This window comes from Coregonus lavaretus, assembly GCF_964263955.1.
Source record: "Coregonus lavaretus genome assembly, chromosome: 1".
Taxonomy (NCBI): domain Eukaryota; kingdom Metazoa; phylum Chordata; class Actinopteri; order Salmoniformes; family Salmonidae; genus Coregonus; species Coregonus lavaretus.
In genome coordinates this window covers 26,317,888-26,559,128 of record NC_139988.1, presented here as the reverse complement: position 1 = coordinate 26,559,128, position 241,241 = coordinate 26,317,888, and the positions used below count along the sequence as shown (strand labels likewise).

At 42.8% G+C, this 241,241-nt stretch overlaps 2 protein-coding genes across 3 annotated transcripts; both read left to right on the top strand.

The window, feature by feature from the left end:
* Positions 1-26,149: 26,149 nt before the first annotated feature.
* Positions 26,150-203,812, top strand: LOC311132554 (dystonin-like; the record flags this gene model as incomplete). 2 transcript variants are annotated; one of them, XM_084165817.1, is made up of 93 exons in its annotated part: positions 26,150-26,243; positions 60,498-60,559; positions 70,009-70,098; positions 73,647-73,724; positions 75,069-75,161; positions 89,655-89,821; positions 90,987-91,099; positions 91,693-91,799; positions 94,261-94,380; positions 96,260-96,355; positions 96,455-96,582; positions 100,717-100,810; positions 101,188-101,342; positions 101,482-101,947; positions 102,155-102,283; positions 102,444-102,521; positions 102,637-102,798; positions 103,404-103,508; positions 103,785-103,880; positions 103,958-104,083; positions 104,356-104,508; positions 105,044-105,325; positions 105,593-105,776; positions 108,465-108,622; positions 109,860-110,038; positions 110,531-110,669; positions 110,864-111,057; positions 111,232-111,478; positions 111,579-111,686; positions 111,772-111,870; positions 120,327-120,554; positions 122,907-123,035; positions 124,067-124,155; positions 124,322-124,430; positions 133,665-133,817; positions 134,096-134,329; positions 134,514-134,810; positions 136,553-137,101; positions 137,584-137,760; positions 138,638-138,761; positions 140,353-140,561; positions 140,789-141,106; positions 141,271-141,437; positions 141,630-141,786; positions 143,563-143,689; positions 143,985-144,035; positions 144,497-144,732; positions 144,974-145,103; positions 145,365-145,564; positions 145,820-146,321; positions 146,523-147,991; positions 156,359-156,520; positions 156,752-156,922; positions 157,243-157,412; positions 161,041-161,200; positions 161,444-161,770; positions 161,984-162,068; positions 162,168-162,409; positions 162,722-162,928; positions 163,619-163,738; positions 163,894-164,001; positions 164,213-164,431; positions 164,636-164,839; positions 165,514-165,745; positions 166,086-166,312; positions 166,518-166,640; positions 166,907-167,008; positions 167,999-168,100; positions 170,299-170,472; positions 171,141-171,296; positions 172,122-172,319; positions 173,462-173,590; positions 175,599-175,769; positions 177,067-177,222; positions 177,591-177,797; positions 178,412-178,531; positions 182,209-182,378; positions 184,180-184,339; positions 185,690-185,884; positions 186,219-186,347; positions 187,051-187,194; positions 187,620-187,808; positions 188,079-188,214; positions 188,429-188,592; positions 188,819-188,981; positions 189,736-189,890; positions 190,384-190,458; positions 190,568-190,585; positions 193,341-193,458; positions 198,624-198,817; positions 199,232-199,342; positions 202,472-202,604; positions 202,741-203,812. In XM_084165817.1, 93 exons carry the CDS (start codon positions 26,150-26,152, stop codon positions 202,992-202,994), a joined length of 16,737 nt encoding a protein of 5,578 aa, XP_084021943.1. In that variant the 3' UTR covers positions 202,995-203,812. The 2 variants fall into 2 exon arrangements, with proteins under 2 accessions (XP_084021943.1, XP_084021942.1); XM_084165816.1 differs by lacking the exons at positions 26,150-26,243; positions 60,498-60,559; positions 70,009-70,098; ... (1 more) ...; positions 75,069-75,161; positions 120,327-120,554 and adding an exon at positions 82,110-83,677.
* A 2,701-nt stretch (positions 203,813-206,513) lies between these two features.
* On the top strand, positions 206,514-235,392 carry LOC311113632 (uncharacterized protein; the record flags this gene model as incomplete). Its single annotated transcript, XM_084156898.1, has 26 exons — positions 206,514-206,592; positions 207,392-207,515; positions 209,831-210,224; positions 210,371-210,448; positions 210,693-210,788; positions 210,982-211,035; positions 215,273-215,326; positions 215,425-215,478; positions 215,570-215,623; positions 215,873-215,926; positions 216,013-216,066; positions 216,169-216,222; positions 219,766-219,819; positions 220,015-220,059; positions 220,153-220,206; positions 220,379-220,432; positions 220,522-220,575; positions 222,965-223,036; positions 223,123-223,158; positions 226,818-226,862; positions 226,997-227,029; positions 228,923-229,069; positions 229,857-230,033; positions 230,966-231,056; positions 234,318-234,395; positions 234,686-235,392. The coding sequence occupies 26 exons, from the start codon at positions 206,514-206,516 to the stop codon at positions 234,859-234,861; spliced, it is 2,265 nt and encodes a 754-aa protein (XP_084013024.1). The 3' UTR covers positions 234,862-235,392.
* Between the last annotated feature and the right edge of the window lie 5,849 nt (positions 235,393-241,241).

Sequence of the window (241,241 nt, the reverse complement as noted above, 5' to 3'; positions counted from 1 at the left end):
TCATACTGAAACATGAGGTGATGGCGCCGAATGAATGGCACGACAATGGGCCTCAGGATCTCGTCACAGTATCTCTGTGCATTCAAATTGCTATCAATAAAATGCAATTGTGTTAATTTTCCATAGCTTATGCCTGCCTGCCCATACCATAACCCCACCGCCACCATGGGGCACTCTGTTCACAATGTTGACATCAGCAAACCACTCATCCACACAACGCCGTATACGCTGTCTGCCATCTACCTGGTACAGTTGAAACCGGGATTAATCCATGAAGAGCAGATTGAAGGTGAGCATTTGCCCACTGAAGTCGGTTACGACGCCGAACTGCAGTCAGGTCAAGACCCTGGTGAGGATGACAAGCACGCAGATGAGTTTCCCTGAGACTGTTTCTGTGCAGAAATTCTTCAGTCGTGCAAACCCACAGTTTCATCAGCTTTCCGGGTGGCTGGTCTCAGACGGACGATCCCGCAGGTGAAGAAGCCAGATGTGGAGGTCCTGGGCTGGCTTGGTTACACTTGGTCTGCGGTTGTGAGGCCGGTTGGACGTACTGCCAAATTCTCTAAAACAATGTTTCTGGTAGAGAAATTAACATTACATTATCTGGCAACAGCTCTGCGGTCAGCATGCCAATTGCACGCGCCCTCAAAACTTGAAGCATCTGTGGCATTGTGTTGTGTGACAAAACGGCACATTTTAGAGTGCCCTTTTATTGTCCCCAGCGCAAGGTGCACCTGTGTAAGCCTATTCCCCCTCAGGAGACTTGGCATGGGTCCTCAGATTCTCAAAAAGTTATACAGCGGCACCATCGAGAGCATCCTGACTGGTTGTATCACTGCCTGGTATGGCAACTGCTCGGCCTCCGACCACAAGGCACTACAGAGGGTAGTGTGTACGGCCCAGTATATAACTGGGGCCAAGCTTCCTGCCATCCAGGACCTCTATACCAGGCGGTGTCAGAGGAAGGCCCTAAAAATTGTCAAAGACTCCAGCCACCCTAGTCATAGACTGTTCTCTCTGCTACCGCACGGCAAGCGGTACCGGAGCACCAAGTCTAGGTCCAAAAGGTTTCTTAACAGCTTCTACCCCCAAGCCATAAAGACTCAAGAACAACTAATCAAATGACTACCCAGACTATTTGCATTGATTTGATTTGTAATGATCATGCTGCTTAATCAGATTCTTGATATGCCACACCTGTCAAGTGGTTGGATTATCTTGGCAAAGACGAAATGCACACTAACAGGGATGTAAACAAATGTGTGCACAAAATTGAAGGGAAATAAGCTTTTTGTGCAAATGGAACATTTCTGGGATATTTTATTTCAGCTCATGAAACATGGAACCAACACTTTACATGTTGCATTTATATTTTTGTTCAGTGTACTTAATTACACGATTAACCTATTAGGCCCTATAGCAATACGAAACCCTAGTTTCATCCATGAATTGGAATATGTGTCAGTGTGATCCATAATAATACATTGTTCATCCAACTGGTTAAATGTCTCAAGCATATTAAACGATTTCAGCATATTCTTCTCTCTCCTTTTGGACATGATGTGCCATGTTTTTACAGGGCTTCAGGCACAGCCCGCGCCATGCCAGGAGGGCGCGCGCTCGAGTTGCAGAGGAAAAGCCTCTTGTCGAAATTCCCGAGAGTGATCATCAGAGTGACTCATCCACAACTGTGAGAAAACGAAAAGTGAAGAAGAGAGTCCTTCCAGACTTCTATCACTCAGTACAAGTTACCCCAACACGCAAACCCGTAGGTATATTATTGGGTAATATTGCCTAATGCCAGCAGCCATAGTCATTTATGCTATCCATTCTAAATTAAATCTGCCATGGTCAATAAACACTAGGCCGATTTATTTTATATTTTTCAATTTACAAATATAGGCTACATCGATTATATGGGTCCTTAAATGAATTACCAATCAAGTAACCAATTTAAAATGCGCTCATAATCCCCATTGACATCGATGCAATGGATGGTTTTTACGCGGCAGTTTGCCTTCAATAGTTTGGCCTTCTGTACCACATCATGGCCTTGGTACGCTGTTATTCAAAAAGCTATTGCAGCTTGAAATGTTATGAACACTGACAAATGTTAAAGTTAAAGCCTTGAAATGTATGCAACTTTTTGATATTGCCCATGTTGTCATTTTGCATGTTGACACACGCACCAAACAAACATTTGACATATACCATGCCATAATGTTGCTGCAACTGAATTATTCTCGATTATTTATATTAACAATCATCTCCATTGTAGGCTACAACCCTTAAACCTCACCATATGCCAAACTCATTAGGCTACTGGGGGGGAAACAGGATGTAGTCCTATAAAATGAATGTTGGTGCATGTGTGTTTTTTGATGTCTACATTTTCTTAGTTTACTCTGTATAAATCTAGCTCAGTATGGACTTTCAAGTTACAACTGACTATCATGAAGTTACTGAAACGATGTATAGACCTATTTGTGTTATGATTACGTTGTTTCAAATGGCCAATATTACAATTACCTCTAGAATAAAAAAAAATAGTGTATGCCTATTAGTAATAGATCCTCAGTGTCAATTTGAATGTTTATTTTCCCAAATGTATAATGTTTGGTTTCTGTAAACATTAACATTTACTGATAGATCCTTTTCTCTTGTATCCTCAAGTTCTCAAGAAATATCTTGATTCTTAATTTATTATTCAATGGATGGTAATAGCAATAGACTACCATTGAACAGTTAAAAAAAATATATTCTAAATTGCTATGGGACTTTTTCAATTCACAGGTAAGAAAGTATGAAGCAAATATTAACCCACCACATAATTGCAATTTTTAATGTCTTGTTTCTGACAATTCTGGGTGTTGTAGTCTTGTAGGAAGGTATATGGAGAAAGTTATTACCAATATTCAACGCTATTGACTTGTAACCGAGGAAAAAGTAAGTTGAGTAAGGCTTGCTGGTTGCTGGTGAATGGTGACTCACCAAGTATGTGGCGGGCGGGCCTGGCAATCTCTTAAAACAAGTGTTTAGTTATGCTTTGTTTGAGGTGGTGGGTTTCTCCTGATGCTATGGTCACAATAAAGAGAATATGGGCCGAAGCGTTGTAGGACCTTTAAGTAGCTGTCCAGTCTTTCCAGATTTCTATGAAATATGACCTATATTTAATTAAAATATGAGTTAAATAGTTTTCCATCCAATAAATGGCAATTAAGTATGTTAAAAAGCAGCTTTTCTGTGTTGGAATGGAGTGTCGTCGTACCCCAACAACAGTGGTGTGGCCATATAGCGGTCATAAAAAATATATGGAGTGGCTGCGGTCTGGAAAAGTCGGCTCTGCAGCCACAGCCTTAAAAATATTAATGCCAGTAGACCGCTGATTGGCCAGCTCATCCTCCTCAGGAGGATGACATCATCCTCCATGAGGAAATAGCAAGCATTTTTTAAACAATCTGTTTGAGATACCAGTTTGAGGTGAGGTTTTTGAAGTGTTTTTTTCTCCAATTTATGCTTTGGCCACAAATATGAATATAGGATGAGTCACCTCCATTGTTTGGGTATGAGTTAACAGAATATGATATTTCAAAAGTGAGATTTTCACTGGACAGTTACTTTAACCCAACACCTAGCGACCCCATCAAGAGGTTTGTACCTCTTGTCTTAACGGTTAAGGTGTTGGGTCCTGGTCAGGGCAACCCCCTGATTTCGCTACAATAGGATATGACCATGACTCAGTAGTCTAAAACCTTGAAGTGATTTTGGTCCTGAGATTATTTTACTATTGATATTTGGAGGGTATAACAAAGATTGATGATCACTCAAATGCAATAAATTCAAAGCCAAAGTTCATGGATCGTTATATTTAAGTCATATTTTACAAGTCATATCATGCATTGTTTGCACCATTTCAAGCACGATTGCTCTCACCATTGAGCAAGAGAATGCTTTGTTGATAGACCCTCAGGCCACAGTAAATGGTCACAATCCATGGTGGGAACAGGTTGGTGATTGTGAAATCACCCAAAGGTAATTGTCAATGTCCTACTCTTGTTCAGATTGCAAACAGCAATGATGTTCTATAATTTTGCAATCGAAGTCAACATGTGACTGGTATGCCCTTTTGCTATTTGACCAGACACACCATGTCTGGATGTGTCAACACATGCTGTGGCTAAGTATTTGTTATGTACCTGCTCCATTACCCTATCCCAGGGCCCAGGCAGACAGCCTACAGACAGAGCCAGGCAGACACACAGACACAGGGAGACAGAGCAAGGTTGTAATGAATAAGCCTACAGAACCCAGATCTTTTTTCATTTATATTGATGATAAGGATAGTGCTCTAAAATTGCACATTCATTGTCAACTAGCAACTAATCAATGGCACACAGGGCAGGCACATGCGCACCAGGCACTAAAACAACAACCCGGCTGTGCATGGCTGATGAGACCAGGCTGATGATAAAAGGATGTTCATGTACCAGTCTGGATTTCTGATTGGTTTTCGACCGTAAACGTGGAGGCTACGCAGTCACCACTAGACACGCACCCACCCACCCAGGATGGCGCTGTAACACCGCGACATTGGCCACAGTTTGCCGATTGAATAATCAGGACTAGAGCGCTGGGATCCTCTAGTCTCCATCCCTCCTCTTCTGTATCCTAGGATGGTGACGCGTTGACATGCTACAGTTCTCGCATCGTATTCTACCCTCCCTGGCCCAATCTATTCACACCTGCTCTGGGGACTTGACATCATTTCGGGGTCTCATCCCAAAGGGGAGACTTCACTAATTTAATGGGCAGAGTGCATCGCTAGAAGGGTGTGGTTGACATAGCCTGCCGCTGTCTGAGCTTGCAGCAAATGGATAAAGGATTTCGATATTATTCAACCGATACCATGTATACAGCGGTAAGTCTTATTTCTGGCCTGGCGGGGGAGCCAGATACAATAGATTTTCATTCTTGCTGCCTGCGTGTGCTTTTTCTTTTTTATTGTTGAATCAGAGATCATTGCTAGGCGAGCTGGTGGCTCACGCTACGGTGCCTCCCTGGAGCTATCAATGTGCATTTACATTAGGCTACGCGCATCAGTTTAGGCAATCGTAGGAGCAGCGATGGTGAGAAATGTTACATTGTGTCTGTCTGACTGTGCTCGTATGTGTGTTGTCATATTTGTGTTGCGAGGGAGCGAGCAACACATTCATCATTTATTTCTATTGTTTTAACAGAGCTCCGGTTCGGGCAACGCTTCCTTTCACTGTTCCATGTCTTCATCGGCCGATTTCTCGGACGAAGATGATTATAGTATTAAATCTGGGTCGGTCTCACCGGCACCAGGGGACACGTTACCCTGGAACCTACCCAGGCACGAGCGACATAAGCGAAAAATTCAGGGAGGATCCGTTTTGGATCCAGCAGAGAGAGCTGTGCTCAGGATTGCAGGTGAGTGTCAATATTTCATTGTTTGTGATGCCACTGAAAATATAACATAAAATAGACCTATTGATTCTGCAAATCTATCAGATATGGCACATTTAGTAACTGCGATGTGATACATTGTAGATTTTTATAAGTAAGCTACAGGCTTTTTATTTATTGTACATAATTACAGTAGACTGACGCGACTGCTGGACAGTGGACACTCCCATATGTCAGCCGCTGTCACTTCTGATGCATGTCCAATTCAGACAAAGACACGTTTGTACTATAGGCTTCAGTAGCCAATAATTAGGCCCAACTAAGCTTTTGTGTCATAAGTAAATAAACAAATTAGGCTACTGGAAAAATCTGTATAGCTGAGGTGTGTTATTTGCTGTGTGGGAAGGCTCACGTTACATCCTCCATTGTCCATCCAAATAAAATAAAATAAAATAAAAGTTTAATGGTCACCTACACAGATTTGCAGATGTTATGGCAGGTGCACTGAAATGCTTATGGTTCTAGCTCCAACAGTGCAGTAATATCTAGCAATACAATACGAATACACAGTTGTCAGAGTCCGGAATACACTGAGTGTACAAAACATTAGGAACTTTCCATGACAGACTGACCAGGTGAATCCAGGTGAAAGCTATGATCCCTTAGTGATGTCACTTGTCAAATCCACTTCAATCATGAAGGGGATAAAACAGGTTAAAGAAGGATTTTTAAGCCTTGAGACAATTCAGACATGGATTGTGTATGTGTGCCGCCATTCAAAGGGTGAATGGACAAGACAAAATATTTTAAGTGCCTTTGAATGGGGTATGGTAGTAGGTGCCAGGCTCACCGGTTTGAGTGTGTCTAGAACTTCAACGCTGCTGGGTTTTTCACGCTCAACAGTTTCCTGTGTGTTTCAAGAATGGTCCACCTCCCTAGGACATCCAGCCAACTTGACACAACTGTGGGAAGTATTGGAGTCAACATGGGCCAGCATCCCTGTGGAATGCTTTCGACACTTTGTAGAGTCCATGCCCTGATGAATTGAGGCTGTTCTGAGGGCAAAAAGGGGGTGCAACACAATATTAGTAAGGGGTTCCTAATATTTTGTACACTCAATGTATTGTTGTGGAAATTCACCACTAAAGACTCAAACTCAATGTAAATGAACAATCTTTATTATCACGGCCGGAGAGGTTCACAAACTCAATCCAAGCTTGATGAAAACTCACAAGAGGGCGTTCCATTTCAGTCCTTATATACGGCTACACAAACAAGTAATATAAGCATGGTTTACATTATTCATTATTAACATTGGCTCCTGCATGTGACTGACAAGGCTTCTTCTCTCAAAGCTGGGCTCTTGAAACAGAGATACTCCTTTTGGTTCCCAGAGCAATGTTCTGGGTGTACTGCCAATTGGTCTGAGGAGGAAGTCACAGTCACCTGCACGAACCAAGATAGAGTGAGAGGAGATGCTGTGTACAATTCAAGGCTTATCTCTTCAGACAATAAAATGTTCCCTCACAGTATATTTAAATATATAAAAACAAAACAAAAAAATTGTGTGTATAGACAGTATGGACACTATATGAATAGAAAAGGTGTGCAGTAGTTATATAGGTTGAGCCATGACTAGAATACAGTATCTACATATAAAGTGGGTAAAACAGGATGTAAACATTGTTAAAGTGACCAGTGTTCAATGACTCTATATACACTGCTCAAAAAAATAAAGAGAGCACTTAAACAACACATCCTAGATCTGAATGAATGAAATAATCTTATTAAATACTTTTTTCTTTACATAGTTGAATGTGCTAACAACAAAACCACACAAAAATGATCAATGGAAATCAAATGTATCAACCCATGGAGGTCTGGATTTGGAGTCACCCTCAAAATTAAAGTGGAAAACCACACTACAGGCTGATCCAACTTTGATGTAATGTCCTTAAAACAAGTCAAAATGAGGCTCAGTAGTGTGTGTGGCCTCCACGTGCCTGTATGACCTCCCTACAATGCCTGGGCATGCTCCTGATGAGGTGGCGGATGGTCTCCTGAGGGATCTCCTCCCAGACCTGGACTAAAGCATCCGCCAACTCCTGGACAGTCTGTGGTGTAACGTGGTGTTGGTGGATGGAGCAAGACATGATGTCCCAGATGTGCTCAATTGGATTCAGGTCTGGGGAACGGGCGGGCCAGTCCATAGCATCAATGCCTTCCTCTTGCAGGAACTGCTGACACACTCCAGCCACATGAGGTCTAGCATTGTCTTGCATTAGGAGGAACCCAGGGCCAACCGCACCAGCATATGGTCTCACAAGGGGTCTGAGGATCTCATCTCAGTACCTAATGGCAGTCAGGCTACCTCTGGCGAGCACATGGAGGGCTGTGCGGCCCCCCAAAGAAATGCCACCCCACACCATGACTGACCCACCGCCAAACCGGTCATGCTGGAGGATGTTGCAGGCAGCAGAACGTTCTCCACGGCGTCTCCAGACTCTGTCACATCTGTCACATGTGCTCAGTGTGAACCTGCTTTCATCTGTGAAGAGCACAGGGCGCCAGTGGCGAATTTGCCAATCTTGGTGTTCTCTGGCAAATGCCAAACGTCCTGCACGGTGTTGGGCTGTAAGCACAACCCCCACCTGTGGACGTCGGGCCCTCATACCACCCTCATGGAGTCTGTTTCTGACCGTTTGAGCAGACAAATGCACATTTGTGGCCTGCTGGAGGTCATTTTGCAGGGCTCTGGCAGTGCTCCTCCTGCTCCACCTTGCACAAAGGCGGAGGTAGTGTTCCTGCTGCTGGGTTGTTGCCCTCCTACGGCCTCCTCCACGTCTCCTGATGTACTGGCCTGTCTCCTGGTAGCGCCTCCATGCTCTGGACGCTACGCTGACAGACACAGCAAACCTTCTTGCCACAGCTCGCATTGATGTGCCATCCTGGATGAGCTGCACTACCTGAGCCACTTGTGTGGGTTTTAGACTCCGTCTCATGCTACCACTAGAGTAAAAGCACCGCCAGCATTCAAAAGTGACCAAAACATCAGCCAGGAAGCATAGGAACTGAGAAGTGGTCTGTGGTCACCACCTGCAGAACCACTTTTTTATTGGTGGTGTCTTGCTAATTGCCTATAATTTCCACCTGTTGTCTATTCCATTTGCACAACAGCATGTGCAATTTATTGTCAATCAGTGTTGCTTCCTAAGTGGACTGTTTGATTTCACAGAAGTGTGATTGACTTGGAGTTACATTGTGTTGTTTAAGTGTTCCCTTAATTTTTTTGAGCAGTGTACATAGGGCAGCAGTCTCTAAGGTGCAGGGCAGAGTACTGGGCGGTAGCCGGCTAGTGATGGGTGATGGCTGTTCAACAGTCTGATGGCCTGGAGATAGAAGCTGTTTTTCATTCTCTCGGTCCCGGCTTTGATACACCTGTACTGTCTCCATCTGCTAGATGGTAGCAGGGTGAACAGGCCATGGCTCGAGTGGCTGAGGTCCTTGATGATCTTCTTGGCCTTCCTATGACACCGGGTGCTGTAGATGTCCTGGAGTGCAGGCAGTGTGCTCCCAGTGATGCGTTGGGCTGACTGCACCACTCTCTGGAGAGCCATGTGGTGCAGTTGCAGTACCAGACGGTGATGCAGCACAACAGAATGCTGTCGATGGTGCATCTGTAGAAGTTTGTGAGGGTCTTAGGAGCCATGTCAAATTTATTCAGCCTCCTAAGGTGTCGGTGTGGTGGGACCATTTCAGGTCCTTGGTGATGTGGTACTTGAAGCTTTTGACCCTCTCCACTGCGGCCCCGTCTATGTAGACGGGGCCGCAAGATGGCGAAGTAGTGCAGTCCTGTTTCTGTCGTGTGTCTGTAAATAGCCTGTAAATACCCAGTTTTTTTTGTATTTTTCGTACATATTTCCCTATCAGACTTTTCATCCTTCTACAAAATATACTTTCCTGCAACCCGCCTCACTCAATGTGGAACGGATTCTATTTTTGACTTACCTTTATCTAGAATCTAGAATCTCCAGTTGAAACTAGCTAGCCAGCTAACTAGCTACTTGCTATTAGCCACAGCTAGCGGTGTTTCACCCAGAACATTGGATTTTTTTCCGCGGGATTAATTTTAATCACTGGACATTGATCACTGGATATTCGGCCAGTCTGCACAGCGCGTTATCGACCCAGAACATATCAGTTTTTCCGCCGGAATCACTGAATCACTGGACCTTTAACTCCGGATTCATCGCTACCAGCTGGCTACAACAAAACGGACGCTGTGGTCTGGCTAATCATCCTGAGCTAGGCCCATCTCCCGGCTATCTACCTCTCTGTCAACCGGACGGGACCACCTAGTGTTGACACGGAGCCCCGCCGATCCTACACGACTGGTCTGCCGACGAAATCGTCTGATGTGGTTACGACGTTAACCACGAAGATTCCATCCATCGGCTAGCCCTGGCCCGCTAGCACACGCTATCCGTGGCCTCTTACTCACTAAACTGAACTAGCTACTGAACTAGCTACTTGCTATTAGCCACAGCTAGCGGTGTTTCACCCAAAACATTGGATTTTTTCCCGCGGGATTAATTTTAATCATTGGACATTGATCACCGGATATTCGGCCAGTCTGCACAGCGCGTTATCGACCCAGATCATATCAGTTTTTCCGCCGGAATCACTGAATCACTGGACCTTTAACTCCGGATTCATCGCTACCAGCTGGCTACAACAAAACGGACGCTGTGGTCTGGCTAATCATCCTGAGCTAGGCCCATCTCCCGGCTATCTACCTCTCTGTCAACCGGACGGGACCACCTAGTGTTGACACGAAGCCCCGCCGATCCTACACGACTGGTCTGCCGACGAAATCGTCTGATGTGGTTACGACGTTAACCACGAAGATTCCATCCATCTGCTAGCCCTGGCCCGCTAGCACACGCTATCCGTGGCCTCTTACTCACAAGTGCTTCACCACCGGACCTTATGATAACTCAGCTATACAGCTGATATCTGCTGGACTGTTCCTTTTTACGGTACTACATCCTGTTTATGTTTAGCCTCAGCCCAAACATGGTTAGTTTATTGTTGTTTCGGTTATTTCTAATTGTACTATATCACTGTAGACCCCCCAGCCTAGCTAAACCTGCCTTAGATAGCTCCTTTGTCCCTCCCCCATACACTCAGAGACCGACTCAATTGATGCCTCTAGAGATACTATCTCTTTCATTGTTACCCAACGCTTAGGTTTACCTCCACTTTACTCATATCCTTCCATATCCTTGTCTGTACATAATGCCCTGAATCTTTTCTATAACACCCGGAAATCTGCCCCCTTTATTCTATGTACCCAACGCACTAGAAGACCAGTTCTTAAAGCCTTTAGCCGTATCCTTATTCTAGTCCTCCTCTGTTCCTCTGGTGATGTAGAGGCTAACCCAGGCCCTGCAGCCCTCAGTATCACTCCTACTCCCCAGGCGCTATCATTTGATGACTTCTGTAATCGCAAAAGTCTTGGTTTCTTGCACATAAATATCAGAAGTCTACTTCCTAAGTTTGAGTTATTCACTGCGTTAGCACACTCTGCCAACCCTGATGTTCTAGCAGTGTCTGAATCCTGGCTCAGGAAGGCCACCAAAAATTCTGAAATTTCCATCCCCAACTATAACATTTTCCGTCTAGATAGAACTGCCAAAGGGGGTGGAGTTGCAATCTACTGTAGAGATAGCCTGCAGAGCTCCATCATACTATCCAGGTCTGTGCCCAAACAGTTTGAGCTTCTACTTCTAAAAATCCACCTTTCCAGAAATAAGTCTCTCACTGTTGCTGCTTGCTACAGACCCCCCTCAGCCCCCAGCTGTGCCCTGGACACCATATGTGAATTGATTGCCCCCCATTTATCCTCAGAGTTTGTACTGCTTGGTGACCTAAATTGGGATATGCTTAATACCCCAGCCATCCTACAATCCAAGCTAGATGCCCTCAACCTCACGCAAATTATCAACGAACCTACCAGGTACAACCCTAAATCCGTAAACATGGGTACCCTCATAGATATCATCCTGACTAACATACCCTCTAAATACACCTCAGCTGTCTTCAACCAGGATCTCAGCGATCACTGCCTTATTGCCTGCGTCCGTAACGGGTCCGCGGTCAAACGACCACCCCTCATCACTGTCAAACGCTCCCTAAAACACTTTAGCGAGGAGGCCTTCCTAATTGACCTGGCCCAGGTATCCTGGATGGATATAGATCTCATTCCGTCAGTAGAGGATGCCTGGTTGTTCCTTAAAAGTAATTTCCTCTCAATCTTAAATAAACATGCCCCATTCAAAAAATACAGAACTAAGAACCGATATAGCCCCTGGTTCTCCTCAGACTTGACTGCCCTTGACCAGCACAAAAACATCCTGTGGCGTACAGCATTAGCATCAAATAGCCCCCGCGATATGCAACTTTTCAGGGAAGTTAGGAACCAATATACACAAGCAGTCAGGAAAGCAAAGGCTAACTTTTTCAAACAGAAATTTGCATCCTGTAGCACTAACTCCAAAAAGTTTTGGGACACTGTAAAGTCCATGGAGAATAAGAGCACTTCCTCCCAGCTGCCCACTGCACTGAGGCTAGGAAACACTATCACCACCGATAAATCTACAATAATCGAGAATTTCAACAAGCATTTTGCTACAGCTGGCCATGCTTTCCATCTGGCTACCACTAACCCGGCCACCAACTCTGCACCCTCTGCTGCAACTTGCCCATGCCCCCCCCGCTTCTCCTTCACACAAATTCAGACAGCTGATGTTTTGAAAGCGCTGCAAAATCTGGACCCCTACAAATCAGCTGGGCTAGACAATCTGGACCCTTTCTTTCTAAAACTAGCCGCCGAAATTGTCGCAACCCCTATTACTAGTCTGTTCAACCTCTCTTTCATAACGTCTGAGATCCCCAGAGATTGGAAAGCTGCCGCGGTCATCCCCCTCTTCAAAGGGGGTGACACTCTAGATCCAAACTGCTACAGACCTATATCCATCCTGCCCTGCCTTTCGAAAGTATTCGAAAGCCAAGTTAACAAACAGATCATCGACCATTTCGAATACCACCGTACCTTCTCCGCCATGCAATCCGGTTTCCGAGCTGGTCACGGGTGCACTTCAGCCACGCTCAAGGTCCTAAACGATATTATAACCGCGATTGATAATAGACAGTACTGTGCAGCCGTCTTCATCGACCTGGCCAAGGCTTTCGACTCTGTCAACCACCGCATTCTTATTGGCAGACTAAATAGCCTTGGTTTCTCAAATGACTGCCTCGCCTGGTTCACCAACTACTTCTCAGATAGAGTTCAGTGTGTCAAATCGGAGGGCCTGTTGTCTGGACCTATGGCAGTCTCTATGGGGGTGCCACAGGGTTCAATTCTTGGGCCGACACTTTTCTCCGTGTATATCAATGATGTCGCTCTTGCTGCTGGTGACTCTCAGATCCACCTCTACGCAGACGACACCATTTTGTATACATCTGGCCCTTCATTGGACACTGTGTTAACAAACCTCCAAACGAGCTTCAATGCCATACAACAATCCTTCAGTAGCCTTCAACTGCTCTTAAACACTAGTAAAACTAAATGCATGCTTTTCAATCGAACGCTGCTAGCACCCGCCCACCCGACTAGAATCACCACTCTCGACGGGTCTGACCTAGAGTATGTGGACAACTACAAATATCTAGGTGTCTGGTTAGACTGTAAACTCAACTTCCAGACTCACATAAAGAATCTCCAATCCAAAGTTAAATCTAGAATCGGCTTCCTATTTCGCAACAAAGCCTCCTTCACTCATGCTGCCAAACATGCCCTCGTAAAACTGACTATCCTACCGATCCTTGACTTCGGCGATGTCATTTACAAAATAGCCTCCAACACTCTACTCAGCAAATTGGATGTAGTCTATCACAGTGCCATCCGTTTTGTCTCCAAAGCCCCATACACTACCCACCACTGTGACCTGTACGCTCTTGTTGGCTGGTCCTCACTACATGTTCGTCGTCAAACCCACTGGCTCCAGGCCATCTATAAATCACTGCTAGGCAAATCCCCGCCTTATCTTAGCTCATTGGTCACCATAGCAGCACCCACCCGTAGTCTGCGCTCCAGCAGGTATATCTCTCTGGTCATTCCCAAAGCCAACACCTCCTTTGGCCGCCATTCCTTCCAGTTCTCTGCTGCCAATGACTGGAACGAATTGCAAAAATCTCTGAAGCTGGAGACTCTTATCTCCCTCAATAACTTTAAGCATCAGTTGTCAGAGCACCTTACCGATCACTGCACCTGTACACAGCCCATCTGAAATTAGCCCACCCAACTACCTCATCCCTATATTGTTATTTATTTTGCTCTTTTGCACCCCAGTATCTCTATTTGCACATAATCTCTTGCACATCTAGCATTCCAGTGTTAATACTATTGTAATTATTCTGCACTATAGCCTATTTATTGCCTTACCTCCATAACTTGCTACATTTGCACACACTGTATATATATTTTCTGTTGTATTTCTGACTTTATGTTTTTTTTTTTTTTTACCCCATATGTAACTCTGTGTTGTTTTTATTGCACTACTTTGCTTTATCTTGGCCAGGTCGCAGTTGTAAATGAGAACCTGTTCTCAACTGGCTTACCTGGTTAAATAAAGGTGAAAAAAAAAAAAAAAAAAAAAAAAAAAAAGTAGATGGGGGCGTGCTCTCTCTGCTGTCTCCTGTAGTCCACGATCAGCTCCATCATTTTGTTGACATTGAGGAAGAGGTTATTTCCCCTGCACCACTCTGCCAGGGCACTAACCTTCTCCCTGTAGGCTGTCTCATCATTGTTGGTGATCAGGCCAACAACTGTTGTGTCATCAGCAAACTTGTTGATAGAGTTGGAGTCGTGCGTAGCCACGCAGTCATGGGTTAACAGGGAGTACAGGACTGGGCTGAGCACACACCCCTGGGGGCCGTGTTGAGGATCAGTGTGGTGGAGGTGTTGTTGCCTACCCTCACCACCTGGGGGCGACCCAAGATTGGCTGTTGAGATGGCTGTTGAGATTGAGTTCTTTAGGTGAAAGTGCAAAGAGTGGTCATCATGGCCTATGCATATGCTGTGCATTAGGCTACTAGAATCTGAATTTGATTATTCATTGTAATCCTCTAATACATGGGTTTATTAATCATGTATTACATGGGCTGACACCAGCTGCAGGGCCTTTGTGATTGCAACTTTTAAGTTGGGTTGATGATGTTTATTAGATTACAAAATGTTTTAATATTTTAAATGTGATTGGAATTATTTGACAAACTTCTGTGCCATAAACTAAGAATTTCACAGGAGAGCAAGCTATTGTAGTACTTGAACCGTGTGATTTACTGTAAATGTAGTCTGTGAAACAAATGAGAGTAGTAATGATACATTCCAGGGGCGACCTTGCTAAATGCATTGTTATTTGCTTTCTTTTTTGCAAAAAGACTGTTCTTGGACCGTAGTTTCAATTCAGTAGCATAGACAGGGCTATGATAGGCCCATGCACTTGTCAATTCAGCAATTAATCCTTAGTCATATGCTCAGGACCATAAAAGGTGAGTATTTGGTTGGGAATGGTATGGACTCACTAGGCACATCTGCTTAGCCCTTCTTGGTGACCTCTCATAATCTTGCTGTTAACATTCATCAACAGAATATTTTGGCTTTGATAAAAAATGGAAACAGTAAACTATCATATCATAATCCAACCTGATATAATCATAGAACAAACATTGTGTTATTACATGTAATAGGCTACATATGCTATTACCTATCACATGTACAACCTTTAGCGTGTTGCTTGGTTTGAAATGATATTTGATGTTTCTAGCAGGGGTCCTGTGAGTAGGCCTAAAACCGATATTTTTTGTTAGCTGAATCTCAGGATCCATAGATTACTAGCTCTTCAATTCACGGGTCCTGAATCTGCCTGATGGCAGGATGTGGTCATTGTTCAAGTGGATGCATCTGTCCCTTTCCTAGTGATGCCTGATATTGTTGAATATTTGCCCTCTGATTTCGCCCATTTTGTTAATCTTATTCATATGTCTATGACAGTTGTCCCAGGGCTGGGCGATGTATCGAATTAATTTGATTAATTAAAATGTATGTTTTTGCGCGATATTCCAAATGCCTGTATCGCAAGAATCTAGTTGTATTTTTTTTAAATTTTGTATGTGCTTTATGTCCGCTTGTTCTCATGTTGTCTTTTTTGATTGCAGTCAGAGTGCAGTATAACTGCAGTATGCTGCAAATACTGTGTCCAAAGTAACACCGTTTTTTTACTGCAGTATCTTTGCAGTGTAACTGCAGTTACTGCACCTTTTACTGCAGTTTCAAAACTGCAATATTTTGTGACTGTGCGCCTTCCCATTTACACACACACACACACACACACCAAGCCCCTTCCCCCTGCCACTCACAACAACAAAGATGAGAGATCACTTCTTTCTCTCTGACAAGCGGTATCAACTCACTATTTGCATTTGAGGTTTGGTCCAATAGAATCGGTCATATGGACACCATAAACATTGAGACATTATTTTACTGTAATAGAGGACAAGTTAACCTTTCTAACAATACCCTTTTTATGTCTTAACTCCTCAAATTGCGTGCAGAGCAGACACTACTAAAATGGGAGTATAAATGAATATTGATTCTGGAAAATTAATGCTCAGGTTGTCACGCATAGCATTGCAGTACCACGTACCGCAAGCAGCATTTTAGCCAAAGACTGTTATACTAGCTGTCTAGTCTGTGTTTTATAAATGTGCAATAAGCATAAAGCACAATTATATAAGGAATTGGCAACTCATTCTCATTCTGAGAAATAAGGTAGGTTCAGGGCCGGTCCTGGCGAGACAAAAAAAATTGCGCCCCTACAAGAATAGTCCCAGTAAGCAAAATGACGTTGAAAAGATGTCTAAAATACGTATTTTTCCTAACGTTGAAGTTAGGTTCAATTTAGGTTCTGAATGAAAGGTGAAAATACTTATTTTACAGAGGTTGAAATAAGGTAAATTTTTGGTTCTGAATGAAAGTTGAAAATATGTAATTTATAGACGTCTATGCTGGTGGGCCAAATCAAGGCAGGTCCAGACCGGACAAAATCTGAACCAAACATAGACGTCTATGACTGGTTCAGATTTGGTCCGGTCTAGACCAAAAAGCAATGTCCGTGGATGTGGAAATCAAGGCCGGTCCGGACTGCACCAAAAAAAGAAAGATGTCCAAAAGGCGTCAGCGTCAGTCCGTGCTTACTGAGGTATAGCCTACAGCAGGGATGGGCAACTCCAGTCCTCAGGGCCGGAGTGGTGTCACACTTTTCCCCCATCCCTAGTCAACACAGCTGATGAAACAAATTGCATTCTAAACTGAAGATCATGATTAGTTGATTATTAGTGTCAGATGTGTTAGCTGGGGCTGAGGCAAAAGTGTGACACCAATCAGGCCCCATAGGACTGGAGTTGCCCATCCCTGGCCTACAGTGTCACCTGAAATTACATTTGAGGAAAGCCCATCTACGTGATAGGCCTACCGTTTGTAAAACACCCAATAAAGACGACAGGTCCGGACAGAACAAAAAACAGACGTCCAAAAGACGCCGGCGTCAGTCCGTGCTTACTAGGGTGTAGCCAACTGTCACGAACCGGCTCAAGTTCGTAACAAAAGGGAGACACGTGGAGACAAGGAATACCCAAAATATATATTTATTAGCTAAAGTAAACTAAATCAAATAACGATGGGGTGTGTAATCAGTAATCAGTAGTGTAAGTGAGTGTTTGCTTGCATAAATGTAATATGAAAAAGTGTTGAGAGGTGCCAAAGCAAACAACCAAAAAGGCCACAAAAATATCACAACCAAAGTCAAAGTATCTGCCTGGAGAGTCTCCCCAATGAATGTGGAAGAGGTCCATTTATGCTGGGACACACCCGGCCCAGGTGTTTCCCATGTAGCTGACGACCCTCCCAACTCCGCCCACCGGCATCCTAATAAGGAAACAAGAGCAAAGAGAGAATACGGCAGACAGAGTGGGAGGGTCGTCACCCCCCCCCCCCCCATAAGACCGGGGACCAACAAGGACCCCGGACCAACGTACCAGCCCCTGCGTCCCAAACCGACAATTTGTACATGTTCACCCCTCCACTTGCCCCACCCATCATCCTCCTCTCCAGACCTCAGCAACCTTTACACAGGAAGCAACCTTTAAGAGGAAAGAAAAACACAAGACTAGGAGGGGACAAACAGGAAAGATAGAACATGACAAAATCAAACACTGGTCGGTCACATCAATATTCATGAACAGGGCGCACGAGAGAGCGCATCAGCAATCACGTTATCAGTCCCCCGGATGTGCCGCACATCTAGATGGAAGGATTGTAAAAATAAACACCATCTCATTATCCTCTGATTAGGACACCTCATGGACCTCAAAAATGTGAGAGGGTTATGGTCGGTGTAGACCACAATAGGTACTACACCCGACCCAACATACACTTCAAAGTGTTGTAGCGCCCATATAAGTGCTAATGCTTCTTTTTCAATGACCGAATAGTTCAACTGATAATGGTTAAACTTTTTGGAAAAGAAACTAACAGGCCTCTCAACCCCAGCCACATCTGCTTGCAGCAACACTGCACCCGCCCCCACATGACTAGCATCCACCTGCAAGGTAAATGACAAATCCACACGAGGAGCAGCCAGTACCGGAGTTGAAGTAAGCAACCTCTTTGCATCTTCGAAAGCCTGTTGACAATGAGAAGACCATACGTACACAGCCTTAGCTTTCAGCAAATCTGTCAAGGGAGCGACCACAGTAGAGAAGTTCCTACAAAAACCACGATAATACCCAATCATTCCCAAGAAACGCATCAGTTCCTTTTTAGTAGTTGGTAGTGGAAAAGCATCAATAGCTACCACTTTAGCCCGAACAGGACGCACTTCACCCTGCCCAACCACCTTTCCAAGGTATGTAACAGTCGCCTGAGCAAACTCACATTTAGCCAAATTTATCGTGAGACGACCCGCAGCCAGACGTTCGAACAAGGCTTGAATACGGGACAGATGTTCCTCCCAAGTATCTGCATATATCACTACATCGTCCAGATAAACAGCGCACCCGGCCAGACCAGAGACAACCCTGTTCATAAGTCGCTGAAAAGTTGCAGGCGCATTACGCAGCCCGAAACTCATAACCGAATACGAGTACAGACCAAAAGGTGTAATAAAGGCAGAGATTTCACGTGCCCTACTCGTCAGTGGCACCTGCCAATAGCCCTTTAACAGGTCAAATTTGCTCACAAACTTAGCTGCGCCGACTTGATCAACACAGTCCTCCATCCGAGGAAGAGGAAATGAATCCGGCTTAGTGACATCGTTTACCTTACGGTAGTCCGTACAAAATCTGTTTGTTCCATCCGATTTACTGACCAAGATACAGGGAGAAGCCCAACTGGAGAAAGAAGGCTCTGCTATTTTACTCTCCAGCATGTACCTGACCTCAGCATCCAGACAACGCAGTTTCTCTGAAGAAACTCTATAGAACCGTTGACGAATGGGGTCAGCATCTCCAATGTCAATATCATGTTCTATTAAGTTTGTACGTGTTGGTGTATCAGAAAACAACCCTGGAAATCTCCGAATCAGACCAACCATCTCTTTCCGCCCATCAACAGGTAGATGAGTAAGAAGGCTATCTAAAATCTCCAGTGTCTCTGAATTCTTCAATCTACCCTGCAGTATGCAATCGTCGGGACCAGAAACATCTTCCTGCTCCTGCACAGACCTAGCATGACCAGAATCCAGGGAATAAACAGTATCAGCCAAAAGAACAGCCTTACCGTCCTCTGTAGACTCCCCCTGTTCAGTCTCAGAGGAACGGGCATAATAGGGTTTTAACAAATTTATATGGCACAGTTGGTGTGCTTTCCTCCGTTCTGGAGTGGCAACTAGATAATTTTGCTCAGTGTACTGGCGCACCACTGTATATGGACCTTGAAACTTGGCTTGAAAAGGAGAACCAACAATTGGCAGCAGAGCCAGAACCTGATCACCTGGACTAAAGTGACGAGGCTCAGCTCGCCGATCATATATGCTCTTCATCCTGTCCTGTGAAGATGATAGCTTCTCTTTAGCCATTTCATCAGCGGCATACAAGCGTCGCCGAAAATCACACACATATGATAACAGGGACTGAGGAGGCTCGGGAGACTTCCAGTCATCCTGGAGAACAGATAAAAGCCCACGCACCCTATGTCCAAACACTAGGTCATTTGGGCTAAAACCTGTGCTCTCCTGTGAAACCTCCCTAGCAGCTAACAGTAACCAAGGCAACCCCTCCTCCCAATCCTTATCCATCTCAGTACAATAAGCTCTCAACAAAGACTTAAGCGTTTGATGGAAACGTTCCAGTGCTCCTTGACTTTGGGCATGATAAGCGCTAGACAAGTTGTGTTTAATATGGAGTTGTTGGAGAACCTGTCCAAAGAGATTAGAGGTGAAATTAGATCCTTGATCACTTTGAATGACCTTAGGGATTCCAAACAGTGAGAAAAACTGAGTCAAAGCTTTTAACACAGACTTAGTCGTGATAGACCGGAGAGGATAGGCAGCAGGAAACCTAGTGGTCTGACACATCACAGTCAACAAATAATTACTACCCTTTCTGGAACGAGGCAGAGGACCAACACAGTCAATAATCAGATACTCAAAAGGTTTACTGAGTACAGGAATAGGGAACAGTGGTACCGGCTTAATAGCTTGATTAGGTTTACCAGTTAATTGACAGGTGTGACAAGTTTTGATGAAATCAGAAACATCCCTCTTTAATCTTGGCCAAAAAAAATGTCGTAATATGCGATTGTAGGTTTTTCTCACACCCATATGCCAAGCAACGTCGTTGTGAGAAGTTGTCAGCACCAACTCACGAAGCTTAACTGGTACCACAACCTGACTAATCGCCTCCCCCAGAAAACAACTACCATGAGACATCCACTTTCTCATCAGGACCTCCTCTTGGAGAAAATAGCCCTGTGCGACATCTCCCAACTGTTCCACAGGCACAATTTGGTCCCGCAACTCTTCTAATGTAGGGTCAGTCCGTTGCGCCTCGATTAAATCGGAACGGGATAACAGGGAAAACAGTAACAGACTTCTTTATGGTATTCTCGTTAGCCAGCTCCGTGACCAGGTCGTCATGGATCATAGAACGCGTCACTGCACACGCAGAAAACACCTCTGGGAAATTCTGCGCACTCTCATCAGGAATCCCTACAATTGACGGCTTAGTGGAAACCACTAAAGATGGAAACGCGATAGGCCACACACGCTCCCCAGCCAAGTTATTTCCAAGGATCACGTCAATACCCTCAATAGGCAATGAAGGACGCACCCCCACAACAACCTCACCTTTCACCAGTCCACAATCCAACATCAGTTTATGCAATGGAACTGACAGAGTGTTCAAACCTATTCCCCTAATTAGAACACTATTCCCCGAATCAGTCTCCGCAGAGAAGGGTAACACAGATTCCAACACAAATGATTCAGAGGCACCTGTGTCTCTTAGGATCTTTACTGGCACTAGGTTCTTACTTCCTACCATAGACACAAAACCCTCCGTAACGAAAGGTAAATAGTCGGGATCAATATAACCCTTCACCTGGCTCTGGGCATGAGACAATGTGTCAGGAGTGAACTGATGTGGAACAGGCGCGGCTAACGCTGCAGGCCTCGATTTACCATAAGCACCTGTACTGAATTTACCCCTAGACCTAAGAATCGGACATTCATTTTTCCAATGACCTAATTCTTGACAGTAGTGACACTCTTGACCAACGTCAGTTTTACCACGGGTATCAGGCTCAACCCTAGTTGAATGAAACTCTGCCCGGGAACCGAAGTATCTCGGCGAGCGAGGCCCAAATCTCTGCGAACGCCCCCACTCACTCCGAATACGGGGTTCTGCAAAAACATTTTTGTGAGTCAACACATATTCATCTGCCAAAACCGCAGCTTCAGCAACAGTCTTTATTTTTCGTTCGTTAATGTACGTCGCTATACGATCAGGGATTGTGTCCTTAAATTGTTCTAACATAATCAGATCACACAGCCCTTGGAAAGTCATAACTGCAGAGGCAGAACACCAGCGATTGAACTGTGAAGATAATATTCGCGCAAACTCAACATGAGTCTGCTGATCATCCCTTTTTAAAGTTCTAAATCGTTGGCGGTAAGCCTCAGGGACCAATTCATAACTCTGTAACACAGCCGTTTTAACCTTCTCATAACTAACACTGTCTGCTACACTAAGAGCTGAATATGCTTCTTGCGCTTTACCAGTCAGCACACACTGCAACATCAAAGTGCGATCAGAATCAGGCCAACTCCTAGCGTCAGCAACACGCTCAAACAACGAAAAGAATGTCTCCGGGTCCTTTTCATTAAACTGGGGCAACAACCGTAAATTCCCAACAATATCAAATGTGTCTGGATTACGACCAAAAGAGGAACGACCCCTAGGTAACTCTGGGTCACCTTCCCAGAGCAAACTCTCCCCTGAGAGCTTTCCTTCCCTAACCAACTCTAGTCGCTCTTGTTGCAGCTTGATTTTAGCACGCTCCATATCCTGTTTAAATTCCAATTCCCTTTCATATTTTACACGATCATGCTCCATTTTAGCTCTTTGTCCATTTCGTTCATGCTCCATTTTAGCTTGTTCATACTCCATTTTAGCTCTTTGTCCATGCTCTAGCTGTAACAGAAGCAGTTCTTTCTGCTGTTCAAAAAGAAGACTACTATGACTAACCGATGGAGCGGTCATTGTAACATATCGGGGAGACAACGTGTCCTCAGCAGAGGCTGCCCCAGTGGTAACATCCAGAATCCCACTCTCCATCAAATTGGCCTTCAATATTAACCTAATAGAATTTTTTTGGCGTTTATCACTAATTTCAACCTTGTAGTGTTCAGCAACCTTCAACAGCTGTTCTTTAGTACATAATTCTAACAGTTCTTCTGATGGAAAGCGAATGAACTCATCTACATTAGACGCCATAATCAGGAGAAAAAAAAAAAATATATAGATCATAATAATCTTGCTCAACCCCTCTGCTGAGCACACCAGACACAAGAGAAATGACAATCACACCGAGCACCACAGAAGAGAGCTGGGATATGGAGCTTCCCCAAAACCTACAATAACTCAACCCTAGTCTTCGTGCAGATTCGCGGTGGGTAATTACGCACTGTAGCCCGCTGGCAAGGAATTAAACCCCCCAGCACGCTGGTAGATTTCCCCAAGCCACGGATGTGCCCCCGAGACAACTGCTCAGTCCACTGACACCACACAAAAATAACAAACATTTAACCATGCCCAACGTATCCCAAAACAAAACACGTCACTAAGCCTATCAGGGGAAAAAGCTATAGCTCCGGGTAGCAAATGTCACTACCCTACCCAATCTCCCACTGAGGTACACAGCCGATTGTACTCACCTCCTCAGACCGATGTCCCAACAGCGAGTAGAGCAAGAGTTTCCAGGCTGGGCAGGGACTGGAAACTAACCAATGTACTCTCTCCAACGCAGTACAAAACCCAAAGGCAACCAATACTGGGCCTATCAAACTCAAACAAACTAACAAAATTTACAAAGAAAGACCCTACAGAATTGGACATTAACTCCACGTTCTCCCAAACACAACCAGTTCAAGATCCCGGACGAACCCCCACTTGTCACGAACCGGCTCAAGTTCGTAACAAAAGGGAGACACGTGGAGACAAGGAATACCCAAAATATATATTTATTAGCTAAAGTAAACTAAATCAAATAACGATGGGGTGTGTAATCAGTAATCAGTAGTGTAAGTGAGTGTTTGCTTGCATAAATGTAATATGAAAAAGTGTTGAGAGGTGCCAAAGCAAACAACCAAAAAGGCCACAAAAATATCACAACCAAAGTCAAAGTATCTGCCTGGAGAGAGTCTCCCCAATGAATGTGGAAGAGGTCCATTTATGCTGGGACACACCCGGCCCAGGTGTTTCCCATGTAGCTGACGACCCTCCCAACTCCGCCCACCGGCATCCTAATAAGGAAACAAGAGCAAAGAGAGAATACGGCAGACAGAGTGGGAGGGTCGTCACACCAACCATGTCGGCCTACAATGGAATTTTATGAATGCCCATCCATGTGGTAGGCCCACCGTTTGTAAAACAGGCCATTGCATTGGCTTTATTAGTCCTGATTCCTGTGACTAATCAATTTGGCTATTTAAGCTCTGAATATCAGCTACCCAACATTATCAGGAGGAGTTATCCTGAGCCTATTTGCAATGTGTTTACACAGTGGGAAATGCAGGATAATTTAATGTTTTGCTATGATCAGCTCATAAAAAATTGTATGGATACAAACTTGAAACCACTGATCATGACAATTTAGCCCACTGAATGAAACTCCTGGACAGCCTGATTGTCCATTCCATATTGTCCATTTTACTTTGAACTGTTCTGTTTTCAGGATATGTTGTTTTTTAACATGTCAGTGCATTTTATATTTGATTGGGCGACATTTAGGTTAGGCTATTTGATCGGAGAAACCTGCATGATGAAAAAACTGTCCATCTCATTACACTGTCATACATTTTATCTCCAGCCTGTAGGCTACAGAAAAGGCCAAATACTCTTTCTACCATATCCTATATCTGCTTCAGGATTTATGTTATATTCTTTTTGGACGGAATGTTGGTGGAGCGCCGCAGCGATGCGTCTCTCCAACAGCACCCTGGAGAGGGGAATGGACAAGAAATATATTGTGTCCCTGCCTTTGACAAAGTGGGCAGTGCAGGGCGGCATCACCTAAAAAACTCATATGCCACTGGTTGAGAGAAATTGTCATTGTTTTTGGGCAGAATTATTTAAGGTTTTATGTGTTATTGGAGGTGCGTCTTGGTCAGTTTAGCTCAGAAAATGCCGCCCTCGTCAATCTGCCGCCATATGCGGCGGCCGCCTAATCCTGCCTAATGAGCAGGCCGGCCCTGGGTAGGTTACTTGATTTCAACATCTGAACAAAGTGGACAGGCTAGCATGCTGTTCAAACAGTTGGAGACGGACAGAAGGGTGTGTTCATAACAATTCGACTGTTCTGCCTTGTTAGCTACCAAATGGATCCAAGTTGGATAAACTTTAAATTTAAATATCTTGAGAAATTGTTTATGAGACCTGTGTTAATAATTTTCTATAATGCCTGCTACAATAAGTTAGTCATTATTAGTGAATGTGCATTATGCATGGTTCTGGTTAAATTTGTAACAAAAATTGCATTTTCATAGACAGAATTGAAAGCCAGATCAGTGATTATTTCAAAAAATAATGACATTATTTGTGGGTCCTATGGTTGTGGAAGGCTTATATTTAGCCTATGTATAATTTCACAAGCCCTGAATTCATTCGATTATTGCTAACTGTTTGAAATGCAGTGTACTTGACCTTTAATTGTACAACAAAGCTTATATAGAGAAAACATTTAAAAGATGTAGATATATATCGTGAATCGCCCATAAATTAGAAAAAATCGAGATATGATCTTTAGGCCATATCGCCCAGCCCTAAGATGTCCATACCAGTCCATACCAGTCTTGATCACTTCTCCTTAGAAATGGATTCTCTATATTTTATGGAAAGAATCTGGTTGAATGGAACCGAGACTGTGTTGAAATGCATCATCATCAGCACCATCTGGATATTCTAGACTGCATTTCCTCTGGAATTAAACTCTGTGAGGAGATCTCCTCTGCCTGCTGTAGCACCTGGACTACCCGCAGACACAATGCAACAGAGACTCGATGCAACAGAGATGGACAAATATACAATCTTCCAGCTCAGTGTATACAATCTTTCAGCTCAGTGTATCATATGTATAACACAAATAATACTTTTTTAAAATCAGTGTGATATTCTTTTGAAGCATCTCTATGTTATAACGAATACACAATATAGGCCTTGATTTATGAATTATGACAGTTGTCATCCTTTTCTCGTTTCTTGCCTCTATTGAGTGAGGTGTGTTGGATTGAAAATAGATCTACCTAATAAGGCAAAGCCAACCAAGTGAAACAATTGGATCGTGAGTATCCTATTACTATGCTTAAGTTATCTAGCTATAGGCTACTTTTCATGGAATGGAAACGTTGTGGGCTGTCTTTAAAACTCTGGCATCAGTGCTTATTAATGATTATTAAGCACAGCAGTTGACGCTGAGTGATTCTGTTATCGTCGCGTTAGTGTGCTGGTATTACTGGAATGGGAGTCATGGTGGACTCCGCAGAGAGAGAGACTCCGCAGGGAGGGGAGCCGCGTGCATTAGTATTGCTCAGGCGCGCCCGCTTGATATGGGATGGCATTTATTATGTCCAGCAACCCTCTCTCCCCTCAATCCCTCCCAGACTGTCACAGAACAGCCGAGATTTTCTCATGAAACTGGAGAGGAAGTCTCGCCTATTGGTGGTTTGATCTACCGGGGGTAGGGGTATAGGGGCGTTTCCTTCTATGTAACAACGGCGCTTATCACTCGTCTGTCCGGATCCCTGTCCCGCAACTAGGCTACACACTCGCCCCAGCGGCTGGTTAATGTCCAGCCTATAGAGAGCCTTATGGTGGAGCTCCGGTAATGGCTCACTACAACGCGACACCGGCGGGTTATATGTTCACCGACGAAAAGGAATACCTTCAAGCATATGAGGATGTCCTCGAAAAATACAAAGGTATGCTAATTACTTTGGCCGCCTATACCGATTGGATAGGCCTTAATTGGTAGGTCTACAATGATTCGACATAAAACAATGAGGGAATAGCCCTGTATGGGACAATTGCCCCGTGGTAGGCTAAAGCCCTAAACAAGTGTGTCAGCAAGCCACTGAGCTTTGATGACTAGAGGACAGCGAGTCAGAGTGAATGGAAACATGACAGTCTAGGCTATTTGATTGTAGTCTATAGCCTTGTCAGTTTATATTAGAATTCTAAAGTTTGTGTTTAGCACTTGTAAATAGCCAAACTGACTTGGATTTGTGGGACATCGTACTAGAATGATTTAGAATTTTGTTTCTGTTGGCAAATGCATTGATTGGAGGAGGAGTGTTCCTCAATGTAAAAAATAATGCTGTCTCAACGTTTTACTGTCACTTTTGTCACATTAGAAAAGCAGTCTCAAAATGACTATAGGCTATATTTTGGTAGGCCTATTAATTATGGAGATGTGTATTTATTTAGATGAAATATTTGGCTACGCAGGAGATGTTATTTAAATGAACATGTCTATGAAGGATTGAATATTGTAGAGTTGATGACCCCTCTTTTGTTTTAACTCTAGTCTGACCAATTGACCAAGTTGTTATTAATACAGGCTGACACAACTCTTTGGACCATGGTCCATCAGCCAAAGATGCAGCAGGCCTATTATCTTGCATTAGTCCATCAAGCATTACATTCAGGCTGACAGGGCTTGAGGCCAAGTCAATTATTACTGGAAACCTGCAGAAGACATTACATTTTCAATATCCTGTCTACAGCAAAGCATTCTCCACTAGCTGGAGGACATCACCCCCCTACACATACAGATGTAGGATCTTAATTTGATCACCCTGTTGTTTCATGCACATTTGAAGTGCATTCAAGGTTTAAAAAGGCTTCTAAACTTTGTAATTTCCCAAATTTGCCCTAACTAAAAATGTATCAACCCCTACAAAAATGTCCATGAATTATAATCCACACAATAATTCACATTTCCTATTTCCCTTCTGTGAGAAACTGGTCAAATTAAACATCTGTAGTCCCTTTCCAGGCCTATAGTGTGAAACCCGAAAAGACTTCGTCTCTTACAGTTATTGTTTTCCCCCTTTTATTTTTTCAATCTCTCCGACATTATCTGCAGCATTTGAATGAGCAGTGAATGAGAAAAGGTCATTCGTGTGAATGGGTTAGTTGTGTATGTTACTGTGATTCCTTGTTAACCAGTGGTCAGTCACTAACAATGGATATTTACGTGGTCTCTTTCTCTCTCAGCTGTTGCGTATCACAGCAACAGACAGTCAGCTGTGGCCTGCTTAACGGCCCTTGACTAGAGCCTAATGGAATCATATGATGTAGCATCATTTGGAATCTGTGTCTGACTTTTGTCTCCAGGCACTAGGTCAGACAATGAGGTGTTTTATCATTGGTGCTCTGTACGGCTACATACATGCTTCTACTTACAATTTTACCCCCAAAAAATTCTGACTTCGGTCCACACTTATTATTACCATAATGTTATGAATTGCAACCACGCTAAACCGATATCATATCAATATTATTTATTTACTTTGATAGATTGAGTATGTAGCCTACTGATGGCCTACTCTTCATCCAATTCTGTTTCATGCCAGCTCTTACACTGGTTAGACAGGTTTCAGTACTGAACTAACAGTTCATCTGAGGAAGTGCAATGTTACATGCATTTGTTGGTGATAATAATTGTAAATGCTTATACTGTAAATACTTCTCAATGTATAAATCATTATAAATGTTTGTAATGTTTATTAATACAGGAATACTAATTTAGTATGTACACTTCTTATCAATAGTTTATTAAATGAAGTTATTGTAAAGTGTTTCCAGTGATTTGAGCCCAACATTGATTTGAGCCCAACATTGATTTGAGCCCAGCCTTTGAATACTAAGATATGCCTTGTGATAATTTCAGGGATTTCCCTTAAGTGGCTGGCTATGCATTGCAAGGCCATTGGTCTGTCATTTAAAACTCCAGCACAGCTCCCTGGTTGCATGTGACAATGACATTCGTCACTTAAAGATCTGAGTTATGTTTGATGTGACACATAGCTGGAAATCACCTTTTTTGAGGACTCAGTACAAAGTTATAATGGGACTAAGGAGGAAGTTCAATACTGAATCATACACTCTTAGTGAAAAGGGTTCCAAAAGAGTTATTTGGCTGTCCCAATAGGATAACCCTTTTTGGTTCAAGGTAGAACCCTTTTGGGTTCCATGTAGAACCCTCTGTAGAAAGGGTTCTACATGAAACCCAAAAGGGTTCTTCAAAGGGTTATCTTATGGGGACAGCCGAAGAACCCTTAAAGGTTCTAGATAGCACCTTTTATTCCAAGAGTGTAATGAATGTTTTGGTAATAAGCAACCATCAGTGAACAACACATCAACTGTTCATAAGATCATTTATCAAACTGACACAAGGGCGTAACTTTGTCTTGCAAATTGGGGGGGCCAGGGTCAATGGGTTCTGGGGTCAACACCATTCCAGGGGAGTCTGGGGGCATGCCCCAACGTCAATAAAAAAATCCAGGTGAAATGGTTGTTTTTGGTGAATTCTGAAGTACCAGTCAAAAGTTTGAACACACCTACTCATTCAAGGGTTTTTCTTAATTTTTTACTATTTTCTACATTGTAGAATAATAGTGAAGACATCAAAACTTGGTTCCAAGCTTCACGGTGGGAATCACAAATGCGGAGTCATCCATTCACCTACTCTGCATCTCACAAAGAAACGGTGGTTGGAACCAAAAATCTCTAATTTGGACTCATCAGACCAAAGGACAGATTTCCACTGGTCTAATGTCCATTGCTTGTGTTTCTTGGCCCAAGCAAGTCTCTTCTTCTTATTGGTGTCCTTTAGTAGTGGTTTCTTTGCAGCAATTTGACCATGAAGGCCTGATTCACGCAATGTCCTCTGAACAGTTGATGTTGAGATGTGTTTGTTACTTGAACTCTGTGAATCATTTATTTGGGCTGCAATCTGAGGTGCAGTTAACTCTAATGAACTTATCCTCTGCAGCAGAGGTAACTCTGGGTCTTCCTTTCCTGTGGCGGTCCTCATGAGAGCCAGTTTCATCATAGCGCTTGATGGTTTTGCGACTGCACTTGAAGAAACTTTCAAAGTTCTTGACATTTTCCGGATTGACTGACCTTCATGTCTTAAAGTAATGATAGACTGTCATTTCTCTTTGCTTATTTGAGCTGTTCTTGCCATAATATGGACTTGGTCTTTTACCAAATAGGGCTATCTTCTGTATACCACCTCTACCTTGTCACAACACAACTGATTGGCTCAAACGCATTAAGAAGGAAAGAAATTCCACAAATTAACTTTTAACAAGCACCCCTGTTAATTGAAATGCAATCCAGGTGACTACCTCATGAAGCTGGTTGAGAGAATGCCAAGAGTGTGCAAAGCTGTCATCAAGGTGGCTACTTTGAAGAATCTCAAATATAAAATATATTTTGTTTTGTTTAACACTTTTTTGGTTACTACATGATTCCATATGTGTTATTTCATAGGTTTGATGTCTTCACTATTATTCTACAATGTAGAAAATAGAAAAAATATAGAAAAATCCTTGAATGAGTAGGTGTCCAAACTTTAGACTGGTATTGTACATCCAAAACTGTACTTATAATTTGGTCAATATATCCCAACCACAACTGAAATACCAATAATTTCTGTATTACATTAAGCTGTTTGTCTAACTCTAACAGTTCAGAAAGTCACCACCAAACCCCTGCTTTAATTCAATTTAAATGTCGCAACCCATTAAGCTTATTTGTGTACCCTTCACCTCACTTGGCATGTCTTTTTTTTTTTGTCAGTCCTGCTGACTTTTCTACTACAAAATGAATGAAAATAAAACAATGCTGACCCCATCTAAAATATAATCTTCCCCTCCAGAAATGAGCCTAACAACATACTGGTCTATACTATCAATCTGCTGTGTTATGTAGCAATAAGCATGATCACCTGTAGCCCAACTGATGCATCATAGTGGCTATAAATAAATAGGCTGAGTTATGAGGTTGCCGATCTGTATTTGTGCTTATCATTAGCTAGATCAGTGCCCTTTCATCATGGGGGAACATCCTGTGCCCCCCCCCCCCCCCCCCATGCCCCCTCAACTCTCCCAATTGAGTGAACTGCTACTATTATTACACAAAAATATGATGTATGAATAACACAATTGTTCAATTTTTTTAAATAATTTAGCCTTTTACTCATCAAGAAACAGTACATACACACCAGAACCTGGTTTCCCTTCTAAGGTTGGGTGGTATCCAGATTTTCATACCGTCATACTGTTTCTGTACCATACCGGGGTATACGGTATTACCGAATCTGCACACAAGGGGCGTTATTATAAAACAAAAAAACAAGAAGCTTGATCTTGACATCTAGCTACTTAGCTAGCTAGTTAGCAAACGAAATGCATAGCTGGAGCCTTGAGCTGGATACAATTTATTTGACACATCTTAGATTTCTTATAGTTATACTTAACTTATAGTTATAAGCAGTGGCGTAGCATGCACCCCCCCAACCCCCGCACCCCACAACCCCCACCCCCCCCAAAAAAACAAAAAATACAACGGTATTGAAAATCATACTGTCTGTATTTTGAAATACCCTGGTAACGGGATAAATGGTATATCAACCAAGCCTATTCCCTTCCATATTGAAATCAAGAAGAAACATGTATAAAGGAGAAATAAACCAGCTTACTGCTGTGCAATGCACATCCATCCCTATCAATGAAGACTAGGGTGGGCCCATTTCTATTGTAGATTCTCAAATTGAAATAAATAATACAATTGGTTCATAAACATGATTTAGAGTTTGGGAGACAGGCAGGCTGCCTCTGACTGGCTTGCTTGAGCCTACTGCCTGAGGTTAATAGAAACAGCCCTTCTATAATTCTGTAGCCTACTAGAAACTAGATATGTTAAGGTTTATAATACTACCAATGTTGTCTCAATTGAGCCCAATATAACCATTACCAATTATCACTCGTTTTGAGAAATAGCGCTCACACACGAGATGCGCATTTTCATCACTTTGCAATAGAAAATAATTGTCTATAAAATTCTTATTAGTGCTTATGAATTTATCATGGTATGGTATGGTTTTCCCCTCTCACAAACCACAGCGTCTGAGAAACGGGCTAAACCAAAAGCATAATTGGTGGCGGGGTGATCCAATCATAAAATGAGGAATTGAGTAGCACTGTGTTGTGTAATGATACAGAAAGCCAGTAACTGCCTGGTGCTTTACGGTGGGAAAATAATTTCCTATCAATCAAATTCATCATGGTATATTATTGAGGTGTTAAATTGACCTGTCTCTAATGTTGGGGGGGTTCATGACCATCTACACACAATACCCCATAATGACAAAGCACAAACAGGTTGTTAGAAATGTTTGCAAATGTATTAAAAATAAAAAACAGAAATATCACATTTACATAAGTATTCAGACCCTTTACTCAGTACTTTGTTGAAGCACCTTTGGCAGCGATTACAGCCTAGAGTCTTCTTGGGTATGACGCTACAAGCTTGGCACAGCTGTATTTGGGGAGCTTCTTCCATTCTTCTCTGCAGATCCTCTCAAGCTCTGTCAGGTTGGATGGGGAGCATTGCTGCACAGCTATTTTCAGGTCTCTCCAGAGATGTTAGATCGGGCTCTGGCTGGGCCACTTAAGGACATTCAGAGACTTGTCCTGAAGCCACTTCTGCGTTGTCTTGGCTGTGTGCTTAGGGTCGTTGTCCTGTTGGATGGTGAACCTTCACCCCAGTGTGAGGTCCTGAGCGCTCTGGAGCAGGTTTTCATCAAGGATCTCTTTGTACTTTGCTCCGTTCATCTTTCCCTAGATCCTGACTAGTCTTCCAGTCCCTGTTGCTGAAAAACATCCCCACAGCATGATGCTGCCACCACCATGCTTCACCGTAGGGATGGTGCCAGGTTTCCTCCAGACTTGATGCTTAGCATTCAGGCCAAACAGTTCAATCTTGGTTTCATCAGACCAGATAATCTTGTTTCTCATGGTCTGAGAGGCCTTTAGATGGCTTTTGGCAAACTCCAAGCGGGCTGTCATATGCTTTTACTGAGGAGTGGCTTCCGTCTGGCCACTCTACCATAAAGGCCTGATTGGTGGAGTGCTGCAGAGATGGTTGTTCTTCTGGAAGGTTCTCCCATCTCCACAGAAGAACTCTGGAGCTCTGTCAGAGTGACCATCGGGTTCTTGGTCACCTCCCTGACCAAGGCCCTTCTCCTCCGATTGCTCAGTTAGGCCAGGCGGCCAGCTCTAGGAAGAGTCTTGGTGGTTCCAAACTTCTTCCATTTAAGAATGATGGAGGCCACTGTGTTTTTGGGGATCTTCAATGCTGACCTTCCATTTTTGGGTACCCTTCCCCAGATCTGTGCCTCGACACAATCCTGTCTTGGAGCTCTACGGACAATTCCTTCGATATCATCGCTTGGTTTTTGCTCTGACATGCACTGTCCACTGTGGGACCTTATATAGACAGGTGTGTGCCTTTCCAAATCATGTCCAATCAGTTGAATATACCACAGGTGGACTCCAATCAAGTTGTAGAAACATCTCAAGGATGATCAATGGAAACAGGATGCACCTGAGCTCAATTTTGAGTCTCATAGCAAAGGGTCTGAGTACTTATTTAAATATGGTATTTTGGTTTTTTATTTGCTAAAATGTCTAAAAACCTGTTTTTGCTTTGCTTTGCTTTGAGTGGTGAAGTGGTCTAAGGAATGTATGCATTCACTAACTGTAAGTCGCTCTGGATAAGAGCGTCTGCTAAATGACTAAAATGTAAAATGTCAAATGGGGTATTGTGTGTAGATTGATGAGGGAAAACATTTATTTAATCCATTTTGAATTCAGGCTGTAACACAACAAAATGTGGAATAAGTCAAAGGGTATGAATACTTTCTGAAGGCACTATAGCTATATATTATTCAATCTCATTCAAACAAAACAAAACAAACATTGAGTAAGAAAAACAAACTAGCAACATATCCTCAATCATATCCTTGTCTATAGGAAAATAAACTTAGCCCCAGCATTGAAGTAGTTTTTCCCCTAAAATAAAAGTATTAATCATTAGGATGGTTTATACCAAGGTGTGGCTTATATGCTTCCTCTCCCGAGTAATAGTGAAATATGAAGTTAAAGGACAAATGATACAATGGAACAATTAACAGCCCAGTTGGGAGGATGGATTTCCACAAGTTCACATCCTGCATGTGACACCTTCATCTGTCCCTTACATTAGTATGAATAGAAACACCAGGCGTGGTCAAACCTGTTTAACATGCTAAAGATGTAGATCTACTCAGGGTGCACTATGTCACCTTGTCATTAATTGTTTAGCTTTTGGCAAACAATCAAACATTAAAGTTACATATTCGTCTATGGTGGATGCTGAAATTCATGCACTACTAGTCTGCATGTACTGTAGCTGTGTAATGGACAAAGTCAGCAAATTATTTAATATTGTGCGGTTGAAACATTCCTGAAATTGATTGGCAGCTCGTTGGAAAGTACAGAAGCTGTTCTCCAACAAAATAGCTTTTACTGTGATCTTGAAGTTGTATCCCTCTTGATGGGTATTACTGCTCCCCACCAAAACCATGGAGAGAAATAACCATAGCTCATTGCAGATACTGTGACTGCTTGTCCATTGTGCAGACAGTTAGGCTACATCAATGCACAGTTAGGTTTTCACAATGCAACTGTCACAGTATACCTGTTATATGCCTCTCACCGAAATGATTGGAAGTCAGGTGTCACCCATCTGCTGTGCGGATGTTGACATTGCTAGTGATATCAGATACTGTACATTGTATTTCCCAATTCCCTTAGCTATCGCATCCTGAGTATGCTTTGGCGACAGCCTCTGTGTGGAGGGATACATGCTTTGGTTTTAATGAGGCCAGTGTTACAGCCTTTGGCGCAGTGGCACTGTGACCTGCCATTGGAAAGTCAGCGGTTCATATCAACCGTTAATGGGAAACTCAAATCTGAGAAGAAATGACTCACCAACCAATGATTCTAATAATGTGTTTGAAAGGAAATAATTTGGGTGTTTGCACATTGGTTATGCAGTGTAATAGGCACCACTCATATTTACTATTCAAGCCCTGTAAGAATGTCCGTCCCCATACCTCACTAATTGGGCATTTGATTTAATAACACACTAAAAACGGGTTTCTTTGGATCGGTACTCCACTAATCCACCGCTGTTTTATCAAAGATGTAAGGATTAGACCTTGTTTCTTTTCAAATGTAGTAATCCCAGACGTTTGAACTGGAATCAAATACAGCCCGCTACAAAATATCTGTAAATTTGAGCACAGTTTAGAGTTCAACCCACAGTTTCTTGGATATATACAATGGCTGTTGCATAGGACAGTGAGTGGATGTATGCGAGCACAGTGTTCTTGTAAAGCCTCTAGATGGGAAGTGGGGATGAATTATGGGAGCTATTGTGGTCTTTTCAAACAGTTGATCGTCTACCGTAGTTAAGAATGCTGAAGATTTATTGGGAGTGGGCATGTGCCTAATGTTTCTCTGTTGTGGATCGACTGTTTCTCCTAACATGTCAATGTGCTCTTTCATTCAATTCAAAGATGTTGTGGCAAAACATCAAGCCAGTGTTCATTGAATGGCTGTGTTAGAGTTTGGACTGGGGGCTTGTAGGGATTGAATGTGTGTGTGGACAGGAATGGACTTTTTCAGTTTAGGTACATCATGCACAGGGCTGTCTTTACTCATTTACTGGTCTTACGTTTTGAAATGTCGAATGAAATCACATAGCAAAAAAAGTTACCTTCAAAGAAAACGAAGTTAGTTGAGTAAGTATATTGACGAATGGCATCAGTGTAGTGTTGTTTTATGCGGTTACAGTAACAAACTGCTAAGGCAAATTGATTCAAATGCTACCAGCACAGATATCTAGTGGAGTAGGCCTACTTTCAACTTGGCTTACTGGCTGATTGAGGTGGCTACGTAGCAAGTTACCAAAACAAATATGAAGCATCACATCCACAGGAGGAGAACCTTGTCTTCTTGTCTCCCCTCCCAGGTTTTCTCTCTGACCCCATGTACAGTAGCTGCGCAGCAAGTGCCGTAAAGCCTTTCAGTGACTCAGCAATAACCTCATGCGTTCTCTATTACAGATACTGTCTCAGAGACAGGTTTCTGAAAGCGCATCATGGTGTAGTTAGTCATGCAATTTTATTAGCACAGGAACTGTACTGTGTAAAAAGGTCTTATAAACAAAGTGATTTCTATTCTTAACAAGAAATCTGTAAAGATGGCACTTCCTCCTCACCCAAGCTTTTCCTACCCTCAAGAAAAGCCTCACAAGGTCAGGACACAGATTCCAGTAGGTCTTCAAATATTCCCAGAATGTGGGCCTCAACTCTGCATTATATAATACGTTCATCTGTTCAACTTCAGATGTTGTTTTATGACTTTGACTCTGAATATACAGTACCAGTCAAAAGTTTGGACACGCCTACTCATTCCAGGGTTTTTCTTTATTTCTACAGTTTTCTACATTGTAGAAAATAGTGAAGACATCGAAACTATGTAATAACACATCAAAATATATTTTTTATTTGAGATTCTTCAAAGTAGCCACCCTTTGCCTTGATGACAGCTTTGCACACTCTTGGCATTCTCTCAACCAGCTTCATGAGGTAGTCACCTGGAATGCATTTCAATTAACAGGTGTGCCTTGTTAAAAATTAATTTGTGGAATTTCTTTCCTTAATGCGTTTGAGCCAATAAATTGTGTTGTGACAAGGTAGGGGTGGTATACAGAAGATAGCCCTATTTGGTAAAATACCAAGTCCATATTATGGCAAGAACAGCTCAAATAAGCAAAGAGAAACGACACTCTATCATTGCTTTAAGACATGAAGGTCAGTCAATCCGGTAAATGTCAAGAACGTTGAACATTTCTTCAAGTGCAGTCGCAAAAACAATCAAGAGCTTTGATGAAACTGGCTGTCATGAGGACCGCCACAGGAAAGGAAGACCCAGAGTTCCCTCTGCTGCAGAGGATAATGACATTTGAGTCTCTCTGTCTGATGTTGGTCCTTTGTTTTCTGCTAGGGTGTGGTCTGGCTACTGCAGATCACCATTCCCTTATGGTTCGCAGATTAATGCCCTTAATAATGTTTTCCTGCAAGTGTGCTGCAGGATCTCAAACCACAATATTTATAGGTAACTCATCCACTGGTACAAATACTGATTGACTGAAAAAAGTAAAGGAGGAGATTTTTGCACAGTCACTATCTTTGTGCCTGGTCCCCTGTGCCGAACCTAACCTCCCGCTCTCCTCCGAGTCTGACAGCCCACTCATCACATTCAAATGGCCAGGCCAGGCCAAGCCCACACATACAGCAGAGCAGGCTCCATCTATGGAGACTCTGTTACTGTACAAAATACACATTGTGTCCAGACAGAGGAGAGGCCGCATCCAAATCCTGGTCAGAGACTTGTCTGTGTGCCTTGCTCCAGATGTGATTGTGGTGAGGATCCTTTGTCTGGGCCACACTGTGATGGTCTGAAGTGTGCTGGAGGCTGGAACAGGCTCCGTGGTTAACACTGGCAGTCCCAGAGGAAACCCAAGCCGGGTGCATACTCAGCACTAGGCCATAACATTCCTAATCCTGTCAGACCCGCGAGGCCGCCTCGACCCTCCGCTCCGCTCACTCGCTCCCCGACCATGTGACCGTGGTGCTGAGAGAGACAAATGAAAACACTGCGTGCGTACTGTAGACGAGTGGCGGCTAGGCTAACTCTCTGTCAGATTAGGTTGAGTGTGTCTGGCTGTTGAAATCCTCTCTTCACCCAACTCTCTAAAGCTCAATTTCAGAGGACTGTTGAGATGATGCCATGGAGTCAGTTTAGGAGCACTTTATAGATAACGTGTTTGCTTGACAGGAGTATTTGCTATTTTAGTGCTTAGTCACAAGTGAGCCATCCTCAGCGGGTCGTACACAACCGGATGCATCCGGTTTTCAGGCAAACACTGGTCAGCTGACTGGGCAGGCAGTGTTCTGTTCTCATTTATGTTCAGTTGTCAGTTGGTATAGTATAATGTAGAGGTAAATATTACCCTAAGGTTGTTCAATGAAAAGCATTTGGATTAATGTTGAATTAGCTGTTATTCAAGGGTCATTTGAGAACTGCGCCAGTTGAAAGTCTTGAGTGGTAACGGCTATTTCAGTCCATCAAATTCCTGGAGCGGTTCCCACCTCTAATGTGTCAGTTTGGTGCACCATGGTACTGCAGTAAAATCTAGGCTAACAGATCCTCCTCTTTGAATCTGTTAACATATCTCTCCTCATGTGTACAGTCAGTGACACAAGTATTTACATTTTACATTTACATTTTAGTCATTTAGCAGACGCTCTTATCCAGAGCGACTTACAGGAGCAATTAGGGTTTAGTAGACTATAAAATGTTTTGTTTATTCTTTTTAAAACATGCTATTTGGTTGTACCAAATAGTGAACAACTTTCACATTATAGGCCTACTAAGCATGGTGGCTTGGTAATTCAGACTTGAAACTCCTCTCTCTGCCCAAACATATTCGGTTTGGGCAGAGAGAGGAGTTTCAAGTCTGCATTACCAAGCCAGTGAAGCCACCTTGGTTAGTACACAATGATAGAACAGAACACTTTGTCCTGATCATGTTTGTCTGTTTATCTCTTATAAATACAGTAGGCCTATAATGTGAAAGTTGTTCACTATTTGGCTGATGTTTGCTTTGTTACCAACCCTTAGTAAACTATTGGAAAAAATTGTGTTTGACCAGATACAATGCTATTTTACAGTAAACAAATTGACAACAAACTTTCAGCATGCTTATAGAAAAGGACATTCAACAAGCACAGCACTTACACAAATGACTGATTGGCTGAGAGAAATTGATGATAAAAAAGATTGTGGGGGCTGTTTTGTTAGACTTCAGTGCGGCTTTTGACATAATCAATCATAGTCTACTGCTGGAAAAACGTATGTGTTATGGCTTTACTCCACCTGCTATATTGTGGATACAGAGTTACCTGTCTAACAGAACACAGAGGGTGTTCTTTAAGAAAGCAAAGTTAACTGAACTAAATGACTATGGCCCTGTAGCACTCACCTCTGTCATCATGAAGTGCTTTGAGAGACTAGTCAAGGATCATATCACCTCTACCTTACCTGTCACCCCAGACCCACTTCAATTTGCTTACCGCACCAATAGATCCACAGACGATGCAATCGCCATCACACTGCACACTGCCCTATCCCATCTGGACAAGAGGAATACCTATGTAAGAATGCTGTTCATTGACTATAGCTCAGCATTCAACACCATAGTACCCTCCAAGCTCATCATTAAGCTTGAGGCCCTGGGTCTGAACCCCGCCCTGTGCAACTGAGTCCTGGACTTCCTGACGGGCTGCCCCAGGTGGTGAAGGTAGGAAACAACATCTCCACGTCGCTGATCCTCAACACTGGGGCCCCACAAGGGTGCGTGCTCAGCCCCCTCCTGTACTCCCTGTTCACCCATGACTGCGTGGCCAAGCACGCCTCCAACTCAATCATCAAATTTGCAGACGACATAACAGTAGTAGGCTTGATTACCAACAATGACGAGACCGCCTACAGGGAGGAGTTGAGGGTTCTGGGAGTGTGGTACCAGGAATATAACCTCTCACTCAACGTCAACAAAAACAAAGGAGATGATCGTGGACTTCAGGAAACAGCAGAGGGTGCACCCCCCCTATCCACATCGATGGGACCGCAGTGGAAAGCTTCAAGTTCCTTGGCGTACACATCACCGACAAACTGAAATGGTCCACCCATGCAGACAGTGTGGTGAAGAAGGCGCAACAGAGCCTCTTCAACCTCAGGAGGCTGAAGAAATTCAGCTTGGCACCTAAAACCCTCACAAACTTTTACAGATGCACAATTGAGAGCATCCTGTCGGGCTGTATCACCGCCTGGTATGGCCAAAAATATCATCAAGGACATCAACCACCCGAGCCACTGCCTGTTCACCCCGCTATCGTCCAGAAGGCGAGGTCAGTACAGGTGCATCAAAGCTGGGACCGAGAGAATGAAAAACAGCTTCTATCTCAAGGCCATCAGACTGTTAAATAGCCATCACTAGCACATTAGAGGCTGCTGCTGCCTATTGAAATCACTGGCCACTTTAAGAAATGGAACACTAGTCACTTTAATAATGTTTACATATTTTGCACTACTCATCTCATATGTATATACTGTATTCTATTCTATAATATTCTACTGTATCTTAGTCCATGCCGCTCTGTCGTTGCTTGTCCGTATATGCATACATTCTTAAATTCCACTCCTTACTAGTTTTGTGTGTATTGGGTATATGTTGCGAAATTGTTAGATATTACTTGTTCGATATTACTGCACTGTCGGAGCTAGAAGCACAAGCATTTCGCTAAACCCGCAATAACATCTGCTAAACATGTGTATGTGACAAATAACATTTGATTTGAATTTGATTTAATGGAAGCCTCTCCAACATAATCCAGGTAGAACCAGGAATTCCCCAGGGCAGCTGTCTAGGCCCATTACATTTTTCAATCTTTAATAATGACATGCCACTGGATTTGAGTAAAGCCAGAGTGTCTATATATGCGGATGACTCAACCCTACACATGTCAGCTACAACAGTGACTGAAATGACTGCAACACTTAACAAAGAGTTGCAGTTAGTTTCAGAGTGGGCGGCAAGGAATAAGTTAGTCCTAAATATTTCTAAACTAAAAGCATTGTATGTGGGACAAATCATTCACTAAACCCTAAACCTCAACTAAATCTTGTAATAAATAATGTGGAAATTGAGCAAGTTGAGGTGACTAAACTGCTTGGAGTAACCCTGGATTGTAAACTGTCATGGTCAAAACATGTTGATACAACTATTTTGTTGCATTACAACCTGTAATTTAAATGGATTTTTATTTGGATTTCATGTAATGGACATACACAAAATAGTCTCAAAAAAATTGTTTCAAAAAAATAAATAACGGAAAAGTGGGACGTGCATATGTATTCACCCCCTTTGCTATGAAGCCCCTAAATAAGATCTGGTGTAACCAATTACCTTCAGAAGTCACATAATTAGTTAGATTGCACACAGGTGGACTTTATTTAAGTGTCACATGATCTGTCACATGATCTCAGTGTATATATACACCTGTTCTGAAAGGCCCCAGAGTCTGCAACACCACTAAGCAAGGGGCACCAACAAGCAAGCAGCTCCATGAAGACCAAGGAGCTCTCCAAACAGGTCAGGGACAAAGTTGTGGAGAAGTACAGATCAGGGTTGGGTTAAATTATTTTATCAGAAACTTTGAACATCCCACGGAGCACCATTAAATCCATTATTCAAAAATGGAAAGAATATGGCACCACAACAAACCTGCCAAGAGAGGGCCGCCCACCAAAACTCACGGACCAGGCAAGAAGGGCATTAATCAGAGAGGCAACAAAGAGACCAAAGATAACCCTGAAGGAGCTGCAAAGCTCCACAGTGGAGATTGGAGTATCTGTCCATAGGACCACTTTAAGCCGTACACTCCACAGAGCTGGGCTCTACGGAAGAGTGGCCAGAAAAAAGCCATTGCTTAAAGAAAAAAATAAGCAAACACGTTTGGTGTTCACCAAAAGGCATGTGGGAGACTCCCCAAACATATGGAAGAAGGTACTCTGGTCAGATGAGACTAAAATTGAGCTTTTTGGCCATCAAGGAAAACGCTATGTCTGACGCAAACCCAACACCTCTCACCCCGAGAACACCATCCACACAGGAAGCGTGGTGGTGGGAGCATCATGCTGTGGAGATGTTTTTCATCGGCAGGGACTGGGAAACTGGTCAAAATTGAAGGAATGATGGATGGCGCTAAATACAACCTGTTTCAGTCTTCCAGAGATTTGAGACTGGGACGGATGTTCACCTTCCAGCAGGACAATGACCCTAAGCATACTGCTAAAGCAACACTTGAGTGGTTTAAGGGGAAACATTTAAATGTCTTGGAATGGCCTAGTCAAAGCCCAGACCTCAATCCAATTGAGAATCTGTGGTATGACTTAAAGATTGCTGTACACCAGCGGAAACCATCCAACTTGAAGGAGCTGGAGCAGTTGTCACAGCGACGTGTATGCGGTAGGCGAAGTCAAGAGCAGGACACTGAGCTACTGGCAGATACTTTACTGGATACAGTACAAATACAAAGTACAAAGGCAACCTCATACAGAGAGGAAATAATACGACCCGCACACATGGGCAACTGCCGCAAAGACCAAAACAATTACGCACAATACACAATGAGAAACAGAGGGTTATAAAGGGAACACAATAAAACATAATGGGAAACAGGTGTAAACAATAAAGACCAAACAAGACAAACACCGAAACATAGATCGGCAGCAGCTAGTACTCTGGGGACGACGAATGCCGAAGCCTGCCCGAGCAAGGAGGAGGAGCAGCCTCGGCTGAATCCGTGACAGCAGTTTTTCCTTGAAGAATGGGCAAAAATCACAGTGGCTAGATGTGCCAAGCTTATAGAGACATACCCCAAGAGACTTGCAGCTGTAATTGCTGCAAAAAGTGGCTCTACAAAGTATTGACTTTGGGGGTGTGAATAGTTATGCACACTCAAGTTTTTTGTCTTATTTCTTGTTTGTTTCACAATAAAAAAAAAATGCATCTTCAAAGTGGTAGGCATGTTGTGTAAATCAAATGATACAAACCCCCCAAAAATCTATTTTAATTCCAGGTTGTAAGGCAACAAAATAGGGGGGGTGCATACTTTCGCAAGCCACTGTATTTCCATAATAAAGCTCTACTCTACCTTCTTAACAGCACTATCAACAAGGCAGGTCCTACAGGCCCTAGTTTTGTCACACCTGGACTACTGTTCTGTCGTGTGGTCAGGTGCCACAAAAAAGAACTTAGGAAAATTGCAAATGGCTCAGAACAGGGCAGCACGGCTGGCCCTTGGATGTACACAGAGAGCTAATATTAATAATATGCATGGCAATCTCTCCTGGCTCAAAGTGGAGGAGAGATTGACTTCATCACTACTTGTGTTTATGAGAGGTGTTGACATGTTGGGTGCACCGAGCTGTCTGTTTGAGCTACTGGCGCACAGCTCGGTCACCCATGCATACCCCACAAGACATGCCACCAGAGGTCCCTTCACAGTCTCCAAGTCCAGAACAGACTATGGGAGGCGAACAGTACTACATAGAGCCATGACTACATGGAACTCTATTCCACATCAAGTAACTGATGCAAGTAGTAAAATTAGATTTAAAAAACAGATACAAAAACACCTTATGGAATGGCGGGGACTGTGAAGCAACACAAACATAGGTGTAGACACATGCATACACACGATAACATACGCACTATAAACACTTGTACACATGGATTTTGTACTGTAGATATGTGGTAGTGGTGGAGTAGGGGCCTGAGGGCACACAGTGTGTTGTGAAATCTGTGAATGTATTGTAATGTTTTTAAAATTGTATGAACTGCCTTAATTTTGCTGGACCCCGGGAAGAGGGGATCCATAATAAATACAAATACAAAAGGGAAACAAACAAAAACATCAAAGATAACTAGTGCAGACAACAGGGCAGCAATATTACGTTGATCAGTGAATCCCCTGACATTTGAGCCAGTACACCACCCTGTTCCATTAAGCCTACTTTCCAGCCCTGTATTGATCTGGAGGAACCTATTACAATAACTACATCTAGTGTGGGAGGAATGAGTCAGACTCTGAGCTCTTAGTTAAGAAATTTTACAGTATACTGCTTTAGACATCAATAGCTTCCGAGAAGAAAGATGAGTAAAGCAATTATTGTTCTGGTTCTATCAATGATAACTGACATTATCAATAAGGGCAGCCTATGGTTGTCTTGATATAATTGCTAAGGGCTTAAATCATTTTCAATTTTAATGATGTTTTTGTCATTCACTGTGAACACGTGGAGCTGATCTCATTCTGTTTGTCTCTGAAAGTGAAGAGTCATGGCATTGTAGGGCTGTCCCCGACTACAAGAAATCTTGGTCGACCGAGAGTCGTCCTGTTCTTTTGAACAATCGATTGGTTGAAATGTTTAAACTTATTTTTTCCATATATAGACAGACACACCCTATGTGTTTGAATAAAATCAACTACATACTGTATGCACTGAGCTTGTCTGATGCTTCAAGCACACTGTTTGATTAAATAATTAAGACACACAAACAACTCAAGAAAGAGCCCGATGGTCACACTGTGTGAGTGGCGCACGTTGTCTCGCTCACCTCCCTACTGCAGCAAAAAGGCACCACAGCACAGCAAGTGTTTATTGTGCTGTCCGTGCTGAAGCTGCAACATCATTTCAGCCATTTAGTTTCTTACTTGTTTCTGGCAGAAAAGTTATGTTACCGAAATCCCTAATTTGTTTAGGAAAAACATTCCCTATTCCCTCAACCCTTGCTCTCTTTACGTGAAACATGTAAGCATCGCATGCATGTGACCAATAGTGCCTGACCTATAGCCTATCATAATCACATCAATACATTGGTTATAATAAACTCAGAACACAGTAACACGTAACAGCAAAATGGATGCGGAGGAGGTGAAAAAGCGGAAGTCAGATATGTGGAAGACATTTGACTTAGTTGTGGAAACTACTGGAGGTCAAGAAAAAGGAGGGTATAGGAGCAAGCATTGTGTGGGTATTATGTGTGCCAAACAGTTGCTGTTAGATTACAATATTATTCTTTTTTCTGACCATTTGGAACAGTGTAAACAACACTAAATAAAAAAAAGTGTATCAGAGAGTCTGTTCTGACTAGAAAAAATATATATGAAGCCTATATTACAGCAGACTAAACAGTTGCAACAGCTGCATGCGTTTGTGAATTGCGGTTTATTTATTGTTTAGGCTAATTATTCAAAGCTCCATTTGTTATTTATTTTTAAAACTAAAATGCTTGATTAGATTTCATAGCATGAATGTCTCGTATGCTGTGTGATGGCATGAATGAATGAATGATTGATTGATACAGTAGCCTATATATTGAAATATAGGCCTAAATAAGTTACGGTATTAAGACTAATCAGGACGATGGTGGTTATACAAGGCTACTAATGATAACGACATTACTTATTATTATAATGATGATCATAATAATAATTGTAATAATAACAATAAGAAGGAGATCAAGAAAAAGGAGGGTATAGGAACGAGAGCTGTGTGACAAATAGGTGCTGTTAGATTACGATATAATTTTTCTGCCTGTTGGAACAGTGTAAACAACACTAAATAAATTATAAGTAATACCAGAGAGGCTGGTCTAACGAAAACAAATTGTAAAGCTTTATTACAGCATAGCAAAGATTATAAACAGCCGAATCTGTGAAATTGCTTTATCCAACATTTTGCCATTGCATGAGGCTTTGTGCTCACACAATCAGTAGGCTGTTAAACAAACAATCAAACAGGCAACTGAAGCAGGATCTGTCTTATTTCTGTAGATATATATGGATGTTTTATAAAGCTAGGCACATTTAACAGTTACGCTATTGATTATAGACCTAATTAAGTTGGGGTTTCCTCTCTCCCCAATTTTCTTAGACAATTAGGCTTAGACAAGGGCTGTTTCCTCGTCTCTGCTGCTCCTGCTTCCGCCGCATTGTTCTCAATCCCAATACGCTGGTTAATTTTGCTATTATGCACATAGCAACATAGGGAAAGGCACCAATTCTACGGTGCACTGAAGATTATGTTTCAGAACCGCGGACAGCGACCGTATCCAACGCGGGAGAAAGCGCATTTGTTAAAAATAATATTAGATTTATTAGTGTTGCACCATTATTTTTACATAATATAACCATAAACAATTTCAGTATCACACGTCTTAGAGTGATGGACTGTGCCATCCCCGTGGCCTCCACAATGGATTAGTCCACTGAGACAGGAGCCAATCAGACAGGTGTCTTGTGCACCATGAAAAAAAAAACAATTGTTACTGCTCGACTAAAGAAATCTCGGTTGACCAACAGCCTATCGACCAAACAATCGACCAATCGACTAAATGGGGTCATCCTATGGCATTGTAATGTATTGTGAGAAGATTACAATGTTTTGATACAACCAAGCTCTCTTTAGCTGAATAGAAATCCATTCTATTGATTACAATCTGTTGATTGAGGAGATACTGTTGAAAGTGACTTTATTAATGAGAAGAGTGAAAATTCAGTAGATAGTCTGGAAGTAAGGGAAATCAGCTGTAGTTTATCAGTTTAGTTTGGGTGACAGTGGTGAATGGACACACCACACTCTTAGAAAAACGATGCTATCTAGAACTTAAAAGTGTTCTTCGGCTGTCCCCATAGGAGCACCCTTTGTAGAACCCTTTTTGGTATTAGGTAGAACCCTTTTGGTTCCATGTAGAATCCTTTCCACAGAGCGTTCTACATGGAACTCAAAAGGGTTCTACCTGGAACCAAAAAGGGTTCTCCTATGGGGACAGCCTAAGAACCCTTTTGGAATCCTTTTTTCTAAGAGTGCACAGATATTTCAGTTTGTAGAATATAACCTATAATTGTCTATTTGGACATGTAGTGAGCGGAGTGGGATTTGATAGGCCAGTGTCTTTTTAGGTACATGTTTGCTAATGTGGACAAATGAGTGTTTATGAGTTGTCATGGTAGCTTGACGGCACCTCCCTCTTTGGCCTTGGCTGGCTCACAGTGTCAGCTCTGTCTCTGTGAGGTCATATGGTGAGTCACTGTCCCTCCCCTCTGGGCTAATGCCTTACGCCCTGCTCTTCACACAGCTGAGGATGGTGGGAAGGAAACACTCCCATCCCAGCTGTGGAAAATACATTTTCTCCATTCTCAGTTTCTGGTCTGTCTGGCACTTAGGAGCAAATAATAATTGCTGGAAATGATTTAATCATCTTTGTTGTTTTCTCTGTTTGGAAGAAGCAGCGAGTGAATACAGAACAATATTGAAGATGCTACTTCTTTTACTTAATTATTTGGTTATTTGTCCCCTAGTATCAGTGTGGTATCAGCAGTGCTGTTTTTTTGCTTTCATGAATAAGAAAATCCAGAATTGCATGAGATGCATGTCTAAAATGTAATGCTTTAAAATGTGTTTACGGCACTCCATCACCCCACTGGTCTGAACAATTGCTTACATAAGAAAAAGGGAACCTGGGTGTAGCAATTCAAGTTTACCCAGCTCCTACAAGTGGTGCAGCAGTCTAAGGTGCTGCATCTCAGTGCTAGAGGCATCACAAAAGATCCTGGTTCGATTCCAGGCTGTATCACAATCCGGCCGTGATTGGGAGTCCAATAGGGCGGCGCACAATTGGCCCAGCGTCGTCCGGGTTTGGCCGTGGTAGGACGTCATTGTAAATAAGAATGTGTTCTTAACTGACTTGCCTAGTTAAATAAAGGTTAAATAAAAAAATACAAGACTCTGAAGCAATGATGTTTTCTTTAGTCAAGGACAACAGTGACCGCGTGCCATATCTCTTTTCCTACCTAACGTTGTGTCTGTCAAAACAAACCAATACTGGTGATAAGATTAAGGGACCAGTGGAACAGATACAATTCACTGTCAAACCGTCCTTGCTCTGCAGTTGTCAATCAACTCATTCCTGCACAATGAGTGACATTGGACATAGTCATTGGAAATAGCAACCAAATTCTGCCATGATTGTAGACAGGTGTATGTTTTGCTCTCCTTACAAGATCTTACTCCTACTGCCAGTGTGCACTGTAGTCTATGTGCTGGAAGGTTAGTAAATCTAGCACTCAGTCCTATAGCCTCTCAAATCAAATCAAATTGTATTTGTCACATGCGCCGAATACAACAGGTGTAGTAGACCTTACAGTGAAATGCTTACTTACAAGCTCTTTCCCAACGATGCAGAGTTGAATAAGAAAAAAATGAAAACACATGAGAAATAAAACTAGCTATATACAAAGAGCTAAATGGCTGATCTAATGGCTTGAGTCTAAAATCAATACACATCACTATACTCTGGCCCCAAACTGTCTTCCACTTTGTACATGAAGCACTGAAGTTATCACACAATTATCTCCCAATTCACAATTCAAAAAGGAAGTTGATCAGTGGGACTGAAGCTTATGTAGAAGCTTCATGGGTGACCTGACAAGGACTGTGTGTTCCGAAACAGCTGAGTTAGTTATGACATGCTGACACAGACATACACACACACATACACATACATACACACACACTTACATACACACACACACTCCCACAGCTGCTACTGCCTAGACACAGGTGGGGTCACTTAGTTTGTCTGTGTGTGTGTATTTGTGTTTGTGTGTGTCTGTGTGTGTTTTCCTCAGCCAGGCTTCATTAAAGCAGGCGCTCATTCTGGATTGATTCTTATAGCCATTATGTAATGCTTTGATCAGACTTTCTTGTGTAATCAGCAGAATCATAACAGGCTGCCTAATGACATCTCAGTGTAGTAGCTGAGGAAAAGACTGTTGGCAGTAGGAGGATGTGGAAAATTACAAGCAGCTATGGCTCATATCTACTCTACACACAACCTCCTCCCTAATCAGTTAGCCGGCTCTGACCGGGGAGATGTATGACAGGATCTGCTGACTGGATCTCTGTGGGGACTCTGAGAGAAAAAGGGGGGAGAAAGAGAATGATAGAGAGGGAGGGAGAGAATGAGATTGATGGAGAGAGAGCGAGAGAGCGAGAGATAGAGTGAGAGAGAGAGGCAGCACACTTCTCTTGTAGCTTGATTTCCTGTTGATTTCCTCACCCTCTGTCCCCCGTCCCTTTGTCTTCCTCTCATCTGGATTCCTCACGCTGTTGACAACATGTCCATTAGCGCATCATCTTGTAATTCTGACTATGTAATGCAGACAGGGCGGGTTGAGATTCATGGCTGGAAACTTGAGGGGAGAGAGCTGTCTAACAAGACGGTTCAGTAAAGCCAACTGTGACGCTGTTGTTTTGTCTACGCTGTAAGGAAATTATAGGGTTGTTGTGTTATTGTTAGGCCCTGTTTCTTGCGCTCTTTTTGATTTACCTCAGAGGATCTTGACTCTTGCACAGTGTGTGGGGGGGGGGGGGGGGGGGGGGGCTGTACTCTACTGGGCTGTGCTCTGTTCCTGGCTGTGAATGAGAGGATGTGCCTGTTTCTGCACTGAGCTGTTAGTTATTTTAGGTTTCCTGACTGAAATGGCTGCCAAAGGGTGGCAGTGGTTGGCTGTGCAATTTTTAAATTGTTTATTTAACCTTTATTTAACTAGGCAAGTCAGTTAAGAACAAATTCTTATTTACAATGACGGCCTACATCGGCCAAACCCGGACGACGCCGGGCCAATTGTGCGCCACCCTATGGGACTCCCAATCATGGCCGGTTGTGATACAGCCTGGAATCGAACCAGGGGGTCTGTAGTGACGCCTCAAGCACTGAGATGCAGTGCCTTAGACCGCTGCGCCACTTGGGAGCCCAAGGCAGACATACACTTAGTGGCCAGTTTATTAGTACCGGGTCCGACCCCCCTTTGCCTCCAGAACAGCCTGAATTCTTCGGGGCATGGATTCTACGTGGTGTGTCGTTGCTAAATTGGCAACAAGGGACTTAACATGTGCCAGGAAAACATTCCCCACACCATTACCCCACAGCCACCAGCCTGTACTGTTGACACCAGGCAGGATGGGGCCATGGACTCATACTGTTTATGCCAAATCCTGACTCTGCCATCAGCGTGATGCAACAGGAACCGGGATTCGTCGGACCAGGCGATGTTTTTCCGCTCCTCAATTATCCAGTGTTGGTGATAGTGTGCCCACTTCTTCTTGTTTTTAGCTGATAGGAGTGGAACCTGGTGTGGTCGTCTGCTGCAATAGCCCATCCGTGACAAGGGTCGACGAGTTGTGCATTCCGAGATGCCGTTCTGTTAACTGGCACGATTCGTGCACGATTCTTACCATTCTCCTTTGACCTCTCTCATCAACAAGCTGTTTTCGCCCACACGACTGCCACTGACTGGATTTATTTTGTTTGTCGCTCCATTCTCGGTAAACCCTAGACACAGTTTAAAAAAGCCCAGGAGGGTGGCCGTTTCTGAGATTCTGGATCCGGCGCTCCTGGCACCGACAATCATACCACACTCAAAGTCGCTTAGGTCTCTCGAACAGTAGCTGAATGCCTCTGCCTGTCTGCCTGCTTTGTATAGCAAGCCACGGCCACGTGACTCACTGTCTGTAGGAGCGATCCATTTTCGTGAACAGGGGGGTGTACCTAATAAACGGGCCACTGAGTGTATACAGTAGCTTGTAAGGGAAAGGCCCCTGTGACATTGACCCATTTCTTTACTTCAACATTTGTGTGAATGGGAGGCCAGTGAAGGGAGGGAAATTCCATTGTTTAGTGCCATGGTAGTGTCTCCTTGACTTTGCTTGTTTTTCCCACCTCTATCTTTGGAAGCTCCTGTCATTGAAAGCAGTGCTGCTGCTATTTCCACTCCCTCAGAATAATCTGACTTTTTAGGTGTTTATAAGTACTGCTCTGGGCACACGTCAAGTGATTTCATGATGGCTTCTCCTTCCATGTACTCACATTTACATTTACGTCATTTAGCAGACGCTCTTATCCAGAGCGACTTACAAATTGGTGCATTCACCCTATAACCAGTGGGATAACCACTTTACAATTTTTTTTTCTTTTAAGAGGGGGGGTAGAAGGATTACTTTATCCTATCCCAGGTATTCCTTAAAGAGGTGGCGTTTCAAATGTCTCCGGAAGGTGGTGAGTGACTCCGCTGTCCTGGCGTCGTGAGGGAGCTTGTTCCACCATTGGGGTGCCAGAGCAGCGAACAGTTTTGACTGGGCTGAGCGGGAACTATGCTTCCGCAGAGGAAGGGGAGCCAGCAGGCCAGAGGTGGATGAACGCAATGCCCTCGTTTGGGTGTAGGGACTGATCAGAGCCTGAAGGTACGGAGGTGCCGCTCCCCTCACAGCTCCATAGGCAAGCACCATGGTCTTGTAACAGATGCGAGCTTCAACTGTAAGCCAGTGGAGTGTGCGGAGGAGCGGGGTGACGTGAGAGAACTTGGGAAGGTTGAACACCAGACGGGCTGCGGCATTCTGGATGAGTTGTAGGGGTTTAATGGCACAGGCAGGGAGCCCAGCCAACAGCGAGTTGCAGTAATCCAGACGGGAAATGACAAGTGCCTGGATTAGGACCTGTGCCGCTTCCTGTGTAAGGCAGGGTCGTACTCTCCGAATGTTGTAGAGCATGAACCTGCAGGATCGGGTCACCGCCTTGATGTTAGCGGAGAACGACAGGGTATTGTCCAGGGTCACGCCAAGGCTCTTCGCACTCTGGGAGGAGGACACAACGGAGTTGTCAACCGTGATGGCGAGATCATGGAACGGGCAGTCCTTCCCCGGGAGGAAGAGCAGCTCCGTCTTGCCAAGGTTCAGCTTGAGGTGGTGATCCGTCATCCATACTGATATGTCTGCCAGACATGCAGAGATGCGATTCGCCACCTGGTTATCAGAAGGGGGAAAGGAGAAGATTAGTTGTGTATCGTCAGCGTAGCAATGATAGGAGAGGCCATGTGAGGATATGACAGAGCCAAGTGACTTGGTGTATAGCGAGAATAGGAGAGGGCCTAGAACTGAGCCCTGGGGGACACCAGTGGTGAGAGCACGTGGTGCGGAGACAGCTTCTCGCCACGCCACTTGGTAGGAGCGACCGGTCAGGTAGGACGCAATCCAAGAGTGAGCCGCGCCGGAGATGCCCAGCTCGGAGAGGGTGGAGAGGAGGATCTGATGGTTCACAGTATCAAAGGCAGCAGACAGGTCTAGAAGGACAAGAGCAGAGGAGAGAGAGTTAGCTTTAGCAGTGCGGAGAGCCTCCGTGACACAGAGAAGAGCAGTCTCAGTTGAATGACCAGTCCTGAAACCTGACTGGTTAGGATCAAGAAGGTCATTCTGAGAGAGATAGCAAGAGAGTTGGCTAAAGACGGCACGCTCAATAGTTTTGGAAAGAAAAGAAAGAAGGGATACTGGTCTGTAGTTGTTGACATCAGAGGCATCGAGTGTTGGTTTTTTCAGAAGTCAGAATGAGAGACAGAAGAGAGGAACCTTGGAATAGACTAAACTAAACACTAAACTAAACCTTATTCATTAATTACATAATTTACAAGGCCAGTACCGAGTCGATGTGCAGGGCTATGAGGTAATTGAGGTAGATATGTACATATAGGTAGGGATAAAGTGACTAGGCAACAAGATAGATAATAAACAGTAACAGCAGCGTATGTGATGAGTCAAAAGAGTTTGTGCAAAAAGGGTCAATGCAGATAGTCAGGGTAGCTATATTGTGTAGATAACACCAGACATAGCTCCTAGAATTAGATGTCTCTCCCAGTGGTTTCTATTTTAAAGACTTACCTACAGTATATGACTGATTATAAGCTATAAAACATACTAATTACCCAGACCTTGATTAAATAAACTAAATCTACTTGTAGAATCGCAATGCTCGTCAGCCGAGAACTTCACTTTGAGCCAATCAGAGAGCACAAACCGTCACGTGAGCGAGTTGATAGAAGGGACAAAAAAAATGAATCTATCCCCTTTTCATCAGAATTGAACAAACAATTTAAAAAATATCTAAAACAATAAAGCTGCATAATACATACTTCTTTTCTAGAGCAAGTCTTTACATATTTTGCATCTAGCTAAGCAGTTTTGCGCTTGAAGAAGGATGTTTTTGTCAGGTTCAGTTTGATAATGTGCACCTGCTCATTTATTTAGCTTGCTAGCTAACGTTAGTTTGCTAACTGAGCAAGGCAGTCACACACACTTCAAATTAAACGAATGGGGTGGTAAGTGCAATACAATGCACACAACACTAAATGCTTTACTAAGCTAGCTATCTAGCAAGATGATGAATAAATAATTTAATTCACTCTACATTATCCCATACTTCCCGTGCCAGTTCGCTTGCTAGCTAATGTGAGCTAAACGGTTTGCATTGCCATTTAGCACAACATAGCTAGCTAGCTATTCCTCCGACTCTCGACAGCTAACAGGTAGCTGCTTCATTCAAAAACAAATCCATTGTAATTGAATGATGTAATGTTGCAAGCTACGGTTGTTATCTAGTTGTGGCCATCTGGTTAGTATCGACAAGGGCTTACTACAAATTCTAGCTAGCTAGCAACAGCATTAGCACAGCTTGCTAGTTAGCTTATATTAGCTACAGCAGCAACAAGCCAAACACACTACTGCCACATTGTGGCCTGGAGTATTTAAACGAAGTAAAACAGAGGTAAAACTGTTCTATGTGAACAACAAAAAGTTAACTGCTGACACTCTGGGCAGTGGTGCTAAGTACCTATCGGCAGTCAGATTTCTCGGTGTGTCTGACCCTTAACTGTAGTGGCTATTTATAGCCGTGCCGATACACTTCTTTGAAGTCCAAAATGAACACCAACTGTCCCACCGGATCAATGGCTGTCCAGGTTTGACCACGCTGCTGGGATGCCTGACCAGGGTCATATTCAGTAGGGCACACATGCCAGAGCGAAACGTTATGCAACAGAAAATGAAAGCCTCTATTCTTATTGGACAAATTCAGGTAGTACATCCTTGTTTTTAAATGTTTCAAAGCATTTTCTCCCTACTGAACATGAACATGAACATGATTTGAATGGAGGACTGATGTGACATTACTTGAGAGAGTGGAAGTACAGTAAACATGATAAGTTAAAATATATTATGCTATGACTGTAGTTGTAAGTGAAACCAGTTGTACTGTAAGGTTAAATGGTCACAGTCCTTTTGTTATTGTCAGTCATTATGATCCTCTTCCCTGAAATGGACACCTCTTATCAGAACTTTATCCCTTACATGATGCAATGCTGGACAAGCTGGGATTTGTCTGTGAGTGATATCAAAGTTCACATGAGGTACAGTGCCTTCTGAAAGTATTCACACCCCTTTGAGCCCTTTTCCCACATTTTGTTGTGTTACAGCCTGAATTTAAAATGGATTAAATTGAGATGTTGTGCCACTGATCTACACACAATACCCCACAACGTCAAATTGGAATTTATGTAATTTTAACAAATTAATAAACAAAATAAAGCTGAAATGTCGTGAGTCAATAAGTATTCAACCCCTTTGTTATGGCACGCCTAAATACGTTCAGAAGTCAAATTTGCTTAACAAGTCACATAGTAAGTTGCATGGACTTTTGGAATGATTACTCCATCTCTGTACCCCACACATACAATTATCTGTAAGGTCCCTCAGTCGAGTATTGGATTTCAAGCACAAATTCAACCACATAGACCAGGTAGGTTTTCCAATGCCTCACAAAGAAATGCACCTATTGGGAAATGGGTAAAAAAAAAAGCAGACACTGAATAATCCCTTTGAGCATGATGAAGTTATTGATTACACTTTGGATGGTGTATCAATACACCTAGTCGCTATAAAGATACAGGCGTCCTTCCTAACTCAGTTGCCTGAGAGGAAGGAAATCGCTCAGTGATTTCACCATGAGGCCAATGGTGATTTTAATGGCTATGATAGAAGAAAACTTAGGATGGATCAACAACATTGTATTTGCTCGTCATTGGCAAGGGAGTTTTTTTGGGGATAAAAATAAACAGAATAGAGCTAAGCACAGACAAAATCCTAGAGTAAAACCTGGTTCAGTCTGCTTTCCAACAGACACTTGGAGACAAATTCACCTTTCAGCAGGACAATAACCTAAAACTCAAGGCCAAATATACACAAATGAGTTCAGTTGAGTCTGCTGAGGGGAGGATGGCTCATAATAGTGGCTGGACCGGCGCAAATGGAATGGCATCAAACACATGGAAACCATGTGTTTGATGTATTTGATACCATTCCACTGATTCCACTCCAGCCCTAACCACGAGCCCGTCCTCCCCATTTAAGGTGCCACCAACCTCCTGTGCTGGAGTTGCTTACCAAGACCACATTGAATGTTCCTGAGTGGCCTAGTTACAGTTTCGACATAATCGGCTTGAAAATCTATGGCAAGACTTGAAAATAACTGTTTAGCATTAATCAACAACCAACTTCATAGAGCTTGAAGAGTTTAAAAAATAATAATGGGCAAATATTGAGACTTACCCAAAAATACTGTAATCTCCGCCAAATGTGATTCTAACATGTATTGACTCAGGGGGTTGAATACTTATCTAATCAAGATATGTTAGTGTTACATTTTTCATTAATCTAAAAAAAGATATATAATTTTGACATTACAAAGTATTTTGATTGTTGAAAAAAACAACAACAATTGAATCAATTTGAATCCCAATTTGTAAATGTTTTGGGGGAGAAAGTCAAGGGCTGTGAATACTTTCTGAAGGCACTATATATGATCACATTAAAACATCTATAAATCAATTAAATAATTATATATGGCCGACGACACGTGTAGTTATTACAATGTTATTCAACAAATTCCCATCTGGCATTTTGCCACCTCACATGATGTTCCAATGTTTGACCAGTTAAAAAGTCATTTTCAGAGGTATTCCTCTCCTTTGGTTTTAGACTCCAAAGGGTAACCTTCCAAGTGGAACCTGGCAACAGAGAAAGTGAAACAGATTAATGAAGACTTGTCTGTGATACTGCAAACATCAACCCAGTCATGTCAGAGGTCAAGAGCTATTAGGTAACACATTTCACGCTCCCATGGCCCTGGGTGGACTGTAGCACTTCCAAACATCAACAGTTAGCATAACCTTAAGTTGTTAATGAGAAACCAAGAGGGCCTGGATTCCACACACTCTGTTCGTCTAGGTCCTTGTTTTGTAGAGGATCCAGACCATGTGTGCCAATGAGTATATTTTGGTTTGCCTGTCCTGCAGTGTGTGCATTTGTGTTTAACTTGCAGAGTACCGGCAGGTAGCTTAGTGGTTAAGAGCGTTGTGCCAGTAACCGAAAGGTCACTGGTTCTAATCCCCAAGCTGACTCGGTGAAAAATCTGTCGATGTGCCCTTGAGCAAGGCAGTTAACCCTAATTGCTCCTGTAAATCGCTCTGGATAAGAGCGTCTGCTAAATGACTAAACTGAAAACTGGATCAACTTCAATGTCGCGGAGAAGGGCTCAAGTAAGGGTCATTAGTTTTGCCAGGCAATGGAGAATATATGAGGAGGAATTGTCAGGGCTCACAATTTCAATGGGACTTTCCTGGTTGAATAAAATATTAAATAGAAGTCCAAGTCCAACATCACAAGGTTTATTGGATATAAACGTTATAATAATGTGTTGGTGAGTGCGAGTGATGACTGTGTGCCAGTAGGTTGTGATAAGGTACTGCAGTCATCAGCTGATGGTCATAATGTTTAATCTGACATCATGTTTATTGTTACAGTAGGAAGCAAGGCAGGCCTGAGTAGATCAGATGGGACTGGAACTATTCTCCCTGACTTTAATGGAGTGTTCAGCTGTAAAACCAGCACTGGTATTTATGAGCTCCAGTCCTGACCTATACTACTAATTTGGTGTAAATAATATGGTTGTAAAAGTGTGTAGTCCCGTGTAGCTCAGTTGGTAGAGCATGGCGCTTGCAACGCCAGGGTTGTGGGTTCGATTCCCACGTGGGACCAGTATGAAAATGTATGCACTCACTAATTGTAAGTCGCTCTGGATAAGAGCGTCTGCTAAATGACTAAAATGTAAATGTAAAAGTAGCCTCTGATTACCCTGTATGTAATATACCTCATCACACATTTTGGTAAGTAATATTGTGTTTTTATGAAGTGAATCTTCACTATTTTAGAAGATTGAATAAAGATTTATAATAAGTGATATGAGTGTATGCCCATGTTCTCTCAACCTGTTCCTCAAGAGCGCACCATTCTCTAAAGATAACCTCTCTTACACACATTCCACAAACTGGTACTGTATCCAACCAGCTACTACTGTATCGAACCAGCAACTACTATATCCCCTCAGTACTACAGTCTCAGAGTGCAATTTCCATTCATGATGGCATGTGAATACATGACCGATCTTTTTATATTTTTTATAAACTGCTCCCCATGGTCATTTGATGTTATGTTCATAAGGAAGGATTTATTTCAAACTTAAACTGTCATCCTTAGTTGCACCATAATAATGAGCCTTGGTGGTCAATGATACAGCAAATTCATCCTGTCTCTGGGCCTTGAGCAGGGACGAGTGTATCCTTGGACACTCCCTGAAGACCCCATTTGTATTAATGAGTCTCTGGCTACACTCATGTATTATGCAGTAAGCAGCCTGAGGCCACTAGGATCACGCATTTTAACGTCCTGAAGGCCTAGCTCAGCTCAGCTCTTGTGATTTACTTAACGGTTATGGAGATAGAGAGCGAGGGAACAGGAGATATATGTTCAGAGAGAGAGAGAGAGAGAGAAGGATATAGCAGCACTGCAGTCTTGCTGCAGAGAAAAGTGTCTGGTACACTACTATGGCGGTGGTGGATTTAAAACGCTGTACTTTTTTATTAAGAAGGGTATAGGCAGGATGGATATTTTGTCCTCTCTCAGGTGCAGTTCTGTCCACTAACATTTGGAGCAATTCCCAGTCCCAGACTCCCAGCCCAGTAGTGAATTCTCTGCAGCTTTACACACATACTATTTATATATTAACCAAATGGCAAAGGCAGCTGAGAACCACTGACAGTGATAGCACCATTGAGACACATCTGGATTAGGGATAGGCCTAAATTACCAATCACCCATGAGTATTCTGCCTCAAAACTGACCATGTATGACCTCATGTTATTGCCTGTTTTTTGTATGGTAATTTCGGGGGGAAATATTTTATGTTGTATAGCCCTAAGTAAAGGGTGTGTTTGTCTTCATTTCAGTTGGTGTTGTAGTTATTGCCCAGTGAGCGCAATTGAGTGTGCTCGGTGTGTTAGATGTGTTTGATGAAATAGTGATTGACATTGTTGTGGGTGATGCACAGTAGGATGTGCAAAATGTGTAGGACACTGCACATGCAGTACTACAGTAAAAATGCAGACAGATTTTTTTGGATCCAGAATTCATTAAATATGTTTGCCTTAGGAAATTCAAGGACATCAGCCTCACAAACGTGTCACATCTGACATAGAACATACTGTCTCATCTATTTATAACTGTCTTATTAGCATGGGTTCACTCCTCTGGGATGTACCACTCATTGCAGAGAAAATTAGATTTGTCAAGGATCTGACTAAAATTATACTGATTGTCTAATTCATTTACTGACCTCAGAGTAAGACGGAAAATAGTTAATAACCCATGTTGTTCTCTTCAGTTAAGAGCTAATATTATGACAACGTGACTAATTGCCATTTTAATATGATGTTTTTTCGGAGGTTGATTGTTTTGATGAATGGAGTTTTTGTCCAGATTTTGTAATTCTGCTGAAAGAAAAAGTTTTGCGAGTCTGAGGGGAAAGAAAGTGTTTATATTTTTAGAAATTGAGTCTGTTGGTTGTTTGACGTTATTGCATGTTATTGCACAAGATAAATCAATTTGTTGATTACATTACATTACTAGTTAACTGCTCTCTGCCAAAAGACACCACATAAACTTGAATTGCCTTAGTAGATTGAATCTAATTTATCCATCAGTTAAATACCTATAAGACATTTAATTGTTAGATCTATTCCTATGTTCTACTCAACATTAAATTAGACAAACCAGCTTTAACATACTGTAGTTGCATACAGGCTACTGCAATAGTATTCTCCAAACTGATGCCCCCTCCTGTTTCAGATTAAAGTGTCATAAAAAAAAGGTTAATAATCAGAGAAATACCTGTGCTCCTTTTCTTAAGGAGCCTTATTAGTCCCTTAATGGCATTGAGCCGCGTTATGCTGTGTCCTTAAGTAAACATTAAACATGTAAGAAAACCTCTGAGTTGCCGTGGAAAATCTGACAGGACTCGTTCCGGATGCTTGGCGAGAAGGGGAGTAGTGGCAGGCTGCACTAGAGGTAGGGAAGCAGGCAGGCAGGCTGGCAGGCAGGCAGGAGGAGTCTGTTGCTGCTCATTCAGTAACGTCGGTATCTCACACACATGCCGTCCCTCTGTCGGGACCATGATGCACTCTCTCCAGAGCCCCCGGGAGCTAACTATGGCTAGGGAGATGTGGCACCTGCTGGGGCGTGACGGGGAGCTCAGCGCTCACCTGGTGACGTTGATGTGCTGCATGGGTCAGTATCTCTTCCTGTTTCACTTTACTCCAATCCCCATCCAGAATCCGAGGATTGGGAATTTCAATTGCTGACTGAGCATGGAAGCTTGCCGCTAGTTTCTCATTTAGAGGGGGACTTTAAAACCTCCCAAAGCTAAAACCTGTTGTGTTATGCTGTGTTGTAAAAGGAGGAGGTTATCTTGTGTTATTTGCATTTTGGTTCCAAAGTCCAAGAAAATTTCGTGAGGTATTTATTTTTATAATGTCAGGTATTTCATGTTAGGTTTTTAATGTGATTTACTGGGCTTGTGATTGGTATCAAATAATGCCTTTTGAAGGCTTATATCAGATGGACCTTTAGGCAGAGAGATAAAGTAGGACAGACCGGTATCTGGCCTGAATCCTGAGTCCCACTTGGCAGCTTTCTCTCTTAATCTTCCTGTGTGAGACAGGTGATGCAGAGAGAAGTAAGGAGGGTCTCTCCCCCCAAGCTGTGTGTCTCAGGACCAGTATCCTACCGCCATGTGCAGTGTTGCAGTACAGTAATGGATTTTGTTAGACTAATGGTACAGAAATATAGTATAGGGATTTTGTCTGTGTTGTTAGATTCTCTGAGCAAACGTTTTGGTCTGTGTAGCATACCTGGCGAAAGTTTGCCTTGACAGCTCACAATTGAGCCTTTATGTTTCCATTTCTATCCCAGAGAGACTCATGCCTGTGAGAGGCTGCATGTGGAAGCAGCCAGTCTGGTTGTCATGGATACAGGAAACACAAAATAATGTGGTAGACAGTGTACAATACTGAACCATGAGTAATGGAAGCTATGCCTCATGCATAGAAGTTCATTCTTTTTCATTACGCTTCCAAAAATATCAATCTCTCTGGAGACTACTGTATTCACTAGAAATGAACCCACATGTGTAAGAGTATTAGGATAGTCTTTTATAAAATCATATGTATGCATTAGTTCAGAAAGGAAACACCATGTGTACATTTAACCATTTATTAGAAAAGATAACAATGCATAGTCTTGGTGTTAGGGCTCTGCTCCTTCAGGGTAGCTCACTGCCAGAGCCAAGCCTCATATTAAGATGATAATATAAGTTCAGGCAGTGTGCACGATATTAGGGCTGTCCCCGACAAAGAAAAATGTTAGTCAAATGTTTTTAAAGTGTATTTTTCCATATATAGACACACCCTGTGTTTGAATAAAATCAACTATATGTAGGCTACTGAGCTTGTCTGCTGCTTTAAGCACTGTGATTAAAAATTGCTTGACTAAAAAAATCTCGGTCGACCAACAGCCTATCGACCAAACAATCGACAGTCGACTAAATGGAGTCAACCCTACACGATATGCTAAATCAAATCCCCCAAAGGAAGAAACACAGAACCCACAGGTGGAGGCCAGGGTGGTGGTGGAACATCAGAAACAGCAAGCATAGCGAGTAACAGCTAGTTACAGCAGCACAGCAGCAAGAGACACCAGCTCATGCGTGCGCGTGACATCCGCCATCGAGGAAGCATGTGTAGAACTGGTCAACTTAAATAGACCGCATGTAAGTAGAGTGTGAATCCAATTGGTGCAATATCCGCTGATGCGATCAGCTGATGCCACCACACTCGGATTTCCCTTCTGAACTGGCTACGCCGAGTGAAGCATATGCAGTACATTGATAAGAGGAATGAACGGCTGGCTCATTGTAGTAGTAAATCACAATTCCACTTGTCATACAAATGACCATCCCGTGTGTGTGTGTGTGTGTTTGTTTGTTTGTGTGTGTGTGTGTGTGCATGTGTGTGTCTTAAAGTTACACCATGCTTACTGTATGTATGTAAAGTACTTTCCTAAATGTATTATTTTTTTTTCTTTCTTTAGATGAAAGAGACAGAGTGCAGAAAAAGACTTTTACAAAATGGATAAACCAACATCTCCTGAAGGTAAGAATTGATTGTCCGCAGAGCTTCTTTTAGAAACATGCTGTACCATTCATTTTATTTCCCAATTCATCGTTCCTTTTTTGGGATTGGGGAGACTTTATTTGGCCTTTCATTTCAATGATCTACGTAGAGACTTACTGTAATATGAGAGAGAGAGTTAGGCCTATGTTTTAATATTATGGACTTGTATCACAGTTACAGTGGTAGCTACTAGCTACAGTTGAAGTCGGAAGTTTACATACACCTTAGCCAAATACATTTAAACTCAGTTTTTCACAATTCCTGACATTTAATCCTAGTAAAAATTCCCTGCCTTAGGTCAGTTAGGATCACCACTTTATTTTAAGAATGTGAAATGTCAGAATAATAGTAGAGAGAATGATTTATTTCAGCTTGTATTTCTTTCATCACATTCCCAGTGGGTCAGAAGTCTACATACACTCCATTAGTATTTGGTAGCATTGCCTTTAAATTGTTTAACTTGGGTCAAACGTTTCGGGTAGCCTTCAACAAGCTTCCCACAATAAGTTGGGTGAATTTTGGCCCATTCCTCCTGACAGAGCTGGTGTAACTGAGTCAGGTTTGTAGGTCTCCTTGCTCGCACACGCCTTTTCAGTTCTGCCCACAAATTTTCTATAGGATTGAAGTCAGGGCTTTGTGATTGTCTTGAGATGTTGCTTCAATATATCCACATAATTTTCCTTCCTCATGATGCCATCTATTTTGTGAAGTGCACAAGTCCCTCCTGCAGCAAAGCACCCCCACAGCATGATGCTGCCACCCCCGTACTTCACGGTTGGGATGGTGTTCTTCGGCTTGCAAGCGACCCCCTTTTTCCTCCAAACATAACGATGGTCATTATGGCCAAACAGTCCTATTTTTGTTTCATCAGACCAAAGGACATTTCTCCAAAAAGTACGATCTTTGTCCCCATGTGCAGTTGCAAACCGTAGTCTGACTTTTTTTATGGTGGTTTTGGAGCAGTGCCTTCTTCCTTGCTGAGCGGCCTTTCAGGTTATGTCGATATAGGACTCGTTTTACTGTGGATATACAGTGAGGGAAAAAAGTATTTGATCCCCTGCTGATTTTGTACATTTGCCCACTGACAAAGACATGATCAGCCTATAATTTTAATGGTAGGTTTATTTGAACAGTGAGAGACAGAATAAAACAAAAACATCCAGAAAAACGCATGTAAAAAATGTTATAAATTGATTTGCATTTCAATGTCCTAACCGACTTGCCAAAACTATAGTTTGTTAACAAGACGTGTGGAGTGGTTGAAAAACAAGTTTTAATGACCTAAGTGTATGTAAACTTCCGACTTCAACTGTACGTTCAGTCTAGGCATGCACATTCATCATTAACATCTCTTAATTTTTCCATGGCATTAGGACTCTTGGTAAGTATGAATCCGGTCCCAGATGATTTCTCACATACCTCATTGCCTAATTAGTGTATTGTACCTCCACCTCTCTGTCGTCACCTTTAAGCCATTCTGTGTCGAAATGGTTACTGTTTTTACAACGTACAGATGCAAGAGTGATGATATAATGGTAATGATAATGGAAAGACAGTAGGGCTGGGAATTGCCAGGGACCTCAAGATAGGATATTATCACGATACTTAGGTGCCGATACGATATGTATTGCGATTCTCAGGAGTTTCACAATTCTACATGTATTGCGATTCGATATTGCAATTCCATGTTCCAAACGTATTGCTCACCAGATGTCTGCTGCTGAGAGACAAGAGGGAGCATGAGAAAACACATTTTGATCAGTCAAGGAAATAAAATTGCAGAAAATATTTTCACTCACTATTTAAAAAGAAGCTATAAGATGAAAAATACTTGAGTTTTGGCGCAGGTACAGCCGACTAGCGCTAGCTAACGCTACCTACAGTAGCAAAAAAAATCAATACTTGAAGTCAAATATCGATATAATGTCGTTCAAAAATAATATTGCCATATGTAACTGAAGACAGGCTGTTTTATGTTTTAGTCCTGTCAGTTTCCATGAAGATTAAATATACTGTGTCATTACATCATGAGGTGAATAACCCATTAAAGAGTGATCAGCAAACCATCACCGCCTTTCATCCTGGGCTACATCTTGCCAAACTGATGATAGATGTTTAGCAGAGGTGCCAATGGGAGATGGCTTTTGCTAGCTTGCCAGAGTTTGTACTAACTGCATATCTTCTTCCACCCATCCCATGGTGCGGTGTACATGTACCCAGTCGTTTTTGTTGACTCGGCAGGAGACGAAATTGCTTTGGTTCATCTGCTATGGAATTAGGGATCACCTAGTCAGAGGCAGAGCAACTGATTAAATTATTAATTTCCCACTTTCCCATATTGTGAAACAGTATATGAACAAGCATAAAATATATCAAGACAAGGTGTTTATTATGCATGCAAATCCATGCCAGTTTATTGTGTAATGTGCTTAGGGAGCGAGTTATAATCCAGTTTTTGTCATTTATTCAAGTGATTTAGCCTGATTTATTTGATCGAAGGCAAAAGTGTTGTAAACCCCCTAAGCTAAAACATAGCACAGCTGTGTGTTAATGTGATACTGTTTGGAATGACATTTAATGTCGCTAGGGCAGTGGTCTAATAAAAAGCATGAGCTGGTGCACACCCAGAGAACATCACTTAGTGTAGAGGTGCTGACCAATGGAGAATAAACTGTAAGCTATAAAAACAAATAGAATCGCACACTCTATGTATAAACTCCCAGTAATTTATTGAGTGAAAAACCACCAACGTTTCGGCATCACTGTGCCTTCTTCAGTGGAGCAGGATTATTGGAGTAATGTTGCAACGATGGCATGAGTTACAAGGCTCAACTTTGTTTATACTGCAGATGGAGGTGAAATATTTGGGCTATATGAGCTCAATTATGTCATATTTCATTATTTCCCCATCGTCTTATATGTTGATGCCGGTACAACAAACTGTAATACAATATCTGAATTTGAGAGTAAACTGTACCCAAAGAAAGGCCTTTTAACTACTGTATCTCTAGTGCCAGGGTCAACATGCCTCATCCCCTGTGACATTGTCCGGGGGAGTTTAAAAGTGCTGAGTAATAGTGGGAGGAAATATTTGGCTGACCCACTAGTAACAGGGGAGCCAGGGAGCGGTTCTATTTTGGCCCCACAGCTGTGCCTGTTAGCTGGGGTTATGTGGGAGAGAGGAGAGGGGCCTGCTGCCTGGCTAAAAGCAGGTCAACGGGCAGCCAGGGGATTTCACAGGCCTGGTGGTATTCAGGACAGGAAGAAGGGGAGATGGGCCTACTGGGAGGAGAAAGCCTGGGACTGGAGTTGTTGAGTGTGGGGCAGGATGAAGTTCTTTGACGGCCATGGATATGTGGCATAGCCATGTGCTCCCTCTGTTATTCAGAGGCAGGGCACTAGTGTCTGAAGGGAGGGGTAGGGAACCTGATGGGAATTATGCTGATAAGGCCTTTGTATTTATATTTATTAAGGATCACCATTCTCTTCATGGGGTCCAGCAACATTAAGGTAGTTATATACAATAAAAAATATTAAATTACATTACATAACACTTTTCACAACACATTAAGTGTGTGCCCTTAGTCCACTACTCTACTACCACATATCTACAATACAAAATCCATGTGTACGTGTGTGTAGAGTGCGTGTGTTAGCATGTGTATGTGTATGCGTGTGTCTGTGCCTGTGCCTGTGTGTGTGTCTCTTTACAGTGTCCCTTTGCTGTTGCATCTTTGAGAGAAATGTTGGGACAAATAACCCTGATTCCCAGCCTCTTTACAGCATATCAGTCACAGTCAGTGGAGCTTTTTTACTTCTTGTTTAAATGGACATTGTGATGAATGTGATGGAAGGAGTCAAGCGCAGGAGGGTAATCACCGAATACAGAGTTTATTCCTTCGTTGACACATACATGCGCTCAAATAGCGATCAACGATACAGGCACAGGGGAAACTCATCCCTGGCAAATACACTGTAACGGTAGAATCCAATAATACATAGGCACAGGGGAAAATCTACCCTGGCAACAAAATGTACGAGTAGCTCCACCGAGCTACACTACTCTCACAAATAACAATCACCCACAAGGACAAGGGGGCAGAGGGAACACTTATACACGGACTAATGAGGGGATTAGAACCAGGTGTGTGTGATTGACAAGACAAAGGTGATGATTATTGGGGCGGCAGTGGTTAGTAAGCTGGTGACGACGAACGCTGAAGCCTGCCCGAACAAGGAGGGGAGGCTCCAGCAGCACGCCGACCCCGGCCTCTGGGACGGCCAGGAGGACGCGGAGCAGGGCGAGCCAGATGGCGACGGTGGGAATCCCGCAACAGGGAGGGATCGAGGATATCCCTCACCGGGACCCAGCACCGTTCCTCCGGACCGTACCCCTCCCACTCCACGAGGTACTGAAGGCCCCACATCCGACACCTCGAATCCAGGATGGAGAGGACAGAGTACGCCGGGGCCTCCTCGATGTCCAGAGGAGGTGGAGGAACCTCCCGCACCTCAGACTCCTGGAGCGGACCAACCACCACCGGCCTGAGGAGAGACACATGAAACGAGGGGTTAATACGGTAATCAGGGGGAGTAACAACCTATACGTGACCTCGTTGATTCTCCTCAGGACTTTGAACGGCCCCACAAACCACGGGCTCAGCTTCCGGCAGGGCAGGCGGAGGGGCAGATTCCAGGTCGAGAGCCAGACCCAATCCCCCGGTACGAAGACCGGGGCCTCACTGCGGTGACGGTCACCGTTGGCCTTCTGACGACGCACAGCGCGGTTGGTAACCTAAAACACATTGGAATGGTGTTAGTAGAGGAGTGGCGGAGAGAGTTCTGGGCATATTCTGCCCATGGCAAGAACACCGACCACTCCCCCGGCCGGTCCTGGCAGTAGGACCGCAGGAACCTACCCACATCCTGATTTACCTGTTCCACCTGCCCATTTGACTCGGGGTGGAACCCAGAGGTCAGGCTGACCGAAACCCCCAGACGTTCCATGAACGCCTTCCAAACCTTGGACGTGAACTGGGGACCTCGGTCGGACACTATATCCTCTGGCACCCCGTAGTGCCGGAAGACGTGAGTAAACAGGGCCTCTGCAGTCTACAGGGCCGTGGGGAGACTGGGCAGAGGAAGGAGGCGGCAGGACTTGGAGAAGAGGTCCACAACGACCAGGATGGTGGTGTTACCTTGAGAGAGGGGAAGATCAGTCAAAAAATCTATACTAAGGTGAGACCATGGTCGTTGTGGAACTGGTAAAGGTTGTAGCTTACCCACTGGGAGGTGCCTAGGTGCCTTACTCTGGGCGCACACTGAGCAGGAGGAGACGGACACCCTCACGTCCTTAGTCAAGGTAGGCCACCAGTACTTTCCGATCAAGCAGCGCACTGTACGACCGATACCTGGGTGACCAGAGGAGGGTGACGTGTGTGCCCAGAAGATCAGACGATCACGGATAAGAGCAGGCACGTACCGCAGCCCAGCTGGACACTGCAGTGGAGATGGATCTGTGCATAATGCCTGCTCTATATCCGCGTCCATCGCCCATACTACCGGCGCCACAATGCAGGAGTCCGGGAGTATGGGGTTTTGTCTCTGGGCCTCTCCTCTGTGTCATACAGCCGGGACAGTGCGTCTGCCTTCACGTTCTTCGTACCCGGAATGTATGACAGTATAAAATCAAACCGGTGAAGAATAGGGCCCACCTGGCCTGGCGAGGATTCAGCCTCCTCGCTGCCCGGATGTACTCCAGGTTACGGTGGTCCGTCCAGACGAGGAAAGGGTGTTTCGCCCCTTCGAGCCAATGCCTCCACACGGTCAAAGCTCGGACAACAGCTAACAGCTCCCGATCACCAACGTCGTAGTTCTGCTCCGCCGGGCTGAGCTTCTTAGAGAAGAAGGCACAGGGGAGGAGCTTGGGTGGCGTGCCCGAGCGTTGGGACAGGACAGCGCCTATCCCTACTTCGGACGCATCCACCTCCACTACGAACGGTAGTGATGGATCGGGGTGGGCCAGTACCAGAGCTGAGGTGAAGAGACCCCGCAGTCTCTTGAAGGCCAGGTCAGCCTCAACAGACCAGCGGAGCCGGGACGGCCCACCCTTCAACAGGGATGTAATGGGAGCTGCGACCTTGCCAAAGCCCCGGATAAACCTTCGATAGTAGTTGGCAAAGCCAAGGAATCGCTGCACCTCCTTAACCGTGGTTGGAGTCGGCCAATTACGCACGGCTGAAATGCGATCTCCCTCCATCTCCACACCTGAGGTGGTAATGCGGTATCCGAGGAAGGAGACGGACTGCTGGAAAAACATACACTTCTCTGCCTTGGCATTAAGGTCATTTTCCAACAGTCGGGCCAGCACTTTGCGAACCAGGGACATATGCTCGGCGCGAGTAGCGGAATACACCAGGATGTCATCGATGTAGACCACCACACCGTAACCAAGCATGTCCCAAAACACCTCATTCACAAAGGACTGGAAGATGGATGGAGCATTCATCAAACCGTAGGGCATCACCAGGTATTCATAATGCCCCGTGGTTGTGCTGAATGCTGTCTTCCACTCACCCCCCTCCCGAACACGCACCAGGTTGTATGCACTCCTGAGATCTAGCTTAGTTAAGAAGCGTGCCCCATGCATTGACTCAATCACTGATGGAATGAGGGGGAGAGGATAACTAAATCTAATCGTCTCCTTGTTCAGTGATCGATAATCAATGCACGGGCGCAGACCGCCGTCTTTCTTCTTCACAATGAAGAAACTCGAGGAGGCAGGTGAAGTGGAGGGACGTATATACCCCTGGCCCAGGGACTCGGAGATGTATGTTTCCATAGCCTCTGTTTCAGCCTGCGACAGGGGGTACACATGACTCCTGGGAGGTACAGTGTCTACCCGTAGGTCTATCGCGCAATCCTCCGCCCGATGAGGTGGTAATTTAGTCGCACGCGTCTTAGAAAACGTGTGCGCCAAATCGAGGTATTCGGGGGGAATGCGCACGGTGGAGGTACCGTCTGGACTTTCCACCGTGGTTGCACCAACGGAAACATCTAGACACCTACCCTGACACTCTCGCGACCACCCCGTGAGAGCCCTCTGCGGCCATGAGAATGTGGGGTTGTGGAGTGCTAGCCACGGGATACCTAATACCACAAGGAAAGCAAGAGACTCAATAATCGAAAAAATAACTTGCTCACAATGAGTCTCCTGGGTGATCATGGTGACTGGTATAGTGACTTTCGTAACAAACCCGGACCCTAATGGTCGACTATCGAGTGCTCTGATGGGGAGTGGAATGGATAGAGGAACCAATGAAATGCCTTGACGGCGTGCGAATGCCCTGTCCATAAAGTTCCCAGCTGTGCCTGAATCGACTAGCGCCTTACACTGGGGAACTACCATGTGATCTGGAAAGTGGATAGGTAGGGTACAGGGCGCAGCAGAGGGCTCTGAACAAGTGTGGGTGTTCGATACCGGGGGTGATGCGTGCATGCCCTGCCTGCCGCCTCCAGGCCCAAAAGAACGTTGACTACGACGTGTGGTGTACTTTCCCTTCGTGCCACCAGAGTGGCACTGTCGCTGTCGTCCTCCGCTCTCTCGGCCGGCAGCTCCACCCAGCTCCATCCGCTCGGGCTCTGAGTCGTCCGGGGTGGAAACGGGCAGACCCCTACCAGGACGTCCTCTGGCTGCCAGCAGATTGTCCAAACGAATGGCCATGCGCGGTCCTCGTCCCCTGCCTCAGGTGGACCAGCCGCTCACCCGCCCTTCGACCCTCGGGCGGGTGATCGAAGACCGCCCGAAAGAGGCGAGCGAACTCCCCGTAGTCCTCCAACGCGGCTCCTCCTTCGTTCCACACCGCGTTGGCCCACTCCAGGGCTTTCCCACAGAGGCAGGAAACAAGGACGGACACCTTCTCCCGCTCCAATGGCGCCGGCCTGATGCTGGCGAAGTAAAGCTCCAGTTGGAGGAGGAATCCCTGGCACAGCGCCGCCGTCCCATCAAACGCCCGTGGTCAGGATATCTGGATCCCTCCGGGTGTTGGGGTGTAGGTGGCTGGATCCGGTTGGCCAGCTGGTCTCGACAGATCGGGTCCTCTCCTCTCCAGGCGTTGGACGACCTGAAGAACCCGATCCATCGCTTCCCCCAAGCTGGCCAGCATCGTAGAATGCTCCTGGACCCGTGCCATGACTCCAGGCATGTGCTCTTCTCCCGCTGACTCCATAGCGGGTGGGTGATTCTGTGATAACTGTGATGGAAGGAGTCAGGCGCAAGAGGGTAATCACCGAATACAGAGTTTATTCCTTCGTGGACACACAAATGTGCTCAAATAGCTCAAATGTGCTCTACCCTAGCAACAAAATGTATGAGTAGCTCCACCGAGCTACACTACTCTCACAAATAACAATCACCCACAAGGACAAGGGGGCAGAGGGAACACTTATACATGAACTAATGAGGAGATTAGAACCAGGTGTGTGTGATTGACAAGACAAGACAAAGGTGATGATGATTGGGGCGGCAGTGGTTAGTAAGCTGGTGACGACGAATGCGAAGCCTGCCCGAACAAGGAGGGGAGGCAGCCTCGGCCGAAGTCGTGACAGACATGCTAATCTATATCATACATTGCCTTTAGCACGTCTTCTTCTTTGCATTTAACTATATGACGAACTCCGCACTGTGCTTACATTGTCATTACAAGCATTTTGGGTAGAAAGACAGGCAAACACTGTCAGTAAGGTTTTCTGAAACAGGTTATGCATAACTCAAAAAGTCAGCGTGTGTTAAAATAAGCACATGGAGACGTGTGGATGTTCTTTGTTTTTGACAGAGTGGAGGTATTATCAAAGGCTCAGATTTAATTATAGGAAGGGGGAGGGGCAGTTTCTCTGTATACACATGAATGATAGCAGTATAATGGTTTTACCCTAACTTTAAGCAAGGGCACATGTAAAAGGTTACATTTCTAGGCCTACTTTGGATGTCAAAGTTTACATTACAATTTTATGGGTGACTTCTCGCTCAGCCTGTAGGTAAAAGATACTCATTTATATGGCGATAAATCAGTCTTTTAAAAAATAGGGTCAGGAAATATACAACATAAGGTAATTTAAGCTAGCCTAATTGTAGTTTAAGTCAGGCAATATATATGCTTTGAGATTCTAATCAGACCTGGGTCAAATACATTATGTCAAGTACTTCAGAATACCGGAGCTGCACTTGATTTAGTTTGCCCACTTCAATGGAACCAATGCAATAGGCTCAAAATTGCAAACTCCAAGCTAAATTGACATACTATTTGACACAGGTCTTATTTCAATATTCCAGTAGATATGCACCCTCATCATGTTTAATACTGCCCTCCCCCAGTGCCTTAATTATTTCAACAGGAAGAGATAATGATGTTCCTTTCCTCTGCACTTAGGTACGGAAGCATGTAAATGACCTGTATGAAGACCTACGAGATGGACATAACCTGATATCACTGCTGGAGGTCCTGTCTGGCGAGTCATTGGTGAGTAGTGTGTTGTCATGGTAATGTAGCGCTAGCCTGTTATCGCCCCTCATCATGTATACGTTATGAGTCAGAGGGTATGTCTGAAATGGAACCTTATTCCATAGGATACTTTTGACCAGAGCTCAAATATCGTAGGGAATAGGGTGCCATTTTTCAAGACATTGTGCTAGATGGTTTACTTTTTGGAAATGTGCTTGTATTCTTGAAAGAAAGGTTAGAACAGAGAGTGACATTATAAGCGATGGTTTGCCTTGCTTCTAAACCCCAAGATAACACAATTAATTCCATTGTGTGATTCTGATTAATGTAAAGGGAGTTTTCATATATGATTTCTGTACCCTGGTGCAGTATCGCGGTGCATTTATGAGAATTCCAGAAAAGTACAATTTCCTTCACGCAAAAAATGTAAATAAGAGTTCAGGGTCCACTTTTCCAGACACATACACTCTTAGAAAAAAGGGTACCTGAAGGGGTTCTTCATCTGTGCCAATAGGAGAGCCCTTTTTGGTTCCAGGTAGAACTCTTTGGGGTTCGATGTAGAAACCTCTGTGGAAAGGGTTCTACATCCCACTGGGCGCAGAAGTAATTTCAGCATCTAGTTTTGATTTACATTTGGTTGAGATGTCAACTAATGGGAATTCAACGTGAAATCAAACAAACATGTCAACATGTCGTTGGATTTAGGTAAAAAGTTAGTGGAAAAAAAGACGAAATTCCCTTACGTTGATGACTTTTTGCATTTCCATTCAGTTTTAGTCATCAGATTTTTTTAAATTGTTGAAACAACGTTGATGCAACCAGTTTTTGCCCAGTGGGATGGAACTCGAAAGGGTTCTAACTGGAACCAAAAAGGGTTATTCAAAGGGTTCTCCTATGGGGACAGGCCGAAAAACCCTTTTAGGTTCTAGATAGCACCTTTTTTTCTACGAGTGTATTATATCACTTTGTTGTTTATCAATCAGGTCCTAGATCCTGAAGCAACCTCTTGGGCAAGAATATATTTTGTTTTTATATACACTTAAAGCCCACATATACAGTATATCCTACAGTTATAGTGTCAATCAGATGCATGAATTAGACAATCTGATATGTGAAAACGCCCCAGGACAATTTATGCTTCGAGGCTAGGGAGAAACTAACAACATTACAATGCTTGTTTTCAATGTTTGTAATGTCATTGCGTTCCAAACAAAACACGACTTGATAGAAATTATGGCTGGATTGGAGACGTAGACAAGGAATTTTGATTAAGGCTGTTTGTTATCCCTCAAATGTCATACTCAAATGTCATCACATTAGGGAATATGAAAATGAATCATAATCATAGCAGTCTTTTGATGTCACTGTTGTTTGGTAGGGTGCTGCAGCATGAGTTCTCTGTAACTCATGTGAGGAGAAAATGAGGTTCCCTCTAAAATAGGTGTAGCTAATATTTCTCCTTGAAGTAGCCCACACGTTCTTTTGTTTACATCCTGTTTCCTCTCTACTCTCTTCCTCCTCCTTTCTTCTCTTTTGGATTTGTTCTGTTCATTTTATGTCCTCCTTTTCATTTGTCCAACTTGTGTCCGTGTCTATTTGTCTCCCCCTTGTGTTTCTTTCATGCGCTCACGTATACTCGGCCTGGTAAGCCAAGGGAGCGTGATTACCTCAAGACATTGCGGTTGGTGAGTTCGGCAGAAGCATGTGCGGTTGAGCAGCATGGAGATGCGCAGGATGATGATAAGGGGGTAGGTGTGGTTCGCCATCCTCCCCCTTGTAACACAACTAATGCAGCGCGTTCCGTGGACCTTAACGAGAGTGGAACAACAATCCCACCGCAGGCTTTTTACTTTAGTGGACCGTAGTAAGCACTATAGTAATCTGTTTATATGGTTAGGTCAAGTTGCATTCTCTTCGATTTTATGATAGAAGTTTGTGTGCAACGCTGTGCTTGATGCTGCTGTGTAGAATAGGGAGTGGCCCAATGTATTGCTTTAGAAATTCTAGCGGAGAAGCAGAGATGGATTACATGATTGAAATGTGCTTGGCTTATGAACTAAAGGCCCAAGATCATGTTCAATTCATTGTTTTTTCTCAACACAAAAAACATATATTGTGCATGCCATAGTAAAGTAAAAGAACCTCACCATGCACTTTCATCTTGGATTGCAAGAGCATGTACAAATCAATCACATTTGAAACACAACACATTACTGTGTGATTCACAAGATCTCGGCCTGGGTGTTTAAGTCCAACCTCAATAGCTTTGTGCATCATTGAGCCATTCAATCAAACTGAATGTCAAACTTTATGAACCACTGGACATTTTTCATCAGATAGTGGCTTTCTATTGTATTCATTGTATACCAACAGAAGGCCACTTGACTGATTGTGCCAAGTTAATGAGAGTGAGCCATTGAGGAAAATGCTTTTTGAATGTTGTCACTCTGCTATTGAAGTGAAAGGGATTCCTCTGCCTCTTCTCTTGGCTAGCCAGGAGAGTAATTACTGAATCCAGAGGGCTGTGCTGCAGCTCATCCCTGGGTCGTATTCTGCTGTTGTGGATCGGCAGGGGACTGGCTGGCTTGTGACTCAGTTTCCATCTCATTATTTCACGCTGTGGCCCTCCATTGTCACAGGAGTTTGGCTCTCTGCTCACATTATGACACTCAGTCCTCACAGCTATATGAAACCTAAATGCTTTTTGGATTAGGGAAAGGCCTTTATTGTTTGTGTGATTAGTCCTCATTGGGATGAGTTTTTCACTCATTTCCGGTAAGCTCCTGCCCAAGTCAGCACTGATTCTATCAGATGATGTGTTCTGTCAGTTCACAGTTGAGAGTGCATAGATACATGCATTTTCTATCTAGTAAATACAGTGTGTAACAGTTGCGTCATTTCAGCTAAACCTAGGTTACGGCAAAGTGATACAAACATTTGACATTTGATGAAAATTCCTCTCAAGTGAATTTTGATCAAATTGAAGCTCATTACTGCATTTCTACACTCTAGTTTAGTTTCATGTCAAGTCAAACTGCAGTTACCTAGCTAAAGCCATCTACTACAGCCATCTTTACCTTGTTTTGAGAAAAAGTTGTGCTGTTCCCTACAGCTGCATAGATGCGCTCTTCATAAAGCCAGCCAGCCATACAAACAGCCTTTCCTCCCTCTCCCAGGCGTCCGCATGGTCCTGAAGTCAGCCCAGTAATACCGCTAAACTGCATTTGCCTTTTAATCAGGATTGGAATTATTTGAGTAGCCTATTTTAAATTGTTCGTATTGAGCTAGGGTATGTTCGACTACCATACCCAATTGACGCCCCTGGTGTGTAGTAATAGCAGTGATTTGTAGCAATGACCACCCTGGCTCCGGATTTGTTGGTTCCTTCCCTTTTGGTTTTTCTCTATTTCCCTCAGCAGATGAGTGGGTAAGACCCTGGCAGAAGCATTGCCTGTGTCCTCATACTACTAATGGTCTGGTGAGTCCCTGGTCCTTGGAAAGGGAGAAACCACATGGCAACGTCACTAACATGTCCACCTCTTCCCGTTCCTCCTCTACGCCCACAGCCTCGGGAAAAAGGGAGGATGCGGTTCCACAGACTCCAGAATGTACAGATAGCACTGGACTACTTAAAGAGGCGGCAGGTAAGAATCAATCACATTTGCCCGGAATGCTAGAACATACGTGTTGAGGAATTTCTGATAACCAATTCACCATGTGAAGCTATTGAAAAGCACACTGAATGCCCACATCAAAACAGAAACACTGCTCATACCATGACAGGGATAACTAATATCATTACCTCATAAAGGGTTCAATACCTCCCTCATCATGACTCACAATAGAGGACATGCTGAATCCATCTACCAAGGGTGGTTACGTCTCTGATTGCCCCTCCCCCACATCCACCACAGTCAGGAAGTGATAGAGATGGAGAACAGTGCTCACTGCCCAGCTACAGCCTGCCAGAGATGACGTCAGTGAAAGCAACCCAAGGCCTGAGACAAAGGATTCATAGATCATTAAATTGTGCCATTGTTTTAATGACATACCAGGCCCATTCACACCTCATTCATATTCATAAACAGACAAATGAAAGATTCACATGCTTTTTTTCTACCCTGCTGTTGATTTAAGGCTGTAATGTATCATAATAAGGGTGGAGGTGGCATCAATGTTGCAATGAACTGTGGGAAGGATAGATTAGATCTTATATTATTACAAATAGCTATGCCCAGACTTGAAAAAGCACCATTTTAAAGGGTGAAAGAAAATTGCCTCTGCTTTTGGTTTCACTGCTTGCTTCCCTCTCTCATAATAAAATAAAATTGCGTTTATTTGCACATGACAGGGATTGTCATGCATATCAATGAAAGGCCATGATTTAAACATAATGGCATATTATTTTCAATCAAATTAGGTAGAGTACCAAGCATGGCAATTTCAGACAACGGACCACAATAAAGTATTTGCATATGGAATGATGAATATTTATTTGGAACAATATCAAACTGCATTAGTTTATTAGAATGAGAACATGATATTTCAGCACATTACTATAAACTACCACACTATAGTGCCCTCTTGTGGTATAAAGGTGTAAAACTGTGATTTACTAGGACAACTTCGTTACCAGTTGATGGTAGCATCTGTTTTGGGGATTTCCACTCAGACATTACCCTCATAATATTTATGCTTTTTTTATGCTTAATTTAAAAGGGGATTTCTAAATGATCTGTTACAGTGAGTATGATGACACTAATACTGATGAACAAATTCAAATTCTCACTCATGTATATGTACACTGTTTATTACCAGTTGAAATAGAGACGTATTCAGCTGTTCTTCAGGGATGTTAACCTACACTGTTAAGAATAAAGGTGCTTTGCGGATCAATATAAAACATTTCTTAAGCTGATGTAGATTTGGAATGCATCACTTCTGTGTATCAGGCTTATTATACAACTGTTTATAACTGTTTTCTTCAGGTCAAACTAGTCAACATCAGGAATGATGACATCACAGACGGGAATCCCAAATTAACACTGGGATTGATATGGACCATAATTCTGCACTTTCAGGTAAGAGTTCATCACAAATCACACATTTTGTTCATACTGTGTTTTTCATTTTGCGGCTATGTGAATCAGTGTGCTAGTATCCTTTCTCCATTGCTGTTATTTTTTTCTTAGCAAATGATAATCAGTGTTCATATGCCATTGTGTTATTATTGTTAATTTGGTTGAGGAATAGGAGGATCATATCCAGCTATATTATGTCATGTATGGAGCTGAGAGATGAGGTCTCTTGTTTCGACCAAATTTAGATATCTGTCATTTAAAAGGTTCTGGATTGAGGTATTATGTTTCTCTTACATTTTACAGTAAATTATAGTATATTGAAGCCAGTGTGATTGAAAAGCTAGCGTGTTGCTTAAACTCGCTACAGTTCTGTATGTTTTAGGATTAACTTGCACAAGACTGTGACATTTGGTTCAGTTTGAACCATCTAAACCAGTGGTCACCAACCGGTCGATCGTGATCGACTGGTTGATCTTCAAGGCATTCCTAGTCGATCACCAAACTTTTCTGTAGAAAAGCCAATGATAAAGGCTTGCGCTCCTTTTTCTAAATTTGTGTTTTGCTGTTCACGTTAGGTGCACTTGAGTCAGAAGCCCTGAGCACCGGGTAGGCAAAATGTTAGCATTTTGAACCATTTCATTTGTCTGAAAAGAGCGGGAGATTTGTGGATAAATCGAGTTCGCCAACAGCACTGGCCAATTGGATAGCTCAAATCACCGTGCCTAAAGCTTCCACAAACCTGGCCACAAAGTTTGATACTAGCCTATGTGAGATTTCATAACTTTTAAAAACATAACCAGAGAGAGACTGTCGAAGAATACAGCAAAGAGCTGCTGTTTTTATGAGTGAGTTCATTTTTACGTTTTTATTCAGCACTGTCAACACTGTTTTTATTCAACACTATTTCAAAACATAAAACACGCTTCTCCCTACTTCCACTCACACAGCAGCTGCAATGAATGAGTAGCCAAGTGTATTAGCAGCTCGTAGTGTTTATTTTAATATTGAGGAATATTTCACTTTCTCTGGTCATAGGAACAAGATGAATTTGTGCATGAGGCAGATACAGTGTGACTCGAGTTTCGCCATCAGGTGGAAGACAGTGTCCCCTCTCTGGTCAGTCTCACTGGAGGAAAGGAAGGAGAGAGCAGGGACCATGAGAGGCAGACCTTCTGCTGCTCTCTCCATCCCTCTGCTGAGACTAATGCTGTGTTCAAAACAACTGGGAACTGGGAACTTGGAAATCTCAGACATCTGACTTCAGTGCATTCAATACTGGGAACTCTGAATAAAATGAGATCCAACTGGGAAAAATAGTTTTGAACATCATCCAACTCAGAATTCCAAGCCGGAAATTTGGGCATCTTTCTAGAGCTCCGACTTTCCGACCTGAAGATCACTGACGTCATAATTTGGCCTAGTTTTTTTTCAGTTCCCTCTTGTCTTGAAAGCACCATGCAGGTCAGTCCAGTAAAATTAAAAAGGAAATTATTTGCAAATTATTTCAATTTATACTCAGCCGTGCCTCGCAAGTGCAACACCAACTGATCTATTTTGTTGTCAAAGCTTGAGTTTTGAAATATAATATGGTCTGAGAAGAACAATAGGCAGGCCAGGCCTATATCCAATATGCTGTGATAATGTATTAGGCCTACTGCACAAAGATCGTTCCTACAGAACTGTTTTTATTAGGTTAATGTAAAAAAAAATTAAGTTATGTTTAAAAAAAAATCTGAGCGGTAGAGCGCAGCTAGCTTTTTGACTGCGAAAGTGAACTTGACTCAGAAAAGGTTGGCGACCACTAAACTGTCAGTTTCTCTTTTTATAGCTGTTGTTCCCTCGTTGGCCACAAGATGTCAAACCAGTCTAACAAAGTGTCATGCCAATGGTTATTTTAACATAGGCCTATGTCTGTGGCTGTTTGCCTGCTGGCACATACAGGTAACTGACAAAATAAAGGAAACACCAACGTAAAGTGTCTTAATAGCGCATTGGGCCACCAGGAGCCGCCAGAACAGCTTCAATGCGCCTTGGCAAAGATTCTACAAGTGTCTGGAACTCTATTGGAGGGATGCGAAACCATTCTTCCATGAGAAATTTCATCATTTGGTGTTTTGTTGATGGTTGTGGAAATAAAGGCGCTGCTCCAGAATCTCCCATAAGTCTTCAACTGGGTTGAGATCTGGTGACTGACACACACACACACACACACACACACACACACCCTTTAAACCTCTTTCAAAGTCATTGAGATCTCTTCTAGCCATGGTAGCGAAAATAATGGGCAACTGGGCATTTTTATCCATGACCCTAAGCATGATAGGATGTTAATTGCTTAATTAACTCAGGAACCGCACCTGTGTGGAAGCACCTGCTTTCAAAATAGACTACCGTTCAAAAGTTTGCGGTCACTTAGAAATGTCCTTGTTTTCGAAAGAAAAGCAATTTTGTTGTCCATTAAAATAACATCAAATTGATCAGAAATACAGTGTAGACATTGTTAATGTTGTAAATGGCTATTGTAGCTGAAAATGGCAGATTTTTTATGGAATATCTACATAGGCGTACAGAGGCCCATTATCAGCAACCATCAGTCCTGTGTTGCAATTACACGTTGTGTTTTCTAATCCAAGTTTATCATTTTAAAAGGCTAATTGATAATTAGAAAACCCTTTTGCAATAATGTTAGCACAGATGAAAATTGTTGTGCTGATTAAAGAAGCAATAAAACTGGCCTTCTTGAGACTAGTTGAGTATCTGGAGCATCAGCAATTGTCGGTTCGATTACAGGCTCAAAATGGCCAGAAACAAATAACTTTCTTCTGAAACTTGTCAGTCTATTCATGTTCTGAGAAATGAAGGCTATTCCATGCGAGAAATTGCCAAGAAACTGAAGATCTCGTACAACGCTGTGTACTATTCCCTTCACAGAACAGCGCAAACTGGCTCTAACCAGAATAGAAAGAGGAGTGGGAGGCCCCAGTGCATAACTGAGCAAGAGGACAAATACATTAGTGTCTAGTTTGAGAAACAGACGCCTCACAGGTCCTCAACTGGCAGCTTCATTAAATAGTACCCGCAAAACACCAGTCTCAACGTCAACAGTGAAGAGGCGACTCTGGTATGCTGACCTTCTACGCAGAGTTGCAAAGAAAAAGCCATATCTCAGACTGCCCATCTTAATCTTTTCTTTTTATTGCCCAGTCTGAGATATGGCAAAATTGCAAAAGGGTTTTCTAATGATCAATTAGCCTTTTAAAATGATAAACTTGGATTAGCAAACACAGCGTGCCATTGGAACACAGAACTGATGGTTGCTGATAATGGGCCTCTGTACACCTATGTAGATATTCCATTAAAAATCAGCTGTTTCCAGGTACAATAGACATTTACAACATTAACAATGTCTACACTGTATTTCTGATCAATTTGTTGTTATTTTAATGGACAACAAAAATGCTTTTCTTTCAAAAACAAGGACATTTCTAAGTGACCGCAAACTTTTGAACGGTAGTGTACTTTGTTTCCTTTATTTTGGCAATGACATGTACATGCCTCAGTTATTATAGTTATTATTATGCCTCAGTTATTATGGCTGTTAAAAGTGACAGAATAAGAATGATCACCCACTCTGCACATATTCTATTGATGGCTGGTGATTCAGATGTGTCGATATTCACTTAGGGTAGTAATGGGTCCTTTCCTGAGAGCGATGGTCTCTTTCCAGTTCTGCACTTACAAGTGTAAAAGCTCCCCAGTGACAATGACAGGTGGATGTTGAGAATGGTGTTGTGATGGTGTGATTAGTAACCTTGCTGGACACTTGAAGACTTGCACTAGCTCCACGAGCTAATGGCTATCTGAGCTGAAATGGCTAAATGGTAATTAGGTGTTTGTACTGTTTGTGCTTCAGTGTTGAATTAAAAGGAGGGAAGACGTTGGACACGTCCCTCCCTCCAGCGTTATGTGTTGTGTGATGATGAGTGCAGGAAATAGTTTGTTTGTGTAGAGCAGGGTTGCACAACCCTGTTCCTGGAGCGCTACCCTCCTGTAGGTTTTCGCTCCAACCCCAGGTGTTACTAACCTGATTCATCTTATCAACCTGCTAATTATTAGAATCAGGTGTGCTAGATTAGGGTTGGAGCAAAAACCTACAGGATGGTAGCTCTCCAGGAACATGGTTGGGCAGTCCTGGTGTAGAGTAAGTGTCCCTTTCTTCATCCCGCCTATAGCCTAATGTTAATCCGTTTTCGGTGTCCCTCCTTCCATTGTTTTCACAGGCTACAGCAGACCCCACACCCTGAGAACATTTGTGCCCATGTCTGTCTAGTACCACACAGTTTTTACTGTGTTGCTGCAGCTGTACATTCTCCAACATGCATATGGAGGCTTGCCGTCAAGCCGTAAACCCACACACACACACACGCCTGCACACTGGGGGGTGTATGGCTTCATCAGTAGCAGCACTAGGAGGATCTAGTGTTGCATTTCTGAGGCCTAGTGAAGCACACCAGTCTCTCTCTCTCTCTCTCTCTCTCTCTCTCTCTCTCTCTCTCTCTCTCTCTCTCTCTCTCTCTCTCTCTCTCTCTCTCTCTCTCTCTCTCTCTCTCTCTCTCTCTCTCTCTCTCTCTCTCTCTCTCTCTCTCTCTCTCTCTTTCTCAGGCCCCTGCTATGGATTATTAATATCTCTGGCACAGTCTGCAGGCTTGACTACTGGGTTACAGTATGGGAGAGGAATGTTAGCAGTAGCTAGCGTTATGACACCCTGACCTAGAACCAGACCATGGTAGAAGGACATGGAAAAATAAGCACTGATAGTTAGCCACAGTTAATCTACAATCGAAAACTCCTTGACCGAATTCTTATATTTCTCTGTGAGTGTACTGTACAATCCAACAGACAGAGAGCAGATATGTCCAGTTGCTTGCTTCAACATCTACCCTCTCTCTCCCCTGTTGCCTGCACAGCCCAGACTCCTCGAGGTCTGGTAAAAACACAATAAAAGACTGAATATTTTGAAAGTGAATCATTTGAAGTGCTTGTTGAAGAAGTGGTGAAAAAATGCAATCATTTACATTTTTTCTTATGGCTTGGAATCATAAAACATGCTGACAGGTAGCTTGGGTGATGTGTGCCTACACCTGCCCCTGTCACTCATGCAAGCCGTTGGGCGTTTGTACTAGCTAGTAGCTATGGACCTGTAGCTTCTTGATTTTTCAGGGTTGCAGGGCACAGAGGGAGAAAATGTTGATCAGTTACGTGTGGGGTTTAAGCCCAGCTGGCAGAAACACAATGTGACATAGCGATGAACCCAACCCTGTTTGGATGCTACGTGACTCTATCGGAAAGGTTTTGGGAGGACCAAGTTGACATTACCTTTAGTATGATGATCCAGCCATTCGGTCATGCTCATCCAATGACATTTTATTACTTCTCTGATATTTTTCCTTTTAAGAATGTCTTCTGAGAATGTGTCATTCATCCATCACTTGCTATGGTTTGATAGGAACTGAAGCTAAAGACTGTAGCGATTTGAAGTTAAGACTATTACCTCTTGTTAAGAATTAGTTTACAAAGGTGTCTCCCAGGTGTGTTTACATACTGTATACATTGAAGTCCCTGTTGTATTTCCTACAATGGGATGCATATTGAGAAGGCTGGTGCATTGCCTTCCTTTCATGTGAATAACTGCAGTGAAACCTGAATACACTGCAATGACGATGCTCCATACTGTAGCTCTTTGGTCTCTGCAGTGTCGTCTGACTGACAGTCAAGGTCTCCAAGAGTTACAGTCAAGGTCCTGTCAGATGTCTCAATAAACTGGGGACGGAGAGGCACACGAAAACAAATGACAAATCCCACTGACAGAAACCAATCTACGGAGGCTTTGACTTGTTTCACCAGGGTAGATAATACAGGCGAATGTGACAGGATGGAGTCTTCATCTCAATATAATGTACACGTCTCTCTCTCTTCCCTCCTTCTGTCCTTCCACCCGTCTCTAGCCTTTGTCATTTGCCGATCAAACAAGAGATTAAAGACAGAGCCATTTGCAGGGAGCACTAACATCCTGTTAGACGGGTGGATAAAAACAATGAAAGGATACAGTATGATGACGTTGCAAAAAAAGGCTAAGATGAGTCAGCAAAATATAGGCCTATATTTTAAGACTTTATTCGATGCTGGAAGACTGTAATTATATTTTCCACATTGGTTTGCAATGAATGACAAATTACAGTTTGTCAAAACTCTGATATTATTGAAACACCACATGAATGAATATGAACATTTACATAGTAAGTAGATTTTCTATGAAAGTAAAAATAGGCTGCTCTTGTGTTATGGTTATTGAAGTAGTTTTGCTTTTGTGCAGTATACTGTGTATTGTGTATATACTGCAGCCAGCCAGGTATACAGTATGTAAACTGCAGGGCCTAGCAGACTGTAACCTTCAGGGGAAATGTCACTGTCGTCAGAATAGTGCCAGAGCCTGGTGGGACAGTTATTTTTAGTTGGGCTGTGCAAAGGAATTATATCTACTATTTCAATCAACGCTCATCCCGTGGCCTTGCCAATTTAACTCCATTTGTCAACTCACTTGTGGTTGTTAGGAACATTTTGTTGAATATAAAAAAAATAAAAAAAAATAAAAAAAGCTTTATATGCCTTTCATGGACCGTACTTGCTACACGTCACATATATAATGACATATAATCAAATCATTACGTTTGTTCCATAGGTCATATACATGAGTCACTTCTTGTGCAAAGTGTATACTGTATTTGCCCCCATTTGAAATGGGATGGCAATGATCCGACTGGATAATAGTGTTTGTTTAAACCATTGGACTCAAGCCCCACCTCTGGCTTTGCGATTGTATACAGTCTGATTAATAGGCAAAGTGAAAGTGCTTTGTTAGCCTGGCAGGATTTGCATTGGCTGCTTTTGTTGACCCATGCAGTCCTGTTATTTCTAAAGCCCCTATGATATGCAGGGATTCTCTCTGCTTGGTACGGCCTATCAGGGTAGTCCAACTTGCTGAGCAAAGTTTTCCCATACGGTGTAATCAGTGGCCATCAGCCGGCAGAGCAGAAAACCGACAGCCATCTGATCCTGTCCCGCTGCTCCCCCTCGCTCCCTCCACCCTCCTCAGACAGGCAGCCTCTTTACAAACAGGCACATTTGGGGAAACCTAACACCCGGAGGGGGTCTGGAGGTGCCCGTGTTTACACTTCAGATGAGGAGGACAGCACAGGAGGACGGACCAAAACAGGAACCAGAGCTGTTTCTCTCTCTTTCAGCTGTGAGGTAGAAATGTGTGGGACGTGGCTGTGCCTCTGCCTCTGCCTCTCCTGCGGTGCATTTATGGTGCTTGTGTTGAATTAGCCGGGCCAGGGAAACGTTTCAAAGGTCAGAGTCTGAGAGACGATTCCTGAGAGCAGAGTCGAGAGGAGAGGAGAGCAGTCACTGAAGAAAGGAGTGACGGAAGGAAGTGCCTGGGACATTTCAGCTTCTTCTGGGAGTTTGCGACAGACAGACAGACAGACAGACTCTCTCTCCCCAGCCAACCCAGCTCTGTATGGAGGGGAGGGGTGTTTGTGTCTGCTGCCGGGCTGCCTGCCATCGCTTCCTCTCTGCCCCCTTGGAGGGAAAGTATGGCTGCCTCTTGGTGGAATAACGGAGCTCTAGATCAAGTTAAGTTCACTTGCGGAATCCCAGCATGAAAACTACAGTTAGAAGGAACTAAACACTGTTTATAGAAAGGGAATGCATGACTGACAGTCATGGGCAATGTTTGTGGCTGTGTACGGGGCCCAAAAGAGGAATGCTATGTGGACCCCACCAAAGCTCCGCTCAGCCCCGAGTCCAAAGAGCTCAGTGGCCGGCGCTACTTCCAGAGGAAGAAGAAGAGGAAATCGGGGGAGTTTCAGAGGCCGGAATCCCTCCGGAGCCGAGGAGGAGAGAGTGTCCAGAGTGAGGAGGATATCCCCAGGAGGGTAGAGCTCCAGAATGGAGAAGACAGGGGCATCAGGGAGAGCCAGGCTGGGATGGAGGGAGCACCGGAAGGGGAGACACCCAGACCTAGGCTGGGAAGTATCAGCAAAGGGGTGTATGTTGGGGAGGTCCCCAAAGTTCCTCTTGGGAAGAAGTTAGCGTTGCGATCTGGACGAAGTTCTGCTCACCAGACAGACAGAGAGGCAAAGCTCCATGGCATCACCAAGACCTCCAGGAGTATCACTCCTAAGGATGGTCTGCTGGAAAAGAAGCTGCTACATAGGCAGCTGAGGCGGGCCGTGACATTCGGAGCCGTGGAGCATATGCTCCGGACCCTGAGAGGAGGCGGAGATTACAACCAATCTGGGAACCTAGAAGGGCTCCCCAAAATCATATGGCGCACTCAAGTGCACAGGAAGAGGAGGAGGAGGTCCCACAGCTGCTCTGATGGAGGGTCCCTCTCTCCAGATTATATGGAGCCTCTCCAAGCGTCTGCCAAGTGTACGTCTGCCCAACAAGAGGTAAACCAAGTGCAGGCTATTTATAGCCAGACAACATGTGTGGACCAAAATGTAATGTGCTACCGTATCAGTAGCTTGCTACTGTAACTCTGTAATACTGTACAACTGGTGGCTTGGTTTGGTTGCTCTTACATGATACAGATGCACTGTTATTTAAAATAGCAAACATGATCTTTTGAATAGTCATGAATGGTCAGTGCTTTTGTATGTTTTCGCTCTTCTGTGAAGTGTTGTTCGATTGCATTGGTGTTACATGTTTTGAGTTGATGTGTGATTTGATTTCACAGCACAATCTTTCCATATGCTGTACTGGCAGACTCCTAACCACCATTTGCTCTCTAAAACCATTCAGAAGACAACTATAATTATACTATGACATAGTGTAAGATTCCCTTTGAGTCAAACATAACTGGCATCATCACATGCTGGGATGTAGAGCTGTAATATTACAAGATAATTACAAAGTGCTGAGTAGTTAACTAACTTGTTTCACTGCTATGATTCTCCTCACAAGATATTTCACTCAGCAGTGTTTCTTGTGAGCCTCACCTCAGCTCAAGCTTGGTACTAAGATTCTACCCATTATGTCAAACCAGATTCTAAACAGGTTTTTGATCTTAAAGATTTAGTGTACCTCAGTGATAAACAGCTGGCATTTGGAAAGGTTATTTGTTCTCTTTGATTCTCCTTGAAATGTTGATTTGATTGCCCAGGTCCATGCAACTCGCCCACTCCTTACTTCTCAGACACAGCTTATATCATTGTCTGTGTTTTGCTACTAGATTTCCCCGCTTTTTTTCTAAAGGAAAATACCAAAGGAAGCAGCTTATAACGGCGAGACCACTATTTTCCATGACGTAATTCCAAGTATAGGAAAGTGCAACAACCTTGTGGACATGTGGTTCATTTGAGCCATTTTTACACAAATTAGTGGTTCAATCTGGCAGCACATAGCATCATCCTTTTAGTATGCCCCCAAATCTACTGAACACGACTGCTACAATACAGTGAGGGAAAAAAGTATTTGATCCCCTGCTGATTTTGTACGTTTGCCCACTGACAAAGAAATGATCAGTCTATAATTTTAATGGTAGGTTTATTTGAACAGTGAGAGACAGAATAACAACAAATAAATCCAGAAAAGCGCATATAAAAAATGTAATAAGTATTTGACCCCCTCTCAATCAGAAAGATTTCTGGCTCCCAGGTGTCTTTTATACAAGTAACGAGCTGAGATTAGGAGCACACTCTTAAAGGGAGTGCTCCTAATCTCAGTTTGTTACCTGTATAAAAGACACCTGTCCACAGAAGCAATCAATCAATCAGATTCCAAACTCTCCACCATGGCCAAGACCAAAGAGCTCTCCAAGGATGTCAGGGACAAGATTGTAGACCTACACAAGGCTGGAATGGGCTACAAGACCATCGCCAAGCAGCTTGGTGAGAACGTGACAACAGTTGGTGTGATTATTCGCAAATGGAAGAAACACAAAAGAACTGTCAATCTCCCTCGGCCTGGGGCTCCATGCAAGATCTCACCTCGTGGAGTTGCAATGATCATGGGAACGGTGAGGAATCAGCCCAGAACTACACGGGAGGATCTTGTCAATGATTTCAAGGCAGCTGGGACCATAGTCACCAAGAAAACAATTGGTAACACACTACGCCGTGAAGGACTGAAATCCTGCAGTGCCCGCAAGGTCCCCCTGCTCAAGAAAGCACATATACATGCCCGTCTGAAGTTTGCCAATGAACATCTGAATGATTCAGAGGAGAACTGGGTGAAAGTGTTGTGGTCAGATGAGACCAAAATCGAGCTCTTTGGCATCAACTCAACTCGCCCTGTTTGGAGGAGGACTAATGCTGCCTATGACCCCAAAAACACCATCCCCACCGTCAAACATGGAGGTGGAAACATCATGCTTTGGGGGTGTTTTTCTGCTAAGGGGACAGGACAACTTCACCGCATCAAAGGGACGATGGACGGGGCCATGTACCGTCAAATCTTGGGTGAGAACCTCCTTCCCTCAGCCCGGGCATTGAAAATGGGTTGTGGATGGGTATTCCAGCATGACAATTACCCAAAACACATGGCCAAGGCAACAAAGGAGTGGCTCAAGAAGAAGCACATTAAGGTCCTGGAGTGGCCTAGCCAGTCTCCAGACCTTAATCCCATAGAAAATCTGTGGAGGGTGCTGAAGGTTTGAGTTGCCAAACGTCAGCCTCGAAACCTTAATGACTTGGAGAAGATCTGCAAAGAGGAGTGGGACAAAATCTCTCCTGAGATGTGTGCAAACCTGGTGGCCAACTACAAGAAACGTCTGACCTCTGTGATTGCCAACAAGGGTTTTGCCACCAAGTACTAAGTCATGTTTTGCAGAGGGGTCAAATACTTATTTCCCTCATTAAAATGCAAATCAATTTATAACATTTTTGCCATGCGTTTTTCTGGATTATTTTGTTGTTATTCTGTCTCTCACTGTTCACATAAACCTACCATTAAGATTATAGACTGATCATGTCTTTGTCAGTGGGCAAACGTACAAAATCAGCAGGGGATCAAATACTTTTTTCCCTCACTGTATGTCATGTTACTCACATTCAACCCCAATTTCAATGTCCATTTTTGCTTACTCACCGGTTTGGGACAGATTTAGGGCTAAGGTTAATTGATAGTTTCAATTCTGTTGACAGTTAGTTGAACATACAGTATACTGAACATCTACAGTCATGGTCAAAAGTTGAGAATGACACAAGTATTGTTCTTCACAAAGTTTGCTGCTTCAGTGTTATGATATATTTTTATCAGATGTTACTATGGTATACTGAAGTATAATTACAAGCATTCCATAAGTGTCAAAGGCTTTTATTGACAATTACATTAAGTTTATGCAAAGAGTCAATATTTGCAGTGTTGACCCTTCTTTTTCAAGACCTCTGCAATCCGCCCTGGCATGCTGTCAATTAACTTCTGGGCCACATCCTGTCTGATCGCAGCCCATACTTGCATAATCAATGGTTGGAGTTTGTCAGAATTTGTGGGTTTTTGTTTGTCCACCCGCCTCTTGAGGATCGACCACAAGTTCTCAATAGGATTAAGGTCTGGGGAGTTTCCTGGCCATGGACCCAAAATTTCGTAGTTTTGTTCCCCGAGCCACTTAGTTATCACTTTTGCCTTATGGCAAGGTGCTCCATCATGCTGGAAAAGGCATTGGTCGTCACCAAACTGTTCTTGGATGGTTGGGAGAAGTTGCTCTCGGAGGATGTGTTGGTAACATTCTTTATTCATGGCTGTGTTCTTAGGCAAAATTGTGAGTAAGCCCACTCCCTTGGCTGAGAAGCAACCCCACACATGAATGGTCTCAGGATGCTTTACTGTTGGCATGACACAGGACTGATGGTAGCGCTCACCTTGTCTTCTCCGGACAAGGTGTTTTCCAGATGCCCCAAACAATCAGAATTTTTTTTATTTTTTTTTTATTTCACCTTTATTTAACCAGGTAAGCCAGTTGAGAACAAGTTCTCATTTACAACTGCGACCTGGCCAAGATAAAGCAAAGTAGTGCAATAAAAACAACAGAGTTACATATGGGGTAAAAAAAAACATAAAGTCAGAAAATACAACAGAAAATATATATACAGTGTGTGCAAATGTAGCAAGTTATGGAGGTAAGGCAATAAATAGGCTATAGTGCAGAATAATTACAATAGTATTAACACTGGAATGCTAGATGTGCAAGAGATTATGTGCAAATAGAGATACTGGGGTGCAAAAGAGCAAAATAAATAATATAGGGATGAGGTAGTTGGGTGGGCTAATTTCGGATGGGCTGTGTACAGGTGCAGTGATCGGTAAGGTGCTCTGACAACTGATGCTTAAAGTTATTAAGGGAGATAAGAGTCTCCAGCTTCAGAGATTTTTGCAATTCGTTCCAGTCATTGGCAGCAGAGAACTGGAAGGAATGGCGGCCAAAGGAGGTGTTGGCTTTGGGAATGACCAGTGAGATATACCTGCTGGAGCGTAGACTACGGGTGGGTGCTGCTATGGTGACCAATGAGCTAAGATAAGGCGGGGATTTGCCTAGCAGTGATTTATAGATGGCCTGGAGCCAGTGGGTTTGACGACGAACATGTAGTGAGGACCAGCCAACAAGAGCGTACAGGTCACAGTGGTGGGTAGTGTATGGGGCTTTGGAGACAAAACGGATGGCACTGTGATAGACTACATCCAATTTGCTGAGTAGAGTGTTGGAGGCTATTTTGTAAATGACATCGCCGAAGTCAAGGATCGGTAGGATAGTCAGTTTTACGAGGGCATGTTTGGCAGCATGAGTGAAGGAGGCTTTATTGCGAAATAGGAAGCCGATTCTAGATTTAACTTTGGATTGGAGATTCTTTATGTGAGTCTGGAAGTTGAGTTTACAGTCTAACCAGACACCTAGGTATTTGTAGTTGTCCACATACTCTAGGTCAGACCCGTCGAGAGTGGTGATTCTAGTCGGGTGGGCGGGTGCCAGCAGCGTTCGATTGAAAAGCATGCATTTAGTTTTACTAGTGTTTAAGAGCAGTTGGAGGCTACTGAAGGATTGTTGTATGGCATTGAAGCTCGTTTGGAGGTTTGTTAACACAGTGTCCAATGAAGGGCCAGATGTATACAAAATGGTGTCGGAAAGGGGATTCATCATAGAAAATGACTTTACCCCAGTCCTCAGCAGTCCAATCCCTGTACCTTTTGCAGAATATCAGTCTGTCCCTGATGTTTTTCCTGGAGAGAAGTGGCCCCGATCCCGCAACTGAATCAACTTTAGGAGACGGTCCTGGCACTTGCTGGACTTTCTTGGGCGCCCTGACGCCTTCACAACAATTGGACCTCTCTCCTTGAAGTTCTTGATGATCCGATAAATGGTTGATTTAGGTGCAATCTTACTAGCAGCAATATCCTTGCCTGTGAAGCCCTTTCTGTGCAAAGCAATGATGACGGCACGTGTTTCCTTGCAGGTAACCATGGTTAACAGAGGAAGAACAATGATTTCAAGCGCCACCCTCCTTTTAAAGCTTCCAGTCTGTTATTCTAAGTCATTCAGCATGACAGAGTGATCTCCAGCCTTGTCCTCGTCAACACTCTCACCTGTGTTAGCGAGAGAATCACTGACATGATGGCAGCTGGTCCTTTTTTGGCAGGGCTGAAATGTAGTGGAAATGTTTTTTGGGGATTAAGTTCATTTTCATGGCAAAGAGGGACTTTGCAATTAATTGCAAACTTTTGACCACGACTGTACAAACCATATATTTGGGACTTTACAAATAAAGTGCTACCATCATTTTGCTTGCTCAACTATTGTTAAAGTGTAGCTAGGTCAGCATTGCCTAGCAAAACATGAAGCATGACAACACAGCAGGAGGGGATTCAAAGGCCACTTCCTGTTGTCAAGGTCAGAGGTGATCATGTTTTTCCTCCAGCTATAGATACATGGAACTGCTTCCTGATGTCAACTGTGTTGAAACGACAGGGGGATGTGTTTGGTTTAAGATCATCATACCCTCACTCTTAAACCTGTGCCAACTAATGGCTTATTTATTATCCAGCTGGCAATTTTACATGTTTAACATTTCCAATAGGGACACTGTGATTCAGTATGAACCAAATAAGGAATTATTGAGGTGTAGCTATAGGAATTTGGTGCAGACATTTATCATGTGTGTATTCATTCAACACAATATAATGAATTTAGCAAATGTATGTTGTTATTAGTTATTCAGTCTGTGACTCTAGAAAGGCTTCCAATTCAAACATATGTTCCTAACATCTGAAGTATTTCCATTTCCATGAGGTATGATATGATATACTTTATTCTCCCCGATATGGTCTGTCTCACCCACATGTTTGATGGTAATTTAGGTGTTTGATGGTAATGAAGGTGTAATGACTAGTTTGTGTTGTTCCTAATAATATCTTGTTTGTGTTGTTCCTTTCCAGATCTCTGAAATCCATGTTTGCGGGGAGTCGGAGGACATGACAGCCAAGGAGCGGCTGCTGATGTGGTCCCAACAGATGACAGAAGGCTACGTGGGTGTACGCTGTAACAACTTCACCACCTCCTGGAGGGACGGGAGGCTGTTCAATGCCATCATTCACAAATACAGGTACAACACCATTTACAAATACAGCTAACACTTGAGATACAGAACCTGTATCTGAAAAAGAGACGCCTATATCACCAATCCATATATTTAATTTGAAATATAACTTCCAGCACAGTGGCCTTCTTGTTTGCGCTACGTAAAAATAAAAATAAAGATATTAAAAGCAATTTTTCCGTCATTAGTCTTTCATCAGGGTTTAACTGGAATATCACCTTATATGAGTATTTTTCCAGTGTATAACAACAACAATTTACATAAGAACCAAACTATTTTCCTCCTCTGTTGACTTGTGTGTCTTTTGCTGAGTCACGTCTGTGATTCACCACCACATTTTGAATCTTGGACTTTACATTTAACATTTAAGTCATTTACCAGACGCTCTTATCCAGAGCGACTTACAAATTGGTGCATTCAACTTAGGATGCACCAATTCAATTTAGGACTTCTCTGTTTCCCATCAACCCAATAAGGCAGCACTTAGTGGTTGGATTTTCAGTTAGACAGTATCGGATTTCAGTAAGACCCTGTATATTCTACCTTGTTGGACTGACCTAAAATGACATTAACTAGACTGCAGTAGATGGAAAGGTATTTCTCCTTTCTCCCACCTCCCTTTTGTTTGTTATGGTCAATGTCACATCACTATTTGCAGTCCTAGCCTTCTCAAGTTCAATGGACACATAACCCAACACAAGTTATTGACGTATGTGTGGGTCACGTGGAATTGTTTAACTTAACCATTGACCTCTGTTTGGCTGGCCTGACTGTCTTTGGCTCTTGAGCAAACACGTATTTATTTCACTGGAAAGTCTGGGACTGCACTGCGTCCCTAGGCATTTCCTCTGTAGTTAGCTTACTATTTACAGTCTTATATTACAATATATTACAGGCTGATATTACATTGCTAATTCTTTTTTCATCACACTAAAACTTTCCTACAAACATTTTTTTTTTCAATGAGAAGTTCCTTACTAATACCAACATATTTTAAGAAGTATAGTGTGTGCTGAAATAGCTGAAATAACCTGAAACATAACAATGCAAACCACCCTAAATGATTATTTGCCAATATACTACATTTGTGCTCTGCCTCTTCCAAAAGTATCACATATTAACATTTCATAAAACAGATGAGCTCCCATTAGTATGTTCTCTTCCTTTGCAGACCTGATCTGGTGGATATGGGCAGGGTGTCGGCCCAGACTAGCCGGTCAAACTTAGAACAGGCCTTTGGTGTGGCTGAACGGCTTGGGGTGGCCAGACTACTGGACCCTGAGGGTGAGTTGTTCTGTTGATCCACATGCTCATCTCTAACGGTTTGTTTGACACAGCAGATAAACATTCACCAAGCCATTAACACCTCTTTGCTAGAGTAAGTCAGCTTGAAGAAATGCAATGCATTATTGCCCGAACAGGGAGATGACTTCTAAGCACCACTTTACTTACAGACTTCATTTGATCACCCTGTTGCAGGAGACGTTCCTGCAGTGTAGGACATTTTAAACTTGTAGTGTATTTAAGCTTTAAAAAGGCTTCTGAACTTTGTAATTTCCAATTTCAGAATGTATTTTCCCTAATGAAAAATGTATCAACCCCTAAAAATATTTCCATTAATTGAAATCCACATAATAAATCACATTTCAGTTTGCTGCAGGATTATTTTCCTGTTGTAGCAAACTGATTCAAATTAAGATCCTACATTTATACTGACTGTTATTTGTTTTATTAAATGCTTTTCAAAATTAAAACAACACAACAAGCAAATGGAATATAAAGGATTCAAATCACACATAGTATTCATGTCTGATTTTAAATACTTACTTATGATGACCATGTTGTGTATTGGATCTAATTTCACCTTTTCTCACCAGATGTGGATGTGCAGTCTCCTGATGAGAAGTCAGTCATCACATACGTCTCCACACTGTATGATGTCTTCCCTAAAGTACCTGATGGTGTTGACGGTATCAATGCAAATGTACGTACACGATGAACAGATTATTGTACAGTGCACTTAAATGTCCTATGCAATTAGAGTTAAGAAGAGTTTCGTATTTAAAAAACAATATAATGAAAGCAAAATACATCTCAATACAAAGCAGCATATTCATATTAACAGCATGGGTTGACTTATACCTTTTAAGCAATTGACTGCAGTGTACATTCCTCTTGAAAGCATAAGGAGTAAAATGTGCTTTTATGAATGTGATTATCACCATGTTAAATAAATCACTGCATGTACAGTGAGGGAAAAAAGTATTTGATCCCCTGCTGATTTTGTACGTTTGCCCACTGACAAAGAAATGATCAGTCTATAATTTTAATGGTAGGTTTATTTGAACAGTGAGAGACAGAATAACAACAAAAAAATCCAGAAAAACGCATGTAAAAAATGTTATAAATTGATTTGCATTTTAATGAGGGAAATAAGTATTTGACCCCCTCTCAATCAGAAAGATTTCTGGCTCCCAGGTGTCTTTTATACAGGTAACGAGCTGAGATTAGGAGCACACTCTTAAAGGGAGTGCTCCTAATCTCAGCTTGTTATCTGTATAAAAGACACCTGTGAAGCAATCAATCAATCAGATTCCAAACTCTCCACCATGGCCAAGACCAAAGAGCTCTCCAAGGATGTCAGGGACAAGATTGTAGACCTACACAAGGCTGGAATGGGCTACAAGACCATCGCCAAGCAGCTTGATGAGAAGGTGACAACAGTTGGTGCGATTATTCGCAAATGGAAGAAACACAAAATAACTGTCTATCTCCCTTGGCCTGGGGCTCCATGTAAGATCTCACCTCGTGGAGTTGCAATGATCATGAGAACGGTGAGGAATCAGCCCAGAACTACACGGGAGGATCTTGTCAATGATCTCAAGGCAGCTGGGACCATAGTCACCAAGAAAACAATTGGTAACACACTACGCCGTGAAGGACTGAAATCCTGCAGCGCCCGCAAGGTCACCCTGCTCAAGAAAGCACATATACAGGGCCGTCTGAAGTTTGCCAATGAACATCTGAATGATTCAGAGGAGAACTGGGTGAAAGTGTTGTGGTCAGATGAGACCAAAATGGAGCTCTTTGGCATCAACTCAACTCGCTGTGTTTGGAGGAGGAGGAATGCTGCCTATGACCCCAAGAACACCATCCCCACCGTCAAACATGGAGGTGGAAACATTATGCTTTGGGGGTGTTTTTCTGCTAAGGGGACAGGACAACTTCACAGCATCAAAGGGACGATGGACGGGGCCATGTACCGTCAAATCTTGGGTGAGAACCTCCTTCCCTCAGCCAGGGCATTGAAAATGGGTTGTGGATGGGTATTCCAGCATGACAATTACCCAAAACACACGGCCAAGGCAACAAAGGAGTGGCTCAAGAAGAAGCACATTAACGTCCTGGAGTGGCCTAGCCAGTCTCCAGACCGTAATCCACCATAGAAAATCTGTGGAGGGAGCTGAAGGTTCGAGTTGCCAAACGTCAGCCTCGAAACCTTAATGACTTGGAGAAGATCTGCAAAGAGGAGTGGGACAAAATCCCTCCTGAGATGTGTGCAAACCTGATGGCCAACTACAAGAAACGTCTGACCTCTGTGATTGCCAACAAGGGTTTTGCCACCAAGTACTAAGTCATGTTTTGCAGAGGGGTCAAATACTTATTTCCCTTATTAAAATGCAAATCAATTTATAACATTTTTGACATGCGTTTTTCTGGATTTTTTAATTGTTATTCTGTCTCTCACTGTTCAAATAAACCTAGCATTAAAATTATAGACTGATCATTTCTTTGTCAGTGGGCAAACGTACAAAATCAGCAGGGGATCAAATACTTCCCCTCACTGTATATTTCACACAGATCCTTTGGATTCACATCAAGTAACAAGTATTTTTGCCTTACCTTTGGCATACGTTCTTGACTGTATTCTTCACTTGGATCTCCGACTTTGATTCTAAACTTGATTCTTGGCTGTGATTGGGCACGGATGTTATATGCAAATATGCATTCCATTGCATAACTCATATGTCTAAGAGAAGGCATTTTATTCAGTCTGGCTTTGTTGAGGCAAATAAGTCTGAGCAGGATGCTAAAAGGCAGTATTTAGGTGTTAGAACATTGTAGAAATGTTGTTTTAAAGGCTATGGAAGAATGCTGAGATGTGTGTACACTAATAACCACAGCAAAGAGCCGTAACTACTTATTTTTGTAGTTTAGTTTGTATAGCACCAACTGTTCAAATAAATATTATGACAAGCTGGTGTTTAGCACATTGTACAGTGGTAATATTTGCAGATGCCCTATAGATCTAACATGTATTGCTTGAACGACTTGAAATACACTCAAAGTACGCTCTACCCCAAGAACTTGCTCCATTTAGAAAATGCACACATCCCTACATGAGCCAATGTATTGATTAAAACTTATATTTGTATTCTTAACAGGATGTTGATATCAAATGGGTAGAGTACCAGAACATGGTGAATTACCTGAGCCAGTGGATCAAACACAACGTGGGAGTGATGTCAGACAGAGCGTTCCCTAACAACCCAGTGGAACTCAAGGTAAATCACAAAGGAAACGTGATTACACATCAAATGCAGCTTGAATTAGCACACTTCCTGCCATATTGAATGGTAGAAAGATCCCTACAGTGCCTTGCAAAAGTATTCATCCCCCTTGGGTTTTTCCTATTTTGTTGCATTACAACCTGTAATTTAAATGGATTTTTATTTGGATTTCATGTAATGGACATACACAAAATAGTCCAAATTCACTCCCTTTGCTATGAAGCCCCTAAATAAGATCTGGTGCAACCAATTACCTTCAGAAGTCACATCATTAGTTAAATAAAGTCCACCTGTGTGCAATCTAAGTGTCACATGATCTGTCACATGATCTCAGTATATATACACCTGTTCTGAAAGGCCCAAGAGACTGCAACACCACTAAGCAAGGGGCACCACCAAGCAAGCGGCACCATGAAGACCAAGGAGAGCTCCAAACAGGTCAGGGACAAAGTTGTGGGGAAGTACAGATCAGGGTTGGGTTCTAAAAAAATATCCGAAACTTTGAACATCCCACGGAGCACCATTAAATCCATTATTAAAAAATGGAAAGAATATGGCACCACAACAAACCTGCCAAGAGAGGGCCGCCCACCAAAACTCACGGACCAGGCATGGAGGGCATTAATCAGAGAGGCAACAAAGAGACCAAAGATAACCCTGAAGGAGCTGCAAAACTCCACAGCGGAGATTGGAGTATCTGTCCATAGGACCACTTTAAGCCTTACACTCCACAGAGCTGGGCTTTACGGAAGAGTGGCCAGAAAAAAGCCATTGCTTAAAGAAACACCTCTCATCACCCCGAGAACACCATCCCCACAGTGAAGCATGGTGGTGGCAGCATCATGCTGTGGGGATTTTTTCATCGGCATGGACTGGGAAACTGGTCAGATTTGAAGGAATGATGGATGGCGCTAAATACAGGGAAATTCTTGAGGGAAACCTGTTTCAGTCTTCCAGAGATTTGAGACTGGGATGGAGGTTCACCTTCCAGCAGGACAATGACCCTAAGCATACTGCTAAAGCAACACTCAAGTTGTTTAAGGGGAAACATTTAAATGTCTTGGAATGGCCTAGTCAAAGCCCAGACCTCAATCCAATTGAGAATCTGTGGTATGACTTAAAGATTGCTGTGCCCCAGCGGAACCCATCCAACTTGAAGGAGCTGGAGCAGTTTTTCCTTGAAGAATGGGCAACAATCCCAGTGGCTAGATGTGCCAAGCTTATGGAGACATACCCCAAGAGACTTGCAGCTGTAATTGCTGCAAAAGGTGTCTCTAGTTATGCACGGTCAAGTTTTCTGTTTTTTTTGTCTTATTTCTTGTTTGTTTCACAATAAATAATATTTTGCGTCTTCAAAGTGGTAGGCATGTTGTGTAAATCAAATGCTACAAACCCCCCAATAATCAATTTAAATTCCAGGTTGTAAGGCAACAAAAAAGGAAAAATACCAAGGGGGGTGAATACTTTCGCAAGCCACTGTAGTTTGATCAAGAATTAACCTCCAATAAGCCTCCAATATCTGGAATGTTTGTCTGGTTGGTTTTCAGTAAACTGGAAATCAGTTTACAGTACTTGGACCTGAAAGCCTGAGGCTAAATAGCCCATAAGTAGTGTCATGTTAATGAAATTAAATATTAAAGCGAGCGATTTTGACAGGTGTCAGAGAGCAGCTCTGTTTACTTCAAATAGTCCTTAAGCTGCTAATACGACAGGAGCTCTGTGTGGTACAGTCATTTCAAAGCAGACTAGTGTGAGTATACACAGATATTAGATGAATGTGTATTAGCATAGACAAAATGTATTGATTCTATATTTCTCTGATATGTTGCTACGTTTACACTGAACTAATGTTTATTTTTATTTATTTTTACAGGCACTTTATACACAGTACTTGCAGTTTAAAGAGAATGAAATCCCGCTGAAAGAAACCGAGAAGAGCAAAATCAAGCATCTTTACAAAATGCTTGAGGTATGCTACCGCGACTCATTTGTCCTCATAAGCTCTTTTCGAACCAGAAAACTACAATGAACTTAACTAAGATGTTGCTGTGTGTGTGTTGGGGGACAGGTGTGGATGGAGTTTGGTCGTATACAGCTGCCTCAGGGGTTTCACCCCAACGATGTGGAGAAGGAATGGGGCAAGCTGATCGTGGCCATGCTGGAGAGAGAGAAGAGCCTGAGGCCTGAAGTGGACAGGTATGAAGGGTCATCCTTCTGGTACTGCTGGAGCACCACACACTATTGGGATTTGTAATACTAATCCTGTACTTACATGACAGCTATAAGTACATAAGCTAACTAAGATTGAAGATTTTACCCAATTGCCTGATTAGAATGATGATGAAAAACGGTATATAATGATTGGTTTCAGAGTCAATGGTGAGTGCTCTGGTGATCTGCTTATTTGTGTTACATGAAGTCCCCCTCTTTTATAATTATACTATGTGGTCCTCTGTAGCTCAATTGGTAGAGCATGGCGCTTGTAACGCCAGGGAAGTGGGTTCGTTCCCCGGGACCACCCATACGTAAAAATGTATGCGCACATGACTGTAAGTCGCTTTGGATAAAAGCGTCTGCTAAATGGCATATTATTATTATTATTATACTTTTGTGTCTAAACTTCTGTTTAAGGATGTGCAGTAATTGGATTCTTCTGTGGTTCATGAAATGTCATGGTCTTTACCCTTGTACATTCTGTGGTTTGGTTAGGTAAATGTTCTTCAAACTGAGGTGTTGGAAAATCCTAAATTTTTCTCGTATCTATTTATTTCTAAAAGACACTTTCCATGTCTCTTGTCAGGTTTGTAGACATTAATTGTGCTGTGATTCCATGCCTAGTTTATCGGCTCAAGTTGTTCAGTTATTCAGATGTTTTTCAGGTACTTTAGAGTGCTGATGGTGGGTGTTCCCATCATTTCTTGTCAACATCAGGTTGTTTAGAAGCTGACATTCTGGCACAGTCACAGGCAGATTGTACTCTTATCATGCCATCTCGCATGAATGGTTTTTGGACTGCAGTTACTATTTATGTTGGAAATCACCTGGCTTGTTGATATCTGGTAATGTTTTGTGATATTATGTAGACAACTATTGGCTTTGCAGACCAGTAGAAGCTCAGTAGTACAGTATGTGCCACACCCCCTGTTATCACAAACTGTTACCAGGATTGTGGAGTAACGGATTACTGAAGGTACCACGTTCATCTGTAATCCATTACATGTAATCAGCAGCATACTGTACTAGCATACCACCCTGCTGGCTTGCCACTCAAGCTAAGCAGGGTCGGTCCTGGTTGGGCCCTGGATGGGAGATTAGATGCTGCTGGAAGTGGTGTTGGAAGGCCAGTAGGAGGCACTCTTTCCTCTGGTCTAAAATAAAATCCCAGGGCAGTGATTGAGGACATTGCCCTGTGTAGGGTGCCGTCTTTCGGATGGGACGTTAAACAGGTGTCCTGACTCTCTGTGGTCACTAAAAGATCCCATGGCACTTATTGTAAGAGAAGGGGTGTTAACACCGGTGTCCTGGCTAAATTCCTAATCTGGACCTCAGAAAAGAATTGTAGACCTCCACAAGTCTGGTTCATCCTTGGGAGCAATTTCCAAATGCCTGAAGGTACCACGTTCATCTGTATAAACAATAGTACGCAAGTATAAACACCATGGGACCACGTAGCCGTCATACCGCTCAGGAAGGAGACGCGTTCTGTCTCCTAGAGATGAACGTACTTTGGTGCGAAAAGTGCAAATCAATCCCAGAACAACAGCAAGGAAAAAAGTATCTATATCCACAGTAAAACAAGTCCTATATCGACATAACCTGAAAGGCCGCTCAGCAAGGAAGAAGCCACTGCTCCAAAACCACCATAAAAAAGCCAGACTACGGTTTGCAACTGCACATGGGGACAAAGATCATACTTTTTGGAGAAATGTCCTCTGGTCTGATGAAACAAAAATACAACTGTTTGGCCATAATGACCATCGTTATGTTTGGAGGAAAAAGGGGGTTGCTTGCAAGCTGAAGAACACCATCCCAACCGTGAAGCATGGGGATGGCAGCATTATGCTGTGGGGGTGCTTTGCTGCAGGAGGGACTGGTGCACTTCACAAAATAGATGGCATCATGAGGAAAATTATGTGGATATATTGAAGCAACATCTCAAGACATCAGTCAGGAAGTTAAAGCTTGGTTGCAAATGGGTCTTCCAAATGGACAATGACCCCATGCATACTTCCAAAGTTGTGGCAAAATGGCTTAAGGACAACAAAGTCAAGGTATTGGAGTGGCAATCACAAAGCCCTGACCTCAATCCTATAGAAAATGTGTGGGCAGAACTGAAAAAGCGTGTGCGAGCAAGGAGGCCTACAAACCTGACTCAGTTACACCAGCTCTGTCTGGAGGAATGGGCCAAAATTCACCCAACTTATTGTGGGAAGCTTGTGGAAGGCTACCCAAAACGTTTGACCCAAGTTAAACAATTTAAAGGCAATGCTACCAAATACTAATTGAGTGTATGTAAACTTCTGACCCACTGGGAATGTGATAAAAGAAATAAAAGCTGAAATAAATCATTCTCTCTATTATTATTCTGACATTTCACATTCTTAAAATAAAGTGGTGATCCTAACTGACCTAAAACAGGGAAGTTTTACTAGGATTAAATGTCAGGAATTGTGAAAAACTGAGTTTAAATGTAGTTGGCTAAGGTGTATATAAACTTCCGACTTCAACTGTATATATGTATTTTAACCCAATAATGGTTGAATTGAAGAAGTTTAAGCTGCCTATCAATCATTGTTTTTGCGACCAGTGCACAGCCAGTAAAAAATGCGCTCTTGCAACAGCTGCATAGTGCGGTACCCAGCCTATGGAATAAAAGTTTGAGGGAGTTCCTCCCTTTTAAACTCCTCCAAGGCATTGTGCTCTATACTGTCAAAAATGAGAAGACCATCTTCTTTAATTTAAGAAGACCATGAATGGAGCTATTATTGCTCAATTTAATTTGTGTTGATAAAAAAAGAATGTGCATAGGCCTCACGGACACATGCTCAAATTGGCACACTTTTGATAGACTTAATCAGCGGCAAATTATGGAGATATCGAAGTGTCGCCAACAAATTCGTAAACAATAGGCCTATAGCAAATGCGTCATATGGCATACATTTTTCACATGCAAATAGCACTTTTCGGTAGTGCTCAAAGCATGCCATTCCATGAGAGCAGCATTTATTTTTCAACTCGAAGCAATGAGCACAATCAGTGCTCCATGACAACAACATCATAAACAACAGAGTAGGCTAATAAATCCTTCGTTTTTTGGGGTTATGCTCAGGTAAAACAATTAGGCTAATCTATATTTCCAATACCTATTATTGAAGATCAGGGGGTATTACATTAATTGGAATGACTGTAAATCTGACAGACAGTTTTTTTTATGTAAAGATATAGCCTAATCAAATTATAATCTGTAGTAGAAAGCAATGGGTTGGAAGAATCCTACATAACCAACCCATAAAGTAAAATACAATATCCATTTATGGCCAGCTATGTAAACTCTATCATTGATTTATCCTGCAATAGATGTCGATCAATTGGTAATAATTATTTTTGTATTTTTCTAATGCCTCTTTAGGGGAAAGTAACTGAAAGTAATCAGATTACATTAATGAGTTTGTGTAATCCAAAAGGTACATTACTGATTACAATTTTGGAAAGGTACCTAGTAACTGTAACGGATAACATTTAGAACGTAACCTACCCAACTCTGACTGTTACTGTCTGAACCTGTAATGGATTGTACAAATAATGCCATGAGCTTCTATGGCCTAGGGCAACATGTTCTTTAAGGGGTGGGTTCTATTTTATTGGCCCTTCACCTGGTTGCATGATGACAAGGACGGGCCTATAAAAGGGGGAGAGGAAAACACTCTGTGTCAGTTGGATCTGTGAGTGTGTGTATGTCTGTGCTGGAGTTCCTGTTTCAGATGGAAGCAAAGTTAGCTAGCTAGTGTGATTCTCTGAGTGGCTCTGTATAGTCCTATAGTCTTCTAGCATGCACAGCAACATGGCATACAACATGGGATACAGCAGTGTCTCGTCTGTGAGCAACAGCACTCTCTCCGGACCAGCCATAGAGCCGCTGCTCTCCAGCACCCCAGTCTTTCCAATGTTTCTCAATAACAACTCTGTGTATGGACCGAGGTGATGTTAACTATTAGAAGTCAGGGCTGTCAGAGCTTTTTTTGTTTGTTTGTACGTATTTTCTTTGTTGTTTATTCTGTCAAATTACTTCTTTAAAATATTAATGTCAATTATTTTATTTTTGTCTTTTAGGCTTGAAATGTTGCAGCAGATTGCAACCAGGGTCCAGCGGGACTGTGTCACTGGAGAGGACAAACTAGCGTTAGCGCGAACTGCCCTGCAGTCTGTAAGTACCACATTGGGGCGGCAGGTAGCTTAGTGGGTAAGAGCGTTGTGCCAGTAACCGAAAGGTTGCTGGTTCTAATCCCCGAGCCGACTAGGTGAAAAATCTGTCGATGTGCCCTTAAGCAAGGCACTTAACCCTAAATGCTCCTGTAAGTCGCTCTGGATAAGAGCGTCTGCTAAATGACTAAAATTTAAAATGTAAAAAATTGGAACAGCGTATTCATGACAAAAGCTCAGAATACTCCAGGTCCTGCTTTTACTGATGTTTATTTGATGAGGCTAATTTTGTGTGTCTATTTTTTTATATAATTATTGTTATTGAATTTTGTAATAGAAAAGTACATCACCAACTGTTTGGACATTTTTTTTTTTTCTCAGGATGCTAAGAGATTAGAGTCTGGGGTCCAGTTCCAGAATGAAGCAGAGGTGTCTGGGTACCTTCTGGAATGTGAGAACCACCTGAGACAGCAGGTGGTTGACATCCAGATTCTGCTGGACGGGAAGTTCCACTACTCCGATCGGCTTGTTCAAAGGTGCAAACTCACTGCTTTCTCTAAATGTCACGCAATACATAGAAATAAACATAACATTTGTTATGAAATGTTTATTAAACTGAAAAATTATGTAACTATATTTATAAACATATCATTGTGTGTTGTGTGTATGATCCAGGGTATCCAAGCTCCGTGACGACCTGCTGGGGCTGAGGGCAGAGTGTTCCTCTGTGTACAGTCAAGGACGCACCCTGACCACCGAACAGACCAAGATGATGATCTCAGACATCACTCAGAGTCTCAACTCAGGCTTCTCTTCATCAAACCACAACTCCAGCCTCACCCCAGCCCTCACCCCTGGAGGCCTGGGAACTCCCGGTTCCACCTTCACCTCCAGCTTTACCCCGGGCCTCACCCCTGGCCTGAGCCCTGCCATGACCTCCGGCGGCATGCAGCCCGGCTCAGTCCAGGCCTACATGGGGGGCGGAGGAGGAGGCATGGACACGGGATCCCTCCAGCACCTCAAACACATGCAGATCCGCAAGCCCCTGGGCAAGTCCTCGCTAGTGGACCCCAACATGACCGAGGAGGAGGTCAACATGAACTTTGTGCAGGACCTGATCAACTGGGTGGAGGAGATGCAGGTGAGGACTTAGTGAAGCTCCGGTGTCAGACTGCCAATTATATTTATTTACCCTTTATTTATACAGGTTGTCTCATTGAGATTAAAAGTATATTTTACAAGAGAACTACGTTCATTCACTGTACAGTTAGTATAATCCTGTACATTTTGATATTTGTGATTTAGACATTTTGAGACCAATTCATAATTGTTTTCTCTTCCTTTGAAGGTGCAATTGGATCATGGAGATTGGGGATCCGATTTGCCAAGTGTGGAAACACATTTAGAGAACCACAAAAGTGTTCACAGAGCCATCGAAGAATTTCAAATGAGCCTTAAAGAAGCCAAACTTAGTGAGGTATGTACAAGCAACAGTCAGCCTGTTCTGCCAAGTTTTTATCTGGACAAACTTAGACATATCTCATCACATTCAATTGTTTTGTTTTGAGTGCAAACCCCTCAATGCAGCAAAGTTTTTATATGACAACTAATAAAAACGTATGGTCTATTTATCTCAGATTCAGATGACCCAAGCGCAAAAACTAAGATATTCTGAGAAGCTGGGCAAATTAGAAAACCAGTATGGGAAGTTACTGGTAAGTTTCCTGTTAAAATATTTGGTAGTTCTAACTAACAAAATAATCACTTCACTACTATGTTGAATACCACATGGACAACCTGACTATTTCCTGTGGTTCTGGGCTTCTGTAGAAATGTTCATGGGAGCGTCAGAAGAACCTGGAGAGCCTGCATGACTTTGTGTCGCGGGCCACCATGGAACTAATCTGGCTCAACGAGAAAGAGGAGGAGGAGGTCGCCTTCGACTGGAGCGAGCGCAACGGCAAAATCTCCAAGAAGAGAGAGTACCACGCTGTGAGTCCCTCCACTGTTCAGCTCATTGTATTTCTATTTCCTTATTTTGCTGGCAGAATATAATATCATTATTCAGTTCCTATTCATTCTTGTAGACAATTTAGAATGACTTTAACATTATAGTTATGTTTAGAGAGTCATTCTATTAGCCAGTCGTTGGTGACTTTTGTGAGGCTAAACATTTGAGCTATGCATTTCTGGCATGGATTCACCGCTGGCATGTATAGCCTTCCCACCAGGAAGTGGGTTTGACTCAGCTGACCTAAAGGGATTAACACATTTCCTTCTGGTGAAACAATATCTTGTGGAAATCTTATTTCTGAGGGTGATATGTTTTCTCTGAAAACAAATTACAAAAGCTACATAACGTATGGGTGGAAATGAGTTATAGGGGCTTGTTTGGGGCTTACATCATACCATTTAAACACATGGATATTGCTATTTTACCAATGTGCCATACGTACCCCTTGCAAGTCATGGTGTAGGATACCTAGGGGGGGAAGGGATTGGTCTCAGGCCATGGTTGGATGCCAAGGACGCTGTGTTACATCTCGGGTGTCTCTCTCTCTCTCTCTCTCTCTCTCTCTCTCTCTCTCTCTCTGTAGGATCTGATGAGAGAGTTGGACGACAAGGAGAAGGTGATCAAGTCTGTGCAGGATAATGCAGAGAACCTTCTGCAGGAGAACCACCCTGCCAGGCTAACTATTGAAGTAAGCCCTGTCTGTGTTTACAGATGTCACATAACCATTCCATAACCATGTGATATAAACTCCTTTAGTGCAAATCCAATCTTTTTTATATGATAAATCAGTTAGATTGTACGTCTCAGATAATGTGGTAATTTGTCCATTAAAATATAAAAACTATGACAAATTTGTGCTCAATAGTTGAATATTGTACGTTTCAATTGCTTCACTAACTTGTTCCTACAAGAACAATAATATGGTATTTTTTATTGTAATATGTTTCTGTGTGGAATCCTCTAGGCATATAGAGCAGCCATGCAGACCCAGTGGAGTTGGATCCTACAGCTCTGCTCTTGTGTGGAGCAGCACCTGAAAGACAACGCAGTCTATTTTGAGGTGAGTTAGTTATCTGTTTTTGAAGGCCTGCTAGTTGCGAAAAGCTAATCTGATCTCCTTTCCTCACGCCCAAACAGTTTTTCAATGATGCCAAAGAGTCCATGGACTACCTGAAGAGCCTACAAGGTGACATCCAAAGAAAGTATGGCTGTGATCGGACAAGCAGCATACACAAGCTGGAGGATCACATCCAGGAGTCCATGGTAAGCTGGCAAATAAGAACTGGTTGGTACACAATCAATAGCCACATTCCCAAACTATGTTGTTAAAGGAGACACTTGGACCAATCCCAAAGACTGACATGATCAGAAATCCAATTATGAATTCCTAGAGGTTCCAAATTAATACCCCACCATTAAACATTAACTAACTACCTGCTTATGCAGATTCTGCTTATGCTGAGCTGGTGAAGTATCATAATCCACCTGTGTGTTTGACTGATGCTGGAACATGGGTGTGGTCTGTCTGTCCCCAGGATGAGAAGGAGCAGCTCCTCCAGTATCGCAGCACAGTGGCTGGGTTGGTGGGCAAGGCCAATGCCATCGTCCAGCTCAAGCCCAGATCCCCAGACACCCCTGTCAGGTCCTCCATACCCGTCAAAGCCATCTGTGACTACCGACAAATAGAGGTGCTATTTGAGTCTCTTGTTATAGATATGTGCTACCAGGGGCGCAACTTTCACTGGGGATGGGAGGGTATATGTCCCCCCCACATTCTGAAATGGCATTTTTGTCCCCAAAAATGTTATCATTGGAAAGTGATACAAAATAAGGCAACTGTGTGCTTTAGGACCATGCGGACGCCTCCGTGCGGTCGGGTAGGCTGTTTGGAGTGTTTATCCGACCGGATATTATATAATATTTTTATGATGTTCCCCGCACTTCTAAAATCAAATTTGCGTCCCTGTGTGCTACTGCACTTTTTCTATTTATTCAAGTAGTTCATCACAAGTCGCATACTTTACATTGAGTTGTCAAACTTTTCTTCTGTAGTAACAATATTTGCATTGAGCTCTCTAAGGAACATGTATGGCCATGTTAAATCGAGGGATATTTATTTAGATAGTGGATCAAAAGGTTGATACTTTGAGTTGATTTGGATAGATTTCAAAGTAAAATGGTAGTCATTTTGATTTGTGATGTCTTACTTCGTCTCGCTCCTAGATCACCATCTATAAGGATGATGAGTGTGTCCTGGCCAGTAACTCTCACCGGGCCAAGTGGAAGGTGATCAGTCCATCTGGGAATGAGGCCATGGTACCCTCTGTCTGCTTCACTGTGCCTCCACCCAACAAGGAGTCTGTGGACCAGGCCAGCAGAATTGAGCAGCTGTACCAGAATGTCCTGGCTCTGTGGCACCACTCACACATCAACATGAAGAGCGTGGTCTCCTGGCACTACTTGATGGCAGACGTCAGAGCCATCCGCAATTGGAACGTGTCCTCAGTACGTTTACACTTATCTACTTAATCAACTACTAGACCCCATTAGCAACACTTAAAGTGATAGAGGTATAATTATGCTTTTTCTACTGATTTTGGTCTTCATAAGAAGAGAGGGATTACTGTTATTAAGTCTAATGTTTCCTATACTCACCGACTTTACCTGTCATTTCATCATTATAGTTGGTACTGACTGTACCTTTTCAGAGAACATTTCTAGAAGGTTTCAAGGTGTGTATCTGTCTCGTGTGTTTTCCCCTGTTCTCCCCAGATTAAGACCATGTTGCCAGGCGAGCACCAGCAGGTCCTTAGCAACCTGCAGTCCCACTTTGAGGACTTCCTGGAGGACAGCGAGGAGTCGGAGGTGTTCACGGTGGCAGACTGTTCCCAGCTAGAGAGGGAGGTGTTGGTCTGCAAGGAGTACTACGAGGAGCTGCTCAAGTCTGCAGAGAGAGGCAAGGCTAAGCTAAGCTAATATGCAGAGAGAGGCAAGGCTAAGCTAAACTAGTCTGCAGAGACAGTCAAGGCTAAGCTAAGCTAGTCTGCAGAGAGGCAAGGCTAAGCTAAGCTAGTCTAAAGAGAAAGGCAAAGCTAAGCTAAACTAGTCTGCAGAGAGTGACAAGGCTAAGCTAAACTAGTCTGCAGAGAGAGTCAAGGCTAAGCTAAGCTAGTCTGCAGAGAGAGGCAAGGCTAAGCTAAGCTAGTCTGCAGAGAGTGGAAAGGCTAAGCTAAGCTAGTCTGCAGAGAGAGGCAAGGCTAAGCTAAGCTAGTCTGCAGAGAGAGGCAATGCTAAGCTAAGCTAGTATGCAGAGAGAGGCAAGGCTAAGCTAAGCTAGTCTGCAGACAGAGGCAAGGCTAAGCTAAGCTAGTCTGCAGCAAGGCTAAACTATTAGCTAACTTCTACTCAGGAGCTCGCTGGTACATGTTTTGGCAGAAGTCCTCGAGGTAAACACATGGTTCTTTAAACCTATTAGGCATAAAGTTAATATATTTTGGAATTATGTTTGAACTGTAGGAACTGTAGGAAAGGGTGTGTTTGTGTGTGTGGGCATACTGATGCGTGTGTCTGGGTGTGTGTACATTTTCCCTATATGTTTCCCCTGGTCTTATGATTATGTCTGTTTAGATACTTGGTCTTATGTCACCACAGGTACTAGAATCTCCTGCGGAGGACTTTAAGGAGGTGTTGATCTGCTTGATTGCCCACCAATTAATCAGCATAATTAATAATAAGCGGATTGTTTGCAAACACTTTGCAATAATGGTGCCAGATTCTATTAATGATGCCAGAGATTAATACAGTAGTTTTCATGATTCGTTAACTCATTCACTTCAAACTCCCTCTGCTATGTCCAGGAGAGATGCGTTTTGAATTATACAGTATATACAGTGCATTCGGAAAGTATTCAGACCCCTTGACCTTTTCCACATTTTGTTAAGTTACAGCCTTATTCTAAAATGGATAAAAAAAGAAAAAAATCATCAATCTACAGACAATTTCCCATAATGAGAAAGCAAAAATAGGTTTTTAGAAATTTTTGCAAATGTATTAAAAAATTGAAAATAAAATATCACATTCAGACCCTTTACTCAGTACTTTGTTGAAGCACCTTTGACAGCGGTTACAGCCTTGAGTCTTCTTGGGTATGACGTTACAAGCTTGGCACACCTGTATTTGTGGAGTTTCTCCCATTCTTCTCTTCAGATCCTCTCAAGCTCTGTCAGGTTGGATGGGGAGCTTCGCTGCACAGCTATTTTCAGGTCTCTCCAGAGATGTTTGATCAGGTTCAAGTCCGGGCTTGTCCCGAAGTCACTCCTGTGTTGTCTTGGCTGTGTGCTTAGGGTCGTTGTCCTGTTGGAAGGTGAACCTTTGCCCCAGTCTGAGGTCCTGAGCACTCTGGAGCAGGACCATCATCAAGGATCTCTCTGTACTTTGCTCCGTTCATCTTTCCCTCGATCCTGACTAGTCTCCCAGTCCCTGCTGCTGAAAAACATCCCCACAGCATGATGCTTCCACCACCATGCTTCATCGTAGGGATGGTGCCAGGTTTCCTCCAGAGGTGACGCTTGGCATTCAGGCCAAAGAGTTCAATCTTGGTTTCATCAGACCAGATAATCTTGTTTCTCATGGTCTGAGTCCTTTAGGTGCCTTTTGGCAAACTCCAAGCAGGCTGTCATGTGCCTTTTACTGAGGAGTGGCTTCCGTCTGGACACTCTACCATAAAGGCCTGATTGGTGGAGTGCTGCAGACATGGTTGTCCTTCTGGAAGGTTCTCCCATCTCCAAAGAGGAACTCTGGAGCTCTGTCAGAGTGACCATTGGGTTCTTGGTCACCTCCCTGACCAAGGCCCTTCTCCCCCGATTGCTCAGTTTGGCCGGGCGGCCAGCTCTAGGAAGAGTCTTGGTGTTTCCAAACTTCTTCCATTTAAGAATGATGGAGGCCACTGTGTTCTTGGGGACCTTCAATGCTGCAGACATTTTTTGGTACCCTTCCCCAGATCTGTGCCTTGACACAATCCTGTCTCGGCGCTCTACGGACAATTCCTTCGACCTCATGGCTTGGTTTTTGCTCTGACATGCACTGTCAACTGTGGGACCTTATATAGACAGGTGTGTGCCTTTCCAAATCATGTCCAATCAATTGAATTTACCACAGGTGGACTCCAATCAAGTTGTAGAAACATCTCCAGGATGATCAATGGAAACAGGATACACCTGAGCTCAATTTCGAGTCTCATAGCAAAGGGTCTGAATACTTATGTGAATAAGGTATTTCTGTTTTCTATTTGTAATACATTTACAAAAATGTATAAAAACCTGTTTTTGTTTTGTCATTATGGGGCATTGTGTGTAGATTGATGAGGAAAAACATTAATTTAATACATTTTAGAATAAGGCTTTAATGTAACAAAATGTGGAAAAAGTCAAGGGGTCTGAATACTTTCTGAATGCACTGTACATATTCATTTAGATTGTGCACTGATGTTACTGTTACACAGCTAGCAGTAAACCAGTGACCGAGAAGAATCCCAAGTGTTTTTGACACATAGACTTGATGTCCTCTCATCGTTTGGTTGTTAATTATTATATTGTCTTGTGTTTAACAGAGGTTTTTACTAATTCTATGGTCTTGTATTGAACAGAGGAACACGAGGAGTCTGTGTACAACCTGTATATCTCTGAGGTGCGTAACTTCCGCATGCGTCTGGAGGCCCAGGAGGAGCACCTGATCCGACAGATCCGCACCCCACTGGACAGAGACGACCTGGAGCAGAGTGTCTTGCGCATCACAGAGCAAGAGGTAGGGTGACAACTCACTATTCAGACTGTATCATCACTCTGTCATATTACAACTCACTATTCAGACTGTATCATCACTCTGTCATATTACAACTCACTATTCAGACTGTATCATTACTCTGTCATATTACAACTCACTATTCAGACTGGATCATCACTCTGTCATATTACAACTCACTATTCAGACTGTATCATTACTCTGTCATATTACAACTCACTATTCAGACTGGATCATCACTCTGTCATATTACAACTCACTATTCAGACTGTATCATTACTCTGTCATATTACAACTCACTATTCAGACTGTTTCATCACTGTCATATTACAACTCACTATTCAGACTGTATCATCACTCTGTCGTATTACAACTCACTATTCAGACTGTATCATCACTCTGTCGTATTACAACTCACTATTCAGACTGTATCATTACTCTGTCATATTACAACTCACTATTCAGACTGTTTCATCACTGTCATATTACAACTCACTATTCAGACTGTATCATCACTCTGTCATATTACAACTCACTATTCAGACTGTATCATCACTGTCATATTACAACTCACTATTCAGACTGGATCATCACTCTTTCATATTACAACTCACTATTCAGACTGTATCATTACAACTCACTATTCAGACTGTTTCATCACTGTCATATTACAACTCACTATTCAGACTGTATCATCACTGTCATATTAAAACTCACTATTCAGACTGTATCATCACTGTCATATTACAACTCACTATTCAGACTGTATCATCACTCTGTCATATTAAAATTCACTATTCAGACTGTATCATCACTCTGTCATATTACAACTCACTATTCATTTACATTTACATTTTAGTCATTTAGCAGACGCTATTATCCAGAGCGACTTACAGTTAGTGAGTGCACACATTTTTCATACTGGCCCCCCGTGGGAATCGAACCCACAACCATGGCGTTGCAAGCGCCATGCTCTACCAACTGAGCTACAGAATGTATCTCTCTGTCTATTCATCGTATCTTTTCCAGACATGGGTCAAAAACATTATGTCAAATACGTATGTGCTTGATTTACTTTTCCAGGTACGATGAGACCAACAGAATAATATCATAAGTGTGAACTTCAAGACAAACCAAGCACACCTAAATTATTAAGTGTTTATTGTACTGAACTGTATGTATTTGACCTAGGTGTGATCTGTTCATATTAACTTAACTCCTCCAACTTCGTCCCTTGCAGAAGAAGAAGGCAGAGCTGGATCAGCTAAAGGAGGATCTGGAGACCATGAAGGAGAAGTGTGAGACGTTCCTCAGACAGGCCGCGGCCTCTCCCTCTGTCCCCACCCTCTCCTCTGACCTCTACGTCCTCATCCAAAACATGAGCCAGGTCTACTCTATGTCCTCCATCTACCTGGAGAAGTAAGTGGGCCCCAGACACTGTTATGGTCCTCCTCAGTGGAAGGCTAGAATATGCTCAACACATTAAAAAAAAACAAGGCATTTGCAATTAGTTTTTATGGTCCCTGTAAAGCAACTTTAAAGGCTTTATGAAGCTTTCATAAACCCTTTATAAGGACTTCATAGATGCACTACAAAATGTTGATATAGAGAACCCCAGACTGTATCATTACTCTGTCATATTACAACTCAGTTTGGGGCTCCCGAGTGGCACAGCGGTCTAAGTCACTGCATCTCAGTGCTTGAGGCGTCACTACAGACACCCTGGTTCGATTATAGGCTGTATCACAACCGGCCGTGATTGGGAGTCCCATAGGGCGGCGCGCAATTGGCCCAGCGTCGTCCAGGTTTGGCCGGTGTAGGCCGTCATTGTAAATAAGAATTTGTTCTTAACTGACTTGCCTAGTTAAATAAAGGTTAAATTTTAAAATGGTCTCTGTGGTGTCTTTGAAGGCTAAAGACAGTGAGCTTGGTGGTGAGGCACAGCCAGAGTGCCGAGGCTCTAGTGAAGCTCTATGAGGCCAAACTCTCTGAGGAAGACGCTGTGAACTCTGACCTGAGGTCCATTGACACAGTCGTCTGCACACTCAAGGTAAGTTCCCTCGGTAGTAGTTTTTTAAAAACATTTCAAATGGTAATATATGGTATTCAATCTTTTGGTTTTCTCTGTATGGTTGGCAAAATGATTGCTGGAGATGAATTGTTATTTTGTGGAACCCAGTCCTCGAGAGCCACTATCACGCTATGATTGATGTTGAGCCATGTCTTTCCTCTACTCTATTTTAGCAATGGCGCTCAGAGATTGACGAACAGCGGGAGGTCTTCCATGACCTGGAGGATGGGCTGCAAAAGGCCCGTGGCATCAGCGACCGCATGTTCAAGGCCCACAACGAGCGGGACTTTGACCTGGACTGGCACAAAGAGAAGGCTGACCAGCTAGAAGAGAGGTGGCACAATGTCCACTCCCAAATTGACAGCAGGTTAGTGTTTTCAGATCAACTCAAATGTTTAGGGACAGAGTTTGATTCCATACACCAGTAAAGAGTAGTGAGAAACACTATGTATGCTCAATGTATGTGAACAAGGGGAATGTAAAAAATTACCTTTTACGGATACTAAGGCAAGATACTGACTCTTTATGATATCTGCTTCAGACTTCGGGACCTGGAGGGCATCGGTAAATCTCTGAAGTACTACAAAGACTCCTACGGCAGTCTAAATGAGTGGGTGAGAGAGATGGAGGCTGCTCAGCTCAAGACCCAGGAGAACCAGCCAGAGGACAGCAAGGCACTCGCTGAGCTGCTCAACCAACAGAAGGTCCTCGTTGCAGAAATGGAACATAAGCAGAGCAGAATTGATGAATGCCAAAAGTACTCAGAGCAGTACTCATCTGGCGCTAAAGTAAGTTATATCTGTAACTGTTTTGACCTGAAAAAAATTGACATATGTCTGCATGAAGAGCACTTGAACACCAGAGTAATATTCCCTAATCTGTTTTCAGGATTATGAGCTACAGCTGATGACCTACAGAGCAATGGTTGACTCCCAGCACAAGTCCCCACTCAAGAGACGGAGGATGCAGAACTCTGCTGATGCCATCGCTCAGGAGGTGAGAATGGAACAGTAGTAGACTAGGTGCTGAGTGTGATGTGTGTGCTAAAGAAAGTGACCCTTGTTTTCTGCCCCCACCTCAGTTCATGGACCTCCGAACTCGCTACACGGCCGTAGTCACCTCCATGACGCAGTATGTAAAGTTTGCCAGTGAGACGTTGAAGAGAACAGAAGGCGAAGAGGTAGGAGATTGGTGAATTATCGGATTTACATTGTGCAAAACGCTGTGCATACTTTGGTTTGACTTTTCTTTTCCCCTCACATGATTGTGTTAAGAGGGTTTCCTCCCAGCCATATTGAATTAACAGGAACCTCACCTTTAAAGCCATAAATATGATGCTTCAACTAAAAGGGTTTATTTCTCTTCACTGCTGTGTGTCATCTATTCAGCGCTGATTAATGTAGATGTTTTGCTTTGTTCAAGAAAAATAATGCGATATGGTGTCATATGCAGCTGTAATGCTGATACAAAGAGTCATTATTTTGTATCATTGCTGGTGATGGTGACTTTTCTTGGAAGAAGAAGCTGTCTCCTCTCTCTCATTGAATCTGAAACACTCTCTCATGGTGGCATTTCTTGGGGACAATTAACAGCACTGCAACAATCCTTACTTTGGTAAGCATGTTAGAATAACCATAACATAAACACAACTTTCGCTTTATTTCAATGTTAAAGGAAATCTCCACCCAAATACGATCTTTTGGTATTTATTTCATTAGTCCATTGTTGATATAGTCCCAATTTATTTTGCATGTCAGCACATTTTTTTCAAGATATGTTTATTTTATTTTTATTTCACCTTTATTTAACCAGGTAAGCCAGTTGAGAACAGGTTCTCATTTACAACTGCGACCTGGCCAAGATAAAGCAAAGTAGTGCAATAAAAACAACACAGAGTTACATATGGGGTAAAAAAAACATAAAGTCAGAAATACAACAGAAAATATATATACAGTGTGTGCAAATGTAGCAAGTTATGGAGGTAAGGCAATAAATAGGCTATAGTGCAGAATAATTACAATAGTATTAACACTGGAATGCTAGATGTGCAAGAGATGATGTGCAAATAGAGATACTGGGGTGCAAAAGAGCAAAATAAATAACAATATAGGGATGAGGTAGTTGGGTGGGCTAATTTCAGATGGGCTGTGTACAGGTGCAGTGATCGGTAAGGTGCTCTGACAACTGATGCTTAAAGTTATTGAGGGAGATAAGAGTCTCCAGCTTCAGAGATTTTTGCAATTCGTTCCAGTCATTGGCAGCAGAGAACTGGAAGGAATGGCGGCCAAAGGAGGTGTTGGCTTTGGGAATGACCAGTGAGATATACCTGCTGGAGCGCAGACTACGGGTGGGTGCTGCTATGGTGCTGCTATGGTGACCAATGAGCTAACTTTCAAGATATGTAACTTTCAAAATACAAAAATGTTACACACTGCAACATGTATCATACGGGCCAAATTTCTGTATCTTGAAAGTTACATATCTTGAAAACTTGATTGCTGACATGCAAAACACTTTGGGACTATATCAACAATGGACTAATGAAACAACAACAAAAATATCGTTTTTGGGTGGAGTTTTCCTTTTAAGTATGAGGTAGAGGATGACTTGTTATTTTTTGCATTGTAGAACAGGAAAGAATCAGAAAAGACAGAGTACCTCACCTGGACAGAGAGCTGGGAGCTCCAAAAGAAAGCAGGGGAGGAGGTGAATGGACAGCTTCGGCAGCAGGTAAAAGAACTGGAGACCTCATTGGCTGACAGAACAACCCAGTTGACCAGTCTACAGGGAGAGGTAGAGACACAGAAGAGTACCATAGAGGACCTGACCCTCCAGAAGTCTAAGGCCGAGGATGAGGCTCAGCAGTACTGTGCGGAACTAGACATGGTTGTGAAGGGCAAAACAGCCATTGAGCAAGAGTTAAGTAACGCACGACAGCTGGTCCAGCAGTCAGTGGCCAAACAGTCTACTCTTGAGGAGAGTCTTCGTATGCTGAAGAGGAACATCGAGGAGAGCACCCTGGCCCGGAAGAAACTGGAGGACCACTTGAAGAGGAAGAACAGCGACGTTCAGAATCTTGAGGAGCACAATCGCACACTGCAGAGGATACAACATTCCTCTGTCACCAACAGCATCCAGACTATCCATGCAGATGTGGAGGCAGAGATCCTGCAGCAGAAACAGGAGGAGCTGGCCATGATGAAGAAAACAGCCGAGACCGAGATCAAGACGCTTAAGTCAGAGCTGAACTCTGTGCTGGTGCATAAAAAGATAGCAGAGGAGAAAGCGCAACAATTCAAAGAGCTGTTTGACGATGCCAATACCAGGTTGAAGAAAATTCAGCTGGACATGGAATCGGATAGAAGCAGCATGAGACAAAAGTCAGAGGAACTCAGACAGGAATCTTCAGAGCTAAGAACATCGATCCATGTCTTTCAAGAGCAAATCAAATCTCTCCAGAGGGATAAGTCTTTATTGGAACAGAAAGCTATTTTCCACAAGACAGAGGTTGAAGGCCTGAAGGAACAGTTAAAGATCAACCAAGGAAAACTGCTCCAGAGGTACTCCAGGGAACAGGAGAGTAGTCACAAGATGCAATGTTTAGAGGAAGAGCTGGCCTCCAAACAGGCTGAGGCAGACCAGCTGATGTTCAAGATCAATGAACTGATGAGAATGAATGTGTCATTAGACAATGAGGTCATAAGTCTTAAGGTCAGTGTGGAGTCATTACAACAAGAAAAATATTTCTCTGAACAAAAGGTAAAATCATTAAAAAGTGAGAGGGAGAACTGGAAACAGCAGCTTCAAAAAGCCAAGGAAGAATTAAACTTAAAGACAAGATCTGAACAGGATGTACAACGCAAATCTAAAAACCTGGAAGCAGAACTTCAGGAAGGTGGAATGGTGGTCGCGCAACTGCAGAAAACAGTAGATGAGCTTAAGAAGGTCAACATGGAGATGGAAGTCAACATGAAGAAGATGAGAGCTCAACTCGAGAAGATAACCATGGAAATTGGAATCAAAGACCAGCAAATCAACATATTCAAGTCTCAGGTGGATGGCACCAAATCTCAGGTGAAAATCATTGAGGAGGAGCTTCTGAAGAAATCTCAGATGTCCCACGAGCTTCAGATCAAACTGAGGGACTACAACGAGGAGGTGAAGAGAACAGCTGAACTCCAGCAGAAAAACAAAGCTATCAGCTTTAACCTCACCAACTATGAAAAGGAAATCATGAATCTGAAGTCTGAGCTTAGCTCTGTTGGCACTGAGAGGAATTTAGCCAATAAGAAAATCCAAGAGCAAAAGGGTGAAGTGAATGATCTGAACATCTCACTGAAGAAAGCAATGGCAGAGCTGCAGAATGAGTCAAATGAGGGCCAGAGGTATCTGACTAAGGTAAAGGCATTAGAGGGTGAGCTTTTGCAATGCAAGCAGAGTATGAAAGGAATCACTGGAAGTTCTGAAATAATGACAGCAAATATGAAGCAGGAAATAATTGCCCTTCAAAGAGACAAGACAATGGCTGACCAAAAACGGGTTACCTTGAAAGCAGAACTCGAGGAGATGAGGTCTGCCCTGAGAAGCACAAAAGATGAATTAATTAAAGTGACCCAGGAAGGGAAAATCAGCCAGTCTAAAGTCAAAGAGTTCGAGGCAGATCTTCATAAGAGTATGTTGACAATAAAAGAAATGACTGCCCGCTCTGACAAATCCTCATCAAGTTTCAAACAGGAAATCATTGTCCTTCAGAGGGAGAGAAGCGCAGCCCAAGAGAAAACCCTTTCGTTGGCGTCTGATCTCACCATGCTCAAGGGAAAGCTGGAACAAGCCCAAAAGGAGGTCACACAAAAGCAAACAGAAAGTTCAGCCCTGCAGCTGAGGTCGCAGATGCTGGAAGACCAACTTGAGAACTGTCAGCGGATACTAAAGGAAATGACAGTGAATATGAAGCAGGAAACTAGTGCCCTTCAAAAGGACAAGACAATGGCTCACCAAAAACTGGTTACCTTGAAAGCAGAACTCGAGGAGATGAGGTCTGCCCTGAGAAGCACAAAAGATGAATTAATTAAAGTGACCCAGGAAGGGAAAATCAGCCAGTCTAAAGTCAAAGAGTTCGAGGCAGATCTTCAGAAGAGCAGGTTGATAGTAAAAGAAGTCACTGCCCGTTCTGACAAATCCTCATCAACTTTCAAACAGGAAATCACTGTTCTTCAGAGGGAGAGAAGCGCAGCCCAAGAGAAAACCCTTTCTTTGGAATTTGACCTCACCATGCTCAAGGCAAAGCTGGAACAATCCCAAGAGGAGGTCAAGCGAAAGCAAATGGAAAGTTCAGCCCTGCAGCTGAAGTCTCAGAAGCTGGAAGACCAATTTAAGAACTGTAAGCGGATGCTGGAGGAAATTACAGTGAATATGAAGCAGGAAACTAGTGCCCTTCAAAAGGACAAGACAATGGCTGACCAAAAACTGGTTACCTTGGAAGCAGAACTCGAGGAGTTGAATTCTGCCCTGAGAAGAACAAAAGATGAATTAATAAAAGTGACCCAGGAAGGAAAAATCAGCAAGTCTAAATTGAAAGAGTTTGAGGCAGATCTTCAGAAGAGTAGGTTGAAAATTAAAGAAATCACCACCAGCTCTGACAAATCCTCATCAAGTTTCAAACAGGAAATAACTGTCCTTCAGAGGGAGAGAAGCGCAGCCCAAGAGAAAACACTTTCGTTGGTGTCTGATCTCACCATGCTCAAGGGAAAGCTGGAAGAAGCCGAAGAGGAGATCAAGCGAAAGCAAACGGAAAGTTCAGCCCTGCAGCTGAAGTCCCAGAAGCTGGAAGACCAACTTGAGAACTGTAAGCGGATGCTGGAGGAAAAGACAGTGAATACGAAGCAGGAAACTAGTGCCCTTCAAAAGGACAAGACAATGGCTGACCAAAAACGGGTTACCTTGGAAGCAGAACTCGAGGAGTTGAATTCTGCCTTGAGAAGAACAAACTATGAATTAATTAAAGTGACCCAGGAAGGGAAAATCAGCCAGTCTAAAGTCAAAGAGTTTGAGGCAGATCTTCAGAAGAGTAGGTTGAAAATGAAAGAAATCATCGCCAGCTCTGACAAATCATCATCAAGTTTCAAACAGGAAATCAATGTCCTTCAGAGGGAGAGAAGCGCAGCCCGAGAGAAAACCCTTTTGTTGGTGTCTGATCTCACCATGCTCAAGGGAAAGCTGGATAAGGCCGAAGAGGAGGTCAAGCAAAAGCAAACGGAAAGTTCAGCCCTGCATCTGAAGTCCCAGAAGCTGGAAGACCAACTTGAGAACTGTCAGCGGATGCTGGAGGAAAAGACAGTGAATATGAAGCAGGAAACTAGTGCCTTTCAAAAGGACAAGACAATGGCCAACCAAAAAGTGGTTACTTTGGAAGCAGAACTCGAGGAAATGAGTTCTGCCCTGAGAAGAACAAAAGATGAATTAATTAAAGTGACCCAGGAAGGGAAAATCAGCAAGTCTAAATTCAAAGAGTTTGAGGCAGATCTTCAGAAGAGTAGGTTGAAAATTAAAGAAATCACCACCAGCTCTGACAAATCCTCATCAAGTTTCAAACAGGAAATAACTGTCCTTCAGAGGGAGAGAAGCGCAGCCCAAGAGAAAACACTTTCGTTGGAGTCTGATCTCACCATGCTCAAGGGAAAGCTGGAAGAAGCCGAAGAGGAGATCAAGCGAAAGCAAACGGAAAGTTCAGCCCTGCAGCTGAAGTCCCAGAAGCTGGAAGACCAACTTGAGAACTGTCAGCGGATGCTGGAGGAAAAGACAGTGAATACGAAGCAGGAAACTAGTGCCCTTCAAAAGGACAAGACAATGGTTCACCAAAAACTGGTTACCTTGGAAGCAGAACTCGAAGAGAGGAATTCTGCCCTGAGAAGAACAAAGATTGAATTAATCAAAGTGACCCAGGAAGGGAAAATCAGCCAGTCTAAAGTCAAAGAGTTTGAGGCAGATCTTCAGAAGAGTAGGTTGAAAATTAAAGAAATCACCACCAGCTCTGACAAATCCTCATCAAGTTTCAAACAGGAAATAACTGTCCTTCAGAGGGAGAGAAGCGCAGCCCAAGAGAAAACACTTTCGTTGGTGTCTGATCTCACCATGCTCAAGGGAAAGCTGGAAGAAGCCGAAGAGGAGATCAAGCGAAAGCAAACGGAAAGTTCAGCCCTGCAGCTGAAGTCCCAGAAGCTGGAAGACCAACTTGAGAACTGTCAGCGGATGCTGGAGGAAAAGACAGTGAATACGAAGCAGGAAACTAGTGCCCTTCAAAATGACAAGACAATGGTTCACCAAAAACTGGTTACCTTGGAAGCAGAACTCGAAGAGAGGAATTCTGCCCTGAGAAGAACAAAAGATGAATTAATCAAAGTGACCCAGGAAGGGAAAATCTGCCAGTCTAAAGTCAAAGAGTTTGAGGCAGATCTTCAGAAGAGTAGGTTGAAAATTAAAGAAATCACCACCAGCTCTGACAAATCCTCATCAAGTTTCAAACAGGAAATAACTGTCCTTCAGAGGGAGAGAAGCGCAGCCCAAGAGAAAACACTTTCGTTGGTGTCTGATCTCACCATGCTCAAGGGAAAGCTGGAAGAAGCCGAAGAGGAGATCAAGCGAAAGCAAACGGAAAGTTCAGCCCTGCAGCTGAAGTCCCAGAAGCTGGAAGACCAACTTGAGAACTGTCAGCGGATGCTGGAGGAAAAGACAGTGAATACGAAGCAGGAAACTAGTGCCCTTCAAAAGGACAAGACAATGGTTCACCAAAAACTGGTTACCTTGGAAGCAGAACTCGAAGAGAGGAATTCTGCCCTGAGAAGAACAAAAGATGAATTAATCAAAGTGACCCAGGAAGGGAAAATCAGCCAGTCTAAAGTCAAAGAGTTTGAGGCAGATCTTCAGAAGAGTAGGTTGAAAATTAAAGAAATCACCACCAGCTCTGACAAATCCTCATCAAGTTTCAAACAGGAAATAACTGTCCTTCAGAGGGAGAGAAGCGCAGCCCAAGAGAAAACACTTTCGTTGGTGTCTGATCTCACCATGCTCAAGGGAAAGCTGGAAGAAGCCGAAGAGGAGATCAAGCGAAAGCAAACGGAAAGTTCAGCCCTGCAGCTGAAGTCCCAGAAGCTGGAAGACCAACTTGAGAACTGTCAGCGGATGCTGGAGGAAAAGACAGTGAATACGAAGCAGGAAACTAGTGCCGTTCAAAAGGACAAGACAATGGCTCACCAAAAACTGGTTACCTTGGAAGCAGAACTCGAAGAGAGGAATTCTGCCCTGAGAAGAACAAAATATGAATTAATCAAAGTGACCCAGGAAGGGAAAATCAGCCAGTCTAAAGTCAAAAAGTTTGAGGCAGACCTTCAGAAGAGTAGGTTGACAATAAAAGAAATCACCGCCAGCTATGACAAATCCTCATCAAGTTTCAAACAGAAAATAAATGTCCTTCAGAGGGAGAGAAGCGTAGCCCAAGAGAAAACCCTTTCGTTGGCATCTGACCTCACCATGCTCAAGGGAAAGCTGGAAGAAGCCGAAGAGGAGGTCAAGCGAAAGCAAATGGAAAGTTCAGCCCTGCAGCTGAAGTCCCAGAAGCTGGAAGACCAACTTGTGAACTGTCAACGGATGCTGGAAGACTTGAAAAGAAAACTTGAACTGCAAAAGCAGGCATATGAGAGACAGCTGCAGTTAGTGCAGACTGAGATGAGTCAAACGCTCACATTACAGGAGTCTCATATCAAACTGGAAATGGAGCAGAAATCCAGAGAGCATTCACACAGTACAGAATTAACTGAGAATAACACCAAGTTTTTCCAGCAAGAAATTACACAGTTGAAAACATTAAATGAGAGCACTTTAAAGTTAAAGCAGGATGCTCTACAACAAATAAATGAACTACATATTAAAATGGAGCAAGTGAAAAATGAGAGAACCACTATTAGCCATGACCTGCTGAATGCAAAATCTCAAATTGCTCAATTAGAAACAGAGAAAATGCAACTTAACTCTAGCATTACTCAGCTGCAAAACATCCATAAGGAAAACTCAAAAGATGTCACAAAGATCAAACAAATGTTGACAGACAGTGAGCAGAAACTAGGAATAAAGGAAAAGGAAGCAAGATCCCTCAATGAGCAGGTTGTTTCCTATGCCAAGGAGGTCCAAGGTCTTCAGGAAAAGGTCTTGAAGCTGGAGGTCACGATTAAGACTGAACATAGGACTGTAAAGGAAGTTGAGACTACAAGTCATACCAATCATAAGTGTGACAAAGGCAATGAGGTTGCCAAACTGAAGACTGAGCTTTTGTTAACACAGAAAATAGTGTCATCATATGAAGAGGCAAAGCGCAGTCTGGAGGAGGAGCTTATCAAAATTAAAGTGTCTTTGGAGGTATATATCCATGACTATAATATTTAGATTTTTACATTCATGAAAAACCTGCATAGTATTTGTAGAAACTAAACAAGACACAATTGAAATGTAAAATTCATATTTGTATGACAAATTAATAATAATAATGATAATGATAATGTGACATTTCCTTCGCTCAATAGGCAAGGATAAATGATCTCAAGATATTGCCTATATCTAATGAATATTCACATCTTATGCCAACAGATAGCAACAGCAGAGAAAGACAAAGTACTAGAAGAACTGCGAAGAGTGAAGAGAGGCAAAATTGAAATTTTCGGCGATCAAAGCAGTTTACAGAATCAAACCAATTCTTCTACTGTGCAGACCACAACAGTCCAACAGAAACAGTCTCAGAATTGGATTGCTAAGAACCAAAGTAAAAAAACTGAAGCGATGGCAATACCAAAGAAGTTAGTGTCTCTGGATGGTCAGGTAGGGAAAAGTCAAAATGTTACAAGCAACACCAGCACAAGCTCATATAATGTCAAAGACATGTCATCCAAAGCATCTCATTCTGCCTTTATGTCAAAAGAAAGTAGTTTGAAGCAGAGGGAGACAACATCCCTTCGATTTTCCCCAAAGCTCCAAGGACTCAGAGGCAGTATCAGTATCAGGAAGTTGATCAAAACCAAACTTTTGGATAGAGAAACCTTCCAGAAGTTAGAAACTGGTCTTGTGACATTAGAAGAGGTCCAAGCATCACTCGCTCAGTTCATCGGCAAACCCACTGCTATCGCTGGAATCTACTTGAAGTCGAGCAAGAAAAAGATATCCTTCTTGGAGGCTGCAGAGAAAGGCCTTTTAGCTAAGACATATGCTATTGAGTATATGGAGGCACAAGCTGCAACTGGCTGTGTTATAGATCCTTTAACTGGACAAACTCTCTCAGTTCAAGCTGCTCTGGAGAAGGGAGTTGTCGGGTTAGATCTGAAAGACAAACTGATGGATGCTGAAAAAGCAGCCACTGGCTATGTCCACGGCAGTAAAACACTGTCTGTATTTCAGGCCATGGAGGAAAGGATTGTTGACAGGCTCAAAGGAAAGAAGATCATTGAGGCCCAGATAGCCACTGGAGGATTAGTTCACCCAGTGATTGGTGTTAGGGTGCAGCTTAACGTGGCTGTTGATCAGAGTCTCTTGAACAAAGCTACCCTACAGAGTCTGTATGACCCAGTTAGCAACCCCAAAGGCTTCCACAACCCTGATTCAGGACAGAAGGCCTATTACTGTGAACTGCTGAAAACGTGTCTGTATGACACAGATGGTGGTGTCTATCTCCTGCCTTTTGGTGAGAAGAATCTCTCCAGTTTCTCCTTCTCCAGTTCTCACAGAGTATCAGTCATCAACAGTGCTTCTGGTATGGAAATGTCCACATACCAAGCCTTTAAGGGCAACCACATCGATAAGTTGACCTACCTGTTTCTCTCTCAGCAGGACAGTGAATGGCAGGAAAAGTCCACTGTCGATGTCAACGGAAGCCCTTTACACATCATCACAGATATCAAAAGTGGACGGCGGCTTTGCATCAAAACTGCCTTAGATCTGAAGTTCCTTGAAATGACTGAACTGGTAAGCTATCAGAGTGGGCTCATCAGCATCTACGAGCTGGCAGACCTTATCCTTTCGAGGATGGTAGTTGTTCAGGACGCTAACAGCCCGGTGGCTGGTCTGTGGGATGTCACTCAGAAGAGGAGGGTGACCATTCTCCAGGGACTTCAGCAGAGCCTTATCAATAGACTCACTGCACTGAGGCTGCTGGAGGCCCAGGCTTGCACCGGGGGCATCTGTGACCCTGCTTCTGGGGAGAAAGCCCCAGTCACCGAGGCTCTGCGTAGAGGTCTCCTAGACGAGACGTTTGCCCGCCAGCTCCAACAGTGTGAGCAAGCCTACTATGGCATCATCCATCCCCAGACAGCAAAGACCTTGAGTGTAGCTCAGGCCATTCAGGAGAACCTGTTCCCCAAAGACGTGGGCCTTCGATGCCTGGAATTCCAGCTCCTGACTGGAGGACTGATCAACCCAGAGACTCATGATAGAATCTCACTGGATGAGGCTGTTCAGAGTTTCCTAGTTGACAAAGCCACTGCCTCATTCCTGAAAGATGAGAAGTCTCACCCCAAAATCCTCACCTGCCCAAAGACGAAGAGGAAAATCTCATTCATGGAAGCCCTGGAAAAGGGTGTCTATGACGGTCACACTGGGCTCAGGCTACTGGAGGCGACAAAGGTTCTTAGTGTTGGGGCTAAGGCGTCTTTCCAATATTTATGGACCTATCGCCACATTTGAGTGAACAGTATTTGGTTCTCCATGGCTTGTAAATAGGGATAACAGAATATTTGATTGACAATGCAAAGCCTGACTCAATCAAGTTCTTGGACTGAAATGTTCTACACTTAAAATAAGAAATAATTAATTACATGTTAATTTTATTTGACTTGGAATTATATGAATGTTAATTAAATTATGAATATGGAGTTCATTAAATCAGGGATGAATTATGCTTTTAGCATGATGTGTAAAGTCAATGAATAAACAATTACATGTTTTTATCGCCAACTGTCATAACACATAAACATCATGATCCACATGGCAATAAACTTCATGAATCAAACACTGATTTGTGTGTTGTAAGCTTAAACTGTTCATGGTCCAAATAGAGGTCCGAAATATGGCTGGGGGTCTCCCTAGAGGTTTATCTGTTGTTGAATGTCTGCATAACCCCATTTCCTTATTTCAAAACTCTGATCCTAACAGTCTTTTTAAAATTATTTCCTCAAATCCTAGAGATGTGTTGATGAGGAGAAGAAAGAGCATGGTGATAAAGTTAGCAAGCTATTGGGTTGGATGTCCAGTGTGAAACCTGGCCAGAGCAAAGATGGTAAAGCCAGCACAGAGGCCTCTAGTAAGCCCCAGGTAAATACTGTGTGCAAACATGCATTTACTGTTATTTTACGGTTTCATTTCCTGTATATTTGTTGTACGCATATTGTCGTTGTATACAGTATATCATTATGCCCACAATTATGTGTGTATAACCTGTCATGCAAAAATAGCATTTTATATACTGATGGTCGTGCTCAATTTCAAGAATATGCAATAAAAAGCAAAAAGTCGCTCAACCTTTCACTGCTACTGTATGTGCATAGTTCTAATAAAGACAATGCTTTTAATACTCTCTAATTATTTCTTTACCCTATTACAATTATGTGATATAAATTTGGGTAAATCCCTGACATCTGACTATGAGCAGAAAATTATTTGCCCCAAGTTTGAATCATTAGCCCATGGTCTCTGTCATCCTGGTGACTCCTCAGTCCTCACCCTCAGGGCTTTTGTAATTATACCCATAACTCACGATAGAACCAAAGATGACACAGTTACATAAGCATTCTAGTATTTCAATATAACTTCATTATAAACACCCCCTACTCCTTGAAAATGTTATTGTATTTAATATGCAAGGCTTGAACATTTTGCACCATTAACACTTTTTATATGGATTAAAATGAAAAGTACTTTTTCTGCATACAATTATTACATGGGCTTTACGTTGAAAAGCATTACATTGTGGATGGACAGTTTCTCTTAGAAAATGATATTTTTATGATCAGGGCGATGAAAAAGTCTACGCCCCAGTCTGACTTGCTATGACCTAGTTTCCCCTGGTCAGGTTCACGTAGTCAGGAAAAACTCCTGGCACTAGTTATTTTAAGTGATAACTATATGATAAGAAAATAAAAACAAATCAAATAAACATTTCTGTGCAAATCAAATGAATGAAAATCAGGAACTGGATATCTGAGTTTAATATACAGCACAAACCCAACTCCGATACCTTTTGTGAAAAGTCAGTATATATTATTGTGACAAATATTATGCTACAAAGTGGCATATCATGTGATAAGAGTAAACATCAGTAAGACATATATACATTGTTATTTCAGGTTTCAATGGAAGAAATGGTAACAAAGAAAGAGCAAATTGCAGAAGCACTGAGGACTACACAGCTGATGCTAAGTAAACACAGTGACAAGTGAGTTGAATTATCATTACATATATTAGTGAGGTTTTTAAGGCTGACTTTTGTTCATGCCTCTCTGCACTGTAAATAATTTAAATAATATTTTGTATGCCTTAAGTTATTTAATGATATGATTATGATAAGAGAACTAAAATGCCTCTGATGTCCTGATTTGCAGGATGACTGAGGAGGAGAAGCAGGAAGCCAAGGAGCAGCTGAAATCCCTCCACCAGGCCTTCAGTGATCTCTCCCAGCAGTTTTCTGATCAGACGCCATCTACCGAGCAGGTTAGATACTGGACTTCATCTCTGAACCACTGGATGGGAGTTTACAGTGTGGTGTGAGAAGTTATGCACAAGTGCCATCTACTGTTCAACTGCATGACTAACCATTTTTCCTATATGGTCTCTAGCATGGTGTGATAGGTTTTCTCTTGTGCCACATTCATTGTCATCTTAAAAACACTGTATTGACTTGTGAGGGAAAGTAGGTTTCTCAAGAGAAGGGAAAGTAGGTTTTTCTTCAAAACCCAATGAAACTGAGTATGCTGTAAACATGCTTCTATGTCTAGGAGCATGAGTGTTTCACGTCACCCAGCCTCATTCTGACTTTTCACAGCCATCATTGAAACCAAGCTTTGGTGATCTCCTTTTCATTCTTACAGGTGGTCACCAACAACCAAACATAACAGCCTTGTTGTGTCGTGTCTAACTTGCTCTCTTGTTTTGCAAGATACTGAATATTCTGTTCCCAGATGCATGCCAGCCTTTAGTGTGTCTACTTCTTCTTACTGTTGAATCACATTGACACAGCCTTGCACTGTTGCGTATGAACTGTTAACATTCACATGCTTGTCTGAGGGGTGAGTACATGTTTCACCTTGCTTTAGAATACAGTATGAGTTATGACAATTTGTCAATAATAAATCAACTATATTATTTGTATCATAACATTTTGGATTTTACAATTTGATGGAGAATATGTCTACTCATTATGCTTAATTTACTTTTCCACAGGAGTTTCAAACCATTGAGGGGGTTCTCAAAGTGGGAAGTGCAGAGGTCTACTCTGTGTTTAGGTCTGTTCAGATCGGCCTGATCGACCATACCACTGGGCTCTGTCTCCTGGAGGCTCAGCTCATCACCTCTGGCCTCGTTCTGCCTCAGTTCAGGATGTGTCTGGAGCTGGACGATGCTTTCCATCACAACCTCATTGACGAGCCCACCTGGAAGCAGCTCAGAGAGCTCAACGAAGCCAACCAGTGCATCCTGAGCCCGCTGTTCTCCTCAGAACCTCTCCCTGTGATAGCAGCGGTTAGAGAGGGGGCCATCTCTGAGCGCCTGGCCATGAAGGTTATAGAGATTCAGCTGGCTACAGGTGGGTTGAGGGTGTCCTACACGGGCGATGTACTGACCCTGGAGAGGGCCTTTCAGTTTGGCCTGATCCCTGCCCCTTTGTACGTCAAGCTCTTGGAAAGACAGGACACATGGAAGGACCTGATCAACCCCAGCACGGCAGAGAAGGTCTCGCTCACCCAGCTGGTGCAGAGGAGCGTGGCTGATGAGGAGACTGGTCTGCGACTGCTGCTGGTGAAGAAAAGCCACTATGGAAGCATAGAGTTGACATCTGGGAGGGAGATTAGTGTACTTAGGGCAGTTCATGAGGGGTTGATTGACAGACAGACCACGTTGAGGTTGCTGGGGGCTCAGCTGTTTGCAGGCGGTATCGTCGACCCCAAAACAGGCCGTAAGCTCACTGTAGAGGAAGCCCTGTCTGAAGGCTTGATTGATCAAGGCACTGCCACTGGGATACTGAGCCAACAGGCCCAAAATGGAGGCATAGTGAACCCTCGGAATGGCAAAAGGCTAACAGTGGATGAGGCTGTTCAGTGTGATTTGATGAGCTCTAGTGGTGCACTCTTGGTGCTGGAGAAACAGAAGGGGTTCATGGGACTATTATGGCCTCACTCTGGTGAAATCTTGACCGTGTCCACCTCTCTGCAGCATGAAATCATCACCAATCAGCTGGCATTCAAACTGCTCAGCAATAGACAGAATATAGCTGCCCTTTACATACCAGAAAACTCGGAAGTAGTGGATATTAACTCTGCTACTCAAAATGGTTTCATTGACACACATACAGCAGAGGTGTTGAAAACCATTGAAATACCAGATGTTTTTCCTGATGTTGATGAGCTTAATGAGAGATTTTCTAGCTGGCTGATGTTGAGGGAGCTTCAGATTGGAGGATCCCATCGCCCTACAGATGATAATGAGATTGATGATGAGAACATAAATACCCCATCTCCCATCGAGGCAAAACAGTTATTCATCTCATACCTCATGATGAATAGTTACATGGATCCTAAATCAGGACAAAGGCTTTTAATATTCGATGGACAGTTGACTAAAATGGCTGAACTTTTAGTTGGCATTTCAGTAGAGACATCTGAAAACCAGCTACAAAACACTGCACTTGGTAAGGCCACTTTTGGGGATATTTCTTTGAAAGAAGATATTTCTGAAGATTCAGTGATGTCCTTTGAAAGCAATACTGAGGATTTTGGATATTTGCACATTACCGAGGAAACAGATGAAACAATGAAAGATCATCATGCTTCCGATTTCTTCAGGGAGGATAAGTCAAATTTGAATAAATCTGACAATAATAATGTGGTAAAGGTGCTAGCACAAGATGGAACAGAGGAGTCTGCTTCAGCTATTGACTGTGTAAACAATACCACACAGCCGGAATCTGAAATAAGCATCTATCAAAAGAACACAATCAGTATAAATCCCATTGGAATTGATGTAGGAAACTCAGATAATCAACCAAAAGAGACTTTCAATGGAATTTCAGCCACACAAACTCCTCCCAAACCGTGCTCGGTGAATGTCACAGGCATGAGCTTGCCCTCAGGTGTACAGGTTGGCAAAAAGATGCTAGCACAAGATTTCACAGAGGAGTTATCTGGCTCAGATAAGAATACCAGACAGCATGATTCTGATACAAGTGTTTTGTCTTATGGAATTTATCAAAAGAATGCAAGCCCATCACCCGTTGAAATTGGTTTAGAAACCTCAGATATAGCTTTATATAATCAACCAAAAGGAGAATCAGCCACACAAGCCATGTTGGAAAGCTCAACCCCTACTAAATCATGCTCAGTGATTGGCAAAGACATGAGCTTGCTAGCACAATGTGTCAAAGAGGAAGCATATGTAGCTGTTCATTCTGAAATGAATGCCAGACAATATGATTCTAAAGCCAATGTTTTGTCTAATAGCATTTATCAACAGAACAGACACGGCACAAGCCCATCGTCGTTTGAAATTGATGTAGAAACTTCAGAAATAGCTTCAGATCATCAACCACAAGAGACTGTCAATGGAGTTTCAGCCACACAAACTATATTGGAAAACTCAGCTCGTCCTAGATTGTGCTTAGTGAATGACACAGACATGAGCCTGTCATCAGGTGCCAAGGATTCCAAAAGGGCGGTGGCACAAGGCCTCACAGTGGAAGCATCTGTAGAGATTAGCTCTAACAGTACAAGCCTAGCACTAATTGAAATTAATTTAGAAACCCCTGAAATAGCTTCAGATAATCAACCAAAAGAGACAGCCAATGGAGGTTCAGCCACACAAACCATTTTGGGAAGCTCAACTCCTAGATCCTGCTCAGTTGATTCTGAAACGACTATCAGACAGCCTGATTCTGAAGCAAGCGTTTCAAAGAAGAAGAAAAAGAAGAAGAAGAGGACAAACAATTCAAGTCTAGTACCCTTTGAAATTGATGTAGAAACCTCACATATATCTTCAGATAAACCAAAAGAGACTTTCAATGGAGGTTCAGCCACACAAACCCTTTTGAAAAGCGGAACTCCTCCTAGATCATGCTCTGTAAATGACACAGATATTAGCTTGCCCTCATGTGTACAGGACTCCAAAAGGGCGCTAGTACAAGGTTTTACAGATAAATCGTCTAGCTCTGAAAATTATACCAGACAGTCTGATTCTGAAAGAAGTGTTTTGTGTGATAGTATCTATCAAAAGAACACTAACAACACAAGCTCAGAACCATTTGCATTTAATTTAAAAACCTCAGCTTCAGATAATCAACCAAAAGAGACTTTCACTTTCAATGAAGGGTCAGCCACACAAATCCTTTTGGAAAGGTCAACTCACCAAAGATTGTGCTCGGTGAATGACACAGACACAAGTTTCCCCTCAGCTGTGCAGGATTCCAAAAGGATGCCAGCAGAAAATTCCAAAAGAGAGGAAGCGCACGGTTTCACAGACGAATCTTCCATATCTATTGATTCTGAAAAGAATACCAGGCAGCATGCGTCTGAAATGGGTGTTTTGCCTGACAGAATCTGTCAAAAAAACACAATGAGTACAAGCCCAACACCATTTAAAATTGATTCAGAAACAGATGTTGCTTCAGATAATCAACCTAAAGGGAATTTCAATGGAGGTTCAGCCACACAAACCATATTAAAAACCTCTACTTTGTGCTCAGTGAAAGACACAAGCCTGAGCTTGCCCTCGGGAGCAAAGGATTCCCCACAACGTCCCAAATATCCAGTTACACCTGGCTGTGAGACAGACAACAACACCAAATCTGAATCATCTCCATTGTCCACTTTATTGGCAGACACCCTTGACATGACCACAGAGTTTCCATGCACTGAAGAAGAAGCATGGGACAATGAAGATGAGAGAGGCTTTGCGATCCACCTTCTCAGAGCCCAACTAGAGGAGGGTGGTATTTTGGACATCATCTCTGGGAAACGCTATGACCTTGATGCAGCTCTTGATAAGGGCCTTGTGGATGAGGAGACTGTGTTAGAGGTGCTAGCATTGCAGCTCCACAAGGGAGAGGTTTTAGGGGATGAGAGAAGCACAGTGGCAACCCTGAAAGAAGCTGTGTCTAAAGGCTCCATATCCTCCCAGATAGCCCTGCAGATCATGGAACAGCAGAGCCTGTTGGGTGGTGTATATGACTCCAAGTCTGGATGCACTATTAGTGTAAATGAAGCACTGGAGTCAGGGTTGATTGATGATGATTTGGCTCAAAAGATCCTTCACTCAGACCCAGTACACAACACAATCATCGACCCTAATAGAAACTGCACGCACAGCATTTCTTATTCACAGAGTCTGGGCCTCATAGACAACAACGAGGCTGAGAATATACGTCAACGTCAAACAGACAAAAAGGTGGCGGTTTTGGTCCTTGATTCCCCTGATGAGGACGTCAATGGAGAAGAAGGTCAAGAGAATAGGAATAGACATGCAGGGGAAGATTTGGATGCAGAAGGAAAAAGAGAACAGAACTGCGATTCCCAGAAGTCCTTACTACCTTCGTTCACCATTAGTCATGGGCCTGTATGTAGACAGATCATATCACCTATTCTGTCAGATCGGGTAACAGGGGAACGTGTCATCCATCAACCTGACACATCATCTTCATTAAGGGAAGCTGGTGCCTCACAGGCCCCCACCAGTCCACTGTCAGACATAGTCCCTGGGTCTAGAAATTCCATCCAAAATGACATGTTGTCAAACAGATCAAACTCTCTCAGTTTGAGCGATGGTGGACAGGCCCAGGCTAAAGAGGTGAGACAGACAGAGGAAGATGGTAACAGTTCTCTGAGGAGAGACACAGATCTGTCCTGTGAGGCAGTCGGCTTCACTCTGGGTGATGGGCAGCTGGGAGCAGGATACCGTGAGATAGTGGGGAACCAGACTGTCAGTCCTGTACAGAGTGACTCGGGCGTGTCCTGCTCATCACATTGTGATCTGTTGTCTGATGAAAGGAAAATGGAGAATGTGTTGAACGCTGTTCAGCCGCCAGCCAGCCAGCTAGTCAAGGAGTCAGACCAGAGAATATATAGCTCATCACTGAGAGATTTGTCTAGTGATGTAACAAGCACAATGTCCGGCGTCGTGGGTGTCAATGTGGATAAAATGGTAATAAACAGTGATGGAGTTTCATCGTTTCACACTGTGCCACCTCAGCAACCACTAGTGAAGTCAGACAGGGATATTGGTGGAGATATCGAGCCCACATCCTCTCAAAACAGGTACAGTCAGAGTAAGCCCACAGGTCAAAAAAAGACTCCAGTGCAGTTGACTAACTCCTCTGATTTAGCTATTGTATCCAGTGTACTGAGCATAGAAACACGCTGTGACAATAATGACAGCTATGATATAGGTGATCAAGAGCAGTTAAAAACTGCTTCCACCAAAGTGATATCTAGCAGAATTACCCCTGATCTGACACTGACTGATAAACATCTGTCAAATTCAAACGCTAATGTTAAAGCTAAAGCTAATGACAGGGTTGAATCAAGCAGAGGTGGTGACAGTAAGCCATCCTCAGGGAGACAAGAAGATTCATCTGATGGTAGTCTCTCACAGATTACTGATCAAGCTGATTCACCCACTTTGTCCAAGACATCACAGACAGGACAGACAGGTACTGACAAACGTAATTCAGGTGTGTCTGATAAGTTGCCCGATACAAGTTCGTCATCAGCATCAGAAATGACCCCAGTGCATCCATTAAAGGCAACAGAGCCAGGTATGAGATCAGATATTAAACAAGATGAATGGGGTGCTGTTGAGAATCATCCCCAGCTGATGGCTGCTAATGTTCAACCAGACTCTTCCTCCAATACATCCTCAACATCAGAAATTACCTCAGAGCATCCGGTAAAGTGTAAAGAGCCTGGCCTAGGATCAGATCTTACACAGGATGGAAATAGGCAAAATCAATGCATTGCTGATGAGAATCATACAGATCTGATGACTGTTGATGTTCAACCAGACTCCATGACACATGATAGTGTCCCTCCACCTGCGTCGGCCATCTATAGTGCTCTAAGGTCCGGTTTAGGTGAGCTGGTGAGAATGAGAGTGCAGGGGGAAGATGTCGATGAATTGCAAAAGGCTGAGACCCAAGCAGTGGAGGGCATCATCAACCTGATACAGGACAATCCACAGTCCCATGGAAGAGGTTCTGGTGATTTTGGTGATGAGACAGATGCAGCTTCTGGGCTTATGAAAAGTAGTAGCCCAGATCTCCTCAGGGATCTGTTGAAGCAGGAGGCTCTCCGTTCAGGTAAAACTAGTCTGGAGGGAGGGAAACCACCCCATGAAGAAACACCTCCATCTGATATGACCCAGATTCAGTCTCAGCTTCTGCAGGTTCTTCAAAGTGTATCCTCAAGCCAAGACCCTGCCATGCTCAGAGATGTAATAGGAGCCTTGAGCAGTATTCTGGGGGGTGCTCCTGACGAGGACAGGCCACACAACCTGGAGATCATCCAGGAGGAGGGCTCGTCTGATGAGGCTGAAGGTGCCGTGGCAGATCCCATGGAAGGTCTTGACCTATATCAATCTACTGAGGTTGAAACCATTTCAGACACAGGCAATGCTGAAGCAGTTCAATCTAAAGTCAGGGTAAGTTTTATGTTCGAAACTCATATAAATGCCTATAAAAATAACTATTCCTAATTTCTATGACATATGTATTTATTTTTAAATTATTCATATATATATTGTATTTTATGTATTTTCAGCAACAGTACTCCACCCAGGATTATCTGGAGTGTGTTGGCAGACTTCAGGATCATGCAGATGTTCTAGTGGAAATCAGGAACGACCTGTCATCCCCGCAGGGCTCTCTGAGTAACAACATGGAGGAGTTACACAGTCAGCTGGAGGAATCTCAGGTTTGTATCACATATACTTAAATGCACATATGCTTGAATACATTATAATAACTATGCATCCCTGAAAGAATGTGGCACCTTGAGTACTTTCTAGCCACTTACATTTTTCTCACTATTTCTGTTTCTGAGTGTCCCCTCCTTGCATGAGCATCTGTCTCAACATTCACCCACTTCTGTTTTTAGTTGTTGGAAACACATCTGTCTACACTGGCTAGCTTTCTAACCAGAGATCTGGACATAGCCAAGCAGCTGTTAAAGTCTGCCAATGAACTCATTCCCACGTATATCCACCAAGATCTGGCTTCAGCCTTTCGAGAGTTGCAGCCAGCTTTTGCAGACGTTTGCCAAATGTCTGCAGAAAGGAATTATGTTCTAACGCAGGCTATTGATAAAGGAAAGGTCAGTGTTTGTTTCTCATTGTTGTGATCTAGGAAATTATGTTACTAAACTGCAGTAAATACAAAGTAAATTCAATGAATCGTCATTGTATGTACTGTGTTTTTCAGGTCCATTTGGAGTCAACATACCAGGAGCTCCTCAGTACCCTTGATCAACTATCAGGCTGTATTCATGACAACTCTGAGATTACCTGCAACCTCGGCATCCTGAACACATATGACGTGGACACAGTGAAAGAAATGATCCAGAAGAATAAGGTATATTTTCATAACTTATTCTTCTTATGTTCCTTATTCACCTACAGTGGTGTATTTTAAGTATATATGAATAAAATACATAATATTTTAAGGTTATATGAAACTAAAATAAATAAAAGTTGATACTGTTTTTCCCTAGAATTAACCAATAACACAATATATTATGGTTTACATTTATACATCCAGTGAGTTGTGTTGATTCGTTCAGCCCCCTTCCATGACCTCGGTCTGTGTTTCTAGGACATGGAGACTAACGTGTCAGGAACCAAGAGGCATCTGGAGGACACTGCGTTTGACATCCAGTACTTTATCTCAGAGCATGCCCAATTCCTGAGACCGGCCCAGAGCAGGCACCTCCTCAAGTCTCTCAGCGCCACCCAGAGGTCATTTAAGGAACAGATGGAGAGGGTGGCCAATCAGAGACGCACCCTGGAACTCCACCTGGAGATCAGAGAGAACGAGAGTCAACAGAAGGTTTGGACCCAAATGACTGGGCTTAGGGCCATTGCACCTTGGAAAGAGTCGATTTCAGTTTGTTGAGAAAACTATGAAATGTATTGGTTGAAGTGAAGTGTGGCTGTGTGTGTATTTTATGGCTACATAAACTAATTATGGTCATGATATATATTTTAGAATATATATAAAATAATAATGTCACTAGAATGCATTAAGTCAGATTGATAATTATATTATTTTGAATGTGTTTTAATGAGAAATTAGTCTATTGCATGTTTCTTTTAACACCACAAAGACCATTGCTTGACCACTGCCAAACCCTAACATTTCTCCTGGTCGTGTTCACGTTTCACAGGATTCAAGACACCTTTAAACTCTAAACTCCAGAGGACAAACTCCAAAGGCATCTTCAGTGTGGGAACGTTTTCCCCCACCAACTTCAGCACTAACACACTTGTGAACAAATGTCCTATTGATCTCTACTGAACCCGTCCTCATTCTTTACCATGTCAGCATGTTTACAGCATACTCAGACCATTGTCATCGGGGGTTGACTGTCTATGAACGTCCAGTATGATTAATGCATACTATGTAGTGTATGCTACTGGGAGGAGTGTAACATTATAACATTGTAACATTGTAACATTGCTCTCTGGTGTGTGCAGTGCTTGGTGGACAAACAGAAGGAGTTCTCAGACAAGCTGCAGGAGCTGTGTGACAACCTGACCAATACAGAGAACCGTCTGATAGGCCATCAGCAGCAGGCCAAGAGTGTAGAGAGTGTGGAAGACCTGCAGCAGGTGCAGAAAGAGCATCAGGTACAGTACAGTAGCTTGCTTACGAAATGTTGGTTATCTAATAAATCAATTGCATCTGAGCTATAGAATGTATGGCTATATTCTTTTATTTTAAGTATGATGTCATTGCTACACATTTATCGCATACACAATTATGCACATTGTATTACACATGTATTGCTATTATACTGAATCTTTTTTGATGGGTTCACTAATTTATCACCTAATATTTCTGTTATCATGCTTTCTGTGCCTGTGTCTGCGTCTGTGTCTCTGTGTGTTAAAAATTAAATGTCCAGGCCTTGCAGAAAGACGTCCTGACCAACGGCAGTGCCTTGAATGAGGTCATCAGCAGCACCAAGAAGTTCCTGGATGAGAACCGTTCTAAGCTAACCCCAGATCAGATCGCTGCCATCGAGAGCAAGCTGGAGGATGCCAAGAGCAAGGCCAAACTCATCAACCAACGGGCCGAGGAGTCAAGGAAAGACCTTGAGAAGTCTGTGACCACTGCTATCAAAGAGGAGACTAAGAAGGTTGGACAACATATTACATTTTGCATGCATCAACATTATCCATATAGCATGACTCGGTACTGCATCTGAATCATGACAATTCAACTTTCTATTCTAAAAATATATGTATTTAAAAAAAATATTTATCTATTTAATCATATAATTTAGCCAACATCATATAACTCACTATATTCTACCTGTTTAGGAGGCTGCTGTTGAGCAGCTTGAGGAGAGCAAGAACAAGATCGAGGGTCTGCTGGACTGGATCAACAATATAGGGAATGAGAAAGGGATGGGGGGCGATCAGACAGACCATATGGGCAAACAGAACGGGAACATGCCGTTGCCATCGGAGACCTCAGCCAAGAACATTCTGGGAGAGGATGATGACCCCAATGGAAACAATGGAAACGCTCTCCAGACTACAGATAACGACACTGGAAGACAGGCCACAGAGAAGACCCCAGAACTGGACCTGGACATGCAGTATGATAGGGTCAAGGTAAATTAACCTATTCTCTCTGGTGGTGCTTGATTCATAGTGGCTTGTTGTTAAATTCATTGGATACTCATGGCTCAGGTCCCGTTTTCAAATAGCTGCATTTACTTTTTCCTTATTCTTTTCAAATCACATTGTCACAAAATACTTTTGTACTTTTTTGAATTTTTTTATTTATTTAACCTTTATTTTAACAGAGAAGACATATTGAGACCTAGGTCTCTTTTACAAATGCACCCTGAATATACAACATAAATACACACATTATACCCAAACTATATATATACAGTACCAGTCAAAAGTTTGGACACACCTACTCATTCCAGGGTTTTTCTTTATTTGTACAATTTTTTACATTGTAGAATAATAGTGAAGACATCAAAACTATGAAATAACACATATGGAATCATGTAGTAACCAAAAAAGTGTTAAACAAATCAACATATATTTTATATTCTTCAAAGTAGCCACCCTTTGCCTTGATGACAGCTTTGCACACTCTTTGCATTCTCTCAACCAGCTTCACCTGGAATGCTTTTCCAACCGTCTTGAAGGAGTTTCCACATATGCTGAGCACTTGCTGGTTGCTTTTCCTTCACTCTGCGGTCCAACTCATCCCAAACCATCTCAATTGGGTTGAGGTTGGGTGATTGTGGAGGCCAGGTCATCTGATGCAGCACTCCATCACTCTCCTTCTTGGGAAAATAGCCCTTACACAGCTTGGAGGTGTGTTGGGTCATTGTCCTGTTGAAAAACAAATGATAGTCCCACTAAGCACAAACCAGATGGGATGGCATATCGCTGCAGAATGCTGTGGTAGCCATGCTGGTTAAGTGTGCCTTGAATTCTAAATAAATCACGACAGTGTCACCAGCAAAGTACCATCACACCTCCTCCTCCATGCTTCACGGTGGGAACCACACATGAGGAGATCATCCTTTCTCCTACTCTGCGTCTCACAAAGACACGGCAGTTGGAACCAAAAATCTCACATTTGGACTCATCAGACCAAAGGACAGATTTCCACCGGTCTAATGTCCATTGCTTGTGTTTCTTGGCCCAAGCAAGTCTCTTCTTCCTATTGGTGTCCTTTAGTAGTGGTTTCTTTGCAGCAATTCGACCATGACGGCCTGATTCACGCAGTCTCCTCTAAACAGTTGATGTTGAGATGTGTCTGTTACTTAAACTCTGGTAACTCTAATGAACTTATCCTCTGCAGCAGAGGTAACTCCGGGTCTTCTTTTCCTGTGGCGGTCCTCATGAGAGCCAGTTTCATCATAGCGCTTGATGGGTTTTGTGACTGCACTTGAAGAAACTTTCAAAGTTCTTGAAATTTTCTGGATTGACTGACCTTCATGTCTTAAAGTATGATGGACTGTCATTTCTCTTTGCATATTTGAGCTGTTCTTGCCATAATATGGACTTGGTATTTTACCAAATAGGGCTATCTTCTGCAATATTTGCACTTTATTTTCGATATCCATCTTTTGTCCTGTGTAGCTCAGTTGGTAGAGCATGGCGCTTGCAACGCCAGGGTTGTGGGTTCGATTCCCACGGGGGCCAGTATGAAAAAAATTACATGTATGCACTCACTAACTGTAAGTCGCTCTGGATAAGAGTGTCTGCTAAATGACTAAAATGTAATGTAAAAATGTTGTAGGTTTGTCATGTGGCAATTTTCCGTACTATGTCAATTATGACAATAAAGCTTTTTGAATTTGAATGGACTCTCTCTCCCCTTCCAGGCTCGTCACCAGGAGATCCTGTCCCAGCAGAAGGACCTGATCATGGCCACCCAGTCAGCCCAGGCTCTGCTGGACCACCAGGCCCATGACCTTTCATCCACGGAGAAGGACAAGCTGCAGATGGACATCCAGGAGTTGAAGGGCCGGTACGACGCTTCCCTTACCCAGGCAGAACAGCAGATGAAACAGGTGATCCAGGTCCAGGAGGAGCTGAAGAAATTCCAGGGAGACTGTGAGGAGTTTGAGGGCTGGCTGCAGCAGGCCGAGGGGGAGGTGGGGGAGCTGGGAGCCCCTGCTGGAGCTCTAAACATCCTCACAGAGAAGCTCCAGAGACAGAAGAGCTTCTCTGAGGACGTCATCTCCCACAAGGGGGACCTGCGGTTCATCACCATCTCAGGGCAGAAGGTGCTGGACGTGGCAAAAGCCTGCGGACGCATGGACCCTGAGGGGAAAGATGCCCAGCTGGAGGTGGATACCACTGGAACCTGTGCTGCTGTGAAGGAGAAGCTGGACTCAGCTGCTAGCCGCTACAAAGCCCTGCACTCTCAGGTAAACTTTATATTCCAGTACCACAAGACTGTTTTAGCCCGCTGAACTAAAGCCTAGTCTCGAAGTCTTCAGCAAGGGTACTGATCACATACATGTTGTTCACTGAACCACCTTGGTAACACCAGGAGGCATACCCATTTAAATCAGTAGGGTGAACGCTGAATGAGACACACATCTCAGGCTGATTGAATGTTCTTTTTTTAATGGATGTAATATCTTACTCTTACCACACGGAGGAAGTGTTTCTGTTTAAACAAAATGAAAACAAATGAGTCATTGTTCTGTATCACAACACTGGTTCACTCTCATATTGAGAGGTAAAGGTTGACTTTGTGTAACCATGCATCTTAAAAATAATTCAGGTTATAAAGCTGGCCAGCTTTTCTATAGGTTGAGATACAGAAGAGAGTAGGCGGTCATACTGCATGCATTCCAAGTTAGTAACTACCATAGCGATCAACATCACAACTCATTTCTTTCAGTGCAATGAGCTTGGCAACAACCTCAAAGACGTGGTGGACAAGTACAAGAAGTACGAGGACTCGACCGCTGGTCTCCTGAAGTGGCTCAACAACTCAGAGGAGGAGGCCAGAAGGCAACAGTCTGAGGCCATCGCTGCCGACCCTCAAACCCTACAGAAACAGCTGGAGGACACCAAGGTATGACAAAACTCTAAAAATGCTCACCAAATCAGTATGAGTTTTATCAACACAAAGCACATTACCACAGTGTAACAGACTCCAGGCTAGAGGAGGGCCAGTGGAGGAATAGCTGTTTACAGAACAGCCTCTTTTCAGAGTTTACTCACTGACGGCTCTGAGAACTGAATGGGTTTAGAGGTCATTACACTGTTCAAACTTCCCTCTCCATATACAGTGTTTCCACTCACTTTAAAACAACACTGCTATTTATAGGTCCAAATTCAAACCTCAAAGCAGTCCCCAAGACATGAATATCTTAACCATGGATACATTTGCTTGCGTATGCCTTTTGAGGAGGGGGGAGGGTGGGGGTTACGATTGGAGTTGGACTGGACAGAGGTGTAGAGAATGCCTAGTATCCTTTAATAGATTATGTCCCTGCAGTACACTCTGATTGAGTCCAGCTGGCTTGCAACTGAAAGTATGTAGTGTAGAGGGAGAGAAAGAGTGGGAGTAAAGTCATGTTCCATTACATCTCTCTATGGAGTTGCATTGCAGTGGCTCAGAGATATAGAAAGATTAGAGGCGCCTAAAACTCGAAGAATGTAGTTTATGTCAGGAAAATAATAAGTTTCCCCCTGAGTGCACCCAATCAGGTATATGTACAGTTACAGTAGAGGAGTTCTAGTATTTGTGTGTTTGAATAACACAATTTGTTTTTAGATGCTTTTACAAAATAGTTGTCTCCAGCTTTAAATCTGTATAATTACAGCATTGTTATAAAGATATAGCTGGAGTTGATTGATATAGCTATATGGAGCGGTGTGGTTTGTCTGTTAGACATGTTGACTGTCATTGATCTAATCTTCTGTGTGTCTGTGTTCGTCTTGGTCAGGCTCTGCAAGGTCAGACTACTGGTCATCAGACTGCTATGGAGACACTCCGCAAAACAGCTGACTCTCTGGTCACCGCCGAGGGGGACCTGTTGACCAATCAGGACGAGATCCAGGAGACAGTAGGTGAGTAATCAGTCTTAAGTATAGATTCTCATCCAATGCTATTTATAGAAATGTTTCTATAATGAAATACTTGACAAATAGTCCCACTGCCAATGTGTGGTTACTATCATTGACACACAGTGAAATAGTGATTCATGACTGTTGGAGTGAAATAGTAGTAGGGGAGAGTGTAGTAAGTTGAGCCAAAGGGTAAGTTGAGCCACCCCTTGTTTCTAGGAAACCATACACACAATTAATAATTTGACCAAATATTTAGGAAGTGGTCATCATATCATAGAGTATGTGAAGGAAGAAACCACATGGGAAAAGTGGTAAGCAAGTTAGGTCCAAAAACATTGTTTTCACCAGGTCAAATTAATTTATTTTTCTAGAGGTTTCATGATGCTTGTATCAAAGTACATAATTTAAAGATTGTTCTATACATCAGTTGGGGTCTCTATAAGCTTCAATATGAGGTCCTAAACCTAGCATGAAAGTGCATCATTGTAGCTGTGTGGGCTAATATATTCAAATTGTTTGCCTTGTGGTAAGTTGAGCCAATGGTTGAGCAAATGGTAAGTTGAGCAAATGTAAGTGTTTTCTTCTCAGGCGTAATGCAAGGCATTATCGCGGGGATATGAGGTAACAGCAGTTCCTGGCCTATGTTAAACGTGTTTTTTAAAAGTACATAGTGTTTGTAAGGTGTTAAGCCTGTGTTAAAACATGCTTAAAATGATTAAAAGACAAAACAGTTATTGTGATTGCGTTGAATTGTGTTTGGGAAATTAAGATGGAAAAGGTTTTTAAAAGGTAGTGGTAATATTTCATTCAGTACAGAAATGTGTAGGTGACCCTGTCCAGTGTAACAGAGAGAACTGGTGAAAGTTCATACCACTTGGGAATACATATGGAAAAGATTACTGTATCATAAATATACAGCACATACAAAAAATATGTTAGAATCGGCCAAGAGGAATATGATTAGGGACAAGGTCTTTTTTTTTTACATTCAGCAAATGTAATTCAGGAAATATAGTGTTATTTCTAACAAATAAATCTACTTATATTTCAGGATGTTGTGTATCCCGTATTAAAATATTCAGAATTCATGTAAATATTACAGTTTTGGAAACATAGTTTGTCCCAAAAAATTGGTCTCTTGGCACCACTTACCCTGGCCCGGGTATGGGGTAAGTTTAGCCAAGAGACCAATGTTTTTGGACAAACTATGTTTCCAAAACTGTAATATTTACATGAATTCTGAATATTTTAATACGGGATACACAACATCCTGAAATATAAGTAGATGTCTTTGTTAGAAAGAATACTATATTTCCCTTGACGGAGTGATGCTGAATGTAAAAATGTTTTACCTTGTCCCTAATCATATTCCTCTTGGCCGATTCTAACATATTTTTTGTATGTGCTGTATATTTATGATACAGTAATCTTTTCCATATGTATGACCTTAGCTGAAAGGTCTTACAGAGAGAACAGTGAAAACCCTGACTTGATTTGCTCATAATTCAGAATAGTTATTCCCAAGTGGTGTGAACTTTCACCAGTGCTAAGCATTGACCCTAGAACCATTGCATTGTGTCTTTGCTTTCAGATGATATTGTGGAAAGGTATGACAACGTGTCCAAGTCAGTGAGTGATCGTAATGAGAAGCTTCAGATCACCCTGACCCGCTCCCTGAGCGTCCAGGATGGCCTGGATGAGATGATGAGCTGGATGGAGGGAGTAGAGAAGAGTGTGAAGGAGAAAGGTCAAGTCCCTCTGGATTCTGCAGTCATTGGAGATGTGCTCAGCAAAGAGGCAGTATGTACTGTAAACATTAACTTTGTGTAACTGTTTTTACCAGTCAAATAGACATATCACCATATATTCATCTTACTGTAACTGGTTATTTTGTGATTTAACATTTAATTTGTGATTTGTCTCTGCATGATCTTCTACAGATGATGAAACCTAAATTATAAAAAACTTGAAAAACATTAAAATGGCTCTAAAATATATTTTTGTAATCCATTGTGTTTCTCTTCAAGGCTCTGGAGCAGGATATTTCAAGTCGCCAGAGTAGCATCTCTGCCATGAAGGCCAAGGTGAAGAAGTTTGTGGAGACAGCTGACCCCGCCGCCGCGGCTCTGCTGCAGTCCAAAATGGACACCCTGTCGCAGCGCTTCTCTGACACCTGTGACAAGCACAAGCAGAAGGTGGGCCAGCTGGAGCAGTTGAAGGACAAGGTGGAGGAGTTTGAGAAGACCTCAGACAAGGTGCAGCAGTTTGTGCTCAAGCGCTCGCAGGCCCTCTCCGAAACAGACGGGCCGGGGAAAAATGTCAACGAGCTCTCGCAGCTCATGCAGGTAGCTAGTCATCAAATATGTTTCACTTCATCCTTTGAACATGTTTTCAGCGGAACGTCCTTTCTAAAAGGATATACTGTATGTTAATTTAATGGCTCATTTTCAACCACACATTGCTCAATAGTGATCTTCCAATTGTTCTAACTGTTCTAATGTTTCTGTAGGACACTAACACTGAGTTGGCTGAACATGACAAGGATGTGGAAATGCTGCAAAAGCTGTCAAAGGAGCTGTCCAATATGGGTCCAGAGGGAAGCATGGCCCAGATTCAGGGCAAGATGGACAACCTCTCCAACACCTTCAATGCCTTCAAAGACACTGTGAAAGAGAAGTACGTGAAGATGACGGTTGCAGAGCTACATTGTAGTCCTCATGTATCGTCTACTTGTGGGGATACTTGTTCTCATTTGACACAGAAGAAACAATTATTTTATTGTGTCAGTTGATAATCATGTTTTGGCATATTTGATATGTCTCTGTGATGTGATGTGACTGTGGTTGTCTTCTCCCTTTTACGACACAGAGAGGAGGAGGTGTCTTCCTGCCAGAACCAGCTGGGAGACTTCAGGGATGCAGCCGGAGCTCTCAGAACGTGGCTGGAGGAGACAACAGAGAAAGTCCCTGTGGTTCAGCCAACCAGCAGTGAACAGAGTCTATTGAAGGACCTGCAGAGAGTCAATGTGAGTCAGCAGACAGACTGGTCTGGTACTAGCTAGCCCCCCTTACTTATTTACATTATGGAAATGGTATGTTCTACCTCTGTTCTTAGTGCAAAGAAGGACAACTGCATAGCTATGTTACAAAGGTGCAGGTGAATGTGCAGCTTGTTCTTCAAATGGCCTTGAAAGAAAACGCTGTTTAATGAACTTATGGTAAAACATTTTTTTTTTAGTGATTTAGCAGATGCTTTTATCCAGAGCAACGTACAGGAGCAATTAGGATTAAGTGCCTTGCTCAATGGCACATTGGCATATTTTTCACCTAGTCGGCTCGGGGATTCAAACCAGCAACCTCTCGGTTACTGGCCCAATGCTCTTAATTCTTTTTTCAATTTTATTTATTTATGAAGCCCTTTTTACATCAGTAGATGTCACAAAGTGCTATACAGAAACCCAGCCTAAAACCCCAAACAGCAAGCAATGCAGATGTAGAAGCACGGTGTCTAGGAAAAACTCCCTAGAAAGGCAGGAACCTAGAAAGAAACCTAGAGAGGAACCAGGCGGTGGCCAGTCCTCTTCAGGCTGTGCCGGGTGGAGATTATAGGAGTACATGGCCATTAAGGCCAGATTGTTCTTCAAGATGTTCAAACGTTCATAGATGACCAGCAGGGTCAAATAATCCTCACAGTGGTTGTAGAGGGTGCAACAGGTCAGTACCTCTGGAGTAAATGTCACTTGGCTTTTCATAGCCGAGCATTCAGAGGTTGAGACAGCAGGTGCGGTAGATCAAGAGAGAGTCGAAAACAGCAGGTCTGGGACAAGGTAGTACGTCCGAAGAACAGGTCAGGGTTCCATAGCCACAGGCAGAACAGTTGAAACTGGAGCAGCAGCACGACCAGGTGGACTGGGGACAGCCAGGAGTCGTCAGGCCAGGTAGTCCTGAGGCATGGTCCTAGGGCTCAGGTCCTCCGGGAGGGGAGGGAGAGAGGGAGAGAGAGAGAGAATTAGAGGGAGCATACTTAAATTCACACAGGACACAGGATAAGACAGGAGAATAACACCAGATATAACAGACTGACCCTAGCCCCCCGGCACATAGACTATTGCAGCATAGATACTGGAGGCTGAGACGGGTGGGTCGGGAGACACTGTGGCCCCGCCCGACGATACCCCCGGACAGGGCCAACCAGGCAGGATATAACCCCACCCACTTTGCCAAAGCACAGCCCCCACACCACCAGAGGGATATCAACACACCATCACTATTTTGTCCTCCCTGACTTCACAGTAGTTTCCATGCCAAAGTCATAAAAGGATGGGGAGTGTTTTACATAGGACTCGTCAGTGAACTCTAAATAACTGACTCCCTGCCAGAAAAAACTTCCAATCAGAGATGAACTGGTACAGTGTCACAGAAAAAAAGCTAAAAGGCAAGAAAATAGTAAAAAACTTAAGTAAATAGGTCAAACATCAAAGATTAAAACACAAATCCCTCAACACTTAATAATACATTTGCATATTGAATAATTTGTTTGTGCCACGAGAAAAATCACAGTTTAAAATTAAATGAATCAGGACTTGATGTTGAAAAGGATTTCCTTTGAGGAGATTTTAGTCTCGATTCTGCATTGCTCCAAATATATTTTGCTTGGCCCTGCTTCTCACAATAAACAGTCAAGACAGAATCATTCAGTGTTCTCTCAATGTAGGTATACAAATTGCAGCCCTATTCAGGACAGCGTTGTGTAAACTATGTTATTGGTTTGATTGATGTAAATGTAATTGATCTCTTCTCAGGCTCTAATGGAGGAATGGACAACCAAAGGTTCTGCCATCCAAGATATAAATAGCAAAGGATCTGCGCTATGTAGCCTCATCAGTGTTCTCACATCTCCAGCCAAGACCAAGATGTCACACAAGTCAGGTACGCTTTCAGAAGATTTGACTATCTCAAAGAAGTTTGTTAGAGAGATATTTTTAAGCAAAGGGTTGTGTTCAGGAATGAGAAAACAATGAAACGGGAGATACTCGTTATCTGTTGCAACACGTTTTGCTACGCTGTACTGTACAGAACATGACCCTGATCTCAATGTAACCACAGGGATCATAAAATGATATTTTCCATGTATGAAACACCCCAATGGAGTTTAGTTTGCTTTTGACATTTGTACTTAACAAATAAGCATGATCTTATGTATTTTTTATTGTTTTGTGATCAGCTGTTACTAACGGTGGTGGCCCCAGAAACCATGCCTACCTAACCAATAAAGGTACTTTTCCTTTACCAGTATGTCATGTTAGGAATGTATAAACACAGTGTTCCAGACCTGTACATTATCATAACAACTTATCATCACAAAGCTACATTTAATGGCTTGTTAGGTTGAAATTGTATGTTTGAGGCCTCGTCTTGATATAAAGGAAGTTTAGAAATCCTCCCCAAAGCTGGGAAGGATACTGTACTGTCTCCCTACTGCAAATGTCACATTATTTTTGCATTCCAATGTATTAAGAACATGATTTCAATATACTTTCAATATACGTTCAATAGCATGAAAACACATTTCAACCCAGCTGTGTTTAGACCACACTGCGAAACAATATAACAAAATAAATTCACAAACTCATTTTTGATGTGACCATTTACAGTAGTGCCTTGTCCAAGTTATTGTTGTTATGAAAGGTAAACTGTCTGGTGTCTAACACTCCTCTAACCTCTAACCGCCCACAGAGCTGATGGTGGTACAGCAGAACATGTCGTATATCAACAAGGGCCATGAGAGCCTGGGAGAGCTACTGAAGGACCGGGCTGCAGAGCTCTCTGGCCTGGTGCAAAAGGTGACAGAGGCCCAGAAGGAGACAGACGCCATGATAACATGGCTGAAGGACATGAAGAAGACAGCAGCATCCTGGAACTCTGCGTCCACAGAGAAAGATGACATGAAAACACAACTGGAGCAACAGAAGGTAGATTCAGCCAAGGCCTGGTCTGCATAGACTGTTTCTACATTGTACTAGTTGTTGTCCCTATGGCTTATTACAGTAGTGGTTTAATACATCCAGTGGTATCATATTAAATATCTCACATCATTCTTGGTATGCAAAATGCTCTGTGGGAATCTACTCTGTGCATCTCAGTGTGCATGAAGAGCCAATTAATCAAATATATTATGGTTTTAGTCAAGCAATATATCTCTATTTTTCTCAGGCCTTTGAGGAGGACATGAAACAAAAGCGTGAGCAGCTCCAGAAGCTGAGAGAGAAGCTCCTCCACTTGATTGAGAATCACCCAGACTCTCCTGAAGCAGCAAAATGGAAGCAGATGCTGGCACAGATAGGTATGCAGTATGCAGTATGCAGCATCCGATCTGTCTGTCTCCAAATGTTTTAATATCTACTGCATCAATGCAGAGAGCTTTACCTAGTGTCAGTCCAGTCCACGCATCCGCTCCCCCTTGTCCAAGGCTTCATGCCAGAATACCTGGCCTCCCCCACACCTACAGACTTGGCAGACTCCTACAGCTAAGCCCTAATCAGTAGGGGCTGTGCAAAGTTCAAGTTGCAGGGGTGTTTTGTGCTGACTGATGTTTGTTCCTCAGATGCTGCCTGGGCGGATGTAAGTGGGTCGGTGGAGGACAGGAAGCAGCACCTGAGGGAGTCCAACAGGAACCTGGACGTGTTCCAGACCACTGAGCCGCAGCTCCGCCAGTGGCTCTCAGAGAAGGAGATGATGCTCAGTGTCCTGGGGCCCCTCTCCATGGACCCCAACATGCTCAACACACAGAGGCAGCAAGTCCAGGTACTTCACTATGGGGCATATTAGTTAGCGTTGAAATTATTACCACCATGTACAGTTCAATGTCACCTACTTCACATGTAAACTAATATTAAAGACAGTCATTGTTTTGTCTGCTGGCCAAATGTTGAGGCTTGCCAGAATTAATCAAAATCAAGATGATTAAGATTGAAAAGGTTGAACCATTTTGCACATTATGTGCATTATTAAACACCAGCATTGCTATTTATTAAGGTCATATTGACTTTTCCCCTCTAGATCCTCCTGAACGAATTCGACAGCCGTAAGCCACAGTATGACCAGCTTAATGAGGCAGCTGCTGCTATCCTGAGCACATCAGGCAAGCAGAACCCCTCCTCTGGTGGGAAGGTGGTGAAGGACCAACTGGCCGCCGTCACCCAGAAATGGCAGGGCCTGACTGGGCAGCTGGGACAGCGAGCCGGCCTCATTGACCAGGCCGTGGGGAAGACGGGCCAGTTCCAGGATCTGCTGAGGAGCCTGAGCCAGAGCGCCGCCTCACTGGAGACCCAGCTCAACAGCCAGCAGGCCCTTAGCAGTCAGCCTGACGTAGTGAAGAAGCAGCTGGAGGAGGCTAACACCATCTCTGGCCAGCTGAGGGAGGAGAGGAAGAGACTGAAAGAGGCTGTGACCCTCTGCTCAGAGCTCTCTGCCCTGGTCACAGAGGACTACCTGAAAACAGATTTAGCCAGGCAGCTGGAGGTGGTCACCAAGCCCTTCCAACAGTTGGAGGACAAAGCAGGTTGGGCTTTGATTTAATTTGCTTTCATATGTTTTTTTTCTCTTTAATGAGAAGCTTCAGGCTGTACTGTGGTTTAATGTCTGGAACTTTGACAGCCGTTGAAGGAGTTTCATGATGAGGTAGACATTGTCATTCTGAATGATAAATGTATGCTTTGTTCCTCTGCCTCTAAATGCCATTAATGTACATGCTCTTCTTTAGGGAAGCGGATCCAGCAGCTGAACTCGGCCTTCGCCAGCTCCCAGCAGTTCCACCAGACCTCCAAAGACTTCCAGGGGTGGATGAATGAGACGCTCCAGGAGCAGTCTAAACCCCAGGCAATCTCGGCCCAGGTGGAGACCCTCCGGCAGAGCCTGAAAGAGCACAGTGCCCTGCAGAAGGCCCTCAGTGAACATGAGGAACCATACAGCACCATCGTCAGGGAGGGAGAGACCCTCCTCCAGAACACAGATGGGGCAGAGAAGGTGGCGCTGCAGGGCCAGCTGGCCGTATTGCGTTCCAGTTGGGACGACGTGAAGAAGAGCTCAGCCGAGCACCAGGATAAGCTGCAGGGGGCGCTACAGAGGGCCCAGAAGTACCACGAGCATGCTGAGAAGCTCCAGTCCTGGGTCCAGGAGAGTGATGTCAGGGAGGGTAGCGTCAGGCTCAGCGTGGACCCAGCGGAGTTGGAGAGCTCCATCTCCCAGCTGAAGGCCATCCAGAAGGACGTGGACAAACACAGAGGCCTGATGGAGCAGCTGAACACTGCAGCCGACAGCCTCCTGGAGGTGGCCAATACAGATACAGAGGCCGTCAGGGAGGAGAAGGCGGCCATCGGGCAGAATGTGGACCGGGTCACAGAGAGGGTCCAGAACAAGAGGGAGTCTCTGGAGAAGATCTCACAGAGGCTGAAGGAGTTCAACGACACCCACAAAGAGGCCAAGGGCCAGCTCGAAGGGGCTAAGAAGCAGCTTGTCGCCTACTCATCACTGGGGGTCCAGGCCTACAGCAACAAGAACCTGACCAACATGAAGGCCCAACAGAAGAACCTCGATGGGGTCAACATCCAGGTGGAGCACCTGAAGAGCCTTGCCCAGGGCCTGGTGGCCGACGTCCCCGAAGCAGACGGGGTGACAGATTTCCTCCTTCAGGCCGACAGCCTGGAGAAAGAGTACGGCTCCCTCAAGAAGGATGTAGGGAAGACCTGCTCCACCTTGGAGGGCAAGCTGCAGGGCATCGGGCAGTTCCAGACCAACATCCGTGAAATGTTCACCCGCTTCGCAGACCTAGATGATGAGCTTGACAGCATGGTTCCTGTGGGCCGCGACCTGGCCATTCTGAATGAGCAGCAGGGCGGCATCAAGGGCTTTGTGGAGAAACTGCAGGAGCTGATGGCCGACACGGCTCGAGGAGGGGACAGATGTAAGAAGATGCTGGAAACTGAGGCCTCCCCAGACCTTCTGGGGCTGAAGAGAGACCTGGATGTTCTAAGTAAGCAGTGTGGCAAGCTGATGGACAGAGCCAAAGGGAGAGAGGAACAGGTGGGGAGCACACTCACCCGTCTGGATGAGCTTTACTCCAAGCTACAGCAATTCACTAACAAACTGGGCGGTGCCGAGGTCAAGGAGGAGAGTCAAGGGTCAGTTGGCATGGAGACAGATGTCATCAACCAACAGCTGGAAGCTTTCAAGGTAAGATGTCATTTTGTAAACATTTTACAGTAAAGTAAATGTAATGCAAAGGCTGATACTGTATTATCAAACTTGGTTGCCACCACTAACAGTGATTAATCATGGTTTTGATGATGGAAAAGAATGCCCATGAACTTTCCATGGCATGTCTCACGCATTGGCTACATTATGGTATCATATTATTTCAGCTCATGCGTTAGTATTGTACTCTAGCGCTATCACTTTCACCAGCCACACCACTCAACTGGATGACATAACCCTGCCAGAGAGATATCATCCTTACATACAGTACTACCCTAAAGTAACCATTAATAGGAATTATAACACCTGGAGTAAAATAGGATCATGAGTGTCTGACAAAGGCAAAATACCTTATTGAACTCAGGCTGTATACAGTATCCCCAACGTGTAATTATTTATATGAAAAATATTATTTTGATTTACTGAACTCACTACAACAAAAAGTTCCATTCCTGGCTAATTCGGTTGCAACAGTTTAAAAACATACAGCAAGTACAAGTACCACATTAAATCAAAGTACTTTAAAACCAGATAAACAGTTAAGACACAAAGCATCAATAAACAAAGTGCAGTAGAAAACCATTAGACCATTTCAGTTTCACCCACCATCTACTGATCTACTGTTGTAGTTTCCAAAGAAATCTCTGGAAATAAATCCACATCACTATCTTAATGCAATAAGTTCCAATGGGGATGTTGCGTGATGCTTTTTGCTGCATTAACCCCAGTGGTATTGTAAGTTAAACAGCAGGGCTCTCTAATTCTCTGCTGGGCCTGGTGGCCATGTGCGTGCACCTCCTCTGGGGAATACTGCTTCAGTATGTTGCTGAGCATCTGGTCCAGACAAAGGAGCTCTGACTAGCCCAGCAGCCATTGTGGTGGGTGACGGGCGACCCAGGGGCCAGCTGAGAACCAGTGGGGTGTCCTATGTTGCAGTGGCCCAGGGTAACGAGCATTACCCAGCCTGACTCCAGGTCCCCTCTCCCTCTCCCTCTCCCTCTCCTCCCCTTTAAGAATGAGTGTGGCCTGGCCTGATCAGTGGTCACTCACTCGTTGGCATGAAAGAGTGAACAAGTGCTTTGTCTCATTATTCAGCCCTACCAGCTAATTCACAGGTGTTTGAGCATCTGCTCTTCCTGTTTAAAAGGAGCTGACTAAAAGTCTTAAAGGGTGTGTTAGCCTGTCTGTGGATGTTTTTAGATGGTCATCATTGGTGTGCATGACTTTGCTGTATCTGCTTCCCTGAACTTTCCCTTGTTGAATTTAAGAGTATACAGGGCATTGCTTTTCTAGCTGTGGAACATCTTGAGATGGTGGTTACTATATATCATACCGTTGCTGTTAACAATAAAGGCATCCAGTAGTGCATGCTTACGCTGTATTTGGAATGTCTGGATTCTACAGAAATGGAAAGGGAGACAGAATAGTAACCACTAGCCAGAAACCATATTCCTGCAGTGCAAACTTCATTCCCCTACATATACTGAACTCTACAGACTCCTTCTCCAACCAACACCACTTCGAGGAGTTTTTAATCATTCATCATTATTGTTTTTTCTCTCCTCAGTCAACATTATTTAGGTTTTCTCTCCTCAGTCAACATTATATAGGTTCTCTCCTCAGTCAACATTATTTAGGTTTTCTCTCCTCAGTCAAGTTTTCTTTGATTTCCACCATGTTAGCGTGGATGTATAAAAAGTGTTTATGCTCTCTATGAAATTAAACAACAATTATTTTATAAAACACTATCTTAATACGAGAGATATGAGGGAATATAAATAGAACACTAACAACAGCATAATTGTGTAATAATATTATCAAGGCTTTTGTTGGGACTGTATATCAGTGGTGGATGAAACAGGGATACCCATTACCAAGACTTATAGCGGGAGAAAAAGCCTTCTAAAAGCCTGTAAATGCCGTTAGAGTTGATGGAAGGGGATTAACATATATTCAGATTTGGGAAAATTAAAATGGTTATTTATACGCTGAAAGCATCATATCAAAACATTGTATTACTTACTTTCAATCAAATGTTTCATACTACAGCATTACACACATCTATTTGCAAATATAGGCCAAAGGAATTTGTTTAATTTTGTTTTGGTGTTCTTTTATTTAATCACAAGTACATTCACAAACATCAGCCTTCAGATAAATACCTTAAAATGTGATATCAAAATATAGGTCTAGTAGAACTCCAGTCATGTTCTGAATGGTAGCTGGAATTTAAATAATAAATAATGTAATTTTGTGCCAGTTAACTCAATTTAAACATTGTGTGTTTGAGCTACAGACTTCTGGGTTGTTCCGTTGGATTTGTCTATTTCATTCGTAGATATCAACCATTAGTCTGTGTGATTAACGGGGGCTGAGCTAGAGCAGGGTTTGTGAGACAAGGGCGAATCCCCAAGGGGCCCGGGCCAGGTCTTTTTACAAACAACGTCTGTAGAATCCGAATGGTTTGAGCTACACGCTATTAAAATCTATCTATGAAAAGTTGAGACTCTCACGAAAATGCAAATGGAACATGTTTTGCTCTATAATGCTCAAGAGCTACACAAAAGTCCTTATTCTACATAGAAGATAATAGGAAATCTCAGGACATAGTGTCTATAATAATGTAATACGCTCACAAACTCCAATCTCCACACAGTTGTCACTGACTAGTTGGATATTAATTTCTCGGTCAGCAAACAATTTCTGTACTTACATCATTCATATAAATACATTTTTATTAGGTTTTTGCTTTGGGAGACCTTATTATTTTATTGACATTTGTCAATAAAACTCATGAATGCAACTATTTATGTCAAATTGTTTTGTATTCTACTTGTAGCCCTGGTTGTCCTGAAAAGAAAATAGTAAAATACTTAATTGTGAGGCTAAATATAAAGACTGGACATGCAGATAAATGAAAAGCCTCGGGACTGATAGAGTTAAGATGGTTTGATTGGTAACCATGAACCATCCCATAATATTGACTACTACCAGCTGTTGCTGAGCAACGTGTTCCCAGCTGGTTGTGCTCACCCTATCACCCTCTCATTGTCCCATCTCTAAGTCTCGTTGGGTAGGCCTGCACACAGACACATCAGCTGCTAGCGGAAAATCACCATTGTACTCATTCAGGCCACTAGCTACTCTCTCTGAGAAAGTTCCCTGAAAATAAGGAATCACAAAAAGAACCCTACTTAATTCCATTACAGCACAAGGTATTTCTTAATTGGTGTCTAAAAACCTGTTTTGATGCTCAGAAACCTGTGGACACAGACCAAGACTGAACATAATGGGATGTCTGCAGTGTGAATAGGGGTTTCATGTAGTCTATAATAATCCTGCTCGGTTTATTCGTAGATCTGGTACTTGGTGTATTTTGGGGTTTCATTGGCAGCTGTTGTGAAAGAAATAAACATAAAAAGCAATAAGTGAACTCATTATGATGCGTTACCATTTTAGGTCACGGTTTGTAGGATCCCCCCCCCCCCCCCCCCCTCCCGAGTCCAGGGTTTCACTCATATTGTTGTTGTAGTTAGGGGATCTGGAAGGTTTGCTGGGAATGATCTGGTGTATGTAGTCCTTTGTGATAGTTAGTGTGAGCTCAGCTTAGTGACAAAACCTGCGGGGTGTTGTGGAGGTGGGATGTGTCGGGGCGTCTTTTTAACGTTTCTACTCAGACGTTACATCAGTGTCTCCTATGAAAAGGAATTTCAACCTCCTGAATCATAGCTATTCCTCTCACTGAAGGTAATGAGGGAAAAATGAGGGGAAAAGGGCTGTTGGGGAGACCTCATCGTGTAGCCTAGCTTACTCACTTACCTCAGCGATGATACACTCAAATCGAATCACTCTCCCCAAGGTGGAACATGACACCAGGAATGTCCCAGAAGGATCTGAGTTGGTAACACGTTGTTTTTCTGGGATTGGCAGATCACTTTTCATGGTGACACATTGCATTTTTCCTTTGTGTTTTGGGATTGTGTTTCACTTAAAACACCTAAGAGATTCATTTGTTCCTGTGTTTTGTAGTTGCCCTCATACTAGGAGTGCACTTATACACAATCAAGAGAAGCTTTTGAATTTGTCTCATTGAATTCTTTGTCAAGTCCTTGATAATGGTTTTCGTTTCATTCACACCCATTGTTGGGAGTGACTGATGACTAGTTCTGTTGAAAGAGATTTTTCTGCAGATAATGTCACAAAGAAGTGTGGCCCTTCTGCAACCTTTGGTCTGAATAGCCTGTCCTTGTGAACAACCTTACTCACATGCAATGTAATAAGAGTTCTGTGTAAGTGCTCAATATGTTTCGAGGGAGAAATTCCAGCCATTCTGATTGGTTAAGGTTTATCCTATGTTGGTTGGAATGGGCATTAGTGAAGTCACTCTCTTTCAAAAAAAATCTCATTATGACACTTTTTTCATAAATCTCATTCTGAGATCAAAACCCCCAGTTTACTAAAATCACATTCCATATGCCAAACCAGTTAGTGTGGGCCAGGAGAACTGAAACAGCCTTGGTGCTGGAAAGGGAGAACGAAGAGAGGAACACTTTGCCCTCCCTTAATTCAATGCCTGGATTATGTCCAAATTATGTGGGATTCAGCTGCTGAATATCTTTTCTCTAAACCCAAAATATCTCTTTAACCGCTTATTTATCTCTGCCAGCCTTCCTCTCACCATGGAAAGGGGTAGTGGTGGTGGAAGGAGTTGGGCTGGTTCATCTTCTTTCTGTTATCAGCCTTCTGTGCTGCACACAGAATTAATTCCTCTCATTATCTCTCTCTCTCATTCCTCCTTTCTTCTCTCACACGACCCGGGTCACTCGCCATAAAAAAGACACACCATGCCATGGACTTGGCAGAGCTGTGGGTGTTAAATTACCTGGGACCTGTGCCTCCCTCAGCATTCCAGAGTAATTAAGAATATCTGCACGGTCCACAGCAACCATCCACAGGAAAACAACAGAGAGGGAACAGAAAAAAAAGGGAAAACAGAGATCTATTTCAGCCCAGCGTGATGTCACCAAAGTGGGAGCTGCCGCTGCCTACTGGTCTGGTGTGATCAAATGTTTCTTCCTTCAGAGGAGGAAAGCTAGTGCGTGTTGAGTGTTCCCCCCATCCTCTCCCATCCCCTCAGTCAGAGAGAGAGAAAGAGAGAGAGAGAGTGAGAGAGAGTGATGGTGCCAGGACACAGAAGATGACTAAGAAGTTAAGTCATATGGACTGTGGAGACAGAAGGGGAGAATTAGAGAGAAAAAAAGGGTCAAGCGTCCGACCAATCAACATGTGCCGGAGCAGCCCTCTGTGGCAGATGTTGCCTGAATAATGAGCTAGCGGGGGCGGGGCCTGCAGCCTCTCTGCCAGGAGGGTGTCTGTCTGTCATTGCAGGGCGAACCACCAGAGAGGCAGGGCAGGCTTTTTTGTTTATCCAGGAGCACTGGCTCTTCTCGCCCTTTGTTTTCATAGAGCCCTGTGGATTTGTATCAGGATATGCCACTTTGTACTGAAGCTCTCCCACAGCCTACATGGATACCAGCGGGATTTAAGGGAGAAGATAAGCACTTTTAAGGGTTATTTATAGTGGAGCCAAAGAACGGACGAGCAAAGAACAATTATAATGACGTTTTGACAATGGGGAGAACAGCACCAAGTAGGGAATTCTTTGAGGATAGGTGACTCAATGGACGGATTGGACGGTTCCAGATACTGATTGCACAGCCGGTGCACTTTCTGAGTGAGGGTGATATGTTGCTTTAGTGTTATTGAGGTCCATTATTTTTGCTGTTTGGATTATCACGATTGGGAGAAATATATTTTATTAATAGGTCTGTTTTATATGTTCTGAATTTGTCTAAGTAATTGCACAAATTATTGTGATTTTTTAATTTATGTTTAAATAACAAATAGGTTTTGATACAGCAAATTAAGTAAATTAAAAAAGTGAATATAGAACATGCACTTTTAGTAGTATTTTTTGGCTTGTTGCTTTTGCAGCAAATATTTGCACTGAAACAACATATACTGTACCTCAGACCACATTAGTATTATTTTATTATCTCTGAGTCAGTGCAGTTGGATTTAAGATGGGGAAACCTCTCAGCAGACCAGACTGCCTCCGCCAGAACCCCTCCTGTGTGGGCAAAGGGGAGGAGGAGGACCTAAACATTGATGACTGCTACGTTCCCCAGAGATCCATCTATGACACTGTCCGTCTCAATGAGCAGATTGACTGTGGCTCGAAGGGCAGCCTGGCTTCCAGGCACTTCACTGGCACCCTACCCTACACACACCGCACCCTGGACATGAGCAGCCTGTGTGGCAACGGAGTCCTCACCTCCTCCAGCGCCTTTGAGCTCCGCACCCGCGAAGCAGCCAGACTGGAGTGTGCCGTCTTTGATGGCCTGAAACTGAACGGTGACATCATCAGGGGAGCGGGGACGGTACTCCCTAAGACTTGTCTGGGGCAGGGAGGGGAGAAGAAGGAGCACCCGCACCACCGGCGCTCCTGGAGGACATTCGCTCCCACGAACATAGGGGAGTACGCCAGTCGCAGTGGCACCCTCTGTTCAGACGGAGTGGATAGGTCGAGCCATGGTTTGGCCCGTGGCAGGAGGGGACGGAGTGTCACCAACTCCCTGACATCAGAGGAGGACTCGGGCCTGTGCAGCCCCACTGCAGAGAGGGAGCGCCGCTCCCACCGGGCCTCCAGGAAACCAGGCCCAGGCACCAGGAGCCTCTCCTCCTCCGAGGCCATGCACGTGTCTGGGGAGCTAAAACCAAGCTGCTCCCACAGCTCAGGGCAGGAGGAGTTCCCCTTCTCCCCTGTCAGGGACAACATACCCAGGGCACTGTACAACCCAGGACAGAGCAACAACCCTGTACAGGAGTCCCAGGAGGGGAATGACACCTGTGTGACAGACTTGAGTGAAACAGAGTTGACCATCACAAATGGGGAATATAGGGACTCCACAGGCAGGTGCTCCTCAAGATCAAACAGTAGGGACTCGACTGGCAGGAGGTCCTCGAGGCCAGCCAGTAGGGTCCAAAATGGTGTCTCTAGGATGCTAGCGAGCTACGATGAGCTCCCCACCACCGAGCTGCTAGAGGACATGTCCTCCCAGTCAGACTGTGAGTTGGTCAGCGTGGTTGTCACACAGCCGGAGCCCTATGTGAATTCTGGGCCACGGCCAGAGTGTAGACAGAATATGGGTGTTAAACCGTTTGACATGCAACACCACAGAGCTATAGAACCACGGAAATACAGCATGGAGGACCTGGAGGACTTCCTGCTGTCAGTGGAAAGGGAGGCCTGCTTGGCCAACGGCAGTGAGCCACGGGCGTACCAAGAAATAGGGGACGACGAGATCGAGAGCCTGTTAACTGCTATAGCCGCATGCTCTGAAATGGACCTCATGGGCTTCTCCTCCCCCCAGGTACCCCAAAATAGTATCCTCCAACTCCAGCATTGCAGGGTGTTTCTACCTTCAATTGGGCCAAATAAATACAGCACTTTTGATTAGTGTTTCCTGGGATGCTAGTCTTGTTAATCAGATTACATAAGGTCTGAATTGGGTTTAGTACCCAGCCTGGCCTGTGAGTCTGTCTGGTGTGATGCTGCACAGCTGTGCTCCAACTAATTGCCGTGCTTTCCTTTCTAGAAGCTGCAGTGCTGACCAGTCAGAAAGAGGTTGTTGTTATGCCAGCTCTGTGGACTAGGCCAGCAGCCTGTCTATACAATCACTCTTCAGGGACTGGCAAAACATGTTGTAATGCTCAGCTGCATTTTCTAAACATTATTGTTAATTGTAGACAGTCAAATTGCCTAACTGATAATCCATTTTGACTTGTCTTTGTTTTGTTTTACGGGTAATGCATGGCTCACAAATAACCAATGCATTTCAATGAACTGACTCATGTTTATCAGGAGGGCAAACAGAGATATCTGAAAAATTGAAAATATCCTGCCAATGGCTGGATTTGTGTAAACAAACAGAATATCTTTCTTCATAGGACATTTGAAAATGTAAAAGTATGGCATGAATCAAGGACTTTATTCAGTCCAATTTGGATAACATCCAGATAACAACCTTAGATAACACCCTGAAAGCAACATCTCATTCCCGAGAGCTCTCTTAAAATGTAGGGTAGGAATATTGCTTTAAAAGCAACATCAAACATCTCTTGTTTTGCCTTTATTGAAGTATTGCCCTTATGAACCTCTGACATCATCTGTCTTATTGAGAGAAATCATTATGTCTCATCCGGTCTAAGTTGTTCTGCGTCTGATAATACACAAAGTATTTTATTATTATTTTATTATTGTACATTTATTATCTCTGGCCACAGGTATTCCAGAAAGAGGAGGTTGATCCACTAAAGACGCAGTTGCAAGACATCAACTGGCTGGGCCAGGGCCTGATTCAGAACGCTGCCAAAGGTACCAGCACCAAGGGTCTTGAACATGACCTGGAGGATGGCAACACTCGATGGAACACTCTCAACAAAAAGGTTAGCTTGTCTCTGGGTTATTCATCTACTTCACACTCTGGCCTTATTGCTTATTACGTAGGTGAAAGAGGTCAAACTTTAGACAAGTTTGACGAATAATACTCCCAAGCGGTTCTTGCTTAATGTTATGATAGCTATAATTAGTTACTGAACCTGAGTTTTACTTGGCCATAATACTTACCGCCTATATCATAATACATGTGATGCCTATATTTAAATGGTCTTCCATAGATTGCTGAGCGGTCAGCGCAGCTGCACGAGGCCCTATTGCATTGTGGGAGGTTCCAGGATGCTCTGGAGTCCCTGCTCAGCTGGCTGACGGACACGGAGCAGCTGGTGTCCAATCAGAAACCTCCCTCTGCTGAGTTCAAAGTCGTCAAGGCACAGATACAGGAGCAGATAGTAAGCCACTAGAGAACTGATTACAACACACAACATCAGTAGCTGCTAATTTACACATTCTAACCCATTCAGAGAGGCTTTAATGATTTAGCCATTCATCATTTTTATTGGCGTCCATTGTGGAGCATTATTAAGGGCGATCCTAAAGCTTCTGTTGAATGAACCTTTATTATACCATGACATTGTTGAATACTCCTTTCTGATTGGCTTGAAGGTCATTCTAGAGCGTGCATCATTTCCCTATACCGCACGTTAAGCAATAATTGTGCTCGGAGCATGTTGAACATCGTAACTTCTTCACCTTTATTTGTCCTGGACAGCTCCTCCAGAGGCTGTTGGATGACCGTAGGCCTACGGTGGAGCTGATTAAGAAGGAGGGAGGCAAGGTTGCGGAGCTGGGAGCAGAGTCTGTGGACAAGGAGAAGGTTGGGAAGGAGATTGAGTGCCTGGGGCAGAGGTGGGATGCTTTGCTGAAGAAGGCTGAGAACAGGTCTGTCTGCACAACCTCCTGAAATCTTACACCCATCTTTTATAACACTCTTTTGTAAAACTTCCCTGAGAGATTTATTTAAGCAAAGTGTCTGAAAATTAAATGAATATTATAGTTGCGATTCATTGTGGAAAATCTGCTGATTTGATTTTCTCTACGGAAATGCCATCCCTTGCCTCAGTCCTAGCTCTTTACACTCGTACCCGTATACAGGTTGAAAATGGCAGATTTGGGCACTGATAAGCGCCTAAATTGGAACGCAGTGGCTGTACAGTAACATGCCATAAATCAGGGTTTCCCAAACTCGGTCCTGGTCCGCCTAGCACTACACAGCTGATTCAAATAACCAACTCGTCATCAAGCTTTGATTATTTGAAGCAGCTGTGTAGTGCTAGGGCAAAAACCAAAACGTGCACCCAGGAAGGGGCCCCAGGACCGAGTTTGGAAAACCTTGCTATTAATGACGTCAGAGCTCAGGCTCTGTGCTTCACAGCGCTGTATGTGTTTTGACTGACAGACGTTTTGAACTTGAGCACCGCACGCGACAAGATGTTGCTCCCATCCCTCCCGCTAATTGGGCAATCTTTGCAAATCTTTTGTTTTCTGAGTGAGGGAAATGTTGTAAATTAAGAGGACTCGATGTGTTTTGAAAGATGAGATGTTGAGGATTATAATAAATACCGCTTTGATGTCATACAAGCAAGCCAAACACCTGTGAGTCCAAATGTGCACTTCACATTTCCATATCATAAAACTCATGTCATGTACAGTGTCACTGTTTATGATCACAATGTTTGATGTACAGTTACAAGATGACATGGCGTCATACCCTGGGTAGTTCTGAAAAGAATGAGCCTACATTTGCCTATTGTGAAGAAAATTCGCAGGTGAATCATGAACCTGAATGCACGCATGACTCCTTTCTATGCGCACCAAAATTAGAATCTGTTTTTCTGAATTGCCCTGTGAAAGCCTAACACTGTAAGATCATATTTTATAACTTAGCTAGTCATGTTGGCAATAGAACAAGCTTTCAAATTATGCCCACCTGACCCAGATTGCGATTTATAATGGGCCGTTTTTGGGTTGCGTAAACAACAACAGTAGTTGTGTAATGGTGGGGATGCAGGGTTGTGTTCCAAACCAAACAACTACAAGCCTGCATGCTTAAGTTCCTCACGGCCCAGCTAGGAGAGCTAAAAAAAACATCTTATAGATGAAGACTCTTCTTTGAGTCATAAAAGTTCATTGAAATGACTTAGGAACTGTGCACACTTTGGAGAGGTGCATGGCCACTTGGAGACACCAGTTAGTCCTCTCACTCAAACCCTTGTCATTTGTTTGTCTTATGTTGCACCTACCGCACATTTTCCAGGAATATTCCTATCATGTTACTAAATGTATCCAGAGTATTTTCTGATTTCGTAATCAACAAATGCAGCGAAAGGTACAGTAAATGTAAAATGCACATAAAATCAATTGTGTAATGTTTGGATTCAGTCTTGTGTCCTCACCTTTAGTCTAATAATTTCCCCATAATCTCCAAACTGTTCCCTTTCAATTGCTACCATGCTTATGCCTTGCATATTTTTTCTGTAAGAAACATTTTAATTTAACCCTATCCATATAGGCCAATTCCCAGAAGTGTAAAGGGTTCATGTAAAGGACTGGACGATACAGCCAAATGAGGTGTTGCATTGTGGATAAGTTCCCTAAAGACATAATTAATTGACCCTCCCCCGCTATCCGTAAGTGACAGTTGTTAGGTATAATTCTTCAATTGCATTATCTGGACACAGAGGTCTTTAAGGAGACAATTATCTTGGCACCCAGTATCTTGGCATCCAGGCCAGACTTTAGTTGAGGGAGTAAACATTTACATTACATTTTCGTCATTTAGCAGACACTCTTATCCAGAGCGACTTACAAATTGGTGCATTCACCTTATGATAGCCAGTGGGACAACCACTTTACAATATATACAATGGGGGAAAAAAGTATTTAGTCAGCCACCAATTGTGCAAGTTCTCCCACTTAAAAAGATGAGAGAGGCCTGTAATTTTCATCATAGGTACACGTCAACTATGACAGACAAAATGAGAAAAAGAAATCCAGAAAATCACATTGTAGGATTTTTTATGAATTTATTTGCAAATTATGGTGGAAAATAAGTATTTGGTCACCTACAAACAAGCAAGATTTCTGGGTCTCACAGACCTGTAACAACTTCTTTAAGAGGCTCCTCTGTCCTCCACTCGTTACCTGTATTAATGGCACCTGTTTGAACTTGTTATCAGTATAAAAGACACCTGTCCACAACCTCAAACAGTCACACTCCAAACTCCACTATGGCCAAGACCAAAGAGCTGTCAAAGGACACCAGAAACAAAATTGTAGACCTGCACCAGGCTGGGAAGACTGAATCTGCAATAGGTAAGCAGCTTGGTTTGAAGAAATCAACTGTGGGAGCAATTATTAGGAAATGGAAGACATACAAGACCACTGATAATCTCCCTCGATCTGGGGCTCCACGCAAGATCTCACCCCGTGGGGTCAAAATGATCACAAGAACGGTGAGCAAAAATCCCAGAACCACACGGGGGGACCTAGTGAATGACCTGCAGAGAGCTGGGACCAAAGTAACAAAGCCTACCATCAGTAACACACTACGCCGCCAGGGACTCAAATCCTGCAGTGCCAGACGTGTCCCCCTGCTTAAGCCAGTACATGTCCAGGCCCGTCTGAAGTTTGCTAGAGTGCATTTGGATGATCCAGAAGAGGATTGGGAGAATGTCATATGGTCAGATGAAACCAAAATAGAACTTTTTGGTAAAAACTCAACTCGTCGTGTTTGGAGGACAAAGAATGCTGAGTTGCATCCAAAGAACACCATACCTACTGTGAAGCATGGGGGTGGAAACATCATGCTTTGGGGCTGTTTTTCTTCCATCAGCAAGGGCATTGAAGATGAAACGTGGCTGGGTCTTTCAGCATGACAATGATCCCAAACACACCGCCCGGGCAACGAAGGAGTGGCTTCGTAAGAAGCATTTCAAGGTCCTGGAGTGGCCTAGCCAGTCTCCAGATCTCAATCCCATACAAAATCTTTGGAGGGAGTTGAAAGTCCGTGTTGCCCAGCGACAGCCCCAAAACATCACTGCTCTAGAGGAGATCTGCATGGAGGAATGGGCCAAAATACCAGCAACAGTGTGTGAAAACCTTGTGAAGACTTACAGAAAACGTTTGACCTGTGTCATTGCCAACAAAGGGTATATAACAAAGTATTGAGACACTTTTGTTATTGACCAAATACTTATTTTCCACCATAATTTGCAAATAAATTAATAAAAAATCCTACAATGTGGTTTTCTGGATTTTTTTTTCTCATTTTGTCTGTCATAGTTAACCTGTACCTATGATGAAAATTACAGGCCTCTCTCATCTTTTTAAGTGGGAGAACTTGCACAATTGGTGGCTGACTAAATACTTTTTTTCCCCACTGTATGTTTTTTTTTTTTGGGGGGGGGTAGAAGGATTACTTTATCCTATCCCAGGTATTCCTTAAACCTGTCTCATTATTCACCTGTCCCTCCTCTTCTGTTCTCTCTTGGCATGCTGTGTAATGTAGGCACAAACAGCTGAAGAGTATTCTAGTTGTGGCTCAGCAGTTCCATGAGACACTGGAGCCTCTGTCTGAGTGGCTCTCTGCCACAGAGAAACGATTGGCCAAATCTGAACCCATCGGCACACAGACCTCCAAGCTGGAAGAGCAGATCTCCCAGCACAAGGTAAGATACTTCATGTTTCAGTCATTGATGTTACTTCAGTCGCCCAATCCTTTGTTTTCAGTTTCTCATGATTTGTTCTGTTTGTTGTATTGCCTTTTTTTTTATCATGATTTGCATTCAGTTGATGTTTGTAATTTTAAGTTTCTTATTGATTCAGTATTCATTTTCCCCCCAACTGTGTTTGTGTGTGTGTTTTTAATTTATCCCCCTGGTGTGTTCCATGTGTGGTGGTGATGTTGTCAGGCCTTAGAGGAGGAGATAATGTGTCACAGTAAAGACCTGGTTCAGGCCGTCAGCCTGGGTCAGATGCTCAAGCCGGTCAGCTCAGTGGACGATAAGGAGCTGGTGCAGTCTAAGCTGGACTTCACCCAAGCCAGTTACATAGAGCTGCAGGAGCGCTGTAGGAGAAAGGCAGAGATGTTGCAGCAGGCTCTGGCCAATGCCCAGCTCTTTGGAGAGGACGAGGTGGCCCTCATGAACTGGCTCAACGAAGTGCACACTAGGCTGAGCGAAGTGTCCGTCAAAGACTACAAGACGGACGTTCTTGAAAAGCAGTGTGCAGAACAACTGGTACTACTACCGTCACACTGCTCCTCAGGCCTAACATTCATTAATTCTTTATCCCTTTACATCGTTTTTAAGTAATTTTAAGTTACATCTAACTACTTTGTTACTTTCAGTTTCGTGTTTAGTTTAGTTTGTGTGAAAAAAGTTACATTCCTTCTTGGTTCACAATGCTGTTTAAGTCAGATGAGTTGTTGCTAATGTATTGTGTCTTGACAGGCGCTACATGAAGACATTGAGTTGAGGAAGCAGAATGTTGATCAAGCCATTTCCAATGGATTGGAGCTGCTGAAACAAACGACAGGTGAGACAATATGTTGAATACTACACCTATAATGTGAATTTAAACACTTCAGAATTATTGATCAATCTGAATGAATGTATCTTCTTTTACCTTCTGTAGGTGATGAGGTGGTTGTCATCCAAGGCAAGCTGGACGGGATAAAGACGAGATATGCTGAGATCAACTCCATGAGTGGGAACGTGTCTAAGACCCTGGACCAGGCCCTGACCCTGGCCTCCAAGCTTCAGCACACCCATGAAGACCTCAGCTCCTGGCTGAAGAATGTCGAGGCTGAGCTCACTGCCTTCGTTGCTCAGGAGCCTGTAGGAGAGCAGCTCATCCAGGCACAAGACAGGCAGAAGGTAATGATAGGACTCTTTTGCTTGACACTTTGTTGTGGGAAGCAGTTAGCACTAGTTATTAAGTTGCTGTATAAGTATTGCTTGTGTTTGTTTTTTTAGTGGGTATGTCAGATATGTGGACTTGCCATGTGACCCCTGTTAGTTTTAATCCGTCATATGGTATTACGGTATTCCAAGCAAAATGGTATTACTTGGAATATTCTGTAACATCAGGATAGAATTACGACAGCCATATTACATCACTTTAAACACAGTGCATGGATAGATAGATTGGTGCTCACTGCTCACTGTATGGCCCTTTGTGTTACCCAGGCGTTGTTGAAAGAGGCCAGGGATCACAAGCCCCAGGTGGACAAACTGAACGAGGTGAGCAGCTCTCTGCTGGAGCTGGTCCCATGGAGGGCCCGGGAGGGCCTGGACAAGCTGGTGACAGAGGACAACGACCGCTACAAGGCCGCCAGTGACACCATCGCACAGCATGTGGAGCAGATCAATGCCGCCATATTGAAATCACAGCAGGTATAGTAAAACAACCACTTATTACAGTAGGCCACTGTAAACAGAGGAACAGACATAAAATACTAAATGGGAACACAGCCATTGAAATGTGTTTAACAACAAAGGGAACCGCTTACCAGAATGCTAATTTGTGTTCTGGGTGATTGGGGCTATTATAGTCTTAATCCCATCTGCTTTCAGCACTAAATCCTCCCTCGTTTAGCCTGTTTTTGGCCTCTAGGGAGCTTTGTTTTCTGTCATTATTGTTCATTAAACACTGGGAACTGTTATTGAGGATGACTACATTTGCATCTGATTATTTGCTCATTAACATTTTTGATTGTAGTGCAGACACCTAAGAAAGTAGGGTATAATGTTGCATCGTCGTCAATGAATTGTCAAACTCATGACTGGATTTTACGTCCCAAATACAGATATTCTTTTACTTCTTTTTATATATTTTAAGATAAAATAAAGCAATATTTCATGATTATATTCAGCGGGCGACTTCCTGCTTACAGGCATAAACAACAATAGAATTGAAACCTACCAGGACCGCCTGTATTAATTCTTCCCAATTTATGCTCCCCCTTGAGGCATCCCCACATTGGGAACAAGAAGTTGCCCCGCTGTGTATAATGACGTCATATTGCTCAATCTTCCTTTAATTAGGCCTATTGTACCATTCATGATGGGATGTTTTTTGTGCAGTTTGAACAAGCAGCTGACACTTTGCTGGCCTGGCTCACTGAAGCAGAGAGGAAGATGTTGTCATTGGGGGAGATCAGGCTGGAACAGGACCAGACCACAGCCCAGCTCCAGTCCCAGAAGGTCAGTCTGTCTGTCATGTACCTGTACTGTGTATCTGTATATATGCCTGTAGAGACATTGGCCACCTCCACCGCCATGCAAACAATGATGTGTGCTGCAGCTGTGTGTTCACTGTGTGTTAGTTACCATTCAAACATCCTCCTCTGATTGACCAGGGCTTCTCCATGGACATCATGAGACACAAGGATGCTGTGGATGAGATTGTGAAAACAGGCGAGGCCATCATGAACATCAAGGATGAGGAGGAAAAGCAAGCCTTGAAGGTAAAAAAAGTTGAATACCTCCAGGGTAACCTTGTGCGTCCATGAACATAGCATATGGGCCTTTGATAGAGATTTCTGTCAAGAAGAAACCCTGACCAAGGCAGCTTGCTGTCAAAATGATAAATCAATTGCACCAGCGTGTGCAGCTGCCTTGCTTTTTTTCCTAAGAAGCATACATCAACTCAGTTTTTTTATGTTCTATTTTTCTCAGGTCAAGATCCAAGCCCTCCTGGAGAAGTACGGTGTGGTCAGTCAGCTGAACTCGGAGCGCTGCCTGCAGCTGGAGCGAGCCCAGTCTCTGGCCAGCCAGTTCTGGGAGACTTACGAGGAGCTGTGGCCCTGGCTCCAGGAGACCCGCACCAGCTTCAGCCAGCTCCCACTGCTGGCCATTGAGTACGAAGCTCTCCGACAGCAACAGGAAGAGCTCAGGGTGAGCCCAACGTAAAGTCTATTAGCTAGTTGTCTCTGTGCCAATGGATTTTAATACTATTGATTGTGGTGAGTTTCACACTAAGATCATCTTAACACCAATGAAGGAAATGGACGAAGGATAATTTGAGTGTTACAAAGCTTTAGGGAAAATCCTCAGTGTCTTTGTGTTTCTCTGACTGACAATGTCATATATCCACCACAGCAAATGCGAGAGCTGATTGCAGAGCACAAGCCCCACATCGACAAGATGAACAAGACGGGTCCCCAGCTTCTAGAGCTGAGTCCTGTGGAGGGGATCCCTATCAGGGAGAAGTACACAGCCACAGACCAGCTGTACGCCCAGCTCAAAGCTGATGTCAAACAGAGGGCTGCCACATTGGATGAGGCCATCTCCAAATCCACACAGGTAACAAACATTCACTTATTTTATTTAGTTTATATACCTTTGTTTATACAGGTAAAAATCCCTATGGACGCACAAGTATGTGAGTTTGACTTTGGTCTTAAGATGGCTTATGTTGTTTCACTTAATGCAACTGAGTGGGGATAAAAGGATGTTTTTAAATGTTTTTTGGGATGGGATTGTTTGATGACCTGCCAAAATAATGACATCGCTCTAATGAAATCTGAAGCTGAAACGGCATTATAAAAGTCCTTAGAGGGAAAGGAAACATTATTCATATCCTTCCTTTGAAAACAGGACAAAAATACCAAGGGTAGCAGCAGGGCACGTCTGGTTCAGACAGAATGGATTTCACCTGCAGAGTCAGTTGGGTTCAACAGGATTGCATCTCTATATTAAAGTAGACAATTGCCCTGTTGTCCTAGGTTGATTGATTTTTAAGTTTGAAAATGAATTAGGGTTAGGGTTAGTTTTTTAGAAGTCGTTCCAGGAGCATGTAATGATCATTGATGTAGTAGATTGCTGGTTCTCGTGGCTAAATGATTGAGTCTCTTAACCCTTAGAATTTCACAAAATAAAAGTACTTTGGATAAATACTTAAGTACTTAATTTGATAATTAGATGGAGATTGTTTAGACCCACGCAGACAGTTTGACCATGTTCCTCTCTCCCTCTAGTTCCATGACAAGATCGAGCCCATGCTGGAGTCCCTGGAGCGGATCGCTGAGCGCCTTCGTCAGCCTCCCTCCATCTCTGTGGAGGTGGAGAAGATCAGGGAGCAGATCACAGAGAACAAGGCTATGTCCGTGGACCTGGAGAAACTGCAGCCTTCCTACGACACGCTCAAGCAGCGCGGAGAGGAGATGATCGCTCGCTCAGCGGGAGCTGACAAGGACATATCTGCTAAAGGTAACATCTATTGTTTCCCCTGTACCTATCATTGTGGGAAGTGCTTGTTGGCACTGCTAGTTTTGTAGATGTTTGGGAAGACTGTACAGCACATGACTGTAGCCTCACACTACTACAGGTCAACCCATTGTTTACCCTCTTCAGCTGTTGTTGAGGTGTATGGTTTGGGTGGCTAGCTAGGCCAATCAAAATCAGCTGAAGTTCTCTCTCTAGCCAAATAAATTAGTTAGCCGAAGACCTAGTCTCAAGCTGCCAGATATCACAACATATTACAGAACAGTTGGGGTCAAGGCTAGAATACCTAAATAAATATGACTGTTACTTCTCTGTGTCTCCCAAGCTGTGCAAGACAAGCTGGACCAGATGGTGTTCACCTGGAATGAGATCCATGCCCTGATGGAGGAGAGGGAGGCCAAGCTGCTGGATGTAATGGACCTGGCAGACAAGTTCTGGTGTGACCACTGTGCCCTCATCGTTACCATCAAGGACACCCAGGACCTGCTGAGGGAGCGGGAGGAGCCTGGAGTCGACCCCTCTGTGGTGAAACAGCAGCAGGAGTCTCTGGAGGTAAAAGAGCATCAAAACATGGAATTAGGAGCATTACAGTGTGCCATTTATTTTTATCTTGCTATGTTAAATAAAGTTCCTTACATTTATGTAACATGTAACCATTGGAGTAGCTTAAACAAGATACAATGGCCAATGTAATCTATATACAGTTTGATGTGATAGTAGATTTATATACGGGACTGATAGTTGATTTTTCTCCCAGAGCTTCAAGGAGGAGATTGACGGGCTTCAGGAGGAGCTTGATGTGGTGCGGAACTTGGGGGCGGAGCTTATGGCTGCCTGTGGCGAACCAGATAAGCCAGTTATAAAGAAGAGTATTGATGAGGTAATCAATGACATCAACATCACCTTTAAAAAAGAGGAAACAAATCACTTTGCTCAAGGACTCTACAAAGGCAAACTAAAATGACAGATACCTTAGTACTTGTAGATATCTTATTGACTTACATAAGGATATATGTAATGCTGGTAAATCAAATATCAAATTTTATCATGATTTCTTTATTTGTATTTGTATATAGAGGAGTATTTGTCTCCAACAGCTGTGCATGGATCCTATTCCCTGACCTTTGTTGTTGTGGTTTTCCCCAGGTGAACTCGGCATGGGAGACTCTGAACAAGGCGTGGAAGGAGAGAGTGGACAGACTGGATGAGGCCATGCAGGCTGCTGTGCAGTTCCAGGATGGCCTGCAGGTACATTACTGTTCATTATGGGTTAGCTGCTATTCTTTGTCATACACCAGGACCTGTTCAGTAGGGTACACAATGGGAAAATGTTTTGCAGCAGAAATAGAAAATCTTTGTTCTTATTGGTCAAGATCAGATAAAACATAAACTCCCATTCCTTGTCTACTGAACACTGCCTTGCTGTCATTGAATACACTGACTAACACTAAGCAGCTTGTGGTTTGGACTCTTAGGAGATGAATACCATTGTTTGCATGTAATGCGAAGCTTCTGAGTAGTTTGAGGTTTCATTACTCAATGAATTCAGAAGTTTCACTCTGCCTCCTCTATATTTACTCATAGGAAAGAGAAAGTCACCCCCACTACTCAAGACACATTCACGTCTTAATTCATGTTGATTGAAGTGTCAGTGGTTTTGTGTTATTCGTATGATCAATGATCCTATTAATCAAGCAATGTTAATGTGTTAATGTTAATCAGTGTTTGCCATCTAATGTTGCCACTTTGCATCGTCGTTCACACCGCTCAGACAGAATCAAGGCACAGAGTTTACAATGACTTTGAGTAGTTTACTAGGCACAGATAGATCAAAGTAAATAGTCATGTAACAGGCAGTGTTGCTATATTTGGATATCCTTAATTTATGTGTTTTGTTTATATTGGTTGTAAGTTGTTGTTTTCTTTATATTGGTTGTGATTGTTTGTAGTGGTGTATGTGTCTCTTTTAATGAAGGGGTTTTAAAAGGCTTAGATGTAGACTGTTGGTTATAAATGGACTACGCATTTACACCCATCCTAGACTTGAGTGAATAAATTGAGATCCGTCTCTATTTCACCATATGCTAATAACTATTTTTTGTTGACAGTGTTGGTTTTACATTAGAATAATTGGTTGATTACGTGATATACTAATTATAATGAATGTGAAATCTGAGCTGTTTTAAGCTAGCATTGTGTTCTCCCAGTGACAATGGTGCCCACTTCCTCTATCTACAGGGTATGTTTGACTGGGTGGATATCGTGGAGCACAAACTGGATTCTATGTCACCTGTGGGCACAGACCTGGACACTGTCAAGCAGCAGATTGAAGAACTCAAGGTATTGTGTTCCTGTATTATATAGAATGCACTAGCTGTATGAGCAATCTTAGACCAAACCACTGATCTACAGTGCATTCAGAAAGTACTCAGACCCCTTCCCTTTTTCCACATTTTGTTACGTTACAGCCTTATTCTAAAATTTCCCTCATGTTTTCAAATGTTTTCAAATGTATTATAAATAGAAAACAGAAATACCTTATTTCCATAAGTATTCAGACCCTTTGCTATGAGACTCGAAATTGAGCTCAGGTGCATCCTGTTTCCATTAATCATCCTTGAGATGTTTCTTCAACTTGATTGGAGTCCACCTGTGGTAAATTCAATTGATTGGACATGATTTGGAAAGGCACACATCTGTCTATGTAAGGTCCCACAGTTGACAGTGCATGTCAGACCAAAAACCAATTATGGAGTCATTATGGAGTATTGTGTGTAGATTGATGAGGAAAATAAATAATTTAATCAATTTTAGAATAAGGCTGTAACGTAACAAAATGTGGAAAAAGTCAAGGGGTCTGAATACTTTCCGAATGCACTGTATTCCCACATGTATCTGATCGAAACATCATGAATAACTTTTAATTGTTCTCACCCAAGTTATTGTGTTGATTTAATTCATGTCAACATTACAGAGCCAACAGCAGCTGTTTTTTTGCTGTGAATGTTCAGTTCATGCCCTGCCCTTATTGAACAACAGTGTAGTAACGCTCCAGCAGTGTCATTAATACTCCAGCGAGCAATGCAATAGACTTCTCTCCTTTGATGTACAACAAGACAAAGCTATTGTGTCTCTCAAAAGGAATAGTTAATGAAGGTGGTTTTAGGCACATCTACCTTTGCACAGGGGCTTAACAAATAGACAAAAGTCATGTCCCCTCACTGTTTGCTATTCCCATCAGTGGAGGCTGCTGAGGGGAGGATGGCTCATAATAATGTCTGGAATGGCGTGAATTGAATGGCATTAAACGCATGGTAACCATGTGTTTGAAGTATTTGATACCATTCCACCTATTCCGCTCCAGTCATTACCACGAGCCCGTCCTCCCCAATTAAGGTGCAATCAACCTCCTGTGATTCCCATGCTCCCAGTAAGGGATCTTTTAATAAAGCTTTTGAGCTTTAAAAAATATATAAACGCAACATGCAACAATTTCAAAGATTTTACTGAGTTACAGTTCATATAAGGAAATCAGTCAATTGAAATAAATTAATTGGGCTCCCGAGTGGCGCAGTGGTCTAAGGCACTGCATCTCAGTGCTTGAGGTGTCACTACAGACCCCCTGGTTCGATTCCAGGCTGTATCACAACCGGCCGTGATTGGGAGGCGAACAATTGACCCAGCGTCGTCTGGGTTTGGCCGGTGTAGGCCGTCATTGTAAATAAGAATTAGTTCTTAACTGACTTGCTTAGTAAAATAAAAACATATTTTAGGCCCTAATCTATATGGACATCACATGACTGGACCGGGGTGAAGCCATGGGTGGCCCAGCCAATCAGAAGGAGTTTTTTCACACAAAAGGGCTTTATTACAGACAGAAATACTCCTCAGCTGTTGAAGAAGCCCGATCTGGAGGTCCTGGGCTGACGTGGTCTGCGGTTGTGAGGCCGGTTGGACATACTGCCAAATTCTCTAAAACAACGTTGGAGGCGAGGCAGCTTATGGTAGAGAAATGAACATTCAATTCTCTGGCAACAGCTCTGGTGGACATTCCTGCAGTCAGCATGCCAATTGCACGCTCCCTCAAAACTTGAGACATCTGTGGCATTGTGTTGTGTGACAAAACTGCACATTTTAAAGTGGCCTTTTATTGTCCCAAGCACAAGGTGCACCTGTGTAATGATCATGCTGTTTAATCAGCTTCTTGATATGCCACACCTGTCAGGTGGATGGATTATCTTGGCAAAGGAGAAATGCTCACTAACAGGGATGTAAACAAATTTGCGTATGGAACATTTCTGGGATTGTTCAGCTCATGAAACATGGGACCAACACTTTACATGTTGCGTTTATATTTTTATTCAGTGTATATAAAAATATCACTTATTGGGAGCAGAAAACAGTGGGGAAAGTACATTATCAATGAGCACTACCTCACTGTGAGAGGCTGGAAGGGTCAGATGTTTTTTCCAGATCATAGCCCTGTAGTTATATTGACAGGTTTCCTTGACAATCCCTTGTGTGGCGTGGTGTTTCAGGAGTTCAAAGGTGAGGCGTATCAGCTGCAGATGGAGATGGAGCGTCTGAACCACCAGGCGGGCCTGCTGCTGAAGAAGGTGACGGAGGAGTACGACCGCTGTGCCATCCAAGAGCCCATGACCGAGCTCAAAATGCTCTGGGACAACCTGGACGAAAATATAATCAACAGACAGGTGGGTCAGACAGGGGCTGGAGGTGTACTATAGTAGGGTGAGGGAGGGGGGCGGGTGATTAAAAATGGCAGAACCTTATAAGCATAATTCAATGCTATTTCTAGAGTGTGTGCTATACTTGTTGAAGATAAGACATTTGTCTTATTATGTATAGACACTGGCTGGAATGCGGTTTTAACCAATCAGCCTCCAGGATTAGACCCACCCGTTGTATAAACGCAATTATAAACTGGGTGGTTCGAGCCCTGAATGCGGATTGGCTGAAAGCCGTGTTATATCAGACTGTATACCATGGGTATGACAAAACATTTATTTTTGCTGCTCTAATTACGTTGGTAATCAGTTTATAATAGCAATAAGGCACCTCTGTGGTTTGTGGTATATGGCCAATATAACACAGCTAAGGGCTGCACACAGGCACGCCATGTTGCGCCGTGCATAAGAACAGCCCTTAGCCGTGGTATATTGGCCATATACCCCACCCCCTCGGGCCTTATTGCTTAATCAGAACCTTTTAAAGACAATGAGCAGTGTACTGTTTCTTTAATTGAAAAAGGCCCCTTTCCCTCTCATTCCCATGAAAGAGAGACTGATTATGGGTCAGTTCACATGAGGAGTGTTTTCATGTGACTCTTGTATAAACTTGTGTTTATCCTGATTGTGTGCAGCACAAACTAGAGGGAGCGCTGTTGGCTCTGGGGCAGTTTCAGCATGCGCTGGACGAGCTTCTGGCCTGGATGAGCAACACAGAAGAGCTGCTAAACGAGCAGAGGAAGGCTGCAGGAGACCCCAAAGCCATCGAGATCGAGCTCGCCAAGCACCACGTAAGACAAATCTCCTCTTGTTCGTATAAAGTGTTATTTCAGTATTTTTTCATGCAACTACAGTAACTGCAGAGCAGCTTGGCGTGACTCTTTCATGACCTCCTGACCCTCACAACATTTTGGATTAACCACAACAACAACAAACAACAAACATCAAAATTCAACCCTACACAGCCTGCATACACGACACTGTACAACATGTATTATAAGCACATACAAATCCGCCCAGACCACAGTATGTCAAATGCATTTGATCTATTTCACTCCCTTCTCCAAAAGCCCCTATAAATTATAATCTATCTGACACCTGTGTGTACTTTTAGCTATCATCCACAGACAGTGGAAAATGGAAGTTATGTGGGTCTGACCAGTCTTGTTGAGGACCACCATGCAGGGATTTAAACCACCATGCATTATATTTATCTAGTCTTCTCCTTGCCATTACTAAACGTATGTCCCATAAGAGTTTAGCAGATTATACCATATTTTAACTTATCCATTAGAATAAATAGACAGTCGGAGAAACTTATGTCACGTTCACGTCATGTCGGAAACTCAGGACCTCTGAATTAAAATGAACGTAAGTTATTTGCGTAGAGCTTCCTATTGGTTGATTCTGATACTTCCCAAGTGGGAAACTCGGGTATCATCCTTCTACAAGGAGTAAGCAAGTCGGATATTTCAGAGTTTCCGACATGACACTATCACTCTTATTAGAATTATTATTATTTTTGAATTTTATTGCTATCTGATCTTTGGGCCGTGTTTATTTAATTGATCCCATTGGCCTAGTGTTTAACCATCCCTGTACTGTGGTGTTTCCAGGTCCTCCAGAACGATGTGTTGGCCCATAAGACCACAGTGGAGGCGGTCAACAAGGCTGGTACTGACTTGGTGGAGTCCACCTCTGGAGAGGAAGCCTCTGGACTGCAGAGCAAACTGGAGAACCTCACCCAGCGCTGGAAGAACATCCTGGAGAAGACAGAGCAGAGGAGACACCAGCTTGACAGTGCTCTGCTTCAGGTATGTATCTAGTTATACCTCCACAAACCTACATATGTAGGATCCTAATCTGATCAATCTTTTGTTGCTGTGAATTTTCAGATGAGCTTTGTGATTTACATAAATTCACTGAAAAACCACACTAACACACGGTTATATAAACAGTATTGCACTTTTCATGTAGCCTACTTTTGCTGTGACAATATAGGTCAAATTAAGATCCTACATCTGTACCTCACCCTGATGTCAGCTATTCATATTCAGTCTGCCTCACCCCTTCACCATACCCAGCTGCCGTATTGGAATCTGGCACCATAATGACTAAAATCTGAAAATGAAGCTATGATTGATGTTCTCTGCTGGAGCGTAAGAATGTTGTTTTTCAAAATGTATAAAGAATGTTTTAGAGGAGTGGGAAGATGAGGTACGGATAAATAATGTAAGCCCTCCACCTCCACACCTCCTGCCTCCCCTTTCCTAACCCAGATATAGGTGCTCTTATTCATCATTTTGACATTTAGGGGAATGCTTTGATGTAAGGTGTCAAAGGAGTGATGTAAGGAATGTGAATGAACAGTGAATATGTATTTTTATTAAGTATATTTCTACTATTGCTATTTGAACGGTTTTATGGCCAGGAATAAGGAATGTATAAAGAGTATGAAATAAACTTTCCGAAATGTAAGCCCTCTTGATTTTTGGAGAGGGTTGCCAAAAATGAAATCAATTTATTTTCCAATAATATTTCACTTTAGTACCCAGTAAACCTACAAAGCTATGTCAAAAGCATTTTACGGACAAAAGTGGATTTCCAAAACAAGCATACTGTACAATTAATATGTAAAACATGGTGCGTAGACAACATTGTAACATTGAGCGTAGACATTGTTATCTGGTTCAAATGGGGAATTAAATGAACGAAAACAATTAGAAGGATAAGGCCATGCTGGTTTCAGGCAATTAAGCATTAAATATGTTCATCGATTAGACTGTTCAGACACCATCATTCACTCTGTCAAATAACCTCAGGCCAATACATGTTTGGCCATTAATGTATCTGAGGAATTAATAACTTCTCATAACATTCCCTTTTCCCACCTGTGAATTCCAAACAATACATCTATGAGGTCCATTGTTCTGACTCAGGCTGTATTGTGTTGCAGGCCCAAGGTTTCCATGGCGAGATCGAAGACATGCAGCAATGGCTGAAAGACACAGAGCGTCAGCTGTTAGCATCAAAGGCTGTGGGAGGCTTACCAGACACGGCCCGCGAGCAGCTTAACGCCCATCTGGTATGTATGAAACCATATAAAAGGCCTCATACAGATGGTAGGCTTGTAAGGGCCCAATTCAGGCCTTGTCTGCAGTTTCTTTCTGAAGTGTGAAAATTAAATGATGTTTGCGAAATTTACAATAATGTGTCCTACTGAAAGACTCATCAAAGGACTCATTAAAGCCCCAAAGAAAGTGTACAAATTGATTAAACCCTGACAGTGCTCAGAGAATGTTGGGAGGGGACATCTTCCTTTGTTTTGTTATTGTTTGACTTTCCTCTGATTGGATAACCCAGACGCTCTCACTATGAACACTCCATCCATTTAGCATTATGGGAACCAAAACAGAGATTGTTTAGAAAAAATGATACTATAAGACTCTGAATTTACTTGGGATTTGAAGGTTTGAATTTGCGTGTGGAAAAGCTTGGCTATGTTTGCCCTTACTACTCTCATTTTTTCATTGTGTTTGGACTTGATTTGGATTATATTAGTTTACAAAATAAACTGGTAAAGAAGCAGGAACAAAGCAGACATGGACACTGACAGAATAGCAACAATAAAAGTAAACTGGACTGTAAAACAGAAATTAAATGTAAAACAGTAGTTTCAGTGCTATTATTTAAGCAAGAAGGTACAAGAGGCCGTGCTATGTGCTGAAAACAGTGACTAGCGTGACTGTATTCATGATACAGCACGGCTTCGTGTGCCTTATTGCTTTTATAAAACGTTACCAACATATAAAAATAACAATGAATTGCATATTTTCATTAAAACGTTATTTGGATAAGTAAATTCATACCATTTTTATTCTTCCACCAGAAGATATAGTCCGGACAAAAATCAGGTTGTTAGTTATTTTGCTCATGTTGCCACAGACGTTAATTATTTTTGCATAGTTGCTATGTAAAAGGACTGGTTATCCAGAGTGTTTGCTCTGCAGGCTGGCTAACGTTCTTGTCACTTGCTAGCTAGCTAGCTAGCTAGCCAACTTCAACTAAAGGCGTCTCTAACTAGGTTCAGTTTGCGCCTAACAGAATTTGGCTAGGCGAAGTGAGCGTCTGTGCCTCGCATACTCCCTTAAAAGACCTTCGTTTGAAAAATGAGAAGAAATCGGCAATAGTACTGTTTGTAGCCAGTATACTCTTCCTCAAAATAGTTTGAATTAATCTAAGATATCTCATGAAATCTGTAATTCATTTTGACGTTTTTGCCGAGGAGGTCTTAGTCATGCAATTGTACATCTAACTAAGATGTTTGGTGCAGTACTTCTCAAGTGAAATAATTTGCATGAAAATGAGTCGTTTCTTGTTGAATGACAACAAACACTTCATTTGAAGAATCCCTACTGTTGACCAATCAACGACGGAGGGGCGTAAACTTTGACTACCAAAATTCGGCTTGCCTCAGGAAAATGTTTTGTGTGCATGAACAAACGTCACAAAATGTTTCAGATGGGAAGCATGCGGAAGACTTAACTCAGTCACGTGGAACATTGCACCTGAAATGACAGTGACTAGCTGCATTTTCATTTATTTTAGCTTTTCTTCTAATGGCATTTACTTGGATATATCCATGATAATGATGTTGATGCGTGATTTTGCCTGGCTTAGAAAAATGTGTCTCGTCTCATCTGCTCAGTGCGCACCGTTCACTCTTTCTCTACAGGGGAGTTTGCATTTCAAAAGTGAAACAAATCTTCCGAGATCAGTCAGGGAGGCTTATATTAACCCGCTATACCAAACTAAATGCTAGGCTGGAAGCAAGAGGAGATAATGTGCGAGTTGAGATAAATACAAGAGATGATTCGGACAGCAACATGAACATAATATTCTTATGGCGGTGCAGTGATCATTTTCAGATGGAACTTTAAGCAGGCATGGGTGTGTCTTTGACAGCCAATACAGCATGGCTTGGAACGCTGCTCGTCCAATCAGCATCCAGGATCCAAACAACTCGTTTATAACGGACACTAATATAACAGCAGACATCTTTTCTAAGCTCCTCATGTTTTTGTCTCCTGCAGGAGTTATGTTCTACATTGGAGGCCAAGGAGGAGCTTTACCAGGAGCTGATGAACAAAGGTCAGCAGCTGCTCACCATGAGCCCCTCCGGCCAGGACAGCAACACAGAGCAGGACCTCAGGAACCTGCAGGACAAGAGGGAGTCGGTACAGGTCAAGGTGGCTGAGAGAAAGGTAGGGAGTGTAAAGCGACAGGGAGTAGCATTGTTGGGCTAAGATGGGATGAATCAAGTGTTTCCCTTTCAGAATGGGCCACCATTTCTAGCTCTGCCCAGACTGTGTAAAAAAAAGTGGCTTAAATTGGTTTCAATTGGAAATGTTGATTTGAGAAACCCTGGATGTTTGGGATGATTTGGGGGGCATTGTGCTCCGCCTGAATGGATCACACCCGACCAAGTGGTCTGAACTTGTCTGATGATTCATAATGTTGAGATGTATTATATCCCCGGTGGGACGTTACTGCTCAACACTTGGTCACTCCCCTTCCATACCCTGTACTGTACTGTACATTTTAAGCCTCTAATCCATGAGGCGGTAATAAATGCTGTACAGCAGATAAGGTTGGCAAGCACATAGGATGTGGTCACCCAGCAGATCAGATCTCTACTGGGAAGTGCCTGACTCATCAGTCATCAGTCACCATGGAACAGTCCTCTTATCTTCAGAGACACTCTCTAAGGAACAGCTGAAACGTTGGATGGGATGTAAAGGGAATGCTGGGATTGGATGTGGGTTTGTTCCTAGTCAAGTCCCTTAATCAACTATGGTGTAATTTACTGTACTGTATGCCATGCATACTCTACGACTTAACTCACAAGTTTCTCTGCATTTTGCTAGCTTGTCAAGATAGCACACTTCATTCACAATTAAAGCTAAATTAGCAAACATGGAGAAAGAGACAACACTGTATACCAGAGACAGTACTTACTTGCCATCAGGCTTGTAATGACTGTAATGTTATTACCCCATTGTTTATCATGATGAGGATATAGCATTAGCCGTACTCTTTTGCTTGCCTGGCAAAACAGATCTTCGCTGTTGGACCGACCACACTAAATACATCTGTTTGATTCAATCAAAGACTAATTGATGCTATTTTTATAACTGTAGAGGATGCATCGTTTTGATAGCTCATCCTCTTCCCTTGAGGTAGTCCAGAGATGCTGACTTCCTCTGTCTAAACAGAGGTCAGTCATGTTTGGACCAATTACAATCATTACCTAATGCTGTGGCAACAAATGAACAAACAACCTGTGTGTGTTTTTTGGTGAGTGTTTGTGTGTTTGCTTGTGTGTGTGTGTGTGTGTGTGTGTGTGTGTGTGTGTGTGTGTGCGCGCGCGCGCGTGCTAGGCGAGCCTGTCTGTGTCTGTGTAGGTCTATCAGTTTGTGTGTGTGCACATCCGTGTGTGAATGTTTGTGTCAGTAGGAAGAGTGCCATGTTTCTCAGGTGGCTTCGTTCTCTTTGCTTCAGGTGAAACTGGAGGAGGCCTTGACTCTGGCCACAGAGTTCCATAACTCTCTCCAGGACTTCATCAACTGGCTGACCCAAGCTGAACAGACTCTCACTATGTCCTCTCCTGCCTCCCTCATCCTGGAAAACATAATGTTCCAGATAGATGAGCACAAGGTATGTGTCGGTGTGAAGACAATTAACATAACACATCGATTTACATGTTGATAGGTTTTTCATGATTTGTCATTTCAGTGTTCAGTATTATCTAATAATTAACCTAAACAGCCTCCTATCCTGATTTACTTAGTATTAATGATATCAATAGCACAAACAATTGATGGGCTTAGGTTCCATAGCGGAGACAGCTTGCAGTGCAAGCAAGCCAACCACGACTCAACAAGGCCATTTGACTCTCATCCAGAACTCTGTTCATTAGTCAAGTGAACATTCTACCTAAAAAATGGTATCCAAAAAAGATCAATGCCACTGTGTAACACTATTGTAACATTTGTCATGATCCTCTGATGTGTGTGTATTGGCAGGTGTTTGTGACAGAGGTGAACTCCCACAGGGAGCAGATCATTGAGCTGGATAAGACAGGGACCCACCTGAAGTACTTCAGCCAGAAGCAGGACGTGGTACTGATCAAGAACCTGCTGATCAGTGTGCAGGGCCGCTGGGAGAAGGTGGTGCAGAGGTCTGTGGATAGGGGCCGTCTGCTGGATGATGCCAGGAAGAGGGCCAAACAGGTACAGCACACTGGGCACACTTGATGTACTACACAGTTGGTACAGTATTACACAGTAGTACACAGTGCCTAAACTGATATGCTAGGAGTCAGCAGTCTAGCCACACTGAAGTGGGATATGAAATTGATGTAGGTCGAAAAAAGTAAGTGAGAGAGAGAGTCATAGTGGAAGGAGAGATGGAGAGAAAGGGAGAGAGGCAGTGAGCGAGAGTGTGACAGAAGAAGTTAGAGAGGTGGACTGTATTAGACGTCATCATCTTTCCACATAACTGGGCAATAGGCATTGATAGAGAAACAGAGAAGTGAGGTCACTAACGAGGTGTGAGGTCAAATACCGTACAGTACATGAATGCTTTGCAGACAAAAGTCGACTAGACGATGTGTCACAACTACTTTATGGTGCTTATTATCGCTGGAAAGCTGTATCAGTATTACAGAGAGTCTGGTGTTACATGTTGATTCCAAACTGGCCTCAGAGCTCTTTCATTAGTACGGACCCATCACTTTTCTTGGCGCTGAAATTAGACTCATCCGAACATAGAACAATAAATCAAAGGAAGTCATATATCACAGTGTGGTTTACGCAAGCCTCATTTGCTACATCTCTCCCCTCAGTTCCACGAAACCTGGAACAAGCTGACGGAATGGTTGGACGAGTCGGAGAAGGCCTTGGACTCTGAGCTGGAAATCGCCAACGACCCTGACAAGATCAAGATGCAGCTGGCCCAGCACAAGGTGACTGAACTAACTGAACCTTGTTGAATCCTTTTCCTTGTGAGGTGGGGGGGGGGGGGGGGGTGTTAATGAAAGAGTTGGCGAGACCCCTCTGATAGTCAGGCTTTTATGAAGGAGAGTCATTTAGCACAGCAAAACATCTGCAGCAGCAGATTTATCAAAAACTGTGAATTTCAGACACAGCTGTCTTTAAAACCACAGCTTTGTGTTTTTCCGCCTCTCGGCATGAGCTGTTACCGACAACCACATACCGGATTTTTTAACAGGGTCATTAGAAATTTAGTTTTCAGAGTATTTTCTGCACCTTCCTAGCTCAGATTCTAGATGACGGATTAAAATGAGACTATAGCGTCCATAAAGTGACCGTTGGACTTCATTTATTTTGGATTGACTAAGTTTGTAGGTGCAACATTTGTTATTATATTTATAATTAATCGCTCTCACATGCTCATTTCCGTCCATTAAGAACCAATGATGTGCTACCTTTTTGTAGAATTCTGACAATGCTAACATATTTTTTAGCCGAATCGCAGAGTTCTATCTAACTGGGTTGAGCAACAGTACTTTTTGTACATAGTCCCTTCATTTTAGGCGACCAAAGGTATTGGGACAAATTCACTTATGTGTATTAAAGTTCTCCCACTTAAAAAGATGAGAGAGGCCTGTAATTTTCATCATAGGTACACGTCAACTATGACAGACAAATTGAGGAAAAAAAATCCAGGAAATCACATTGTAGGATTTTTTATGAATTTATTTGCAAATTATGGTGGAAAATAAGTATTTGGTCACCTACAAACAAGCAAGAATTCTGGCTCTTACAGAACTGTAACTTCTTCTTTAAGAGGCTCCTCTGTCCTCCACTCGTTACCTGTATTAATGGCACCTGTTTGAACTTGTTATCAGTATAAAAGACACCTGTCCACAACCTCAAACAGTCACACTCCAAACTCCACTATGGCCAAGACCAAAGAGCTGTCAAAGGACACCAGAAACAAAATTGTAGACCTGCACCAGGCTGGGAAGACTGAATCTGCAATAGGTAAGCAGCTTGGTTTGAAGAAATCAACTGTGGGAGCAATTATTAGGAAATGGAAGACATACAAGACCACTGATAATCCCCCTCGATCTGGGGCTCCACGCAAGATCTCACCCCGTGGGGTCAAAATGATCACAAGAACGGTGAGCAAAAATCCCAGAACCACACGGGGGGACCTAGTGAATGACCTGCAGAGAGCTGGGACCAAAGTAACAAAGCCTACCATCAGTAACACACTACGCCGCCAGGGACTCAAATCCTGCAGTGCCAGACGTGTCCCCCTGCTTAAGCCAGTACATGTCCAGGCCCGTCTGAAGTTTGCTAGAGTGCATTTGGATGATCCAGAAGAGGATTGGGAGAATGTCATATGGTCAGATGAAACCAAAATAGAACTTTTTGGTAAAAACTCAACTCGTCGTGTTTGGAGGACAAAGAATGCTGAGTTGCATCCAAAGAACACCATACCTACTGTGAAGCATGGGGGTGGAAACATCATGCTTTGGGGCTGTTTTTCTGCAAAGGGACCAGGACGACTGATCCGTGTAAAGGAAAGAATGATTGGGGCCATGTATCGTGAGATTTTGAGTGAAAACCTACTTCCATCAGCAAGGGCATTGAAGATGAAACGTGGCTGGGTCTTTCAGCATGACAATGATCCCAAACAAACGAAGGAGTGGCTTCGTAAGAAGCATTTCAAGGTCCTGGAGTGGCCTAGCCAGTCTCCAGATCTCAACCCCATAGAAAATCTTTGGAGGGAGTTGAAAGTCCGTGTTGCCCAGCGACAGCCCCAAAACATCATTGCTCTAGAGGAGATCTGCATGGAGGAATGGGCCAAAATACCAGCAACAGTGTGTGAAAACCTTGTGAAGACTTACAGAAAACGTTTGACCTGTGTCATTGCCAACAAAGGGTATATAACAAAGTATTGAGAAACTTTTGTTATTGACCAAATACTTATTTTCCACCATAATTTGCAAATAAATTCATTAAAAATCCTACAATGTGATTTTCTGGATTTTTTTTTCTCATTTTGTCTGTCATAGTTGACGTGTACCTATGTTGAAAATTACAGGCCTCTCTCATCTTTTTTAGTGGGAGAACATGCACAATTGGTGGCTGACTAAATACTTTTTTCCCCCACTGTATATATATCATTAGGCTGTATGTATTTTAAGATATAGGCCTATTGTATACATCATTAGGCAGTATGTTCTTTTTAGATATAGGCCTATTGTAAGTGTGCATTATTATAGCGTCACCGTCTTTATTGCAAAAATCAATACAAATACACAAAACTTTAAGCTACATTCATTTGAGAGAGGTAATGAACTGCCTATTGATCAGCACAGCAATTGATAAAACAGGACCATGTTTGCAAAACAAGTGTTTCTGATTTTATGTCAATATTACACAGGTAAGCTAATGGTTACCGAAATCAGGAATGGAGACAGGCTCTGTAGACCTCTATATATGACTGACTGTGTCCAACACACCACCTGTTGTTATGTTGGGCACCTACTGACCGAAAAAAGATTATGATTTTTTTTCTTCTCAATGAGATGTATTGCTAAAATAAAGGTTTAAGGAAATACAGGCAAGCACCACATTACTACATGACAAAATAGCTTACCCAATCAAGCATGATTGTCTTGTGAGTATAAAAGCAAAGCTTGCTTTCATATAATAAAAAAAAGCTTGGAATGGGATTAGTGGGGTGCGTGAAGAATCCAATACTTTAACTTGTATGCGGTACAAATCACATTATTATGGATGCACCTCCTCTAAGAGTATGAATTAGGCTGTTTGAGAAGGTTTCAAGCCTAAGCAACCTGCCTACACATTGTTTGAAATACAGTAGACCAACATAGCTACTGTAGTAGGTCAAAACTGTGTGCTGGAAAGCCGTGGTAGAGCATGGGTGGAGTAGGCATTGTGGTGCTCATGTGAATTTCCTTTATTTTTCGGCTTCAGACCAATGCCTACTTCTCACTTAAATTTTTTTGTTTTGTTTTGAATTATAGTATACGGTATGCATTAGTGCTTTTAGTGTCAGAGACTAGGCTATTCAGTTGTTGTCCTTGAGCTGTTGTGTGTGAGGCGCTTTTGCTAATCCTTTCATAATCCCTGGATGTACAGAATGTATTAGGGATGGCCCTGATTTTGGATACTTTTAATCCGTGTGGATGAAAGACGCTTGACCCCTTGTTTTTGTTTCAGCCACTGCTTAGTGTCCTTTATAAGCAAATAGGTCACACATGCCACTCACAAATTTCAATCCATGACAGAATGTAGACTGTAGTTTAGGGGGACAATCCTCTGTGAAGGAATCTACCCGCTAAATCATACGTAGTGCTCCAGAAATAACTCAGCTGTGGTTTCTCAGTTGTGCTGCTGACGATTTGTAACAAGACCGAAAGTGAGACCATGGTCAAATTGCTTATGCTACTGTTACATTTCTGACATTTCACTGTTGGCTGTGCAGCTGTCTAGTCTAAAATCGACTAGTTTCTCTTTGCCAGACACACCGTAAAAAACCTTGAACGGCTGGAGACGAGGCTAAAAACCAGCCACAGACTGACTTGGATAGGATAAACTAGCCTAAATAATGACCATGTCTCTCCACCATTGGTTCACGCAGGAGTTCCAGAAGGCGCTGGGGAGCAAGCACTCAGTGTATGACACCACCAGTCGTACAGGACGCGCCCTGAAGGACAAAACGTCACTGCAGGACGACAACCAGAAGCTGGATGACATGCTGAGTGAACTTAGGGACAAGTGGGACACTGTCTGTGGCAAGTCAGTCGAGAGGTAAGGGGACATGACCTGCACATTGCTGTGTAATGGACACATAATATGCATATTGTTATATATTTTACTGTCATCTAATCTTGATGATGATGATGGATACTGAAACTGTGGGCTCTGTGAAGACTTTCGATATACTGTGATTCAACTATAATTCCTCTCAAAATACAGAATGCCCCAGTAGAGTTTTTGCTGTCAAGTCGTAATGATATGACATATACAGTTGAAGTCGGAAGTTTACATACACTTAGGTTGAAGTCATTAAAACTCGTTTTTCAACCACTCCACAAATTTCTTGTTAACAAACTATAGTTTTGGCAAGTCGGTTAGGACATCTACTTTGTGCATGACACAAGTAATATTTCCAACGATTGTTTACAGACAGATTATTTCACTTATAATTCACTGTATCACAATTCCAGTGGGTCAGAAGTTTACATACACTAAGTTGACTGTTCATTTAAACAGCTTGGAAAATTCTAGAAAATGATGTCATGGCTTTAGAAGCTTCTGATAGGCTAATTGACATAATTTGAGTCAATTGGAGGTGTACCTGTGGATGTATTTCAAGGCCTACCTTCAAACTCAGTGCCACTTTGCTTGACATCATGGGAAAATCAAAAGAAATCAGCCAAGACCTCAGAAAAAAATTTGTAGACCTCTACAAGTCTGGTTCATCCTTGGGAGCAATTTCCAAACGCCTGAAGGTACCAAGTTCATCTGTACAAACAATAGTATGCAAGTATAAACACCATGGGACCATGCAACCGTCATACCGCTCAGGAAGAGAGGCGCGTTCTGTCTCCTAGAGATGAACGTACTTGGGTGCGGAAAGTGCAAATCAATCCCAGAACAACAGCAAATGACCTTGTGAAGATGCTGGAGGAAACCTGTACAAAAGTATCCATATTCACTGTAAAACGAGTCCTATATCGACATAACCTGAAAAGCCGCTCAGCAAGGAAGAAGCCACTGCTCCAAAACTGCCATAAAAAAGCCAGACTACGGTGTGCAACTGCACATGGGGACAAAGATCTTACTTTTTGGAGAAATGTCCTCTGGTCTGATGAAACAAAAATAGAACTGTTTGGCCATAATGACCATCGTTATGTTTGGAGGAAAAAGGGGGCCGCTTGCAAGCTGAAGAACACCATCCCGGCAGCATCATTCTGTGGGGGTGCTTTGCTGCAGGAGGGACTGGTGCACTTCACAAAATAGATGGCATCATGAGGAAGGAAAATTATGTGGATATATTGAAGCAACATCTCAAGACATCAGTCAGGAAGTTAAAGCTTGGTCGCAAATGGGTCTTCCAAATGGACAATGACCCAAAGCATACTTCCAAAGTTGTGGCAAAATGGCTTAAGGACAACAAAGTCAAGGTAATGGAGGAATGGGCCAAAATTCACCCAACTTATTGGGGGAAGCTTGTGGAAGGCTACCCGAAACGTTTGACCCAAGTTAAACAATTTAAAGGCAATGCTACCAAATACTAATTGAGTTTATGTAAACTTCTGACACACTGGGAATGTGATGAAAGAAACAAAAGCTGAAATAAATAATTCTCTCTACTATTATTCTGACATTTCACATTCTTAAAATAAAGTGGTGATCCTAACTGACCTAAGACAGGGAATATTTACTATAATTAAATGTCAGGAATTGTGAAAAACTGAGTTTAAATGTATTTGGCTAAGGTGTATGTAAACTTCCGACTTCAACTGTATAATAGAAAACAATGATAGATTCTGCTGTCAGGGGTCATTACGTATGTTCATTAATAATTATTTGTATTTCCTCTCAGGCAAAACAAGCTTGAGGAGGCGCTGCTGTTCTCTGGTCAGTTTACTGATGCCCTGCAGGCCCTGATTGACTGGCTGTACAGAGTGGAACCTCAGCTGGCAGAGGACCAGCCGGTACATGGCGATATAGACCTCGTCCTCAATCTCATTGACAGTCACAAGGTAAAAAAAGAAACATTCGTAGAATATATCTTTATTGTACAGCCACAGAGCAGTACCCTTGGAGCAGTTTGGGGGTTAAGTGCCTTGTTCAAGGGCACAATGGCAGTAGGTGCCTACTTACAGCGTATATCTGCCCAAACTCTGGGCCTAAGCAAATGTATTTAACTTGATTCTAAAGCTCAAACATATCCTATTTGTGTCCCATGTAATAGGAGTTGAATGAAGTCAAGATTTAGAAGCTATACTGTGTATATTGTTCAGCGTACTTTATTCTCCTTCCTGTGGCTCACAGGCTAAATATATGAAATACGATTATGGCCCCAAGAGCGGTAATTTATTTTCCCCCCATAGCTGTTTGTCGGAAATGGAAATTGTGTTAAGTGACAAAACGCTGTTCTGAATTGGCGGAGACACGAGATTGCTGAGGCACAGAGAAATAAAGGGTGCGTGGCCTGGCAGGATATCTGAGTCACTGCACTGAAGTAGATCAACAGTCAAGAGCTTGGTTTAGTCACCCTCCATATATGGCCTTCAGATTCATCCAGATGACTTCATTGGGGTGCAGAAGTAGGGTTGGGGAGTAACTGATTACATGTAATCAGATTACAGAAACTTTTGAAAAACTAGATGATTACTTCTTGGATGTTTGCAAAAAAAATACATGACACATTTCTGTTTTCTCCATCACATTCAATTCAGAATTGAAAAAAGGCGCATGTTTAAGTTTGTTCCACCTGAGCGAGTCTGATCACAAGTCAGAGACCACTATGATGACACACCAAATGTGTTTGATGGATCCTTTTAGTCTTCTTCTAATGCATTTTAAGGGGAAAGTCATCCAAATGTAACTGAAAGTAATCAGATTACGTTACTGAGTTTGGGTAATCCAAAAGTTACGTTACTGATTACAATTTAGGACAGGCAACTAGTAACTGTAACAGATTATATTTAAAAAGTAACCTACCCAACACTGTTCAAAAAGTGAAGTGCTTTTAGCACAATATTAGTGTATTAGCTGGATAGGTTTCAGCCCTGTCGAACTGTATTAATCCCTATTTTTCACAATCAGTGTTGATTTTGGTTCGTATGTTTTGGACTACAGTTTAGCCCTGAGGGAAATGGGGCTAGATGACTGTTTGTATAACTTGGTCTAATTTATATTGGCACTAGGGATATTCTAGCAATAATTACTTGTGATGTGGTACTGCAAAGTGCTGTATATTCAGTAATGGATAGATGGAGTTTGTGGTTATTGGGAAACATGATCTGTGAGTGTGTGTGTGTGTGTGTTTGTTTACACTGCGTCTGTGTGTAGTGTCTAATTAGTTCTCTCTCTGCCCTATCTTCCAGGTGTTCCAGAAGGAGCTGGGGAAGAGGACGGGGAGCGTTGCGGCCCTGAAGCGTTCGGCTAAGGACCTGATTGAGAGCAGCCATGAAGACTCATCCTGGGTTAAAGCTCAGATGCAGGAGCTGAGCGCTCGCTGGGAGACTGTGTGCGCCCGCTCAGTATCTAAACAGACCCGGCTGGAACAGGCGTTGTGTCAGGTAGGACTCTCACTATGCCAAACCTCTCTATATCACCTATTAAAATTACATTAGTGGTGTTCCAGGTCATCTTTTTATGCAGTTTCACAGATGATCAGATTTAACAAAGCCTTGGGGGGTGTTGGATGGGTTAAAAAAAATTAAAGATTTTAAAAAATCTGTTAAATGTCTCAGGAATATCATTCATATGATCATAGCAATCTTCTGAGTAGTGCAGTGTGTCTGCAAAAAACACTATCCCGGAACGCCATCATTAGGACCTGGCTGAGTGCTTAGAGGAATGCTTTTTGGAGACCTGTGTGTTGATGAACTGTCCCCTGTCCCCTCGCTGCAGGCTGAGGAGTTCCACTCTACGGTCCATATCCTGCTGGAGTGGCTGGCCGAGGCCGAGCAGAGCCTCCGTTTCCATGGCACCCTGCCCGACGACGAGGAGGCCCTCAGGGCTCTTATCGAGCAGCACAAGGCAAGTGACATTTAACCTGGAACATCGTCATCCTATAGAACAACACAGTGTTTCCCTACAGACTATCTTCCAGGCGGGGCAGAATGGTCCCTAAAGAAAAATACAGCAATATCCAAAATATAGAATAAAGCTTTAAGATAAAAGCTGACCAAATGCGAAATGCAATATCAGGCCATAGATGAATAGTTGTTCTGGGCTATTTAAAGGCTTGTATAAGCTTTAGGGATGAGGCTTGCATTAACTATTTTAATTCTGAGCAAAATAGTACCTTGCTCAAACATATGGCCGTTAAGGCAGCTATTTGCAGAGAATGTGGGTATGTTTCTCCACTCGACTATCATTCTTTTCTGATGAGGTACTCTCATAATGTAGTATCGACATTTAAAACACACTTCACTTTGACAGTCTTTACACGTCTATCATGCTTGCCAGTAAAAGTAGAAATGCCATACATGGATTTTAGATGGTGGTTTGCTATTCCATTCCAACTACTTCACAATATTGAGTTTTCCTCAAACATGATCTCACTGAATCTAAAATAGTTTCCCCTGACTTCACATAACATTACTTTCTTCATCTCCACTTGATCAGGTATTGACAGAGGAAGAGAGAAACAGAGATACTGGCTGCTAGGTTTATTTTTTATTTCTATTTTGACGCAAACATTGTCGATTGCTAATGGAAACCAATGGTTCTCTTTCAGGAGTTTATGAAGAAGCAGGAGGAGAAGAGAGTAGGCCTGAACAAAGCCACCGGTATGGGGGAGGCCATCTTGACCATCTGCCATCCAGATTCTATCACCACCATCAAACACTGGAACACCATCATTAAAGCCCGCTTCGAGGAGGTCAGTGAACACTTACATGCATGTTTGCTGTGCGTCATAATGGAGGGTGAGAGAGCATAGGCCTATATCATGGCAAAGCAGTCTGCCAACTCCTTAAATATCACTTGCATGACCTCAATGCTTGCCAGGATGTTTCATCACGTTTCTCAGTCATACAGATAGAGTACTTTCTCACTTGGTTGTAACTAATCATAGTTTAAGTGGAAGGCCATGAATGTAAATCTTGTTGTTGGGGGTTCAAATGACTCACTGGGTTGTTCAAATGTCTCAGTGGGTTTGAGCATGGTGTTGCTAACACCAGAGTTGTGGGTTTGAATCCGCATGGACCACGTTACTGAATATGTATCACTTTCAATTGTGTTTTTTTTTGTTGATAAAAGCGTCTGCTAAATGACCAGATGTATTAAATGGTTTCTACATATCAGGTCCAAGCGTGGGCACGGCAGCACCAGCAGCGCCTGGCCATGGCCCTCAGTGATCTGCTGGCCACTCAGGAGCTGCTGGAGGGTCTGCTGGGCTGGCTGCAGTGGGCTGAGGCAACACTCAACGACAAGGACAAGGAGGTCCTGCCTCAGGAGATAGACGAGGTCAAAGCCCTCATCGCTGAACACCAGGTACAGAGTGACCAGGAGCTTGACAGTGTTATCCTCCTTTACTATATGATGTAAAGGTAGAGTTTGGTGTATTACTTGGTGCTTGGTTGATCACTGCCAGTCTAGTAGTACTAGAAATGTTATTAGAAGATACTATTCTAGATAGAGTAGCTCACTCTTTCTAGTAACATGAGTTACTGTATGTGTACTGTGCATGCAGTACACTGCCTTTGAAGTAAATACAGTATACAGTACAAACTGAAAACGTGTTGTTTCTGTGTGGCCCTGCAGACATTCATGGAGGAAATGACCAGGAAGCAACCAGATGTTGACACGATCACCAAGACACACAAAAGAAAGGCTGCGGGTGGTAGCGAGCCTGCCATCCAGTCCCAAATCCCTGTCCTGGAGAAAGGAAGAGGTGGAAGTATGTACCCATACCAGGGCTCCCCTAAACGCCCTGACCTCAGCCATCTGGCCCTGCTCTGATGCACTGCCTGCACCATGACACAACATCCTCATAGCTTACCTCACTCTGTGTCCCCGAAATGATATCATTCCTATGTTTTTTTTGGTATGGAACAAAAGTTATACAATGGAAAAGCGGTATCACTAAACAGGAGGTTGTTTTTCACCTACAGGAAAGCGTTCTCCCACACAAGCCATGTACCCGTCAGCGTCACAGCCTCCCATAGAGACCAAGAACCCCAGGGTCAACCTGTTGGTCAGCAAGTGGCAGCAGGTGTGGCTACTGGCCCTGGACAGGAGGAGGAAACTCAATGATGCCATGGACAGACTTGAGGAGGTACATTTGATAATTTAACCCTATGTTAGCTAAATGTTAATTACTTTATGTGCTTTATGGAGACATTCAGAAATTAACTAGATTCCATATTCAAAATGATCTTGCAAGCCATCACCAATGTATTGTGCTAGCTAGCCTGTGAATGTCCATAGAGAGAGAGACTATCACTATGTTCAATACAATGTATATCATGGTGTACAATGTATTGTGATTTATTTTATTTCAGCTGAAGGAATTTGCCAACTTTGACTTTGATGTGTGGCGGAAGCGCTACATGCGATGGATGAACCATAAGAAGTCACGTGTCATGGACTTTTTCAGACGCATTGACAAGGACCAGGATGGAAAGGTCACCAGACAGGAGTTCATTGAAGGCATCCTCTCCTCCAGTAAGTATTGTGAGAGGATCCAATCCGGCTTGCAGGTGGTTTGAGTAAATTATATATTTTTTAAATAAATTATTATAATAACAAATTAGAAAATAATATTGGGGGGGGGGGGGCAAACTCATTATACTTTAACATGACTCAAACCAAATTGAAACTGTGTAGAGATGATACATACAGTTTCTTGACTGTGCCCAGCTCTCTAATAATCACCGAAATCAAAGCTAGACAGTCAGGGAGCATTGAAAAACGATGGATAGAGGAACATTTTTGGCAAATGCTGAAATATAACACAGTTTCAGTGCGGCCCTCCGGACCTTGTTGAAGACCGAATGTAGCCCCCAGGGCAAAATTACATTTTATCCAGAGCGACTTACAAGAGCAATTAGGGTTAAGTGCCTTGCTCAAGGGCACATCAACAGAATTTTCACCTAGTCAGCTCGGGGATTCAAACCAGCAACCTTTCAGTTACTGGCCCAACGCTCTTAACCACTAGGCTACCTGCCGCCCTGACCTATACCCTCACACCCCTGACCTATAACCTCTTCACATTATAGAGCAAAACTGAGCTGCACTGGGCTGGCCTGGTAACACATTCACCATAGATGTTGTAACAATGCTGGAAAGAACAATGCGAAAAGAAAATATCTGAGCCAGCACAGTACGATTCAGTTCAGTACGCTAGTGTGAAAATGCGTTATTGTCAAGTTTCCCAGAAATGAGAGAATTATTTTCCGTTTTTTATTTTACATTCCAGAATTCCCTACCAGTCGGCTGGAGATGAGTGCGGTGGCAGACATATTTGACCGGGATGGTGACGGCTACATCGACTACTATGAGTTTGTGGCTGCCCTTCACCCCAACAAAGAGGCATACAAACCCCTCACAGATGCAGACAAAATTGAAGATGAGGTACTATATGTGTTGACATATAACTCAGACCGTAAATCAGGGTTCCCCCAACTGGCGGCCCGCGGGCTGAATTTGGCCCGCAGGTGGTTTTATTTGGCCCCCAACATTTTCTGAGCAAAAACATTGTTTCATTTTAAGACATAAAAGACTGTAAAAACACCAGGAAATCAGCTCCATGTGATTTTTATTTTGGAAATGTGTTCCCAAGTATTCCAACACATAATAGAGAGACACGTGGTTGTATACAAATGAAAGCAAGGTTTGAAATGATTATGTTTTAGTCAAATATTATATATTTTTGGGCTTCTTGCGGTCAATTTGCAATCTACAAATTATTTGCAATTATGTTCCGGCCTCCCGACCATCCACTCAAGAAAAAATCGGTCCACGGCTGAATCTAGTTGATGATCCCTGCCGTAAATCATTGGAACTAATGTATTACCTTCCCTCAATATAAATGATGTCTAAATAATGTCGTTTTTTTATTTTGTAGGTTACACGCCAAGTGGCAAAATGCAAGTGTCCTAAACGATTCCAAGTTGAGCAAATTGGTGCCAACAAATACAGGGTAAGAGGATTTTGTCTATACCCTATACTTTACCTCAAGTGTTCAGTGAAACTTGTGCTTTATGAAAAACTAATTTGTAACTTTTTTTCATTGTCCCTTCTACGACCAGTTCTACCTTGGAAACCAGGTACATATGACAGGCTCAGGCCGCTCTTTGTTGTTATCTATGATGTGGTGCCTAATCAACCCCTCCTCTCTTTTTTGTTCACCCTGTTTCTTTTCCAATTAACATTAACATTTAGCTAAGAGTCTTCCAAGACATAATCACAATGGAACTCAGAAGTAGATACACTAGACAGCAATAATGCTTTCAGACATTTTCATTCACCTGATCATGAAGAGGCTCACTTTTAATTTGTTTATTAGTCTATGATAATAATAATAATAATAATAGCTATGTGGGTAGTTCCACCGGCATAAGTAGTTGGGATATTGGATTGGGTGTGGCTGGCTGGCGTGGGAAAGCTGCTGGTGCCTATAACTGGTGCAGGTGGAGGATCATTGACGTAGTAGCCTGCTAGGAAGGACTGTGGCCACGGTGTCATAAAATGCACCTTTGTATATATAACCTGCACTGGTTGATTGTGCTGATAAACATAGTGGCAGTAATGCTCTTGTTTAGATAGGTAGGAAATAACATTGAGCTTGTGATCATTTCTAAAACTAAAAACCAACATGTAAGGCAGTCAAGTGTTATAATGCTTTGAAGTGCAATGCTGATTAAATTATTCCCTCTTATTTGTAGTTGCTTTTGAGTTTCCAATAAGAAAGAATAGGTTTTCTACATTTGTACCCCTTCATGTGCTTTAATTTAACCGTTGGGCAGTTTGGGATTTAGAATGCTTTTAATGTGTGCTTGTCTGTTGCTTCTCTTTTATTTCCTGGGAATGATTTGTCTCAATAATGGCTGACATGACTTTGTGTAACAGCTTTTTTTGTTCAACAAACATTAACTGCTTTCCTTTTAAAGATGGGCAAACACCTTTCCATTGTTAGGGTATTATCTTGCTTGATTTAATTTTATTTAGTTCTAATGTGCAAAGAAATGCATGTTGCAATACAGGATACATAACTCATATAAAATGTAAGGGCCATTCACTTTCTGAATCTTGATGGATTTAAAACGGTGTTGGGGGTGTTTGTTGTGGAGAATTAATAGGGGTATATAGGGGGAAACATATACAGTATGTATTTGTAAGATTTTGTGTGTTCTGCACCAGTTTGTATTAATTTATTACTCAAAATCAACTGAAACAATTCTTTTGACAGTTTGGTCTGGTTCACTGCTTACATGACGATGAGATAATAGCAAACAGGGACAGTCTAAATCTAACCCCCCACCTACACGTTGCGGTTTTGGAAAGCTGTATTCTGGTAAATGGGCATTCTTAAGCCATTTGTTGTGACTCTTTATATTCTCCAGATCATTCTCCAATTCAATTCATCACTTTTACTGTACTTGATCACAAAATTCACCAGTGGCATTCAATCATTATGGGAATCACGTAGTGCAAAGTTTAAATTTAAATGAGATTGTTACAATAGGCACCTAACTGGAGGCTCATCAATGTGTGGTCATGTTTGATTGTTACACCGTGGTTGACTAGAGAGATGATAAGATGCCATCCCCCATGTTCCTCATTGGCGCTTAGCTGCATTGGTTCCTCCATCAATGTCAATGCATCCTCTATGAATATGGTGGTTTGTACTGTAGTGATAGAAAGTGCAACTGTTCACGTTGTTGGTTTGCAGGAGATTTTGTCCGTTTTGTCTGTTTGTGCTATGATGTGACAATGTTTGATGGAAGGCATGAGGCCATGATTGTTGTATTGTCAAATCTGCTAACCCCATGGCCATATCCAACTGGCTGACTTCTCCTGCAAATCCTCATCTTATGACGCTTGGCTGTTTGTTCACCCTCCATATCAGGCTTGTTTGAAAGCTTTGCAAGATACATGCAAACATCCCATAGTAAAGTCGAAAATAACAAAAATATCCCAAAAGAAGGTAAGGATAGACCACAGCACTACAGTGCACCCTAGTGGTTGAGTATCCTCTCTTCAGTCTAATGCTCTTTATATTATACAGCCTCTAATAGCAAAAAAAATTATTAGATGAGAAAATAAGTAAACATTCCATTATTAGATTATATAGAGATGAATGAAAATATTGCAACCCTTTGTGACAAATTATTAACTTACTAATTATTAAGTTTACTTGAAAACTTAATCATAAGTGATACATAACATTGTCATAACATTGATATTGACAACACATGCCCTAACCAGTCAAAATACCAGTTGTTATATCATGATTATGACAGATGTATGTAGGCTACGATAAGCCTGTTGACAGGGGGTATCAAGTAAAGTGTTACCCATTTCACCTCAATTACAAATCAATGTATCCCAATTTCACAAGTCACACCAATCCCACGTTGTTGACAATGATGAATGCACTAATACATTCTGAGAAGGTTAAACCAGTTGGATTGACCCTTCATTTGTGTCTATGAGAATGAAACCTTGATGTTGTTGCTTTGTGTCTCAATCAATGGGCTTAGCTGAGCAACAAAAGAAAGAAACCAGACAACAAAACCATCTCCTCTCATCTAGTGATTAAGTGAAATCCATTTTAGTTAAGTCATATTTCATATGTATAACTAGTCGTTGTACTCTACAAGTCAGAACATGCAATGTAATCAGGCAATCAGGCACCAACTCATAGAAGGAGAAACTTCCTCCTAACAATCTCCAAATTGTAGCATCTGCTGGTTTCTGGTGTTGCACAGCTTCAAGTCTTGTCCAGTGTTGTTGATGCAGAGTAGTGCTCAGTGACTCCCGGCCTCATCTTCCTCTCTGTCCTCCCTACTCCCTCTGCAGTTTGGAGACTCCCAGCAGCTGCGTCTGGTGCGGATCCTGCGGAGCACTGTGATGGTGCGCGTTGGTGGAGGCTGGATGGCTCTGGATGAGTTCCTTGTAAAGAACGACCCGTGTCGAGGTAAGGCACCAGACAGGACACTGGAGGGGAAATGTTATAAAATGTAATTCATTTTAAGAAAGGCAGATCTCTGGATTCGGTTTCACTCGTGTGTCACTTATGTTTTAATCGTCTATTTTTAGATAGCGGTGCTACAGCTCATTCAGTATTTATTACCATGTGATTTTATGTTATGTTGTGTAATGGTTTTCGCTCTGATTAAATTATGTGTTTTGGATGGATAAGGCTGAATGTGGCATGTAGAGTATACGTCTAAGTGTGTGTCTGGGTGTATGTTGCTACTGTATTTCTTACAATATCAGATCCTACTGCCATGCTTTCTGGATGGCTGGTTTTGAAAGCTTGTTGTACTCTGCCTGTCAAGTTCCCACAGGGGCCAGTATGAAAAATGTATGCACTCACTAATTGGAAGTCGCTCTGGATAAGAGCGTCTGCTAAATGACTAAACTGTAACTGTAAGTTCCTCTGTTTGTGTATTTCAATTTTCCTGCTAAAAAATGCCTTCCTACGCCTTCCTCTCCAGTTCATCACCACGGGAGTAAAATGTTGCGCTCGGAATCAAACTCTTCAATTACTCAGTCTCCTATAGGTTGGCAACAAATCTCACACTTTCTCACCTTGCTCCATGAACCCCCAAGTGGTATGTGTGTCTGCATCACTGTGTGTGCAGGTGTTAGTGTGTGGGTGTATGTACAAAATGGGTGTGTTGGAGTGCTCATTGTGAATGGCATTCCCATAAAGCAACTCCACTCACACTCTCCTGTTGTCCAGCAGTCTGTGGGTCTTCATGCATGCCGTCATTTTCTCTGAGTCACATCATCTGCTTCTGAATCACTCTTCACTTACTGACCTCCAGGCTATCACCAGCTCGCTCTCTCGCTCTCTCGCTCTCGCTCGCTCTCTCTCGTGCTATCTCTCTCTCTGTCTCGCTCTCTCTCGCTCTCTCGCTCTCTCTCTCTCTTCGCGCTCTCTCGCTCTCGCTCTCTCTCTCTTCGCGCTCTCTTGCTCTCGCTCTCTCTCACTCTCTCTCGCTTTCGCTCTCTCGCTATCTCTGTCGCGCTCTCTCTCGCTCTTCGCGCTCTCTCTCGCTCTTCGCGCTCTCTCTCGCTCTTCGCGCTCTCTCTCGCTCTTCGCGCTCTCTCTCGCTCTTCGCGCTCACTCTCTCTTCTCTCTCTCTCTCCACTCTCTCTCGCTCTCTCTCTCTCTTCGCGCTCTCTCGCTCTCTCTCGCTCTCTCTCTCTTCGCGCTCTCTCGCTCTCTCTCACTTTCTCTCGCTCTCTCTCTGTCTCGCTATCTCTCGCTCTCACTCTCTCTCTCTCTCTTCGCTCTCTCTCCGTCTCTCTCTCTCTCTTCGCGCTCTCTCGCTCTCTCTCTCTTCGCGCTCTCTCGCTCTCTCTCACTTTCTCTCGCTCTCTCTCTGTCTCGCTATCTCTCGCTCTCTCTCTCTCTCTTCGCTCTCTCTCCGTCTCTCTCTCTTCGCTCTCTCTCTCTTTCTTGGCTCTCTCTCATTCTCTCTCTGTCTTCGCTCTCTCTCGCTCTCGCTCTCTCTCTCTTCGCTCTCTCTCGCTCTCTCTCTCTTCGCTCTCTTCACGCTCTCTCGCTCTCTTCACTCTCTCTCGCTCTCTCCGCTCTCTCTCTCGCTCTCCGCTCTCTCTCTCTCTCTCTTCACTCTCTCTCTCTTCGCTCTCTCTTCGCTCTCTCTTCGCTCTCTCTCTCTCTTCGCTCTCTCTCTCTTCGCTCTCTCTCTCGTCGCTCTCTCTTCTCTCTCTCTTCGCTCTCTCTCTCTCTTCGCTCTCTCTCTCTCTTCGCTCTCTCTCTCTCTTCGCTCTCTCTCTCTCTTCGCGCTCTCTCTCTCTCCGCGCTCTCTCTCTCTTCGCTCTCTCTCTCTCTCTTCGCTCTCTCTTCGCTCTCTCTTCGCTCTCTCTCTCTCTTCGCTCTCTCTCTCTCTTCGCGCTCGATCTCTCCGCTCTCTCTCTCCGCTCTCTCTCTCTCGCTCTCCGCTCTCTCTCTCTCTCTTCACTCTCTCTCTCTTCGCTCTCTCTTCGCTCTCTCTCTCTCTTCGCTCTCTCTCTCTTCGCTCTCTCTCTCTCTTCACTCTCTCTCTCTTCGCGCTCTCTCGCTCTCTCCGCTCTCTCTCTCTCTCTCCACTCTCTCTCTCTCTCTTCACTCTCTCTCTCTTCGCTCTCTCTTCGCTCTCTCTCTCTCTTCTCTCTCTCTTCGCTCTCTCTTCGCTCTCTCTCTCTCTTCGCTCTCTCTCTCTTCGCTCGCTCTCTCTTCGCTCTCTCTTCGCTCTCTCTCTCTCTTCGCTCGCTCTCTCTTCGCTCGCTCTCTCGTCGCTCTCTCTTCGCTCTCTCTCTCTCTTCGCTCTCTCTCTCTCTTCGCTCTCTCTCTCTCTTCGTGCTCTCTCGCTCTCTCTCTCTTCTCGCTCTCTCTCTCTCTTCGCGCTCTCTTGCTCTCTCTCTCTTCGCGCTCTCTCGCTCTCTCTCTCTCCACTCTCTCTCTCTTCACTCTCTCTCTGTCTTCGCTCTCTCTCTGTCTTCGCTCTCTCTCGCTCTTTGCTCTCTCTCGCTCTCTTAGCTCTCTCTCTCTCGCTCTCTTCGCTCTCTCTCTCTCTCGCTCTCTTCGCACTCTCTCTCTCTCGCTCGCTCTCTCTCTCTCTTCGCTCTCTCTCGCTCTCTCTCTCTCTTCACGCTCTCTCTCTCTCTTCGCGCTCTCTCTCTCTCTTCGCGCTCTCTCTCTCTCTGCGCTCTCTCTCTCGCTTCGTGCTCTCTCTCTTCGCTCTCTCTCACTTTCTCTCGCTCTCTCTCTCTCTTCGCTCTCTCTTGCGCTCTCTCTCTCTTTTCACGCTCTCGCTCTCTCTTGCGCTCTCTCGCTCTCTCTCTCTCTCTTCGCGCTCTCTCGCGCTCTCTCTCTCTCTCTCTTCGCACTCTCTCTCTCTCTCTCGCTCGCGCTTTCTCGCTCTCTCTCGCTCTCGCTCGCTCGCTCTCTCTCGCTCGCTCTCTCTTCGCGCTCTCTTGTGCTCTCTCTCTCTTTTCACGCTCTCGCTCTCTCTTGCGCTCTCTCGCTCTCTCTCTCCGCGCTCTCTCGCTCTCTCTCTCTTCGCACTCTCTCTCTCTTCGCTCTCTCTCTTCGCGCTCTCGCTCTCTCTTCACGCTCTCTCTCTCTCTTCGCGCTCTCTCTCTCTCTTCGCGCTCTCTCTCTCTCTTCGCGCTCTCTCTCTCTCTCTTCGCGCTCTCTTGCTCTCTCTCTCTCTCTCGCCGCTCTCTCTCGCTCTTCGCTCTCTCGCTCTTTGCTCTCTCGCTCTCTCTATCTATCTATCTATCTATCTATCTATCTATCTATCTATCTATCTATCTATCTATCTATCTATCTATCTATCTATCTATCTATCTATCTATCTATCTATCTATTCTATCTATCTATCTATCAATCTATCTATTCTATCTATCTATCTATGAAGCAGCCAGTGGCTTTGTGCACCTTTTCTTTTTGCAGTGCCGCTGACAATCACTGGGTTTCCCAGCAATTTACTGTTTTCACCTAAAGGCTATGCTGGGGGGAAATAGTTACTTATAGTTATATGGCTGATATTCTAAGCCACTGGAATTCATCATCAATTGTTTGGGGTGACCATATATTCTTCTACTCTGGTAGAGATTTTAAAAAAGTCAGCTAATTTACAGTTGAAGTCGGAAGTTTACATACACCTTAGCCAATTACATTTAAACTCAGTTTTTTCACAATTCCTGACATTTTATCCTAGTAAAAATTCCCTGTCTTAGGTCAGTTAGGATCACCACTTTATTTTAAGAATGTGAAATGTCAGAATACTAGTAGAGAGAATTATTTATTTCATCACATTCCCAGTGGATCAGAAGTTTACATACACTCAATTAGTATTTGGTAGCGTTGCCTTTAAATTGTTTAACTTGGGTCAAACGTTTCGGGTAGCTCTCTCTATCTTCGCTCTCTCTCGCTCTCTTCGCTCTCTCTCAATTCAATTCAATTTCAATTTAAGGGCTTTATTGGCATGGGAAACGTGTGTTAACATTGCCAAAGCAAGTGAAGTAGATAGTAAACAAAAGTGAAATAAACAATAAATATTAACAGTAAACATTACACTCAGAAGTTTCAAAAGAATAAAGACATTTCAAATGTCATATTATGTATATATACAGTGTTGTAACAATGTGCAAATAGTTAAAGTACAAATGGGAAAATAAATAAACATAAATATGGGTTGTATTTACAATGGTGTTTGTTCTTCACTGGTTGCCCTTTTCTTGTGGCAACAGGTCACAAATCTTGCAGCTGTGATGGCACACTGTGGTTTTTCACCCAGTAGATAAGGGAGTTTATCAAAATTGGGTTTGTTTTCAAATTCTTTGTGGATCGCTGTAATCTGAGGGAAATATGTGTCTCTAATATGGTCTCTCTCTCTCGCTCGCGCTCTCTGGCTCTCTCTCTCGCTCTCTCTCTTCGCTCTCTCTCGCCACAAGCTGTTTAAAGGCACAGTCAACTTAGTGTATGTAAACTTCTGACCCACTGGAATTGTGATACAGTGAATTATAAGTGAAATAATCTGTCTGTAAACAATTGTTGGAAAAATTACTTGTGTCATGCACAAAGTAGATGTCCTAACCGACTTGCCAAAACTATAGTTTGTTAACAAGAAATGTGTGGAGTGGTTGAAAAACGAGTTTTAATGACTCCAATGTATGTAAACTTCCGACTTTATTTGGTTTTGTTTTGTTTTGGGAGGTTGGGGTGACGGGCGCGTTTATTGATTTGTATGTGCAGAGTGAGTCTGTTGTACTGTAGATTAAGCACTCTGTTCATATGAATCTCTATCGGTTAAAGGAGCGTCCTTTTCACAGCACCTACTATTGGGACTGTTTGTTTTCAGTGAGTTTGCCAGTGTGGCTAAGTGATGTGAAACTGCATGTCCTTCATTCATACGCTTTTATTTGCACAATAGTCCGATCACAAATAATGTAAACAACAATCTGTATTCATTTCAAATGGTCTGCTTTTTCCAAAAGCAGGTACTCATCATCCATTTACTCACCCCACTGAAATGAATTAGGTTCACCTTACTTATAATCAGTCATACACCAACAACCATGCATATGTCTTACTGTATGTTGTAATATTTTACCCCCCAGCCAAAGGCAGGACAAACATGGAGCTGCGCGAAAAGTTCATCCTCCCAGAAGGCACCACTCAGGTGATGGCCAGCTTCCGGTATAGAGGTCGTAGGTCGCGGCCGTCGTCACGGGCTGCCTCTCCCAACAGGTCAAACTCTAGCCATAGCTGTCCAGCCCAGCATAATAACCCAGCCTTGCCCAGCACACCCAAGGTAAGAGACGTCCACGGTCTGGGAGCTGCAGCTTTTGACTACATGCTTCTTCTTCCACAGCAAATACATGTAATAACTTGGCTGACAACAGAGCAAAATTGGCTAATGACTTGTATTTAATTACCATAGGAAGCTAGTTGTATTTGAACAATTTCTACAGAAACGGTGTGTGTTGGTTTGTCTGCCATTCCCCATATGCTCCCAGCCATATCTATGATTTTTCATTTGTCTATTTTATTATTATTATTATCATTTGTTTATATATGTTGTTTTTTGTTGTCTGATATATTTAGATTATTCCTTTGTTTTGTCATATCATAGCTCTTCATTTAGTCTACCTGTGCTCCTTTTAGTTGTTGATTTCTCCATCTGAATCCCTGTGTTTGTGTGTTTGATTTGCCATTATTCCCCCAGACTCCCCAACACATAACCCGCAATTATGATAAACCCTGGCTGACAAACAGCAAACCCTCCACTCCTCTTAAATCATCAGACTCCTTTGAGAGCCAAGGTTCATCCTCCGAGGTATAGTGAATCAACAGGGTCTGGAACGCTCCAGAGCTCTGAACCTAACAACTACTGCCTCCTACTATACCATCTAACTGAAATGTATAGTGTCTGAGTAAAAGGAAAAAGGAAATAAAGTGGATTTTTACACTAATAACTACTTAGATAGCCCTACCCCTTCCCCTTGGCCCTAACGTCACAATAATTGAATATCTAAAGCAGGGCCAACCAAACCCTGACAAGAGAGAAAGAGAAAAGGAAGTCAACTTACTATTGACAAATGACATAGTAGAATACACAATGTGCAATTTCGAAATGTGGAAGTGCATCTGCAGTTTTCCTCTTGTTATGACAGTCACATAGGAGACATTTTCTAAAGATTGACAACATTTTCATCCGTTCGACAACTACAAATGATGATGGAAACTGTGTTTTTCGAATAAATGGGGGGGGCACGTGACATAGCTATAACTTCCACTCCACATTTAAAGATGCGCTATGCAGAAATCGCTCAGCCATTTCCTGGTTGCTAAAATTCTAATAGTTCGCCTAATTTCAGTTTATGTGACAAAACAAGCAAGTATAGTGTAGAGAGTCATTTTACCATCTAAACAGCTGTGAAATATATTTTCCATAACCAAAAATATGGTATTTTCAGTTGTTTGATGCTGGTGAACAAATCCGAAAGTAAAAGACACAAAAACTAAACTTAAGAACAGGAAGCATAGAAACAGCGCACATAGAACAGATCTTACAAGACTTTCTTTCAATGATAATGACAGCTCTATAACAAAAACAAAGTTGCACATTGCAGCTTTAATTCTAAATGCCTAGCCTACTGCTTGCAAAATGAATTTTCTCAACTATAAAAATAATGTTTGTCCTGAATTCAAGAATGCCTGAATTGCTTCGCCTTGCTATTCTGATTGGCAGACAAGTTTCACCATCCAATTATTTCAGATCTACAGGAGTGCAAGTTTCACCATGGCACGGACTAGCCTAGAAAGCCGTGGCGATACGTTAGGCACATGAGAATTATTAGAATGTTGCAAAAATAACTCATTTATTGCATTCCATCCATGCTGGCTTTCGCGCAATATCTGAGTCATGAAACAGATAGGTGGGAGGGCATACAGCTGTCGCCAATTTATTAATGCGCAATGCGGGTAACGGAAACACTTCAACCACTACATTTTTATTTGACACTGTAGGTTTTTGGTGTGACGTCATTACATTCAGCAGTTTTTATCGACACAAGATAGTTAAATGGAAACGCACCCTAGCAGGCAATTGTCGCATCTATTTTCTATGCAAACTTTCTAATGTCGACAAAAAATCACTGGACATGTTAATTGAAACATAGCTATTGACGGTCAATCAATTAGCCCATGTCAGCTAACATTTTATAGATTGCTAGGTAAGTTAGCTATCTAAACCTTGTAGTAATCATGGTCAAATTACTGACCAGGCACCCAAGGCACGTGCCCAGGGGTCCTGACCTCCAGGGGGCCCACATTTGATTTTGTTAATCACTCTCACTCAGATATCATATGAACATGACATAAGTCATGGCCAGTGGTGTAAAGGACTTAAGTAAAAATACTTTAAAGTACTACTTAAGTAGTTTTTGTGTGTATTTGTACTTTACTATTGATATTTTTGACAACTTTTACTTTTATTTCACTACATTCCTAAATAAAATAATGTACTTTTTACTCCATACATTTTCCCTGACACACAAAAAGTACTCCTTACATTTTGAATGCTTAGCAGGACAGGAATATTGTCCAATTCACACATCCCTGGTCATCCCTACTGCCTCTGATCTGGCAGACTCACTAAACACAAATGCTTTGTTTGTAGATGATGTCTCAGTGTTGGATTGTGCCCCTGGCTATCCGTAGCTAAATAAAAAACAAGAAAATTGTGCCGTCTGGTTTGCTTAATATAAGCAATTTGAAATGATTATACTTTTACTTTTACTTTTGATACTTAAGTATATTTCTGCAATTACATTTACTTTTGATACTTAAGTATATTTAAAACCAAATACTTTTACTCAAGCAGTATTTTACTGGGTGACTTTTACTTGAGTCATTTTCTATTAAGGAATCTTTACTTTTACTCAATTATGACAATAGGGTACTTTTTCCACCACTGGTCATGGCAAAATGTTAAAGGCATTAAAACGGCTACATTTTCCCTCTGCCCCTTGGAAAAATGTGTAGAATTGCAGAAAATGTGCTTTAAAACTGCAACATTTTCCCAAAACATTATTCAGGTTAGTAGCCCGATGAACATAGAAATGCTACAATGATCAAATGTTTTATACATCTTTAATATTGGTAATCAGAATGTGTTGTTAGGTGTCAAGTTATATGGCTACGATCGGATTAATGTTTGAATTGCAATTTCATGATTACTTTCAAAAAAGTTATTGTTTCAAGACCCTAAAAATATATTGTTTACATTTTAAATGTCTAAATAAATAACCAAGCCCAAAAGTTTGAGCACCATGATCTAAAGGGTCTGGATAGGTATAAACTGTGTAGCTGTTGGAGCTTCCACCATATTTGCTTCCACCTTACAGATCTGCTAGCATCAAAGTGTTAAGGCCAAAGGGGAGGTGTAGGGAGCAAATTGTGATTGAAGGGAGTACATAAGCTGTATATTTGTTGTCTATTAGAGGCCGATTTCAGTTGGGTTTTTCATTTTAATGCTTTAAAGTACTAACTGGGGATCGTGGTGGAACATTCTTTCTGTTGTCAAAAACCATCTCTAACTAACTCAAACTAAGAACTCAACCGCTGTTCTGTGTTGCATGTTGAACTGTTTATCTGTTAATCCACTGTACAGATTTAGGTTGTTACTGAAACATCATACAGTGCATCAACATTTCATTCAACACAATAATCCCTTACATTGGATGTCCCTGGGATTTGATCAGATTTCATCAGAATGCCACATTGCATAACATGCTAGTTAGAGAAGAATTACCAGTGTTCGAAAGAGTCAATGTACTAGACTAGAGAATCAACTCAAACACAGAAGACAGTATTGTCTTGTTCTGTGATTTTACCATTGTGTAGCTAGCTATTTGTTTGTAAACATACAGAAAAATGCCAACAAATGCTCTGTCTTTTGCAGAGCACTCCGATACAGGGAAGCAAACTGCGGCTCCCTGGATACTTGTCAGGAAAAGGGTTCCAGTCGGGAGAAGAGCAGGGAACCCTGATCAATGCTGCTGTGATGAAAGCACGGGGACAGGCGATAGGGTTTGGTGAGTAGAGCATCCTTTTGAAAAAGCAGTGACTGCTTCCAGTCTGCTAAAGGGCTCTGCTCTTCGGCTCTGCTATTAAAGTTGCCAGTCGCTGTAACCTTAACAATAACCGGAATCGGAATCTTTTGCCCCCCAGAATCGAGAAGGCCTGGCAGCCGACCTGGAAGTAAAGCAGGCAGCCGAGGGAGCAGCCGGAGGGGAAGCGACGCTTCAGACTTCGACATCTCGGATATCGCATCGGTGTGCTCTGACACATCGGAGACGGTGGGGGACACCAGTCGGGCCACACCCCGCTCGTCGTCACGTCAACAAGGAGGCAAGCCCTCCAAAATCCCCACTCCTCAAAGAAGGTCGACCCCCAGCAAACTGGCCAAGACCTCCAAGAGATAGTCAGCGGTCTTGAGACAACCACAGGAGCCACGTTGGCCCAAAGTGACAATAGAGACTGGCGTGTTGATTATTTGTTGATTATTTAAAGTGTTGTGAAGATGTAAAATATTCTGTTGAGATAGAAAAAAATGTTATTATTAAGTGAGAATGGAATGCCAATGGCCTTGTGTTTGTCTTAATGTATTTTATTTTATGTGAATAATGTCAAATTATTATGATTATTTTATTTTATTGACGCTAAACCTGAAGAGGTTAAAAAAACTGAAAAGAAAAAAAATACATGGAAAAGACTACAGTGTATGGTCAACTAACAATTTTACACACTAATGAATGGTAACACACAGCATTGTACTCTGAGAGAGTTACTGAATGTTCTGTATGCTGACATACGTGTGACAGACAGTGCATCACGCTACCCTGTGGGACACCTCAATTATCTATTATGTATTTAAAGTGCAATGATGTACTGCCAAAATGCATTTAAAGGGCAAGACAATATACACGTAGCCTACCACATAGTAAACACTGCAAATAATTATGTTCTGACTGAGAAGACTGTTGAAGGCAAGTTCACGCAGAAATCCCTCAATATCCAGGCTTTAAAGTACTCCACCTTACCTTAGGTAGTACTGTTTTGTTTGGTGAACTTACAGCGATGTGTGCCATTTTACCTTGAACATTGGCCTCCCCGGGCCCTGAGTAGACATTCTTTAGTGCATTCATCATGTCAGTGTATGGTTCATTTTGCTAGAGTGGAAAGGATCGCTGTTAACGTTTTGTAATAAATCTGCTAGCAGAAAGCTACCATGGTATACTGACATGGGACACATAATTGTCTGTTTTTTTTATATGATGTTATACATTATTATTATTACAGTACAATGTATAATTTCTGTAGATTGACCCAATAGGATGCAGCGGAGAGACAAAGGGAGGCAAAAGGAATCTAGCATCATATAGAAATGGGAAGTATTTCATAAAGTCCAGTGATGACTCCTTGTGTTGTTATATGATATATAGGCTACTTGAGCTCTTTGAATAGGACAACTACAGTTGAGCAGGTGATACAGTTTCACCCCAGAAACCTTGAATTTTAGAAAATTTGGAAACTTGAACTGTATTGTTACATTTCAACATGGTCTACCTATGTGTTTCTTACAGATCACTCCATCGCCTTCCGAATCTCTCAGATCATAGAAACTTTTATCTCTTTCAAATTTAAAAGCTGTGTAAAAGCTGTGATAATGGTGCTCATCCCATAAATGTCAAGTTAGAGACAAGTATGAAGAAAAAAAAGGTATGCACTCACTAACTGTAAGTCGCTCTGGATAAGAGCGTCTGCTAAATGACAAAAATATAAAATGTAAGTTTGTCTCAATAATGGGCCTATAGCCTACAGGCAGCCCATACTATCTGTGGATCATCATAAATGTTGAGCAGATAACTGGGTTATATATTTTTTGAAATTAATAACATAACATGTACAGACTGTGCCTTTAATTCCATGGTGTGTGCCACAAAAAAAAACGTACATTTAGAGCCAGGGTATATTTGACCAATCCAACTCAATTTTATTTTAGACCCCAGTGGCCTAAGATACCCTCCATAGGCTACATGCCCAGGTTCAGTGCAGTGTTCTACGGGTTTTGGGTTAATGGTATTCCCAGTGCCACCATTCTCTGTGCGGGGAATGTTTGCAGAGCGCTCTTAGCGCGTGGCCGCGACATACTACAGGTTTCTACCAGTGGAAATCGGGACAGCAACTGGCTGTCCTGGGAAGCGGGTCACCTAACCAACAATTGTTTCACGTTTTAGTTGATAAAAGTATGACTATAAAAGTAGCATAAAATAATGAATATACGTATGTGAACTGTGACAAGTTAATATGAAAACAAAAATGTACCTATTTATTGCTGAATAAGGGAGGCTTCAGAGGAGATGACAGGTGTAGGAAAGGATAGGCTACTGTGCTCCTTGCAAATTAAATTCAGTCTATTTTATCCCATCCCAATCAATAATGCATCAAAATTATATAATTTAAATTTGCTTGTGCTCCTAACGTGTGTAAAAAAGGAAAGAAGAATTGAATGGTTGTCCTGAGCGTTCTCCTTGCAGTGAAGTGTGTTTCAGCAGACGAGACAGGCCTACGGGAGAGATCAGATCCCCTGGGGACCGAAGGTAGAGTGGAGCGCAAGGAAGGGTCAGGTCTTCCTGAGACCCGCCACTATCAGACTGAATGGTCCTACTGTTTAAGGCATGGTTTGGCCTAGGGATGCCACTTTAAAATTGGTTATATCCTCACTGCGGGAACTGTAAAGGAACCGAAAGCAGTCCACCTCGGGGCCTCGTTTTCTGGAATATGTGAGTGATTTTTACAATATTGTCTACATTCATATATATGTATATTTCGATTTTATAATAATTTAATTGAAATATGATGGTGGGTTTTGTGTGTGGTGGAAACTATTTGCTAGGATAACCACTGCTCCATCAATAAGCCATCGATTTATTGTGGATAAATATTACTGGCATCTAATTAAAAGTGTAATTTGTCTGACTTAAGAGTAGGCTAAGATAATAACTCCATCAATTCAGTAAAGTAGATTCTACTGTACCGGTTTTGGATCTCATAATGAATACGGTTTTATGGGAACAAAATGTCGAAGAACCAAATTAACTTTAGCCTACTTTTTTTGGACGAAATGAAATATCTAAATTCTATTCAATGGCAGAGATATGAGCACACGTGAACATGATTTGATATTGTATGATTTTATTTGTTGGGATAATCTTCTTTTGACATCGTGAAGTTGATGTTGAATTTCTTTACGGTTAATTAATAAATATGTGACTCCTTCGATACCGTTAACTGTGACTAAGTTATTATAGACACTTTTCTGACCAATTGCCTGATTGGATTTCATATTATTTTCGGACATAATATAATTCCAGATGGAAAAGTACATCATTTTTACATGATTTATAGACCTACATAAACATGTCTGACATTATATTATTGTGTTTATGTGTAATCAACATTTCTTATAGAATTTTTATTTTATTTAACTAGGCAAGTCAGTTAAGAACAAATTCTTATTTACAATGAATGCCTACACCGGCCAAACCCGGACCACTTGTGCGCCGCCCTATGGGACTCCCAATCACGGCCGGTTGTGATACAGCCTGGAATCGAACCAGGGGGTCTATAGTGACGCCTCAAGCACTGAGATGCAGTGCCTTAGACCGCTGCCACACTCAGGAGCCCAGAATGCTGTTATTTCTATTATTGATGGAGTACTGTAGGCTACTGTTCTTTTATTGTTGAGTATTTTTTTATTTGCATTTGATTACAATAGGCCTAATCCTACCAATTTTACATAAAGTAAAACAGTGCACTGTTCCTCACTATAGATAATTGGGAAAAATGTGTAACATTTAAATGATATTTCCTTGATCTTAGAGCTTTGCTTATTTTACTTTTGCAGGTGCTTATAATCCCTGGCCCATCACATTTTGAAAATGCCAGCCTTGAAAGAACTGCTAGTTTTCCCAGTGCTTCTAGCTTTCTTTGGATTGACCAAATGCCAGGAATTACCAAGTAAGTACCATAAAATGCCTTTGTTTTCTTTTGCTGTTTATTGAGGTTCTAATAATAGTGCTAGATTGATTTTCAGCTTTTCTCAAGTCTGTGTCTAGTTTTTCTTTCTTTCCAACATTGGCAAAGTTGGTTGGCGTGGGAATTTATGAACACTGTTCCATGCAATGCAATATAATTTGATTTTCTATTTCTGTATGACCAGCAGGTGGCACCACTGGTACATAAAACCATAACACTCTCAGAAGCTCGCACATCCTTCCCCTCTTGAGTAGTTCCTGTGTCAGTCTGTGATTTTGGCTTAACAGAATGGACCACTACTAAAACCAACTTACGTTACTGTGAAGTCAAAAACATCCAAACTTCCCATTTTCTGAATTAAATGACACCCATAGAATGAGGAAATATGACATCCTTCAACTGTGGGAGTGAGAATCATGAGAGTCAACTGAATTAATGTTGTGCCAAGTGTAATGACATTTTGTAGTGTGTAATCAATTACACTGTTCTTTGTTATAGTTACTGCAAATCAACACTGATTGAACAAATAACTATTTCACAAAACATTAGATTGAAAAAGTTTGATGCTGTTGAATACCAGTAGCATGAATACCAATAATCATTGTTTGATTGATCTTATTTTGCGATAGATCACTTTTTTTTTACTGTGTGACTTTTTCAAATAACGTGTTTCATGTCTAAAAATGCATCCAGATCCTTATCATTTACTGCCTTACTTTAACACTTCAACACTATGAACATCACATTTCTGAAAAACTGAGCTGCGTGTTTTTACTCTGAGGTTATGACATGCTAGAGGAGTTCCGGGTGTCTAAGTCCAAAGGGGTGAGGAAAGTAGACGGATCTGAACCTGATTCAGTGGCCTACCGTGTGAACCCTGCCATCCACCTACGCAAAACCATGAGGTACTGTCTGCATGCACATTTAAATGTCAAGATGTGCATTTGATTCTCAGAGGATAACACATGATAACACAGGAAAACACTTATTTCCAAAGTGGTCCTCAGCTGAATTTTCCTGATATACACACTTAACACACATAATTAAAATAATTACATAAATAAAAAGGCACAAATGTACAGATAAAAGTAATCAGTCAAAGTGTAAGGGAAAAGGGGAGGGGGAAGAGTTAAAAATAGTTATACAAGCAAAGAATCCAATAGACATGGGGCACAACATTGTGGAACTTTAGAAACATGTTGTTATAGAATAGACATGCCTCACTGACATGTAGAGTAAGTCATCATATTAGCTTTATTTATAATATTTCCAGTATGTTGCATCCTCCTGAACGAGACCCAGCGCCCACACTTTATTGTAATTCCTCCTCACTGACGGTGAATAATTACAGTGGGGAAAAAAAGTATTTAGTCAGCCACCAATTGTGCAAGTTCTCCCACTTAAAAAGATGAGAGAGGCCTGTAATTTTCATCATAGGTACACGTCAACTATGACAGACAAATTGAGAAAAGAAAATCCAGAAAATCACATTGTAGGATTTTTAATGAATTTATTTGCAAATTATGGTGGAAAATAAGTATTTGGTCACCTACAAACAAGCAAGATTTCTGGCTCTCACAGACCTGTAACTTCTTCTTTAAGAGGCTCCTCTGTCCTCCACTCGTTACCTGTATTAATGGCACCTGTTTGAACTTGTTATCAGTATAAAAGACACCTGTCCACAACCTCAAACAGTCACACTCCAAACTCCACTATGGCCAAGACCAAAGAGCTGTCAAAGGACACCAGAAACAAAATTGTAGACCTGCACCAGGCTGGGAAGACTGAATCTGCAATAGGTAAGCAGCTTGGTTTGAAGAAATCAACTGTGGGAGCAATTATTAGGAAATGGAAGACATACAAGACCACTGATAATCTCCCTCGATCTGGGGCTCCACGCAAGATCTCACCCCGTGGGGTCAAAATGATCACAAGAACGGTGAGCAAAAATCCCAGAACCACACGGGGGGACCTAGTGAATGACCTGCAGAGAGCTGGGACCAAAGTAACAAAGCCTACCATCAGTAACACACTACGCCGCCAGGGACTCAAATCCTGCAGTGCCAGACGTGTCCCCCTGCTTAAGCCAGTACATGTCCAGGCCCGTCTGAAATTTGCTAGAGTGCATTTGGATGATCTTAAGGTTTCCTACTTTCCCCCCATGTGAGCTAGTCAACATGAGCTAGCACCATGCACCCAAATGAGACGTTAATAGCGACGTGTATTGAGCTACGTTTCTTCTCTGCACTGCTCCTTTGCCAATGGGGTTTCCACAGTTTTTCCACTCAGTGTAATTATGCCCACTTCCAAACAATATATTTGATTTCCTCTCCTGCACGGAAACCTCCAAATGTGCCTTTGCTTCAGCACTTGATGTTCACCAATGGACAGTAGGTGGAACACCACTGGAATTCATTCAGTCATCACAATGGATGAATATAGTAGTTGACTCGTTTGTTGATTAGCATAATGATGTGTTGTTGGTCAAAATGCATTATGATTAGTTAAAGTGTATTAGCCTATCATCCAGGGTTTCCTTTGGAAATAAAGACATAATCGTTAAATTGCAATAGGGGAGGGTTTTCCCCAACCATCCTCAAACCCTCATTGACAGTTTCTTGGTATAGATAGGCTATACACAGTTATTTATGCTGTCTGGGAGGCATTGAACATCAGTAGCTAATCTATTTGTTTGGTATTTTCCCTCTCTATGTTGTGGCCAGCAAAGCTGTCATCAATGAACTTTCAATGCCTGACAACTAAGAGATGTTTATATCGACAAGCAGAAGTGTGTTACTGTAAATTAAATTCAAATCATGGAAACAAACAATTATGTGAAATGTCAAAGTACAGCATCAAAAAGGCAACAGGAATGATTTGCCCTGACAGGAAGCCACAGAGGGAGAGAAGAGGGTGTATACAATTATGTTGTGCAACAGGCCTGCTGTGATTGAAAACATTACTGGTAGATTGAGTTTCAGTTTCAGAGTTTCCAACTAGGGTGGCTTTGAAACCAAAAGCAGAGGTTTAAAAGCAGTGGGAAAAGCTATCAAATGTTAAGCCCGTGCAACACTGATTGTGTTGTTTCAAAAGTATTTGATCATTTTATTCTAAATAAAATTGCACTACAAATGCCAGGGCTTGTTCTACATGAAAATAGTATGTATTGTTTTGAACTATGTTCAGTGTCTCCTAATACTCCATGATTGTCGTGCCACAGTGATGTGTACCCCGATGGCCTGCCATCCGACTACTCCGTCATTGCCACATTTAAGGTGACGAAGGACGCCGCCAAGAGGTCCTGGAACTTGTGGCAGGTCAGCGACACTGATGGACGTGAACAGGTGGGCCTCCGTTTCCAGGGCGACATACGTTCTCTGGACTTCTTCTACACCAGCCCCCATGGCACCCAGATGCTGCGCACATTCCACCGGGTGGAAAAGCTGTTCAACGGCGAGTGGCACAAGCTGGCGCTGCAGGTCAAGGGCGATAAGGTCAAGTTGCTGGTGGATTGCGAGGAGGTGAGCGTGGAGCCCATCGACAATCCCAGACCCATCATCCGCCAGGGTTACACCTCCATTGTGAAGAGGGCTGTGGGAGACCGCTCCCTCTCAGTAAGTTCTGTGCTGTTCAGACCAAATCATGCTGGGTTTCCTACAGTATTTTGCAGTTGTAGTATACATTGATCAAGGCAGCACAGTCAATTCAGCGTTCATATGAAAGCACACTGACCATAATATCTCGTGTCCTGGTACTGTAGGTAGACCTCCAGCAGATGGATGTGTCCTGTGATCCAGAGAAGGCCTACTCAGAGGGCTGCTGTGAGCTCTCCAGTGTGGTGAGTTGGGTGCGACTGTCAGCGGGTTCATGTTCCTCACTGAGCAATACGTACAGTACAGGATGTCTTTTAATCTAGCCTGTTCTCTCATTGTCTCCCATAGAAGTGACTACGTGCTCCTCCCAAATGTGTGCTGTGTGTTTGTGTGGTGTGTCTAGGGAGTAGGGCACCAATCATAAGAATACTTTCTGTCCCTGCAGATGGACTAATCAAGTTCTATTCTATTCTATTCTATTCTATTCAGTGTGGAGGGTATGCTGAAATTGGCCTGACAGCAGGAAGGGCCACCTGTACGTGTATGCACGGACAGCCTGGCAGCCAGGGGCCCCCAGGACCAAAGGTGACTACTAGGCCCATTACACTTCCTATTACAGCACCACAGCTTTGAATCATGAGCTGTTTGTTCATTGGCAATGATAGGTAAAAGAGTTTGTTACAGCACATACAGGATGAGACCAGGCTGGAGAGCCAACTTGGCTTGCTTGTGGTCCAGGCTAATGCTAACTAATACCACTGTATGTCTCCATCTGCAGGGTCACAGAGGTCTCCCAGGCAACAGAGGAGAGCCAGGAAGACTAGGCAACTGGGTAAGGACTTTTACTCATTATAGTTCTCACTACAGTGTTGAGTTGAAATGTGTTTGGTGAGGGTAAACAACTTAGAATAATAAGTGGTAATTGTCACTCAGAATGTATGCTCTCTGTTGGTCTTTGTAGATTTGACAGTATGCAGACATTAGATGAAATAGGATGAAATAGGACAACCCCTTCTTGCTTGACAGCAGTGAAGTTGTGGAAAACGGCAACGGAAGCTTAACTGAGAAACGGTATGATGGAAACAGGAGCAGAAGCAGTGCCACCTAGAAATGGTAAACACTGGGCCCACACTCACGTTGGGACTACTGAAGGCCGTGTGCATCTGTCCCTGGGGAGCCCCGCACGAGAATGGATGTGAAGTAGAAGTGGTAATAGAAGGGCAGAGTGCTGGAAGATCCATTTGACATGTTTCAATACCAAGGCTTATCTGCATTGGAAGAGAAATGGTTTAGATCAATATGGCAAAGGATCGTAGACTGTCTGGTTTCACTTTAACATTAGGAGATGCTTAATAGAATACTTAATAGAATCTGAATGTGTTGAATCCCACGCACAGTGAAAGCAGACAGTTGTGTAACATTATTACAAATGCCTAATAATGAATGACTTATTACTTGCTACGGTAGGTTCCTATGTTTTTATACGTATTAATCATTGTTTCATAATTGTTTTAATCATAGTCATCGTAGTCATCAACATCATACTACTGCCCTTCATTTACTTAGCACTCAGGAAGAATGCTTTGTCATTGGCAGAGGACTGGAGAGAGTTGAGAACAGAACGCCCCTTAAAGTACAATAGAGAGCCATCCAACGCAGAGCAGAGGACAAAATGTTTAGTAAGCAGTTTAATGAAAGGACATGGCATACTCACTGCATCAGGATTCAATTACATGTTTGACTATGCAAACATAATCCTGCTTGTAGGCTTCAGGCAGTAGACATGATTATTTCCATTGAGACTGAGTTATGACTAATTTACCTCTTTGATGTAGCTCCAGTTCTCAGTGGTATGCTGGATGTAAAATGCTTAATGTCTTTTAAACCCAACCCAGAGAGCTGAATACATGTGCCCAATAGTGTGCAAGGCTGGCAGTGGGTCTTCAAAGAGAGGACGTATCTTGTACATGAGAAACGAGCTGTTGGCTTGGCATTTAACATGCCCTTTAGTCTGGAGAGACTCTGGGTGAAAATGACCCATATATTACGCACATTACACACATACACACACATGCGCTCTCGTACACACACAGGCTCGCTCTCACACACACACGCACACACACAGACACACACGACTACGCTGGGTACTCACTCACAGACAGGCAGATGAGGGGGACACGCTGTTTCTGGAGCTCAGTTGGAGGCCAACATCTGCCTTCTGTGACTCAGTGGAACCCTCACCCCCTGCCAGTATGCAAGTCACAGAGCACGACCATGTTTACAGCCACCCCCGCTGGCGTCTAAGGAGGGCATTCCCTGGCTCCAATATATGAACTGACCATCCCGGTGGGTGGGTGGTCCTTCCATTAGTAAAGTTGTAAAGTTCACGGTCATGCTTCTGGATAAAGCGTTTAGCGTCTCCAAGGTTAGCCTCTTAGCAGCTGACTATGCATGGGGTGATCTGAGGTGAGATGGTTAATAAACTGGTGCCATGGAATAGAGGACTGTTGGTCTTGATCAAAGGAGTTTGTTGATTAAGTGGAATAACCCCAATTCAAAGGCCAAAACAGTGTCTTATATGAGTGAGGATGTGGGCATCTGTGTGGAAACACTTCCAGAAGAAGTTGTTCAATTTTCCCTTAGCTATGACACATCTTTCCTTGGGTCATAAATTGTGGCCTACACTGTGTTAACGCTAACTCCATGTTTCAGGGGCTAAGCCTGTCTCGCACTACTTAGATCTTCGGTCTAAAGTAAATATTTGACACATCATTATAGTCATCATGTACTACTAGAAACCCCTAATAGCCCATGTTCAGATTTCGTCCTTCTGTAAACATCTACTCCTCCAAGGAAATGTTATGGTTATTATGATAACTTCAAGTGTTTGGATTGATATTGTATATTCCATTCAAAGGCCACAATGAAATCCATATAACTTACTGTGATGCCCACACACTTGACAGATTGGGAAACTCCAATGTGTTGCTCCGATGTCTGGTCTGTCTTATACCATCAGTCAGAGCCACATTCCACTGGCCAAGACTTCTGTATAACAGTCACCATGGACGGCTGTGATACACCGCTCTACAGTAGTTCACTCATGACATAATTGATTATTTCACATCTAATTACTGTGAGTTCAGTCATATGATTTTGCATGACTAAGCGGGGTTCTGCATGAACTTAGATTTGTGTGTATTAGGTTTTTTGTTGTGGAACTGTTAGATATTACTTGCTAGATATTGCTGCACTGTCGGAACTAGAAGCTCAAGCATTTCGCTACACTCGCAATAAACATCTGCTAACCATGTGTATGTGACCATTACCTTTGATTTGATTTGATTTGAACACTGTGCAAAACAGAAAAATAGGAAAGTCCCTGAGGTGAGCTTGCGTGTTCTGCACGACGCAGGTGCACATTTCACTAGAATTACATACAGTATATATACAAAAGTATGTGGATACCCCTTCAAATTAGTGGATTCAGCTATTTCAGCCACACCCGTTGCTGACAGGTGTATATTATCGAGCACACAGCCATTCAATCTTCATAGACAAACATTGGCATTAGAATGGCCTTACTGAAGTGCTCAGTGACTTTCAACGTGGCACCGTCATTGAATGCCACCTTTCCAGCAAGTCAGTTCGTCAAATGTATGCCCTGCTAGAGCTGCCCCTGTCAACTGTAAATGCTGTTATTGTGAAGTGGAAACATCTAGGTGTAACAATGGCTCAGTAGCGAAGTGGTAGGCCACACAAGCTCACAGAACAGGACCGCCGAGTGCTGAAACGCGTAGCACGTAAAAATCACCCATCCTTGTTTGCAACACTCACTACTGAGTGGCGCAGTGGTCTAAGGCACTGCATCGCAGTGCTAGCTGTGCCACTAGAGATCCTGGTTCGAATCCAGGCTCTGCTGTAGCCGGCCGCAACCGGGAGACCAATGGGGCGGCGCACAATTGGCCCAGCGTCGTCCAGGGTAGGGGAGGGAATGGCCGGCAGGGAGGTAGCTCAGTTGGTAGAGCATGGCGTTTGCAACGCCAGGGTTGTGGGTTCGATTCCCACGGGGGGCCAGTATAAAAATTATGTATGCACTAACTGTAAGTCGCTCTGGATAAGAGCGTCTGCTAAATGACGTAAATGTAATGTAAATGAGTTCCAAACTGCCTCTGGAAGCAAAGTCAGCACACAAACTGTTCGTTGGGAGCTTCATGAAATGGGTTTCCATGGCCGAGCAGCCGCACACAAGCCTAAGATCATTATGCGCAATACCAAACGTCGGCTAGTGTGGTGTAAAGCTCACCGCCATTGGAATCTGGAGCAGTGGAAACCCGTTCTCTGGAGTGATGAATCACGCTTCATCAATCTGGGTTTGGCGGGTGCCAGGAGAACGCTACCTGCCCCAATGCATAGTGCCAACTATAAAGTTCGGTGGAGGAGGAATAATGGTCTGGGGCTGTTTTTCATGGTTTGGGCTAAGCCCCTTAGTTCCAGTGAAGGGAAATCTTAAAGCTACAGCATACAATTACATTCTAAACGATTCTGTGCTTCCAACTTTGTGGCAACAGTTTGGGGAAGGCCCTTTCCTGTTCCAGCATGACAATTCCCCCATGCACAAAGCGAGGTCCATACAGAAATGGTTTGTCAAGATCGGTGTGGAAGAACTTGACTGGCCTGCACAGAGCCCTGGCCTCAACCGCATTGAACACCTTTGGGATGAAATGGAAAGCCGACTGCGAGCCAGGCCTATTCGCCCAACATTAGTGCCCGACTTCACTAATGCTCTTGTGGATGAATGGAAGCAAGTCCCCACAGCAATGTTCCAAGATCTAGTGGAAACCCTTCCCAGAAGAGTGGAGGCTGTTATAGCAGCAAAGGGTGGACCAACTCCATATTAATGGCCATGATTTTGGAATGAGATGTTCGACGAGCAGGTGTCCACATACCTTTGGTCATGTAGTGTATCTAGCATAATCTGGTTTTCCACCTGCTTGCTATACAGCTCACATTGTCTTTCTTCCCCTAGTCTCCTTTGTAACTAATTTTAAATGTTTTTTCTGCTGCAGGGAGGTATGGGCCAGACAGGTGACTATGGCCATGTTGGAGAGCCAGGCCCTAAGGTAAGACATACCCTCAGAGGTCAACACCTTTGTTTCAATGTTTGTTTGTGTTTTAAAAAATTAATTAAACGTGTATGACAACAACCTGTCTCCCTCAGGGCATTGAAGGAATCAAAGGAAACAAAGGAATGAGAGGACTTCACGGCCTTGATGTAATCCACTATCGAATACATTTCCATAATCTCTTTAGCTGGTTAGTGGTGTCACAGGACAGATGAGTGCTAACGAGCTGCTGTGTTTCAGGGCGACAGAGGTTCCAAAGGTCTGAAGGGATTACAAGGCGCCGGGGGCTTCAAGGTAGGTTGTGTTGTGGTTCGTCATGGAGCATGTGGTCTCTTCAAATCCCCTAGGCTTCCGTTTGGCCTGCCAAACTCAGCATATGCAGATTGCAGAGCCATATATAGAATAATTATGGCTCCGAGCATATGTAGTCAATTTGAAAAGTAACAAAGTTGCTACTTTTAATGAGTGTGTTCCTGAGTGTCGTGCTTGTACTATGTAATAGAACATTAAGAGGGTCTCATTTGGGTGTTTTGATGATTTCAGGGAACTCAAGGGTCACCTGGAGAGCTGGGTGAGACCGGAGAACAAGGAGAAACTGTAAGTTCTTCTAAAGATGGGAGACACATATTGCAGTATTGTGATTGGTTTTATCATCATTGACTAATTTATCTGTCTTCTTGAAGGGAGATCCAGGTCCACTTGGATATGAAGGAATTCCAGGATATACAGGAGTGAAGGTGAATATCATTTAATCCACCAGACAGTCTTATTTCTCCATGTTCTCTCCTACGAAATATTTAATTTTCAATAATATTGTATGCTTGTATTCTTGTTTGTAGGGAGAAGAAGGGCCCTCCGGTGTTGAAGGACCGGTTGGGGCACAGGGAAAGCAGGTATGTTGAGGGTCCACAAAGTAAACCCCACTTGTTATGATAATCATAGCCGCGGGAAGTAGGGGCATCACCCCCTGATTTTTATAATAATAATGAAAACAATTTTTTTACACAAAAGTAGGGGCCTTAACTAGTCATGTATTACCGGCCGTCTGTAGCGTGGGCAAAACAATTTATTCAGCACAAACAATATTAGTACCTCTGGCCAGGTTTGGGAATAGGCTTGACACAACAAATTGAGTTAGTAACAGTAGCACTTTTAGCCCTAGTGATTTCCTAGTGGGAGGACTATCTGCAGGTCAGCTAACAAGGCAGTGAGGATGTTTACTGGAAGTACTGTCCATCAAATTCCACTGTAGATGAAGAAGTCCTTAGTGACATATTAAAACATCTCCAGACACAACAAACAGGAACAAATTGTGTAAATGTATGTACATACAGTGCATTTGGAAAGTATTCAGACCCCTTGACTTTTTCCAATCTACACATGATAACCCATAATGACAAAAACAGGTTTTTAGACATTTTTGCAAATGTATAAAAAAGATGAAAGGAAATATCACATTTATATAAGTATTCAGACCCTTTACTCAGTACTTTGTTGAAGCAGCTTTGGCAGCGATTACAGCCTCAAGTCTTCTTGGGTATGACACTACAAGCTTGGCACAACTGTATTTGGGGAGTTTCTCACATTCTTCTCTGCAGATCCTCTCAAGCTCTGTCAGGTTGGATGGGGAGCATCGCGGCACAGTTATTTTCAGGTCTCTCCAGAGATGTTCGATCGGGTTCAAGTCCGGGCTCTGGCTGGGCCACTCAAGGACATTCAGAAACTTGTCCCGAAGCCACTCCTGCATAGTCTTGGCTGAGTGCTTAGGGTCGTTGTCCTGTTGGAAGGTGAACCTTTGCCCCAGTCTGAGGTCCTGAGCGCTCTGGAGCAGGTTTTCATCAAGGATCTCTCTGTACTTTGCTCCGTTCATCTTTCCCTCGACCCTCACTAGTCTCCCAGTCCCTGCCACTGAAAAACATCCCCACAGCATGAAGCTGCCACCACAATGCTTCACCGTAGGGATGGTGCCAGGTTTCCTCCAGACGTGACGCTTGGCATTCAGGCCAAAGAGTTCAATCTTTGTTTCATCAGACCAGGGAATCTTGTTTCTTAAATCAAATCAAATCAAATCAAATCAAATTTTATTGGTCACATGCGCCGAATACAACAGGTGCAGACATTACAGTGAAATGCTTACTTACAGCCCTTAACCAACAGTGCATTTATTTTAAACAAAAAAAGTAAGAATAAAACAACAACAAAAAAAGTGTTGAGAGAAAAAGAGCAGAAGTAAAATAAAGTGACAGTAGGGAGGCTATATATACAGTAAAATAAAGTGACAGTAGGGAGGCTATATATACAGGGGGGTACCGTTGCAGAGTCAATGTGCGGGGGCACCGGCTAGTTGAGGTAGTTGAGGTAATATGTACATGTTGAGGGCCTTCCTCTGACACCGCCTGGTATAGAGGTCCTGAATGGCAGGGAGCTTTGCCCCAGTGATGTACTGGGCCGTACGCACTACCCTCTGTAGTGCCTTGCGGTCAGAGGCCAAGCAGTTGCCATACCAGGCGGTGATGCAACCAGTCAGGATGCTCTCGATGGTGCAGCTGTAGAATTTTTTGAGGATCTGAGGACCCATGCCAAATCTTTTTAGTCTCCTGAGGGGGAATAGGCTTTGTCGTGCCCTCTTCACGACTGTCTTGGTGTGTTTGGACCATGATAGTTCGTTGGTGATGTGGACACCAAGGAACTTGAAGCTCTCAACCTGTTCCACTACAGCCCCGTCGATGAGAATGGGGGCGTGCTCAGTCCTCTTTTTTTTCCTGTAGTCCACAATCATCTCCTTTGTCTGGTCTGAGAGTCCTTTAGGTGCCTTTTGGAAAACTCCAAGCGAGCTGTCATGTGCTTTTTACTGAGGAGTGGCTTCTGTCTGGCCACTCTACCATAAAGGCCTGATTGGTGGAGTGCTGCAGAGATGGCTGTCCTTCTGGAAGGTTCTCCCATCTCCACGGAGGAACTCTGGAGCTCTATCAGAGTGACCATCGGGTTCTTGGTTACCTCCCTGACCAAGGACCTTCTCCCCCCATTGCTCAGTTTGGCCGGGCGGCCAGCTCTAGGAAGAGTCTTGGTGGTTCCAAACTTCTTCCATTTAAGAATGATGGAGGCCACTGTGTTCTTGGGGATCTTTAATGCTGCAGACATTTTTTGGTACCCTTCCCCAGATCTGTGCCTCGACACAATCCTGTCTCGGAGCTCTACGGACAATTCCATTGACCTCATGGCTTGGTTGTTGCTCTGACATGCACTGTCAACTGTGGGACTTTATATAGACAGATGTGTGCCTTTCCAAATCATGTTCAATCAATTGAATTTACCACAGGTGGACTCCAATCAAGTTGTAGAAACATCTTATGGATGTTCAATGGAAACAGGATGCACCTCAGCTCAATTTCGAGTCTCATAGCAAAGGGTCTGAATAGTTATGTAAATAAGGTATTTTTTATTTTATTTTTTTGTACATTTGCTAAAATTTCTACAAACCTGTTTTCACTTAGTCATTATTGGGTATTGTGTGTAGATTGATGAGGATTTTTATTTATTTAATACATTTTAGATTTAGGCTGTAACTTAAATGTGGAAAAAGGGAAAGGGTCTAAATAATTTCCGAATGCACTGTACATATCTAGCTCAAATACCGTTTACCCCTGCACATTGATCTGGTAGTGGCCCTCCCTGTATATAGCTATCACGTTTCAGGAGAAGACCCAGATGCAGACAGTGTCGAAGTAACAAAAGTTTATTACAAAAACAGTGGGCAGGCAAAACGACAGGTCAAGGGCAGGCAGAGGTCAGTAATCCAGATCAGAGTCCAAAAGGTACAGAACGGCAGGCAGTCTCAGGGTCAGGGCAGGCAGAGGTCAATAATCCAGGGTGGTGTGACAAGGTACAGAACAGCAGTCAGGCTCAGGGTCAGGGCAGGCAGAATGGTCAAAACCGGGAAAACTAGAAAACAGGAACTTTAGAAAAGACAGGAGCAAGGGGAAAACTGCTGGTATGCTTGACGAAACAAAGCGAACTGGCAACAGACAAACAGAGAACACAGGTATAAATACACTGGGTATAATGGGGAAGATGGGCGACACCTGGAGGGGGGTGGAGACAATCACAAAGACAGGTGAAACAGATCAGGGTGTGACAATAGCTTCATTATTGTGTATTTTATTCCACTTATGTTACTTTAAATGTTTTCCCCTCTGCATCGTTGCGAAGGGCTCGTAAGCAAGCATTTCTTGGTAAAGTCTACTCCCGTTGTATTCTGCGCATGTGACAAATACAATTTGATTTGATTTGAATTGAAAGTAAAGTTGGTCTCATTTCAGTGAAACAGAATAAATAAACAGGATCAATGAAGCCACAGAGGTTTTACATTGGTAAAAACATATGTTTTTCATCCCACATGTGGTTTGTCTTGACGTTGACGTTCTATGTCTTGACAGGGTGTTGTAGGTGATCCTGGAGAGACCGGAGCTGCTGGGGAAAAGGGCAAACCTGTACGTCTGTCACATCATCACGTCTCTCATTTCTAAACATGCAAACAGTTCCTCCGCTTTACATTATTCACCAACAACAACAATATATATTGCATATGCAGTAGAACTAGAAATTGACATATTGCTATATCAAATGAAATGACATATATCAGTGATACCAACAGTCTCATTATTCAACTTGTTTGTCAACACCAGGGTACCCAAGGAGCAAAAGGAAGATATGGCACCATTGGACAAAAGGTGAGTTATTTGGACTAAAATGTACATTTCATCTCAGAGATGAGCAAGCATTGGCAAACCTTTAGTAACACCAATAACAACATATCTCTACAGGGCATTATTGGAGATCCTGGTTTACCCGGGAGAGATGGTGACATAGGAGTAGAGGTAGGTTCACAGTCTTTTATCATCCATGTTGCTGTTTACAGTAATGCTTTGACCTTGTGTACCGTGTATCAGCAACATGTCAAATACCCCTCATGAGACATGATGAGCCAGGGAATGTGTACCATATCTATTGTCTGTATCTGATCTGTTCTATTATCTATCCCTTCTCAAGGCTTATCAAGGACCACAGGGCCCGGAGGGCAGAAACGGCCAATTTGGAATAATGGTGACAGAACTATCCAATAAAACAAATATATATTTTTTTTCATTAGATTCATATATGGTAATAAATGTGTGTGGTTTTACCCTCAACAGGGGGAGAAAGGAATGCTGGGGCCGGCAGGGGAGATGGGGCCTCAAGGCCAAACTGTAAGTACAGTCGCCTTTCACATCTTTCACACCAAAGTTCCAAAGGCTGGGCCTAATATAGTGTATAAGAGGTCATACAATAAGTTTTGTTGTGATTCTTATGTTGATGATGTAAAGAATATTTGCTGGTCTGTGGTGTGTAATGAGGAGCAACCAGACGCTGCACTTGACACATTTATGAAATTGCTTATTCCAGTTACTAACAAGCATGCACTCATTATGAAAATGACTGTAAAAACGGTTAAATCCCCTTGGATTGATGAGTAATAGAAAAATGGTATGCTTGAGTGGGATGGGCAAAAGGTATGGCAAATAAGTCTGGCAGCACAACCGATTTGCAAACGTACTGCAAATTGAGAAATCATGTGACTAAACTGAATAAAAAGAAGAAAAAACTATACTATGAAACAAAGATAAATTATATAAATAATGATTGTAAAAACCTTTGGAACGCCTTAAATGAAATTTTGGGCAAAAAGGCAAACTCAGCTCCATCATTCATTGAATCAGATGGCTCATTCATCACAAAACCCACTAATATTGCCAACTAATTTAATGATTTTTTCATTGGCAAGATTAGCAAACTTAGGCATGAGATGCCAGCAACAAACACTGACACTACACATCCAAGTATATCTGACCAAATTATGAAATACAAGCATTGTAATTTTGAATTCTGTGGAGTGTGGAAGAAGTGAAAAAATGATTGTTGTCTATCAACAATGACAAACCACCGGGGTCTGACAACTTGGATGGAAAATTACTGAGGATAATAGCGGACGATATTGCCACTCCTATTTTCCATGTCTTTAATTCAAGCCTACTAGAAAGTCTGTGCCCTCAGGCTTGGAGGGAAGCAAAAGTCATTCCGCTATCTAAGAATAGTAAAGCCCCTCTACTGGCTCAAATAGCCAACCAATCAGCCTGTTACCAACCCTTAGTAAACTTTTGGAAAAAATTGTGTTTGACAGATACAATGCTATTTTAGAGAAAACAAATTGACAACAGACTTTCAGCATGCTTATAGGGAAGGATATTTAACAAGCACAGCACTTACACAAATGACTGATGATTAGCTGAGAGAAATTGATGATAAAAAGATTGTGGGGTCTGTTTTGTTAGACTTCAGTGTGGCTTTTGACATTATCGATCATAGTCTGCTGCTGGAAAAGACGTATGTGTTATGGCTTTACACCCCCTGCTATATTGTGGATAAAGAGTTACCTGTCAAACAGAACACAGAGGGTGTTCTTTAATGGAAGCCTCTCCAACATAATCCAGGTAGAATCAGGAATTCCCCAGGGCAGCTGTCTAGGCCCCTTACTTTTTTCAATCTTTACTAACGACATGCCACTGCTTGAGTGGCAAGGAATAAATTAATCCTAAATATTTCAAAAGCTAGAAGCAGTGTATTTGGGACAATGCCTCAAAAACCTCAACTAAATCTTGTAATGAATAATGTGGAAATTGAGCAGGTTGAGGTGACTAAACTGCTTGGCGTAACCCTGGATTGTAAACTGTCATGGTCAAAACAACAGTAGCTAAGATGGGAAGAAGTCTGTCCATAATAAAGCACTGCTCTGCCTTCTTAACAGCACTATCAACAGGCCCTAGTTTTGTCGCACCTGGACTACTGTTCAGTCGTTTGGTCAGGTGCCACAAAGAGGGAAATTGCAATTGGCTCAGAACAGGGCAGCACGGCTGGCCCTTGGATGTACACATAGAGCTAACATTAATAATATGAATGTCAATCTCTCCTGGCTCAAAGTGGAGGAGAGATTGACTTCATCACTACTTTGTGAGAGGTATTGACATTGTTGAATGCACCGAGCTGTCTGTTTGAACTACTGGCATACAGCTCTACATAGAGCCATGACTACATGGAACTCTATTCCACATCAGGTAACTGATGCAAGCAGTAGAATCAGACAAAAAATAGATAAAAATACACCTTAAGGAACAGCAGGGACTGTGAAGAGACACAAACACAGGCACAGACACATGCATACACACACACGTTAACATACGCACTATACACACACGTACACATGGATTTTGTGGTAGTAGAGTAGTGACCTGAGAGCACACACTTAATGTGTTGTGAAATCTGTTGTGAATGTATTGTAATGTTTTGTATAACTGCCTTAATTTTGCTGGACACCCTTGGCAGCAGCTAATGGGGATCCATAATAAATACAAATACAAATCTTCACACGTCTCACTTTAAAGACCCATTGCATTCAAGGAGGAGTATTGAGGAGTAGCACTATTAAATGTATCCTTCTCAACAGATGTCTGTGTACAGTCATTTGCCATCCTACAGGATAATTTTCTACTGTGAAAATTAAGCGATCCCTCTGCTAAATTTAAGAAATGCTTTTCTCTCCAGGGCCCCAGAGGTTATAAGGGATCAGCAGCAAAGCCAGGAAGACCTGGATTTATTGGACCCCCAGGACCTGTCGTGAGTGTTCCGGATGACTCTTTGTAAACTATTTGAAATACAAATTAATCTCTCCAAACCACTAAAACATGTAATTTCTCCAACAGGGGCATGTGGGAGTAGCTGGACGGCCAGGCCCCAAGGTAATCAATGTTTTTCACCTACTGTACTGCTAGAAGAGCAACATGTAGGAAGTTCTATAATGAAGTGTGATAGCACTCGAATGGTGAAGTCAAGTATCAAGACATTCATTAGCCCTGTCCGAGTCTACACCTAGATCACATAACATTGGCATCATATATCTCTGTGTTCTCAAAGCTATGGTAAAACTGGTGACCAATATACTGTAAGTGTCAGTGAGTTTAGATGACGTTCTTCAGAATGTTACATAAAAGCACATCTTTAAACTAACTGATTTGATCATGAGACTTGCTACTGTATTCAATACAGTACCAACATTTCACGACTATGTTACAACACTAGACGAAACACTAGACCTACTTTAAATCAAAATCCAGAGATGTGCACAGACAAAATGGTTTACCTGTCCTTTCTTTGCATTTTTGGTCATTTTACAGAGCAGCCGGATACAATGGTCAGGTTACTGCTGACGGTTCTTGAGGGTTCATGTGTCACCACAGACAGAGCTTCTGTAGCCCACTACCCCCCATTCACCTGTCAACCACCCCACATCAATCCCTATGACCAGGGCGGAACAACAACAAAAAAAGTGGATGATTCACTTACAGTGGCTTGCGAAAGTATTCACCCCCCTTGGCATTTTTCCTATTTTCTTGCCTTACAACCTGGAATTAAAATGGATTTTTGGGGGGTTTGAATCATTTGATTTACACAACATGCCTACCACTTTGAAGATGCAAAATATTTCTTACTGTGAAACAAAGAAGAAATAAGACAAAAAAAACAGAAAACTTGAGCTTGCATAACTATTCACCCCCCCAAAGTCAATACTTTGTAGAGCCACTTTTTGCAGCAATTACAGCTGCAAGTCTCTTGGGGTATGTTTCTATAAGCTTGGCACATCTAGCCACTGGGGTTTTTGCCCATTCTTCAAGGCAAAACTGCTCCAGCTCCATCAAGTTGGACGGGTTCCGCTGGTGTACAGCAATCTTTAAGTCATACCACAGATTCTCAATTGGATTGAGGTCTGTGCTTTGACTAGGCCATTCCAAGACATTTAAATGTTTCCCCTTAAACCACTCAAGTGTTGCTTTAGCGGTATGATTAGGGTCATTGTCCTGCTGGAAGGTGAACCTCTGTCCCAGTCTCAAATCTCTGGAAGATTAAAAAAGGTTTTCCTCAAGAATTTCCCTGTATGTAGCGCCATCCATCATTCCTTCAATTCCTTCTTCCATGTGTTTGGGGAGTCTCCCACTTGTCTATTGGCAAACACCAAAACATTTTTCTTTAAGCAATGGCTTATTTCTGGCCACTCTTCCATAAAGCCCAGCTCTGTGAAGTGTACGACTTAAAGTGGTCCTATGGACAGATACTCCAATCTCCGTTGTGGAGTTTTGCAGCTCCTTTAGGGTTATCTTTGGTCTCTTTGTTGTCTCTCTGATTAATGCCCTCCTTGCCTGGTCTGTGGGTTTTGGTGGGCGGCCCTCTCTTGGCAGGTTTGTTGTGGTGCCATATTCTTTCAATTTTTTTATATTGGATTTAATGGTGCTCCGTGGGATGTTCAACGTTTCTGATATTTTTTTATAACCCAACCCTGATCTGTACTTCTCCACAACTTTGTCCCTGACCTGTTTGGAGAGCTCCTTGGTCTTCATGGTGCCGCTTGCTTGGTGGTGCCCCTTGCTTAGTGGTGTTGCAGACTCTGGGGCCTTTCAGAACAGGTGTATATATACTGAGATCATGTGACAGATCATGTGACACTTAGATTGCACACAGGTGGACTTTATTTGACTAATTATGTGACTTCTGAAGGTAATTGGTTGCACCAGATCTTATTTAGGGGCTTCATAGCAAAGGGGGTGAATACATATGCACGCACCACTTTTCCGTTATTTATTTTGTATACTTTTTTTTTTTTAAACAAGTTATTTTTTTCATTTCACTTTACCAATTTGGACTATTTTGTGTATGTCCATTACATGAAATCCAAATAAAAATCCATTTAAATTACAGGTTGTAATGCAACAAAATAGGAAAAGCGCCAAGGGGGGTGAATACTTTTGCAAGGCACTGTAGTCCTCATTGCCTGACTGGCTCTCCTCTTCTCCTTGATTCTCAAATGGCTGCTCTGCTCTTAAGGCATGTTCACTAGCGGTGACAAACTGGCTTTCACAGCAGAGCCATGACTTGTTTCACAGAATATCCTATTCTCTCCCCCTCTGAACCTGAGGTTAACGTAGGTGCTAAATCCCCCGGGGGCCTGTTCAGGGCTGGTTCTAGCTGTTTAATTGCCTGTTGATACCAAACTCAAAGCTTTCTTTGTACCATGTGGTCTGGACAGGGCCTGTTATAGGTGGTTGCAGGATAGGTTTCTTACAATCCTCTCAATCATATGTGCGTTATACAATCAATGTGTCTGTTTATGCATTAGGAAACATGTAAATTTTTTCACGCCGTGAAACCACTTTGTCTCATGTAGAGTGAGAACAATGCAGATTCCATAGAACCCCGGATGTAGTTAGATCAAACATCTGACTTTCAATGAGATCAATTAATGCAGCTGTTCATGCATTTCAAAACATGTAAAAACATTACGGCACAAAACAATGTTCACTCATGCAGACTGCAGAGCTGTATATATAAAACCCTGGATGTGTAGATCAAATATAGGACTTTCAATGTGTTTTTGAAGTTTGATCCTGTCTGATGAGAGACAATTCCCACTGCACTGCGGTGCATAGCACACTCCATGTTGGCTGCGTCATTAGTTGGCTCGTATTGGCGTCAGACTACAAGGAGTGTGAGTAAAACCATGAGCTTCTCTGTTCTCTTTCCAGTGTCAGCTCTCAAATCAGAATAGAACCTATTTCAAGAGCCTTTCGTGCTGGCTTTAAAAGCCCTCACAAGGCTACATGGATTAAGAAAGTTAAATCAGTATTTGTACAAGCCTTAATCTATTTGTTTAGTAACTCTTATTTGTTTTTTTCAAAATTCTAAATCATGTTATTGACTTTAGTTTTACACACAACCTCAGTAATGTTTCATTCAAATGTTATTAATCACTCTCCCAGGAACATTAAATAGAGTTGCTGTGAATTAGGCATTTGGCACTTTGCATCTAATTTTCTTGGCATTCTTTGTGTACTGTACTTGTAATTGTTATGAAGACATCAGACTGATACAGAGTCTAAAGGGAGACATGGACTGGCCTGCTGTTGTTGGAACATGATGTCCCCTATAAAACAAAGTTGTTTTTGCAGTAGTTCTGAAGTACATGTTCATTTGACATTTGACATTCATCAGGACAGAGGCAAAGGACTCTGGGGACACGTTGACTATACACCCACACACACACACACACACACACACACACACACACACACACACACACACACACACATCCTGCTCCTGGATGAGAAAAAGAAGATGGCAAAGATTTGTGGGCCATCAAAGAGTAGTAGAGATTAATGGACGTGAGAGAAACACTGTCCTATAGATCAGAGGAATTAGAGTCAAAGAAGGTAGCAAGGACATGCTGTGTTGTGTTTCAGTCCACGAGGACTACATGTTCAGACAGACAGACAGTCTGTGAAAAATATGTTTTAAGTCAAATGTGCCATGACATTCTAATCATCTGTTTTGTTTCAATTGTATCTTCCAGGGAGATACAGGCATTGAAGGGATCCAAGGTGTCAACGGTGCAAAGGTACTTATACTATTGTTTTGATTTTCATATATATAATTTCATTGTATTCAATTGTTTCTACTTCATCTTGAACAGTATTCATGAAGCCCAAGATATCTATCTGTACTCACTCTGGGTTTACTTACTTTCCATAGGGAGAAAATGGAGAAAAGGGCCCCAAAGGAGAGGTAAGATATGCTTTCTTTGCGTTGCCATAGTCACATAAAACAAAATGGGGACGACAGAGTAATTGGTAAGAAGAATTGTGTTCTACATAACCATATCTACAGTGCCTTCAGAAAGTATTCATACCTTTTGACTTATTCCACATTTTGTTGTGTTACAGCCTGAATTTCTCTTACCCATCTACACACAATACCCCATGATGACAAAGAGAAAATATGTTTTAGAACATTTTGCAAATGTATTGAAAATGAAATACATAAATATCTAATTTACATAAGTATTTACACCCCCGAGTCAATACTTTGTAGAAGCACCTTTGGCGGCGATTACAGCTTTGAGTCGTCTTGGGTATGTCTGCATCAGCTTTGCACATACTGATAACAACGACAGTAGTAGGCCTGATTACCAACAACGACGAGACGGCCTACAGGGAGGAGGTAGGCACTCTGACGGCGTGGTGCCAGGTAAACAACCTCTCCCTCAAAGTCAGAAAAGCAAAGGTGCTGATTGTGGACTTCAGGAGGAACCAGGCTGTGCACACCCACATGGACACTGTGGGGAAGAAGGCACGACAGCGACTCGTCAACCTCAGGATTCTGAAGAAATTCGGCCTGTCCCAGAGGGCCCTCACTGTGTTCTACAGGAGCACCATCGAGAGCATACTGTCGGGCTGCCTCACAGCCTGGTACGGCACTCCACCACCACGGACCGCAAGGCGCTACAGAGGGTGGTACACTCAGCTGAACGTACTGTACCATTGGGTGCACACTGCCTGCCCTCCAGGACACCTACAACACCAGGTGTCGCAGGAAGGCCAAGAAGATCATTAGGGACGCCAGCCATCCGAGCCATGGCCTGTTCTCTCCATTGCCATCACTCAGATGCGGGCAGTATAGGAGCATCATGGCAAAAACTGTAAGATAGCTTTTACCCCCAGACCATCAGCCCAATTCTTTAACTTCGATTTTTGGTTGAGATGGAGACGTGAATCCAACATATCAATGATTAATTTGTATACAAACTGGAATTAAAGCCAGACTAAGTCAGATGGAACTATCCAAGCAGTTGATATTTTGTTGCGTGGACAACCAAACACAATTCAATATCACTAAATATCATTTGATTTAATATCAACCAGAGCTTGAAATCCTAGGCCTATTGTATTGTCTATTTTTAGTTGAATTCTGGGTTGAATTGAAGCAATTGCTGTTGATGACTTTGCAAATGTTATAGGCCTAAATAGTATCATTAATGATATACTATAAGTGATAAAGTATGGTCACATTTCATTTCATTTGCTCTGTTTGGAATGACTTCGATAGCAACAGTGAATCTATTTCGTTTTTAAGTAGAGATTTCTCAACAATCATTCTCACAATAGCACATTGGTAACAGTCAGTGACAAATACAGTATCACAGCTAAGCAGGGCTTGGTTAAAACCTTGGATGGGAGATCAAAGGATAGCTGTAGATAGATCCATTATCCAGTAGGAGGTGCTGCCCAGCCTATTGTTTTTTTTTCAGATTTTGGATATAACGTTGAAAATGTACAAATTCAACATATTTCATACAAGGTTTGTCAATGTTGAAATTTGGTTACCATGATGACAAAATCCTGTGGGTGAAATTTCACCCACAAAACATCAGTTTATGTTGATTACTTTTTTCAAATCCAATGTATTTTCAACGTAGATTCCACGTCACAATATATAGACAAATTATGTTGAAACAACGTTGATTCAACCAGTTTGTGCCCAGTGGGTTATGTCTGTGTGCTCTACCAAATGGGGACCATGTGAGAGGAATTGTAGTTCAGTCCTGGGCATTTAACAACCTATCAGTATGTTGTGTGTGTATTACAGAACATTTCTGTTGATGCTCTGTCTGTGCTTTAGGTTGGAAACGTGGGTGCACAGGGTCCCCACGGTGGTCGGGGGACGCGTGGGCCAGGGGGTGAGCCTGGACGCACAGGCCCAGTCGGCACTAAGGGGGTCCGGGGGGACAGAGGACCAGTCGGGTTTCAGGGTCCACCAGGGCCACCGGTAAGTACAGAAAGTGCCATGTTCAGCAAGATCTGAAAAGGTCAAGTAACTTAATTTGTTTTGGGCGAGTGCCACACAAGCGTTGGATATCAAAGGAGGCCTATTTACTGACTGTCTGGGTTTGAAATGGAAGATAAGACGAAGCCAGTACCTTTACATATACTGTATACTGTATGTCTCACATAGTAAAACTCTCAAAAGTCACACATGCAATGGATGACTCACCAACAACCACTAGTGATAAGAGAGCCTGGAACCTGCTTTCAATTGTGTTGCGCAAACAGTGACACTATTGGCTCCCATCATTTTACACTGACTGATCCACTGACTGATGCATTCAAAACAAGCCACCATATTTCTAACCTGCATTGCTCTAATATGCCAACTATCTTCTGTTTTCTTTGATAAAAAGTATGTAACCGATACCCCACACTAACGTCATCAGAGCTGTTCTGACAGACTTACTCATTATAGCGGTTGGCATAGACCATATGTGGTAACAGTGTCGAGAACGCTTGTAAATGGTTTCTCATTAGAGTTGTTTTTTTTGTGACTCACAGCAAGAGTTGCATTTTGTATGGCTGTAAATCTATAATGTGCCTAACAAAATATTGTTGGCTGTGTTTCTCTCCGTTCATTACGTACACCCACCCATTTCCTCACAGAGCCTTGCATGCCGTTGGTTGGGCCTGCCCTGTCCTGTAATGTTATATTCCATATTGCATGTCGTCGTCCCACTGTTGAGTAATCTCCAAGTAATGGATGCCATCATAATTTGTTTCTACAGGGCCCAACCCTCTCCGCTCAACACGTTATTGAGGTCTGCAAGAGAGTGGTGCTGGAACAGATGTCCACCTTTGCCAACTCTGTGAAGAGGACGTGTGCCGCCGTGTGCCCACTCTATGGGGACGTCCCCATGGGTGCCCCCGGTCCCACAGGACAGAAGGGACCACCGGGACCTCCAGTGAGTGTCATGTGTTAGGGTTACTATGCTGTCAGTGGGTGTGTGTGTGTGTGTGTGTGTGTGTGTGTGTGTGTGTGTGTGTTTTATTCTTAGAATTCCTCTACTTGTCTGGAAGATGCCAAGAATATTACTTTAAGCACATTACACATAAAGGTTGTTTTGCTCAGGAACACTGTTGAAGTGCACACTCCATACGTTATTGTGTTTCTGTGTTTCCCAGGCCAAGTAAAATGCTTACATATTGCAAGCAACCTGGAGTGAGAGAGCCATAGTATTTGGCAGTATAGATTGGAATGAAAACATTCAGACTTTCCACGTCCCCGTGAAGACAAATAAGAAGTCACAGACGAGGCACTTGCTCTGTGTTGAACGGTTCTTGGAGGAATTCACCAGCATCCCTGGAGTGGAAAGCTTTTTCCAAATGTATTACGCAATGAGACAGAACCTGTTCAGGTTCCCCAAAATAACGTTTTCTACACTCTTAGAAAAAAAGGGTTCCAAAAGTGTTCTTCTGCTGTCCCCATAGGAGAACCCTTTTTGGTTCCAGGTAGAACCCTTTTTGGTTCCAGGTATAATTTTTTTGGGTTCCATGTAGAACCCTCTGTAGAAAGGGTTCTACATGCAACCCAAAAGGGTTCTACCTGCAACCAAAAAAGGGTTCTTCAAAGGGTTATCTTATGGGGACAGCCGAAGAAACCTTTAAGGTTCTAGATAGCACCTTTTTTTCTAAGAGTGTACCACAGAATTTCTCAGGCTGATAAAAGTTCATGAAACCACAAATGTATACAAATACTTCTGTCAAGCCCCCTGTTGTGATCTTCGAAAACCAACCAGCGATCAGGAACCACAAATCTGATTGTGTAGATGTATAACATTTTATCTCTGTCAAAGCTCTGCACCTCACTCAAGTCTATTGATTGTTGTGATTTTAGGGCGGTAATGGTATAAGCGGTGTAAATGGAGAGATCGGACAACCAGGATTCTATGGGGAGGCTGGAGACGCAGGCAAACAAGGACAGCCAGGTGAGAAATACTGTACAAATGAATGACTGCCAGAACGAAATTGATCTCTGCATTGATCTTTGATGCTGAAACTGTATGTGTCTATATGTTAGCCATTGCTGTTCACCATGGGGACCGATTCCGACTTAGGAATTAACTCCTTTCCTACACACACCTTTCCTACGCACTTTTCAGTATTTGGTATTCAGACTTACCTTATTCAGTCATGTAACACGCTCTGCAGGTGTGGCTACCTTGCGCACTCTGAATACATTTAATTCAACCACTGAAAATCCTCCCACTTGCTGGCCAACAGATTTTCTTGTGGAGTTTTCATTCAATAGGGTTTTCAGTACATTTATCTTAAGCCATCCCTTTAAATACGCTGTACCTTTTAGTTAGATATTTGTCAACAGACTTGAAAGAACAGGTTCAGATATTTGGTATCAATGAAAGAAAGCCATTTAAATACAGTATATGCATATTCGTCTCTGTTTCAGCACCAATTGATAGATGTAAAAATACTCTGATCTTATACATTATTTAGGTTTAGGAAAGTATTTATGAATCATAAAAAACAGTTTTGGAGAGCCTTTACGCATGAAAGAAAGAACTGTGCTTTGATTCATTCTGAAAATTGCCACATTCAGTTCTTCAACCTATGGTAATGTTGGAAGATTAGTGTACATATAATTATAATAGGGAGAATAGTGTACAATAGTAGGCTATACCCTCGTCTATTGCCTGTACTTACCATGGAACTGTGTGACGACAGGGCCAAATATTGTTCCATACGTCGGGTTCAAACTGTTATGGCTTGGTCTGCGCTCCGCTCCATAACGATTGAATTAGCCTACATGTCTTTTTTAAATATTATCAACTGTTACTAATGATCCTCAGCAACAACCACATGACCGTGACAGCATTTACACAGGAAGCAAATGAAGGTAAACTAAACAATGTAATTAAATGGAATGATAATGTAGGCTATACCAACTGAAGGGAACTAACAGTAAATTGGCAGTTGAATACAGTGCATTCGGAAAGTATTCAGACCCCTTGACTTTTTCCACATTATGTTATGTTACAGCCTAAAATGAATGACACTTTTTCCTCATCAGTCTACACACAAGTAGACTCTTTCTAGAGCTGGCCGCCCAGCCAAACTGAGCAATCGGGGGAGAAGGGCCTTGGTCAGGGAGGTAACCAAGAACCCGATTGTCATTCTGACATAGCTCCAGAGTTCCTCTGTGGAGACGGGAGAACCTTCCAGAAGGACAACCATCTCTGCAGCACTCCACCAATCATGCCTTTATGGTAGAGTGGCCAGACGGAAGCCACTCCTCAGTAAAAGGCACATGACAGCACCTAAACTCTCAGACCATGAGAAACAAGATTCTTTGGTCTGATGAAACCAAGATTGAACTCTTTGGCCTGAATGCCAAGCGTCACATCTGGCAGGGACTGGGAGACTAGTCAGGATCAAGGGAAAGATGAATGGAGCAAAGTACAGAGAGATCCTTGATGAAAACCTGATCCAGAGTTCACAGGACCTCAGTCTGGGGCGAAGGTTCACCTTCCAACAGGACAATGACCCTAAATACACAGCCAAGACAACGCAGGAGTGGCCTCGGGACAAATCTCTGAATGTCCTTGAGTGGCCCAGCCAGAGCCCGGACTTGAACCCGATCGAACATCTCTGGAGAGACCTGAAAATAGCTGTGCAGCGACGCTCCCCATCCAACCTGACAGGGCTTGAGAGGATCTACAGAGAAGAATGGGAGAAACTCCCCAAATACAGCTGTGCCAAGCTTGTAGTGTCATACCCAAGAAGACTCAAGACTGTAATCACTGCCAAAGGTGTTTCAACAAAGTACTGAGTAAAGGGTCTGAATACTTATGTAAATGGCATATTTCCGTTTTCTATTTTTTTTATAAATTTGCTACAATTTCTAAAAAACAGTTTTTGTTTTGTCATTATGGGGTATTGTGTGTAGATTGATGTTGAAAAAACGAACAATTTAATCCATTTTAGATTAAGCCTGTAATGTAAAAAAATGTGGAAAATGTCAAGGGGTTTGAATACTTTCCGAATGCACTGTATGTGTGGTTATTAGGCCTACTGAGTGTCGATACTGATAGTGGCTAATATTTAACATGATAGAAATAGGAAACAGAGAAAGTCGGGGTAGCCTATAATTAACACATTCGAGAGTGCCCTTCCCTGCAAATTAAAAGGCCGTACAATCAAAATTCTGCATAATGGCACAGCATTTCATAGACTTTACTGTGGGAAAGTTGATATGTTGATATGCTTCAGTTTGCTGCCATGTGACTGATTTTACATTTGTCTCTAGCGATTATAAGGTAAAATATATCTAAAACAAGTATCATTTATATTTACAATGCCCTTATCCAAACGGATTACTAATTTACCTAGCTCTTATCAATAGCTCTTATCAAGTTGTAAATTACAGTGCATGGAGAATGGTGTTATTACTATCGGAAAAAATAAAGTACATGCTTTTTCCACTTGGAACTGTTTGGTTTGCTAGACCTTATTCATGGTCTCTTGGTGGAATTATTAGGGAATTAAGTCAAGGTCAGAATACTGTAAATCTGTAGACACACCTCGGCCACACCTTCATTTATTCAATCTCCACCTCTGCCACACCTTCATTTTTTCGATCTCCACCCCAAATGAATAGCTGGTGAATAGAATGTTATTCTTATGCTTAAGTTCATGGTCAGAATAGGTATAGAGAGAAAAGTGCATAAAAACAAAATTATGTTCCATTTACACGCGCTTAACTAGGGTCGGAATCGGTCCCATGACAGTATGTTTAGATTAGTCATGACGTGCATCAATATGTATTTGCTTAAAAGTAAACAACATAACTGGTTCTTACTTTGCCTACAAATATGAAAAGAAATACCATGTCAACCAAAAGTTGAATGGTGCAGATGTACTGTATAGCCATAACTAAGTATGGCATTGTGTGTGTTCTCGTGGTGAATTCTAATGTATTGATTTAGGGCCTAACAATGAAGTCACACTTATGGTACATTTCCCCAGCCAAGCTAATGAAATTGAAGAATATTTACAAGGCGTTTTATAAATGTATCCAGCAATGATCTCAGTAACACATGGTTGTTAATCAACATGAACAGCGTGTTCCTGTGTACCAGCTCTGTCCCGGGGGCATTCAGATTTGGGGGTGGTACATTCATGGGTTTTCCTGTTGTCCATCATGTTGTGAGAACATTGTGTCTTGTTCCCAGGTGATCAAGGAGACCAAGGAGACCAGGGAGCGAAGGGTCATGGCCTACCTGGCTATATCGGAGACCAGGGACCAAAGGGTAACGTCACATTTCACATTGCATCCTTTTTATCGTCTGAATAATCGTTTACAGCTTATCAAAGGAAATCCAACAATAGCTTTGACAGGCCCAGTTCTATTGTAATTATTATATAACAACAGATGCTGGTTTCTTGGTAAGCAGAAGGGGGCATGTTGAATAATTATTTTTTTCCAGAAGTCGATATAAAGTCTACTGCAAACTCTCAAAACTGTGTAGTAGTTGGTAGGTCCAGTCATTCTTTACCCACAATAGTATCTAACAGCCATTTCCCCTCCTTTACCCACCAGGCCAACGTGGAAGACCTGGCAGAGCCTTCAATGGCACACCAGGACGAGAGGGCGAGAGAGGCCATGTAGGCCGGCCTGGACTAAGAGGTCACCCAGGACTCCGAGGAGTCCCAGGCATGTGTCAAACCACTGGGTGCGCTCTGCTAAACAACAACACAACCAACGGATCACCTTAGAATGCACCCCAGAGGTTGAGAAGACGCCCATAGAGGCAAAGAGAAAACTTTTGACCAAACTGCGTTGATGGATTATGAAAGGGGGAGAGGAGGAGAGGGGGGTGGGTGAGAGGTGGATTGGGAGAGATAAGAGATTTTTTGTTGATACTGTAAATGTATTAAAATCAAAGTCAAAATGCTTCAATGTAAATATGCATCCAATCTCAACCCCGAAAAACTGAGATTCACCCATTTGACTTTCTTGAACAAATCTGCTCTAGAAGCTTGTACTGTAGGCCTTAAAACAACATTCCATTGTCATGGTTCATTAGAAAAATACACCAATAGCCACATATTATGTAAGAAATGCTTTGATTTGAAAGTTTATTTGACACATTTTATTAAAACTGGTCCTAGTTGTCTTCAAATGTCACTTTTCTTTATAATAGAAGCCCAAAAAACGATTACTAACTTATTTTACTACAACAATTCCTTCACTGTTTTCTTTGTTATTATGATATATTATTGAGAATATTATATTATTATGGAATACCAAATCAAGTGTACAATTCATTATTAAACAAATTGTTCAGCAAAGTGTTTATCACAATTCTGTTGAAGCATGCTAGTTACTTAAATCAATAACAGTTACTGTTAGCCAACGGTTACTGTTATGGCTAGAAGTTAATGTTAGCCAACGGTTACTCTTTTGGCTAGCAGCTACTGTTAGCCAACGGTTTCTGTTATGGCTAGCAGCCAGTGATTACTCTTCTTGCAAGCAGCTACCATTAGCCAACGGTTACTGTTATGGCTAGCAGTATACTGATATAGTTTAATGTCTTTTCAAAATAACAGTTTGTGTCAGAAAGTGCCTAATGTCAGTTGTCATAAACTGACATCAGCTGTGAAGTCATTATTTATTTTATTTTATTTATTTACATTCATTTAGCAGACGCTCTTATCCAGAGCGACTTACAGGAGCAATTAGGGTTAAGTGCCTTGCTCAAGGGCACATCGACAGATTTTTCACCTAGTCGGCTCGGGGATTTGAACCAGCGACCTTTCGGTTACTGGCACAACACTCTTAACCACTAAGCTACCCGCCGCGTTATTTGATTATTATAACAAGTTTTTTTATGCCTTGTTACTATAGGGTTTAATTGTTATCCAGAAGGCATAATGTTGGTTCATTATGAAGTAACCAACAAAACAACCTATTGTAGTGGAAAGATCTGGAACATAAATGTGAATAATAAAGAACAGTACACATTGTGTGCCTGTTTTTGTTTGTGTTTCAGGCCTAGACAGTTATTGCTGACATGCATTATTCTATATCTGGTAGATTGAGACTTCTATCTTGTTAAATGTATGAGTCCCATGTGTTTTATTTACATTCTGTAATGAAACAATGTCTAAATGCCTGTACATTTCACAAGATGTTTGCTTGCATATCTTTAAGTGAAAATATATATTTTTTTAAATTATTTAACAAGGCAAGTCAATTAAGAACAAATTCTTATTTACAATAACGGCCTACACCGGCCAAACCCGGACCAATTGTGCGCTGCCCTATGGGACTCCCAATCACGGCCGGTTGTGATACAGCCTGGAATCGAACCAGGGGGTCTGTAGTGATGCCTCAAGCACTGAGATGCAGTGCCTTAGACCGCTGCGCCACTCAGGAGCCCTAAATATGCTTATGATTGTAGACAAACACGAAAACAAATCATAACTTCCACAACATCAACAGGTCTGTTCTCACATTTGAGAATGAATTAACATCTGTGTTGGATGTGCTTCTGTTGTGAAATCTGTATTTTGCTCACATGCAAAATACAATCAAAACATATATTTATCATGTAATGCCTCTTCTTCTCACTCCTCCTGCTCCTCCTCCCTCTTCTTCTTCTTCTTCTTCTTCTTCTTCTTCTTCTTCTTCTTCTTCTTCTTCTTCTTCTTCTTCTTCTTCTCAGATCTCTTTCCTGAGTGTAGGTTAAGGGCTGGATTCAATCCTTATTGCAGAAGTATTGTGGAAGATCCTTGCTATACTGTAGCGATTTAAATTTAAAGGCAATGATCCCGTGTTAGTGGAGACTGCGTTCACGGTAAATGCTGCATTACCTTTACATTTTAACACAGATCTTCCATGAAACGGATTGAATCCAGCCCTAACATACAAATGGGTTACTATGTAGTGTAAATGGGTTGCTCTGTTCCACATACTAGGCCCAGTGAGTGGAGACAGAGACAGGTCCTGTGGGGAAGCACGCAAGGATCTCTCCTGTCTTCATGTACTGTACCTCTTTACAGTGTGTCTTAGCTCTCCCTGTGAGAGACCCACATAGGTGGCCATCCTTTTCTCCCATCCTTTTGATGACACCTCAGCTGTAGCTACAGGCCTGCTGCATCCTGGGCTGCAGAAGCGGAGCTCTCCTCTGCTCTGTGGGGTTCCTTCAGTTCAGAGAATGTTCTGTTCTGTCCTGGCCAATTCTCTCCATGGAAAATCTGGTTGTTATTCCACTTAGGAGTTTCTCAGTCAGCCTGATCACTCGCCTCAGCAACGCATCATACTAATCTACAGTGGGGAGAACAAGTATTTGATACACTGCCGACTTTGCAGGTTTTCCTACTGTCAAGGGGCGCTGAAGGTGGGTGTGGTGCATGAATCAAGCGCAGGACGCAGAAGCTCAGTCCAAAAGACTTTAGTGCAATATTCACGTAGAAAATAAGCACAATAAGCCCGAAGGCGAAATAACGGCGCACACAGGCGTCAAACAAACGGCGCACTAACATGTGCGAAAAACCTCTCCAAAACACTGGAGGGAAGTACGTAGCTCCAACACGAAACAGAAGAGCAATCACACACAAAGACAAACACACACAACGAGAACTAAATAGGACACTAACGAGGACTAACAAGACACAGGTGTACAACATCAAGACAAAACCAAACGAACATGAAACATAGATCGTGGCAGCTAGTACTCCGGGGACGACGACCGCCGAAGCCTGCCCGAACCAGGAGGAGGAGCAGCCTCGGCCGAAACCGTGACACCTACTTACAAAGCATGTAGAGGTCTGTAATTTTTATCATAGGTACACTTCAACTGTGAGAGACGGAATCTAAGACAAAAATCCAGAAAGTCACATTGTATGATTTTTAAGTAATTAATAAGTATTTGATCACCTACCAACCAGTAAGAATTCCGGCTCTCACAGCCCTGTTAGTTTTTCTTTAAGAAGCCCTCCTGTTCTCCACTCATTACCTGTATTAACTGCACCTGTTTGAACTCGTTACCTGTATAAAAGACACCTGTCCACACACTCAATCAAACAGACTCCAACCTCTCCACAATGGCCAAGACCAGAGAGCTGTGTAAGGACATCAGGGATAAAATTGTAGACCTGCACAAGGCTGGGATGGGCTACAGGACAATAGGCAAGCAGCTTGGTGAGAAGGCAACAACTGTTGGCGCAATTATTAGAAAATGGAAGAAGTTCAAGATGACGGTCAATCACCCTCGGTCTGGGGCTCCATGCAAGATCTCACCTCGTGGGGCATCAATGATCATGAGGAAGGTGAGGCATCATCCCAGAACTACACGGCAGGACCTGGTCAATGACCTGAAGAGAGCTGGGACCACAGTCTCAAAGAAAACCATTAGTAACACACTACGCCGTCATGGATTAAAATCCTGCAGCGCACGCAAGGTCCCCCTGCTCAAGCCAGCGCATGTCCAGGCCCGTCTGAAGTTTGCCAATGACCATCTGGATGATCCAGAGGAGGAATGGGAGAAGGTCATGTGGTCTGATGAGACAAAAATAGAGCTTTTTGGTCTAAACTCCACTCGCCGTGTTTGGGGGAAGAAGAAGGATGAGTACAACCCCAAGAACACCATCCCAACCGTGAAGCATGGAGGTGGAAACATCATTTTTTGGGGATGCTTTTCTGCAAAGGGGACAGGACGACTGCACCGTATTGAGGGGAGGATGGATGGGGCCATGTATCGCGAGATCTTGGCCAACAACCTCCTTCCCTCAGTAAGAGCATTGAAGATGGGTCGTGGCTGGGTCTTCCAGCATGACAACGACCCGAAACACACAGCCAGGGCAACGAAGGAGTGGCTCCGTAAGAAGCATCTCAAGGTCCTGGAGTGGCATAGCCAGTCTCCAGACCTGAACCCAATAGAAAATCTTTGGAGGGAGCTGAAAGTCCGTAATGCCCAGCGACAGCCCCGAAACCTGAAGGATCTGGAGAAGGTCTGTATGGAGGAGTGGGCCAAAATCCCTGCTGCAGTGTGTGCAAACCTGGTCAAGACCTACAGGAAACGTATGATCTCTGTAATTGCAAACAAAGGTTTCTGTACCAAATATTAAGTTCTGCTTTTCTGATGTATCAAATACTTATGTCATGCAATAAAATGCAAATTAATTACTTAAAAATCATACAATGTGATTTTCTGGATTTTTGTTTTAGGTTCCGTCTCTCACAGTTGAAGTGTACCTATGATAAAAATTACAGACCTCTACATGCTTTGTAAGTAGGAAAACCTGCAAAATCGGCAGCGTATCAAATACTTGTTCTCCCCACTGTATATACTTTTATATATACAATTGCCTTCAGAAATTATTCAGATCCCTTGACTTTTTCCACATTTCGTTGCGTTACAGCGTTATTCTAAAATGGATTATGGACAAAAAAATAAATATCTTTAGCAATCTACACACAATACCCCATAATGACAAAGCGAAAACAGGTTTCTAGAAATGTTTTGCTAATTTATTAAACATAAAAAACAGAAAGACCCTTTGCTATTAGACACAAAATTGAGCTCAGGTGCATCCTGTTTTGATTGATCATCCTTGAGATGTTTCTTCAACTTGATTGGTGTCCACCTATGGTAAATTCAATTGATTGGACATGATTTCGAAAGGCACACAACTGTCTATATAAGGTCCCACAGTTGACAGCGCATGTCAGAGCAAAAACCAAGCCATGAGGTTTAATGAATTGTCCATAGAGCTCCGAGACACAAATGTGTCGAGGCAGATATCATGGGAAGGGTACCAAAACATTTCTGCAGAATTGAATGTCCCCAAGAACACAGTGGCCTCCATCATTCTTAAATGGAAGAAGTTTGGAAACACCAAGACTCTTCCAAATATTAAGTTCTGCTTTTCTGATGTATCAAATACTTATGTCATGCAATAAAATGCAAATTAATTACTTAAAAATCATACAATGTGATTTTCTGGATTTTTGATAAAAATTACAGACCTCTACATGCTTTGTAAGTAGGAAAACCTGCAAAATCGGCAGTGTATCAAATACTTGTTCTCCCCACTGTATGTGGCTAACCGCACAAGTGATCATGTTAATTGCTGTTTATTGCATGGAATTATAAACCATTACTACTCCACCAATGCACCGTGCCAATAGCAAGAGGCTGGTTTGTTATGGTGAGGTTCAAAGTGAGGGTAGTGAAATAAAGGTTTAAAGAGAGGGACATGCTTTATTTCGTCTTCAGTTAACCGTGAAGAACCGTCGGAATGGGCTCACATTACTAACAAGCCAACAAAACAAAATGTACCTGTGTTATTTTACAATGACTCCAACATGTCTGAGCCTGGATTATGTGGGCAAAAGAGAAAAATAATATTATCTTATTGATGTCATTAATTATATTAAGATGGAAAAGTGGTCATTGCAAGAGGGATAGGGTATTCTCTACAGTTTGGGTACCAGCCCTTCCATCCCAAGTATACTACAGACTATGTAAGAAGAGTAGGGGAGATTCTCAATTGAGCAAAAGTCCTCCTCCCTTCCGTGACCCGGAAACTGAAAAGTGGTTGCCATATGTAGGAGAGTATCAATTTGGCCCGCGCTGAAATCAGTGACATCATGACGTTTCAAGACATCAGCGTCTCAAGCCACTGAATCAGCCACTGGCGGCCATTCGACTATGCGGTAGACAGTCGCTTCACGAGATCAGTGTTTGTCAGACATGAGAGGATTCACGAAAATGTACATGTCAGCTGTTTTGCTCTATGACGCCCACAAGCTTCACAAGACTCAGGAAGTAAAAATGAACAGAAGTGAATAGGGGGTAGAATGTGTCAAAACTCAAGGGGTTAAATATAGGTCTACATTTGTTAAAAAGTTGTCTTATATCTCTCAGATATAGGACAGGCACTTCAAAACATATTTCATTTTGATTTATTTTTGGACTATCTGTTTTTCCATGTATGAATGTATTATTCAATGCGTTTCTATGGGCTAATAGTAGTAAAGCCAAGGGGGTTCTAAAATTCTAAATCAAATAGCTAAATGATCCATGGTATGACCATCTTAAAACAATTCCATATTTTAGTTTAGTAGACATTGTTAGAACATTTGAGCC